The sequence below is a fragment of the Tursiops truncatus genome, chromosome 4 (genome assembly GCF_011762595.2).
Source record: "Tursiops truncatus isolate mTurTru1 chromosome 4, mTurTru1.mat.Y, whole genome shotgun sequence".
Classification (NCBI taxonomy): domain Eukaryota; kingdom Metazoa; phylum Chordata; class Mammalia; order Artiodactyla; family Delphinidae; genus Tursiops; species Tursiops truncatus.
The window spans coordinates 50,001,741-50,232,176 of NC_047037.1; the positions used below are offsets into that span (position 1 = coordinate 50,001,741).

Genomic DNA, 230,436 nt, shown 5'->3' on the forward strand with positions numbered 1-230,436 from the left:
TTGCATCCACCATTTGTCCAAGGGCTCTATCTGTCCGTTTTTTTCTTAATAATTATTTTTTATTTGAATAACTTTATTATATTTTATCTTAGTTTATTTTATTTTACTTTATCTTCTTTCTTTCTTTTTTCCTTCCTTCCCTCCTTCCTCCCTCTCTCCCTCCATCCGTCCCTCCCTCCCTCCTTTCTTAATTTCCTTCTTTCTTTCTTTCTTTCTTTCTTTCTTTCTTTTCTTTCTTTCTTTCTTTCTTTCTACTTCTACTAATTCTTTCTTTCTACTTATTCTCCCTTTTAATCTGAGCCGTGTGGGTGAACTGCTCTTGGTGCTGCAGCCAGGAGTCAGTGCTGTGCCTCTGAGGTGGGAGAGCCAACTTCAGGACACTGGTCCACAAAGGACCTCCCAGCTCCACATAACATAAAACAGCGAAAATCTCCCAGAGATCTCCATCTCAACACCAGCACCCAGCTTCACTCAACAAGCAAGCTACAGCGCTGGACACCCTATGCTAAACAACTAGCAAGACAGGAACACAACCCCACCCATTAGCAGAGAGGCTGCCTAAAATCATAATAAGCCCACAGACACCCCAAAACACACCACCAGATGTGGAAATCCCCACCAGAAAGACAAGATCCAGCCTCATCCACCAGAACACAGGCACTAGTCCCCTCCACCAGGAAGCCTACACAACCCACTGAACCAACCTTAGCCACGGGGGACAGACACCAAAAAAACGGGAACTACAAACCTGCAGCCTGCAAAAAGGAGACCCCAAACACAGGAATATAAGCAAAATGAGAAGACAGAAAAACACACAGCAGATGAAGGAGCAAGATAAAAACCCACCAGACCTAATAAATGAAGAGGAAATAGGCAGTCTACCTGAAAATGAATTCAGAATAATGATAGTAAAGATTATCCAAAACCTTGGAAATAGAATAGACAAAATGCAAGAAACATTTAACAAAGACCTAGAAGAACTAAAGATGAAACAAGCAACAATGAACAACACAATAAATGAAATTACAAATACTCTAGATGGGATCAATAGCAGAATAACTGAGGCAGAAGAACGGATAAGTGACCTGGAAGATAAAATAGTGGAAATAACTACTGCAGAGCAGAATAAAGAAAAAAGAATGAAAAGAACTGAGGACAGTCTCAGAGACCTCTGGGACAACATTAAACGCACCAACATTCGAATTATAGGGGTTCCAGAAGAAGAAGAGAAAAAGAAAGGGACTGAGAAAATATTTGAAGAGATTATAGTTGAAAACTTCCCTAATATGGTAAAGGAAATAGTTAATCAAGTCCAGGAAGCACAGAGAGTCCCATACAAGATAAATCTAAGGAGAAACACGCCAAGACACATATTAATCAAACTGTCAAAAATTAAATACAAAGAAAACATATTAAAAGCAGCAGGGGAAAAATAACACACAAGGAAATCCCCGTAAGGTTAACAGCTGATCTTTCAGCAGAAACTCTGCAAGCCAGAAGGGACTGGCAGGACATATTTAAAGTGATGAAGGAGAAAAACCTGCAACCAAGATTACTCTACCCAGCAAGGATCTCATTCAGATTTGATGGAGAAATTAAACCTTTACAGACAAGCAAAAGCTGAGAGCATTCACCACCACCAAACCAGCTTTACAACAAATGCTAAAGGAACTTCTCTAGGCAAGAAACATAAGAGAAGGAAAAGACCTACAATAACAAACCCAAAACAATTAAGAAAATGGTAATAGGAACATACATATCGGTAATTACCCTAAATGTAAATGGATTAAATGCTCCCACCAAAGACACAGATTGGCTGAATGGATACAAAAACAAGACCTATATAAATGCTGTCTACAAGAGACCCACTTCAGACCTAGAGACACATACAGACTGAAAGAAAGGGGATGGAAAAAGATATTTCATGCAAATGGAAATCAAAAGAAAGCTGGACTAGCAATTCTCATATCAGACAAAATAGACTTTAAAATAAAGACTATTAGAAGAGACAAAGAAGGACACTACATAATGATCAAGAGATCAATCCAAGAAGAGGATATAAAAATTATAAATATTTATGCACCCAACATAGGAGCACCTCAATACATAAGGCAAATACTAACAGCCATAAAAGGGGAAATGGACAGTAACACATTCATAGTAGGGGACTTTAACACCCCACTTTCACAGATGGACAGCTCATCCAAAATGAAAATAAATAAGGAAACACAAGCTTTAAATGATACATTAAACGAGATGGACTTAATTGATATTTATAGGACATTCCATCCAAAAACAACAGAATACACATTTTTCTCAAGTGCTCATGGAACATTCTCCAGGATAGATCATATCTTGGGTCACAAGTCAAGCCTTGGTAAATTTAAGAAAATTGAAATTGTATCAAGTATCTTTTCCGATCACAATGCTATGAGACTAGATATCAATTACAGGAAAAGATCTGTAAAAAATACAAACACATGGGGGCTAAACAATACACTACTTAATAACGAAGTGATCACTGAAGAAATCAAAGAGGAAATCAAAAAATACCTGGACAGAAATGACAATGGAGACACGATGACCCAAAATCTATGGGTTGCAACAAAAGCATTTCTAAGAGGGAAGTTTATAGCAATACAATCCTACCTTAAGAAACAGGAAACATCTCGAATAAACAACCTAACCTTGTACCTAAAGCAATTAGAGAAAGAACAAAAGAACCCCAAAGTAGCAGAAGGAAAGAAATCATAAAAATCAGATTAGAAACAAATGAAAAAGAAATGAAGGAAACGATAGCAAAGACCCATAAAACTAAAAGCTGGTTCTTTGAGAAGATAAACAAAATTGATAAACCATTAGCCAGACTGTTCAAGAAAAAAAGGGAGAAGACTCAAATCAATAGAATTAGAAATGAAAAAGGAGAAGTAACAACTGACACTGCAGAAATACAAGAGATCATGAGAGATTACTACAAGCAACTCTATGCCAATAAAATGGACAACCTGGAGGAAATGGACAAATTCTTAGAAATGCACAACCTGCCAAGACTGAATCAGGAAGAAATAGAAAATATGAACAGACCAATCACAGCACTGAAATTGAAACTGTGATTAAAAATCTTCCAACAAACAAAAGCCCAGGACCAGATGGCTTCACAGGAGAATTCTATCAAACATTTAGAGAAGAGCTAACACCTATCCTTCTCAAACTCTTTCAAAATATAGCAGAGAGAGGAACACTCCCAAACTCATTCTATGAGGCCACCATCACCTTGATACCAAAACCAGACAAGGATGTCACAAAGAAAGAAAACTACGGGCCCATATCACTGATGAACATAGATGCAAAAATCCTCAACAAAATACTAGCAAACAGAGTCCAACAGCACATTAAAAGGATCATACACCATGATCTAGTGGGGTTTATTCCAGGAATGCAAGGATTCTTCAATGTACACAAAACAATCAATGTGATAATCCATATTAACAAATTGAAGGAGAAAAACCATATGATCATCTCAATAGATGCAGAGAAAGCTTTCGACAAAATTTAACACCCATTTATGATAAAAACCCTGCAGAAAGCAGGCATAGAGGGAACTTTCCTCAACATAATAAAGGCCATATATGACAAACCCACAGCCAACATCGTCCTCAATGATGAAAAACTGAAAGCATTTCCACTAAGATCAGGAGCAAGACAAGGTTGCCCACTCTCACCACTCTTATTCAACATAGTTTTGGAAGTTTTAGCCACAGCAATCAGAGAAGAAAAGGAATTAAAAGGAATCCAAATTGGAAAAGAAGAAGTAAAGCTGTCACTGTTTGCAGATGACATGATACTATACATAGAGAATCCTAAAGATGCTACCAGAAAACTACTAGAGCTAATCAATTAATTTGGTAAAGTAGCAGGATACAAAATTAATGCACAGAAATCTCCTGCATTCCTATACACTAAGGATGAAAAATCTGAAAGTGAAATCAAGCAAACACTCCCATTTACCACTGCCACAAAAACAATAAAATATCTAGGAATAACCTACCTAAGGAGACAAAAGACCTGTATGCAGGAAATTATAAGACCCTGATGAAAGAAATTAAAGATGATAGAAATAGATGGAGAGATATACCATGTTCTTGGATTGGAAGAATCAACATTGTGAAAATGACTCTACTATGCAAAGCAATCTACAGATTCAATGCAATCCCTATCAAACTACTACTGGTATTTTTCACAGAAGTAGAACAAAAATTTCACAATTTGTATGGAAACACAAAAGACTCCAGATAGCCAAAGCAATCTTGAGAACAAAAAACGGAGCTGGAGGAATCAGGCTCTCTGACTTCAGACTATACTACAAAGCTACAGTAATCAAGACATTATGGTACTGGCACAAAAATAGAAAGATAGATCAATGGAACAGTATAGAAAGCCCAGAGATAAACCCACGCACATATGGTCACTTATCTTTGATAAAGGAGGCAGAATGTACAGTGGAGAAAGGACAGCCTCTTCAATAAGTGGTGCTGGGAAAACTGGACAACTACATGTAAAAGTATGAGATTAGATCACTCCCTAACACCATACACAAAAATAAGCTCAAAATGGATTAAAGACCTAAATGTAAGGCCAGAAACTATCAAACTCTTAGAGGAAAACATAGGCAGAACACTCTATGACATAAATCACAGCACGATCCTTTCTGACCCACCTCCCAGAGAAATGGAAATAAAACCAAAAATAAACAAATGGGACATAATGAAACTTCAAAGCTTTTGCACAGCAAAGGAAACCATAAACAAGACCAAAAGACAACCCTCAGAATGGGAGAAAATATTTGCCAATGAAGCAACTGACAAAGGATTAATCTCCAAAATTTATAAGCAGCTACTGCAGCTCAATAACAAAAAAAACAAACAACCCAATCCAAAAATGGGCAGAAGACCTAAATAGACATTTCTCCAAAGAAGATATACAGAGTGCCAACAAACACATGAAAGAATGCTCAACTTCATTAATGATTAGAGAAATGCAAATCAAAACTACAATGAGATATCATCTCACACCAGTCAGAATGGCCATCATCAAAAAATCTAGAAACAATAAATGCTGGAGAGGGTGTGGAGAAAAGGGAACCCTCTTGCACTGTTGGTGGGAATGTATATTGATACAGCCACTGTGGAGAACAGTATGGAGGTTCCTTAAAAAACTACAAATAGAACTACCATATGACCCAGCAATCCCACTACTTGGCATATATCCTGAGAAAAACCATAATTCAAAAAGTCATGTACCAAAATGTTCATTGCAGCTCTATTTACAATAGCCCAGAGATGGAAACAACCTAAGTGTCCATCATCGGATGAATGGATAAAGAAGATGTGGCACATATATACAATGGAATATTACTCAGCCATAAAAAGAAACGAAATTGAGCTATTTGTAATGAGGTGGGTAGACCTAGAGTCTGTCATACAGAGTGAAGTAAGTCAGAAAGAGAAAGACAAATACTGTATGCTAACACATATATATGGAATTTAAGAAAAAAAAATGTCATGAAGACCCTAGGGGTAAGACAGGAATAAAGACACAGACCTACTAGAGAATGGACTTGAGGATATGGGGAGGGGGAGGTGTAAGCTATGAAAAAGCGAGAGAGAGGCATGGACATATATACACTACCATACGTAAGGTAGATAGCTACTGGGAAGCAGCCGCATAGCACAGGGAGATCAGCTCGGTACTTTGTGACCGCCTGGAGGGGTGGGATGGGGAGGGTGGGAGGGAGGGAGACGCAAGAGGGAAGAGATATGGGAACATATGTATATGTATAACTGATTCACTTTGTTATAAAGCAGAAACTAACACACCATTGTAAAGCAATTATACTCCAATAAAGATGTAAAAAAAAAAACAAAACACATTGGTAGATCAAAGAGTAGTGTATTCTCCCCCCAGATCTCTGGTTTGGCATGATTAACAATACCATTCAGATAAATTATACTTAAATTATAAAATATTAGTAATATATGCAATAGGTATGAAAAATTATGCTAAAGAGAACCCACACAGTGAACGCACGTCCAGATTAAGAAACAAAGCATTATTGTTACCTCTGATGCTCCCTTGAGATCCTCCGCACTTCCATCCCCTCCCTTCACTCTGAAATTATGTCTTTTTCATACTGGTAATTTTCTTTATGGATTCATACATATGCACCTTAAACAATATATATCTAGCTGAGTAATATTTCATTGTATGTATATATCACATTTTGTTTATTCATTCATCTAAATAAAAATGTGTATTTGGATTTTTTCTTCCTTTGATCTATTGTAAATAGTGCTTCTATGAACATTCACGTCCAAGTATTCGTTTAAGTATCTATTTTCATTTCTCCTGGAAGTACACTCAGGAGTGGAATTGCTTGGTAATATGGTAATTTTATGTTTAACTTTCTGAGAAACCACCAATTTTTTCACAGCAGCTGCACCATTTTTAATTCCCAACAGCAATGTATGGTGCCAATTTATTCATATCTTCACCAACACTTGTTATTATCTGTTGCTGTTGTTTTTCAATAGTAGCCATTTTAATGGGTATAAATTGATGTCTCATTGTGGTTTTGATCTTTGTCCAATTTTTAATTGTGTTGTTTGTTTTTTTGTTGTTAAGTTGTAAGAGTTCTTTATGTGGTCCTGCTGTTAAGCCCCCTATCAGATATGTGAATTGCAAATATTTTCTCACATTCTATAGGTTGGCTTTTCACTTTCTTGATAATGTTCTTTTTATGTACAAAAGTTTTTAATTTGATGAAGTCCAGTTTGTCTATTTGTTTCTTCTGTTGCTCTTACTTTTGGTGTCATATCTGAAATCCATTGCCAAATACAAGAGAAGAATTACCTCTATGTTTTCTAGAATTTTATAGTTTTTGATCTTATATTTAGGTCTATAATCATTTTTGAGTTAATTTTTTATATGGGTTAAGGTAGAAGTCCAAGTTCATCCTTTTGCATATGGATATTCAGTTGTACTAGTACCATTTATTAAAGAGGCTATTCTTTCCCTCCTTGAAGGGCATTGACACCCTTGTCAAAAATCACCTGGACAAAGATGTATGCATTTATTACTGGACTCTCAGTTATCTTTTTGTTATTTTGTTTTGTTTTGGTTTTTTTGCAGTACGCTGGCCTCTCACTGTTGTGACCTCTCCTGTTGCAGAGCACAGGCTCCGGACGCACAGGCTCAGTGGCCATGGCTCACGGGCCTAGCTGCTCCGCGGCATGTGGGATCTTCCCAGACCGGGGCACGAACCCGTGTCCCCTGCATCGGCAGGCGGACTCTCAACCTCTGTGCCACCAGGGAAGCCCTGGACTCTCAGTTTTATTCTATTGGTCCACCTGTTTATACTTACGCCAGTACCACAGTGTTCTTGGTTATTGTAATATATTTTGAAATCAAGAAGTGTGATGCCTCCAGCATGGTTCTTCTTGCTCAAGATTGCTTTGGCTATTCAGCGTCTTTTATGGTTCTGCATAAAATTTAAAAAATATTTTTCTATTTCTGTAAAAAATGATATTAGGATTTTGATAGAGATTACACTGAATCTGTAGATCACTTAGCATAAAAGTGACATTTTAACAATATTAAATATTTCATCTCTTTGGTTAATTCCTAAGTTTTTTATTCTTTTTGTTACTATTGGGAATGTAATTGTTTTCTTAATTTCCACTTTGGATAGTTTGTTGTTTTTGTATAGAAATGTGACTTACTTTTTTATGTTGATTTTGTATTCTGCAAATTTGCTGAACTCATTTATTAGTTCTAAAAGTTTTGTTGTTGTTGTTGAGTATTTAAGATTTTCTACGTATATGACCATGTCATCTGCAAACAGAGAAAATTTTACTTCTTCTTTTCTAGTTTGGTTGCTTTTTAATGTTTCTTTTTCTTGTTTAATTGCTCTGGATAGGACTTCCTGTACTATGTTGAATAGAAGCATTGACAGGTGTGAGGTGCTATCTCATTGTGGTTTTGATTTGCATATCTCTGATGATTAGGAATGTTGAACATTTTTTCATGTACCTGTTGGCCATCTGTATATCTTCTTTGGAAAAACATCTATTCAGGTCTTCTGCCCATTTTTAACCAGGTTGTTTGGTTTTTTTAAAATATTGAGTTGTATGAGTTGTTTATATAATTTTGGATATTAACCCCTTTTTGGTCATATCATTTGCAAATATTTTCTCCCATTCAATAGGCTGTCTTTTCGTTTCATCATGGTTTCCTTTGCTGTGCAAAAGCTTTTAAATTGAATTAGGTTCCATTTGTTTATTTTTGCCTTTGTTTCTTTGCCTTAGGAGACATAACCAAAAAAATATTGCTGTGATTTATGTCAAAGAGTGTTCTGCCTATGTTCTCTTCTAGGAGTTTTATGGTTTCAGGTCTTACATTTAGGTCTTTAATCCATTTTTGAGTTTATTTTTGTATATGGTATGAGGAAATACTCTAATTTTGTTCTTTTATATGTAGATGTCCAATTTTCCCAGCACCCTTTATTGAAGAGACTGTCTTTTCTCCATTATACATTCTTGCCTCCTTTATTATATATTAATTGCTCATAGATGTGTGGGTTTTTTTCTGGGCTCTCTATTCTGTTCCATTGATCTATGTTTCTGCTTTTGTGCCAGTACCATACTGTTTTGATTACTGTGGCTTGGTAGTATAGTCTAAAGTCAGGAGTGTGATACTGACAGCTTTCTTCTTTTTCTCAAGATCTTTTTGGCAATTTGGGGTCTTTTATGGACATTTACATTTTAGGATTATTCTAGTTCTGTGAAAAATGTCATGGGTATTTTGATAGGGATTGCATTAAATCTGTAGATTGCTTTGGGTAGTGTGGGCATTTTATCAATATTAATTCTCCAATCCAAGAACATGGGACAACTTTCCATTTCTTTGTATCATCTTCAATTTCCTTCATCAGTGTTTTGTCAAACAACAGTCAGTTGTTTCTTTATTGATTTTCTGTCTAGGTGTTCTGTCCATTATTGTAAGTGGGATATTGAAGTCTCTACTATTATTGTATTGTTGTCAATTTCCCCCTTCAGATCTGTTGGTATTTGCTTTATACATTTAGGTGTTCTGATGTTGGATATGTACATATAATTGCTATATCTTCCTGTTAAATTGACCTTCTATCATTATATAATGACCTTCCTTGTCTATAGAGACAGTTTTTGACTTAAAGTCTATTTTGCCTAATATAAGTGTAGCCAACCCTGCTGTTTTTGGTCACCATTTGCATAGGATATCTTTTTCCGTTCCTTCACTGTCAGCCTACATATATCTTTAAATCTAAAGTGAGTCCCTTGTAGAGAGCATATTGCTGGATTTTATTTTTTAATTCATTCAACCACTTTTTGTTTTCTGACTGGAGAATGTCTTAGTCCATCTGGTCTCTTATAACAAAGTGCCACAGATTGGGTGGTTTATAAACAAAAGAAATTAATTTCTCACAGTTCTGGAGGCTAGAAGTTAAGATCAGGGAGCCAGCATGGTCATGTGGGGACCCTCTTCTGGGTGACAGACTTCTCGTTGTATCCTCACATGACAGAAGGGATAAGGTACCTATCTCAGGCTTTTTTTTATATAAGGACATTAATTTTATTCATGAGGGTGGACCCATCATGACCTAATCACTTTCCAAAAGCCCCAGCTCTAATACCATCACATAAGGCATTAGGATTTCAACATATGAATTTTGGAGGGAAATAAACATTCAGACCACAGCATTATGTCTCTGGCTCCCCCAAATTCATGTCCATTTTGCTTACAAAATATGCTCATTCCATCTCAACAGTCCCCATAGTCTTAATGTCTTCTAACATTAACTCAAAAGTCCAAGTTTAAAGTCTCATATACATATCCCCTGAATCAGATGTGCATGAGACTCAAGGTATGATTCACTCTAAGGTAAATTGCTCTCCAGCTATGAACGCATGAAATGAAACAAGTTATGTGCTTCCAAAATACAATGGCAGGACAGGCAATAGGGTAAACTCTCCCAGTCCTAAATGGAGAAATAGGAAAGAAGGGGGTGGCAGGGCCCAAGCAAGTCCAAACCCAACGAGGCAAACATCAAATCTTAAGGCTTGAGAATAATCTTTCACCCGATACTCTGCCTGCCAGAGCCCCTGGGATATGGGAATGACCTCTCGTGCACACTGGGGCATCCCTGCCCCACAGCTTTGCTGGGGGCCGTCCAGGGAGCAATTCTCACTGCCTTGATTTGCATGCTTGCAGCTCTCCCTGTCTGGAATTGCATACCAGTGGCTCTACTGATTTGGGGTCACGGGAGCAGCCATACCCTCATGGCTCCATTGGGCATTTCCCTGGCAGGGGCTCTCTGCAGTAACCTCATCCACTCTGTGGTCTTCTGCCTAGGCTGGTTGCCCACAGCTCTAGATGGCTCCATTCTTTGACATCTAGGCAGAGGCAGCCTTGCCCAAGGGCTCTGCTGGGCAGGGGTCTGGCCTCCATAGCTTTGGTAGCATTGCTCCCATGGCTTTGGGTGGCACCACTCACACAGCAATGGGCAAGAATTGGTCTGTTAAAACTGAAGTGATAGATTCCCACCTTTTGATACCAAGGAAGAAGGCTTAATGAGCTCTAAATCGTCTTTGGGGTCCTTCCTCCCTTGTCTTAAAGAATATCACATATCCATAGCTCAATAGCTCTATGAGCCCGTCCTATAAAGTCTAAGAAGTCTGACTGCTTTCCTTCATTCCTTCCTATCTCCTTCCCCGTTAGTTCAAACGGGCTGTTTTCCTTCTGGGTGGCAATAGTCATTATTCAGACTGTTCAAAAAGCTTACATGTAGGGACTTCCCTGGTGGTGCAGTGGTTAAGAATCCGCCTGCTAATGCAGGGGACACAGGTTCAAGCCCTGGTCTGGGAAGATCCCACATGCCGCAGAGCAACTAAGCCCGTGCGCCACAATTACTGAACCTGTGCTCTAGAGCTCACGAGCCACAACTACTGAGCCTGCGTGCCACAACTACTGAAGTCCGTGCGCCTAGAGCCCATGCTCCACAACAAGAGAAGCCACTGCAATGAGAAGCCCACGCACCACAATGAAGAGTAGTCCCTGCTTGGCACAACTAGAGAAAGCCTGCGTACAGCAACGAAGACCCAATGCAGCCAAAAATAAATAAACAAAATAAATTTATATTAAAAAAAAGTTTACATGTAGTTCTGACACTGTATCAACTGTATTTGGAATGTAATTTGAGGCTTTTCCCAGAATATTTAAATTGCCAGATGTAACTTTTTTCCTTCTAAACTTTGCCTGAAAATGTCATAATGAAAGATACTTATGTTGCACAAAGTTTGTGAGTTAAAAACCAAAATGCCCATGCTATTTTGAAACAGAGGACTAAAGAAGAACATACATACAAGACATCAAGATTTATAGAAAAGCAAATAGCAACCACTAAAGCCAGAGTATGATCAACAGATAAATGAATAAACAGGATGTGGTATGTATTTTCCAACAATGCAATATTATTCAGACTTAAAAAGAAATGAACTGCAGAAATTAACATAACATTGTAAATTAACTATACTTAAATTAAAAAAATTTAAAAAAAGAAATGAAATTCTGATACATACTTCAACATGGATTGAACCTTGAAGACATTATGCTAAGTCAAATAAGCCAGACATAAAAGAACAGATATTGCATAATTCTATTTACATGAGGTACATAGGACAGTCAAATTCATAAAGAAAGTAGTATGGTGATTACCAGGGGCGGGAGGAAGGGAAAATGAGGAATTATTGTTTAATGGTTATAAAGTTTTAGTTTGGGATAATGAAATGCTCTGGACATGAATAGGGGTGATGTTTGCACAAGAGCGTGAATGTACTTAATGCCACTGAACTGTACACTCAGAAATGGTTAAATGGTAAATCTTATGTCATTTATATTTTATCACAGTTTTTAAAAATGGATGGTATGGGTGCAAGGACGGACAACCAGGCCAATAGGAAAAGAAAGTGAGCACAGAAACAGACCCGCTGGGATGTTGGTATATGATATTAAACCTTAAAATCAGTGGGGAAAGAGTGGACTAGCCAATGAACAGTGCTGGACAACTGGTCCCTGATATGGTAAAAGATAAAATTCCATCCCTAGCTCATCACACATGAATTAAATTACAGTTGAATCCCACTATCAAACTATGAAAGGCCAAATTTAAAGATTTCAGAAAAAAATATAGATGGTGATATCTGTGCGCATCGGTAAAAATAGATCTCTTGAACATAGTGTACAAAGCTGTATTAGCTTCCTCGGGCTGCTGAACCAAAGTGCCACAGACTGGGTGGCTTTCAACAACAGAAATTTATTCTCTCACAGTTCTTGAGGCCAGGAGTCCAAAATCAAGGTGTTGGTAGATTTCTGAGGCTATGGGTAGAATATTTTCTTGTCTTCTGAACTTCTGATGATGGCCGTCAATCCTTGGAGCTCCTTGCTTGCAACTCCCTCACTCCAATCTCTGCCTCTGTTGCCACATGGAGTTTTCCCTGTGTGTCTCTGTTCCTGTTTCCAAATTTCCTTCTTTAAATAATGACGACACCAGTCACATTATACAATATTAAGGACCCAGCCTATTCCACTATGACCTCATCTTTACTAATTATATCTGCAACCAACTTCTTTCCAAATAAGGTCACATTCTGTGGTACTGGGGAGGAGGACTTCTACATACCTTTTGTGGGGACACAATTCAACCTATAACAAAAGCATTAACTATAAAGGAAAGGACTGATATATTTTTATCACATTATATAAAAAGTGAGCAGTTTCTTTCTTTCTTCAGTAACACATGTCAGATAAACGATACCATGAAAAAGAGATTAGAATTCCTTTTCCCCATCATTAGTAATCTTGTTACTATAAAACATAAGTATGAGATACACAAAAACTACATATTTTAACGTCATTTTTATTGAAAAAGAAACATGTATTTTTAAATTTTAGTATAAAAATATAGAGTCATAATTAATTCTTGCCCATCCTTAAGTTACACTATCAAACAGTTCTTTTTTTTTTTCCCACTTTCCCAGTTCTCCTGCTCACTAGGGGCCAAATTCCCGATTTCTGATTAGCTTATCATTCATTTTAGAGTCTTTTATCAAAAATACCTTCAGTGCTTTCGGTCAGCCTGACTTCTGGGAATGAAAAGCACAAGCCATTCAGAAATATCGGGTTGGCCAAAAAGTTCGTTCGGATTTTTACATATGATTACAGAAAACCCGAACGAACTTTTTGGCCAACTGAAAATAGTTCCTTGTTCACTGAACATAACTTTAATTTGTTTAGTGAAATGATACGATTTCGAATGGAATTTTCTTACTTCCAAGAGTACGAGGGTACAGGACAACTCCCACAAGGCCCCACACTGCACCAACTCCCCTGGCACACTGCATACCCTGACCGTGAACTTTCAGTCTTCTGGTATCTTCGCAAGAGTAGACGGTTAAGGCGGAAGACGTTAATTGCTACGCAAATGTTTGTAAACTGAGAACCTTCTAGATTTCTGCTAGCAAGCTGATATCAGGTAGAGTCTCAGAAGGTCTTTTGTCAGTTTCTCTGTCTTGGAGTACGTTGGTCACTTTTCAGAGATACCAAAAAAGCTTGTGTTGTAGAGTCTCGTGATTGAGGTGCTCTGCTCAGGCTGCCTTACTTTGTCAGCTCTTTTGCAGTCTTTTCACAGTGTATCACTCTGAAAAGTGAAAGGTCTCTCTGGGGGCACTGTTTTTTCTTTGCAGATCATTTAGCCAATTAAAAAGGCCCCGAAAAAACTGGCTTCTTGGTCCATGTCAATCAATTGCTCATTAGTGACAGAGACAAAAATTCGATCATTTTCCTTAAGCTCAAATATTCCACCTTGATAGATGGAATAGAGTCCATATTCTGAATCTTTAGACCAACAACTATTTCTAGCACTTTTCATCAGCAGTATGGGGTCAGGATAGCTCGTGCATTTGTAAATATATTGTACCATTTGTTTGTTTTTCTTTCTGTTCTCTTCTGTTGAAACTGTTCCCAAAACCTCCTCAGTTTCCTGAAATCGAAAGTATGTTTGGGAATAGATGTAATAAAACCCTGTTTGGTGGATAACCAGCTCTCCATTCCTCAAGTGCAAATTATTCAAGAATGAATGTCCTTTTCTTGACGACTCCCAGGAATTTATTTTCTGGCCCAAAGCTTTTTGATTCTTGGAGCCTGGGATGAAGTTTAGAGAAAAATAAAGTTAGCTTGTAGCAAAACAAGAAGTTTCCCAATAGCTGTGGCTAGCCAATTCTCGGTTGGGATTGTAAAGAATTTTAATCTATTATAAAACTTCTTGCTCCTTCGATCTTCCAAGGATTCTAAATTCTAGTCATATAGAAATCTGGAGGCTCCCATATCACTGTGATCTGTTGGAAGTCCCATACTTTTTTGTACCTCATCTACTTTGAATAGTAGCACGGGAATGGTTCACTAAGATGGCAATCTTTACTCCTGCGAAGAATTTCTGTCCAGAACCCCTGCCTCCTTTCCTGTGCTGGTGAGCTCAGATCAACGATGTAGAAGGAAACCAAAAGAAACATATCTATTTCCTCAAGTCTAGAGCTCATAAATTCCTGCTATTCTTTTAGGTCTTTTTGGATTCCTCCTTGGTCTTTCTCTAACCCAGTGTCAAAAGCACCATCCAAGCAGAAGGCTAGAAATGACTGTCCAATAAGACAGGGTACAAGGTTTGGTAAAAAGAGCCCAGATTTAAAGATCTTCAGATCCCAAAGACTTTGAATGAAGATGGGCCTTACTAAGATATGATACTTTTTTAAACTTTGGGCTCATCTCCATGATTGACGCAAAATTGAGTTTTTCAAGAGTTGAAAACAACTATCATATTAATTGATGAATAGTAAACAGGAATAGTGAAATAACGATCTCACTCATAGGCAGAACATGTCAATGATTTACAAAACATGAGTTCAGGAATACCATGAAGGCAACTGCCCAGAAAAAAGGAAACAAAAACCAACCAAGCAACACAAACCCCCAACAACCTTTCATTCATTAACTGATGACTGAAATTTCTTTAACCTGGGACAAAACTTTTTACAAAAATAAAAGCACTACTTATTGAGTACTTACAGTGCAACAGCATTTTGCATTAATCTTCACTCTTTTATGAGTTAAAGATTATCTCTACTTTGTATATGAAGAAGATGAAGCTTGATTGTGTTACGTAATTTGCTCAAAACAAAGAACTAGGTAAGGAGTAGCTGGGATTCCAATGTGGGTATTTAGATTACAAGACCCATGCACTAACCACAGCAGTATATGGACACCTGTTCTACACCTAATAATTAGGCATAACCTATTTGGTTAAACCATATGAAACTGACATTTCTGTAAATGCAAAGTGGTCAAATATTGGCCAACTTTTTATAGTTCAACCTAATACAAATGCCGCTGGGAGGCCTTGGTGACTCATGGGGAAAGTAGATGACTGATTTAGAACCTTTGAAGTGGAGAAAGATTTGGTGAAAAAGAGAAAAATTACTTTTAAAAAAAAAGAAGAAGAAAAGCAAAGATGGGGGCATGGGAAACTCAAAGTTCTCCCACTTCCACTTTAGAATTTTCCTGAAGCCAGTTATGCCAGGGCAGTAACTAAGCTATTCATCTTGTAATCTTGCTTCTGAAAAGAGTCAATCTGAGACTTGATTACTACTGAGCATTTTGTAGATAGCCATATAAACATTTCCGATACAAGTTCAAAGAATAAATTATCTGGAACAAATTCTTCCATTCCCTTCTTTTAAACCATATATTCATTTTTTCTCTTACTTAGAACTGAGAATGTGCTTTTCCGATTGGTCCCAGTTATGTGAGCAGCCACCCTCTGAGGACCTTTTTCTCTTTCTAGGTGAGGAATATTTTGTTGCTTTTCTAAAAGAGAAATGACAAAGAATCATCAGCACTTGTCAAACACATCTCAGATACATTGCTGTTCACAGCTCTTATCAATCTTATCATTGTAAGCACACTGGGCTCCCAAAGTTGATTATATGGGTTTTCATAAAACCAATTTACATTTTAGTATTATAATCAGTCCACTTCAGCCTATGTTGAATTTGAAAAGTACTTTAGATGGGAAGGATAAGCAGTAACTTGGGCTAAAGTTTATCGGCATCTCAGCGGTAAGGTTCAACTAGAATATAACAAAGTGAAGATTCTGACCCTTTTCCTAAACTACAATAATAACAACAAAACTGTGGACTTATAATATTCCTGCTAAGGCATTTACAATGAACTAATGGCAAATTTCCACTTTGAGTTATATATAGAAACAGAGTGATACCAATTTTTATCATCTCAATTATTTTTTCCTCCTGCTAGACACTACCTACCCTAAAGGAGTAGCCGTGATAACAATTGTCCAGAGATGCTACAAACTGGTATCCAACAGTCATTTCCCTCACCTCCCAAAGGGAATATGAAATGACATAATTGTCATGATAACCAGTATATGAGCATAAAAATCACTGATTCACTAGATCATAACAAATAAATAACATTTATTGACCACCATCCGAAGTACTTTGGAGCAGACTGAAAGACTAAAAATTCAGCAAACTACTCTTTAAAAAAATCAGCTCAAACTTCCCAGGATGTTTACATTGGTTGTTGAGATAAACTATACATCTTCATCAAGCAAATACGTCCAGGGACAAGGCAGTGCTCCGCAGGGACTTCAAAGATTAATCACTAATTACACTGACTGAGCCCTCAAGGGACTTACAGTTTTTAGGAAAGACACAAATTAGAAAGTGAAAATTAACCTATAAGAAATAGAAATGAAGGGTGATGGGTGTTCAGGGGAGGGAAAAATTCCTATTTGTTGGAGAGCTGAGGTCAGGGGAGGGGGTTTGGACTAAGGCCCTTTCATTCACGTACTCCAGCAAACCAAAGTGCCCATCACATCTATACCTGACACTCTTCTAGGAAGATGGAGAAAGAACTATAAACAAAGGAATGCAAGAAAGCATTTGAGGGGCAGGACAATTCTCTGAAATGGGTGGGGCTGGGGAGGCTTGGGACCCACAGCAATGGGAAAAGGGCATTCCCAGAGATCTAGAATAGTGTCCCCAAGGCAGGATGCACAAAGCATTCCTGGGATACAGGCATCAGATGAGTTCAGTTTCAGGCTTGAATGAGGATTTAAACTATAGAGGATTTGAATGTTAGACTAAGAGATTTGAATTTTTACAGACATGGGAAGACTCTGGAAGGTTTTGATCAGGGAAGCAAAAAGATATGTGTTGTGCTTTAGGCTAAACTACCTCATAGTAAGGTTTGATGGGTAGAAAGTGAGAGGGCTGGAGACTGGCAAGTTAGCAGATAGCTGTAATTGATCAGGTCTGAGAACAGGAAGCTTTAATCTAGGCTAGTAGTAGAAGAAACTGAAAGGAGGTGATAAAATTTCATAGGCAAGGAAGGAATGCTAACGAGTCTCTCCATCTATCTGGTGTTGTTACTTATTCAGGATAGGTTGGTGTGTGCAGGATACTGAAAACCAAACACAGTTCGGAAGTACATGTTACTCTCAGAATGCTCAGCTTTCAAGGTTTACTTTTAACCACCATTGATGAATAATTCATAATGCCTTGACTGTCCCTAGACCATAACACTTTATTTTAAAATATTCAGTAATGGAATCCAGTGACAAATATCTTGCATTTGAGATCATTGCAAGTATATGGGAAAGCCTAGCTTTAAAAGCAAATTCTGAAGAGAGGACATTTCCTACTGGCTATAGCAAACAGCTCCTGGAAAAGAAGTCTGTGAATATGTATATTTGGGTGTCATGGATACATCTTGGTATACTGAGGAGTATATGATTTCTATGCCCCACTGGGATGAATAAAAAAGAGTATTTTTCTTCCAACAGTGAAAATAGTACATGTATCTACTGTAGACCACGGATCTGGTGTTCCTCATTAGAAGAGAAGTAGTGTTCAACATTCCTAATACTGTTTTTGCCTTCGGGGAAATGACCAGAAAGAATGCTTAGACCCTGGGACCAGGTCTTGCCTTCATATTTAATAAAGCCCATTTAATAAAGGATGGTGGGTATTGCCAAGTGATGAGGAAGCTTATTGTAATGGAAAAGGATAGCTGAAAATTAGGAAGACATCATTAATAAAATATTTATTAAAAAACTGATTCTTCTCTGCCAGGCTGGTGTACCCCAGGACTGTAAGTCTCTGGTACACGTATGCAAGCTGGTATGATTATTAACAGGGGAAAATGGGGCTATGGTGAGCCAAATTCAAAGCAGCAGTAAATTTAATTCATCAGTTGTATTTACTTATGTATTGATTTAAAAAATATGTATTAAGAACTTTCTGTGTAGAGAGGGATGGTGGCACAACAATGTGAATGTACTAAAGGCCACCAAATTGTGCGCTTCAAAATGGCTAGTTGTATGTTATGTGAATTTCATCTCAGTCAAAATACACACACACACATGCACATGAACACACACACCAAAGGCGGTGCAGGTAAGGATCAGGGGGATAAGAGAGAATCTACTAGGCTTGAGGTGTACAGTTAAGTCTAGGAATAGAGAGGTAAGAGAAAGAGGCATGTTTTCTGTCTTTGTGGATCTTTAATCTAGTAGGGAATCAGACAGAACAAACAGAATATTTATATATTTTCCTTTGATTGATATATATATCAATCAAAGGAAATGAACAAGGTAAGTGTGATAGAAAAAACAGGATGTGGGTGAACTTACTTAGAAAGTTGGTCAGGGAACTTCTCTCTGAGAGGTGATGAGTAGGTGATGAGGATGGAGGATGAGAAGGAGGTGTTTACGTGAAAATCCAGGAATGGAAGAAGCCAGTTGCAGGACTAGAGAAGCCGGCCTGGGCAATAACAATGAAGGGCGTTGTGGGTCAAGAGCAGGCTGGTGACCATCAGTGGAGATAGCCAAGGTGTGAGGACTACAGGATGAGGATTTCGGGGGCGTAGAAGGATTGCTGGGAAAGAGATGATGGAGCAAGAGGCTTTTGCATAAAGAAAGCCTTCGAGCCTAGGGGCGGTCTGAAGCAGAGAAGATGGGTAACTTTGGAGCCCTTTTTTTCCAGCTATGCTCCAGAAAGCTACCCACATTAGAAGGTAAAAATAAATAATCGAAGAAGTTGAGGTGAAAGGAAAATCCACATTGGAAGAATAAAATTCAGATGAAACGAAGTTCAGACCATAGGTGGGTCACAGATTTGCTTCTGAGCTTTCTAGCTGCCAATGCAAAGAGGGAAATAGAATCAAGCAGCTTGAGACACTGAGCAGTGGTCAGAGGTGGGATGTGTGGATGGGAGCAGAGAGAAAGAGGATGGAGAGCTATTCACCCTATCACAAGGCTGACAGTAGAAGATTAAAATAACAACAAAAAGAATACTACCTGGAATTGAAGGAATGGTTTCCTCATAGGTTCTCAAAATGATCTGCAAATAGTATTGAATAAAGCTTGTTAATTTCCCTAAGCATTTAGACTGACTATAGAATGTCTGTGGCTCTTCTTGCTGATGTCTAACAGAAAATTTCCACCTAAGATATCAACCTAGGCAGCTTTAAGTTGTCCAAGCATAGTGTGTGGGGCAGGGTGGGAGCTGGGATGAATATGGAGGCAGCTGTCCCTACTGTGGATGGAAGGATGGTCCTCTGTCTGGGAGACTTCTGTTTCTGGATGAAGTCTTTGAAAGGCCACACCTGGAGCAGCACAGGAGCAAGGAGTTATCCTTCTCCAAGTTAGGTCAGCCTAATGTTCTCCAGGTCTCCTTCTGGCTGACGGATGTGGTAGCCATGTCACCGCACTTTCTGAGTGTGTGTGTCTGCATGCACGCATGTGTATAAGTGCATTGTCTGTGTGTGTCTGCATGTATGTGTGTGTATAGTGCATTGTGTGTGTAGCTGCATGCATACGTGTATAAAGGCACTGTGTCAGAGTCCAGGAGCTTTAAATTATCGGACATACCCAAGACTCAAGGTGTAAGGCACACTCCCTCTCTCTCATGGTGCCCACAGACGCGCACAGCCCATCCAGCGGTGACCTGGTAGCACCATGTCACTCTCTCATTTCTGAGAATGTGGCTGAGACATTCTCAACATAAAGATATTTTACCAAATTCCCATATCTTACTAAACACTTCATATCACTTTCTTTGTGCTAACCAGTGGGGAAAACCAGTAATAAAGAACGAAATCTAGCATTTCTGTTAAATGAGCCGACCCTGACGTGACCCATCCATGACTCATCTTTAAATGCCTCTCCACTCAGTTCTGTCACCCCTGGGGGTTTTGCCCATCATTGCCCACCTTTCCCGTCACTGTTGTTAATTATACAACCGTCAGAAACTCCCTTCCTCTGCACTCCTGCTCCAAATCAGAAGCTCTCTTCTTTTTCCTCTGTCGAAAGCTCTGACCCCAGATAATGGGGGGCTGCCTGTAGGGCAACGGACACTGGCGTGTGGGAAGGGAAGCAAGGGGTGGCCTCAACACATTAGCTCCCTCACTCTCATTCTGGGCCAGAAAGGAAGGAAGGAAGGAAAAAGGAGGAGGAGGAAAGGGAACAGGGTAAGTCCTACAGTGTGGTCCTTAACACAGTGCCACCAAGAAAAAAAAAAAAAGATTGTAGTACAATCAGATGGACTGGATTCAAATCTGTTCATTAGCAGCCCTGGGAAACTTTACTCAAGTTACTTAACTGATATGAACTACTTTAATTTCTTCATCTATTTGTTTAAAAAAAGAAGATAATAATGATTCCTTCCTCACAGAGCTGTTTGAGGATTAAGGGAGATAATACACATAACGGGCATAGGATGTTTATGGGAAATTGTCTGTTCACTTCACAGTGCCTGGAAAAATGGGGAACTCTTTTCCCCTCCTACACTCTCATCCACCGCTGTGCGCCCTCTCTTTTCTAGTCAGTGGCAGGATGTGAGAATGGGAGGGACGGAGGAAGAGCAGGAAAGAGACCTGTAAAACCCACCCACACGGCTTCTCTCATCTCCCCACTCCCAGGCCCAGCATCCAGCCCCCTCCTCGGTCTCCAGATTTCTACTCTAGTTCTGAGTTTCTCTCCTCTGCCACCAGTGGGTTCGCCATCCTCCCTCTAGTCCTAGGAACCGTGGGGACCCATTCCTCAGGTTCCTCAGGACACTTCCCCAACCCTGGGTCTTTCCTGGTGTTTTTCACTTGGGGCAGTGGAGTCCCAGCTGCTCCAGGACAGCTTGTGCGCAGCAGGTATCCTGCCCACGATTCCAGGGCAGCCGTGAGGCACATGTGTTTCTAGGACAACCAGCTGGAAGTCTGATTTCATTTCTCATAGGAATAGCATCACAGATGATGCTGGGCTTTACTGCAAGGACTGCTTAGGGTTATAAATCAGAGCCTAACCACCGACACAACACTGTTTCTATGGAAGGGCACACTGAGTACCAGACAATAGACTTACAATCATTTCTTTAAAACACATCCTCCTCCTACCCTGGGAATGTCCCCAGTAATTTTTTTAAACAATGAAGTTTACAGTTTTCATGTTTGTGTTCACAGCTGGCCTTTCCGGATACGCAGAAGGTAAATGTTATTAATGCCATCTTACAAATAAGGAAGCAGCCTGAGAGAAGAAACTATATTTGACATGTCCTGTCACTGAAAGTATAATTAAGTAATCATATTTAGTGAAATAAACTGTTAGCTAACAAAGTTTCTGCTGGAGATCCTATTTAAGCAACTTTCACAAACAGAAAATAATATTTCGTAATGTGTCATTTATTAACTGTAAATTGAGATGTCATCACCTTCAATTTCTCAAAGTATCTCTTTCTTCCCTCTTCCTTTCCTCTTTCTTCATCTCTATATGCACAAAAATAAATAGACTTAATTCCAGAGAACAACAATGTGGCGACACAAGGGTTTGTAAAAAAAAAAAAAAGAAGAGAAAAAACAAAAATAACAGAGAACAACAATGTGGGAAGAATATAAAACACCATTGTTTGGTTTCTTTTGTCTTCTGAATAAAAAAAGAAATCACACACGTCCTTTATCGTCGTGTGACCTTGAACACATTGCTCTGTCCGTGCCTCAGTTTCCACAAGGTGAGATAAAAAGTTTAGACTAGATGAAGGAGGTCTCTGGAGGAGAGGAATAAACTCTAGACCACGAGTTGATCAGGACCCACTGTTTGGTGCTGTCCCATCTTTTCCTAGTTCAGTGAATTTGGGGACAATCACTTAAACACTCTGGGCCCCCATTTCCTCCCTTACAAAATAAGGACTCTAGACTTTATCTAAAATAGTCCTTCTCCTCTGACCTTCTATGCCTGCTGGTAAAGCGACCCCGTGGTTCACTTACCTTTCTAACAAACTGACGGAGTTGCCACTTCAAATGCCAGCAGGGGTTGATCATACTCTCGTCATCACTGGCATCCCAAGAACTGTCATCGTCCTTTAAGAAGCAAGCTATGCCACTTTTGGAGTACTTGTCCTGCATCTGGGTTGAGATGAATATAACACAATATTATGCATAAGTGGTTTTTCTTTTTGTTCATTTACAAGTTAAAACAACAGAAGCTGGTGACGGGTTCAGAGAAGTCTTAGCACCTTGGAGAAGCTCATTGCCTGAAGTAAAAGTAAGCATGCCGTCCTTTGTCCTTTGAATAAAAGTAAGCAGTTCGATGTGGTGGAAGGGAAACAGGTGTGGGCCAGGCATCCAGGGTCACAATGCCCTTTGCTGCCCCTGCCCTTGAGCAGTCGTATGCCCCTCAACAAATTGCTTCTACTCTTCGACATCTCTTCTTCATCTGCATTTGAGCTGGCTCACTGTGGTGATCTTTGAGGTTTCTTCCAGCTCTGACATAGCGTGACTCCCATCCTACAGCTAGAAACCCACCAGGTACAAAGTAAGCAGTGGAGTTTGTTTACATTCCAGGATCCTAAATAAAAAATTAGCCAAAGCCTTTAGGGTGCAGGTAATGTTCTGTTTCTTCATCTGAGCTTTGATTGTCTTAGTAGATTCTAGTTATTGTTGTGATTTCTACTCCTCTGGACGGCAGAAGCCAGACTACGTTACCACTAGACGTTTGAATGTCCACACCAGCTAGGGATTTACCTGCAGAGACTCGAAACACCATTTGAAGGTTTGCTCCCTTCTGATTGAGGGTAAACATTTACAATGGCTAGATCCTTGCCAACAAAGTCTGTGCTTGATGTTACACACACACACACACACACACACACACACACACACACACACACCAAACCACCCAGAGCACTCTAGAATGACAACTGATTAATCTTACGAAGAAAAACAGGATGTTCATGCAAGGTCAGATTTTTTTTTTTTTTTCCTGTTTTCATTTTTAACAACTGGGATTCAGGAGATGTTATTTCTCTCTACAAGTCCATTGAATTGCCTTTCTCTGGGGAAATAAATGGGAAAATAGCCATTTTCATCTGTTATTTGAACTTAGGGGACTTCAAAGCTTGAAGGAAAGATCAAACTTAACGATGATCTGCTCCCTCCTATAGAAAGATGATCTCATTCCAAATCAAAATAACTTAAATATTTACGAGAGCTTTCAGCCAGAATCATGCAGGTCTGTACTGTCAGCCATGTACTCCCTGGACGTTTGATCAGGTCTCTCAAGCATAAAAGTGACAAACCTGAGATAATTAATTCCTTCCCCACACTCTGGCATAGAACATTCATTTACTTTTAGGTAAATGTTTCTTTTCTTTCTTCCTTTTTAAAATTCCAAGAGTAAAACATTCGTCTAGTAGATGTAGTGGGGGTGACAGCTGGGACCACCTGAGTTATGACTGGCGATGAAATTAGACACCATTCCTTTGATCCTACCCACCTCCATGTTCTTCTACTGTAGACATTAATTTTCATCTGCAATTTATGTGAGCTTAAAAAGCCTTTCCAAGGAAGGAACTCAATTTAGAAATAGAAGAGCATGTCTAGCAAACTGAGGGGAGGATCAGGGAAGAAGAGCTGGATTCACCAACGAGGCCTGAGGGTAGTTCCAGGAAGAACAGTTGTATTTGCCATTTCCCAGCCCAGCAGGACTGGGTGTGCCTTGGCTGGGCGTTGACTGATGAAACTGAATAAACAGGCTTAACTGATTTTCGTAACCTGTTGGGACCAAACAATGTGCATGACACAGAAGGGAGGGAGCAACTTGTCATCTTACTTCACAGCAGTTGGAAGCTGTCTCAGCATGAAAGGGCTGAGGCCCTGGAGGCTGAGGCTGGGGACAGGACAGGGCAGAGTTGAGAGGTGCTGGGATCAGGCGGTCAGGGTAGCTGCCAGCCCCTGTGAAGTCAAGTGGAGTTTGAGAGAGTGGAAGAGAGCAGGGGCCAGCCCAGGTCAGGACCAACTGCTGGCCTCTGGAGACCCTCTGGAGATTTTCCAGAAACACTTTCAGGAGGTGGGGAGGGAGAACCTTGAAAACTAAGGTCCTAACTAGACGTGGGAGGGAGTCTGACAAGCTAGTGAGACTCCAGTGTTAACCCAGATTGAATGAAGCCTAAAGACGCTGAGGATACACAGGCAGCCTGGAAAATATAGAAAATTATAGAATACTTTTCTAAAAGTAAAACAAATAAAACCCTCCGATGCACCCTCATTCCACCTCCTAGTTAACCTTTGGATGATCTCTCTTTTTTTTTTTTTTTTTTTTTGCGGTATGCGGGCCTCTCACTGTTGTGGCCTCTCCCGCTGTGGAGCACAGGCTCCGGACGCGCAGGCTCAGCGGCCATGGCTCACGGGCCCAGCCGCTCCGCGGCATGTGGGATCTTCCCAGACCGGGGCACGAACCCGTGTCCCCTGCAGGCGGACTTTCAACCACTGCGCCACCAGGGAAGCCCTGATCTCTTTTTTTACAGGGTTGAGATTAGACTGGGTGTGGGCAATTTTGTATATGGTTGTTTTCTCTTAAGACTATACAAAAATGGCATGCTCTTTAGATCTGTATGAAAATCATATGGATAGCATAGATGTTTTTACAACATTAGCTGTAGAAATTTGATAAAATATAGAAAAATTAAAAAGAGGCACCCATAATTCTACCCTCTAAAGATCACAACTTATTTCTCCTTCTAGATATTTTTATGCTTCTATTGGGTTGGCCAAAAAGTTCGTTCGGGGTTTTCCACAGCAAACCCTGAACGAAATTTTTGGCCAACCCATATTGACTTCTGAACAACAGAAAGCCCCAGCCACTCTGCATCCCATCCCACATGTTTCATATTTAGCAGTTTCTTCTACAGACCTAGGCCAACACAAGTAACTGACACATGGGCAAGGTGGTGCTATGGTTATTCCAAGAATGATTAATGATGATTAATATGATGTCTCTCTCCCCCTTTCATTTTCACATCCTTTCACACTTTGAGGTTGAATTTCCTACAGCACTTCTCAGGCTGGGGCTGTTCTCTTGCTAACCACATCCGGGTGTTGGGTGCAGGGGATGAGTGTGCTGTTTTTATCTGGACAACTCTAGAAGGAGAGAGATGGCTATTGCCCTTGGTTCTGAGAAGTGGATTCCACTCAACTGCTGCTGTTGCCATCACAAACAGTGGGACTGTCCAGGCCAGGGCCAACCAGTCCTTGGCAGGGCTTGAAGTTAGCAGGGTGGACTCCTTTGTTGGTTGGCTGGCTCAGAGACTTCAAGGTGGCAGCCCTGACCCTCTCTGCTGCCCAGACATTAGCCTCTGACAATCAGTTTCTGCAAACCACAAATAGCATAAAGGATCATTTATGGACATCAGTGGATTAGGGTCTCCTTCTCCTTTGTCTTCCCCGTCTATAATGCCACAGCAATAGGTAGTCCCCTTGTCATAAAACTTTCTCAGAGTCATAGACTTTAGAGGCTAAGCCCATATTTATTGTTCATGCTCGCAGATCTACAGGCTTAATTGTGAGGGTCCAATCCAACATCCCTCAGCCCAGCTCAACCCACACTCCCTATAATCCTTGCCCACTGTTATCTTCTGCAAATTTTTGCTTGCCAGAGTGAAACCTGTGATCTGATTTAGAAAATTAATACTTGTGTTGAATATGCTTTTCCAAACTCTACACAGTCACCCAAAGAGATTCAGATTCATTTTCCCTTGCATAAATTCCTGATGAAGAGGGTGACAACTCCAAGAGACTTCTCAATGCTGATTACAATGGTTACCATTTACTGAGCCCCTATTTAATGCCTGGGTTCAAAATTTTACCTAACTTCCCTGAGTCTTGGTTTGTTCATCTATAAAATGGGATAATTGTATTTACTTTACAGAATTGTTATGAGGATTAAATAGGGCAGTATTTTGAAAGTTTCTGGAACAGTTTTTGCTCAGTATCTCTTAATTCTCTTCTTTCTGATACTCTTAATAAATTCTTCTGCATGTCTATACAGAAGTGTACACATATAAACATGCAATCAGGAAAAATGGGTGCAAGTGGGGAGATGTTAAACTTTGAAATTTTCATTTTTATAGAATTCAAAGAAACTTGATCATGTACACAGACAATTGCATAACTCAGATCAGTAAATAACGAGTTGCTTCAGTCTTAAAATGAGGCCAACTTGTAATGTTAGCAAATTGAGGGAACCTCTTGTATAAGGAGACACAGACTCACTATTTATACTGCAAAGTTAACAAAGCTTAGGACATGCTGGCTCCAAACTGGGAAACACAGCAACATTCCAGTCTCTCGGGCAGACGTAGAACTAAAAGGCATGATTATAATCACGTTGATTTTTTTTTCTTACAAATACAGGCTCTTTGAAATTGCCCTGTAACAAAGCTGACTTTACTGGCCATCTAATGGTAGTGATCATTTGTATAATTACTTGTTGACTCTTGTTTTATTCACTTCATTTCCAAAGGAAATTCCCAACCAGTTGAGAGCAAAGTTTATACTCCACAGGATATGCAAACTGCATTTATTTCCTTAACAGATAAACACTATTTTATATTTGTCCAAGACCCTTAGCCTTGCATTTCCTGCCCAGCTGACAGATCTGATGTTTCACCATGCAGCAGGGTGCTGTTCAGCACAAGGGGGAGATAGGTTAACCCTGCTGACACCCTGCTGTGATGGGAGAAGCATTCCCTATGAGCTGAGCTGGGTCCAGCTCTGCTTCCAAATTTCTGCCTGAGCTCGGATAAGTCATTTCTCTGGCAGTTTCTAGTCTCATTTATACAACGAGGGGTATCCAAAATTCCTTCCAGCTCGAAGTTCCCTACTATACAATATACAGTTAGTCAAAATATACACCGAAACTCCTATACTGTTGGTGAGAAAAAATTGATACAGCCACTATGGAGAACAGTACGGATGTTCCTTAAAAAATTGAAAATAAAGCTACCATATGATCCAGCAATCCCACTCCTGGGCATATATCTGGAGAAAACAATAATTTGAAAGGATACATGCATCCCAGTGTTCATTGCAGCACTATTTACAATAGTCAGGACATGCAAGCAACCTAAATGTCCATCGGTGGAGGAATAGATAAAGAAGATGTGGTACTGTATACAATGGAATATTACTCAGCCATAAAAAATAACAAAATAATGCCATTTGCAGTGACATGGATGGACCTAGAGATTGTCTTACTGAGTGAAGTCAGACAGAGAAAGACAAATATCATATGATATTGCTTATATGTAGAATCTAAAGAAATGGTACAAATGAACCTACTTACAAAACAGAAGTTGAGTCACAGATGTAGAAAACAACCCAGGGGGGAATGGGGGGGAGGGATAAACTGGGAGACTGGGATTGACATATACACACTACTGTATATAAAATAGATAACTAATAAGAACCTACTGAATAGCACAGGGAATGCTATTCTATACTCTGTAATCACCTATATGGGAATAGAAATCTAAAAGAGTGGATAGGGACTTCCCTGGCAGTCCACTGGTTAAGATTCTGCCTTCCAATGCAGGGGGTGAGGGTTCAATCCCTGGTCAGGGAGCTAAGATCCCACACGCCTTGTGGCCAAAAAACCAAAACATAAAACAGAAGCAATATTGTAACAAGTTCAATAAAGACATTAAAAATGGTCCACATCAAAAAAAATCTTTAAAAGAAATTAAAAATTAAAAAAAATTTTAAGAGTGGATATCATTCTATTTGAGTAGAACCAGTTTTGCTAATTTTTAAAGAGTCATTAAAGAAAGATTTGTAAACCCTAAAAAAGAAAAAAAGAGTGGATATATGTCTATGTGTAACTGACTCACTTTGCCATACAGCGGAAACGAACACAACATTGTAAATCAACTATGCGCCAATAAAAAAAATTAAATGAAAAAAATATGTACACAGAAAGCCAAAACCTGGGGTTGGCTTATTTTCAGTCATTTTGCATTCAAAATCCACTGGAATTAGCCACATTTGGAACACAAAACAGCATTATTACAAGTGGTTTAGAGCCTGGCTTTGGGTTAAGCCTCAACTCTACCCTACTCCCTGTATCCTGGCAGTACATTGGTGAAGGCTGGTTATTCATTCAACAGGTGTTTAGTGAACACCTACTATGTGGGAGCTCTGTGCTAGCACCTAGACGTGTCACAGAAAGCAAAAGCAGATACAGTCCTGCCCTGATGCAGTTCCTCTCACTCCCAAGAATTTGAGTCAAGAACTATAAAGCATTAAGCAGAAAGCACTCAGTGAATGGCAGCTGTTAATATTATAACATTCTGTTGAAGACAAAACTACCTCAGGAGTTTTGTTGCCCGCATCTTCTCGTAACTGGTGGAGCCAGTTCTGTAACTGCACTTTGTGCACAGAGTCCCTTCAATTCGCTTTTGCAAAGTCCTCAGTAATGATATGCATTAGCAGTTGGGGTCCCCAGACAGAGAAAGAGAGGATTCTCTTCCTCTGTAAAGTCTTCCCAGAGGAGCCAATAAAGGCAGTTAACCGGAGGGTTGCCCAGAGCCTCTGTTCAGAGAGCGTGCGCATCGTACCGACCTGCTTCAGCTCGTTGGTGAAGTACACGTAAGTCACGGCCACACAGAGGGCCTGCAGGAGCACGGTGAAAATCAGGATCAGTGCGCAGGTCTGCCCAGGGCTGGGGCCCCCTGGAGCCTGCATCAGGGCCATGGTCCTGTCAGAGTCTGACTGCCACAGAGTGAACGAGGCAGCAGCTTATGGTTGGCGCGAGAGGAGAAGTGGGTGGGGTGTGGAGTCTGAGCTTTGCTTACTGGAAAAAGAATCAAAATGAAACTGAAAGTTAAGACAAACGGAGAAAACAATACATGTGAGGATTACACAACTGCAAGCCTAGGAATCCCAAACCACTAGAAGCTAGCAAGAGGCAAGGAAGGTCCAAGTACAAGCTTCAGGGGGTGCATGGCCCTGCTGACTCCTGGGTTTTTGACTTCTGGCCTCCCGAACTGCAAGACGACACATTTCTATTTGTGCTGCTTCATTGTGGCAGCCCTAGTAAATGAATACAGCTTCTATTTGATTAGAAAGGTGAAAAAAATCTAAGCGTTGCAATCACAATAACTACAATCCATTAATCAAAATAAGATTTGGGGGACCTGCCTGGTGGCGCAGTGGTTAAGAATCCACCGGCCAATGCAGGGGACACGGGTTCGATCCCTGATCCGGGAAGATCCCACATGCTGTGGAGCAACTAAGCCTGCGTGCCACAACTACTGAACCTGTGTTCTGGAGCCCGCGAGCCACAACTACTGAGCCCGCGTGCCTAGAGCCCATGCTCCGCAACAAGAGAAGCCACCTCAATGAGAAGCCCGCGCACCACAACCAAGAGCAGCCCCCGCGTGCCGCAACTGGAGAAACCCCGCACGCAGCAACCAAGACCCAACACGGCCAAAAATAAATAAATAAATTTATTTTTTTTAAAAAAAGGCCGAGATCTCCATTTAAAAAAATAAAATTGCTTTGAAAGGGTCACTGTCAACAAGGTCATCAGCTCATCAGAAGTGAATCCATGTTTCTATGAACTACCCCATTCATTCACTACCTAGGCTAGAGGGCTATCTAGGTCACCAGGTTTTATAAATACGTGTCTTTACATCATTTTCTAATTGCACAGTCATCATGTTCTTAGTTTACGTCTTATTTATTCTAAGTAGTTATTGGGCTGCACCCCACAGGTCTGCAAGCCTTGTAGTTGCCCAGCCTCCAAACTGAAGAAAGAGGCTGGATACAGCAACAGGGACATCAATGGTTTATTGGACAGGGGATCCTACATATCTGAAGCAAAAAGTCCTGGAGTGACATCCCACCATGTGCAGCAGACAGCTGGCAGGACATGACAGCAGACTTTGCTACTCAGCGGAGGAGGCTATCATTTATGGGGGAGGGGGACTTGATGTCAGGTGGGCTCATCAGTTGCCAGGGAAACCAGGGGCTGGGGCAGGGGGCAAGCATGCAGGCAGTTACTGATTAAGCCCTATAATTAAGAGGATTGGAGAGTCCTGTGAGTGAAGCAGGGCCTGGTGGAGCAGGGGATGGACGGAGAGCAAGAGGACAGCCATGTTGGGTGGCCTGACCATACCCTCCACCCCTACAGACCCTGGACCACCCTTGCACTCTTGGCCCACCTCTCTTCCGTGATACCCCTGGGGTCAGGTACAGAGAGGGCGCTGCAACCAAATACCACAAATGCGATACAGGCAATAGCAGCTAAGGCGTATCGAGAGTCCAAGAAGTGGGCAAACTTTGGAGCCTGCTGCTTCTAAGGTCAGTTTTTCATGAAAGTCCAGAGGAGAATGACAATGGCATCTCGCTGTCGACCCAGCACTCAGACTCGTTTTGCAGTGAGGCCACCACTGTGCCCAGTTCGTGAACAGATTCCCTCCACTCAGATCAGGGACAAAATGTAAGATGTTCATAACAGGCACAGTGCAGGGAAGATCATGACCGTTAAACAAAATACAAGCAGTAACAGCAGCCTGAGATAGTACCACCCCTGCCTGTGGCTCCTGTCCCGGGGGGCAGTACCATCCCCCCCTCCACCCTCAGTCCCTACAGCCAGTGCCGAATCCTGGAGAGGCCCACGGGGTTAATATGATGGTGCCTTCCTTCAGTCAGGGCCTGGATTCATTATCTCAGTGGTCTTAGGTGGGGCCGGGCAGGAGACAGGTGAGATCTGTAAATCCCTTTCTAATCCTATTCCCCACGAGGCAGCAAACCCAAACCCGCAGGGACTTACCTGCCAGTCTCAGGGCAGGTTTTATAATGTGTTCCCTGGGGGTAGATGCCGTGGCCAGGGCGAAAGCGACTTATCGTCCTGACCGATAGTTGGCAACATCCCTCGGTGATCAACAGCTGAACTCGGCTGACGTGGACTAGTGGCCTCTGGGTTCACGTGGCATGGGCACTGGGCCCATTACTCCTGGGCTGTGTCCACACGTTGAGAGCGGCTTTCCCATCTCACCTGCTGCTGACGCGGCCCACTCACACTCTGCATTAGCCCGGCAGCAATGGGGCTGTAAGGCACGTGGAAACGCCAGCACGTTTCATTTGCATCGGCCCTTTCCTGAACCTCACGGCCAGTAATGTGGGTTCCTTGGTCACTATCGACGTCCGTGGGGCCCGTAGGTCCCACACACAGCTGTTCTCGACCCCGAAGAGTGGCGTTTCGCGTTGCTCCCTGACTCGGGTGGGCCTTTTGGTATCGTCCTCCGCCTGTTGTGTGGCATTGTAGACACACGTCGCTGCTGTTCCTTCACACTGTGTCAGGGCTCTGCCTCCTTCCTCAGGTGGGACCAGAAGCCCAAGGGCACCCTTATGATGACGCCGTTGCCACAGGCCCAAGCAGACCCTCCGGGTAACTGGCCACTCCAGTCCCCGACCCTGTCCCTCAGTTAACATCCCTAAAGCCTGTGCCTGTAGTCGTTGAGCGGGGGTGGGTCGGGGGTACGCTGCCATTTCGTAGGTAATCCAGGTCCTTGTGTTCTGTCTGCATTCACCAGCCATCCCCGTGCAGTCAGATGAGCCACGAGCGCGGGGTTGCTACTTTTAAAGTGCAAGGAGACTCTGAGGTTAACAGGATATCGTCACTCTAATGGAAGAGAAAGACATCTGTCATGGTAGACAGCTGCCACAGGGCCTCACAGGCTAGTGGGCGGCCACCCCAGGATCACATCTGCAATTTTCCGTCCCCTGTCCTCATTTCTTGACATCTCTGCACTCACGAGAGTTTCCCTGGCCTCCTGGCTGGTTCATCAGTTGCTGGGCTGCACCCTGCAGGCCCGAAAGCCTGGTAGTTGTCCAGCCTTGAGACCAAAGAAGGAACCAGGAGACAGTGATAGAGACAACAACAGTTTATGGGACAGGGGATCTTACGTGTCTGAAGCAAAAAGTCCTGGAGCGACATCCCCACTGTGTACAGCCGACAGCAGCAGGTCACGGCAATAATCTCTGCTACTCAGGGGGAGAAAAAAGCTACCATTTATAGGGGAATTGATGTCAGATGGGCTCATCAGTTTCCTGGGACTAATTAAGCCCTATAATTAAGAGGATTGGGTAGTCATGTGAGTGAAGCAGGGCTTGGTCAAGCAGACGATGGACCCAGAGCAAGAGAACAGCCATCTTGAATGGCCTGACCATACAGTAGTACATATACATAGTAATGGGATACAAAGTATTTCACCCTCACCTGTCCATGAATCATCCTGTTCTCCACTCCAAAGACAGCCATTACTAACAGTTTTTTATGTATGTTTCCACTGATTCCATGAATTTATAAAAATATTATGTGTGTGTATATATATATATATATATATATATATATATATATCATGTATATGATAGACGTAAATGGTAGCATACTCTATATATCAGTGGTCCCCAACTTTTTGGCACCAGGGATCAGTTTTGTGGAAGACAATTTTTCCACGGACCGGGGGAAGGTGGGGGGATGGTTTCGGGATGATTCAAACACATTGCATTTATTGTGTGCTTTATTTCTATTATTATTACATTGTAATATATAATGAAATAATTAGACAACTCACCATAATGCTGACAGGAGGCGGAGTTTAGGTGGTAATGTGACCCAAGGGGGCTGGCTGTAAATACAGATGAAGCTCTGCTCACTCGCCCGCTTCTCACCTCCTGCTGTGCACCCCGATTCCTAACAAGCCACAGAGCAGTACCGGTTTGTGGCCTGGGCGTTGGGGACCCCTGCTATACATCATTCTGCACCTTGTTTTTATCACTTCATATATCTTGGGAGTTCATTTTGTATTTGTAGGACTTTTTTTGTTTGCTATATAGTATTCTACTATATAGATGCACCATAAAATATTTAACCAATCTCCTATAGACAGATATCTAGGTTGCTGCCAATATTTATCTTTATCACAAATGATGCTCTAATGACTATACTTTTATTGTCTCTTCATCCAGCCCTTTCTTTGCCATCCTATGTATAACTGCAGTCTGCTGTTCCCTGCCCTGGCAGTCCCCATCTTGCTTCCATGCTTACTTTTCCTCACAGCACTTTAAGTTTTCTGTCATTCGATATATTTTACTCATTGATTGCTTGTCTCCACCAACTAGAGTTTAGGCTCTATGAAGACACATATTTTTGTCTCTTTATTTTGCAGCTGAACCCCTAGTACCTGAGTGCCTGGTGCATAGCTAGTGCTCAGGAAGTATTTATTGAGTAACTGAATGTTTTAATTAAATCCCACAAAAGAAAAGCATACATGGTAACTAAAAGGTACATATCTTCTCTTCAAAGCAAAATAAGTCATAGTGTAACAGAGCAGGACCCTATGGGGCCTTCCCAGAACAGACCTCTCCACCCATATGTCCTCCATCTGCCTTTTGTCTGTAGAAAAACTTTGGTTAAAGAATAAATTTAATCAGAAAAGTGAGAAAATGCAGAAAGGAAAACAGTCAAGCAAGACAAAATAATAATACTTTAGCCATTAAACAAAGTCAAGGACATTTAGCTGCTTTTCAAGGGCTATAGATAATATTCTGAGCCAGGTCCTTTAGCTGTTTTGCAGATACTGAAAAAAACACCAGGAGGAAGAAGTTAACTGTATGCTGTCCACAAGCACCTAGATCCCAGACTGGTTGGAAGCAGAAGGTTGATGACATTGACTCCCAATTACCTCACCACCAACCAATCAGAAGAATGTCCATGAGTGGATCACACACCTCAAACCCTCCCTCCCTCACCCTATCTTTAAAAACCTTTCTCTGAAAGCCTTGGTGGGGGTGGGTTGGGGGGTAGGTTCAGGCAGCACTAGCTGCCTGGACTCCTTGCTTGGTTCTCTGCAATAAATGCTGCACTTTCCTTCACCACAAGCCGGTGTCAGTAGATTGGCTTTACTGCATGTAGGGTAAGCGGACCCAAGTCTGGTTCAGTAACAGTAATTCCCAGACTGATCAGTCATTTGTCCTCTTTGTCTTGTATTAATCTTTTACATTGTGTCAAAGGAGATTGCTTTAGTTTGATCCGGAGTTGATATACTCTGTGAACCCAGGAAGGTCTCAATTAAATTCAGCCTATTTGACCAGGGATAATATTTCCTGATCTTTCTGAATTATTAAGCCGAATAATGGGTATTTAATTGAGTCTCTGCATTCTTGTATATGGTGGCCCTCCTGCACTGATAATATCATATTAACATGCAATTTCTTCTGCAGCTGTGCATTTTCAATTACCAGAAGACTGAGTCACTGTAGTATTATTTCTGGTAATTGCAAAGGGTGCAGAAATCTCAAGTTATCTTGAGAAAGTCAATACATGTTTAATTTGTCCCAATTACCTTCATAAGGAGTTAAGATGTGGTAACTTGCATTCTTCTCTTGCAGAGGGATTGGTCTGCATTTCAATCAGTGCTTCAACTCTACAGAAAAATAAAGAAAAAGAGACTGAAACAACATGCTGGGTTGGCCAGAGGAGCACTAGTGAAATTCCTGGAGGTTCTCTCCAGTCTACAGCAATGTCAGGGACCAAGGAGGTGAACGCACCTCAAAAACTTCTTCAATATCAGAAGGGCTATGTGAGGCTTACGCCAAACAGCCCCTTCCCCAACGTTCAGGGCCTTTTGGGTCCTGCGGATGGGCCTTTGCCCAGTGGCGGTGCGAATTCCTAGGCTCTCACGTCGCATCTCACCCCAGCAGCCTGTTGCGGGGAACATACCACAGCTCTGACCACTGTCTGAGGCCACACTGGTCCGGAGATGCCCGCTGCATCGGAAAATCATCTTTTGTCATCTCTGCAAGGGTCACACCCTGGCCCCCACACACCAGCTCAGCAGCGTGCCCGGGGTCACTGGTTGGGAGGCCATCTGGTGTGGGGATTAAGCAAACAACCTCAGGGGCTCCCACTGCTTGGGATCAGATCTTCGCTCTGCTGCTTCCTGCTGTGTCACTCTGGCTGGTGGCACATCAGGGCTCTATTCTGACTTTAGCATCTGGGAAGTGGGAATGATAATAACACCTCTTTCACAGGTCATCGGGAGGATGACTGGCTTCCTGGGTGCAATTAATAAATGCATGTTGTAACCTTTCTAGTCATAGGCAGTGGGCAAGAAGGTGGAGTCACAGCCTGCTCATCCACTTAAAAATGAAATCCTAGTTAGTCCTAAGTAAGATTTTACTGCCAGTGATAGATATGGAGTTCCAGAATGTGTCACCCAGAAAGACTAAGGAAATGCACCTGAGCGGTTTAGACAAACTACACTCATACCCAAGGATTAATGAGATAAGGAATGGAAAGCATTCAGCACGTCCCTGACATGTAGAAACCCCCCAGAATGGCAGCAATTACTAAGGTCAGGAAAAAATAACAGGAAGTGGGTGAAATTAATTTTAATTATATATGTATATTAGCTTCATCTTCTTTGTCTATTTAGGTTATCGTTTACATACATAAAAATGTATCAATTCTAAATGAACAGTTTGATTGATTTTGGTAATTATATACAGTGTGTAACCATCACCATCATGATATAGAATGGTTACTGTGCCTTAAAAGTTTTCCATCCCCTTTGCCTGAGTTCTTTTTTCTTTTGGGTGTTTAGGACTATTTATTCTCTCCTTAAATGTTTCTTTAGCACCTGTTACATGGCAGGCAGGGTTCGGGGTGCTATGGGAGACATCACTGAACAAACCAGACAAAAATCCCTGCCCTCCTAGAGCTTACCTTCTAGGGAGAGGGGGCAGGCAATAAACAAAATACAATGTCATCAACACCCCCATCCCAATTCGACAGGTGAAGATTCTGGCTTACAGGGAGGGGAAGGGACTTAGCCAAGGACACACAGATAATTAAAGTTCAGTAACACAAAAACGGGAGACAGCTCGGGGCTGTAGTGGACTGGGCATGCATGTGTCAACTAAGAAAGGATCACTCCCTCTCAGCCCTGGATATTTATTGCCAGAACTCTGCAGAGGAAACCAAAGCACACCTAGATTCAGCTTGTGGGCCATCAGTTGGGGACCCCTGGAAGAATGGTGAGGGTTATAAAAAACCACTGTAACTTTAATGCATTTAGACACACTTGAATATCATATTTATAGATTTTTGAAAAGGAATTCTTCTCTACCCACCAGCCCCCATTTTTGGTTCCAAGGAAAAAATTTGATTGCTATGTTTTTCTTTCTTTTCATGTACCTTGGAAGATCCAGGCCGTGAATGGCCCTTTCCTGAGTTCTGTTTGGAGACACTTGATTGCCTTTCATGGCCTTTCGAACATTGACTCTCTGGGTGGTTTTAGGAAAGTCACATTACTTCTCTGGATGTGTTTCTGCTCTTGTAGATGAAGAATACTGGAACAGATTTGTTTCTAGGGGCTCTTCCAATACTTCAGAAAATGAGGTGCTGTGTTGTGGGCAGGAATATTAGCCTTGAGTCCCCATTCTTGATGTAGCACATGAATGTGGCAGACCCTAGTGGGTAAGAGCCTGTAGTCACATCGGACAGACTTAGGTTTCCAGCTCCTCTCTTGGAAATGTGTAACATTTTCTATGCATCAGTTTCCTCATCTGCAGTATCAGGCTTATTTTTTTTTAATTGAGATAGAATTGACATATAACATGGTATTTGTTTTAGGTATTTAAACATGATGATTCAATATTTGTACATCATGCGAGATGATCACTGCAATAAGTCTAGTTAACATCCATACTACACATAGTTATAGAACTTTTAAGATCTACTCTCTCAGCAACTTTCAAATACACAATACAGCATTGTTACCTATAATCACCATGCTGTACATCGTCTACCCAGGACTATTGACCTTATCACTAGAAGGTTGTTTCTTTTGACCACTTTTAACTGTTTCACACCCTCCTCCCCTACTTCTGACTTCTGGCAACCACCAGTCTGTTCTCTCTATCTGTGAGTTTGGGTTTTTAAAAAATTGTTCACATATAAGTAAGCTCATACAGTATTTGTCTTTATCTGGCTGACTCATTTCACTTAGCATAATGCCCTTGAGGTCCATCCATGTTGTTGCAAATGGCAGAATTTCCTTTCTTTTTATGGTTGAATAATATTCCATTGTGTATATACACCACATTTTCTTTATCCATGCATCTGCGTTTCCATGTCTTGGCTATTGTAAATAATGCTGCAATAAACATGAGGGTGCAGATATCTTTTCAAGACAGTCATTTTGTTCCTTTGGATAAATACCCAGAGGTAGAACTGCTGGATCATGTGGTAGTTCTATTTTAAATTTTTTGAGGAAACTCCATACTTTTTTCCATAGTAGCTGCACGAATTTACAGGCCTATTAGCAGTGTACAGGGATTCCCTTATCTCCACATTCTCACTAACACGTTATCTCTTTTCTTTTTGAGAATAGCCATTCTAACAGGTGTGAGGTGGTATCTCATTGTGGTTTTGATTTGCATTACCCTGATGATTAGTGATATTGAGCATCTTTTCATGTACCTGTTGGACACTTGGCATGTCTCCCTTGGAAAAATGTCTAATTATTTCTTTTGCTTTTTTTCTTTATTGTAGTATGCGGGCCTCTCAGTATTGTGGTCTCTCCCGCTGCGGAGCACAGCCTCCGGACGCGCAGGCTCAGCGGCCATGGCTCACGGGCCTAGCTGCTCCGTGGCATGTGGGATCTTCCCAGACCAGGGCATGAACCCGTGTCCCCTGCATCGGCAGGCGGACTCTCAACCACTGCGCCACCAGGGAAGCCCTCTTTTGCTTATTTTTTAATTGCACTGCTTTTTTCTTTAATTGAGTTGTATGAGTATAAATTTTGGATATTAACCCCTTATTAGATATATAATTTGCAAATATTTTCTCCCGTCCCATAGGTTGCCTTTTCATTTTTTTTTATTGAAGTATAGTTGGTTTACAATGCTGTGCCGATCTCTGCTGTACAGCAAAGTGACTCAGTTGTACACACATACACATTCTTTTTTTAAATATCCTTTTCCATTATGGTTTATCCCAAGAGACTGGATATAGTTCCCTGTGCTCCACAGTAGGACCTTGTTGTTTATCCATTCTAAATGTAAATAGTTTGCATCTACCAACCCCAAATTCCCAGTCCATCCCTCTCCCTTCCCCACTCTCCCTTGGCAACCACAAGTTTGATCTCTATGTCTGTGTGTCTGTTTCTGTTTTGTAGGTAGGTTCTGTTTTATAGACAGGTTCTGTAGGTAGGTGTCATATTTTAGATTCCACATATAAGTGAAATCATATGGTGTTTGTCTTTCTCTTTCTGACTTACTTCACTTAGTGTGATAATCTCTAGTTGCATCCATGTTGCTGCAAACGGCATTATTTTGTTCTTTTTTATGGCTGAGTAGTATTCCATTGCATATATGTACCACATCTTCTTTATCCATTCATTTGTTGTTGGACATTTAGGTTGTTTCCATGTTTTGGCTATTGTGAATAGTGCTGTTATGAACATAGTGGTGTATGTATCTTTTTGAATTATGGTTTTGTCTGGATATATGCCCAGGAGTGGGATTGCTGGATCATATGGTAATTCTATTTTTAGTTTTCTGAGGAACTTCCATACTGTTTTCCATAGTGGCTGCACCAACTTACTTGCCCACCAACAGTGTAGGAGGGTTCGCTTTTCTCCACACCCTCTCCAGGATTTGTTATTTGTAGACTTTCTAATGATGGCCATTCTGACTGGTGTAAGGTGGTACCTCATTATAGTTTTGATTTGCATTTCTCTAATAATTAGTGATGTTAAGCATCTTTTCATGTGCCTACTGGCCATCTGTATGTCTTCTTTGGAGAAATGTCTATTAAGGTCTTCTGCCCATTTTTCGATTGGGTTGTTTGTTTTGTTGTTGTTGAGTTGTATGAGGTGTTTGTGTATTTCGAAGATTAAGCCCTTGTCGGTCACATCAATTACAAATATTTTCTCCGTAGGTTGTCGCCTTTTCATCTTTTGATGGCTTCCTTTGCTGTGGACGAGTTTTGCGTGTATGTTAGCTACTCCTCTAGAAGCCTTGTCATCCTAATACAATGAAAGCAAGGCTCAGACCAATTTCTCCCACACATGAAAGTATTACTAAACAAACATTTATTAACAAACAGAAATAACCATATTACCTGTTCTGCAGCTTGATGAAGCCCAGTTCTTTGTTCCTCTTGAGAAAAGTGCTCTCAGCCTTATTTGCCCATTGAAATCACCTGAGGAGATTTAAAGACTACTGATCTCTGGGTCCCACCCCAGAGTTTCTGATGTAATTGCTTTGGGTGTGGGAGGTTTTTATCTCCTCAGATGATTCCAATCTACAACAAAAGTTGAGAACAACTGACCTCTAAAAGTTTTAGATTCACAGACTGTTACCCTACACGAAAGGTTTATTGAAAGCAGCAGTGACTATATTTTATTGGCTGGATTCTGTTATCTTTTTAGTTGGCACCAGGCAATCACAGCTAGACATAGAACATGGAGTTAGGAATTTAGCCTAGGATGTTGTCCTTAAGGATTTAGTCTAGAACATGGGTCGGCAAACTACTGCCTGCCGGTCAAGTTTGACCCAGCACTTCTTTTTGTATGACCCACACGTTTAGAATGATTTTACTTTCCTTTGTTGTTAACTTTTACATTTTTTAATGGTTGAAAAGAAATCAAAAGACGAATATCCTTTTGTGACACATGACAATGATAAAAACCCAAGTAGCTTTGCTCATTTGTTTGTGTATTGCTTAGGGCTGTTTTGCATTATGGGAATAAGCATCACGCAGAAACCATGGGACAGAATCGTTGGGCTGAGACAGTACATGGTGCTTTCATGGTTTTCGCCTGCTGCTCGGAGCACTACACATCTCTGTGGTGCAGCTATAACTCGATTTGCTGGTTGCCCCACAAAGCCTAAAAGATTTATTATCCAGAACTTTACAGAAAGAGTGCTAACCCCTGGCCTAGATGTTTCACTAGATTCTTATACTTTCTTCGTGGGAGCAAGGTGAATGCTTCTAAAATATGTTACCCCATTTACATACTTTAAATATCACTCATTCCAACAAAGAGACACCATTTCTAACATTCACTGTTTAAAAAGTCACTACTTTTCCCAATGAACACCAACCTCTGGCCTCCGTTCTGTGGAGAGCAGAGCCTATGTTGTGCGTGTGGCACGGAGAAGAGAAAGTTGGTGGCTCCATGTCTGGTGGGCAAGCTCTCTGATGAGGATGCCAGAGGCCACCGGAGGCTGTCAATTCGTAGTTAGGGTAACAGGACCTAGGAGATAATTTAACTAGTACACACTCTGTCTACGATTTTCAATCCTGGTTGCATAGTGGAATCATCTAGAAGGTTTTAAAAACATCAGTGCCTAGGTCCCATCCCACACCCTTTGAATCAGAAGTTCCAGAGATAGGACCCAGGTATTTTTTTTAAAGTCCCCCCAGGTGACTTATGTGTAAGTGTTGAGACCCACTATTCTGTGATGAAGCCCTCTGAAGTAAATTATTGACATCATAACAGGTAGATAAGCTAATATTAGACATGAAAATAAAGTAAAATGGAGTCGATGGTATAATCAATGCTAATCTTTTAACGTTTTATTAAAATTTCAGAGCCAAGTGGTCCCTACTCACTCTAAGAATGTGTACATTTACAAATAGAACAAGAGCAAGATTTGCAAAAACACAAGATTTGAAGGACACACACAGTCCTGACCAAACCTTACCCTTTTATCAAGCCCTGATTAATTTAATCTAACTCTGGGAATTTTCCACAGCAAACTTGTTCCCCCAAATTACCTGAGCTCTTTCACCCTAGAACAGGGGTTGGGAAAAGTCTGTAAAGGACTGGATGGTAAATATTTTAAACGTCATGGTCTCTGTTGCAGTGACAACTCCACCATGGCAGCACGAAAGCAACCACAGATGAAACAACAACAAACAAATGTGGCTGTGTATCAATAAAACTGTATTTCCCCAAACAGGAAGTGGGCCAGACTTGTGCTGAGAGCCTGGTTGGCTGACCTCTAATCTAGAGCCGTAACTCCCAGCAGGATCCGTGTCACCTGGGAACATGCTAGAAATGCACATTCTCAGGCCCTCCCCCCAGTCCTCCTAAATCACAAACTCCAGGGGAAGGCCCAGCAAGCCCTCCAGGCGACGCTGATGCATGCTGAAATCTGAGGCCCACTGCGCCACAGTAATCCTTCTGCATGCGCAGGAACGTCCTGCGTAGCTGTTAGAAGCATACCTCTGGGCCTCCTTATTCAGTGCCGAGGTCTCTCTGCTTTTAAGAATTACAGCAGAATTCTTAGATAAAGGGACTCCTAACAGCCCCACCCTAGCACCAGACATGTGATACAGATTGTCTTCCCTCATAACAACCCTGTGAAGAGAGACTGTGTAATAAGGCCCATTTTACCCACTAAAACTCTGAGGCTTAGAGGAGTTAGGTAAAATTGCCAACATCACAGTTAGTAAGGGCAGATCCAGGATTCTAACCCCACTCATTCTGACTCCAGAGTAGCCAGCTACTTACAAAAGTGCTTTTGGTGAATTGGCTCATCTCACTTTGATTTGTGGGGAAAGCCACTTTACTTTATTACAGAGAGAACACGCACCACTTCTGTAGTCATTTTGGCTAAAACCTTCATCTAGTTTCCTTTCCCAGGCTCCTGGAACCTTAACTAGAGCGCTGTTTTTCTACTCTCGGCTGCAACCTGGCCACAACAATGGAAGTTTTCAGAGGAGAGCGCCTTATGACATATAGAGTATTTTCATTTGTGTGCTGATGTGACAAATGAACACACACTATGCTCGGGTGTTCTGAGGAATATGAACTTCTTTATTTTGCCTATATTTAACCTGTTTATTCTCATGAGGCTTCACGTGAAGAAGCAGGGCGGGGGAACCTAAATGTTCACTCTGTTTAATTCTTAGTCCAGTGGTTCTCAACCGAATGCACATTTAAAACCACCGGGAAGTCTATTGAAAAGCGTTCCTGCCTGGGCAGCATTAACTGATTAATCAGGTCTTCATCTGTTGTCTCAGTTACTGGAATTGTGGGGAGGGGTTATTGGAAATTGAGGGGGACACAAGGCCCCCTCGGCATTTATGTAGCCCCTTCTCCTCACTCACCAAAGTCCTCCTTGTTCTCTCTCCTTCTTTCTATCATTCTATCATCCCCTCAGCCAAAGAAGGGTGGGACTTCTATTTTCCCTACCAGAGCCTCATTCTACCATAGAACTCCAAGCCTCATGGCCCAGCTGCCATAGGCAGAAGGGCTATTTTCTAAATAAGAGAACTTTTGAGGCTTGAAACTTCCGTACTCGATTTTTCTTATGCTACTTTGAGGTGTGGGGAGAGAATGGGGTGGGAGTGGAGAAAGGAAAGTAGAAATACTCTCTCATAGCTATTGTCTTGCTGCACAATCTTATTTCGAATGTCAGTGTCTGAATATAAATTCTTTTGTTCCTTTTGCTTTCTGGAACAAATAATAATCTCCTCCCCTCCCGCCCCTATCCCCACTCCTATTCCACCTCCACCAAGGAGATTAGATATAGATATAGACAGATAAAGACATATAGATAGATATAGACACTTGGGTCAGTCCAGAGAGGTAGGGAGTAATTAACACTCAGAAATGCAGAAGAGAAAAACACAGGTGTTTTCCAAAATATTAACCCCATCACATTCTATGCCTCATGGTTCCTATGTTTCCTTTACAGACTAGGAAATAAGGGCTCAGGGAAGTTAATTTGCCCTGCTGAGGTCACACAGTTAATTACCCTCAGAATCAGGATCCAGCCCAAGATCCCGGCTATTAAAAGTCACACATTTACCCAGCTATAGGTAGGGTCCCTATATCTTGTTCAGCATTTCCTGACTATTCCAGATCCACTGAATTAGAGTTTCTGGCTGTAGGCTTAGGAATCTGTATTTTTAGCAAGCACAGATCCCTCAGAACCTAAAGTTGAGATGCCTGCTCTTGGGTGAACCCCAGCTACTGCCCTCAGGTCAGTCACCACCAAACCATCACTTCCTACCTGGCCTTCTAGCTGTAGATGAATCAACCATCTACATTTAAGAGAATATTTTTCAAATCTTAATTGTGCCTCTGTCATAATGACAGATTTTAAAATGGAAGCTTCTTTTGGACACAGGTGAATTGCCAAGGTAGCATTTTTTTCCCCCTAAAAGTTTTAGACATTATGTGAATCTGACACTTTTTAAACATGCTTACAAACTCTAGGTCCTGGAGTGAATGAGTTTTTAGAATCAGGGGAAAGATGAGTGGGATAACTAAAATGGACAGGACAAAGCCAGGCAGGGAAGAGAGAAGAGATGGGAGACAGCAAAAAAAGAGGTGAGACATTCAAAGAAAAACTGTGTTAACTACTTTGTTACAAACCAGGAATAGAAATATGGTTATGATACACGTTAAAGGCAGGATATACCAAGAAAGGGAGGTTAAACGTGCTGGAAGTCAGCATCTACATCTTGGGCGCAAGAGAAACATAAGGATGAGAGGCCCAGTGAGGTCAGGTCAGGAGAGAAGGTAAGGGGTGGAGGTGTTTAGAGGGTTACAAGAGGCAGGGGAGGTTCAGCCCCTCTATCTTTTGAGGCTCCAAATTGTATTCAAATATGAAGAAAAGGCTAAATAGGGTTTCACAAATTATGGTATATTTTAAATAATAATTTTAGTAAGTTAATGCTTTTAACATGGAAGAGAATTGATGGATTGCATGTCTAAGTTTATAGGAACATAACATCGAAATTTCCACTGGAACTTCTTTGTGAATGTGAAGTGTAAGGCAAACAGCCCCCCGGGATGCACAGCCGCAGGGGCCTGCGAAGAAGGAATCCTGTTCCCCAGTGCTAGAGAGAGCTGGACAAGCCCGAAGGGGATGTGAATAAGACCGTGACCCTCCCCTGCTTAAAACACACCAAAATCTTCCCCTTGTCCTCAAATTCTCAGTCCTTTAGCACAATCTATATTGCCTTACCTGCCCATCTGGGGAATTTCTTTAAAAGGTCCATTGTTTCCCACACTTAATTTTTTTTTAACATCTTTTTGGAGTATAATTGCTTTACAATGGTGTGTTAGTTTCTGCTTTATAACAAAGTGAATCAGCTATACGTATACATATATCCCCATATCTCCTCCCTCTTTCGTCTCCCTCCCATCCTCCCTATCCCACCCCTGTAGGTGGACACAAACCATCGAGCTGATCTCCCTGTGCTATGCAGCTGCTTCCCACTAGCTATCTATTTTACATTTGGTAGTGTATATATGTCCATGCCACTCTCACTTAATTTTGCAAAGCGTTGGCTCTGTACAATTTTAATTAGGAAGGAGAAACAGAAGCTGTTGCTACTGCGAGTGTCCTGTGAAGATATGTAAAGATTTTTAAAAATTTCTCTCTCACATAGGATTTTATTATAAGAGCTATAATTTTCAACTCATTTGTAAATAGGGCACAGACACCTTGTGTTGCTTAAGAAGACTCACCTGGGAGCAGTTTGCATAAGAGCTATAATTCCCCAAGTATTTGTAAGTAGGCCACAGACACCTTGTGTTGCTCAAGAGGACTCACCTGGCAGAATTCTGCCACATCAGTTTGGGTCCTCAGCTGTCCTGACACCTATTAGATTTCTAACCTGAATCAGCAACTTTGAGTGCTGGCGTGTAGGCAGTTGGACAGAGGTGTCCAAAAACACATATCCAATCTTATATCTGGTATGTTATGGAGGGAGGAATAAATGATTTGAGGAATACAGAAAACTTTCTGCCCCAATATAATGTAAGTAAAATAGCTAAGGGTCAGAGGCATGTATCTGGGAGTCAATCAATGTGCATTCTATTGTTACATTGATGTATATCTATAATATATTGATTATATTCATTCTTCTGCCATTTTCAATCTGTACAACCTTGACCAAGTCACTCACACTTTGGTCCTTTAGTCTCCTTATCAGTCAAGCAATAGGATTTACTAAGGGGCATTAACCAAGAATTCCAAGAATGGAGAAACGGTTGAGGCAAAAAAGAAAAAGTGTTTATCTGGGGATTGTTAGGTCCGCAGCTCTGGAAACACAGATCCCAGAAAGCACTTGAATTGTGTTCAGCTGGACTACAAAATGGGGGAGGTTTATAAAGGCAAAACCCCACAAGGTTACATACATTTTTTGTCTAGAATTAGGATTAGAGCTGGCAAGACGTAAGGGTTCTCGGTAAGCAAGGATTAGTGGCGCTGGTGGGGCAGAGGGGTGTGTGGGTGTGGTTGTGTGCATCTGCCAGCAGATATTGTTTTGAAAATGGCTGGTGGTGTCCTTGAGTTTGATACTGTTCAGAAGATTCAAGTTCTCAGTGATGCAGGAATGTGTCTGAAACCACATCCACAATGGCCACCCAGCTCCATTTTAGATGCCTGAACCACAGTGACTCCATTCTGACTTTTAAATGATCTTAAATATGTCATCAGGGGCCTTTAAGATCCCTAACAACCTGATCACTTTATGATTCTATCATTGCCTCATCATGCAGACATAATAGAGATTCATTTCTTTACCTGAAGGCAGTGTGTCTAAGATCTCTTCTGACAAGACTTCCACAGCTATAAAGCAGAAACTATTAAACCACCACCAGCCGCTAGCTGACACTTTGGTTTGGGGGCAGGGCGGGGAGTAGGGATGGGGTGTAGGTTGATGTAGATTTCATTATTGTTCCCAATTCCTTATTCCACCTTCTATTCATGCCCTTTGCCGTGTGCTTTGCAGTTCATTTCAGTAGAGACTATACTTCCCTGCTTTATTGATGTTGGACTTGGTTGTGGACCTTGGCCATTGGGATATTAGTAGACCTAACATGAGAAGGCTTGAATTAGAATTGCACAGTTGGTCTTGCCATCTTGACCACCGTCACTTCCATAAGACGACAAGCCCTGGGTAGTCCAAGGAGAACAAGAGATGTATGGACCTGAGCTAGGCTCAATCTACATTTTGGAGTTAAGGTCAGATGAACACAGCCTAGATCAGTTGATTCTCAGGCAACTCACAGACAAGTGAGCAAGAATAAATAATTGTTTTAATCCACTGGGTTGTTGGCCACAGAGCATTGTAGCAATAGATAATTAATAGAATATAGGACTGGGCATCATTTATCAATAGAATACTTTTAACCGCAATTAATAGAGAATGTGACTTACGAGAGCTTCACCAAAATTTCAGCTGGAGTTTTAGTACCAAGCAACTGAAGCCAATTGAGACAAGCTGAAATAGAAAAATCAGTTTATTAAAAGGATATTGGATAGCTAGACTCCTGGTGGAGGTGGGGTAGCCAGAAATAGATCTGGAGATGTCAGACAGGATCACCAAAATCTAACCACACAGCCCTTCTGGTTGCAGTGTAACTGCTGGTGCCACAGGATACACACGCCACAGATGCCACGTGCACTAGACATCAGATGCCAGTGATACTGCTGTTTCTGGAAATTGAACGCAGTGGCCACTGACCAAAACCCACAGAACGGAAATGCTCAGCCTCTGCTTTAGCTCCGTGCAACTCCGTGATTCACCATTAAATTCTGATTCTTGTGTGTGTTTATGCATCTGTTTGGTGCATGTTACACCCTAACTTCAAGGGAGAATAACAAGGTGGGTATCTGATATTTACAGCTTCTCTGGTGAGAGGTGAGCTGTTCATAAAGTGGGAAACTCCTAACATAGGAAAGAGGAGGTGGCATGCTGGGTAGCCAACGTAAAAGATAAACGTCCACTTCAAACAACAGAAGTTATCAGCTCATCTAACAGTACATCTAAGATGTAGGGCAGGTTTCCGCAATGCTTGGCCCTGGAAATTCACAGTGTCATTCAGACTCAGTTTCTTTTCTCCTCACATTCTTCCATAGTCTGGCTTCACCCTAAGGCTGCTCCCCTCAAAGTTATGCCTATGGTCTGAATGTTTGTTTCCCCCCCCACACCGTCCAATTTATATGTTGAAATCCTAACCCCCAAAGATGATGGTATTTGAAGATAAGGTCTTTGGGAGGGGATTAGGTCATGAGGATGGAGCCCTCATGAATGGGATTAGTGCTCTCATAAAGGAGACCCCACAGAGCTCCCTAGCCCCTTCCATCATGTGAGGACACAGAGAAATTGCCAACTCTGAACCAGGAAGAGGGTCTTTACCAAAATATGACCATGCTGGCGTTTTGATCTTGGACTTCCTTGCCTCCAGAACTGTGACCAGTAAATTTCTGTTGTGGACAAGCTACCCAGTGTGTGGCATTTTGTTATAGCAGCCCAAATGGACTAGGACAGTTATATAATGGATGCCACAGAAACTGGAGCTTGTTAACCAAAATTTTAGACAGAGAACTGATTGAAATGAGAAGGTGTTTATTTGGGATTTGTTAGGACTGCAGCCCGGGAGACATAGATTCAAGAAGCACCTGAATTGTGTTCCACTGGACTACAAAATGGGGGAAGCTTATAAAGGCAAAAACTTCAAGGTTGCAGTTAGTTACATGAGCTGTTTATTAAGAATTATAATCAGAGCTGACAAAAAGTAAGAGTGCTTGTTAACTAAGGATTGGTTGGGTCCGTAATAGTTGCATAGTTCCAAGGGGAGACCTTGAGACCAGAAGTTTGCAACTGGCAGGTGTTGTTCTGAATATCGCTGGTGGCATTCTTGGGTGTCAGACAGCTCAGAGAAAGTTCAAGTTTCAATGTTGCAGAGCTCTGTCTGAGACCAGATCCTCAATGGCCACCAGACTTCATTTTTGTATACCCAAACTGTGATGACGCTATTATAATTTCAATTTGTCATCAGGCTATATGCTATTTTGTTCATCTCTAAAAGTGAGAAAGACATGCTTTTCCTGCACACTCTGAATATTCCCTGATCTTTTTACAATTATAATAAAATGTGTAGATTTTCAGTGTAAGAGTTGTATTAGTCAGGGTTCTCTGGAGAAACAGAATCAAAAGGATGTGTATATATATTTATTTTAAGGAATTGGCTTTCATGTGATTATGGAGGAAGTCCGGCAAGTCCAAAGTCTGCAGGGTGGGCTGGCAGGCTGGAGACCCAGGAAAGAGCTGTTGTTGCAGTTTGAGTCTGAAGGCCATCAACTGGCAGAATTCCTTCTTGCTTAGGGAGATCAGTCTTTGTTCTATTAAGGACTTCAACTGATTGGATGAGGCCCACCCACATTATGGAGGGAAAGCTGCTTTACTCAAAGTCCACCAATCTAAATGTTAATTTCATCCCCAAAACACGTTGACAGAAACATCTAGAATAATGTTTGACCAAATATCTCGGCACTGTGGCCCAGCCAAGTTGACACACAAAGGACAATAAGTTTGGCATATGAAATTTTGTAACCATCACTCCAATCACAATATAAACCAATGTGATAGCCCCAGAAAATTATCCTTATCCTTTTCCAGTCACTCTTTACCCCACCCCCATAGCAGCTATTTCTGAATTCTATCACCACACATTAATTTCCAGCTTAGAATTTTATATAAATTGAATCATACAATATGTATTCTTCTTGTATCTGGCTTGTTTTAGACAGCAAAATGAACAGAATGTGTGTGTGTGTGTGTGTGTGTGTGTGTGTGTGTGTGCACGTGTGCTTGTGTGTATGGTGTAATTAGCATTAAAATAAACGCACAGATCCAGATGTTCAGTTAGGTAAGTTTTGAAAGACTTGTATACATCTGTGTAACCACTACTCCAAACAATGGAATATTTTCATTGCTCCAGAAAGTCCCTTTATACACTTTTCCAGTTAAACCCCACCCACCCAAGGCAACTGCTTTCTGGTTTTATTTCTTTCGTGTTTTTTTTTTTTTTTTTACATCTTTATTGGAGTATAATTGTTTTACAATGGTATGTTAGATTCAGCTTCACAACAAAATGAATCCGTTATATATATACATATGTTCCCATATCTCTTCCCGCTTGCGTCTCCCTCCCTCCCACCCTCCCTATCCCACCCCTCTAGATGGTCACAAAGCACTGAGCTGATCTCCCTGTGCTATGCAGCTGCTTCCCACTAGCTAACTACCTTACGTTTGGTAGTGTATATATGTCAATGCCACTCTCTCGCTTTGTCACCGTTTACGCTTCCCCCTCCCGATAACCTCAAGTCCATTCTCTAGTAAGTCTGTGTCTTTATTCCTGTTTCACCCCTAGGTTTTTCATGACATTTTTTTTCTTAAATTCCATATATATGTGTTAGCATACGGTATTTGTCTCTCTCTTTCTGACTTACTTCACTCTGTGTGACAGGCTCTAGGTCTATCTACCTCATTACAAATAGCTCAATTTCGTTTCTTTTTATGGCTGAGTAATATTCCATTGTATATATGTGCCACATCCTCTTTATCCATTCATCCAATGATGGACACTTAGGTTGTTTCCATCTCTGGGCTATTGTAAATAGAGCTGCAATGAACATTTTGGTACATGACTCTTTTTGAATTATGGTTTTCTCAGGGTATATGCCCAGTAGTGGGATTGCTGGGTCATATGGTAGTTCTATTTGTAGTTTTTAAAGGAACCTCCATACTGTTCTCCACAGTGGCTGTATCAATTTACATTCCCACCAACAGTGTAAGAGGATTCCCTTTTCTCCACACCCTCTCCAGCATTTATTGTTTCTAGATTTTTTGATGATGGCCATTCTGACTGGTGTGAGATGATATCTCATTGTAGTTTTGATTTGCATTTCTCTAATGATTAGTGATGTTGAGCATTCTTTCATGTGTTTGTTGGCACTCCGTATATCTTCTTTGGAGAAATGTCTATTTAGGTCTTCTGCCCATTTTTGGATTGGGTTGTTTGTTTTTTTGTTATTAAGCTGCATGAGCTGCTTATAAACTTTGGAGATTAATCCTTTGTCAGTTGCTTCATTTGCAAATATTTTCTCCCATTCTGAGGGTTGTCTTTTGTTCTTCTTTATGGTTTCCTTTTCTGCGCAAAAGCTTTTAAGTTTCATTAGGTCCCATTTGTTTACTTTTGTTTTTATTTCCATTTCTTTAGGAGGTGGGTCAAAAAGGACCTTGCTGTGATTTATGTCATAGAGTGTCCTGCCTATGTTTTCCTCTAAGAGTTTGATAGTTTCTGGCCTTACATTTAGGTTTTTAATCCATTTTGAGCTTATTTTTGTGTATGGTGTTAGGGAGTGATCTAATCTCATACTTTTACATGTAGCTGTCCAGTTTTCCCAGCACCACTTATTGAAGAGGCTGTCCTTTCTCCACTGTACATTCCTGCCTCCTTTGTCAAAGATAAGGTGACCATATGTGCGTGGGTTTATCTCTGGGCTTTCTATCCTGTTCCATTGATCTATATTTCTGTTTTTGTGCCAGTACCATACTGTCTTGATTACTGTAGCTTTGTAGTATAGTCTGAAGTCAGGAAGCCTGATTCCTCCAGCTCCGTTTTTCGTTCTCAAGATTGCTTTGGCTATTCGGGGTCTTTTGTGTTTCCATACAAATTGTGAAATTTTTTGTTCTAGTTCTGTGAAAAATGCCAGTGGTAGTTTGACAGGGATTGCATTGAATCTGTAGATTGCTTTGCATAGTAGAGTCATTTTCACAATGTTGATTCTTCCAATCCAAGAACATGGTATATCTCTCCATCTATTTCTATCATCTTTAATTTCTTTCATCAAGGTCTTATAATTTTCTGCATACAGGTCTTTTGTCTCCTTAGGTAGGTTTATTCCTAGATATTTTATTCTTTTTGTTGCAATGGTAAATGGGAGTGTTTTCTTGATTTCACTTTCAGATTTTTCATCATTAGTGTATAGGAATGCCAGAGATTTCTGTGCATTAATTTTGTATCCTGCTACTTTACCAAATTCATTGATTAGCTCTAGTAGTTTTCTTGTAGCATCTTTAGGATTCTCTATGTATAGTATCATGTCATCTGCAAACAGTGACAGTTTTACTTCTTCTTTTCCGATTTGGATTCCTTTTATTTCCTTTTCTTCTCTGATTGCTGTGGCTAAAACTTCCAAAACTATGTTGAATAAGAGTGGTGAGAGTGGGCAACCTTGTCTTGTTCCTGAACTTAGTGGAATGTTTTCAGTATTTCACCATGGAGGACAATGTTGGCTGTGGGTTTGTCATATATGGCCTTTATTATGTTGAGGAAAGTTCCCTCTATGCCTACTTCTGCAGGGTTTTTATCATAAATGGGTGTTGAATTTTGTCAAAAGCTTTCTCTGCATCTATTGAGATGATCATATGGTTTTTCTCCTTCAATTTGTTAATATGGTGTATCACGTTGATTGATTTGCGTACATTGAAGAATCCTTGCATTCCTGGAATAAACCCCACTTGATCATGGTGTATGATCCATTTAATGTGCTGTTGGATTCTGTTTGCTGGTATTTTGTTGAGGATTTTTGCATCTATGTTCATCAGTGATATTGGCCTGTAGTTTTCTTTCTTTGTGACATCCTTGTCTGGTTTTGGTATCAGGGTGATGGTGGCCTCGTAGAATGAGTTGGGGAGTGTTCCTCCCTCTGCTATATTATGGAAGAGTTTGAGAAGGATAGGTGATAGCTCTTCTCTAAATGTTTGATAGAATACGCCTGTGAAGCCATCTGGTCCTGGGCTTTTGCTTGTTGGAAGATTTTTAATCACAGTTTCAATTTCAGTGCTTGTGATTGTTCTGTTCATATTTTCTATTTCTTCCTGATTCAGTCTTGGCAGGTTGTGCATTTGTAAGAATTTGTCCATTTCTTCCAGGTTGTCCATTTTATTGGCATAGAGTTGCTTGTAGTAATCTCTCATGATCTTTTGTATTTCTGCAGTGTCAGTTGTTACTTCTCCTTTTTCATTTCTAATTCTATTGATTTGAGTCTTCTCCCTTTTTTTCTTGATGAGTCTGGCTAATGGTTTATCAATTTTATTTATCCTTCCAAAGAACCAGCTTTTAGTTTTATTGATCTTTGCTATCGTTTCCTTCATTTCTTTTTCATTTATTTCTGATCTGATTTTTATGATTTCTTTCCTTCTGCTAACTTTGGGGTTTTTTTGTTCTTCTTTCTCTAATTGCTTTAGGTGCAAGGTTAGGTTGTTTATTCGAGATGTTTCCTGTTTCTTAAGGTAGGATTGTATTGCTATAAACTTCCCTCTTAGAACTGCTTTTGCTGCATCCCATAGATTTTGAGTCGTCGTGTCTCCAATGTCATTTGTTTCTAGGTATTTTTTGATTTCCTCGTTGATTTCTTCAGTGATCACTTCGTTATTAAGTAGTGTATTGTTTAGCCTCCATGTGTTTGTATTTTTTACAGAACTTTTCCTGTAATTGATATCTAGTCTCATAGCGTTGTGGTCGGAAAAGATACTTGATACAATTTCAATTTTCTTAAATTTACCAAGGCTTGATTTGTGACCCAAGATATGATCTATCCTGGAGAATGTTCCATGAGCACTTGAGAAAAATGTGTATTCTGTTGTTTTTGGATGAAATGTCCTATAAATATCAATTAAGCCCATCTCGTTTAATGTATCATTTAAAGCTTGTGTTTCCTTATTTATTTTCATTTTGGATGATCTGTGCATTGGTGAAAGTAGGGTGTTAAAATCCCCTACTATGAATTTGTTACTGTCGATTTCCCCTTTTATGGCTGTCCGTATTTGCCTTATGTATTGAGGTGCTCCTATGTTGGATGCATAAATATTTACAATTGTTATATCTTCTTCTTGGATCGATCCCTTGATCATTATGTAGTGTCCTTCTTTGTCTCTTCTAATAGTCTTTAAAGTCTATTTTGTCTGATATGAGAATTGCTATTCCAGCTTTCCTTTGGTTTCCATTTGCATGAAATACCTTTTTCCATCCCCTTACTTTCAGTCTGTATGTGTCTCTAGGTCTGAAGTGGGTCTCTTGTAGACAGCAAATATATGGGTCTTGTTTTTGTATCCATTCAGCCAATCTGTGTCTTTTGGTGGGAGCATTTAGTCCATTTACATTTAAGGTAATTATCGATATGTGTGTTCCCATTCCCATTTTCTTAATTGTTTTGGGTTCGTTATTGTAGGTCTTTTCCTTCTTTTGTGTTTCTTGCCTAGAGAAGTTCCTTTAGCAGTTGTTGTAGAGCTGGTTTGGTGGTGGTGAATGCTCTCAGCTTTTGCTTGTCTGTAAAGCTTTTAATTTCTCCATCAAATCTGAATGAGATGCTTGCTGGGTAGAGTAATCTTGGTTGCAGATTTTTCTCCTTCAACATTTTCAATATGTCCTGGCACTCCCTTCTGGCTTGCAGAGTTTCTGCTGAAAGATCAGCTGTTAATCTTATGGGGATTCCCTTGTGTGTTATTTGTTGTTTTTCGCTTGCTGCTTTTAATATGCTTTCTTTGTATTTAATTTTTGACAGTTTGATTAATATGTGTCTTGGCGTATTTCTCCTTGGATTTATCCTGTATGGGACTCTCTGTGCTTCCTGGACTTGATTAACTATTTCTTTTCCCATATTAGGGAAGTTTTCAACTATAATCTCTTCAAATATTTTCTCAGTCCCTTTCTTTTTCTCTTCTTCTTTTGGAACCCCTATAATTTGAATGTTGGTGCGTTTAATGTTGTCCCAGAGGTCTCTGAGACTATCCTCAGTTCTTTTCATTCTTTTTTCTTTATTCTGCTCTGCAGTAGTTATTTCCACTATTTTATCTTCCAGGTCACTTATCCGTTCTTCTGCCTCAGTTATTCTGCTATTGATCCCATCTAGAGTATTTTTCATTTCATTTATTGTGTTGTTCATCATTGTTTGTTTCATCTTTAGTTCTTCTAGGTCCTTGTTAACTGATTCTTGCATCTTGTCTATTCTATTTCCAAGATTTTGGATCATCTTTACTATCATTATTCTGAATTCTTTTTCAGGTAGACTGCCTATTTCCTCTTCATTTGTTAGGTCTGGTGGGTTTTATCTTGCTCCTTCATCTGCTGTGTGTATTTCTGTCTTTTCATTTTGCTTATCTTACTGTGTTTGGGGTCTCCTTTTTGCAGGCTGAAGGTTCGTAGTTCCTGTTGTTTTTTGTGTCTGTCCCCAGGGGCTAAGGTTGGTTCAGTGGGTTGTGTAGGCTTCCTGGTGGAGGGTACTAGTGCCTGTGTTCTGGTGGATGAGGCTGGATCTTGTCTTTCTGGTGGGCGGGTCCACGTCTGGTGGTGTGTTTTGGGGTGTCTGTAGACTTATTATGATTTTGGGCAGCCTCTCTGCTAATGGGTGGGGTTGTGTTCCTGTCTTACTAGTTGTTTGGCATAGGATGTCCAGCACTGTAGCTTGCTGGTCGTTGAGTGAAGCTGGGTGCTGGCGTTGAGATGGAGATCTCTGGGAGATTTTCGCCGTTTGATATTATGTGGAGCTGGGAGGTCTCTTGTGGACCAGTGTCCTGAAGTTGGCTCTCCCACCTCAGAGGCACAGCACTAACTCCTGGCTGCAGCACCAAGAGCCTTTCATCCACACCGCTCCTTAATTTGGGATGATTCGTTGTCTATTCATGTATTCCACAGATGCAGGGTACATCAAGTTGATTGTGGAGCTTTAATCCGCTGCTTCTGAGGCTGCTGGGAGAGATTTCCCTTTCTCTTCTCTGTTCTCACAGCTCCCAGGGGCTCAGCTTTGGATTTGGCCCTGCCTGCGCGTGTAGGTTGCCGGAGGGCGTCTGTTCTTCGCTCAGACAGGACGGGGTTAAAGGAGCCGCTGATTCGGGGGCTCTGGCTCACTCAGGCCGGGGGTAGGGAGGGTCACAGAGTGTGGGGCGGGCCTGCGGCGGCACAGGCCGGCGTGACGTTGCTAGCCTGAGGCGCGCCGTGCGTTCTCCCGGGGGAGTTGTCCCTGGATCCCGGGACCCTGGCAGTGGCGGGCTGCACAGGCTCCCCGGAAGGGGGTGTGGATAGTGACCTGTGTTCGCACACAGGCTTCTTGGTGGCGGCAGCAGCGGCCTTAGCGTCTCATGTCTGTCTCTGGGCTCCGCACGTTTAGCCGCGGCTCGCGCCCGTCTCTGGAGCTCTCTTAAGCAGCATTCTTAATCCCCTCTCCTCGTGCACCAGGAAACAAAGAGGGAAGAAAAAGTCTCTTGCCTCTTTGGCAGGTCCAGACTTTTCCCCGGACTCCCTCCCGGCTAGCCGCGGTGCACTAACGCCCTGCAGGCTGTGTTCACGCCGCCAACCTCAGTCCTCTCCTGTTGCTCCGACAGAAGCCGGAGCCTCAGCTCCCAGCCCCGCCCGCCCCGTCGGGCGAGCAGATAAGCCTCTCTGCTGGTGAGTGCCGGTCGGCCCCGATCCTCTGCGCTGGAATCTCTCTGCTTTGCCCTCCGCACCCCTGTTGCTGTGCTCTCCTCCGCGGCTCTGAAGCTTTCCCCCTCCGCCACCCGCAGTCTCCGCCCGCGAAGGGGCTTCCTAGTGTGTGGACACTTTTCCTCCTTCACAGCTCCATCCCACTGGTGCAGGACACGTCCCTATCCTTTTGTCTCTGTTTAGTTTTTTCTTTTGCCCTAACCAGGTACGTGGGGGGTTCCTTGCCTTTTGGGAGGTCTGAGGTCTTCTGCCAGCGTTCAGTAGGTGCTCCATAGGAGTTGTTCCACGCGTAGATGTATTTCTGGTGTATCTGTGGGGAGGAAGGTGATCTCCGAGTCTTACTCTTCCGCCATCTTCCCGGAAGTCCATCACTCCAATCACGATATAAACCAATGTGATAGCCCCAGAAAATTATCCTTATCCTTTTCCAGTCACTCTTTACCCCACCCCCATAGCAGCTATTTCTGAATTCTATCACCACACATTAATTTCCAGCTTAGAATTTTATATAAATTGAATCATACAATATGTATTCTTCTTGTATCTGGCTTGTTTTAGACAGCAAAATGAACAGAATGTGTGTGTGTGTGTGTGTGTGTGTGTGCACGTGTGCTTGTGTGTATGGTGTAATTAGCATTAAAATAAACGCACAGATCCAGATGTTCAGTTAGGTAAGTTTCGAAAGACTTGTATACATCTGTGTAACCACTACTCCAAACAATGGAATATTTTCATTGCTCCAGAAAGTCCCTTTATACACTTTTCCAGTTAAACCCCACCCACCCAAGGCAGCTGCTTTCTCGGTTTATTTCTTTCATTTTTTTGTTTTTAAGTTGAAATATCTTTAATACGGAAAACATATTTTCTTTGAGGGGGAGTGTACTTCTAGGGATGAGCATAGTAGAGGTGAAAACACTTCAAAGAGCTTCAGGAAACAATTCTCCACAGAAGACAGGATCATAACTCCACATTTGCAATTTAGGTCCATAATTGGCTTGTAAGAGTGTTCAGTAATTATATGAAGGTAAATTTAATTTTCACATTTCTTACTCCTTAGCTGTTAAAGGAAGAAAGACAAATCAGAGGGAACCACTACACCTATATCACTGTCGTTTCATTAACTAAATGTCTCCTATATCTTCATAGTTACATGGAGCACTATTTCTAAAGTCACTGTATTTTTTTTTATACATTGTGAAATGATCACCATAATAAGTCCAGTTTACATCTGTCATCACTTTATATTTTTTATTTTTTAAGACTTTCTTTTTCTTTTTTTTTTTTAACATCTTTATTGGAGTATAATTGCTTTGCAACGGTGTGTTAGTTTCTGCTTTATAACAAAGTGAATCAGTTATACATATACATATGTTCCCATATCTCTTCCCTCTTGCATCTCCCTCCCTCCCACCCTCCCTATCCCACCCCTCTAGGTGGTCACAAACCACCGAGCTGATCTCCCTGTGCTATGCGGATGCTTCCCACTAGCTATCAATTTTACGTTTGGTAGTGTGTATACGTCCATGCCACTCTCACTTTGTCACAGCTTACCCTTCCCCCTCCCCTTGTCCTCAAGTCCATGCTCTAGTAGGTCTGTGTCTTTATTCCTGTCTTACCCCTAGGTTCTTCATGACTTTTTTTTTCCCTTAGATTCCATATATATGTGTTAGCATACGGTATTTGTCTTTCTCTTTCTGACTTACTTCACTCTGTATGTTTTTTTCTTAGTATAATGTTTTTAAGATTTATCCTGTTTTGCATGTGTTAGTAGATCCCTTTTATTGATGAGCACTATTCCATAATTTGCTTATCCTTTCTCCTGTTGATGGCCATTAGGACTGTTTTCAGCTTGGGGTAATAATGAATAAAGCTCCTTTGAATCTTTTCATACAAGCCTTTTTGCACAAAAGCTTTTCCTTGGGTAAGTGCCTAAGAATATAATTTCCAGTCACAGCATATGTGTTTAATTTTTTAAGAAACAGTCAGAAGTTTTCCCAGTGGTTGTAGCATTTCTCACTCTAATAAGCAATGTATGAGAGTTCCAGTTGCCCCATATCTTCACCTACATTTGATATTGCCAGTTTTTATGATTATAGCCCCTCAAGTGGATGTGAAGTGGTGTCTCATTATGGTTTTATTTTGTATTTCCCTAGTGACTAATGATGTTGAGCATCTTTTTATGCTGACCTTTGTGTGTGTATGCATATATATATTTGTGTGTGTATTTATTATTTTGGCCACATGTTCTTTCCTCAAGATTCTGAGATTTCTTATAACAAAAAGCATTAATTAACAATAAGAGATAACTCCTGCCGTCAAGAGCGGGATTAGCCTCTTCTGAGGAAGGGAAGTGCATGGAGCATGGAGAATAAGGATAGATAAATGAACAAAATCAGAATTTTGTTAGGAAGAAAAAGAGAAGATATATCATAGAGAGGAGAGGTAATAGAAGACAAGAAGGCCAAACTGGTGGTTCTCAACCCAAACTGCACATCAAAAGCATCGTTTTTTTTTTTTTTAAATCATCCTTTTAAAAATACCAATTAAAATCCAGTATCTTCTGACTCTACTGGGGCAGAGCTTGGGCTGCCAAGGCTCTGGGTGGCCCTGATCCCATGGCTGTGAGTGGTCCTGCCCCTGGGGATCTCTGTGCCTGGGTGGTGTGCCTGAAGCTCCCGTTGCAATGATGGTGCCTCTACCTGTTTGGGGTCGCAGGAGTGACACTACTTCCATAACTCTGCTGAGTATTTCCCTAACAGGGGGCTCTCTGTGTGCCTCCCCTCTTGGGGAGAGAGTTCTTTTGAGCCTCTTTTATAAAAATGCTAATTCCATTCATGAAGACTCTGCGTTCATGACCTAATGGCCTCTCAAAGGCACACCTAATACCATGACATTAGGTACTAGGCTTCAACATATGAATTTGGGAGTCACACAAACATTCAGAGCATAGCACCAGGGAACATGTTTAAAATGAAAATTCCTGGTCTCAATTTTAGTAATCCAGATTCAGTAGGTCTAGTATGAATTCTAGGAATCTACTTTTTTTTTTTTTAAACAGATTTACCAGATGGCTCTGAGGCAGAATCTTTTTAAATAAGAGGAGCCATTTTTAACCATTCACAAAATTTCCCCTGCACACATATACACCCAAGTAGACCCCTTGCTACTCTGTTACCCTCCAGGACCTGCAGCCTTCAGGTTGGGGACCACTAGCAGAGTCTTCATTTGCTGAAGGGGTATTCATAGGTCCACATGCAGCTCTGGAAGGACCCACAGGAATATCCACATGGGATAATGGATGGGTACAAAGTGGTAACCACATGGAAAACACTGGTCCAGTTGGACACTGAAGAGGCACATGGAATTGTTCACAGGAGACATTAGTGGAGCACAGAATGACACCCATGTGGGTAATGGACGGGCACACAGGCCCATGTAGGACATGGAAGGACCACACAGGAATGTCCCCATGAGACACTGAAAGGTGTGTGGGTTCTTGTGCGACACTGAGGGAGAAAGGCTTGGCAGCCAAGTGGGTGAGAGAATACCACAGAGACGCTGAGTAACTGGGGCTGAGACACCAAGAAGGAAAGAAATGTTGGGGTGAGCCATCAATGACAATACCCGCTCAGAGGTCCCTGTACATGCCAGAGATCAGGTTCTTGAGTTTGTGAGATCCCAGGAGGGAGAAAACTTGTTTTATGTGTCATTGCATCATTAGGATCTATTACAGTGATCGTATTACACACTCAATACATAGGGTGACCGAATAATTTATCAACAAACAAACTGGGCTGTTTTTGGTGGTAAAAGATGGTACCATTTATAACTATGCTGGGACCAGAAGCATAAACCAGGACCATTTTGGGCAACCTGGGAGCTACAGTTTTCCTAGCAATGAATCTTGGTTAAGTACGTAGGTGGATGAATAAGACGGCTTCTTTTTAAGTGGAAATAATAAATGAACATCACCAACTGGAATATCAAACAGAAGGAAAGGCCTTCTCAGATAGAAGGGGGCTACTGCCAGTAGAGGGTTAGGGTATGGCTCAGTCCTTCAGGTAGCCCTCATTAGCTGTGCTGGGTGATGTGAGGACTTCCAGCTCCTCTGCAAAAAGCAGAAGTGGAGATGAACTCAGATAGGAGAGGGCATCAGGGAGCAGCAAACACAGTGACTCTCCCTGAGCACAGCATGCAGAAGCGGCCCCTTCACACTGATTTTAAAGAAACGTGCTCTTGGGGCTTCCCTGGTAGGGCAGTGGTTGAGAGTCTGCCTGCCGATGCAGGGGACGCGGGTTCGTTCCCCGGTCTGGGAAGATCCCACATGCCGCGGAGCGGCTGGTCCCGTGAGCCATGGCCGCTGAGCCTGCGCGTCCGGAGGCTGTGCTCCGCAACGGGAGAGGCCACAACAGTGAGAGGCCCGCGTACCGCAAAAAAAAAAAAAAAGAAAAGAAAAGAAACGAGCTCTTGTTAAATAGTAATGTATGTTTAAAGAGATACAATCAGAAACAGTGTGAAAGTGAAACCACCAGGACCTGAGGAAGTAGTTCTGTGCTTGACCTTCCCTACCCACACAGCGTGCAGGCCCCAGGCCTAGACCCTATGTTCTCACTCCTGTCGGAAAGTTGAACCTGGCCGTGCCCCTGCTGCCCTGGCTGCAGCTGTCTTCTTTCCCCATTTCAGAGCAGAAGAGCCACAGACTGGAGAGTAGGAAAAGAGCAAGTAGCCCTGTGAGACTGTTGAGGTGTGTTTGGTCATGCATTTCAGAAGGAGATCTGTGTGCTCTTGGGCAGGCCAGTTAACGTCTCTGATTGAAATTTCTCTCTGTAAAGCTGGGGTTCTAACAGTTGTGTAGTATTCAGGGTAGGCCCGAGGATGCAAATGAGATACGAGTGGCTTCTTCTCCTTCCTCCGGGCTTTTTGCCATTAGCCCTGCTGCCCAGAAGACTGACAGGGTCAGTAAGTTTAATCCTGAGAGGATGATAAACAAGGACCAGGAAGTTTACATGATGGAAGAGGGAGAAGGCAATGCAAGTGTAAACTCCTAGGGGAACAGTTCTTTTTTTTTAACTCTTTATTTTACATTGGAGTATAGGTGATTAGCAGTGTTGTGCTAATTTCAGGTGTACAGCAAAGTGATTCAGTTATACATATACATGTATCTGTTTTTTTTCTAATTCTTTTCCCATTTAGGTTGTTACATAATATTGAGCAGAGTTCCCTGTGCTATACAGTAGGTCCTTGTTGGTTATCCATTTTAAATATAGCAGCCTGTGCATGTCAAACCCGAACTTCTTGACTATCCCTCCCCGCTCCCACCCCCGCTCCATAACCATAAGTTCGTTCTCTAAGTCTGTGAGTCTGTTTCTGTTTTGTAATTAAGTTCATTGCATCTTTTTTTCTAGATTCCGCATATAAGTGACATTGTACATATTTGTCTTTCTCTGCCTGACTTACTTCACTCAGTATGACAATCTGTAGGTCCATCCATGTTGCTGTAAATGGCATTATTTCATTCTTTTTAATGGCTGATTAATATTCCATTATATATATATTTATGTATATACACACACATATATACAACATCGTCTTTATCCATTCATCTGTCGATGGACATTTAGGTGGCTTCCATGTCTTGGCTATTGTAAACAGAGCTGCATGAATATTGAGGAGCATGTATCCTTTCAGGTCATGTTTTTCTCCTGATATATGCCCAGGAGTGGGATTGCGGGATCAAATGGTAGCTATGCTTTTAGTTTTTTAAGGAACCTCCATACTGCTGGGGGAACAGTTTTCTATCCTCCTCCCCATACTTGTAGAATATACACTTCCTTGCTTTGTTCTTTTTCCCTTTGTTTTCAAGGAACCTGTGATGCTTTATTGCATTTAAAATTTCTTATGGGTTGGACTCCCTCACAAGGTTGTCTCCTGTATAGTCAGAGGCCCATCCTAGTGTCTTTAGCTCCCAGTGCTATGAGTTCTTAGCACGTAGTAAGTAAGCAGTACATGTTTGTATGAAGGGATGAAAAGGAAGAGAGAGAGACAAAGGGACTGGCAGGAGCCCCATGCTGTGGCATTGGTGCTGGAAGGAAGTGGACCTGTGTGGATGCCTAGAGGGCTTCCTGGAGGAGGTGTGCCTAGTTGGCAGGCCCTGGCCCTGGAGAGCAGGCCTAAAAGGTCGATCAGGCAAAGCAAATGGTTCTGGAGAGGGTGAGGAGTTTCCATAATGTATCCCATGCGACAGTTCAGCCTACACCAGGTCCCAGATACCACAACTGGGCAGTGTCCCAGGCAAAGCTGGTGGAGAATCTAAGGCCAGGAAGTCTGTTTTTAAGCAGGCGATAAGCATATATGTATGGGAAAGGAGGTCTGGGGCTAGCCTGCTTTCTCAATAAGTTAGTCCCTGCCCCTTTTCTGTTCTGTCATGGGAAGGCAGAACCAAGCCTCAAACACCTGCCAGACAGGCTGTGAGACGCTTGAGGGCGGAGACCTTTGGTGCTGATCTCAGCATTAAGCTGGCACTGAGTATAATGCTGGCACTGTTTATAACGTTTTTCACATTCACCAAGGCTCTTGCTATGTTTCAGTGGGTTTTGCAAACTTTCTTCTTTCTCCAGGAAAGAACACTTGGTCTTCTGTGGGGAACTACCCTGTCCCAATTTTTTCTTGTCTTCACAGACATTCACAGATAGAATTTTAACTAAAAAATAATATTTTACCTTAAAAAGTAACCAAATTATAAGTCCTGTTTAACTTTCAAACTCACAAAGCAATGGAAATGAAAATACAGAGTCCACCGTAGAAAGAGTCCCACCCACAATGTATTCTCCCTAGTGGACTACATCCATTGTTGTCTGAAAGGGGAAATTCCACTGCAAATGCCAGTAAGGAAATAGGCTTCCTCTTTGCATTCAGGAGTCTAGATAAACAATCTTTGCCGGTGTGTAAAACGGCCACCTTTGGCTGTAGGATATTTTCTCCACAGAGAATAGAATACATTTTGAAGGGCTGTTGTATCCAGACACCTTGTTGACTGGTGCCTCAAAGGCTTTTAGGTCACTTCTACTGAACAGAGGAAAATAGGGCTGTGTAATTGGCCAGGAAATAAAGGCGCACGATCTGTTTGCACCTTCATTATCTAACTAATGGAGGTCACTATGTCCGATTGGGACCAAGGTTAATCATTCTGTCAGATGTACCTGTGGAGACTCAGGCTGAGTTATTTTGCTTGCCCCTTGACTGAAATGGATCATGGTCTCATTTCCTTTGGGTTATGGAAGCCAATTTATTATGTCCTAATAGGTTTCTTTTCTTTTCTTTTTCCTGGACACCACTCTGATGTTTCCTGCCAGGTACCTCTACAGCTCTGCACAGGGATCTGTTTCTCTTCTCGACCTGGATCACTTTGCAAAAAATGAGGCAGAGAACTTCCATGGGGGGACGGGAAGAGGGATATCTGGAATCGGATGACTACACATTGAAAATGTCTTTTGTTTTCCAAAGTGAATTTAATTTAGGATGCCTGAGGAGAATTTATTCGTAAGATAGTAACAATTCTAAGATTATTTTAAAATCCAGCAACTCTAGGCTTTGTCTCTCAAGGAAGACTTCTGGTGTGTGAAAAGCCAGGTTGATCGCACTTGAATCATATCCAGTGTCTGAATCACTGGTAGTCAGTCTGTGTTTTGTTATTGCAGGGTTTTATAGCTGGTGAAGAAGCTGACATAGAGGTTGATCTCAGAAGTGAATAAACAGCCTATTTGGTGCCTCACTATTGGTCTAGCCAGGTCACTCTCTGGGTTAGTAAACTATTGAGCTTTCAATCCCTGGAAGGTCCTCTGGTGTAGTGATAAAGGCCTTCGGCTTCCGAAAAAGGAGGAGCTGGATTTGATTCAGGGCACTGTGGTTACTTCCTCTGGGACTTCTTTAGGCTGTGGTTTTCTCATCTGTAAAGTGGGAATAGCACTAACATTTACGTCATATGATTTGTGTGGAGGTTAAATAAGACAAAGCATGTAACTGAGTTAACACAATACCTGCACTTACAAGGATTGGCTGCTTTTAGGAGGGCTGACTTAGCTACCAATCACAGCAGGCACAGTGCCTAAGGACCACAAAACTTTTAGGGGCCCAGGAAAATGTTTTAACTTTAATTTCTTTTAGAATCAGAAGGAAAAATATGAATGTAATAATAATGAATCCAACCTGGCTTATCATTGTCTTTTTACCAATATAGTCATAAACCATAATATTGTTTTTAATAAAATAAGGAGTCTGGGAAAGCAAAAGTACCTGGGGCCCAGGAAAGTCATAATGCAAATCAGGCGGTTAGCAGTCATATTTGTGATAGTAGCAGGAGACTCCACAGTAAAGTAGAGGTAAAACAAAATGGCAAGGTTGTGACTGAGTCCTTTCCAGACCGAGGTGTATTGGGTTGGCCAAAAAGGTTCCTTCTGTTTTCAAGTAAAAATAAAAGACACATTTTTCATTTTCACCAAGAACTTTATTGAACAATGTATTCACTGTTTTGTTCCACTACCTTCTGCCATTTTTCAGGCAACTTCATAATTCCATCTTCCCAAAACTTTTTATCTTTTTGAGCAAAGAACTTTTCCAGGTGTCTTCTACAGTCTTCCAGGGAATTGAAATTTTTTCCATTAAGAGAATTTTGTAAAGACGAAACAAACGGAAATCTGAAGGTGCAATGTCTGGTGAATACAGTGGATGAATCAGAACTTCCCAGCCAAGCTGTAACAGTTTTTGCCTGGTCATCAAAGAAACATGCAGTCTTGCGTTATCCTGATGGAAGATTCTGCATTTTCTGTTGACTAATTCTAGACGCTTTTCATCCAGTGCTCCTTTCAGTTGGTCTAATTGGGAGCAGTACTTGTTGGAATTCATTGTTTGGTTTTCTGGAAGGAGCTCATAATAGAGGACTCCCTTCCAATCCCACTGTATTCACAACATCACCTTCTTTGGATGAAGACCAGCGTTTGGTGTGGTTGTTGGTGGTTCATTTTGCTTGCCCCACAATCTCTTCTGTGCCACATTATTGTACAGTATCGACTTCTCATCACCCGTCACAATTTGTTTTAAAAACGAAACATTTTCATTACGTTTAAGTAGAGAATCGCATGTCGAAATATGGTCAAGAAGGTTTTTTGCGCTTAACTTATGGGGAACTCAAACACCAAAGCGATTCACATAACCAAGCTGGTGCAAATGATTTTCAACGCTTGATTTGAATATTTTGAGTATGTCAGCTATCTCCCACGTGCTATAACGTTGATAGTTCTCAGTTAATGTCTCAATTTGATCGCTGTCAACTTCAACTGGTCTACCCGACTGTGGAGCATCGATTTCCAGTGAGAAATCTCCAGCATGAAACTTCGCAAACCACTTTTGACACATCTGGTCAGTCACAGCACCTTCTCCATACACTGCACAAATCTTTTTTTTGTGTTTCAGTTGCGTTTTTATCTTTCCTGAAATAATAAAGCATTATATGCCAAAATGTTGCTTTTTTCCTCCATCTTCAATATTAAAATGGCTACACGAAAATTCACCAATTTTGATAAGTTTTAAAAAATTGCATTCTGATATGACAGCTGTCACAATACAATCTAACAAAATTGGTTCAAATGAAGTTAAAGATAGCTAAGCGCTACTAGAGCCAGCTTATGGAAAAAAACCGAATGAACTTTGCGGCCAAACCAATAGTTAATCTCTCAATGAAAGAAACGAGTAAATTTCTGTAATAGCTGAGTGTGATTTTTATTACTTTTCAGTCATCTTTTTTTAATAATAGATGAATGGTTTCCTTTAAAAAGAAGTATGTTGATTTCCAGTACCGCTGGAATACGATGAACATATCACCCATGCACATAATACAGTGATTGTAAAATCAAAAAGTTTCTAGGTATAGTAGTAAAATAGCTCTAAAGACAGGAAAAATCCATTTCTTTTGGCAATATCAAGACTATGCCATTACTGAAGAATGCACTGTCTGGAAAGACAGTATGTGGCCGAACCACACTGACTCTGTTACCGACCCTCTTGGATCATGTGGACCCCAGCTGAGTCCTTCCCTTGCCTGGAGTAGCTCATGCCAGTTAAATGAGACCAGCTTCAACAAAGCGGAGTGGAAAATTTATTCATCGATCAAGGATGGAGAAGGGAGAGCTTGTGCTCTAAAGACATCTTAGACATCTTCTCCCCGAAGGGAGGGAAGTGGGGGACTTCTGAGGGTTGATAGGCACATGCTTCATCAGAAACTGAGGAGAAGGGCAGAGGTTTCCATGAACAGCTGGGGAGCATCTCAGTCCCTCAGGCTCCCTTGCACCCAGCACTCATTGTGCCTAGAAAAGTACAAGTCCCCACTTTGGTCAGAGATCTTAGCATGATAATGAAGCAAGGGCCCCTTGGGGAGACTTGTAGGTTTCCTCTGCATAGGAACTGCTCTTTCAGTTAGGTTGGAACCATTCAGGGCAATTGACTCTTGAGTTTCCTTTGAGGTGTAACTGATAAACATCTTTGACAAACATCAGGTGTTTTGGAAAAAGACTAGAAATAGGTTAAAACAGAGACCTTTCACCTCCCTTGGATATGTACGGGTGACAACCCCATTTTGTTAGCTCCACGCCCAAAGTCCTACCCCCTCCCTCTTTGCATGACAGCTTTAGCCTAGTCACAAGGAATGCGCCCACAGGGAAGTTGCCTATCAACTTTTACCCTTGCTTTCATCTGATATGAAAACTGGAAATACACCTAAAGCTGATGCAGATGATTAATGGTTATGAGACCCCCCCAGGGTGGGAGGAAAAACCCCCATTTCATGTTGGTGCTTCTGACTCCCACTGGTAGTTAGATTCTATCTTTAGTTTTGGCCCCTTTGAATCCCCCCGTATCCCCTTCAGAGGCATGGAACGTCTCTAGATCATCTTCCACCTGATCCTGCCTGTATGTAAGTTACCCACAATAAACTTCATAATTGCACTTTATGTAGTTGCCCGCTTCATATTTCAGTCTCAAAGTCCCTTCTCAGTTCAGAGGAGATTATTCAATATTCTCGCCTTTATATAGACAGAAATGGTCAATTTACCCTACATGTTTAGTGGAAGAAAATCATGTTCTATACAAACTGTATCAAGGAGTAAAACATACCACAGTATTACTATATTTTATTTCACTTATGAATGCATAAATGCTAATTTATTTTAAAAACAACATAAAAGGTCTATATTTTATCCACATTATTTTTAGAACTGATCAGTCCACTTTAATAAATTTCTATTTTAATTAAAATTGAATGTCATATATAGAAAGAAAAATACTGTATGATTTCACATATATGTGGAATCTTAAAAAAAAAGCTCATAGAGAATTGAGATCAGATTTGTGGTTACGAGAGGAGGAGGGTGTGGGGAAGGGGAATTGGGAGAAGGTAGTTGAGAAGTATAAACTTCCAGTTATAGGATAAATAAGTACTAGGGAAGAAATGTGCAACATGATGACTACAGCTAACACTGCTGTATGATAAATTGGAAAATTGTCAAGAGAGTAAATCCTAAGAGTTCTCATCACAAGGAGAAAACTTTTTTCCTTTTTTCTTTTTCCCTTTCTTTTCTTTTCTTTGTATCTATATGACAAGATGTATGTTACCAGAACCTATTATGGTAGTCATTTTACAGTATATGTAAATCAAACCATCATGCTGTATGCCTTAAATTTATACAGTGAAGTATGTCAATTATTTCTCAATAAAGCTGGAAAAAATTGGATGTCATAAAACTACATTTTATGAAACAAAAACAATTCCTGATAAACAAGAAATGGGACACACATTTGTTTTTGTTGGAAAGTGTATTTATAACTGAGCTAATCAGCTTGTTTCTCCATTCTTCAAAGACAAGGGTTATTGGTGGCGTTACACAGGTCCTTTCCAAACTTACTGAATGTAATCTTATATGTTGACCAAATAAGAAACGAAGGAGGATAAAGAAAAGGAATGAACCAAGACCATGTCAGCTTTGCCCTCAGCAATGAGAGAGAGACGGCAATATTGTGGAAGGGTGTTAGGAAAAAACAGCAACTTGGTATTAATAATTTTTCTCATTTGCATTTCTCCCCAAAATACCTTTAGTTTATGATTCCATTTAATATAGTATTTTAACTTCAAAATCGTTTCTATTAAAAAAGTGTTTGTCAATTTGGATTTGATCGGTAGTTTTAAACAACTGGATGGATTCCCTGTCTCGGTTGTTTTCCCAGAAATGTTGTCTTTTCTCCCATTGTGCAGATAGTTTGTACAAAGATGTAGGAGACTATTTCTCATATAAGTAAGTCTTCTGGGTATTAAGCATTTTTCTATAAATTACCTTGTCTAGTAACTTGGACACTCCCTGTGTACTCTCATTGCTCCCAGAGAAAAGAACTATCTTGACTTTTGTGATCCTTAGTTTCTTGCTTTAAAAAATATATAGTTTTACTGCCTGAATTCTATGTACATGGGATCATATAGTAAATGTTCTTTTGTGACTTGCTTCTTTCACTCAATTACTGTCTCTGATGGGAAATAGCACATACTTTAGCTGAGGAGACATGGCAATGACCAAGTACTATCTTTGACTATATATGGATTTGGTCAGCAAATTGTCAGGACATCAGGTTTTTGTGTTTGTCCTTTATAAAAAATGAAGGCCCTTTTTTAGGTTCTAATATTTGATGAATTACCATACAACACCTCTCTCTATACCCTGCACGTAAGAAGGCTGTCAAAACACAGATAACCTCCTGAAACTTATAAATATAATATGATATATCAACTATGCCTCAATTTTTAAAAAAGCATGCCAACCTACACATAATAGGGATTCCACAAGGAGATGAGAAAAGGGGATCAAAAAAGTATTTGAAGAAATTATGGCTGAAAACTTCCCAAACCTAAAGAAGGAAACAGATACCCAGGTACAGGAATCACAGAGGGTCCCAAACAAGATGAACCCAAACAGACCTACACCAAGATATATTATAATTAAGATGTCGAAAGTTAAAGATATAAAGAGGATGCTAAAGGCAGCAAGAGGAAAACAGTTAGTTACAAGGGAACTCCCATAAGGCTATCAGCTGAAATCTCTATAGAAACATTGAAGGCCAGAAGGGAGTGGCAATATATAGTCAAAGTACTGAAAGGGAAAAACATGCAACCTAGGACACTTTACCCAGCAAGATTATCATTTAGAATAGAAAAGAGAGAAAGAATTTCTCAGACAAGCAAAAACTAAAAGAATACAGCAATATTAAACCTAAACTAAAAGAAATATTGAAAGATCCTCTCTAAATGGAAAAGAAGCAAGAATCTATAGGAAAGGGCAAATCACAATAGGAAAGGCAAATATACAAAAGGATTGAAGATCACTTAAATAAGCCAGTACACAGATTAAAAAACAATTAAATTTTTTTTCTGAAAGCAATTATAACTACAATGAACAGCAAAATGATAAACATGCAGATATAAAATAGGACATCAAAATCACAAAATGTGGTGGAAGAGAGTGAGAAAATGTAGATCTCTGAGAATGTGCTTGAACTTATACGACTATCAGTCTAAAGCAAGTAGATATAGTTATGGGTCCACATACTTGAAAACCAGGGTAACCACAAATCAAAAACATACAATAGATTCACAAAAATCAAAAAGAAAGGAACTCAAGCATAATACAAAAGAAAACCATCAAACTACAAAAGGAAAAATACAAAGAAGAAAGGAACAAAGAACTACAAAATCAACTGGAAAACAAGGTTTCAAATGGGAATAATAAGTACATACTTATCAATAATTACTTGAAATGTCAATGGACTAAACACTCTGATCAAAAGACAGAGTGGCAGATTGGATACTAAAACAAGAACCTATACTATGCTGCCTACAAGAGACCCTCTTTAGGGTGAAAGACACACATAGATTGAAAGTGAGAGGATGGAAAAAGATGTTTCATGCAAATGGAAATGACAAGAAAGAAGGGGTAGCAATACTTGTATCAGACAAAATAGACTTTAAAACAAAGGCCATAAAGAAAGATAAAGAAGGATAGCATATAATGATAAAGGGGTCAATATAAGAAGAGGATATTATACTCGCTAACATATATGCACCAAGTATAGGAGTACCTAACTGCATAAAACAAATACTAACAGACATAAAGGGAGAAATTGACATGAATACAATAATAGTAGGAGGAGACTTTAATATCCTGATGACATCAATGGAAAGAGCTTCCAGACAGAAAATCAATAAGGCAACAGAGACCCTAAATGAAAAATAAAACAGTTGGAGTTAATTGATATCTACAGGACACTACATCCAAAAAACTCAGAATACACATTCTTTTCAAGCACACATAGAACATTCTCTAGGATAGACCACATACTAGGACACAAAACAAGCCTCAACAAATTTGAGAGGATAGAAATTATATCAAGCATCTTTTCTGACCACAACAGTGTGAAACAAGAAATCCACCACAGAAGGAAAAATGAACAACAACAACAAAAAAGATTACATGGAGACTAAGCAACATGCTACTAAAAAACCAATGGGTCAATGAGGAAATCAGAAGACACCTCAAGACAAATGACAATGAAAACACAACCATACAAAATCTATGGGATGCAGTAAAAGGAGTCCTAAGAGGGGTGTTCATAGCCACACAAGCCTTCCTCAAAAAATAAGAAAAATCTTAAATGAACAGCAAAGGAAACCATAAACAAAATGAAAAGAAAATCTACAGAATGAGAGAAAATATTTGCAAATGATGCAGACAACAAGGGCTTAATTTCCAAAATATACAGACAGCTCATACAACTTAACATCAAAAAAACCAAACAACCCAATTAAAAAATGGGCAGAAGAGCTAAATAGATATTTCTCCAAAGAAGACATACAGATGGCCAACAGGCATATTAAAAGATGCTCAACATTGCTAGTTATTAGATAAATGCAAATCAAAACTACAATGAGGTGCCACCTCACACCAGTCAGAATGACCATCATTAAACAGTCTACAAATAATGAATCCTGGAGAGGGTGTGGAGAAAAGGGAACCCTCCTACACTGTTGGTGGGAAAGTAAATTGGTGCAGCCACTATAGAGAACAATATGGAGGTTCCTTAAAAAGCTAAAAAGAGTTACCATATGATACAGCAATCTCACCCCTGGGCATATAACCAGAAAAGATGAGCACTCTAATTTGAAAAGATACATGCACGCCAATGTTCACTGCACCACTATTCACAACAGCCAAGACATGGAAGCAGCCTAAGTGTCCATCAACAGAAGAATGGTTAAAGAAGATGTGGTACATATACACAATGGAATATTACTCAGCCATTAAAAAAGAATGAAATAATGCCATTTCTAGCAACATAGATGGACCTAGAGATTATCATACGAAGTGAAATAAGTCAGACAGAGAAATACAAATATTGTGTGATATGTGGAACCTAAAAAATTTTACAAGTGAATATACAAAACAGAAACAGACTCACAAATGTAGAAAACAAACTTGTAGTTACCAAAGGGGAAAGAGGTGGGGAGGGATAAATTAGGAGTATGGGATTAACAGATGCACACCACTATATACTAAATAGATATACAACAAGGATTTACTGTATAGTACAGGGAACTATATTCAATATCTTATAATAATGTATAATGGAAAAGAATCAGAAAAAATATATATGTATTGATATAAATGAATCACTTTGCTGTACACCTGAAACACAATATTGTAAATCAACTATACTGCAACCAAAATAAGGAAGAGGCACAAGAAAGATGCTCTTTCTCTGTACTATGTGAGGACACAGCAAGAGGATGTCTGTCTGCAAACCAGGAAGAACACCCTCACCAGACACCAAGTCAGCCAGGACCTTGATCTTGGACTTCCCAGCCTCCAAAACTGTGAGAAATAAATGTTCATTGTTTAAGATTAAAAAAACAAAAGAAAAAAAACCCACCACCACCACCACCAACAACAACAAAACCCCCCAGATAATCTGCAAAGTGACTCGTTCAGGGAAACAAAACAAAACAAAACAAAACAAAACAAAACTTGGAAGAGATACCCTCTTCTTTAAAGAAACAGTTAGGAAGTGGAAAAATAACGCATAACATTTGTACCAATTAAAAAAAAAAATCTTTGTGTTCTCTTCTCTCCCTTGAAATCAGAGTCTATATTAAGTTGTTTATCTTGTTTAATGAGGGACTCTGGACTCTTGCCAAAGTGATCCGTTTGCTACTTTGTATGCCATCCAAATGTTAGCTATGATGACAAAGAAATTTCATGAAAACAGTAACGCACAAATGATCTTTGACATATTTTGAACCTAAGAAAAAAGGCTGAAAGGGAACCTCTTTCCCCAGTGAATGCTGCAGGGTGAATTTGCCTTGCCCTAAAAAGGCGAGGTAATTTTCCTTAGATTATCCAACTAGATAGAGGTAAAACCATGATTAGAATTCTGATTTCCAGACTCCAGATTGGCTCTTCCTCCACATAGAAAAGTATAACTCTGATCCGTATTGCATTTTGGGGAAGGCTTTGTGAGAGAGGAGATGCACTCTCTCCTAAATGATTTTAAAATGATTATTCCAAATGCAGATAGCATTTTCCTTGGAGTGCAGAGAGGGAAATCATGCCTTGCAGTACACCACAGAAGTAAATATTCATAGTCTGAGTTCAAGGTTAATAAATATTTTTCAGGAGATAGAATTTTTGGCAGTATGTCAAAAAATACATTTGATCTAAATTAATACCTGTTATGGACTGAATTGTGTTCCCACCAAAATCGAATGTTGAAACGTAATCTCCAGTACCTTAGAAAGTGACTATTTTTGGAGATGGGAGCTTTAAGGAGGTAATTAAAGTTAAATGAAGCTTATAAGAATGGAGCCCTAATCCAATATGCCTGGTGTCCTTAAAAGAAAAGGAAGAAACCCCAGGGATGGGCACACACAGAGAAAAGGCCATGTGAAGACACAATGGGAAGGCAGCCATCTGCAAGCCAAGGAGAGAGGCCTCAGGAGAAACCAAGCCTGCTAATATCTTAGATGTCTAGCCTCCAGAACGATGAGAATACAAATTTACATATAAATATAAAATTCTGTTGTTTAATCCACCCAGTCTGGGATGTTTTGTTATGGCAGCCCTAAGAACTGGATACAATATATATTGAATCTCCTTTTTTGAAAATTACTCATAATTCTTCTAAATGTTTTGTTGTCTTAATTCTGTAAAAATATTCTGTCTGAGGTTTCCCTTCTCTACTAAACAAAGCACAAGCACCTTGACCTGTTTTTGTCTCTGGCTAGCTGCTTTTCCCGAGGTTGAATCTTGGGCCAAACCCTTCCATCTGAGAGTGGAACGTCTTCATTCCCTCTGGAATTCCTCTCAGGAGTTCAAGTGATGCTGTAAAAGTAGGGTCACCCAGACCTGAGATGCAGGAGGACTGCAGTTTTTCAAGTCAACACATAACATGTTATTAAGTAAACAAATGTCAAGAGTATTTTTGCCAGAATATCATGTGGTCAAGGAGGAAAACTGATGTTGATTTGGAAAATATTAGCAAGGCAGATGTTAGTTTTCTTAGAATTAAAATAATGACTCTCTCTCTCTCTTTTTTTTTTCATGCAGAGATCTCTGGATTGTCAACAGGGATATTTGCCCGAAGTCATCTTGCTTAACTGTTTACCCAGTTCAAATTCCTTATATAATACTCTCCACTTGGTGATGAGTAAGCATGGTTCAATTTCACCAAATCAGCATTTTGTAAAATGCAACTCATGGATTTTCTCTGGGTCGTATATAAAAAGAAAAAGGTTTCTGTGGTCAAGAATAGTAAACAGTCCTCTCTCTTGCCCCTGCTACCCAAGGCACTTATTTTTATTTATGTACTTGTTAGGACTGATTGAAGATTACTTTGTGCCTGGCACTTTTATGCATTCTGTCATTTAATTCTTGCAATGCAGTTATGAGTCATGTGCTAATCAATTTTATGTGTAAGAAACTTGGAATCAGAAAAGTTAAGTGATGATCCTAACTAATGATTAGTGGCTGAATTAGGATTTGAACACAAATCTGCCATTTAATACAAAATCTTTTACCAATTTTTTTCTTTCTTCAGTGGCAAATTATCCTGAGAAACTTGTTTTCCGTGAAGCACACCCTGGAAAAATTTTAAAATGGAGAAAAAATGATGCAAATATACCAGTTTTAATTGGTGACAAGCATCTTTTTATAGAAGTACAATTAAAGTGCCACCTGAGACATCCAATTCTTTGTAATAAGAAAGTCTTTTTAAAGTAATGTTTAATGGTGACTGTTTGGAAGCTCCAGAAGCAGAGCTTGAGATGGGGATTCTTGGGCAAGGAATTTATTGAGGGTGTGTTCTCGGGGTTGGGGCAGGGAGGTTGCCCTGACCATGCAGGATAGAACAGGAGAGGAAAGCTAGGCAAGGATGAGGCCTCAGCAGGGGCCTAGCTTTGAGCTGTTCCCAAGAGGAGCTCTGGAACATGAATTTCACCACATCGTTGATCTCACACTAAGACAAGGGATCTGCCTTTTTGTACTGTGTGTTGGTCAGCCACTGGTTTCACACTGCTCCTATGGAGAGGAGGGGTGGGAGGGCAGAGCTTCTTGAGGCAGCTCCTATTGGCTAAAGAAAATGCTCTGAAGATTGAGCAGCCAATAAGGCAGCTGGGTGATGACTGGCGCACCAGCTCCACAGAGGGGCTCTGAATGAGACATCAATAGCACCCACTCTGTCCTCCCCACTTACTGGTCAAATCCACTTGATTCTTATATTAAGTTCACTCTGTCTAGGCATAGATTCTTCAGGATCCTCACTGATCACAATTCCTGGGGAAATTTACAAAAAGATTTGGTAGGATGGACTATAGTACCCACTGTTGTGGTTGGTCCCGGGGCAGTAACTGATGCTCAATTACCTTCCTCCCCCACTGATTTTAGATTACCATCCGTGTCTATTAGTACTTAGGCTGGTCTGGTTAAGTGTCCCAGACCATCATCTCTGGGGTGATCTGAGCCACTGGTGACTATGGCCAAAACAAGATGTGGTTGCTGACCTTGGCGACATACAGCTGAAACTGGGCATGGAGTGCTAATATATGCCCCAGTGGAACACCTGAGAGCCAAATAGATTCCCATTATGTAGTATAAACTCTGCCTCCTCAGGAGTGTCAGTCAGTTACTCCTGCCAGTGTGCTAACTCTTTTTGTGCCAGCTGCTCCGTTGGTGAAAGAAGCCTAAAACGACCAGGGCCCAGCTGTAGCTTTAAATTTAGTGGTACTCTTATTATGTGAATGGTATAATTGACCTCCTTTTAGGAACCAGGACATTCAGACCCACAGAGACTAAAGTTGCAGGAATAGGAAGTATAAATTTCCCAAGTGAGTCTGGAAGTGGTGCTAAGTGGGACCTTTCCTACTTCTACCTCTTGTTTCCCAGACTAGTGTATTCTCCTTGTTGAGTTCAGCATCACATACTGGCCATTGATTTAGGGTATCTATTGCACCTTGAAGTTTAGTGCCTCATCATTGTGGGGGGTGTCCCCTCCAAGTTGGTGGCTCAAGAAGCCATCCTACCACCCTGTTAGTGGTCAGCATCTTCTAGACGGAGCACTATGTGGTAGGGTCACCCAATTCACCCCCTGTGCTATAACGGAGATCTTTGGTCTGAGGTGATGTCATATGGGATCCCATGTTGGTAGATTAGTCCTTGAGTGGTGGTACTGATTGAAATAGCATAAGCAAAAGTGATGTGATCAACTAGCCACCAAGTGACTGGTGGTCCCCTTCAAGGAATGGTGCCAGGTCAGGGGCTCAGCATTCATCTCTGTGTTAACAGGATGGATATTCAGCAGTGGTCTGTTTGATGAAAGGGAGTCCGTGCATTTGGGCACATGCATAACTCCCTCTCTGCCATCATGGCTACTCCCTTCATGAGCCCATTGCGCAGCTGGGATGGCTGAGACAGTTGCTGGCTGACATTCACTGGCTCAGTCATCTCGTCCACTTGTTTGTTTAGTGCTTCCTCTGTGGTGGATGTTCTCTGGTGGACATTAACCCATGGCACAAAAGTCCTCATCCTCCCACAGATCCATCCACGTGCTTCTTCTCTGGACTTTATTCTTGACTTTACATTCTTGCTTCTTCCAGGTTCCTAACAACTAGCTAAGCCATTTGATATTCCCAGTCAGTTTGTGTATATTCTTAATCCACATCATTTTTCTCTTCACACAACGTTTGTGACCAGGAGCAAGGGTTCTGGATCCCTGCCCATCAGGAGGATGTTCCCCCTCCACTCTCTTTCTAATACTCTGATGATCCAACCACCACATCCTTGTGTATCTTTTTCATACCATCTTAAGTCAGACAATATTATTTTACAATAGCAAATGCTATGGTCTGTGTTCATCATCATCACGGTTCACAATGGATGGTTGATATTTTGTCTGCCCACTATCCAAACACGCTTCTTATTTGAGGGGGCTGTCAACAATAGTGAGAGCTCAGGCTTCAACTCCGGCTACAGAAGCCTAGCCCTGGCAGCTAGAGCAGCTGAGCAGATGCCTCTACCAGTTCTTGACTCTCAAGGTAGGCTCAGACAGCTATCAGTCACTGTGGCTATAGCCACGGAGTCTAGATTCCAGAGGCCAGGGGTGGAAGAGTCCTGCAGTGCAGCAATGCTGAGATCAGAGTTGGCCAGCAGTGTGTATCCACAGCGACAACCATAGAGATGATGTCCTATGAGGCAGTTCCTGTGAAAATGTCTTGGCTGTACTTTCTTCCCTTGGTTTTGCTGGGTTCTGGATCTTTGGTCTTCTCTCCAATGCTCTCAGCAACCCAGACACTTTCAATGATTCCCTTTTCTTACTAAGTTATCCAGAATCAGTTTCTGGTTTTGCAAGAATCAGGACTAACATCCACCCCTTTGTTAGCATCAATGAAGCAACTGGTAAGGTAGATAGTGCTAAGTAACAGACACAGAAAAATATAAACCATGACATTTAGAAAGAGAAATACCAAGCCAAGATAGTGTAAGTAGATGAATCCATGTGACAGGCATTCACATAACTTGGCCAGGTAGGGAAGGGCCTCATTAAAGGGAAGAGACTTGACTATGTTCCGGGTGGCTGATATCTTGTTACTGAAGTTAAGAAAAAACACTGGCACTATATTTGCCCCCATTATCTTTTGTTTGTAAACTCCAGGGACCAAAGTCCATCTATTGGTTCTCATTTCATTTAAATTCATGTGCCTTTCCTCCTCATACCGTGAAATAGTTTGAAAAGGAAAAATAATCATATCTGTATTGCCACATTTAGCAGTTCAACCAAAATTTTCATGTTTTCTTCTTTTCCAGAATATAATTTTCTTTAAAAAGACATTTTCTTCCAAACCACTCTGAAATCAATATTTCCTTCCTCCCTCCTTCCATCCCTCCAACCCTCCCTCCCTTCCTCCCTTTCTTCCTTTCGTTCTTCATTTTTTTCTTTTATAAACTTTATTTTATGAAATCTAATATATATTCTTTTTAAAGGAACTAGAACAGGCAAAAAATGTAAAACAGAAAGCAATAATCAGTAACTGTACTTGCCATAGGTCTTTTGTTTTTGTTTCTTTGGTATATTTCCTTCAAGACTTTTTCCCTGTTCATTTAAGTCTATAGTAACAAAACTGTGATAAGGAATTAACAATGTAGGAAAAGATTTATGTATATACAATATATGTATATATAATAATATGTATATAGTATATTTTGTTTTACCCACTTAATATTTTTATTTTCCATTTTATAAAGCTATTTGAAGACATCATTTTTATTACATAATATTCTATCATATGATTTAACTTTTTATACATTTCTCTAACAACATTTGGATTGCTTCCAAATACTACAACTAAAATAATATTGTGAATGTTTCATTTACTCATGAATCTTTCCCCTGTACCAAATTGCTTCATAGCAGAACTACTAGGTTAAGAGATATAAAAATTTTAAGTGAAATTATTAAAACATATTGTCAAATTATTTTCAGAAAGGTTATACTAATTCATAGTCTCACCAGCATGGCATAAGAGTACCAATCCAATCTCAATATTGCAGTTTTTAAAAACCTTTACTGACTTGATAGTTATCATCTCATTGATGGTTTAACCAACTTTGAGATATAAATTCTGTTTCTGCTTTGATGATCAGAGCTGTCACTCATCTTTTATTTCAGATTTACAAATGCACAGCTTGTTGGGAGAGAGGTACAGATGATGTTAAAAACATATTCTTTACCAGAAAAATATCTAATGTGAGTTAGCCTGTTCTAGGAAAGGAGAAAGACTCTGTTGACTAATTCCTTTGTGTGACTGGGTAACTCCATGTGCATATTGTCTATTTTCTGTATGAGTAGATTATATAGATAAATATTGTATCAGGTTGTAAAGTGTCTATTGCAGTAAAGTGTCTCTTTCAAACTTATGTAGTTTAATTTGAGTCTAAAGATCATAACAGTTTTTCTTGTCTCCAAAAAGCAATTTCCTGCAAATCAACTGAAAGCTATAAAACTTGCAATTACTAGATAAGGTCCACAGGCAAAATAAGATGTTTGGGGCTGATAAGTTATGTGAGTGGTGTAGAAAAGGATTTCAGAAATCTCTGCAAGTGGCAACTAAAGTACCACTAACCCAGACAGCATGTGGAAAAGAAATTGCTTTTGATTTCCTTTCTTTACAAAGATGCTGATTCTAAATTGTCTGGATGTCCACACAGTAAGAATGTTTTTTATAACATTTTTCAAGTCAAGTACAACCATGTCCCTTAAGTCTCTTACTATAATTTCCAAACTGCCATGAAATTTTAAAGCAAGAACCTTTTAGACACAGGTTTCGTCACCCAAGCGTTTGACTAACTACGGCAGGTTCACACTTCAAAAACATTTTTTTAGAACTTGGTACTTTAGAGAGAATAACATCTTTTCTTTATACCCAATCAATTGTTACCTATAGAAGAATGAACTTCAGGATTCCCATACACATATATATGTGCACACATGTCCTCACACCATGTCCCACTCAGCCTTCCTTCACTGTATCATTACTCTCCATTTAAGACATCCAAGAAACAAGCCAAAAGTATGGCTTCTGCATCTTCCAGTGCAGGTTAACCTGATAACCATAAATTAAGCATTGGACACTGTGCTTAGAATCATACCCAGTAATACAGTCTACAGGAAGTGACTTGAAGGGAAGGTAGGTCAGTTTTCCAGTTCTTTAACTAGGCTCTCATGAACTAAACAGCCGAGTGACTGGATTTGAGCAAGCTTTATCCTCACACCTACATTAACTAAGGAATTACAAAGGTTCTGGACACGCAAAAATATTGTTTCCTAAAATTTAAACTAGAAGACTATGCTGGGAAGGTGACTAATAGTCACATGATTTCACAGTATTAGTATGAGGATTAGCTGAACATAATAACATAATAGCTTAAAAAAAACAGCAGTGAGAATGCCAAAGAAATTACAAAATCAGCACTATCTAGAGGAAAAGTTGGCAACACCTATCGAAGGCCAAAAAATGTTCATCCATCTTGATCTAGCAATTTCATTACTAGGAACTTATCCTAAGAAAACAATCATCATTTTGCAAAAGATTTATCTGCAAAATATCCATTGCATCAATATTTATTAAATAAAAAATTGGAAATAACCTAGGAATCCAGGAAGAGTAAAATATTAGGTTGAAACACATAAAGTTGATATTCAACTATTATGACTTGCAAAAATGGCAATTTTATGTATTTCAACTTAAATATATATTAAAGATACTATGGTAGATCTGATTTTAGACCAGATATATCAATAAAGAATCATGTAGTAAAAGAACACTTAATGATGTGAAAAACATCACAACATACTGATTAGAGAAAAAAATCATAACAAAACTGTGAACAGAACGTGTCCTTTTAGTGACTGGATTGATATACATCTATGAATTAACATGATTAACATGTATTTATCTCTGGCTGTGGAACTATGGATTATTTTACATTCACCTTTGTGACTTCGTTTTCCAAATAGCTGTGGTAATTATGTATTGTTTTTGAAATCATAAACATATACTAAATACTACCAACATACACATCAGTAAAAAAATATGGCAGTATATTTCCATGCCATTTTAGCTCTGCACTCTGCTTTCCCTCACAGTTTTCCAAAATTCTTATCATCGGTCCATTTTCATCTGCAACTAGGCAGAACATCATGGATGTAAAACAATTTATTGTCTACCCTTAAATCAAGGTTGACTTTCAGTTTAGACAGTTAATTCAGAGAGGGGAGATGTGCCTTCAGAAAAAAACATTCCCTGTGCTTCTGAGATGGCTGAAATATCTTTAACAGAGGAAAAGTTTTCAGGACAGCCTTCTTCTCCGAGATGTAAAATTCTCATTAGGTTGGGGGAAGGGCATGGAGCTGGTGCATAATGGCTGAGTAGTCAAGGCCAATGTGAGAGCAGTACATGGGGCAGGGCAGAGAAGGCTGAAGAAAGAATAGGTTGGTGCTGGGACTTCCCTGGTGGTGCAGTGGTTAAGACTCTGCCTGCCAATGCAGGTGACACGGGTTTGAGCCCCGGTCTGGGAAGATCCCACATGCCGTGGAGCAGCTAAGCCTGCGCGCCATAACTACTGAGCCTGCATTCTAGAGCCCACGGGCCACGCTACCGAGCCTGTATGCCTCAACGAAGAGTAGCCCCTGCTTGTGGCAACCAGAGAAAGCCCTCGTGCAGCAATGAATACCCAACACAACCAAAAATAAATTAATTAATTAACTTTTTTTAAAAAGTGTTAAAAAAAAAAATAGGTTGGTGCCACTGCAGACCTACTCTATATCACAGAAGAGCAATAGAAAAATAAGAAGATAAAAAGAAGAAGAGTGAAGTCAGAAAGAGAAAAATGAATATCATATATTAATGCATATATGTGGAATCTAGAAAAATGGTACAGATGATCTTATTTGCAAAGCAGAAATAGAGACACAGACGTAGAGAACAAACGTATGGATACCAAGGGGGAAGGGGAGGGGTGGGATGAATTGGGAGACTGGGATTTACATATATACACTATTGATACTATGTATAAAATAGATAACTAATGAGAACCTACTGTATAGCACAGGGAACTCTACTCAGTGCTCTGTGGTGACCTAAATGGGAAGGAAATCCAAAAAAGAGGGGATATATGAATACGTATAGCTGATTCACTTTGCTGTACAGTAGAAACTAACACAACACTGTAAAACAACTATACTCCAATAAAATTAATTTAAAGAAAAAACAAGAGCAATGACTCTCTAATAGTGCTTCATTTGGGGATATGGGGGGTGAATTAGAGAAAGATCTTGGTATTCCCCTGAGTACTTATGTTCAGATCCAGTTGTTGAGAAATCTATTTGGACTAAATTCCATAATTCACTGGAGACAGTAAAAACATGTCAAAACATTAGGGTAAATGATTACAAATATGAATAAGTCCATACTTGTTTCAATACATGTGACATCTCAAAGCATAAATTTAGTTACTTTGTCATTTGGCAACTTACTTCATGTGGCAAGACTAAAACAAGATAGTTCTTTGCTAGGGCCCTCCAGATAAACTGCTGGATCCACCCAGGATTTCAGAATTCCTATTTCAATGATAATGAAGGAAGTTTTTTCCTACAGTTTTATGAAACAAGGAATAGAGAAAAACACAAGTGATTTACTAAGTAGTTCATGTGGGCAGGTATTATAACATAAATGAGTATCATTTTAACTACTAATTTCTGTACTCAGCAACTAATAATAGCACCAACTTCAGAGCCAGGCTGCCTGGGTTTACATACCAGCATGGCCATTCATTGGCTGTGTGACCTAATCAAGTTACCTAACCTCTCTGTGTCTCAGTTTCTCTATAAAATGGTAGTAGTAGTAATAAATAACCCCCTTGTTGGATTATTGTGAAAACTAAATTAGTTGAAATACATAAAGCACTGTAGTAACTGAACATAGTAAACAAAGGGGAAACAATACATAAAGCACTGTAATAACTGAACATAGTAAACAAAGTTTGCTCTCAATATCTCAGTATTCCTTTGTCTTCTACATCACTAGTCATTAATTTTTTTTTCTCATCACAGTGAGAAATACAATATGCTCTTATCAGTAATGGTAGCTTACTATGGCAGTGATTTAAGCATATTTGGTTGCTTATAGAAATCAGATTCTTTTGGGGAACCTCCAATATTTAGAAGGAGTTAAGAGCTAGAACTCTTCTCCTCTCATAACCTGGCTTCCAGGTAACGATGAAGTCAAGGGTCAGTTAGCATTCTGCTATGCAAACAAACACTTATCGGCTATGGTCATAGAACCTGCCCTTGTTAGCTTGATGAAGTCCAAACTCTGTTCTATCATGTGCCCAACCCACATCTTTCATAAAAGGCTCACTTCAGGTAAAAGCAATAAATTCTAGCAACAGAATTCAGCCTAACTTCCTAGTGAGAGCAAATGAACAATAATCCTTAGGGAAACCTACTGAACAAGGAGTACGCTGGGATCCTAAACCTAAGGGGCCATTACAAAGGGTGTGGACTACTGGCCTCAATATTTAGACCTTGTTCAGACTGGCACAGAAATGCAGGTACTAAATCCCCAGAGAGCCTGAACATCTTGACCACCACTTGTTCCACCAAAGAAAAATTTATTTCTACAAGTTAATTAGGCAACTTAACCGGACCTCTTTTTTTGATCTAAAAGAGAGACAGCAGAAGAACTTGTCGTAAGTTTTTGTTTTGTTTTGTTTTTTTGAGTATATATATATATATATATATAGGAGTATAGTTGCTTTACAACGTTGTGTTAGTTTCTGCCTCACGGCAAAGTGAATCAGCCATACGCATACACACATTCCCTCCCTCTTGGACCTCTCTCCCGCCCCCATCCCACCCAACTATCGTAGGTTTTTAAATGTTACTATAAATCCCAGGAGTGTATTCTTAATTCAGATTGAGTGTAGACTTAAATTAACATAACTTTCTATTCCAACCACAATGGGGTAACTTGACATGGACCAGTCTTCCCACCATTAAACAACTGGATGTATGTATGCATGACTGTTTTCAGATGTTGAACAACAGGCAGTTGTAGTGATCCCTGAAAGAAGGGGAACAAACAAGGTGAGCTTGGTGATCACCCGGCTTTCTGCCTGGAGGCACTTTTGAGACTGTGGCACAAGGAGGGAGAACCCAAGCACAGCATGGCCATCTTCCTGAGCTGAGTACCAGGGAGAAGGGAGCTGCATGGAAAAACCAACACAGTGGTCCCTTGGTCTCTGCCTACTACTAATCGGCTCATTCCCTGGATGCAACTTCATGAGGCTAGACAAAGAAGAACTACTGAGGAAAGAAAAACTACCAGGGAACTGTGAGCTAAACAGCTACTAGAGTTTCCAGAGGGCTGGAAAATGTCTCTGTTCCAACTACCCTGAATGAAGGGACATCTGTACCCTCTGGGCATTCAGTGGAGACCCTAGAAATGTGATGCCCTAGGAATAGGGCTAATCGAGCTCTAGAGTAAATGCAACTCAGGAGCATCCATAACAAAGCTTAAAAACAATCTCAAAAAATTCAGGCTGATCTGCAGGAATACTAAGTGCTCACAAGAACAAAATAACTCTTTAAAGGGAAAAACAAAGTTGACCCCCTCAACAATATTACTGACAATATCTAACATACAATAAAAGATTTACTAGACATGTGAAGATGGAAAATATAAGCTATGTGGAGGAGAAAAATCTAAAATTAAAAATAATAATAGTGAAATTAAATAAATATATAAGGACTTTCACATAGTAATTATAAATATGCTTGAGAATTAAAAACTCATAAGAAAAATAGTAAGCACTAAATAGTATACCAAATGCATTGGCATTATCTATTGAAGAATGTAAAGCAAGTACACTTAGAAATAACATTTGCATAGTCTAGGTAGGTGTATAAATTCCATTTAATATCATAGTTATCCGACATTCTCTTTTCACCTCATTACCTAACAAACTTATGATGCTGTAAAGTTTCCTAAAAGGCAGAGTGATCACATTTCTGGGTTTGGTAGAATATTCCTTGAGTTATGTATCATGGAAAATGTCCAGAAAGAGACCACTGATCAATCTTATTTGGGAAATTTGGTTCCTTTCATCTTGGAAAGAGCATTATCTAGGGAAATGTGGGTTAGGCTATGTCAGAGACACTGAGTAGAGTGTAGCACCAACCCAGGATGCGTATGGGGTCATAGCTGCAATTCGACAGTCACTGATTACATCCCTGCTATGTATATAGCATGGGGCCAGGTCCTGATGGCCATAGGGACATATATAGGCATTGAGGTGTAAACCTAAATATCTGTAATTAAAATTTAAGTGAAAGAAGTGGTTAGTACAGAGGCAATGTTGCAGAAATGCAACAATTAATTTCAGCTGGAGTGATGGGGTGAGATTAGAAGGAAGGCATATGAAGGAAAGACAGATGTGTTCAGAATTTTTCCCACCTGGCTGCTATAGAGTCTTAGGGCTTTTGTTCTGTGGTCCCCTCTGCTCTTTCTCTACTCCTTATTCTGGTTCTAGGATTCTTTCATTCTGAGAACTCCTAGGTTTGCTTCTGCAGGGATCTCTATGCCACTGTCCCCAGAAAGACATGGAAAGGTCCTTCTATGGGCCCCCTGGACACCAGTAAGTCTCTGACTTGTTCCCACTCCATGCCCCCCACCCCACCACCAGCAGCAACTTCCCCTTCATCTATGTCAGAAGGTTTTCCTCCATGGAGCTCAAAGCTCTGGGAAGGATGCACCTGGAGCATAGTGAGAAGGAGGGAGGAAGGAAACTCTGGCTAAACAGACCAGATTGGACTTTGTCTGTCAATAAAGAGAAAAGCTATCAAAACCAGAGCTTCCTCATATCCCAGCCCTTAGTTTAGGACTCCTGTCTTGCTTCTATAAGGGGCTTAAATTCTAATCAGGATGGAGAAATGTCTTGGGCAGAGTTAAGCTGTAGAGTGTCTACTACCATTTTAAGGGCAGGATTAATGCTGGAATATCCAAAGACAGGTTGAGGCAGTCAAATGAGTTTTAAATCTGAGCTTGTAGATGTGAGCTTTGGGCCTTCCAGGGCCCTCCTAATGAGGGCTGGGGTAGGAAGATGGGCCAAAATGGAGGCTGAACTAAGCAGTCGATGCAAGGGATCTAGAATGGGGTAGTGAGCTGTGAAGGAACATAGTCCTTTAATGAATTCTGGGAGCTCAAAAGTCAAGAGGGGTTAAATGAGTGGATTAAAAGAGGAGTAGGGTGTGTATGCAGCCTTGGGAACCATCAAGAACAACAGAGGAGGGCTTCCCTGGTGGCGCAGTGGTTGAGAGTCCGCCTGCTGATGCAGGGGACATGGGTTCGTGCCCCGGTCTGGGAAGATCCCACATGCAGCGGAGCGGCTGGTCCCTTGAGCCATGGCCGCTGAGCCTGCGCGTCCGGAGCCTGTGCTCCATGGCGGGAGAGGCCACAACAGTGAGAGGCCCACGTACCGAAAAAAAAAAAAAAAAAAAGAACAAAAGAGGAGCATATTTAGAGACTGGGGAAGGAAAGAAGCTGCAGATTGGAGGCTCTGTACAGGAGGAGGAGTTGGAGGCTGAGGGTGCAGAGCTAAGAGTAAGGCTTGGTTGGACATTTCTGTGGGAAGTGTCCAGCAGTCATGTGCTGGGATGAACATGTCTAGAGAGAGAGTTCTGAACCAAGAAAGACCCTCCTGAGACCTTGTCATTAAAGAACCCTAATCCGAAGAGATATAGGCAGCTGAGAGAAATCTTGGCTTCGTCTAGAATAGGGAGGAAAAGAGGAAGATGGAGGCTGCTTTTGCAGGCAAGGTCAGTGAAGACAGTAAAGCAGTGCTCCATGCTTTAAATCTATGACAAGTTTGTGAATTACATGAAATTCTGTGGTTGTAACTCATCTCATTTGTATACAGTTGTACATAGTTTTTACAAATAAGATTTTCTCGATAGTATAAAATTGTTTTATTTTTGAACTATTCCCTCCATCTTTTATTAATTGTCATTGATAGACTTGTTACTAGAATTTACTACATGCTGCTTCCTAAGTTATTTTCTTCATTTCTTCAAATTGTTTTATCTAAGGAGATGTTTACATAAGTCTATTTAGCCACCACATTTCCTCATCCTTGTTCTATCTCATCTGCTCATCTCGACTTATTCAGTCCATATACTGAGTTCCAACACAAGCCTTAACTTTTCTATGGAAACTTCCCTCACTTCAAATGACATTGATCGTGGGTTTAGTACAGCACTTTTCAATCTCTTTGTTACAACCGCTACTAGAGTTTGAAATCAAGTTGGAGAGTTAGGATCAACGTTTTAAAAAGTGAGATTCAACCATTAAAATCCAAAAGGAGGGATTTCAGAGAGATTCCAGGTTGGTGAAGCAGAATGCCTCCACATGTCACCATGCTGGGCTCCAAACTCCAAGAGGACTGAAGTTTCTCAACCTCACGCTATTAATCTCTTCATCTGGCTGTTGGTTCCTGTGCTTTAATATCCTCAGTATAAAACCACTCATCTGCTGTGTGGCTGACAGGGTCTTGGTGCTCTGACTAGGTGTCAGGCCTGAACCTCTGAGGTGGGAGAGCTGAGTTCAGGACATTGGTCCAACAGAGACCTCCTGGCACCTTGTAGTATCAATCAGCGAGAGCTCTCCCGGAGATCTCTTTCTCAACGCTAAGACCCAGCTACACTCATTGAGCAGCAAGCTACAGTGCTTGATACCCCACGCCAAACAACTAGCAAGACAGGAACACAACCCCACCCATTAGCAGAGAGGCTGCCTAAAATCATAATAAGGTCACAGACACCCCAAAACACACCACTGGATGCGGAACTGCCCCAGGAAGACAAGATCCAGCCTCATCCATCAGAACACAGACACCAGTCTCCTCCACCAGGAAGCTTATACAACCCACTCAACCAACTTTACCCACTGTGGGCAGACACCAAAAACAATGGGAACAATGAACCTGCAGCCTGTGAAAAGGAGACACCAAACACAGTAACTTAAGCAAAATAAGAAGAAAGAAAAATACACAGCAGTTGAAGGAGCAAGGTAAAACCCCACCAGACCAAACAAATGAAGAGGAAGTAGGCAGTCTACTGAAAACGAATTCAGAGTAATAATAGTAAAGATGATCCAAAATCTTGGAAATAGAATGGAGAAAACACAAGAAACGTTTAACAGACAGAGAAAAATTAAAGAGTAAACAAACAAGGATGAACAACACAATAAATGAAATTAAAAATTCTCTAGAAGGAATCAATAGCAGAATAACTGAGGCAGAAGAATAGATAAGTGACACGGAAGATAAAATAGTGGAAATAACTACCACAGAGAAGAATAAAGAAAGAAGAATGAAAAGAATTGAGGACAGTCTCAGAGACCTCTGGGACAACATTAAACGCACCAACATTCGAATTATAGGAGTCCCAGAAGAAGAAGAGAAAAAGAAAGGGACTGAGAAAATATTTGAAGAGATTATAGTTGAAAACTTCCCTAACAAAGGAAAGGAAATAGTCAGTCAACTCCAGAAAGCGCAGAGAGTCCCATATAGGATAAATCCAAGGACGCATATTAATCAAACTATCAAAAATTAAATACAAAGAAAAAATATTAAAAGCAGCAAGGGAAAAGCAACAAATAACACACAAGGGAATCCCCATAAGGTTAACAGCTGATCTCTCAGCAGAAACTCTGCAAGCCAGAAGGCAGTGGCAGGACGTACTTAAAGTGATGAAAGGGAAAACCTACAACCAAGATTACTCTACCCAGCAAGGATCTCATTCAGATTTGATGGAGATATTAAAACCTTTACAGACAAGCAAAAGCTGAGAGAGTTCAGCACCACCAAACCAGCTCTACAACAAATGCTACAGGAACTACTCTGGGCAGGAAACACAAGAGAAGGAAAACACCTACAATAACAAACCAAAATAATTAAGAAAATGGTAATAGGAACATACATATCAATAATTACCTTAAATGTAAATGGATTAAATTCTCGAACCAAAAAACATAGACTGGCTGAATGGATACAAAAACAAGACCCATACATATGCTGTCTACAAGAGACCCACTTCAGACCTCGGGACACATACAGACTGAAAGTGAGGGGTTGGAAAAAGATATTCCATGCACATGGAAATCAAAAGAAAGCTGGAGTACCAATTCTCATATCAGACAAAATAGACTTTAAAATAAAGACTATTAGAAGAGACAAAGAAGGACACTACATAATGATCAAGGGATCAATCCAAGAAGAAGATATAACAATTGTAAATATCTATGCACCCAACATAGGAGCACCTCAATACATAAGGCAAATACTAACAGCCATAAAAGGGGAACTCGACAGCAACACATTCATAGTAGGGGACTTTAACACCCCACTTTCAGCAGTGGACAGATCATCCAAAATGGAAATAAATAAGGAAACACAAGCTTTAAATGATACATTAAAAGAGGACTTAATTGATATTTATTGGACATTCCATCCAAAAAACAACAGAATACACTTTCTTCTCAAGTGCTCATGGAACATTCTCCAGGATAGATCATATCTTGGGTCACAAATCAAGCCTTGGTAAATTTAAGAAAATTGAAATTGTATCAAGTATCTTTTCCAACCACAACACTATGAGACTAGATATCAATTACAGGAAAAAATCTGTAAAAAATACAAAACATGGAGGCTAAAAAATACGCTTCTAAATAACCAAGAAATCACTGAAGAAATCAAGGAGGAAACCAAAAAATACCTAGAAACAACTGACAATGAAAGCACGATGACCCAAAACCTATGGGATGCAGCAAAAACGGTTCTAATAGAGAAGTTTATAGCAATACAATCCTACCTCAAGAAACAAGAAAAATCTCAAATAAAGAACCTAACCTTGCACCTAAAGCAATTAGAGGAAGAAGAACAAAAAACACCCAAAGTTAGCAGAAGGAAAGAAATCATAAAGATCAGATCAGAAATAAATGAAAAGAAATGAAGGAAATGAAAGCAAAGATCAAGAAAACTAAAAGTTGGTTCTTGGAGAAGATAAACAAATTGATAAACCATTAGCCAGATTCATCAAGAAAAAAAGAGGAAAAGACTCAAATCAATAGAATTAGAACTGAAAAAGAAAAAGTAACAACTGACACTGCAGAAATACAAAGGATCGTTAGAGATTACTACAATCAACTATATGCCAATAAAATGGACAACCTGGAAGAAATGGACAAATTCTTAGGAAAGCACAACCTTCTGAGACTGAACCAGGAAGAAAAAGAAAATATAAACAGACCAAGCACAAGCACTGAAATTGAGATTGTGATTAAAAATCTTCCAATAAACAAAAGCCCAGGACCAGATGGCTTCACAGGCGAATTCTATCAAACATTTAGAGAAGACCTAACACCTATCCTTCTCAAACTCTTCCAAAATATAGCAGAGGGAGGAACACTCCCAAACTCATTCTACAAGGCCAGCATCACCCTGATACCAAAACCAGAAAAAGATCTCACAAAAATAGAAAACCACAGGCCAATATCACTGATTAACATAGATGCAAAAATCCTCAACAAAGTACTAGCAAACAGAATCCAGCAGCACATTAAACGGATCATACACCATGATCAAGTGGGGTTTATCCCAGGAATGCAAGGATTCTTCAGTATGCACAAATTGTTCAATGTGATACACCATATTAACAAACTGAAGGAGAAAAACCATATGATCATCTCAATAGATCCAGAAAAATCTTTCAACAAAATTCAACACCCATTTATGATAAAAACCCTCCAGAAAGTAGGCACAGAGGGAACTTAACCCTAACATAATAAAAGCCATATATGACAAACCCACAGCCAACATTGTTCTCAATGGTGAAAAACTGAAACCATTTCCACTAAGATCAGGAAAAATACAAGGTTGCTGACTGTCACCGCTATTATTCAACATAGTTTTGGAAGTTTTAGCCACAGCAATCACAGAAGAAAAAGAAACAAAAGGAATCCAAATCAGAAAAGATGAAGGAAAGCTGTAACTCTTTGCAGATGAAATGACACTATACATAGAGAATCCTAAAGATGCTACAAGAAAACTACTAGAGCTAATCAATGAATTTGGTAAAGTAGCAGGATACAAAATTAATGCAAAGTAATCTCTTGCATTCCTATACACTAATGATGAAAAATCTGACAGAGAAATTAAGGAAACACTCCCATTTACCACTGCAACAAAAAGAATAAAATACCTAGGAATAAACCTACCTAAGCAGACAAAAGACCTGTATGCAGAAAACTATAAGACACTGATGAAAGAAACTAAAGGTAATACCAACAGATGGAGAGATATACCATGTTCTTGGATTGGAAGAATCAACATTGTGAAAATGACTATACTACCCAAAGCAATCTACAGATTGAATGCAATCCCTATCAAACTACCAATGGCATTTTTCACAGAACTAGAACAAAAAATTTCACAATTTGTATGAAAACACAAAAGACCCCGAATAGCCAGAGTAATCTTGGGAAAGAAAAACGGAGCTTGAGGAATCAGGCTCCCTGGTTTCAGACTATACTACAAAGCTACAGTAATCAAGACAGTATGGTACTGACACAAAAACAGAAATATAGATCAATGGAACAGGATAGAAAGCCCAGAGACAAACCCACGCACATATGGTCAACTTATTTTTGATAAAGGAGGCAAGAATATACAATGGAGAAAAGACAGCCTCTTCAATAAGTGGTGGTGGGAAAACTGGACAGCTACATGTAAAAGAATGAAATTAGAACACTCCCTAACACCACACACAAAAATAAACTCAAAATTGATAAAAGACCTAAATGTAAGGCCAGACATTATAAAACTCTTAGAGGAAAACATAGGCAGAACACTCTATGACATAAATCACAGCAAGATCCTTTTTGACCCACCTCCTAGGGAAAGGGAAATAAAACCAAAAATAAACAAATGGGACATAATGAAACTTCAAAGCTTTTGCACAGCAAAGGAAACCATAAGGAAACCATAAACAAGATGAAAAGACAACACTCAGAATGGGAGAAAATACTTGCAAATGAAGCAACTGACAAAGGATTAATCTCCAAAATATACAAGCAGCTCATGCAGCTCCATATCAAAAAAACAAACAACCCAACCCTAAAATAGGCAGAAGACCTAAATAGACATTTCTCCAAAGAAGATATACAGATTTCCAACAAACACATGAAAGGATGCTCAACATCACTAATCATTAGAGAAATGCAAATCAAAACTACAATGAGGTATCACCTCACACCAGTCAGAATGGCCATCATCAAGAAGTCTACAAACAATAATTGCTGGAGAGGGTGCGGAGAAAAGGGAACCCTCTTCCACTGTTGGTGGGAATGTAAATTGATAGAGCCATTATGGAGAACAGTATAGAGGTTCCTTAAAAAACTACAAATAGAACTACCATATGACCCAGCAATCCCACTATTGGGCATACACCTGGAGAAAGGCATAATTCAAAAGGGTCATGTACCACAATGTTCATTGCAGCACTATTTACAATAGCCAGGACATGGAAGCAACCTAAGTGTCCATCATCGGATGAATGGATAAAGAAGATGTGGCACATATATATAATGGAATATTACTCGGCCATAAAAAGAAATGAAATCGAGTTATTTGTAGTGAGGTGGATGGACCTAGAGTCTGACATGCAGAGTGAAGTAAGTCAGAAAGAGAAAAACAAATACTGTATGCTAACACATATATATGGAATCTAAAAAAAAAAAAGGTTCTGAGGAACCTAGGGGCAGGATAGGAATAAAGATTCAGACGTAGAGATTGGACTTGAGGACATGGGGAGGGGGAAGGGTAAACTGGGACGAAGTGAGAGAGTAGCATTGACATATATACACTACCAAATGTAAAGTAGATAGCTAGTGGGAAGCAGCCACATAGCACAGGGAGGTCAGCTCGGTGCTTTGCGACCACCTAGAGGGGTGGGATAGGGAGGGTGGGATGGAGACGCAAGAGGGAGGGGATATGGGGATATATGTATAGCTGATTCACTTTGTGATACAGCAGAAACTAACACACCATTGTAAAGCAATTATACTCGATGTTAAAAAATAAAAGACAAAAAAGTAAAAAGTGAGATTCAATAGAACAAAATAGAAAATATCAACATGCATCACATGTAGTATGGCTAAGCATCTTACATCATATATTTACACACATATGGATATTCAGGGATCTAATGTAAAGTGTATTTGTGACTGCAGGTTGTGGTCAAAAATATTTTGAATGTCACTGATGCTGTGGAAAGAGTGTTGGGAGATGTGAGGAACCTGGAGATCTGGGCTATAATCACAGTTCTGTCACTATCATTCCCCTGTGACCTGGGCAAGTAAATCTCCTTCCTTCTCTGGGTTTTACTGATCTTCTCTGTCAAATGAGAGCGTGAAATTTGCTTCTGAAGTCTTTCTCAGCTTTAAGCTTTTAGCAGTCTTTCATTCCAGGAGCTGCAGGGAACGTTGTAAGGTAGGAAAACAGCTGAACAAGTGAGAAGAGGCTGAATTTCAAGGACAGGATGAGAGTTATACTAACCCTAGGCTTTTGAGGGCCTACCATGGGCTGGGGAGAGTACATAGTCCCTAACATGGGGTGTTTCTATCCTTACATAACAGAGGGCTTTTCCTGAATCTCGTAATGGTTTGGATTGTGCAACTCTGGATTTAGGAGTAAAGACAGACTGAATTCTTCAGCAAAATAGAAGGGAGGAGGGACATGGTGAGGAGGGATTTGGGAGAAACAGAAAGTGTGAATGGTAAGCCTGGGCCAGTGAGCAGTGTGTGCAGGTAGCCTGTTTTTAGTCGCTAAAACAGCCAAAGAAGAAACATTAGAGAAAAAAGTACCAAATAGAGATTATTTTTAAAAAATTGGGATGGGAAGAGAGGGGAGTTGTGCAATGCGAAACTGTCTTCTTCATTTACCCTTTGACATTTTCAGAAAGTCTACATACTTTTGTGTAAGTGAATTCTCTTTAGCAATTTCAAAGAGTTGAGAGGCATTAAACTGTGAGACCAGCTCAGCCCAGCATGAAATAGAGATAACACGTAACAGACACAAGGGCCAAGGGAAAAGGAGATAGCCGATGACTGCATGTGTCTGGAACAACCCTGACAGGGAGGTGGTGTTTTCTCCAGCACCTCAGGACATACTCAAGGAACCTAGCTGCTCCCTTACTGACATTTCATACAATGCAGCATTCAAATATGTTTACAGTTCTCCTTGAAATAGGAAGCTTTGTGGGGAATCATGGTCTAGAATTGAATAGAAAGTTTCTAGAATAGAAAGTTTTATCTTCCATTAAATTCGCCTTTTTAGAAAAAGAAAAACATCTCTATGCTAGTGTTTAGAACATAACAAACTGTACATGTTTCTGATTTTTTTTTCCTAGGTAGCTCTAAAAAATTGTTCTTACCATGGCAACCTCAGTGCTGGCTGTGGAAAATGCCATTTCTAATTGTGTTTTGTACACCGAGGCTCAAGGAACATTTCTGTAGGGATCAATTTTTTTTAAGGAATCATCTTTTTAACATATGTTATTTAATTACTCTCCTTCAGCGTACCAACATCCTTAAGTGACAAATGATAATTGTGCTTTCCCAGTGGAGTGAATTAATTCTTAAACCAGGGTTTCCAAAGGGTTGAGAGCATGTGAATTGGTCTTCTTGCCTGGTCCTGGGTTTCACTTCTTACTGTTTATGAAAGCAGGGAGGCTGCTGTTGACCTGCAAAAGTTCTGAGAACATGAAAGCAGTCTGCTAGGAAGGAGATGGGGTGTGACAAAATAAATGTTTTTACAATTTGGGGTGGTACTCCTTGCCCTATTGCCCTTTTTCTTCTTCTGTTTATTGTTTTAGAGATCATTTTTAATCTACCATCTCAGGATCTGTGAGTTTTCTTGTTCACACTCCCCTCTCAGACGACTGTAGGGTTGGGGGATGGGATCTAGGGTTTTGACTCAGGTGGGGATTTTTGGCCCGCATGGGTTTTTGAAAATGGGCGTGGCCATGGGTTTGAGAATATGGATCTAAGGGAGGCTGGGAAAATATGCACCTACACTGTTGTAACCTCCAATGGAAGGTGAAGGTGACTATCAAACAGATTCTCTAAGTTGTTGTCAGCTCTGGAGCTTCCAGAGAGAGAGAACCAGGTAATAGACACAAAGCAGCAGACAAGAGAACCCAGGACGAGCATGTGGGTGTGAGACGAACTATGACAGGAGGCTGATCTGGAAGATTGCTGTGATCGTTTCTTTGGAAGGTGGGAGGTGAGCCTTTAGGGATGCTGTTATTTATGGGTTGAACTGTGTCCCCCGCAAGTTCCTATGGGGGAGTCCTAATACCCAGCACCTCAGAATGTGACCTTATTTGGAGACAGGGTCTCTACAGAGGTAATTAAGTTAATATAAGGTCACTAGGGTGGGCCCTAATCCAATATGACTAGTGCTCAGGGCATTTGGTCACAGACATGCACACAGAAGAGTGAAGACGTGAAGACAAAGGCAGAGACCAGAGATCGGGATGATGCTTCTGTACACCAAGGAATGCCAAAGGTGGCCTGCAAAACACCAGAAGCTAGGGGAGAGGCAGCAGCAGATTCTTTCTCACAGCTCTCAGAAGGAGCCAACCCTGCTGACACCTCAGACATCCAGCCTCCAGAACTGTGAGACAAAAAATTTCTGTTGTTTTTGCTACCTACTTTGTGACACTCTGTTGTAGCAGCCCTGGCAAACTAGTACAGATGCTGAGGCACCTGTGCCTAATTATAACCTCCCCTCTTTTAGAGATGAGGAACAATGGGAAGTTAAAAAACAAAAGCACACCTGTTCTAGGGATTATCCTCTCACAGTAAAATCTGTCAGATCAAAATCAATGATAATTCTGGAATGGTTGACCATAAAAACATATGGGACTTTCATATACCATCTAATCTGAACTGTCATTTTCAGATGTGGAATCCAGAGCCTGGAGAGCAGGAGGGTCCTGCTAAGGTCAACTGGTGAGACAGTGGTCAACAGTGGACTCCTGTATTAGTCCACCAGGGCTACCTTAACAAAACACCATGGACCGGGTGGCTTAAACAATAGAAATTTATTTCCTCACAGTTCTGGAGACTAGAACTCAAAGATCAAGATGTTGGCAGGTTTGATTTTTTTCTGAGTCTTCTCTCCTGGGTTTGCAGATGGCCGCCTTTTTGCTGTGTCCTCACATGGTCTTTCCTCTGTGCATACACATCTCTGGTGTCTCTGTGCATCTAAATTTTCTCTTCTCATAGGGACACCAGTCAGATTGAATTAGGGCACAGTCTGATGGCCTCATTTTAACTTAATCTTTAAAAGCCCTATCTCCATATACAGTTATATTCTGAGGCACTAGGTGTTAGGTGTTAGGACTTCAACATATGAATTGGGGGGGGGCACACAATCCAGCTCATAATATCCTGTCTCCTTCAATTCATGTTCTTTTACATGCAAAATACATTCACACACACCCCCAGTCCCAATAGCCCCAAAGTCTTGACTCTAAGCATCAACTCTAAGTTCCAAATCTCATCTAAATATCTAAATCAAGTATGCGTGAGACGAGGTATGATTCATCCTGAAGCAAAATTCCTCTCCAGCTGTGAACCTGTGGAATCAGATAAGTTGTCTGCTTGTTTTGTGACTAATATGGGATTTATTCTTGAGAATGTTTTGTGAACACTTGAGAAGAATGCATATGCTGCTGCTGTTGGGTGGGAGGGATGTTCTATATCCATCTGTTAAGTCTGTTTGCTCTGTAGTGTTCTTCAAGTCCACTGTTTCTTTGTTGATTTTCTGTCTAGCTGTTCTAGCCATTATTAAAAGTGAGGTAATATGGGCTTCCCTGGTGGCGCAGTGGTTGGGAGTCCGCCTGCCGATGCAGGGGACACGGGTTCGTGCCCCGGTCCGGGAAGATCCCACATGCCGTGGAGCGGCTGGGCCCGTGAGCCACGGCTGCTGAGCCTGCATGTCCGGAGCCTGTGCTCTGCAACGGGAGAGGCCACAACAGTGAGAGGCCTGCGTACCGCAAAAAAAAATAAAAATAAATAAAAAAATAAAAAAGTGAGGTAATAAATCTCCTAATATTATTGTATTGCTGTCTATTTCTTCTCTAGTTCTGTCAATGTTTTCTTCATATATATAGGTGCTCTGATGTTGAATGGATATATATTTATCATTGTTGTATCTTCCTGTTGAATTGATCTTTTATCATTATATAACATCCTTCTTTGTCTCTTGTGACAGTTTTTGACTTAGTGTCTATTTTGTCTGATAAAAGTATAGCCACTCATGCTGTTTTCTGGTTACAATTTTCATGGACTATCTTTTTGCAACTCTTCACTTTCAGTCTGTCTGTCTTTTGATCCTTGTTGATAGTACATAGTTGGACCTTGTTTTTTAAATCCATTCAGCCACTCTGTGTCTTTTGATTAGGGAGTTTAATTCACTTACATTTAATGTAATTACTGTTAGAGAAGGATTTAATATCGCCATTTTGCTGTTTTCTGTTTGTATTGTACTTTGTTCATCTCTTTTTTCTCTTGCTGTCTTCATGTTTCATTTATTTTTTATATTAATATGCTTTGATTTCTTTCTCTTTTTCTCTTGTGTAACTTCTATAGGTATTTTCTTTGTAGTTGCCATAGGGCTTACATAAATTTTCCTATAGTTATAAGTCTATTTTAAGCTGATGAGAACTTATTTTCAATCACATATAAAAACTCTACACTTTTACTTCTCCCTCTACCACATGCACTTTGTTATGTCACAATTTATATCTATTTGTACTGGGTACCCATTAACATCTTTAAAGTTATAATTATTTTTAATACTTTTGTCTTTTAACTTTTAAGCTGAATTAGAAGTGACTTACCCACCATCATTACAATATTCTCTATTTATCCATATATTTATCTTTATCAAAAATTTTATACTTTCTTATGCTATCATGTTGCTGTTTAACATCTTTTTTTTTTTTTTTTTTTTTGCGGTACATGGGCCTCTCACTGTTGTGGCCTCTCCCGTTGTGGAGCACAGGCTCCAGACGCGCAGGCTCAGCAGCCATGGCCCATGGACCTAGCCACTCCGCAGCATGTGGGATCTTCCCAGACCAGGGCACGAACCCGTGTCCCCTGTATCGGCAGGCGAACTCTCAACCACTGCGCCACCAGGGAAGCCCTTAACATCTTTTTATTTCAACTTGAAGAACTCCCATTAGTATTTCTTGTAAGGCAGGTCTAATGGTGATGAACTTCCTCAGCTTTTGTTTATCTGGGAAAGTCTATCTCTTCTGCACTTTTGAAAAAAGCATGAAAAACATTTTGCTGATTATAGTATTCTTGGTTGGCAGTTTCTTTTTTTCAACACTCTGAATATAGTGTGCCACTCCCTTCTGGGCTGCAAATTTTCTGCTAAAAAACTTGATTCCCTTGTACATATGAGCTGTCTTTCTCTTGCTGCTTTTAAGATTCTCTCCCTGTCTCTAACTTTTGACAATTTAATTATAATGTGTCTCAGTGTAGATTTCTTTGGATTAATCTTAGTCATCTTATTTGGAACTCTCTAGGCTTCCTGGATCTGGAATGGGTTTGTCTGAGTGCTTTCACAATTGACTAAAAACATCTACACAACCTGAATACCCATAATCATCAAGGTCAAATGGAAAACATATTTTTGAGAGGGGGGAAATGAAACAAAACTTTACCCATTTTACAGTTTGGTAAAGAAGCACAAAACCATCACAATATTATCTGCATTTACATATAAGAAGAAGACCAAAGAGGTTTTCTCTCAAAATTTGTTTTAAGATTGTCAGCATCCAGTCTTCACTTTTTAAATTAATGTTAGATTGTTTTCACAAAAAAGGAATTAGTTGGGAAACAGAAAGGAGAGAGAGAGAGAGAGAGAGAGAGAGGTAGTGGGTGGGTAAGGGGGAGAATATGATCTGGGGGATAGGAATGAGGTGGTTATGCTTGGGTGGATTTGCTACCCTGCTCCTGGGTTCCCTGAGGTGGGAAAAGTTCCAGGAATAGACACTGTCTTGGGAGCCTCCTATTAGCATTTTTTCCTACTAATTGGACCTTTTTCAAATTATTAAGCAATTGAAGTTGTTTAACTATTTAGCAGTGTTCTGATTCTCTTTCATTTCTGGATTATATAACACCAAACCAAAGAATATGGCCAACCAAAGAAAACTAATAATTTTTTCTTCACATTTTGGCAACTGTATTTATTAGCTAAAGATCTAGATCTGACAAACAGTTTGATAAAAGCCAAGTTGCAATTAGAAAACTGAATACCACAGAAACAGACTTATTGGTCTTTCCTGGGTGAGGTTTCAAGGTAATATATTTTCAGCAGAATGTATCACATGTTTTTATGGTTACTAGTCAGATGGAAGGTTGCTCTTGGTAAAAGCAATGTTGCTTTGCTTTCTGCCAGCATGATTGGTGAGAATGCCCCTGAATTCAGATTAGAGAAATGTTTACAGCTGTTGCCTCCAACACTGATATATGACTTGGTTTTGCAGTCATACTCAGGTCACCTTTCATTCTATTGAGAACTTTCTTTTCAACAAAAGAGATAAGTGAACAAAATGATTTAATTGATATTAAATAGAGGCTATTATTATCTTTTGCATGATCTTTTTTTTTTTTTTTTTGCCCACACTGCATAACTTGTGGGATTTTAGTTCCCTGACCAGGGATTGAACCTGGGCCACAGCAGTGAAAGCACCAAGTCCTAACCACTGGACAGCCAGGGAATTCCCTGCATGATCACTTTTTGATCTGGATGAAATCTATGAAAAGTGTAAGCAAAACTGTATATGCATTAAATGTGAAACGAATTCTTTAAGCATAAACACAAGGTCATGGCCATAATGTAGAAGAAACAACAATAAAATAGTAACCCAAAAGCAGGCACTACCCCCACATCTAGTTTGATTTAGGTCATCTTGGAGACAGTTACCACGTCTAAAATGGAGATAATAACAAATGCTTCCTACCTATCTCATGGGGACCCACAGGGCATAAGGATAGGGACAACTTCCACAATAATATGTCTTCTTTTTCACAGTGACTTGCCAAGCATTATGCATTACTCTAAGTTCCTTGTACTTTATATATGTTCCTCCCAACTATTCTAGAAACTAAGGGTTCCTCTCTCTCTCTCTTCCCCCCTCTCTTTTCTAGAAGAAGAAGTTAAAACGTGGAGACTCTAGGTAATTTATCCAAGTGTAGGAGAATGAGCTGAGATCATAAGACTTTGAGAAACATAGAAGTCATCCTTCATCAAGAGTTCTAGGGCATTTGACTTTGGATTGATACTACTTTTATGTGATTGTTTTACTTGACAAAATCCAGATAAAAAAGCTGAGTGGCTTACCCTTTCACATATTAAATAACTTTTTTCTTAGGAAATGTTAAAAGTAGAATAATTATTAAAAATAATAACAATCCTTTATATTCATTTAAGTGCTTTCCCAGTGTATATTGATATAATAGTTTCTCAAATATAATCTCTGCTGAAATACTTTCTGATGTTTTTACTTTTAGTTGCTAACAAATATGACTTAGTTGTCTCCTTTATAACCCCCAACAAAGCAAACTGAAACATATAGAAGAAATATACAGAAAAGAACCTTTATCACACCACTTTAAGCAACTGGCCAAAGTCAACATCATTAGTAAAGGGACAAATCAACATCATGTATCTCCTGGTGTGAGGCAGTGAGAACACAGCAACACTTGAGTGATATTCCTGACAAAGACAAATAATCCTAATCTAATGGTTAGACAATGTCAGACAAATCCAAACTGAAAGACATTCTACAAAATAGCTGGCCTGTGTGCTTCAAAAATGTTAGTGTCATAAAACACAGGAGATCTGAGGAACTATTTCAGATTAATGGAGACTTAAAAGACATGATAATTGAATGCAATGCATGATCCAAGATTTTCATTTGTTATAAAAGACATTATTGGAATAATTTGCTGTATTGGAATAAGATCTGATATTAGATAAGAATTATATCAGTGTTAATTTCCTGATTTTGATTATTGTTGTGTGATTATATAGAAGAATGTACTAAGGTATTTAGTGGTAATGGCTAGCATGCCTGCAATTTATTTTCAAATATTTCAGAATATATATTGAGGGAGAAAAAAATGAAACAAATGCACTAAAATGTTAACATTTGGGAAATCTGAACGAAGAGCATTCAGGAATTCTTTGTAATAACATTGCAACTTCTCTGTAAGACAGAAATTCTATCAAAATGAAAAAAAAAATTTTTTAAAGCACCTATGCAGATTGTTCTTGGAAAGTTTTCCTGTCTTCTGCCTTACACCTTTCTAGACCCAGACATGGTATTGGCTATCTTTCCAAGGAGTCCTGGTTTGTTTTTGTGGAAATATGGTATTGTAAACCATAATATGTATACTAAACATACATAGTCATTGTATTCCACCTGGGATGGCATTGTTAGAAAACAATTTTAGTGGATAGTTCTAGTAAAGACACATTTTTTTCCTCTTAACGCGTGAGTTTATATTGATTTTTCTCATTCAGTTCTAACACTATTGTGCTATTACTTAAATTATTTTCTATAATTGTACCTCCATTTCTTTTATGCTGGAAAAAAATCTTGATTTTTAACAAAATAAATATTATTGCTGATTAGTTTTTACCTAACAATAAAAAGAAAATAACTCCAAAACAATAACACCATTAATACAAACTAAAAGATGATAGGATGAAGTTCGAAATTTTCTTTCACTTGTTTTTGTCCTTAGAATACATCTCATTATGGATGTATTGTCAACTTATTTTGGTCTACAGTCATTCACGATCCTTCATTTCTACATGTTATAGAAACACTTACCTAATGTGCGATTGTTTGTTCTTTTTCAATTTGAGGTTGTTCATATTCTTATGGTGACCATTGTCAGGTTTTAGAAGATTTTAAGTTTTACTTCAGAGGAAAACAAAAGTCCCTTAACAGATAGGAGGGAAAAAGTCAGCCACTGAATCGCCAAAGTTCTGTGTATAAATTTCATTTAAGCCACCATTTGGTTCATCATCAGTGACTAAATGAATGGTATGTGTAAAATTCAAATGCATGAGTCCCTGCTGGGCAAACCAATTCTGCCTTTAATATCCTATAATTATAAGGTATGTTAATATTATATCTATATCTAAGCTCCTGTGGAAATATTTTTTAAATCCATAAAACAAAATTACTTCACATGTAAAGGCCAAGTTGCTTCCAGTTATACTTATTCAAATCTCAGGACCAATGCTGCTTGCTAGATTCAGATTCTTTGATACAAGCCATTGCTCTATCCTCTGCCTTTTGCAATCTAGGCTTACTCTGGGAATAGAGCTACTTCACGTTGACTCTTTCCAGTTTCCAGCTATGAAGATCAAATGTCCCAGATACTGAGTCCATTATTTCCAGAGTGGATCTTCCTAACTGTTTCAAGATTTTAGAGATAATGCCTTGAAGGCTTAACCTTATTCTGATGCAACCTGATGTATGGGATCACAGAGTCTCAGGGGATGGGTTACTGGGAGGCTCCTGAGGATTCAGAACAGAGAGGGTCTAGGGGACCTGGAGAACAGAGGAAGAGAGAAGCCTAACTGAGCAGACTTTTACTCCTGTCAAGTGTAGGGTGGGGTGGAGACCAGAGGACAGTCTTGGGGGCCATTTTCCAGAAGGATTTTACAATTACTTGAGGAGGTGTCCACTGAGATTTTTTTCCTTGAGGTCCTCAATGAGATCTTGGGTATTTGGTAGTAAGTTTCATCTCCCCCAACTACACACACACACACACACACACACCATCAATCCATATAGGCAAAAAAGGCATGATTCCATTCCATGATTTTCCTTAGATGTTTCAAGATCTATCGAAGGAAAACTACAGTTTGAGATTATTTCTGTTTATCTATACCAAACTTTAAAATATTTCACATATTGGGGACCATAATCATCCAGCATAGATGAGCATAGGTAGGGCTCCCTTTAAAAAAATTTTTTTTTATTGACGTGTAGGTAACTTACAATATTGTGTTAGTTTCAAATGTACAACAAAGTGAACATATGTATTCTTTTTCAGCTTCTTTTCCATTATACGTTATTTCAAGATATTGACTATAGTTCCCTGTGTAATTTGTGCACTGGGTATGTCCACAGTAAGTAGTTTTACTCCAGAGATGCAAGCTGGACACCATTCTTTTTACAGATCTTACAGAACACACATGAGGCAGAGTAATATAGAGGTTAAATGGATGGGCAGTCATTTTTTTCCCTCCTGTAGATAACAGAACTTTTTCCTGAATATGGCTCAGGATTTGAGCCCAGCTAAGGCAGCCCTGGAGGGTGGAAAGGAAGCAAAAAACACAAGCAAGACTTTACCTTGGGGCTTCCCTGGTGGCGCAGTGGTTAAGAACCCACCTGCCAATGCAGGGGAAACAGGTTCGAGCCCTGGTCTGGGAAGATCCCACATGCCACGGAGCAACTAAGTTCGTGCGCCACAACTACTGAGCCTGCGCTCTAGAGCCCGCATGCCACAACTACTGAAGCCCACGCGCCTAAAGCCCGTGCTCTGCAACAAGAGAAGCCACCGCAAAGAGAAGCCCGCGCGCCGCAACGAAGAGTAGCCACCCCCTCGTCTCAACTAGAGAAAGCCCGCGCACAGCAACAAAGACCCAACACAGCCAAAAATAAAATAAATAAAATAAATCTATTTAAAACAAAAGACTTTACCTTGTCACTGTTTCTCATCCGCCAATTACTTCAGCTGGATTTTCAATAGGAATTGCTCCAAATCTCCCAAGACTAAAACAAATTGTAAAATGTTGTGAAAATTAAGACCATCAAGTCAAAATTTCAGAATAAGGGGGTGACTTAACTTGCTAGTCTACTTGGTATCTTCAAGTGATAACTGTTCTTTTAAACATCCTTAAGCTGAGTTCCTTGAGCAGGTGGTTAAGGAACTCTTCATGAGAACCAGCCTTCTTTGTGATAAGCCTTTTTTTCCCCTTCCCCCCAGCCCCAGAGTTGCTTTTTCTTCTTCTCAGGACAGAGCAGGACCAGTGCTTGCCAGCACTACACCATTGTGCAGATTAATAAAAGAAATCTTTTCTCAAGACACTTTACTTCTATCTGTTGGAAAATTGATGTAATAAATATACAGATCTACAATGTGTGCTCTGTGAATGGTACCCCCAGGTAGGCAGGGCCCCAGGTGGGTCCTGGAGCTGTTGCCCACCTGCTGGTGGGTGAGGCTGGTCTGTGGCTAGTGCTGGCTCGGTGGTGGGCAAGGCGGGGTCCCTAGGTAGGCTCACAGGGACCTATGGCAGCTGACAGCCTGCTGGCTGCTTGGCCTGGGGGCTTCCCAGAACTGGTGCAGACCAGCTGGTGGACGGGGATGGGTCCCAGCTGCTAAAAAGCTGGAGGAAGGACTCCAAAACGGTGCCAGCCAGCACCTGTGTCCTTACGGTAGAATGAGTTCCGAGCTCCGCAAAAGGCTGCTGCCAGCCTCTGTGTCCCCAGGGTGAGTTTTAATTGGCCCCTGCCTCTCCAGGAGGCTCTCCAAGATCAGCAGGTGGGTCTGACCAGGCTCCATTTTTTTTTTTTTTTTTTTTTTTTTTTTGCGGTACGTGTGCCTCTCACTGTTGTGGCTTCTCCCGTTGTGGAGCACAGGCTCCGAACACGCAGGCTCAGCGGCCATGGCTCACGGGCCCAGCCGCTCCGCGGCATGTGGGATCTTCCCGGACCGGGGCACGAACCCGTGTCCCCTGCATCGGCGGGCGGACTCCCAACCACTGCGCCACCAGGGAAGCCCCAGGCTCCTTTTAAATGACTGCTTCTGCCCTGGGTCTCAGAGCGTGTGAGCTCCTTTTCAGAGTGAAGTCTCTGTTTCCTGCAGCCCTCTGGCCCTCCTGAAAGTATGCCCTCCTGGCCTTCAAAGCCAGGTGTTCTGCGGGCTCGTCTTCCCAGTGCAGGACCCCTGGGCTGGGGAGCGCAATGTGGGGCTTGGACCCCTGGCTCCTTCGGGAGGACATTTACAATTGTGATTATCCTCCTGTTTGCGGGTCACCTACCTGGGGGTGTGAGTCTTGACTACGTTGTGCCTTTGCTCCTCCTACCATCTTATTGTGGCTCCTTCTTTATATCTTTAGTTGTAGATCTTTTCTGCTAGTCTTCAGGTCATTCTCATCCATAGTTGCTCTGTAAATAGTTGTGATTTGGGTGTTCCCGTGGGAGCAGGCGAGCTCAGAGTCTTCCTACCCCACCATCTTGGCCTCCCCTCTTCCTATACTTCCCGGTTGCAGTTCCCAAACCAGCTCCCAGTGAAGGGGATAAAAAAAAGTGTTGGGAAAGGCAGTCTCAAGCATGCAGTTTTTCAGCCACATAAGAATGGGCTTTCCGGGCTTACCTGGTGGCGCAGTGGTTGCAAGTCCTCCTGCCGATGCAGGGGACGCGGGTTCGTGCCCCGGTCCGGGAAGATCCCACATACCGCGGAGCGGCTGGGCCCGTGAGCCATGGCCGCTGAGCCTGCGCATCTGGAGCCTGTGCTCTGCGGCGGGAGAGGCCGCGACAGTGAAAAAAGAATGGGCTTGCCCTAGAGCCCAAACACCTGTGCTGGGTTTATCGCCTTGTGTGGGAATAGCTTTCCCTGTTTCAGACTCACAGTGTGCTCCTTTGTTTTGCTTGAGACTGTGCACGACCGTGTGCATGCACATGACCGGACTGTGCGCATGTGTCAGTGCCCTCAGGCACACTCCCAGCTTTCTGTAAGTCAGAGCCCACAGGTGTGGGGTTGGAGTCTGGGTCGTTTGACTGCAGCACAAAATAGAGTACGTGCAGCCACGCTACCTGAATTGGTAGTTAAGTGGATCAGCTGGCCCTGGGGGCCCAACGCTTTGCAAGGAGCTGGATCTTATGCACGCTTTCTCTCCTCTTGCTATGAATAAATGCTGTGCCACTTGAGCTTGGTGTGTGTGTTGTTTGTTCTCAGTGACCTCAAATCATGTACTTGTTTCTTCCCTGGGTGACATGCCTGCCCTTTAGCCTGGGCCCCACTCATGTTACACTCCATCCTGTAGCACAGCCTGACCACCCAGTGGTCACCCACATGGTGTGATAGCCTGAATAATGGCCCCTCAAAGATGTTCACGCCCTAATCCCCAGAAACTGTGACTATGTTACTTTACACGGTAAAAGGGACTTTGCTGTGGGGTTAACTTAAGGATCTTGAGTTAAGGAGACACTCCTGGATTATACAGGTGGGTCCACTGCAATCACAGGTTTAACAAGAGAGAGGCAAAAGGGTGAGAGTTGTGAAGATGTGATGACAGGCACAGAGAGGAAAAGGAGATGTGATAAGAGGCCACAAGTCAAGGAATGCAGGTAGCCTCTGGCTGTTGGAAAAGGCAACATATTCCCTCCTGTAGCCTCAAGAAAGAACCGGTCCTGCCACCGTCTTGATTTTAGGCCAGTGAGATTGATTTTGAACTTCTGACCTCCAGAAATATAAGATAATAAATTTGTGTTGTTTAAAGACATTAAATTTGTAGCAGCAATAGGATGCTTAATAAAGACAGCCAACAATCAGACCCAAAGATGAAACAAGATCAGAAGTTTCTTCCCAACAGGCAAGTCACAGGCAAGAAGAAGAGAGCTAAAGTTTATTGAGTGCCCTGGCATGTACTAAGTGAAAGGCCACACATTTAACACATGTGTTCTGCTTGGTATGACTGTGTAACAAGCAGGAACTTGGAGAAATCAAGTAGCCCAGGACCTGGGAGGGCTCCAGCTCCACCCTTGCTGGGTGGGTTTGCATTTCTGAACTTTATTGTACCTCACAGCAAAATGCTAATGCCAACCTTGCAGTGCTGTTTTGAGAATAATATATCTATAGCACCTATGATAAAGTATTATTAATATTACTGTTACTGTTGGGACTTCTGTGGTGGCGCAGTGGTTAAGAATCCGCCTGCCAATGCAAGGGACATGGGTCCGAGCCCTGGTCCGGGAAAATCCCACGTGCCACGGAGCAACTAAGCCCGTGCGCCACAACTACTGAAGCCCACACGCCTAGAGCCCATGCTCCGCAACAAGGGAAGCCATCGCAATGAGAAGCCCGCACACACAACAAAGAGTAGCCGACGCTCCCCACAACTAGAGAAAGTCCATGCGGAGCAACGTAGACCCAATGCAGCCAAAAATAAGATAAGTACATTTTAAAAATATATATTACTGTTACTGTTATTATCACAATAGCAGAGCGTGGTAGATCTGTGTGGCTCCTATGACTGGCAATAAGGCCACACCTACGTTTTAAACAGTCCCTCTTTGTTTCCTGGTTCACTGGCTACTCCTTGTTACTATGGCCTGTCCGTGTGGGCCTGGCTTCACCGTAGAATTTCAACTGGTAGTTGCTTTTTACTCTCCACTTAAGACAGAAGGCCTCAGAATGTCCCCTCCCCTCCCCCACACTGGAAACGTGGGGTTTCACTACTTGTTGCTTAGAGGGTACTCGGGCAAGAGCAAATTGTACATGGATAATGGTATTTGCAAGGCCTTTACAGTTTTCTGAGCTGCTTCCCCCATGCTTTGAGTGATCCTTATGGATTCTCAGGTGTCTGCCTCTTCTACTATTGAGCAAGACCTTTCACCCTTGCTGTGCTCAAGAAGCAGGTTAGCCAAATAGTGCTTTTTCTGGCCTCCAATCTATTTTATTAAAGAAATCACCTTCTAATGTGGCAGGAAATATTAGAATGCACAAAAGAAATTCCAAAGAGTTTTAAATAAGTTACATTAATTTTGCCTGTGAGATTTTCCTCCTGAGGCCGAATGGTAAAGCAACGTCTTTGGAGTCAAACAAAATACCAGTTACAAGCCAGATGAACTGGAGAAAATTATTTAACCTCTTAAAAAATATGTATATATATATATGTGTATATATACAGAAATAATATTCCACATGTGAGTACTATATAAATAACATGTGTAATAAAGTGCTTAGTAAATATCTATTTCCTTCCATTCCTTAGTTTACAAGTGCTTCTTTTTAATTTTCACTTCTTTCCTGTTTCTGTTGTGACCATTGTTTAGATGTATCCTCAGTTTTGTTTTGCCCTGATTGTGGGTATGGGTTCAATGAGTTCTTTCATGACAAAATGAATAAAAAGAAACAATGACCATAGGAAGGATATAGACAATTTAGGTTTGGTATATTGGTCATCATGTAGAATAATCATTTATATAAAGCAATGAAAGCTTATTTTGTATTTTTGTGGTGGATGAATCCTTATAAATTTTTACTAATGAAAATTACATTTTAACTACATACTCTACTTACCTGAAGGAATTTTTAAGAACTCACGTAATAGAAATGTGAAAATATTATAACAGCCTTCTTCCTCCTTGGGTTATTTCTCATAGTGAAACAACAGAGAAACAAAAGTGATACCTTAAAAGAAAATGTAAAAAGAAACAGCTTGTGTTTGTTCCTGGAATAGAATCCAAATTAAACTTAAGAAGGAAGCTTGCTTTATCTTGGAAATCAAACTGCATGAAAATAAATCAGAAGGAACAAAAATCAGTTATGTAATGTTGGTTGAAAAGGAACTTAACTGCGGGCGAGTCAATCACGTAATTAATTTTGCTTTACACTAAAATGACACTATTCTCAAGTGGGGTAAAACTTTTCAAAGGTACACTTATGGGCCGACATACCTCATTAATTCAAACTCCCCTAGGTCATACATGATATTATGACATTCCACAGAAGTAAATCTTTCATTTATCAACTGTAATATGGAATATGACACCATCAAATACTAAATATTTGTGGCCTATTGACTTCATTTCAAAAGTTGTCTGATGAATAATTGCATGGATCACAAGGATCTTTCCAGAATCCTTGACTTAAATTATCCTAAACTTTTCCCCTCAATATACAACGTGCCTAGATTTTTCTGCCTGTGCAGCACTTTGCCTTCATGGAAAAGATGAAGACTTGGTGAGTGATTCAGATTACCAACGGTTTGAAATGTTCATGAACATGCCTGAACATCTTACTTGACACTCATCCTAGCCATGAAAAGTGGCTTACTACCTTCCTTTCTATAATATTTCAGCTTCACCCAGAGCATAAAAGAAATTTTGTTGTACTAGTTATTTTTTATATACATGAAAATTAATGTAATTCTTGAAGTTAAGAAAGATGATTGCTTACTACTGAATCATCTCATAGAGCACTAGTGACATGCATACACACTTTTGGAAAGAGTGGACTAAAGTTGTTTCAGCAAGTAGCTTTCCAATGAGACAGCAGCTTAAATTTTACTGAGAAAGGAGCATTGTTTCTTCTAACTATGGATTAACCAGTGTAACATGAGTCCAGAGGTGCCGGTATCCATATGGCCACCACATGGAGAGAGCCAGCCCTCACTGGACTGGGTGGCAGGGGGGGAGGTGAGGGGAATCTGACTGTATCTTTTAACCACTTGGATTTAGTTAAACCTGAATCCAGTCTCATCCCTGCACTTTTCAGTTATATAGTTGATACATTCTCATTTTTGAATAAGCCAGTTTAAGTTGGGTTTCTGTACAACTCAAAGGCCAGAAAAAGAAAGTGGAAAGAGTTCCCATATACCCCCTACTCCCATACATACACAAATTCCACCACTATCAATATCCCACACCATAATGGTACATTTGCTACAATTGACAAACCTACATTGACACATCCTTATCACCCAAAGTCCACAGTTTACATTAGGGTATATGTAAACTTGGTGTTGGACATTGTGTGGGTTTTGACAAATGTATAATGATGTGTGCCCACCATTATAGCATCAAACGAAGTACTTTCACTGCCCTAAAAATCCTCTGTGCTCTGCCTATTCATCCCTCCCTCCTCTCTAACCCTTGGCAACCACTGAACTGTCTCTGTAGCTTTGCCTCTTCCAGAATGTCATAATATTTGGAATCATACAGTAGGTAGCCTTTTCAGATTGACTTCTTTCACTTAGTTATATGCATTTAAGTTTCCTCTATGTTTTTTCATGGCTTGATATCTCATTCTTTTTAGTGCTGAAATATTCCATTGTCTGGATATACCACAGTTTATTCGTTCACCTACTGAAGGACACCTTGGTGGCTTTCAACTTTTGGCAATTATGAATAAAGCTACTATGAACAGCTGTGTGCAGGATTTTTGTGGACATACATTTTCAGTTCACTTGGGTAAATAACAAGTAGTGGAATTGCTGGATCACATGGTAAGAGTATGTTTAGTATTGTGAGGAATTGCCAAGCTGACTTCCAAAATGGCTGTACCGCTTTGTATTCCCGCCAGCAATGAATGAGAGTTCCTGTTGCTCCACATCCTCCTCAACATGTGGTGCTTTCAGTATTTTGGATTTTGGTCATTCTAATAAGTGTGTAGTGGTAGCTCATTGTTATTTTAATTTTCAATTTCCTAATGACGTGACATTAAACATCTTTTCATATGCTTATTTGCTATCCATATATCTTCTTTGATGAGGTGTCTGTTCAGGTCCTTTGCCCATTTTCCAAACAGGTTGTTTGTTTTCTTATGTTGGGTTTTAAGAGTTCTTTATAAAATTTGGATAACAATCTTTTATCAGATATACCTTTTGCAAATATTTTCTCCCCACCTGTTTTTTAAAAATAAAATCATAGCACAGCCTGGTACCAAGCCTTGATTTTGGGGGGCTTGATGGGACAATATCAGGATGTTAGGATGTGTTGACTACATCCTGAAAACTTTAGTAAAATCATACAAGTGAGAAGCTTCTATCAAGTGTGGCCTCCCTGAAAGGCAGAGAAGAAGGAAATACAGCTTTTCTAAGAAAGATACATTTTGCCTATGACCATAAATCCAATATGGTTGAATGATGGATAGACTTGAGCTTTGCAGAGTTAAAAAGCTGGATTCTTTGCACCAAACTAAAGTCAGGGAAAGCAAATAAAGGGAGATGTGGTTGGACATAAGATGGAGACCTGGAGAAGTCTGATTCTTCAGCTCCTAACACATCTTTTTGGGTTCTTTTTATTGACAAAGATGACAATTACCCCCACTGTAAAAACCATTCCATAACGTGGAACGTGGGGTAAGGGGAAGGGGAATTGTTCTTCTCCAACCAGGCTACAGGGCTATAGTTTTCCACTGCCAGGTTAAATGCTGAAAACTTACAGAATGGATAAAGCTCTAGAACCTGTTGCTGTATGACAGAATGCCTCAGATTTAGCTCTTGATTCCAGAACCGTAATTCATCAAGATCTGTGGAACTGAACAAATGTAAATCAGCAGAGGCTAATAGAAGAGAAACTCCAATTTCTAAGAAACCGAAAGCCTCTACAGTTCATCTGAGGTAAGCGTAAGCAAAAGGGAAAGCTAAGCAAAAAGAAACATGTTTATAAATGGGCTAACTCCAGGAAATAAGGCATCAGCTCAAAATCTGGCAAGAACACTTGACATGAATAAACACCTACACATTCAAACACATACCTACAGTCACTCTTCCACATGAACACCCAGACACAAGCTATGAAAAAAGTATCTCATGAAAGCACCTAATTTTATTTAAGCTCAAAAAACGTGTGAGTGGATTCATGAGACAGTGTTACAGTCATTTATTTACTTCTGGGATATGGAACTATAGTACACTGGTCCTTCTCAGACTAAACTGAGAACATTTAAGGCAAATTTTGCCAGCTAATCTAGGTATACTCAGGCTCATCTCTTTGTTTACTCCAGTACAAATACGTATGGAAGTCTTGCCAGTGTGGTAAATGCACACCTAAATTTTTTCCTTCTTCTCTTTTCCTGATTTTATCTTCAGAAACAGAAGAAAATCAAAGAGAGTAGAGATCAGAAAAGGAGAGTGGAGAAAGGAAGAAGAGAGAAAAAAAGAAAACACAGGAAAAGGATTTAGGTCTGAGCATAAGAAAAATATCCTTTAATGTGTTTACTATAAGAAGAAACATTATAAAGAATCAGTGGAGTCATTTCCTAAAGAAAAGAGGAGGAAAACGTATTCTTCTTACAAATTAAATATACAAGTATGTATGTTTATTTTCCCCAATGCATTTTTTTCTTTGCAATAATGATAATTCTTTGGAGAGACCCTTGGGGTTTAAGAACATCAGCTTTTACGCAGAGCCCGATGCCAGATCCTTATTATTGTGACTTTTTTTTCTTTCTAAAAGTAGGATAAGCTAAATCTTGACAGGTGAGGCATTCAGTTAAAAGAAGATTTCATTTGTTTTTTTGCATTTGCTAGGATAGGATGAGGGAAGAGTTAGTCAATACCTTTCCTGGGTCCAGCTGCCTCTCTCTCACTCACCTTTGGTAAGGCTTCTCTGAGACTCTTGGACTTCCAGCCATACAATTGTATGAAAGGAAAGGAAACGTCAGTTCAGTCCAAAATATCCCAGTGGATTTTCTTTAACACTGGGATCTCCACTGGTGAACTTTCCTTAAAGCTTTTGCCTCTCCTAGTTTAGGGTGGCAGGTAAAAAGATGGGCAGAGGTCCAGAGGCCAGAGATGGGCTGTTTTGTTCCCTTTCCTGCCCAGCAATTTTAGGCCCCTTGAAGACACAGTTCTGAGCCATAATGTGTGTATGGTGATGTGTGCTGGGGTAGAAGCAGAGCTTCAGAGTCCTAAAAACGCTTCCTCCACATGTCCCTGAGGATGTGAGTGTCATGCTGGCTTTGTTGTAAACACAGCAAAGACCAAGAAATAATTTATTGTTTCTCCTTAAAATTCTGGAGACTCCAGAACTCAACCCAGGCAAATCCACTCTAAGCCACTTAAGGCAATCAAGACCAGTGTGTATGCGCTTTGGAAGTTTTCCCACAAGCGTCGAAGTCTAACAGGCAGGTGTTCCTGTTTGTTCAAACTAGGCGAAATTCCCCAAGGGAACGAGGGCTCTGAGGATTATCAGAACTCAGCTTACATCCAACAGTGAGAGTCGTGGAGCCAGTCCCGAGGGAGGCACCTTCCTCCCCTGTAGGAAGCCCACACGAGGACGGCGGGGAACCCAACTGTGTGAATGGGGACGTGGCAGCCACCAAAGCCTAGAGAAGCCCTGGAGGAAGGAGCCAGGGAACCATATACCGCCTCCCTAGGGTCCCTTCTCCAGAGCTGCTCAACTTTTTTTTTTTTGTAGTATCATGTTTTAAATGTGGTTAAGGGGATACAATTGCCCTGAGTCCTGGGCATCCGACCACAGCGGGAGCCGCCCTCGGCCTCAGGCTCCTGCCTTGGTCTTGGGAGCCAGTCAGAGGGCGGCTCCATGCGTAACTGTCCTTTCCCGGACTGGGTACACCGAGGCCGGCTGGCTGGTCCTCAGGACGCATTGGTGTTCCTCTCAGGAGTAGCCGTAGGGGGTCTAGAAGTTGAGCAGCTCTGGAGAAGGGAATCTCAGTTTTGATTTCTCCCTCCCTCTTTCCTCTCTCGTTCCTGCCTTCCCTCCCTCCCTCCCAAAGACAATGCAGACAGGAGAATAATAGCTGTAATTACACTTTGAGTTCTCCAGAGGTAAAGAATTATTATTACTTTAACAACTAGCTACCAATATAGATGATAGATAGATAGACAGATAGATGTTGCATATTGTCTATATTCATATATATCAAATGAATATATATAGTTTGCACATATATATCCTGAAAGCTGTTGAAATGTCTTGTCTATCTTGTGGTAAGGATAATGACACAATAAATGATTCCCAAAGGTACTGGCTTAAATACCAAAGAATTAAAAAAATATCTTTGGAAGACTGATTAAAACCCTTGATTTTTAAAAATTCTTAATTTTAAATTATTTTGGAGAAATGATCCCCTTTGATAATGTTGCACAGAGTAACACGAACTAAAGGATCTTGCATTGTGCCATTCTACAATTTTGTCCAAGAAAATGTGTCTTCTCTCTCCATGCCAAATCAGCTCCCTAACATTCTTTGGACTAAGAATTTGTGCATTGTTGCAATTAATCATAAATTCTGTTAACTTTAAGATAATTATTTTTATTATATACTTTGAAATTTGCTCCTTATTATAAGAGAGTTAATTCACTCTGACCCTTACACTTTATTCCTCAGGTAGAGAATGTGTGTGCCAGTTCAGTGGACATGAAGACATTTGAATTCAGCTAAGCAGTTTCAATCAACTAGAAACTGCTCCCCTGAGTAGCTAACACACTGCTTAACTGATTAACTAGAACTAGCGGAAGTTAATCTGGAATTTGCCAAGGACTGGGTGGAGTTCTTAGATAAGAACTCCAAGATGATATGAAAGTTCATGTTCTTTTTCAACTGGAAAACTGAGCAAAAGCTTTACTAATCTAAAAAAGAAAAAAAAAAAAACCTTTCCCTACCTTTCCCTAGATAGAGAGAAAATCCTGATAAACATGATAGAGAAGGAAAAAGGAAAAATAACTTTTTAAAACTAGCTTTAGATGTAGATGAGCTCAGAATGTATATGTTTTTGTTTTTATTTCAAAATGTGTTTGTTTCTATTTCAAGCTGCTGCTTCCTCTCATAGGCTGTGCAGTACCAAACGGTTGGTTTTATGCTTTTTCCCCGCCCTGCAATGTTGGGTCCCCAAATTTGACCCTGTTGCTTTTTACGTTATTACCAGTTATATCCAGAGGGGCGGGAGTGTACGTTGATCAAGGCTTTTTAGAATAAATCTCATAGGTCTGAAGAGCTGAGAGTTCTATGGGAAATAAGGGCTAAACAGGATTTATAAATCCTGGTGTGTTGCTGCTGTGGTCTTCAGCCTTTCCCTGACAAGAGTGGAAATTGAGAAGTTAGTTCAAGAAATAGAAAGTAAAACTGTTAAAGCTGTTTGAAAGAAAACGACTCGAGGGTTGATTTTCACAGGATCTGTGTTGGGTCACTGCCCTCTGTCGGCTCCCCTGGATAGTGCACGTGGTGGGACAGAGACCCTGAGGGGTCCTTTTGTTGGTTTTCTTACTGGTACAGAATTCAAATACTAGAAACTTCTTGAGCCTCCAAGGTGAGAATTGTGACTTCAAAGCCTCCCTCTTGCTGGGGTTGCAGGCACTGCCCTTAGGGGGAGACAGCATGGTTGTTCACCTGGAAAATGTCACAATAGAAGGCCATGTATTAGGTAGAGATGTTGCTTAGACGTTAACTTGGTCAGTGAACTTCTTTTCTAGCTTCCCCAGACCTCTTTTCATGCCAGGAGACAGTTGTAAAGAGAAAAGAGTACTGCTCCTCTCTAAGTCTAAAGGTGTTAATTCCAGTTACAGCACTGCTGCTTGTGAGCTGGGGGTCCTGGGGGGAGTCATTCAGCTTCCTGCTCGCCTGTTTCTCCTCCACCTCTTGGGTGGTAGTAAGGACCAAATGAGATGTGTGTGGAGGTGGTTTGCCCTTGTAGTCATAAAGCATGGGTATCAGTAATAAGAGTAAGAATACAGACATCATTTTCTCATTCAAAGGACTGAGGATTGGAAAGTAAAAGGAATCACCCTGGGTTTCTGGCTGCCTCCACTTTTGAGGTCCTGGGAGGAATTCTGACCTAAAGAGACAGACAGACATGGATGGAAACACCATCACTGTGGCCCTTGCAGATCACTTATCTGCTCTATGCTTCTATTCTGTTGGCCAAGTGAGGACAGTGTGGATGCAATAAATAAATTACATCTCTAAACTTCATCACAGAGACCAGAGTTACAAGAAACACTTGTCATCCAAGGATAAATGGTAGCAGCAAAGGGGTCAAAGTGAATTAACTTTCTTATAATAAGGAGCAAATTTCAAAGTATATAATAAAAATAATTATCTTAAAGTTAACAGAATTTATGATTAATTGCAACAATGCACAAATTCTTAGTCCAAAGAATGTTAGGGAGCTGATTTGGCATGGAGAGAGAAGACACATTTACTTGGACAAAATTGTAGAATGGCACAATGCAATATCCTTTAGTTCGTGTTACCCTGTGCAACACTATCAAAGGGGATCATTTTTACAAAATAATTTAAAATTAAGAATTTTTTAAAATCAAGGGTTTTAATCAATCTTCCAAAGAGATTTTTAAAAATTCTTTGGTATTTAAGCCAGTACCTTTTGGAATCATTTATTGTGTCATTATCCTTACCCATTTTCTCTTCTTTTATTCTTCAGTTTTTACCTAGTCTCTTGATACGTGAATATACATGAGATTGGAACAGTTCTCCAACTTCACTTTTATCAATGTCATGAAATTCTGCTTTTGCAAGAATTGCAATTTCATTTTGCCACCTAGTTGCTTTGCATTGTCAGATATTTATAAGATGTTATATAATAAGTAAGAGACAGACTGTAAAATTTTGATTGGTTGATCAAGGATAGTCATTCAAGCCAAGCTGGGAAGGTTGAGAGATGAGAACAATAGTTATCCCAGGTTGGGGGACAGAATTGACAGGGAGGTGACAAAAGTGAGCCTCCTGGAATGTTGGAAATGTTTTATATTTTGACATGGGTGGTGGTTACATGGGTGTATGTAAAAATTAACCGATCTAGACTCTTAAGATGTGTACACTTTGTGTGTAAATTAAACATATAGGTGTAATTTATATGTTATACATGTTATATTTTACATATACATATAACTATATATAATAAAGGAAAGCTAGCAGTGAGTGAAAATTTTGTTGCTAAGGAACCTAGACCTTCAGATGCAAATATTTTTAAATTTTAACAAAGTATCTATATTTCACTAGGGACAGAAAAGCCTAAAAATATTATCTTTGGATTTAAAAAAGGCAGAAAAGACATTTAACAAAATGTTAGGGAATTCCCTGGCAGTCCAGTGGGTAGGACTCCGTGCTTTTGCTGCAGAGAGCTCAGGTTCAATCACTGGTTGGGGAACTAAGATCCCACAAGCCGTGTGGCATGGCCAAAAAAAACAAAAAACAAAAGAAAATGTTAATAATGGGATTGTGTGTTATTTTTATGGTCTTCTTTATACTTTTCAATATTTTTTCAATTTTCTTTGATGAGCCTGTCAATTTAAAATCAGAAAAATATATGCAAATGATTTTTAAAGGATCTGCTATGTTAACTAAAGTAGTATCTCATTTAATTCCAATTCATTGAGCTATAGTATTAACATTAAATAAGGTTCTTTTGTGTACTTTTTTTAATAAAGGAGAGAATTGAATATTAGGTCTCTTTGGGCTAATACTCCTTTGGACAATAGACACTGAAGTTGTATACTTTTTCTTTTATTAAAACCATGTGCAAGGTTGTGTCTTTCTTGCTTTATGTGAAAGTAGTGTAGCTTGGTGTGGGCTCATGACTGACTGCTTGAGTTTGTAGACTCAACTCTGCCATTTTCTAGTCCACTGACTGTAGGCAACTGATTTACTCCCTTTAATTTTCAGTTTCCTCTGAATTAGGGGTGATAATAGTATCCATATCAAGAGGGTTATTTAAAAAATCAAAGTAAATTTTATCATCATTGCTATAATATGATTAGATTGTTTTTGCTCTACATCTAGTAGTTACATTGTTTAAGCAGAATTTTTTTTTTTTAAAGAAGATGTTGGGGGTAGGAGTTTATTAATTAATTAATTAATTTTTGCTGTGTTGGGTCTTCGTTTCTGTGCAAGGGCTTTCTCTAGTTGTGGCAAGCGGGGGCCACTCTTCATCATGGTGCGCGGGCCTCTCACTGTCGCGGCCTCTCTTGTTGCGGAGCACAGGCTCCAGACGCACAGGCTCAGTAGTTGTGGCTCACAGGCCTAGCTGCTCCACGGCCTGTGGGATCTTCCCAGACCAGGGCTCAAACCCATGTCCCCTCCATTGGCAGGCAGATTCTCAACCACTGTGCCACCAGGGAAGCCCCCAAGCAGAATTTTGAGGGATGTTTTTACATTAAAAATGAATTAGTGTTCTGAGCTCTCAAAAATTGAATAGCATAGTGCTAACCAACTGATCTTCCACTCTACACTGGAGATCAGTAATCATCTGCATTGTCTAATCCTCATAAGGACTCTGTGAAGTAAGCAGATTAGTACTCCCATTTCACATATATTGACACTGAGACCCAAAGAGGGGAAAGGAGCCCCCAGAAGACAAGGAAGAGCCCAGAGTTGAGATTTTCTGACTCACAGACCTGGCAGCCCCTGCTCCGCCGTGTCATACTGGCCATGGTATGCACAGGGCAATTTCTTTCTGGTCGAGTTTAACCTTTAATTCCTATATGCTTCTCTGGTTTCTCCTTTGATCAGGGCTGGGTCCATCATCCCATTCCAATCGTCCATGCTTTTCCCATCAACCAACTGTGCTGGTCAGTGAACTGTCCCACTTACACATGTGTGCTCATAGTGGCCCTTTGCTGAAGTGTCTGCCAACCTTCAATGCTAAAATCACATTCTTCATCTTTCATTTAGTATATCTTAATTTACTTCATGCAGTACGCTATTTAAATTTTAGCCTGTTTTGAATCCTGATAGCCATTTGTTCTCCCTCATACGCCTATACATATAAAGCTGTTTTGCATTTCAGTTATTTGGCTAATTGTCTTCCCCCTACGCTTCTATTATTTATCTTAAAACCTCTTATAGTACCCAGCATAATGGCTCAAAAATGGAAGATACCTAATGGATGTGTATTGAATAAATGAATAATAAATAAATGAGTTAATGATGTGGCAGGCAAATAGGTACACATTTTTAATATATATTTACAAAATGAGCTTGGGGGAATACATCATAATGCACAGAAACACCTCCCCTTTTGGGGATATTTGAATGTAGCCAGTGACTTGCAGATTCAGCTTGCATTTCACTCATGAACAATTTTTTGAGCTTTTAAAAATAGGATTCTTTCTCACTTGTCCTTGGGTCTGATCCCATTAATATCCTGGAAACGAATTTGCTCTCCTTTGTATGCACATTTACTCTTACAGCCACAGAGATAGGGCAGTCACAGAAAATCCCCTGAATGTCAAATAGGTCAGAGAGCCGAGGCCAGGGCCCGTTGGTGGCAGATAGGCAGCCAACATTTTCCCAGGTGGGTCAGGATGCTCCTGCCCAGGGCAACATCCTATTCAACTGGTTTGTTTCACAGACTCCTCAATACAATTTAGGCGACTGGTTGGAAAACCCTCTTAGGTATGGCACAGTTGATTATACTATCTAATTCAAAATGTGGTCTTAGAAATTGGGTGAATTATCCATTTTGATTTTTATGCATTTCAAGTTTTTAATGTCCCCCTTTCTGACCCAAAGATGAGTTTCATATGGCTTGAGATATACTTGAAGTAGTTTAGGCAGTATGTTTTATCAATTAAGAATGTTGAGGGGCTTTCCCTGGTGGAACTGTGGTTGAGAATCCACCTGCCAGTACAGGGGACATGGGTTCAAGCCCTGGTCCAGGAAGATCCCACATGCAGCGGAGCAACTAAGCCTGTGAGCCATGGCCACTGAGCCTGTGCTCTAGAGCCTGCAAGCCACAACTACTGAGCCCGCGTGCCACAACTACTGAAGCCTGTGTGCCTAGAGCGCAAGCTCCGCGACAAGAGAAGCCACTGCAGTGGGAAGTCCGTGCACCGCAATGAAGAGTAGCCCCCGCTCGCCACAACTAGAGAAAGCCCGCACACAGCAACAAAGACCCAATGCAGCCAAAGAAAAAAGAATGTTGAACTGAATATGCAAACTTCAATATAAAATAAATTTCTACTTTGAACCAAAGAACTTGACCTTTTAAAAAATAAATTTTATGTTTACAAATTTAATTTAAAAGATAGAAGGTTTTAGTTCTTTTTGGATGGTGAGTCACTTTTATCTCCTGAAAATCTCAGTAACATCAAGGGTAAGTGGGTGTGGATTTTGTCATCAGGGAAGTGTAGTGGGAATTTCCAGACTATTACCAGAGATGAATGTGTCAGAGGCTTGGAGATGGGCCAAATGAAACTTAAATAACAGCTGGCCAACTGGCTGACCTCAGAATATATGATGAGAAGAGCTGTATATTAGTCTGAGTCCTCCAGAGAAACAAAACCAATAGGAGATAGGAGATATATATGCACGCACACACACACACACACACACACACACACACACACACACAAACACATATATGCAGCTGACCCTTGAACAATGCGGGGCAATTAGGAGTGCCAACCCCCGCCCCCGACCCCCGATCAAAAATCTGTGTACTGCTATCTCTTCCTCAAAAACAAGGAATTGATCAGTGACACCCAAGGACAGGAAGCTGAAACCGTTTGAATAAAATCAGGACTCAAACCTTAGTTCTGTTGATTCCACATATTGTTCTAATGGAACACAAATTTTCCTCCACACTTTGTTAATGTAAAGATCTGTAAAATGAAAATACAGGCACTATATTTATTGAAAAAAATCCCCGTATCTTATAAGTGGACCTGCACAGTCCAAATTTGTGTTGTTCAAGAGTCAACTGAATATATACATACATATATATATATATATGTATATGTATATATATATTCAAATATTTATAATAAGGAATGGGCTTATGTCATTATGGATGCTGAGGCCTCCCAAGATCTGCAGTCTGCAAGCTGAGACCCAGGAGAGCTGGTGGTATATTTCTAGTTCAATTTCAAAGGCCTGAGAACCAGGAAAGCCAATGGAGTAAGTTCTAGTCCAAGTCCAAGTTCAAAAGCAGAGAAGACCAATGTTCCAGCCCAAAGACAGTCAGGCAGACAGAAGTTCCTTTTTATTCACAGGCAGTCAGCCTTTTGGTTCTATTCAGGCCTTCAATTGTTTAGATGAGGCCTACCCGCATTAGGGAGGGCAATCTGCTTTACTCAGTCTCCCAATTCAAATGTTAATATCATCCAAGAACACCCTCACAAACACACTCAGAGTAACGTTGGACCAAATATCTGGGCACCTCGTGGCCCAGTCAAGTTGACACATAAAATTAACCATCACGAGTTGTTCTAACAGGATCTCCCCCACTGTCCAAAACAATCAATGCAGCTCTTAAGACATTAAAGTCAGAACTTGGGATCAGAAAACTCACCTCCCAGGGCTTCCCTGGTGGCGCAGTGGTTGAGAGTCTGCCTGCCGATGCAGGGGACGCAGGTTTGTGCCCCGGTCCAGGAAGATCCCACATGCCGCGGGGCGGCTGGGCCCGTGAGCCATGGCCGCTGAGCCTGCGCGTCCGGAGCCTGTGCTCCGCAACGGGAGAGGCCACAACAGTGAGAGGCCCGCGTACCACAAAAAAAAAAAAAGAAGAAAAGAAAACTCACCTCCTTGGGATAGAGTGATGTGATGAAAGAGCACAGATTTAGAGTTAAATTGATCTGGATTCAAATCCCTGATCTCAGCCACTTTGTAGCTATGTGATCTTGGATAAGCTAATTAACCTCTCAATTTCTTCATCCCCAAAGCACAAAATATTCCAGATTGTTAGGGAAAAATATTGCAATGTGTTTATCACATACGTAAGCATTCAGCGCATCATATCTATTATTAGTGTTTCCCTCAGGTTTATATAGCATTGTTCCAAAAAATAATTATTCTGCACTTGGTACTTTAGGTAAACTAGAAAATAGTTTGTAGATGGAAGATGAATCAGAGTAGCTTGAATGTAGTATTTTTTAAGGTATGTTCAGTGTTCTTTTAAAATCACCAAAATGTATCCACAACTTTTAGTAAAGTCTTAAAAATCAAACCAGACCATGATGTTAATACTTAGTATGTTCCATGTTCCTCTATCATGTGCTTTGATTTTGATACATCCTGAATCTTCACTGGGTGTCTGATGTACCAAACTTGGTAAGGTAAGCCATGGAGGAAATAGAGCACGTCTCCATTGATGGACAATAAAGTGTTCCCACTTGTTTTCAAAACTCTCCCTTTTAGGCCATGCCAATTTGGAAACTGGAAAAAAAACAAAACAAAACATGCTGTTGGGACTACTTACAGGGCATTTTAATTGGCTACATAGAACTTCATGTGCTGTTTGGGGCACAAATTCATTATGGCCCCAAGGAAAAGAACAAATGCTGACCATAAGGACAGATAGAACATTGTTTATCACATTAACCTGGTATCCCACTCCCTCTCAGCAAAGCTAGACAAGTAATTCAGCTTAATTATAATTGACCTGGTTATAGACTCAAGCCTGGAAATGAATCTTGGGGGCAGCAGTCATGGAGACTGTGTAGGTAACAGGGCCAGAGCTGAGTGAAGTTATAACGCAGAGACTGTTGCCTGTTGGTGACCTTCATCTTCTATTTTTATGCTGTTTTCCTCTTTTCTAGGCCAACTTTCATTACATACTTATTTCTTTTCTGTGTTCTCTCAAGGTGCTCTATTCCTGTCACGCTTAAAGTCGACTTATATTTTGGAATTGTCTTGATACTTTACCCTTCCTGTGTATTTGGCTTTTAAACAAAGATGACAATTACAGAGCAATGCCCAGCACAGAGGTGTATGTCCTACGACTTGGGAGTCAGTTCCATCTCTGCCAATCGCTGGTCAGTACCCATCTTTTCAGAGTCTCAGTTATTTACCTGTAAAATCAGGACAATTAAAATTACTTCCCAAGTTGAATGAGGATTAAGTAAGATAACATCTGTAAAAAAAACTGCTCTGGTAAACCATGGATTATTATGAACATGTTTAGTTATTTTCACAATTAGATGAATATCATTAACTTTTGCGTTTCCGTCACAGGATTGCAAGTTCCTCGAGAGCCTGGAGGTGCTCTGTTTACCAGTGATCCCTAGAGATTGGAACTGGGCCAGGCATTTAGGAGGGATGAAACAGCAGTTATTAAATGAATGAATGAATCAGTGAGAGACCACGGGAGAAGAGGGTATTTTAAGACCCAATATTTTGCTGAATGTACCATCCTTGTGTCCCTTCTGTGCCTGAACAGTCCTCATTGGCCATAGAAGAGAAGCACAATTCTCTTTCTTGACTGACCAGTAAACTGACAGTTTAAGTGAAGTCTTCATCCCTATGAATGTTGGAATTACAGTTTATGAGGTCCTTTTGTTGCCTACTACAAGCCAAAGCTATTTCTCTGAAGTAGGCAGGAAAAATCATTTGATCCTAAAACTCATACTTAAAAGGAAAGGCTAGTAGTGTATTTTTTGTTAGTTACTGTGCTTACAAATTTTGAGCCAGGGTAACCACTAGGGCTAGATGTCATAATACAGCTACACCTATTACTTCTGCTAAGTGCCATCCTAAATTAAATATCACTTCTATTATTTTTTTTAAGTATAATTACTTCAGAGAGCATAGAGAGCTAAAATGCCTGTGTGAAATTGACATGGAAAACATCTACCTCTCCTTTTTATCTCTGCTACTAAACCCTGGGCTACAAAAGCACTAGATGTGGGGTTCAGTCTACAGAACCTGTGTGTTGGGTGTCTTCTATTTGCAGATCCATTCTCTACCCTTCTCTATCCTGCTGGGGGCCCACAGAATCTGACTGATAAGGACTGCGTGAATGGGCTCCCTCACTTCCAGTTTAGAACAGGGAAGGCACGGGCAGAACGGAGGGCCGAAGAAGAAAGACGTTTTGGGAATTTACTCCCCTGGTTCCTTCTCTGATGGTCCACTGAAAGACACAGTGGAGGGCTTCCCTGGTGGCTCAGTAGTTGAGAGTCCGCCTGCCGATGTAGAGGCCGCAGGTTCGTGCTCTGGTCCGGGAAGATCCCACATGCCGCAGAGCGGCTGGGCCTGTGAGCCATGGCCGCTGAGCCTGCGCGTCCGGAGCCTGTGCTCCGCAACGGGAGAGGCCACAACAGTGAGAGGCCCACGTACCACACACACACACAAAAAGACACAGTGGATGCCAGGCTTTCTTCACACAGCCACCCTCTCTTAGAATGGGGGATTACTTCCTTCCTTTGTGTTTCTAGGGCTAGATAACAGCTCCCTGTTGCTACCAGCCGCAGAGTACTGCCCTGTCTTGTTGGTTTCCTTAAACCCTACCCACATCTTTGCATAGAGTCACTTTGTTAAATGCTTCTCAAATGAACCAATTTAAGTGTGCTATCTCTCACGTGCCAGGACTCTGACTGATACACCTCGTGTGCAGAGAGAATATAATGCATCTGTGAGTTTTGGCCTTTCTATCTTAGGTCCTTAAAAATTAGCCAGTAGGGCTTCCCTGGTGGCGCAGTGGTTGAGAGTCCGTCTGCAAATGCAGCGTACATGGGTTCGTGCCCCCGTCCGGGAAGATCCCACATGCCGTGGAGCGGCTGGGCCCGTGAGCCATGGCCGCTGAGCCTGTGCGTCCGGACCTGTGCTCCGCAACGGGGGAGGCCACAACAGTGAGAGGCCCGCTTACCGCAAAAAAAAAAAAGAAAAGAAAAAAAAAATTAGCCAGTAGCTGAATGGAAACCATCTTCTATCCATTCCTCTGTTATTCACTGACAACTAAGGGACATTTTTATAGCTCTAAGTTATTCCATAAATTTTTACATGCACTCTTGCCACCAATCCTATACTCATAGGATTGTGAGGTAGGTGATCATCAGTAGTGGTGTCATATAACACAGAGGCCCTCACAATGTGTGCAGCCTCAGCAGCAACAGTGTCACCTGGGACCCTGTAAAAATATAAATTATTGGGCTTAGTCCCAGACCTACTGAATCACAAATTTGGGAGCCAGCAATCTGGGCAAGAGTCTGTGTTTTAACAAGCCTTCCAAAGGATTCTAATACATGCTAAAGTTTGAAAACCACTGATGTAACATATGGTGACCCATGCATTTTAATGTTAGGGACACTATCCTCCACTCCCCCACCCTCCACTCCACTGGAAAGGACTTTTTTTTCCCTCAGTTTAGTGGTCTCAGACCAGAGTGCGATGATGCATCAGAATGGCCCGTGAAGCTTGTTCAAAATCCCGATGCCCAGGTCCCACATCGGATTCACTGAATCAGAATCTCAAGTTTGGGAACCACTGATCATGCCATCAGTTCAAAACGGTGAGAAACCACAGCTGGAACCGACAGCAACAAACCTGAAGGAAGAATGTTCATCATGAAGTTGAGAGCTCTGAAGAAACCAGAGTTACCTTTGGACCTGACTTTATTTAGATTGCTACCTACTGGGAACAGGGAGAGAGGGCTTTTCTGTTGTATGTAGCTGGGTCATGTTTGTGGCAACTTTAGATGCAGACAAGAGTAAAATGTCTGTGTTTTGAGGTGCCTCCCCACTCTCTCCGAGGCTCTACTTCCATCCATAGCTCATGCTAAGCGGGCATGTCATATAGTTACCCCAGGCCAGATGATTGCATCCAACCCAAAGCATTGGCTGGCTAGCCACCAATCAGATTCCTTCTCTCAGAAATGTGCACTTGCTATTTTTAGTAGGCCTTGCTACTCAGAGTGTGGTCTGCCTACCAGCAGCATCAGGGGATCACCTAGGGTTCTCAGGACCCACATAGATCTACTGAATTAGGATCTGTGTTGTAACAAGATCCTCAGGTGATTCCAATGCAGATTAACATTTGACAAGTGCTGGCTTAAGAGGCATAAACATTTTAGAAAGTCAGTAGTGGGTGCTTCTGGACCATCCAGGATTGATGGTCACTTTTGATCATACAAAGTTATGATGGATTCATAAAGCAAGCCAAGAAAGCCTATCTGCTGAGAGAAGTTAGTTATTTAGAAAGATAAGAAGAAAGAAGAAGAAATTAGATCCACTGAGAGACAGAGGAAGAAGACTGGCTCCTTGAATTTTCTGTACCAAGCTCCATGAGAGCAGGCTGTCTTTCATTTTTTTATCTTGGATGTACAGAAGATTTCTGATTGTATCCTTATAATAAACCTCCCTTTTTTACTTAAGCTATCTTGAATGAGTATCTGTTTCTTGCAAGAGATGACTTGCAAAGAGATGAACTAAATCACCACTAAAAGGAAATATAAATAGATATTTGGCATTATTTTGCATACCCTAGATTGTATAGATATTATTTATGAGCAGATTGCCTTTTCTTTTATGCCTTTTAAATATTAAATAATGCATAGTAATTATAAAAAATTCAAAAATTTCAGAGGGAAGCAAGGTAGAGAAAAAGATCTTTCCCTAGGACCCTTATCTTCACTCCCCAGAGGTAACCAGTTAAGTGTCTTGTATAACCTTTAATCATTTTCCTATGTACCTTACCTATAATGCCCCCTGATATTTTCCCTCTTGGCATCAATAAAAGAACAGAAAGCTGATCATCTTATTATGACTATACCTAGAGGGATACATTTAATAATATCTAACATTTAACTTGTAAAAAATGAATGAACAGAAACCTCAATCAAATAGAGTTGGGAGACCAGAAGGGGGCGCTCTTGTGCCCTGTGGCGATAGTAGAGCCCAAAAAGAAGACAGCCTCCTTTTCTTCCCCACAAGGACTCAACCAGTGGAAAAGCCACTGGACTCGTTGTTTACTAAATAGTCCTCCAAGTTTCCTTTTCCTCTCTGTAAAAGTATTCTCCTTTCCCTGCCATACTGGGACTTGCATGTGGATCACCATAGCCGCAGACCCTGAATTGCAATTCTCTGCTGATCCCGAATAAACCCATCATTGCTGGAGAAATATCTGGCAGCCTATTTGTTTCAGGTTAACAAACTCATGACTTAAAAAAAAATCTCCTTCTTTAGCTTTATTTTTTAAATAGTCCTTTGAGGCAGGCAGTAAGGTAAGCACTATTAACTTTCATTGAGTGAACATATGGATACACTGAGGTTTAAAATCATGTCCTCAGTTTTCATTGAAATTGACTAAATAAATAGCTATGTAAGAGTTCCTATTGTATTTGCTTTAAAATAATTGAGGAGATTTTCCATTAAGTCACATGGAGGGATTTTCGTTTAGAATTCAGTCTTAGGGAAAGACCATCAACCCTAAGAAACTGGAATGCCTCAGAAACACTGACAGAAATGCCAAATCACTAATCATGTTTTTTACTTTTTTCCTCAACTGCCAGGGGACTCAGCCAAACCAGAAGTTAACCACAACTGATTTTTCTATTTGGCATATTTTTGTTCTTTTCCTTGGCTATAAGCTCCTATTTCTATATCTCTATTTCATTGTATTTTTACATTATAAGCTGCTTCAAGTATTTTCATGGAGTGAGAAAGTTTAGATACCAAATGTAAAATAGATAGCTAGTGGGAAGCAGCCACATAGCACAGGGAGATCAGCTTGGTGCTGTGTGACCACCTAGAGGGGTGGGATAGGGAAGGTGGGAGGAAGATGCAAGAGGGAGGGGATATGGGATATATGTATACGTATAGCTGATTCACTATGTTATACAGCAGAAACTAACACAACATTGTAAAGCAATTATACTCCAATAAAGAGGTTAAAAAAAAAGTTTAGATAAATATAAATTTAAAATGGGGAAACCAAGGTACCAATAAAGACTTACCTAAATTCACTGAGAAATTTCTGGCAGAGCTGGAACTGGAATTGTGGTTTCCTAAATTCTAGTTCATTCCATTTCCTCTGTTCCACGTGAGCTGAGTGGCAAGGTTTTTTCCCTTAACCATGGAACATATTATATCTGTTTTTAAAAGTATGGCAATACTAGATTGGGATTGACATATATACACTAATACGTATAAAATGGATAACTAATAAGAACCTGCTGTATAAAGAAATAAACAAATTTTAAATATTAAAAAAAAATGTATGGCAATACTGAAAATGTCACTGCTGAATGTTGTTTGAATTGGAAATGTGCTTTAGCTTTTGAAGGCCATCTAGCTCTACCTTACTTATTGTTTTCAAAGGTAGTTTCTTCCCAACTAAGGATTCATCTGGTGCTGGGTGCTGGGTTTGGCCAGTGCGCACAACAAAAGATGAAGGTCCTCTATTTCCCACTGTACTAAATGGTCCTTCAAAAATGTAGAACACCATTTTTCTGTCAGCCTTTTTCCAAATGGATGGCAAATACCTACCTTGAATAAAAACATGTAAAAAAAAAGACAAAGCACTTTGGTGGGCAGAGAGGTGAGTCATGCTTTAACAAAGAATCAATGTGAGTGCTTTTTAGGTTTGTTTTTCTTTGTTTTGAAAATGCAGTCTTTTTTTCTCTAGGTACTTATGAGGATTTTAAAGTCTATTTTTAAAAAAATACTCAGTTTAATTTATTCTGTGATTAAATATAGCATGTCTTTTTATTTACCTTTTATAAGCTGTTGGGAAATCTTTTTAAATTCCAGGTGAAACATAAGCAGCAGCGTGGAGGATGTCTAACGCCTTCTACTTTCAAGAGTGCCCTCTGCTGGCAGTTGCCTTGAATTTTAAAAATACTCTGTGGGCTCCGGGATTTCATTTGTTGACCAAATGTCTTTAATGCATGAGTAGAAAGAAAACATTTGCTGGGGGAAAACAATCAAAACAAACAGAGATTTGTGTCTTAAGAATATAAATAAGCAAATATATACAATAGCACCAGGCATAGTTTTACATGCCATTGAAAAGGACACTATGCTTTAATTGCAACAACATAAGAACATTTGTTCAGCAAAGACTTATTGAGTGATTATTCTGTGAGAAGCACTGTGTTAGGCACTGGTGTCACAAAAGTGATGCTGACATGACCCCACATCAAGGATCCCACCGTCTTGTGAGGGAGTCAGACCCACTAATAGCCAATTACGTGCCATGTGTTGAGTGCAGTGTGGGACCAGAGGAGGGACACCAAAATATCCTGAGGACGGAGGAGTTAGGAAGGGCTTCCTGGAGCAGGCTGGCAAAGGAAGACAAGGAAGGGCAAAGAAAGGCCATCGGGGTAGAGGGAAGAGTATTAGGTAAGAGAAATATGGCATGTGTCTCCCATGATGATAAGGTCAGCGTTGGCTGGCTATATAGCCTAGCACAGAATACAGGGCTTGCCATAGATGATGTACAACAGCACTTCTTGACTGTTTTGGTCTCAGGACCTTACATTCTGAAAAATTATTGAGGACTCCAAATAGCTTCTGTTCATATGAACTTTATTGATGTTTACTGTATTAGGAATTAAAACTGAGAAATTGTAAACACAGTTATTCATGTACTTAATTACATGTTACCTTAAGCTATATTCTATGGTGGAAAAAAATCACTAAATTTTCCAAACACAAACGAGTGAGAAGTGTGGCATTGTTTTACGTGTTTGCAACTCCTTAATGTCTGGCTTAACAGGAGCCATCTGGATTCTCATATCTGCCTCTACAGCCCACCTACTACAACACCACATGTCAAGTAGCAGCTGGAAAACTCCACTCTACACTTACGACAGAAAAACAGTAACAACTAGCTAGTCTGGGTAGGCAGCCTATGTGAGAAGATGGAGCTCTCAATCTGAAATACCAGTGGTGAGAAAATCTGGTAGGGACATTTCTAACAAGACACAAAATGTCACCAGCCTCTCTCTCTAATGACACAAAATGCTGAGTGACAGGGCTGAACAATACATGTATGCCTACTGGAAATCATATTTACATTTTCAATCTCAAATTTGGCGAATATGATGCTAATATCAGTATCTTCTAGATGTTTAAATAGGGGATCCACTGGAAGATATGAGATGTTAGTTTTTTTAAAAAAATGGGGGATTAAAAAAGAATGAAAATCACAAGAAAAAACAATATTAAAACACATAGAGTACATTTTAAATGCCCTAAAGGAGAATTGTTGGAACCATTAGTGGATCCCTTCAGCAAAATATAGCCACGCACCAGAGGTTTTGCTGGAGAAGATGAAAATTACTCTAATTGAATAGGAAAATCTAATTTACCCACACATATGTGACCATTTAGAACCAACACAAACAATTTACTTTGGAAAAAAAAGTTTTGCAAATTCCTATGATATTGAAGTGAACTAAGTATAATGAACTCAAGCGTGAAATTATTAGCTTTGCTTGTAATGACAGAGTCAATGTGAAAACTTGCCTTCAGTGGTATCAGTACTTCTTTGCCTGAACTAGTTCAAATCCAAATTCATTTGCACTGAGATCAACCCTTCCTAATATGTGTATGGAAAGTCCCCAAATTGTCTCATGGCCTGCCTAACTTTTATGAATATTCTAGCCAGTCCAAGGCAGGTTTCCAGTACGAGCAGCACATACTGTATCCAGACATGAAATGGATGTCATCAGAGAGGCCACTGAGTCACCTCTCAGTAATTGAAAGGCAGCTGGAGGACTCCAGGGGGCAGAAGATTTGGGCTGAATTGTGGCTAGGGATCTAGGATACCAAGAGAAAGAGAGGGGGGAACCAGAAAATGAGATGAGGGGAAGTGAAAGAGGCACATTTCCAGATGGAGACATTTTATTTACCAACATGAATCAAAACAGATTTATACTTTCCTACCTCCACAGTGGATTTTCATCTTACAAAATAGACTGGCTACCAAAATCCTTCATAAAATCTGCCTTGCCCTTTGCAGTGAGAAATAAGCAAAAAGTCAAAGGTTAAAAGGTCATGCATAAAATATTATATCCACCAAGATATGCAACAGTCTTAACTTCCTCACAAATCAATGATAAAACAGTAACTAATTCACACTTCACTAGATTTTGTAGCACTTCAAGATTTTTTCTTCATATATTTATGGTCACATTTCACAAACAACAACGATATTGTAAAAAGACTATCCATTTTTTCTTAAAATAGGAAAACAAAACAAAGCCATAACACTTAAAAAAAATCAATCTGCAGAGCATAAAGATTTTTTATAAGAACAAAAATTAAAACAAAATAAACGGATTCCAGGCCAAAATATCTTCAATATAAACTCTGTACGCTTCCCAAAGGAATTCTTAGCACTCAGATTTTTGGTTGGTTTAGCCTCTCTTGTATCTAGTGGTTTTTGTGTATCATGATCCCCAATTATTACACCAAGGAAAATTTCAAGGAAGACCTTCAAGAAAGGTCTGAGGTGGGATATAGTGCAAGTCACTTTCACATATATATTCATTTGTTATTTCATCCTCATAAGTAGGAAATACCCATCTTTCAAATGAGTGAAAAGGCTCTACTTTCTTTCCACTGATAAATTTACTGTATCATGACTTGGCTGTGTAGTTGCTCTCTGCAGTCCCTGAAAGTAGCACAGATTGCAGCAGTACGAAGAGTGGCAGGAAGGAGGGCGAAGGTACACAAGTCAAATCAGAATTGGAGTTTCCTTGTATGCCAAAGATGTCCCACAGGCAGTGAAGGCTTCACATGAAATTAAGCCTGGTCTATTGTAACTTTAGACCTACTTGGAAGGCGATAATGAAGGGTGTCACCCAGAAGAGCAGGAAGTATTTCCTCCGACCACAGGGAGCAGAAATGACCAATGTGTGTCTTGTCTAAGCTATTGAACTATAAACTTAGATGACTTTACTAGGTGTAGTCATAGTTTCTAATTATTGTGATTTGTATATGCATATAAACATCAAAATATTTAGGCCTTATATATAGTAATATTAATAGGTATTTTACCTCTTTCCATAAAATTACATGTGGATATAATTCTAAAGTTGTTTTTTTAAACCCTAAGGTAGTTTTTAAAAAAAATCATTATTTTTAATATTCATTACTGACTTTATTCTGAAAAATCTTGTCTAGCTATATATATTAACATTCAATAACTTAAAAAAATAAACAATACAGTACATTATATATACCAAAATAGCCCCATTTTAAAGCCATGTAAGTGAAAAAGTTGAGTTTTCAAGAATAAACTAGACCCTCTAAAGGTATTTTTCATAATTTTAATATTAAATGTATCTTCTTTTCTGACTATGCCAAATATATACACACCACTCTTGGTAATTTATGTGAGAAGTATTCATTATGAAAACAATAGGTTGGTTCATTTGTCTGTTTTTACTTGTTCTGTAAAGGAAAATTTATTCTAAATCTAAATTAATCTGCTCCCAAAAGATCTCCACCAGGGAGATAGCATAGCCAAAAAACTTAATGATGTACAGGAATCCAGTGCATGCAACCTCATATTTTCTAATAATAGTGGTAGAAAGTAACTTTCAAGTATTATCATAATCCAACTGGACTTAGAGACAGCTATCACATAAAATTAACACTCTAAAGGAGGAAAGTCATTTGAGAAACTTGTCCTTGCTAGAACAGCTCTGCCAAAATTCCCACAGGAAACAAAGCCATCCATCCATAAAGAACAGAGGGCACTTGGTAGCCAGCACTGACCTTGAAGTGAACACATTTAACACTGTTCTTAATTCAAAGTAAACTCTAGCAAGTTGAAGAGCCCACATTTTCTTTTTACTCATTAAAGGTCATCCGCAGCTGGTAGAATTTCTTCACAAAGAACTTCTTGACGGAGGCAAGACCCAAAGCTATTTCCAGCTCCTAGCCCTGCTTTCTGCAGCTGTGGGTGTTAGTAGAAATTTGGTTAAAACAAGAACAGAGAGACTGGCTCACTTAGAGAACCAGATTCAGATGTTTTTGCACTTATGTTACTCAAAAGCATTTTTTAAAATTAAATTAACATAAAGTCTGCAGGGAATAGAGATTCCATAACTCAAGTAACGAGGGGAAATTAGTCACCTAAAGAGTGAATGTCTTTCCAGAGCAGGTGCAGGAGATCAAGAGGGGCTCAAGCCTTTTAGAAATTTCACGCCTTTACAGGTTTTGATCCAGCCACTTGATATAACTATTCCTAGTCCGAATTCCCACTGAGAAGTTGGTAGGCCAGCTGGTGAAAATCATGCATCCGTGGAAGCCATCCTCAAAGTGATCAAGGGTCACCTCCACACCTGCACTCTCCAAACGCTTTGCATACATGATTCCATCGTCTCTTAGGACGTCGTGCTCACAGGTTAGAATATAGGTCTTTGGGAGGTGCCGCAGGACTTTCTGGTCTGCGATGAGTGGGGCTGAGCGGGCATCCAGCAGCTGAGGGATCTCCTGGACGATCCTGGTGTTGCCGGTGGTCTGCATGACAGGCTTGTAGTTCTTTGTGATGGATGCGGGCAAGAGGGATGTCCAGTTTAGATGGGCCCTGAGGGCGGCAGCCTCTTCCACATCAAGTGAAGTGTGATTGTTAACTATCATTGCCTGGACAAAGTCATAGTTGCCGTGGAAGTAGTCCACCCAGTACTTCACCATGACATAACGGGGCAGGATGGGGGTGTTCACATTTTGCTGATAAGAGGGTGTGTTAAAATCTAAAGCTTGAAGAACTGGATAAATTAAAGCTTGCACTTTGAGCTTGTTTTTTAGGTTGGCATCTTGATTAAACTGGAGAAGAAAAAGCGAACACATTATTTCATTTTGAATGGCTTCTTTTACAGAAACCATACCTTTTAAAGTAGCCCAGTGCTTTACCTTGACTCAATCAAAGGGGTATAAGTGTTACATTTCTACCAGGCATGGTATTAAGGAATGTAGTTTAAAAAATAAATACTTCCCCATCGCCACCACTACCAGCACCCTTCAAGCTGCTGGATATTTACTGAGAAAGGTGTGATGTTTGAAACTCATAGTTCTGAGTGAACACTTCAAAGGTACATGATCTCTTAGGTCCTTAAACCCCCATCTAAAAGGCAGCTAACTAGGTCACTGTGTTTCACGAGCAGCTAAACAATCTTCAAGGTAACGTTAGCCATACAATTTTGTTTCACACCGCACTTTAGAACCCATCCCGAGGGAAGATGCAACTGCTCTGTAAAAGCAGGAGGAAATGATCAGTTAATAGTATTATTAATGTGTGCCAAGAACTGTATATACCTCATATCACTAAATCCTGGCAACAGCCCTGCAATCAAATGGCATGAGCCTCATTTTCCTGAGGCTCAGAGAGGTGAGAGGACTTGCCAAAGCCCCACAGCTCTCACAGCGGGGCCTGGATTCCATCCTGGTTGTGGCCAGTTTTAAAGCCCATGAGGCTCTCCCCACTGTACCAGGACTTTCTTCTTACCGCTTTGGATGTGTGGATAGCAAACCCACCAATGCCAAGTGGAGGACAAAGTTCTTTATTTATAGCAAAAGAGAAGAAATCAGGACATGACACAAATGAAAAGGCAGATGCTATCTCAGAATGCCAAAAGAAATTTGGAGGTAAGAAGACAGAGATGCTATTCTTAAATTATTTAACTCAGAAAAGGAAGAAAATGTACTTATCTTTGAGTCTACACAGCTGTCCAAAATTGGAGATGCTACTAGAGCTAGACAGTTTTCAAAGAATTTAACCAGCTAAGGCTCAGACTAACTTGTATTGTAACATTTAAAGTGGATGAACCATTTAACTCTTTCTTTTATATTAAAAAAAAAGCCTTTGGGAAACACTTTTAAATTTTTTAATTTGGCTCAAAGTTTAAGGAAACAACCTTAGCAATTGGAATTTAAGCAAAATTATCTTGTTTTGTAAGTCCAACATGGAAAAGGAGCAGAAGATACTTAATTTCCATGCATATCCCTGAGGAGCAAGGGAGCCCTCTAAAATGTTAGCCCTCCTCTCACATTCCTCACCTTAATTGTAATCAGGGCCCTTCCAAGGACTCAGAGATTACAATTCTTTCAATGACCCCTCTTCCTACTTCAAAAGATCTCTGAGAGCTTGCCAAGTACAGTCATCTGAATTACTTGGCCCCCAAGTGACCAGCCCACCCAGCTAGGCCTTTGCCATGCCTAGTGGACGATCTGTTGAACATTATCACATGCTCTCCTGCCACCAGCACCTCAGGGCTCTCTGTTACCTGTTGGCCCAGGGCAGCCGCCAAATTCCCACCAGCACTGTCACCAGAAACGCCGATTCTGCCTGGGTCAACTGAATACTTGTGTAAGACTTCTGGCTGCAGGAAGTACTTTGTGGCACGTATAACATCATGAATTTGCGCAGGAAAATAAACCTTTGGAACTAGCCTGTATCTGTGAAGACAAAAGTTGTATTCATTTAAGGACTTCACCAAGTCTTCAGAGGCCATTTAAAGTTTAAGGGGAAACTGGTTCTTTTGAAGCCAGAAACAAACAGGTAAGGAATTATAATAAATATAAAAATAAACCATTTTCTTGCAATTCAAATACTTTTAAAAAGTCATGATTTTGTCATAGTAATTTTTACTGTGGGCCACCAAACAAAATAAACAAAAACAAAAACCTACAACCACCACCAAGGCAAAAACAAAACTTTGAAGTAAAAGGCAGATGTTGATTATTAAAATATAGATAGACCCACAAAAGATTCTGGAATTTTATTTCTGGAAGTCAGTGTTCCGTTCACACCACCTCTGGGTTAGAAGGTGACTCGGCAGCACTAACCACTTCATTGGTCTCCAGTTTAATGAGTGCATATGGTATTCTTCATAATTTACTTGATAAATATAGTAAAACTGTACTCCATCGAAGAGGTCATGCCAGCCCGACATTAAACCCAAGCAATGTATCTGCTCTCTGGAAGGCTGGAACTAAAACGTCAGCTGTCAACCAGCAAAAGGGAAACCAAGTTTCCAGATGGCCCATGGCAGGCCTGCTGGGACACTTCTGGGGCTTCTCCTACTGCCCCACTTTGCAAGATTAGAGTCCCTCTGGGATCCTGCTCTGTACACTTAGTAGGATTCAGATTCCCTTAAGAGCCCCAAGAGCCCCGGTTTTGTCAAACGCCCCACCTATATATAATATCACCTTACAAATCCATTGGTAGTCTCGGCTTGAGGTGCCCTCTCATCCTCCACACTCCTTACTTCTCACTCATCCTTTAAGCATTCCTTGAGGGTTTGCCTTCTCCAGGAAGCTCTCCTTGACTACAACTCCACTTGCTTCTGGGGCTCAGCTGGCTACCATTCCTTGATACTTCTATGTGCTGGGGTATATTGTTCATATTGCCTCATAGTAACATGATTTCTTTCCGTATTTCCTCTTAAGAGTGTGTTCTCCGATATCAGGGACTATGGTTTCCAGTGTATATCTATCAATGTGCTGAGCACATAATCATGCATCTAGTAAAACTTTTCTGAGCATTAACATACCTTCATTTTGCAAGTGAAGAAACTGAGGCATAGAAAAACTACTTGATTTGTAAAATAAGCCAAACACAAATCAAAACAAGGCAGGATAGGAACTAATTAATTAAAACCTAATAATAGCTAGTACTCAAGTCTTTTGATTTCCAATTTGTAATGAGCATATTTATTCTCAGAAACTAGTTTTTTCTATACTACTCTATATAAGGTCATTCATTTCCCCCATCTAAATTCCAGATAGTTAATTAAATATCTTCACATTCTGGGAATTCCCTGGCGGTCCGGTGGTTAGGACGCCGTGCTTCCACTGCAGGCGGCACGGGTTTGATCTCTGGTTAGGGAACTAAGATCCCAAAAGCGGCACAGCGCAGCCAAAAAAAAAAACCTGACATTCTGTGCAGATACAATCAAATCGACAAATATTTGTGAAATACTTTGATAAGTAGTGAATGTAGATCTGCTCTTTCAGGAATGACTACATTTTTAAAACACAAAATGCAATAAGAAATTCCCTTAGTGGTTGCCCTATAACAGATAAAGTAAGTTTTCTAATTTCTTTTTTTTTTCCATCTGTGATGATCAAGTAATCATCTGAAATATTTTTTCTCCAGCTGACTTTCACAGTGTCTTAGTGAAGCTGCTGCTACTTTATTTCATTCATTAATAATGGGTAAAAGGAGTAGGAGTACACCATTTTGTCCAATAGGTGGAGTCATCTCATATGATTCTATTTACCCTCAGTTCTGGGATGAGGTCTCAATTTGTTACTTTCAATATTACCAAGCTGAATTCTTAATTCTTTCAATGAAATAAGAACAAATGCACTTTATGACTCAAGGTGTGAAAATAAAGGCTATTTTGTTTCAGGAAGATTCCAGATAGCATGATAGACTATCTTCCTAGTGGCCCAAGAGGTCAGAACATATTTTGCTAGAACACATACGTGAATCAAATTTTCAGATGTTGTTTCACAAAAGGTCTTAATGACTTTGAATCAAGAGGAACTCCGCAACGGGAGAGGCCACAACAGTGAGAGGCCCGTGTACTGCAAAAAAAAAAAAAAAAAAGAGGAACTGGCAATCTAAAAAATATGCTACTACTTCAAATCTTATGAGTTGATTAATAACTGGCTCAGATAACAGTAAATATCCTAGTCCTTCTGGTGCCCTTGAAGATCTATCTCCTAAGCCCTCCTCCCCTTATCTTTGTTCATTCTGGAAACATTCTCTAGTTTTATACATTAAGAAGGGATACTATTTTCATGGACTGAAGGATGTAGTGAAACTAGATTTTTTTTTTTTTTTTTTTTTTTTTTTTTTTTGCGGTACTCGGGCCTCTCACTGTTGTGGCTTCTCCCGTTGCGGAGCACAGGCTCTGGACGCGCAGGCTCAGCGGCCATGGTTCACGGGCCCAGCCGCTCCGTGGCATGTGGGATCTTCCCAGACCGGGCACGAACCCGTGTCCCCTGCATCGGCAGGCGGACTCTCAACCACTGCGCCACCAGGGAAGCCCTAGATATTTTTAAGATGAGCCTTCAAAGGAGCTTGAAATTGACCTGAGAAGTATCACGAAGGTTCTGTAATATCATTATAGACACAGAAAACTGAGAGTCAGGAGGTGATTCATGAGTGGTGTAGTCAAAGAAAGCATGCACAAATACATTTATCTGATGCTTTTGTTCAAGGCTGTGTCCCTGCGAAGTACTGAAAGAGGATTCTGCCTTTTTTTTTAATTGTAGATCTTGAGTGAAAGCACCTGATGAATTTGTGGCACATACAGTCTCAATTTGCCCAGCTCAGTGCAGGATACATGACTCTGCAGTGTCAGCTTCTACCTACCTATTAGTGCAGGTGCCTCCCACTAGAAGAACAAAATTTGGTGTAAATTCAGGAATGAGGTTTACTCAATTTAATAAATATGTACACTCTATAAAAATTATCTTTTTCCTGCTAGGTGAGGTACCTCACCAGGTATTCACCAGGTACTCAAATCTCAGAGCAAACCTATGGGTTTAAGGATGAAAACATGAGGCTCAAGGGGGATGCATAACTAGTCTACAACAGCTAGTAAGTGGCAAAGCTGTGATCTGAATTCACAACTGACTTCAAAATCCACATGCCGCCCCCTTTTAAAATATTCTCATTCTTCCAAACCCACAGCCTTTAAATGTATGTGTGTGTGTTTTCATTACCTCACCAAAGCAGTAAGTTCTCAAAACTGTAGACTTCTGACATCCCATAACTTCTCTCATGATTTCAATGTTTTTGCAATATTCTCAAAACAAACCACCTGGCAGAGTACCTGGCACATGGTACATCTTTAATAAGATATTTTTATTTGTCCCAAACAAAATTTTAGAGATTTATTTTATACTTTTTACATATAAAATATGTCATATTTTATTACATACTCTTATGGTGGGAAAAGTAATAAGCTATATGCCTTTAAAAAACATTTAAAAAAAGAAATTGTTCCTAACCCACCTACTCTTTGGGCACATCTCCAAGGACTGCCTGCCTGTATGCTCTGCATAGCTGAGAGTTTCTCAACTCTAAATGCACCATAGGATAATCTTGGGAACTTTATAATAAAACACTGAGGTTTGAGCTCCTCTACAAAACATTCCAATTTATTTGATCTGAGGTGGGGCCCAGCATAACTATATTTGAAGAAAAATTCCCCCAAGTAATTCTAATGTGCAGCCAGGGTTTAGAAATATTACTGAATCCAACCATACTGTCACTCTCCTCTGAACACAACTCCCTGTTCCTGTTCCCAATGCATTGGTCCTTCTCTCCATCCCCTATGCCCTTCCCCCAGCAATTCCTCATCAAATGTTGCCATTCTTTAAGTCTCATCTCAAATGCCACTTCCTCCATGAAATCTTCTAAGAGCCCAGCCAAAAGTAACTCTCCTTTCTTGAAGCCCTCAAAGTCTCTCTTACAATAGGTCATAACAGACATGTCAACTTCCTCTAGGAGTAGACGGAAAGTCACACAGCTATGTACTAGAGTTCGATGTATACCCACCTGAAATAAGCAGCACCATTTCTACAACCTATTACTTTATTATCTACTTTGTTAGTGACCAGGGAGATGGAGCAATGCTCAGAAAGACTGACAAATTCTTCCTTAAGTCAAAGGCAGATACACAGCCCAGAGTTGAAGGAAAATGTGAGCTGCTTCCAAGACTATGGATGTGGAAGCCCTGAATAATACTAGTGTTCTAAGAGTGCTGTAAAGTGCATTCTCCCTCAAAATAACCTAGCCTGGAAACACTGAGACAGTCTTCTGCAGCGGGCAAGGACACTGAGTTCTCTTCACGTAGTGCCAGTTAGGTGAAAGGTACATGTGATATTCCGGAATGAAATTATACTCCTATTTGATTCAGGAGTGAGATAAAATCACATTCCATTTTGGCCTTCTTTTGTTTTTCTTTTCCTTTTTCACTGTCTCCCAAGAAGAGCTCAGTAGATTCATCTTGAGAACATAAAAAGGTTAACATTCTCCTGTCTTAAAGAACCCATATCAGTAGGGGTTATCTGAAACAAATCAACAATTACAGTCATATGTGTTATTTGAGAGGGACAACTCCAGGGGAAGAATCTATTTATTCCTCTAATAGGTAGAAGCTTCCTTTCCATTAAAAGAATATATAATAAAATTACATAAAAGTGGAAAGACTGTGAATGGATAATTGTTTCTCTTTCCATTTGTGCAATGAGGTTTGTGCATAAAGATTGAGGAAGGGTCTTCCTTTCTGTTTCTACTCTCAAAATTGGCTCTCGAAATAGCTTTGACTACCAGTCATTCAGCAAGGCAGAGCCCAGCTTAACAAAGGCTTGGCTGAATGGATAATAAGTACATTCAAAAGAACTGACAGATGTCAGGATGTGTCACCAAAATCCTAGGACTGATTGAACCTAGAATTGTGATCCGTGTAAATGATATGATGCTCTGACGCTGTTTACGAGTTAAGACTTCCTGAGACGTCTCTATGGACACGGCAGGGAGCTCCCCAGGCCTCCCCTCCCCAATTCAGATATAAACCTCGCCTTTAAGCTCAAGGGGGAATAAATAGAGAGCCAAACATTCCCTCAGGTGGCTACAGAATCCCAAGCAGGCTTGGGTCCATGTCCGTCGGACCTCCTTTCTCTGTGTGATTTCAGAAGCTGAACAGAGCTCTGGGCTCAGGTGTGGGCGGAACTAGGCTTCCCAACCTCGCTGCAGTGTGCAGCACAGGCTTTCTGTACAGCTCCATGCCCCCCTCCCCCCAAATTCTAAAAGACCTAAACCACAAGAGAGAAACCAGTAGATTTTTTTTTAATGTTAGTAGAAAACAGAGCCAAGAAGACATTAGCTTAATATGTCTAAAAAGGAGATTCATTAGTTAACGATAGTGAAGGAACTAAAACAACCTACTTCTTAAAAGAAGCCTCAATATTATCTTTCTGTAGCATTAATAAATTATTTGTAACACTGGCCTTTGGGTTTGCTAATAAGGTAGCCTGGACTGAGTAAAAGGAAAGTTTTGGACACATTTTCCCTTTCTTGGAGGGGAACCCTGAGGAATTCAGTCTGCCCATCTCCCAGGGCTGCCCAGGTTGGGGTGAGGCATGAGGATTTCTGCGTGCTGGTCTGGGAAGAAGAGAAGGAAAAGGAGCAGAGGGAGAGTCACAGCTAGGTCACCGTGGCTCGTGTCTTCCAGAGTATCTTGTTTGAACAACTATTTATCGAGATGTGTGTTGTATTGTCCTCTAGAAGCTCTGTGGTTTTGTCGGCTTGTACTCATCTAATTTTATGGATGAGCAGGACAGAGTCATAAAAGTCCCGTTGCTTAAGCAGCAGACTAAGATACGTGGTCCAGCTTCTATTCTGTCTACGTGAGCAACGTTCTTCTTTACAGCTCTGTCAAGCTTTAAGTTCTCTGTGCATAGTGCCGCCTGATATTTGGTGGATGGGAATAGGTCTCCACTGACACAAAATAGAGTTTTAGTGTCGTACAGACTTAGTTAAAAGCAAAACACAACTTGAAACCGTTTTTGACAACCAAAAACAGCAATGTAAATGCCTTGTAGAATTTAATAATATCTGACATGCCTACTTTGTTATTATCTCACATTTTATCTTTTTGTAATTGAAGTACAATTGCCATACAATATTATATTAGTTTCAGGGGCACAACATAGTGCCGTGATCTATGCACTATGTTACATTATGACATGATTGCCACAATAAGTCCTTACCATTTGTCACCATACATAGTTAATACAATATTACTGACTATACTCCCCATGCTGTACATTAGCATTTTATCTTTAAAAAAAAGAAATTAGGGGGCTTCCCTGCTGGCGCAGTGGTTAAGAATTCGCCTGCCAATGCAGGGGACATGGGTTCAAGCCCTGCTTCAGGAAGATCCCACATGCCACGGAGCAACTAAGCCTGTGCGCCATAGCTACTGAGCCTGCGCTCTAGAGCCCGCGAGCCACAACTACTGAGCCCATGTGACACAACTACTGAAGCCTGCGCACCTAGAGCCCGTGCTCCAAAACAAGAGAAGCCACCGCAATAAGAAGCCCGAGCACCGCAACAAAGAGTAGTCCCCGCTCGCCTCAGCTAGAGAAAGCCCACGCGCAGCAACGAAGACCCAACACAGCCAAAAATAAATAAATAAAATAAATAAATTTAAAAAAAAAGAAATTAGGGACTTCCCTGGTGGTCCAGTGGTAAAGAATCAGCCTTCCAATGCAGGGGACATGGGTTCGATCCCTGGTCGGGGAACTAAGATCCCACATGCTGCGGGGCAACTAAACCTGCACGCCACAACTACTTTGCCCACACGCCTCAACTAGAGAGGCCACGGGCGGCAAACTACAGAGCCCACACGTTCTGGAGCCCACATGCCACAACTAGAGAAGAGAAAACCTGCGCGCCACAACGAAGAGCCCTCACGCCGCAACAAAAGATCCTGCATGCCTCAACGAAGACCTGGCATGCTGCAACTAAGACCCGGCACAGCCAAAAAAATAAAAATAAATTAATTAATTTTAAAAAAAAGAAGAAAGAAATTAAATCTTCCTTTTTCCTGATGTCTTATGGTTCTAGTATTGTGTTTTATTATATAAACTACAGGTAAAAAGGTACCATATTATAGTTAAACTGCAATGAAGTTTATGAAAATAAGCTTATGAATATAAACTTCCTTCCCAGATTATGTAAATGAGGATACATCCATGTATCTTGGGTATGATAAGACGAACTCTTCCATTTATTTCATAAATACTTACTGTGCGATTATGTGTAAAAATAGCATAGTGTTGTAGAAGCTACTAAATAGAACTCATGGCCTATTTTCATACCTTGAGATCTTTGTCTACCTCAGTTGTTGGATCTGTTCCCAGAATCTTGAGCCAATAGCAGTGATGCAAACTCAGAAGTTCCAGCTCCTGGTGTTGCTTCATGTGAAGTGATTCCATCACCAGAGCTGCCCCCAACCCTTGCCTACCAGCTTCCTCAGATTATATCTAACCTTCCACAAGGCCACTCCCTACATGAAGTAAAGCCATGACACCACTACCCACTCCTGTTGGCCTCAAGGATAAGGAGAAGCTGTCTCCAGACAACCTCCCTGCTAGGAGAAGGAATTCCAAGAGAACCAAGAGTCCACCATCCTTGTGAAGGCTCTCAGGATTATCCACCCTTATTTCTTATTTTCCTTAGTCATTGCCAGAAGCATAGGTCCCCTCATCTGTCTTCTCTCATATTTCATTCCCTTAATGCTCTCTGCCTCCTCCCATCCTCCCAAGCCCTCTCATTACACCACTTTGGACTTCCATGACCAATTCATTCTGTCTAACTAGGTTCTGCTCATCCCTAGGAGCTCGATTCAAACCCTTCAAACTAGGTAAGATCTTACCTACTCGATGCCTCCATTACTACTTCACATCACTTATCACATTTAATATTACTTGTTCAAGGTTTGATTTCTCATCTAGATTGTAAACTCCATGAGGACAGAAATTATGCCTCTCTTACTCACACTGTTATGCCACCAGAATTTAACACAGTAGCTGGCACATAACAGGAATTCAATAGGCGTTTATGGAATAAAAGAAAGAGGTGAGCAGTGAGAAGAGGTCCCAAGTTAGACCTCTGAACATACTTTCCAAGAGAAACATCACGGTCATATGATGCTGGCTATACCTCAACTAGAGCACAGGTTATGTGGCTCTTTGTGGTCTGGCTCGCCTGGATGGATCCGAATCACCTTAGCTCATTATTTCTGCAAAGAAAAGTGCTGTGAGTTCCAAACATGTTGATAAATAAATTAGTTAAGTTGGACCTTTCTGTCCTATGACCTTTCTGTCCTATGGGCTAGAGCAATAACCCTTCAGTCTTGTCTAGTGATTTAGAATATCAGAAGCCCTTTTATCTCAAATGTCCAAACTGATTCTCATAACAACTCTCTGAAATCATTAACCTAACTCAAAGTGTATCTACTTATTAGCATACATGTTTAAGCCATATACTGGGTGCGGTGGGCCCAAAGAAAAGAGGACATGATTCTTGTTCCCAGTAGCTCACGTTGACATACACAGGAAAGATTCCTAAGCCCATTTTGCACGTGAGGTTAAGTGACTTGCCTGAGATTACAGCCTTGAGTAATAGTAATTGCCCACTGCTGTGATGCTTATCTGCTGATAAACCGGGTGCTACATTGACAGATTTGGCGCAGTGGAAAGTGAAGATGAAAGCACGGCCCCTCTATATTTTAGTTCTTTTTTTAAAAAAAAAATCTTCTTAAAAACACCCTATCCGGTGGAGCAGTGGTTAAGAATCTGCCTGCCAATGCAGGGGACACAGGTTCAAGCCCTGGTCCGGGAAGATCCCACATGCCGCAGAGCAACTAAGCCCATGCGCCACAACTACTGAGCCTACGCTCTAGAGCCCATGAGCCACAACTACTGAAGCCCACGCTCTAGAGCCCATGAGCCACAACTACTGAAGCCCGTGTGCCTAGAGCCCGTGCTCTGCAACAAGAGAAGCCACCACAATGAAAAGCCCGCGTGCCACAACGAAGACCCAATGCAGCCAAAAATAAATAAATAAAATAAATAAATTTATTAAAAAAAAAAAGCACCCTATCCATCCTTCTTTGTTTTATGATAAGCACAGACTTAAAAGAACACCTGTTTCACTGGAGACAGATGCTAACAGGTGGAGAAGGGCATGTAGGAAGAGCTTAGTCATGTTGCCAGTTGCTTACATTAGCCCTGGAGGATAAGGCTTGTGTGGAGAATCCTTATGGTACCAAGTAAAACAAGTCCACCTTCTCTCCTTTCCTCAGGCCTTTGAGGAGCTGGAACTACACAGGAAACCACTGAAGAGGCCCTGAGACCAGCTCACCAGCACCAAGCTGCAGGGCCTTGCTCCATAAAGGAGTTCAGCTGCTTAAACAGCCCTGCCTTCCTCTGGCCCGCTACCCAGGCCAGGTGATACAATCATTTACTTGAAGGTTCCTGCATTATAAAACTGCATCAAGGGCCCTTGAGTGATCTGGGAGGCCCAGCTGAGGATCCAGGGAGGCCGGGGAGCTGTCCAGAGTTGTCCAGTGCCACATTTGCAGAGGAGGAAGCCACAGCATCACGCTGATTCTAAGGCTCCCATTCACAGGGTCAGAGCTGCCTAAATGACTTAGGAGACCAACCCTTCCAAGGAACTGGAGAAGCAAGGATTCTCTTAGGTCTGTGATCTGGAGTAGGGGCAAGAAGGAGATGAGTTATGAATGGGAGTGCAGCTGGCAGAGAGAGGCAGAGGGAAGGGGAGAGCTACATAAGCTCAGGGCATGGAAAGTGGCTGATGTTGCCATAACCCTGTCACTCAGCATCATCAGCTTCCTTCAATATTAGTTTGAGGGCTTCCCTGGTGGCGCAGTGGTTGAGAGTCCGCCTGCCGATGCAGGGACACGAGTTCGTGCCCCGGTCCGGGAGGATCCCACATGCCGCGGAGCGGCTGGGCCCGTGAGCCATGGCCGCTGAGCCTGCGAGTCCGGAGCCTGTGCTCCGCAACGGGAGAGGCCACAACAGTGAGAGGCCCGAGTACCGCAAAAAAAAAAAAAAAAAAAAAATATATATATATATATATATATATATATATATATATATATATTAGTTTGATAATGGGCCAAAGAAGCATAGGAGCCTGGGGAATGATTCCACCTGGCTCAATTCCCCACTCCACATATGTGACTAAGTAGCTATGTGACCTCTTGCAGGTTACTTAACTTTTTGGACCTCAATTTCCTCATCTATGAGGAAAATATCAAAATACTTACTTTGGATGACTTATACGAAAGTTAGGCAAGACTCTTTATGCATTCATTCCATAAATACGTATTAAATGCTCTTTTGGTGTTCTGTGACTAATTTTCAACATGTGTGTGTGATGGGGGAGGTGCCCCACACCTCCAACAAGCAATGCTCTGGACACCAGCTGGGTGTCCTACAGTTCAACTCAATTCTGACAATATCTACCTGGAGATAGCAGCAGATTCCACAGATTAAGGGTTCAGTCCTGCAAAACTGTAGGATCACCCCCAACCTCAGACACCAGACGCAAACCCAGGTTGTCACCTATGCTTTTCCCCAAGCTATAGATTGGAGGTTCCAACAATCCCCTCCAACTCAGGATGCCAATGGTTGTTACTGTACTTCTGACCACCTGGCTATAAATCAGAGGTTCCCAAAACCTCCTCCTCTGGTTCAATTAATTTGCTAGAGTGGCTCAAAGAACTCAGAGAAATATTTTACTTACTAGATTACTGATTTATTATAAAAAGAATACAACTCAGGAACAGCCAGATGGAAGAGATACGAAAGTCAGGGTAGGTGGGAAGGGGTGCAGAGCTTCCATGCCTTCTGGAGGTGCACTACTCTCCCCAAATCTGCATGTGTTCACCAACTGGAAGCTTTCTGAACTCTGTCCTTTGGGTTTTTATGGAGGCTTCATTACCTAGTTATGATTGATTAAATCATTGGCCAATGGTGATTGATAAAACCTCCAGCCCATCTCTCCTCCCCAGAGGCCAGCAGGGTGGGAAAGTCCCAACCCTCTAATCACATGGTTGGTTCTCCTGGCAACCAGCCCCCATCCTTAGGTGCTTCCAAAAGTCACCTCATTCACATAACAAAAGACACCTTTTTTTTTTGGCCATGCAAGGGGGGCAGGGGCGGGATAGTTCCCTGACCAGGGATTGAACCCTTGCCCCCTGCAGTGGAAGGGTGAAGTCTTAACCACTGGACTACCAGGGAAGTCCCACAAAAGACTCCTTTAACTCTCTGAACATTTAGGAAATTTGAAGGATTTGGGGAGCTGTGAGCCAGGAACTTTGGACAAAGATCAAGTACATGTGAAAAATACACTTTGGTCATCTGAATGACCAAATATATATTTCTTACAAATCACAATATCATAAATTTCCACCATCTGCCAGGGACGTTTCCAGACACTAATGATAAGCAATGAACAAAACAGACAAAAATCCCTAAAATCTCTGCCTTCATAAAACTTACATTGTCTATTTATATCCAATACAATAAATACATAAGAAGTTATATACATGGTCTGTCAGATGTTGATGATAATTTTGGAGAAAAATAAAGCAGAAGAAAAGTGGACTGCAATTTTAGGGGTGTCAAGGAAGGCCTTGCTGAAAGGATGATACTTGAACAAAGATCTGAAGGAGGAGAAACAATATATACATAGCACCTGCACAATGCCTGCCATGGAATTGGTGCCGTGATTTTTGTATTACCATCACCGCAATCATTATAATTATTATTCACTTTCTTCTTAGTGTCCCAGAAAAATAGCTAATATAGAACTGGTAGAAACAACTCAAAACACTGATATTAATATTAATACTAATAGTGATAATAATACCTACATTAACTAAGATTGGTTGAACACACTATTATTTACAAGGTCTGAATTACAGAACCTAACTCCAGGAGGATAACTTCTCCAACTCTTGGTGTAGGAGAGATTCTCTTAAAATGCTGATTGGTTTTTAGATTTAAAAAGGCAGTAATCATGTATAGTACTGTCTGGAGTACAGTAGTACAGTATCTTTATTTCAAGCCCAGGGTGTCCGGAAGCAAGTGTAAAAGCAGCGGTGAAGTAGCTGGTACACTGCTAAGAAGCACCAAGTGATAACGATTGTGTTTGTTGGACTTACGAACAAATTGGACTTAGGAATGCACTCTCGGAACTTAGGGGACTTAACAGTATTTCCACTTAATTTTAAATGAGTGGATCTGATGGAATAGTAGGAATTATCTGGTATGTCCATACTTCCTTTGCTTTCTCAGCACTTGTGAAGGTAAAGTGAGAGAATTAACACAGAAAACAGTCACACTATACAGGAATTTTTTTAACTTCACCATCAGTTGAAATTTATAGTGGTAATTTTTAGAATATGATTTTACTTGGCTGTCTAAGAAAAAACCTGATGGAAAAAATCCCTTCTCTCTTATGCTTTTATCATAGTTTATTTCCACATAACAAAATAATCTTTCCCTTTAGGGTTTTCCATGAGCACTGTCTGACCTTGCAGTTCACAAGGTTAATGATTCAACTGTAACTTATTAAAGTTAGTTAGCTATGCTTTAATTCCTCTTGAAAGGCATTGCATGGCTTTCTTACACTTCAATAGTCTAATAATACAGAGCTATACTAAAGTAAAAAAAAAAGGCAGTAATCAAACTATATACTATAAATAACTGATTATATATTTCTCTTAATTTCAGCTAATTCCGTTTCCAGAAGGTTCCAAAACTAAAATAAAATGATAGTTTGAGGCATTATAAAGCTAGTTCAAGAAATTCTAAGTTACAACAGAAATCATTTTCTGTGACTTTGGGAAAATGACTTCACCTCTCTGGACTTTCATTTTACACTCTAGCACTTGTAAAATAAAATAACTAGATGGTTATCTAGGATTCCTTCTTAAATGTTTTTCTATGACTATTATTAATTACTTACTCAATGGAGACAATGACAGCATTCAATTCCTCAGCCATTGCTTTACACAGTTCATCATAATACCTGATTTCTGAAAGAGACAAAGGAGCAAACACTCACTATAAAGCAGTTTATTTAATATTGTCCGTTCTTAAATTCTGCTAACTATGGATTGTTTTTGGACTTGGACTTAAGTTATTAATAATAAAAACAATAAAAAGTAAATATGAACATATACCTCATTAACAGAGCTACATGTACAAATGTAAAAAATTAATCTGGTTTCTCATAAAATGCAATTACTATAAAATAACAGGAAATCCATATTAGATTACCTTTGAATGTGTTTTTAACTGACTAAAAATTTATTTCATAATGGACGATATGAAGTGCATCAGATTCATTCTGATTTTGTATTTCTTCAAATGTATGCCTTTCCAGAAATCACAGAAAATAAGCAGTTTCCTCCTTAGAACCAAAAAATTTTTCTCTTTTAACACCATCATTTGCTGTGATTCAGAAAAGTCACCAATCTGAAGAATATGGTATTCCGTTTAAACCAACACAGAACAAATAGAATTTTAGGAAGTCTTAGCATTTCTTAGAAAGGGAATCCACAGGTTTGCAGTGACAGAAGCAATTTTAATATGTAAAAATTTAATCCCTTAGGCTGTTCTTTTAATATATTAATGTTTTTATAATATATTAAGAGCTGGATTGTGTCAACAGAAAGCCAAAATTATGTGGAAAAGGCCAGGCTGACTCACAATCCATACCATTCCTGGCACTTATACTTCCTGGCCTCTGATGTATTGATACTATCTCACCTGGCAAGTGTCCAGTGCTACAGATGCACCCTTTTCTAGGGCAGAGACTCTGTCTTACTCAGTTTTGTATCCCCATCACCAAGCACACATTAGGGTGACCAGAGGTCCAGGTTTGCATACAACTCTTTGAGTTTTTATACTGAAAGTCCTGCACCCTGGGAAACTACTCAGTCCTGGGCAAACCTACATATTCAGTAATCATCTTATGGAAATGTGAACAAATCAATGAATAAAAGAATAAATGATGAATATGGAGTTAAATGAAATGAGATTACTAGAAAAAGTTATACTTTTTGGCCTTTGCTGCATTAAAAAAAAAAAGACAAACTAGAACAAGTTGCCAGCGCCTTTAAACTTAGGGGATGCCAAAAGCTCTGGGCTGAAGATGAGAAAGTAGCGCCATAATAACTACAAGCAGAGATAAGGCCCTTATTTCCTCCTTAGTATGCTTTTCACTAGGCTGCTCCCCTTGGCTGCCTGACTTTTTTTTTTTTTTTTTTTTGCCTGACATTTTTAATGTGTGATCTGTTCATGAAAGTTTTCCAATACCAAAGAGAATGTTCTTGAACTTTGCAAGGTCGTTTCCTTTTAACTGTGGCGTATGTTTTATATTTTCATCTTTGTTTTCACAAGCAGATGAAATGTTGATGAGTTAACGTGTATTCAGAAATACTTGTTCTATTTCATAGAAAGGTGTCTTCAACACACAAGTTGGCATAGAGCTACAGATAATGGCCTCATATTCTGGCCCAGGGAAACTTTACCTTGTTTTGGTGCAGAAAGCAACTTCAGTACTTCACAATACGTTAGTCTAGGATTTAGGTTACAGGAAATATTTTCAAAACAGTCTGCCTGAATCAACAAACAAACAGGCAAAACCCTTGATGTAGGGTAGCTATATAATCATATAGGGTAGCTACATAATCAATCATCCAAACCAGGACCCTTTCAAGAATGGGAAGGGGGGGCACTATGAATAATTTTGCTGAGACAATAGGGATAACTGGGACTGCCAGGGGAACCAAGCCCAATGGCTCCCTTCTCCTCACCCAGTAAGAAAGTCATTTCAATCACACATCTCTGTGGGCCAGCTACAACCCCAAACAACCTGAATGTGACCAGGACATACTTGCACTTGCCAAGGCCCAGCCTCCTCCGTGAATGTAAACAACGCTGCGTTTCAGCGGCTCTTCTGGCTTTGCAGAGCCTTCAAACACTCTGACTTCCACACCGTCAAAGTCAGTGTCTGTTACTTTCACCTGAGCAGACGACCATGCACTTTTCTTGCCAAAAGAAATGATGATGAAGTTCAGCACGAGCAGATGATGGCTGAGGCCCAAGTAGTGTATCAGGTTACTCTGCAGGATGAGGGGGGAATGAGGGAGAGTGTGTGTCAGCTAAGTTATCACCTGAGCCACACTCGCCAACCCTTCAGTATGCGAATTCTTACAAGCAATTGCCGCTGCCCTTGAGGACTCACTGGCTACTTTTAATACAATAACAAATCATATTTACCTTTCGTTTTCAGAACTTCGAGAGTATTTTCATCTGAAAATATCAGAGTAAATCTCCTTTGATCTTCAGATGGTCTCTGAGAGGGAAATCTGTCATCAGTCTCATTTTATCAAGAAGGTTTAGAAATTAGCTGAACTTGCCCATTTTGCTGGATAAATGGCAGTTCTGCGACTCAAACCTAGGAACTGTGAATTCCAGGATTCAGTCCCTTCCTCCGACCCCTGCCCACCCTAAATCAGCACATCACAGTTCCAATAACATACTAGGAACGGAGGAAGAATACTTTATTTGAATACAAATAGAAGAGAGGAGAGTTTTATATTTACTATAAGTATTTTTAAAGTGTTTTTAAGCTTATATATTGAAGTGTGTCTGGTTGTTTTGAGAGTAAGAGAAAGGAATGAGTGTGTGAGAGGGAAGGAGCAGAGTCAACTGCAGTCCTGGCAGACCAGCTCAGACACAACCAGGAGCTTTCCAGAAATGTACAAAAAACATGCAGCCTGTTGTCTCTTCCCTTCTGAGCCCTGAGGGCATTGAGCTCTGCATTAAGTGTTCACAGGAAGTTATCTGGTTGGAGAGGAGACCCAGGCCATCCACCCAGCAAAGACCCTGTGGAGTGTATTCCCTCTTTCTACTTCTTATACAAGCTCTTCCTATTGAGTACACTTATAAAACTGACCTCCCTGCAAGACCTACTGGCCGGCCATGTTTCAAAGTCAGAGAATTAGAAGCCATCTGGAAGCCCGTGACTAGTTAAGGTAGAGAGGCCCAGAAGTGTCACAGAGTGGTTAGAAACCTTCCCGGCACAGGCGCGTGAACTCAGATACTGTATCGCCTAGTGGCTCTCAAACCTTGAAGGGGAGCAGCTGGAGAGTAACAGTGCCCTTCTGTAGAATATGAAACAGAATGCTGATGATTAGTGAAATATTTAATGCCCTCATAAGATCAAGAAAACAATGTTCCTAATAGAAATGAGAACTGTATGCAGTCTGCAATACACCATAATACAGCTTCCCAGCATGTACATGGGGCACACTGGTATGCCTTGAAGAGGATACAGATGTGCTGTGACACTGATCCCCTCAGCCCCTGGGCAGCCAAGTTCCTGAGTTGTTTACCCCAGTGTCCCATATAAAATTGTATACATATGCCCTGCTGTGAAGAGTTGGAAAGACTGCATTATAAAACCATTAGCAAGTGTTCATGAAAAACAAGAACAAGAGGCAATTTATCTAACCATGAACAGCTTTTCCAATAATTCTATTAATATTCATTTGCTGGAAATATAAGCAACAGGAAAGCAAATGACTATTAAGAAAATAATTCAATTTCTATATGTACAATTGACCAATTTATTGAAAAAGTTAAAGCAACTGTTAACGTTCTCGATACGAAACAAACAAATGTGAGTGTGTGCGTGCACCCTGACCACAAGTTTAAGGGTTTAAGGTCTTTGGCAAATTGGGAAAAAGCAATCATCACTTAAGTTTTGTGGTAACACGTCAGTCTAACTTGGGAATATGGAGATCTGCCAGGGCATGGCCGAGAATGTATTCACTAAGATTTCTAGAGTTCACACAATAAACCCTTGTCAATTAACAGAGAACACGCAAGATCCATTCCATTTCTCACAGGCCAAGTAGCTTGATAGGCATCAAATAATAAACTATGAACAAAGACATGGCAGGCTTGGCTCTGTTACTTTTTGAACTACATTTTTTGTTTTTAGTTAAATGAAGACTTCATTGAATATATAAGACAAATCATATGAGTTTCTTCAACTAAAGGAAAGCTGTAAAACAAGTGAGTTGTCTTTACAAGGCAGATTAGAGAAGAGTATTCATTTTCATAGAATCCACCCCGGGTTTCCTTTATGTGTACTGCATGCTCTGAGTGCATGCAGACTTGCCTCAATCTGCCCATACCTTTCCAGAAGCACCTCTGCTGTATTAGCTTATGAGCACTTGCATTAATAGAATTTCTGAACAACTATCTGCATTGTTCACAACATTGACAGGGTGGTGTGGGAGCAGAAGTGCTGATTGGAGAAGGGACAGTTTGTTTATGAAGGAGAAAAAAATAAGCAGATGGGTGTAAGAAAGGCTGGATGGGTGGGAAAAGAAGAATCCAGAAAAGTATTAAAATAAAATTGTGCTAAGGTTTGGAATTGTATTGATAAATTAGAGAATGAAAAATCATTATCCTGCAGACAATAATGACTTTGTTTCAAAATTTGAAAATGAAGAGAAACAAGCAGTAATCTGTCATTAACCAATTTATCGTTACTATTATTAATAATAATAGTTATCACTGCCTGAGTGCCTACAGTATGAGGAGAGGTTGTTGAATTCTGGCTACAATTCTGTTATTTTCCTCCTTGTGAAGAAGAGAGAAGAGAAGTTTAGAGACTAAGTAACCAGTATAGAAGCTGGATTCCTGGAACTATGAGAGGGCTGCAGGACATACAGAATTACCCTAGAGATGCTGGTTGAGAACAGTGTGGGCCCAGGAAGCTGCTCTGAGTCCTATCCGGGATAGGATGACATACATATGTGTATGTGCTGTCATGTGGCATGATAAAACTGTGAATGGTATCTAACTTTGTTCCCTAATATCTGTTTCCGTTAGCTCCTCTTACTACTCCCCTCCCATCCCTGCTGTCCAACAGGTAAAATCAGTAGCCAAGCCTTTATGTAGTTGTTATTTCAGGGAAGGGATATGAGAACAAATAGCAAAGAAACAGAAATGTCCTCCTGTTTTTGATTTTCAAAAGCCTATATCCTTTGGAGAATTAAAAAAGACATTGATTTAGGAGATTACATGATGAGTAAGAAGTCTCCTAGAATAGGAAGTGATTCTCCAAGCTAGGTGGTGGAAGAGGGGAGGAGAAATTATTAGAGATGAAATGAGGAATGAACGGATTGATATCTGAGATCCAATGAAAAAAGAAGCTTGGGACACAGCAACCCTCAGACATGTCTATGTAATCTGAGAGCAACAGACATGTACCCCATGCCCAGACAGAACCGTGGAAAAAGGCAAGACTCTAGGGAAGAGTGACCGCAAGGTATGTTTAGGAAGGTGGTGCCTCAAATGGCCTCAGAGAGCCCCCCTCAGGCTCCAGCTTGTGCAGGAGCAGCAGAATGACTCCATGTGTCCAGAAAGGCATAAAAACAGGAAGGCTGCATGAATGTCTTGCAGATGGGTCTGAGACAACTTCTCCGTTATCCGTGGCCCACTACATGTTCTCAAGGGTCTAACAGGAATAGAAGAGAGTACTAATGGACCTGAAGGGCTCTTATAAGTAAAAACAAAGGATATCCCAGGGCAACTTGTAGGAACCAAACACCATGGACCAGGTGGAATATGAATGTGGGCTAAGGATGAGTACCCAGATGGCTCCCCCCATGCATTATGCATCAACATCACATGAGACACTTCAAAACCTAAAAGAAAACAGTGATGGGGGAATACCTAAATTCACTGGAATTAAGTTCTACCTAAAGAATGAAGACTCAAAATATAGATCAAGTTATATTTCTTGCATCCTTGAGTTTGTGAAATGAGATTCAGATCCACCCAAGAAACATTCTCTAGTTAACAAAGTTTCCTGAAACCTATTTAGAAGTAGCTGGAAAACTCCAGTAGCACAAAGAAGCAAGCCAAGTGTTAAGAATTTCACAGGTTGCGAACTGACCCAGTTTTGTCTAGATGAAGTACTCCAGGGCAGTACTAGAGGTCTTAAAACTTGCCCCATAACCATTTCAGGCTCTAGAAGGGAATTCTGCCTGAGGAGGTGGAAGGGATGAAGGGTACTCATTACACTTCAGTAGAACGAGATACAGCAAAATAGGTGGCCACTGGCTCCCTACCCAGGTCTGATGACCAAAGGTCAGAGGACAAGCAAAAATCAAAGGCAGCCAAGCAGAATCTATACTCTGCTTATTAAAATATGTTCGTTGTTAGTTTATAAATGGGGTTGTTCTCTGCTAATTCATTCACCATACAAATTAGAAAATCTATTCAACGGGCAGGGAAACTTAAGGGGGAGAAATAGACCTAGACCATCTTCTGGAGCTGAGGGAAACAGAGGAGAGCCAAGACTTGTAAATGAATAGCTGATGTTAGTTAAGCAATACAGTCTTAGTAAGAGAAGCCTAGACAAAGGGTTGCACAAGCCCAGAGAAGGAAGGAATTACTTGTGTCTGTTCGTTCTGGGATGAAATCTGATACGGCATCTATTCTGAATCGTGCCTTAATAGAAGACGAAGTGCGAGTAGCAAGGAAAAGGATAGGAATCCAAGATGCCAAAGTGTCGGGCAAGTGTTATAATTCAAAAGCCTATGGGAAGAAAAGCTAAGTAAGGCAAGTGTAGGCAGGGGGAGCCGGCAATAAAAGGCTCAGTCTAGGAGGCAGGTAGGAAGCCAAAGTCAGCAGCACAGACTGCAGACTGAATACCTGGTTAAAAGCCCAGCTCCCCCGCTTTCCAGCAGTGGGGTCTTGGGCACGTTCTTCACCCTCTCTGCGCCTCAATTTCTCATCTGTAAAACAGAAATGACATACTAACTGGTTCAAAATACTGTTGTGAAGCTTAAAAAAGTAAAAACCCCTAGCACAGTGCCTGGCACATACCAAGCCTTCTATGAGTTGGTTATCGTTACTGTCACACCTCTGATCTGGAAGATCACTGCATGAAGAAATGTGAGCCCAGGGACAGAGAGCTCAATGTTTCCAGGGAAGCTGAGACGATCATTTTCTCCCATTGTGTACATTTGTTACTAGGACCCCAATGATCACCAAGTTCTGAAATTACTACAGGTGAAAAAGATGTCAAATATTTCTTTCTAAAAAGTTCATCTGTGTGCTCATGTCAAAGTGGGAGGGAGAGGTGGGGAAAAGCCATAGTACTCTGATATTCCATACACATCAACAACTTAGCATGTGGTCAAATTTCAACATGAACCAACCACATTAAATAATTAGAGCATCTATTATAACTCACTACCTGCTTCGTTTCTCACATTCAAAGTTTTGCATTCCATGCCAGTGGTTTCCCAACTTTTCCAGTGATGGCCATTTCATTCTGTCAAGCAGCTTTTAAATTCTCCCCTCCAGATTCTGCTCTATTCCTGCCTATTACAGGAAAACAATTTCATAAAACACTTACCTGTATGAAAATTTATGGTCACATTTTTTTAAACATTGTAAAGTTTGAGTATACTTTAAAATGCAGATTTATTTTTTTTCTATTGGTGCACAAATTATATGACCTTCACTTAAGACCACTGTACAGATCACCTGTGATTCACTAATGCAGCGCTTTTGTTCTACAAACAACCTCAATGTTTGCGCCAAGGAACTATCAAAAGTCAAGTAACTATAATTCAACAAGTGTTAATTAGGCACCTACTGTATGTAAAGATTCTGCTACATGTTACAAGTATACAAAGATGGGTGAAAGATGGACTGAGAACTTAAGTAGCTAAGAATTTAAATCTTGCCTGACTCCCGCAAATTTCCATCTGTCTTTAAGTTTTCACAGTTCTCTGAACTTTCTCTAAGACTTTAACTTTTAAGGGAAATCCTCTGGTTTGAAAGCATTGATTCAGATTAAATTTTTTTTAAGTTACAGACCAAACAAAACTTGCCTGCAGGCCAAATCTGGACTAAGGGCCACAAACTGCAACTTCTGATGTAGAGGATGATCCAGTCTTACTGCAGGTGCAGCTGGAAAGGTGGTGGCAGATGAAATGCTCTTAGTTGTTAATGGTTAAACAACAAAGATTTTGGACATTCTTTTTAACTTTTTATTTTATATTGGAGTATAGTTGATTAACAATGTTGTGTTAGTTTCAGATGTACAACAAAGTGATTCAGTTATACACATAAATGTATTTATTCTTTTTCAAATTCTTTTCTCAGTTAGGTTGTTACAGAATACTGAGCAGAATTCCCTGTGCTATACAGTGGACACTCTTTAATGAGACTATACTTTGGGAAAAATTATACAGCTGAGGTGTACACAGTAGATTGGTGGGAGAAGAGACTAGAGGGCAACAGCTATAATAGTTTGGCAATTGTCCACAAGAGAGAAATGAAGGTCTGCCCCAGGAGAATATAGAGGAGGGAATATATTCAAGAGAGATCACTGAGACGGAGTTGATAGGCCTTGGTAACTGCTCACAGAGTAGTATATGGGATCAGGTTGGTAGGACACAGAGAAAGGATTGAAAGATCCTGGAGGGTCCTCACTTGGAGTATGAGAAACAGAGAAAACAGGCAGAACAGTCAGGGAAAGTAAGAAAAGTTCCATTTTAAAATTATTCCATTTAAAGCCAATGGGACATCTAGGTAGATAGGTCCAAAAGACAGATAGCAAATGCAGGGTCAGAGATTCAAGGAGGTCAGGCCTGGAGGAAGAGCTCAGAGGTAACTGTTAACAACTCAGACAGTAGTAAGACTCAGGAGATTTAGTGAAGAGACAGAACACAGTGACAAAGAAATAGACCAGGGAGGAAAACATTCTTTGACAGGCTGAAAAGAAGAATCTAGAGGGAGAAATCCAGAGATTGGCAAGAGGAAAACTGAGAGTGAATCAGAAAGTAAAAGTCAAATTTGGAAGAATTTTTTAAAAAGACTGATTATTTGGCAATTTGAGGAAGCTAAGGACTAAAAAAATGGCCATTAACATAATTAGGAAGTCATCACTACTAGCCAGGAGAAGTTTTAGGCACATTGCGGAGGCATAATCTAATTATTTCACCAGCCTCGTCATTGCTAGCTCTGCATTCCAACTACTGCTCCCTTAAAGATTTAATGGCTGTACCAACCTTTTGGCTTTGTCAAGATCTTCTCATGCCTCCCATTCCAACCTGCAGAGAATTCCTGTGTTCATGGTTGCTTAAGACAAGTGGTAAAAGTGTCAGTCCAGGCTAAGTGATACTCAGAAATTACAGCACCATATCAGTCTTCCTCACTCATGTGCAAAACTGGTCTAATTTCCAAGCTTTGTTAGGCAAATCTAGAAAACTGGTTAGGAGCAAAGACTAGGAAGCTTGACTGCCTAGGTTTGAATCTTATTTCTACTACATACTGGTTGTATGTCTTAGTTAATGTTCCTATGCCTTAATTTCCTCATCTATCAAATGGGAATACATTTTGTTGTGAAGCTGAAACTAACATACCATTGTAAAGCAATTATACTCCAATAAAGATGTTAAAATGAAAAAAAAATGGGAATAAAAAATAAAATGAGAATAATAGTACTTAACTCACAGAGTTTTTCTGAAGATTAAATGAGTTAACATGTAGAAAGCACTTAGAACAGTGCCTGCCACATAGCAAACACTACGTAACTATTAATTATGATGATTACCAACTCATAATTAATATTGTGAAAGTGTTACTTAGTTTTTATCCCACAGAACAAACTTGACAATATTTAGGTCTAACTTACTGTTAATTAAGACTAACTAGAGTATTTAGAGAATGTTTGCTTAATTTATTAAAATTTACAAATTAAATGTTTAGAACAACTTGACTTGCTTTTGGCTATCAGTAACTTTTATGTGAACTTGTAATTTATGGTTAACTTGTAAGATCCCAGCATATCTTCTAATGAATTTGAGATATTATAAAGTTCTCCAAAAACTCTAAGTGATTTTTTTAGTTCTCTTTGTAATAAATATATATCATATAGAACTTGTAGAAGGAGAAACACTGTTAGCATCAGAACCTTAAAGAAATTGCAAGTGACCTGGAAAGAAAAATTAGAATTATAGGCTCATTTCAGAGATGGAAGGGGTAAGAGGGGGTTTGTAAAGGGTTGACCAAGAAGCTACTGGAATGGCCATCCTTCAGAGAAAGAGACCCAGAGGCAAGATTGAGTGCCCAGCCCAGGGAAAAAAGAAAAAAAAGGCATAACTATCCTACAAATGTGAAAGACACGAAGTTGTGACACAGACAAGTCCTTACATGGGCTGATTCCAATCCAACCTCACTTTTGGAGGTCGAATAGAGCTAATCACACATTTCTTCTAATGTTACACAATTCAGCCAGCTGGCCAATGCTCCACCTCTGAGAGAATTGATAAGAGATTGAATGGATTCCTCACCACTGGAGGGAAGCTGCCTGGGAAGATAGAAAGGTAATGCAAGGTAACAGAATCAGGTCCTAGCCCTGCCTCTTAGCAACTTTGTGGTTTATGCAAAGTTATTATGTCATTCCGAGCCTCAGTTTTTTCCCGTGTGTTAACAAAATCGAACCTCATCCCCTTTCATTTGGTTATTGTGCGAATGTAATTAAAACATCTGGCACATAGCAGGCATTGGTGTATCTTATTTTACTCCTTTAAGCCAGTGGTTCTCAAAGCTGGAAGCATATTAGAATCACCTGGAAACTTTTAAAAATTACCAATGCCTGAGTCCCATTCCACACCTATTATATAATGATGTCTGGGAATGTGACCTAAGGCATAGGTATTGTTTTCAGCTCTCTAGGTAAATTCCTAGAGGAATTCCTTGCATACCTAGCAAAGTTGAGAATCACTATGTAAATCAACAAATTCATTCGACCAACATTTAAGTACCTATTTGGTCATGACTGCTCTACGCATTGGGGGTACAAGGATGAACAAAGCACAATGGCCTATTTTTGAGGAACATATAAACGTGGGAACATCCTAGACATAATAGATGATTATGATATGATGTAGAAACTTAAAAAGTAGAGATATGTACCTTAAAGTACAAAGGTATGTATCAGTATAACCAGCTTAGGAGAGGACAGAGTCGGCCTAATCTGGTTGCCTGGAGATAGTAGTAGCTGACTGAAATGAGTTTAATGAGTGATCAGTAGGCTGGTGAAGGAGAGGAGGGTGGGGAAAGGCACACAGATGTCTGTGGTTGTGGGACATGTGGGCTACACTTCAGTCTTCTGCCCGTCAATCTTACTTTGCTTTGCAAGTGTTCAGCATCACCCTCCTCCAGTAAGGATAAGAAGGCATCAAAGTCCTCTTTCCTAGTCCCACCCAGATTACAAGGATAAAAACATCCCTTTATTTGCTGGGGGTTGGATCTCTAACTCAACTCTGATGAAAGGATGGGGCTCTGCTGGCAGGCTTTAGGCCACATGGTAAATTGCACCAAAGAGGGAAAGTCAATTTGCTCAGGGAAAGGAGGAATCCTAAAGTTGAATAAAATAAAAATGAAACCTTAGGGAACACCATCCTTTAGAGGGATAGCAGGCAGGAGAGAAGAATCGATCATTAAAAGATCCCTCCTCCACCCCCAAAAGAGGAGGAAGTAATTATTATCATGGCAAGAAAAAACAAAGATTGGAGAAGTTCAGCAGGGCAGAGAGTTTCAAGAAAGAGCAAGCTGTTAAATGCCAGCAGAGGGACATCCCTGGTGGCACAGTGGTTAAGAATCCGCCTGCCAATGCAGGGGACATGGGTTCAAGCCCTGGTCCAGGAAGATCCCACATGCCGCAGAGCAACAAAGCCCGTGCACCACAACTACTGAGCCTGAACTCTAGAGCCTGCTGACCGCAACTACTGAGCCTGCGTGCTGCAACTACTGAAGCCCATGCACCTAGAGGCCGTGCTCTGTAACAAGAGAAGCCCCCGCAATGAGAAGCCCACGCACCAAAACAAAGAGTAGCCCACCCCGCTCGCCGCAACTAGAGAAAGCCCGTGCACAGCAACGAAGACCCAATGCAGCCAAAATAAATAAATTAATACATTTATTTTTTTTTAAATGCCATGGGCTTGCCTGGTGGCGCAGTGGTTGAGAGTCCACCTGCCGATGCAGGGGACACGGGTTCGTGCCCCGGTCCAGGAAGATCCCACATGCCGTCAAGCAGCTAGGCCCGTGAGCCATGGCCGCTGAGCCTGCATGTCCGGAGCCTGTGCTCCGCAACGGGAGAGACCACAACAGTGAGAGGCCCGCGTACCGCAAAAAAAAAAAAAAAAAATGCCAGCAGAGAGGAAAAGTAGGTCAATGGTGTTGGCAATGGGGTCATGGGATCTTGGTGAACCCAACAAGTACAGTTTAGTCAGAGATGTGGGCCTGGAAGCCAGATTGTAACGGGTTGCAAAGTATATAGGAGTGAAGAAATAGATACGGTGAATATAGGCAGTACTTTCACTGTAGAGATAAAGAAGGCAATAGGACAACAGCCTGAGGGAAACAGTAAAGAAAAACCTTTTTTTTTTTCCCAAGATGAGAGACACTTAAGCACACTTCTAGGGAAAGAGCCTGTGAACAAGGAGAAACAAAGGTTACAGAGGAGAAAAGAAATGATGTGTGAATTACGATCCTGGAGGATGAAGGGGAGATAGGATATAGAAAACAGAAGGAAGGGTTAGACTTGGGGGAAGCTGTAAGAGAGGAGTGTATAGGAAGCAGGGAGGAAAGCAGAGAAGATCTGCCTCTAAATAGAACTTGATTTCTGTTGAGTCAGTTCTGCCTTTACCCTAGAGAAGACAGTGACTTTTCAAAGACTACCCTCTTTGAAGGCAACCCATTACAATCTGGCTTTCAGCCCCATATCTCTGATGAAACTGGACTTATTAGGTTCACCAATGACACTATGACCCCCACTGCCAACACCAATGACCTACTTGGTGAGCATTTAATAACTTGCTCTTTCTTTTTTTTTTTTTTTTGCGGTACGTGGGCCTCTCACTGTTGTGGCCTCTCCCATTGCAGAGCACAGGCTCTGGACGCGCAGGCTCAGTGGCCATGGCTCACGGGCCCAGCCGCTCCGCGGCATGCAGGATCCTCCCGGACTGGGGCACGAACCCGCGTCCCCTGCATCGGTAGGCGGACTCTCAACCACTGCGCCACCAGGGAAGCCCAACTTGCTCTTTCTTGAAGCTCTCTTCCTCCTGAACTTCTGTAGTCTCTTGCCATGCTAATAATTAATTCCTCCTTTTTTTCTTTTGGGTTTTTAATTGATTGTTTCTTCCTTTCCTCTCCCTTGGCCCTGTAAATGATGGTTTTCCCCAAGGTTCCATTTTTTATTTTATTCAGCTACATAATTCCTGCTTTCCCTGAGCAGACCAATGTGCCACCATGCCATAATGCGTGGCAAATAGGAAGTGCTTACTAGCAGCCTGATAAATTAAATGGCTATGAGCTCTATCCATAGGCTGATGACTTCCACATCTCCCATCCATGATCTGTCTTTCTTAAGCTCTGGGTTCACTTTTCCAACCATCTCCAGGATTATAGCCTATATGCTCTTCAAAATGAACATGTTCTACACTTGCTTCTCCACTCCTGACTCAGCAACTCACTCCATTAAATTCTCAATTAATGAACTGACCGTAAATCTAGCTTCCAAGCTAGAAATCTTAATATTTTCTTCAGCTCCTTCCTTCTCTCACATGATATCTAATCAATCATCAATTCATGTCAACTCTACCTGCCAACATTTTCTGAATCTAGTTCTACCCTAAGACTCTACCCCAACTCCCATAGCTGCCTTGATTAGATGCTCATTATTTCCATTATTTGCCTACTAACTTGAATTCTAGATAGCGCTTTCTTTCTCTATAACCTGCTCCATACTGCTGTCAGAGTTCTTATCCTAAAAGACTGATCACAATACCTGGCTGCTTAAAAACTTTCACTGACTTCCAGTTTCCTACAGAAAAAAAATCTGAACTTCACATTGCAGTCTGGTCCCTCTCTACATTTCAGCCCTATTTCTCACTACCCCACCCCTTGTGCTTTCTAGTTCTCTAGAGTCAAACGTACCCAGGCATAACTTGCATAACTCAATTTTTTTCAGTACCTGCTATTCTCTTTGGCAATACCCTTCAGTTCTGTGCTGGAGCCAGCTCTTGCCATGTCACGAAAACCAACTGTTAAATGTACAAGTCAGTTGACATCAGGTCAGTAGCTTGAAGGTGACCATGGGGGTAGGGTGGGTATTTATATCATGGAAATCAGCAATAGCTCCAAATCAGCGTTTCCCCACGCCGCACCCCCAGAGAGCACTCCACTGCCTCTACTTCATCCTTCCCCATCCCCAACTCATCCAGAGCATAGCATAGCATTTTAGGGTGTGGATGATAAAGGCAGTCAGCCAAGGCTCAATCCTGGCTCTGATACTTGCTAGTTGGGTAGTTCTGGGCAAGTCACAAACTTCTCTATGCCTCAGTTTCTTCATCTGTAAAATTGGGGTGATCATAATACCTATATTTTATAGTGATTTGTAAAGGATACCTGGCATAGAACTTAGTACGTAAGTTCTCATAATGTTACCTCTTTTTATTTGCTTATGTCAGGGCTTCGTAGCACTTCAGTCTGTCCTGTAATGAAGTCCTGCTACCCTAGCTCAGCTCTGGTAACTCACAAAGTCAGTCTCACAGTAGCTTGGAACCAGGCTGAATCATCAGCTGCATGTTCCTAAACTGAGAGCTATATAAGGACTTCTGGGTAGCAGAGCCCTTTAAGTGACGTAAACCCCATATTCAAGGCTTCCTCAGAAGAAAAGGTTGTGAAGAATCACTTTTCATTATCCTGCCTTGAGATTCTTTGAGCAAGGGCAGAAAGGCTTAACAAAATATGATAGAGAGACAAGAGCACAGAATTTGGACAGAGCCCAAGGCCAAGTCCTGGCTCCATCATTTATTAGCTACGTGACCTGAGCAAGCTTCCCCAGTTGTCTGGGCCCAAGTTTCCCAGATAAAGGAGTAAAAAAGAGTGCACGTGAGGAGTAAATCCACGTTATCTATTGTTGTCCCCTCTCTCCAGAGGCCCAGAATTGGCAGGATTCTTGCTCAGCCCTTTGGTAGATCCCCATCCAGTTAAGGACCCTTCTTATAGTTGACCTTTCTCCCTTATTTCCTCTAGTCAGCATTATTTTTATAAAGTAAACCTTTTGGCTCACACTCTGAGAATAGTCAGGGACCAAAAGAGTTCTGTGCAGGGCACTCTCTCCATAGAGCAAAGCACTGGAGGGAATTATGAAGCCAAACTGTGAAGCACAAATATGATTATGTAACAGTAGGGTTCTCTGACGAGATTGCTCTATTACAATTTCATACTTGTTTAGTCCTCTATGGAAGATTTTATTATAAGTTACAAAGTAAACCTGAGGAGAACCTCACCACCACTCACTAATAAGGTAATCTAGAAGAGAGAAAGGCAAGAGCTCTCAAAGGGATCTGACACCCTAACGCCTTCACCCTAAAGCCTTCAGTGTGTTCTCTCACTGCAATTCAACCTGGGGGAACACAAAAAGGAGAGGCTTGTCCCTTTCCAGTCCCTCAACTTTTTTGTTTATTTTTTTACTATCACACAGACGACGGTTTCTGTATTGCCAACGTACTTGCTTAGCTCCAAAAGCCTCCTATGTTCAAGGGGGATAAGAGCTCACATGTACTGACATTTGCTCTCTGCCAATCATTGTTCTTAGTCTGGAGCCTCAGACCAAGAGTGCTCCAGTGAATCACCCAACGTCACATAGGCATAAAGTGGTGGGCTGGATTTGAACCCCCTCTGGCTCCAGAACCTTCAGCCATCATCCTCTATAGCCATTCACTAGTCAATTGATTCTCAAACCTACTTCAGAAAACTGGAAGATTTTTACATCTGGAATGACCCTTTAGTCTCCCATATTACACAAAGGGAAACTGAGGCCCAGAAGGGACACATGACTCTCCCAGGATCAGCAGCTTAGCCTTGACCACTCTGAGCTGAGAAGGCACTCCCCTCTGCCCCTGTCCTCCAGCTCTTCCTCACCAGCACATTTCTCTCTCAAGCCTTCTCTGCTAACACCTGTCTCAGTCTTTTTCCTATCTTACTCCCCTTTACCTTCCATAGACACGCACGTGACAGCTGATTAAAAAAATTAGAGTTCTTTTGTACTCACATCTCTGTTACCTACAATAGCAATAACTAGATTGTGAGCTCCTTGGGGCAAGGTCTGAGGCTTGGAGATCAAAGTTTTTTCCAGTGTCCCATGTACATGGTCATAAACAAATGTCCTTCATGAGGCTACTCAAGCTGCAAAAAGCCTCCACTGTCAGGACAAGCAGCATTTGTCTTCATCTGAGTGTTCCAAATAGCAGCTGAATCAAGGCAGCACAAAAGAATTAAACTTCTAAACAAAACCTCCTAAACTCCCTTCTGCTTTCGGCAGTTCAGAGCTTGCCCACTCATGCCCTCTGCCTGACTTCACAAGTGTGTTACACAGGATACTCCAGGAGTTGAGTTAATCTTCTGCTCTATGTAAAGTGGAGAAAGCAGCAAATTAGATGTCTCTTTGAAAAAATGTTTATTAAATGGTATATAAACCCAAAAGATAAAAGGCAAGTGATTTTTATAGATATCTACTCATGTCTGAAGAGACACATTCAGATGATAATTATAATAAATTAAGACCCCTTTGGCACATTCAGAATGTGATTATAATAAATTAATACATACTCTATAAAATACATAATAAATTACAATATTTATAATAATTACTCTTTTGTACAATGCTTTACAGTTTATGACCATTTGAGCTTTCACTTGTTTGAATTTCACAAGGACCTGTGAAATAGGAAGAACAGGTATTACACTCATTTTTTGCTCATTTGAGGCTTAGAGAAGTTAAATGCCTTGCCCAGGATCGTAAAGCTCCAAGTTACAAAGTGAGTACGAGTACCCAAAAGCCCAGCTGGCTGCCCCATCACTCTGAATGTTATTACTCAGAGCTCAGAAGAAAATCAACAATCAAACTACTGTTTAAAGCTGAGTTTCTCCCATCACACAGGTTTTGAACACTTAGGAGTAAAAAGTGTAAAATCAGGGTAGAGAGGGGAAGAAGGTCATGAAATGTATCCCAAACTCTACCCTACCAGCTACATACTCTCTTTGCCAGGAGATCTGCTGAGCTGGCTAGCAGGACCAGTTTGCCAATGTAAACAGTGACTAAGAAAATTGGCATCAGTGCAAAAGCCAGTGTTGACAGCAATTAGAATTTCTACAGCCAGCAGTATCAAGTTAATACAGCTCAGTCACTCCTTGGCCTGAGGCATTAGGAGACAGGCTGGACCACCAGGCTCAAGAAGGAAAGCAGAAGGCAGGGCTGTTGGGATAGAATCTGGAGTCCCCAATGATGGAGGTTTTACTTTTACCCCAGGAGAGGCTTCTCGATTTAACAGATTCAGGAAATTGAAACAATTTACTCCTTACAAACATTTAATCATGATCCACAACAATCTAATGTGTTTAATGTATAACATATTAAGTCTAAGTCAAAATATCTGTATAACAGATGAGATAACTCTATAGTGGTCCCTTGTTACCAGTGGGGGATTGATTCCAGCACCACCACCCCCAGCATATACAAAAATCCGTGGATGCTCAAGCCCCTTATATAAAGTGGCGTAATGCAGTAGGCTCTCTACATCCAGGGCTTGAAGCATAGAATATCCATCCAGGTGAGGAACGGTGGAAACCGAGGACTGACTGTATTGCTGTCCTAAGGTGAACTTATAGGTTAGATATACCATCATAAGAAAAATAGTCCATATCTATGATATGACTTTGAATCATCTCTCTTCATGGTACTTTTTAAGAACATCTATTCTTCCTCTCCATGCACCCCTCCCTTTCAATCCCAGGCACAAAACCTAGGGAAGCAAAAGTCTGGTTCCACTAAAAGATATAAATCCCAAATGAAGACACTAAAGGAGTTTGGCAAAACAATAGGTTAGTAAGTTATTCAGTTTAAAAATTCACCTGTTTTTAAGAGAAGGTCATTGAGAACTAGTTCTTTTGTCTCTTATTTCTATTATCACCATTACACAATCAGGCAAGTTGTCCAGTCCAAGATTATTCAAAGGGTGTTCTTCAGACTGGCAGCATCTGAGTACAAATTCTTGTGCCCTACCTCTGCCTACTGAATTAGAATCTCTGGGAGTGGGAGCCAGGAATCTCTCCAGGTGGTTCTTTTGCACATTAGAGTTGAGAAACACTGGCCTATACTCTTCAAAGTGTGAGACAGTCTCTCATTAGGCAGTTTTTGTTGTGACTGATTTTCTTTGCAACAGCAATGGGTCAAAGTCCTGGGACAATGCTGCTAAGGGCGGGGCTTGCGATGACAAGCCACAGTGGAACGTCTGAAGGACCACACTGGCTTCCTTCAGGCTTGAATGATCCCTCCTCTGAACTCCCCCTTATCCTTCAAGACACCTCCTCTGTAAAGGACCCCCTGACTGTACCCTCCTCGGCACAGAAATGATCTCTCTGTGTTCTGTGTGTCACAGTCTGTGTGTCAAGATGTGGCTTGAACGTATCTCCATTGCTGCACCTCTCCTTTCTCAGTGTGAGGGTTGGTTTGTGTCCTGCTCTCCCATCAACTCTTTGAGAGTAGGAACCCATTTGAAGAAATCTGCATATCCAAGCAGCTGGTGCTCAGAGATGAATGGATACAGAGGGGGAGTTAGATGTGCCTCAAAGCTGCCGGACAGGGGAGGCTTCTACTCCCCAGCCTCCTTTTGTACAGGAGCTCCGGTCACAGGCCTGCCCCCTCCAGCCCCTCCCAGGCATGGCCCAGTTTCTCTCCCTGCAGCTGGGCCCTCACAAATGCCACCCCTCCCCTTTGCCACTTCTCTAACACCCCAGACTCAGGGAACAAAGGACCCCCAGAGGCGAGCCAGACGGTGGAAGAGGCGGTGGCACAACAGCCGGAGCACAGTGGGGACTCAGGGTGCACTGGTCACCTGCAAGAGGAGCCCCAGGCCCCGGAGGAGAACGTACCAGGCCTAAAAACGGCTTCCGTGAGAGCTTGATGCGCTCTGTGAACAGCCCAGTCCTTGCCCTCCAGAAGTTGCAGAAGCAACAAGATCAGATAGAAGCCATATTTGAAGGAATTTCAGTCCCTGGGAAACAAGTACAATGACATCTCTAAGGTCTCATTTGCCAAGATCCACGAGCCCACAGGCGAAATGGAGGGACAGGGATGAACCCCTAAAGGGGTCAAAGAGGTGGGAGGAGGAAGATGAAGAAGATGATAACGAGGTGTATTTAATGGTCAGGATCCCCACTCTGAAGTGTCTGATGACCCAGAGAAATAAGAAAGGGCAGAGCTTGAAGAGGAGAAAGAAAACTAAGGGAAAAAAAAAAAAAACAAATACTAAAGCATTTTAAGTATTGGTGAACTTAAGAAACGCCCAGGTTTTTCATTAAAATACGTGAACCCAGTCAGACATTCCTAAAATACATGAAATGGAAGCAGTCAGATCCTGGCCAGCCCCTTAGTTTTAAATTTGACTCTCATTTGAACACAATAAATATATCCAAAGCTGTGGGAGAAGATTTACTCTTGAGATGACCTTTTCGTGATCTCTTCTGGGAGGATTGGAAATTGAGGCTTTTAAAGGTTGTCAAGTAGGTACAAGGTAAAGATTTTCATTTTGAAACCCATTCATCATAACAGCATGCTACCCGTGGAACACCAAGCCAAAACTGAACATGTTTTTGATGCTTAATTCTTCACCGCCTGCAGCCCTGAAATTTCCTAGTGCAGAAAAAGCAGAACCCAAGAAAAATGTTGTCTTTTGTAACCCAGAGATCATCAGCTTTACACTTCAGAAGGGAGTGATGGATTCGAAGAAGGTTGTGTTGGATGGAGATCAAGACATTATTGTTAACGAGTCCAGGGAAACCACCAATCCAAGTGTGTGGCCACGCCCCCAGCTCAGAAGCAGAAAAGATTTAAGTTTGCTTGCATTAGCTGCACCTTCATTATTTTGCTGTGTAGATACTGAATCGTAAATAATAAAACGTTACTGTTCAAGGATAGACGCAGCAGCTAAGAATTCTCAGGAAGAGTGCATTTAACTTAAAGACTCAGCTTCTGGGCTTCCCTGGTGGCGCAGCGGCTGAGAGTCCGCCTGCCGATGCCCCGGTTCGGGAAGATCCCACATGCCGCGGAGCGGCTGCGCCCGTGAGCCATGGCCGCTGAGCCTGCGCATCCGGAGCCTGTGCTCCGCTACGGGAGAGGCCACAGCAGTGAGAGGCCCACGTACCGCAAAAAAAAAAAAAAAAAAAAAAAAGACTCAGCTTCTTTGTGGGTTTTGAATTGCGAGTGACTCAGAAATTTATTTTAAATAAACATAAGGTTATTTACCACTGTGGTATTAATAAAACCTAGTATTGTCAAACATGTTCTTCCTGTCTTTCTGAGTATTGGATAAATAAGGTGACTAAGCATATTTTCTTTCCGTCAATGCTTCCCTGAAAGTTGCCACTTTATCATTCTTTTATAACACAAAATGAATAGAATCATTAAATAAAAATGAATTAGGGAGTGAATGTTTGCATAGGCAACAGTTCTTTGAAGCTAGATACCTGTCAACACAGGTTGTAAGGATAATAACAATGCATTTGTGCACTGCTTCATCTCCAGTACATTGCATGGCATTCAGTACACGTGCAACAAACACTTGTGGAACAAATGGGTGTCCATAACCACACTTAGAAGTATGTGTTTAATGCTTGAAAAAGAAATACAGTGGTACTTCTCATATACCTAAACTATTTACCAAGATATACATTATCATGTCTCATAATTATGAAATTACTAAAACTAAATTTACCTTAGCAAATACCCAAGAAAATCAAATGTAGAAAACGTCACAAGACTACAAACAATGAAAATTGGCAATGGCTCACTAAACTGTCATTATCCAGAAACTCTACTAACAGAAAAAACATATTGGGTTGGCCAAAAAGTTCGTTCGGGGTTCTCCGTAACTTACGGAAAACCCCGAACGAACTTTTTGGCCAACTCAATAAATCAGGGTGAAAGTTAATCAAGTAAATCAATTCTTCAGCAGAGTTAATGACAACTCATCTAGTTCAAATGTCTGGTGGGTTTAGCTGGGAAATTAAACCACATTAACATTAAAAAGCCAACTGAACAGATACCATCTAGTCTATGTGCAATGCTGCAGAGAAGTGCCAGGACTTGGAACACACTGTTTCACAGAGTACCATTAAAGATCCATCCCTGTGGAACTTGTAAAGGGCCTCTGTTGACCTAATTCTCTCTAATCTAGGTCTCTGCTCTCATTTACTCATACATCTTTCTCGCCAAATCCCTTTCTGAAGGACTCAATCCTTACTAACTTAAACTAGATGCCAATAAAGTCATATAATTTTAACATATTAAGGGCCTATGCATATAGACTGTCTTCTTTGAAAACTGAGGAAACTGATGCACAGAGAGGTGGGGTGACAAGTTCCAAATCATCCAGTTACTGACGTGTTTGGACCACAACTCAGGTCAACAGAGTCCTAGTCCCAGGTTCTTTGACTACATCTCTACGGAAAAAAGTTTCAATTTACCTCAAAGTTTCTGAGACCCTAACCTTTTTTTTTGCTTCCCCTTCTTAGCAAAATTGCTTAACTCTACACTTATTTTTGTTGTTTTAATTCCACCCTCCCACTTTACCATTCCATCTGCCTCCCAGAACTACAGCTAGAGCATCCCTGTTTCAACAGCATCCTCCTAAATCCTCACCATCTGCAATCTTTACAGAACTGTCCAAAGACATGATTCTTGAGCTCTCTTTGATACCTCTGGCTTTCTAGGCCTTTGTTGCCTCTTTACATACTTAGAATATTAGCATGTGAGATCTGAAAGGAAAACTACAGAGCACATTTTCCCAAACTGAGTTCTATGGAGCAGCAGTTCTGAGGTGATGATTTCACAGAGGACAAAGAGTGAAGGGTTCTGTGATCGTGTGATCAACTAAGCTTAGGATATGCTGCATATCAATTCTTTTCTCAGAGATTCACAGTGCACATCAGGTTTTTAAAGACACTGACAATCCCAAAAGAAAACGAGAAATTTATTTAACTCTGCTGAGTCATTCATCTTTTCCACCTATTAAATTCCCTTAAAACTGATTGGGGAAGGCCTTGCCTAGTCCACCCCCCTTGTTTTACAATCAAAACTGAATCTGCATTTGAATGACTGACCAGGGTCCTACTCTATTTTGGGGCCAGAGCCAGGGTTCCAATCCAGCTCTGAGTCTCAGGCCAGGGCCTACTCTTTAAGTATTATTTCCCCTCTGCTGGATCCAATTCTTTCTGGTCTTCAGCACACTCAAGATCCAACCCTTTGTCCCGGGATGGACTACAAATGTTCATGTAGTGTATGCCTGTGAGGGGAGATGAGAAGGGTGGATGCTTGATCATATTATTTCAGCTTGATCCTACATCCATTCAACATAGGACTGGGCTGGGTTTACTCGGTTATACAACTTTTGTGCAACACTAAACACTGGGACACAGGCACGCAAAGCCATCGTAAGGATCTTTCTCAGGGGTTTCTAGGGAATTAGAGGTACAAGTCCTGAGCAAAATGTCATGGAGGCAATTTGAGGGTAAGACTCTCCAGATGGGGGCCTTAGTCTCTAGGTAAGAGTTAGGTGAACGTGGGCCTCTCCAAAAATTTGCTGGTGCATGTCAAACTGCCCTTCCTTCCTCTCTGTGCTTCCTTTTCATTTTCTCCAAGTTTTCCTAGTTGATTCTAGAGACCTTACTAGGCCAGGAATCAAGGTCTCCTCTCCATATTTTCTTGAGGGAGGGAGAGCTAGGAAGCAGTAACACAAAGAAGGAGTTTTAAGAGAGTGGATAACATGCTTTGCATGGTCCAGTGGTGGGCCAAGTGTTTGCACAAATTGCTTGCTGCCTTTGGTGTGGGCATTTCCAGAACAACTGTAAAGTGAATAGATAACGATGGGAAGAATTAAAGGATGGATGCCAGATAGTATTCACTGATGAGGGCAGCCCATACTCTGCTAAACAGCTCCTTTATCCAACTAAACTCACAGGCCTGCTTATAGTTCCCCCAAATGCTCATTCTTATCAACTTGCTTTTGTACATATTTTATTCTTTTCTTCCCCCCATCCCCTTCCCCTAGCCTCCCTGCAATGCTATTCTGACCCACTCTTTAAGGTACAGCTTTGATCTTAACCCTCCCAAGGTCATTCCAGTCAATCTTGGAGTTTACAGCCCTTGTTAACTCCACTGCCCATTTGAAAATTACCCATGTATTTACTGAGTCCTGATATCTCTAGGTTTATGCTCTTGTTATGACTTTATTGGCTATGCAATTATGTCTTGTTTCCCCAAATAGATTCTGAACCATTCAAGCATAGGAACCTTTTGGAACACTTGTGCAAAATGAAACATACTTGTTAATTATATGAAACATTAAATGAGTGTTAATTGTAGAACATAGGTCATAAACTCATGCCTTCAGGGGCCAGGGCTGCTCATGCAAATGAGTAAAACAGGTGTAAACATCAGGGAGTGGGGAGGCTTGCAGCAAACTGGAAAAACAATGCCCTGAATAAGGAAGAAGCTGTGGGGCTCCCCAGGTGATTCTGTGATGTGGAAAGTCTGGCCCAGTGCTGTCAGATGATCTGATTTTTCAAAAAATAGGAAGTCCAGATTATTGTGTGAGATATTTTGAATTTTAGATGTTGGCAATGAATTTTTAAATGTTTAATAAGCAGTGTGGACCAAAAATAATATCTGCATGTCAATCTGTAGCTCTCACGCTTGCTGTTTGAGAAAGTCAGATCACTTTTTTAGACAGACAATGTGTGTAATTGACAATGCTCTATCCCCAAACCTGGACAATAATAACAAAACTAAGGCATAAAATTAGAAATATTTGGCTTTTTTTGTTTTCATCTTACATTTTAAATTACAGTGATGCATAGAAGCAGTTTAATTAGAAGGTGATGGCAATGGGGATTATAGAGACTCTGAATGGGAGTTATGGGTCCTCCCAAGGACTGCACAGGTTGATGCACTTGTTTCTTTTTAAAAATGATTTTCCCTTAAAGGTATCTCATGCTCTTACGTTGGAAGAATTAAAGTTGTTAAAATGTCCATACTATCCAAAGCAACCTACAGATTAAGTGTGATCCTTATCAAAATACCCATGACATTTTTCACAGAACTAGAACAAATAATCCTAAAATTTATATGGAACCACAAAAGACCCAGAATTGCCAAAGCAATCCTGAGGTAAAAGAATGAAGCTGGAGGCACAACCCTCCCAGACTTCAGACAATATTACAAAGCTACAGTAATCAAAACAGCATGGTGGGGTTTCCCTGGTGGCGCAGTGGTTGAGAGTCTGCCTGCCAATGCAGGGGACATGGGTTCATGCCCCGGTCTAGGAAGATTGCACATGCCACAGAGTGGCTGGGCCCGTGAGCCATGGCTGCTGAGCTTGCGCATCTGGAGCCTGTGCTCCACAACGGGAGAGGTCACAACAGTGAGAGGCCCACGTACCACAAAAAAAACAAAAAACAAAAACCAGCATGATATTGGCACAAAAACAGACATATAGATCAATGGAACAGAATAGAGAGCCCAGAAATAAACCCACACACCTACAGTCAGTTAATCTATGACAAAGAAGGCAAGAATATAAGGCATGACACCATAAAACTCCTAGAAGAGAACATAGACAAAATATTCTCAGACATAAATCATAGCAATATTTTCTTAGATGAGTCTCCCAAGGAAAAAGAAATAAAAGCAAACAAGAAACAAATGGGACCTAATCAAACTTACACGCTTTTGCACAACAGAGGAAACCATCAATAAGACAACCTACAGAATGGGAGAAATTATTTGCAAATGATGCAACCAACAAGGGGTTAATATCTAAAATATACAGAGCATTTATACAACTCAATATCAAAAAAAAACCAACCCAATCAAAAAATGGGCAGAAGAACTGAATAGACATTTCTCCAGAGAAGACATACAGATTGCCAACAGGCACATGAAAAGATGCTCAATGTCATTAATTATTAGAGAAATGTAAATCAAAACCACAATGAGGTATCACCTCACACAAGTCAGAATGGCTATCACCAAAATGTCTACAAATAATAAATGCTGGAGAGGGTGTGGAGAAAAGGGAATCCTCTTACACTGTTGGTGGGAATGTAAATTGGTGCAGCCACTATGGACAACAGTATGGAGGTTCCTTAAAAAACTAAAAATAGGGAGTTCCCTAGTGGCCTAGCAGTTACGATTCTGGGCTTTCACTGCTGTACCCCAGGTTCAATCTCCAGTCAGGGAATTGAGATCCCACTAGTCCCACTCCCGGGCATATATCCAGAAAAGACAAAAACTCTAATTCAAAAAGATACATGCACCCCAATGTTCATAGCAGCACTGTTTATAATAGCTAAGACATGGAGACAACCCAAGTGCCCATCAACAGATGATTGGTTTAAGAAGATGTAATACATACGTACAATGGAATATTACTCAGCCATAAAAAAGAATGATATATTGCCATTTGCAGCAACATGGAGGGACGTAGAGATTATCATACTAAGTGAAGTAAGTCAGACAAATATATGATATCACTTATATATGGAATCTAAAAAATAACACAAATGAAGGTATATACAAAACAGAAACAGACTCACAGACATAGCAAACAAACTTACGGTTACCAAAGGGGAAAGGGCGGGGGGAAGGATAAAATAGGAATATGGGATTAACAGATACAAACTACTATATGTAAAATAGATAAGCAACAAGGATTTACTATATAACACAAGGAACTATATTCAATTTCTTGTAATAACTTATAATGGAAAATAATCTGAAAAAAATATATAGTAGATATATAACTGAATCACTTTGTTGTATACCTGAAACTAATACAGTGTTGTAAATCAACTATACTTTAATAAAAAAAATTATTTTCCTTTAAAACCACACAGATTTCCTTTTCCTTGATTTGACTATAGTCTTGTTAGAGGTAATTATGGTCATTCTTGAGAGATCACAAAAGAAATGGGGGGTAAAGACTAACTTTTCTGAGACAATTAGCTGGGTTAGAGTAAGAAGATAAAAGGAAAATATGTTAAAGAGACTATAATATGATATGACATATGATATGAGTATGAAAGAAGGTCCAAGCTGCCTAAATGCTACGTCCTTCTTCTCCCCTCCACCCCAAGGATACCAGGAAGTGGGCTATTTAAAACTGGGTGTTACAATGATAGGTGCCCAGTACTGTGCTAAGGGTCACTGGCCCTTTTCCTTGAAGTTGACAGATGTGTTAAACACTTGGTAATAACCCACAGGTGCTCTGGACATGCAGGGCCCTATAACTCCAGCAGGAGTGGAAGCTGACAGTCCTCACACAAACCAAACACGAAAGCAGCTTCCATAGCATGTAAATGTTAACCCTTGCAAAGAAGTAGGGAGTTCACATGTGTGATCCAACTGACTAAGAATACTGACTAAAGTATTTTTTTATAACTGCTTTCAGAGACCTTGGTTCACTCCTCTGTATACCCTTAATGGGGACAAATCCTCTTTCCCTGAAGTTGGATTTGATTTCTGGAAAAGCCAAAGTTCCTCTAGATAACAAGGTGTGTGATGAAGCTGAGGATCACATTTCGTTCATAAACAAGATGAGATTATAAAGTAATGAGAATGACGTTGACATGCACCACAAGAAATGGCTTGGAATGAAATTTCCTAAAAAACATTTTAGGGCTTCCCTGGTGGCACAGTGGTTGACAATCCACCTGCCAATGCAGGGGACATGGGTTCGAGTCCTGGTCCGGGATGATTCCACATGTCGCAGAGCAACTAAGCCCATGTGCCACAACTACTGAGTCTGCACTCTAGAGCCCGCACGCCCAGAGCCCATGCTCCACAAGAGAAGCCACCGCAATGAGAAGCCCCCGCACTGCAACGAAGAGTAGCCCCCACTTGCTGCAACTAGAGAAAGCCCACACGCAGCAACAAAGACCCAACGCAGCCAAAAATAAATAAATAAAATGTAAAATATATATATTTTAGACAAGTTCTGAGTATTAGCGATGGCATCATCATTAGATTAAAGCTTAGAGGAAGATACCTGGAGGAACAGGCACTCTACTAACAAGTCACTATATTTCCCTTTGAAGGGTAGCGTAGCAGATTGGAAAGACCAAGGGATTGAAAATAAGAGACTAGGTTAAAATTCCTTCTTAGTCGCTTACCAGCTGTATGAGTTTTTAAAAAATATTTTACCTCTCAAGTATTTTTTTTTAAATGAAAGTTTCTTTAAATGTAAGAATATATAGTGTGAGAGCAGGAATTACACTTGTTTACCACTTTTTCCCTAGAGTAGAGCTGATACAAAATACATATGCAATAAATAGTCATTGAAGGAATGAACAAAACTTCTAATGTCAACTGTTTTCAAAGAAATTACAATTAAACAAGGTATCCATGCAAGCTATTAAATTAACAAGTTTTTTAAAAAATCAATTACAGCAGTTCACGCTGGAAAGAATATAGCACAACTGGCATTTTCTCACATTGCTATTAATCATATAAATAGGAAAATAACTTGGAAATAAGAAGGAGGACCTGCAAAAATATTTATACTCTTTGATCTAGTGGTTCTAATTTGGGGGAATCTCTTGAGGAAAAATCCTAAAAGCAAAAAAGATTATAGACACAAATATGTTCACTATAACATTACTTATAATAGCAAGAAACTAAACAGTCTAAGTTTCTGGTAATAGGGAAATAGTCATGTTAAAAATGGTACCTGCTCTTTGATACGTCCATTACAAAGAGAAAGGAATGCTATGCAGTAATAATGTGGTATATCCTTCTGGTAAAATGACAAGTAAATTAAGTTGTGCATAAAGTTGTATAATATGACAGCATCTACCAAAAGACAACATATACACAAAAAGAGAGACTGAAAGGAAATATAACAAAAAGCAAATGGTGGCTGTGTTACAGTTAGAGTAGGTGAATTTTTCTATTTTCTAAATTTTCTATAGCATAATTATGTACCTGTTATAGTATATAAAATAATCCAGTCCTCTAATTTACTAAAGGAAATATGCTTCTATGGGAAAAAATTTTAAGTGGCTGTGATAGCCAGAGATTATAGAACTTAAAGAACTCTCCACTGTCTGACATCCACCTACTGCTCAAACACACCTTATACCTATTCATATTCCTATACACTACTTCCCTGTACACACCTTTGCCTACAAACCTTGTCTGTCTTGCCCATGAAGTATTTACTTTCCTCAAAGATAACAGAAGGCTGCACTGCAGGGCTCCATTTGCTAATGGAATTTCTCCCGCTTGACCAAATTCCAGTTCCTCCTTCAGTGTCCATCTCAAATGCACCCTCCTCTGTGACACCCTGTCCAACTCACTCCTCAGACGGTTGCTCCTGCCTCAGTGCTCTCTAGGACTTGGTTCAAGTTCCTATTTTTGATACTTGCTGTATTGTCATTATGAATTTCTAGAGCTATCTCCTTCACCTTTGTTCTGCTTGGTCCATCACACTGCCTGGTACATAGTTAGTGCTCAGTATAATTGCTGAATGAATGGCTTATATTGTTGACTATGCTTTCTTTCACTGTTGCTTCTAAGTTCCTGCTTTCTGAGAAAAAGCAGGCAGCTTACCCCTTATCATTTCCTACTTGGGCTCTTCAAGGAAAGGAAACAGGAATCCAGGGTAAAAGCAAATACGTTTTGCTGTTTGGTCCTACTGATGATGATGCTTTATTTGAGAAGTAGGATGTACAGGGAAAGCTTCCTGGCAGGTTGTTATCACCAACTCTCGTTATTGTGGAAGCTGTCCAGGGATGTTGAATCACTCATCATCGATTCACTCCGCAATTATGCGAGCATTTACTTTCTGCCAGGTACTTTTAGGAGCAGCGAAGCCCACAGACCTGCTCCTTCCCCTCACAGAGCTTCCAACCCAGCAGGGGAGACAGGATTACTTAGAGAGACAAATTACTTAGGAGTAATTAAAGAAACAATCACCAATAGCGGTATGTTCCATGGAGGGAAAAGTCAGGGTAGAGTGAGAGAGGAAAATAGGGGTGAGACAGAAACTAGACTGGGTGGTTAAAACAAGAGGTCTCTAACCAGACACCTAACTCCTCTGATGAACACGCAAGAAGTTTTTGTCTCAATTAAGGCACCACAGCTGCCAACAGCTGCAGTGTCTGTTTCAAACTTTAAACAAAGAAAGACCTTCTGAAGCAGCACAGTAGAAACACAACAAGAAAAATAATTTTGTTAAGTCAGTCTAAGACAAAAAGCTACTAAAACCAAACCACAGTAGAAAGATAATTTATTTCCAATCAAATTATGTATTTGGGGGCTCCCTGATGGCACAGTGGTTAAGAATCTGCCTGCCAATCCAAGGGACACGGGTTCGAGCCCTGGCCTGGGAAGATCCCACATGCCACAGAGCAACTAAGCCCGTGCGCCACAACTACTGAGCCTGAGCTCTAGAGCCCACAAGCCACAACTACTGAGCCCAAGTGCCACAACTACTGAAGCCCACGCACCTAGAACCCTTGCTCTGCAACAAGAGAAGCCACCACAATGAGAAGCCCTCGGACCGCAACTAAGAGTGGCCCCCGCTCGCTGCAACTAAAGAAAGCTCGTGCACAGCAACAAAGACCCAACACAACCAAAAATAAATTAATTTTTAAAAACTGTATTTGGGCACCAGAATTTAATGCTATTCTACTGGTTTATAACAGAGAATATTTTTAATAAGTAGATTAAAGCTTATTTCACCAAGTAGTTCTTATTCTTGAAGAATCATATATTGGTTGTGTGTTTTCATAATCATATTAGCTTACTTAAAGTTACCATAATTAAAACAGTGAAATGTATTAAGCTTAACAACACAAGACTGAGACTAGTTCCACCCATGGCCCAGTTATGCAAAGATCTCCTTCAAACATTTTATACCTTTCAGAAATGCAATAGAAATAACTCCCTGTATGTGTCATGCTGTCCCACCCCAGGGATATGCACCTGCTGTTCTCTTCCTGCAATGCCCTTCCTTCTACACCTGTGTGATGTCTTTCTTCTCATCCTTCCAGACTCAGCTGAGCCAGCACTTCCTCTGGGATCCTCTGCCTGAGTTCCCCAGACACACAGAAGCTTCTTCTGCTGGGTTCCCACAGCACCCACTATGTACCATGAACCACAGCACTTAGTAGGTTTTGTTGGAAGTGTCTCCTTGGCTTTTCCAAACACAATAGAGTGTGAGCACCTCAATGTCTCTGCGGGGTCTGACACCTTTCAATAAATTGCTGAAAGTATATCAGCACTTTAGAGAATGAACAATGCACCATTTTCCTCCATGAACAGAAAGAGAAAGAGGTGAAACAGCATAACACTATACATTAAGCATAATCTCAATAATTACAAAAAGACCCTAAGGAAACCTGGCTCTCCCACATGCACTAAAAACCACAGGAACCAATCTGTAGTACAGCAACTTTAAGGATCACAGGTGTATAGAACTTAAAAAATGCTACCCATGGTTGCTTGCCACTCTCTGAAATCTGAAAATGGAAATGAAACAAAACAAAAACAAAAAAGGAGGGTGGGGGAGATAAGAGCAGAAGACATTTAACCACTGACAACACCTAAATAAAAGTCCAACTTTTTAAGCAGTTTAAATTCTATGATTTGCCCCAAAATACGCTTTTATGGAGTCAGGAAATCATGTTACTGTTTTTAGAGTAACTGAAAATCACTTCCAAACAGGTTCCTTCTGTAGACATAACCAATAACAATGTTCTTCTTTTCATCCAAGATATATCTTCATTTAAGTTGCAGGACGGTGCCATTTGGATTAGCTATGTGAGGCAATAAGGCTGAGAAGTTATTGGTTTGGGTCAGTAGGGGGCCAGTAAGCCCTGAATCTGGCACACTGTGCGTCCTGTAAAATACTGGCCCACTATCCTTGACAAAAGTATAGCACATGCATTTAAATGGTACACTGCTAACTATAGGATTAATAGGCATCAACCTGCAAGGAAGCAAGTTTAATATTCATCTGATGTGAACCTCATTGGGAAGCAGACAGGAAAAGCTACTTAGCCTGTAAGAGCCTAGATTTTAAAATATGTTTCCACATAGATGAACCAACCAACACAAATTTAGACATAGTTATTTGGGGAAGGGGTGTTTCTGACTTTTTCTTTCCCCTTGTTTTTTATTTTTTAAATATACATTTTTATTTTTAAATATATATTTACTTCTTTAATGTACTAAGTAGTTATGTAATTATCATATATATTTATAGATAAACCTATTTAGTACCTCAGTAATATCCATCGGTAACTTCCATCTCAGGTTTTTTTTTTTTGTTTTTTTGTTTTTTTTTTTTGTGGTACGCGGGCCTCTCACTGCTGTTGCCTCTCCCGTTGCGCAGCACAGGCCCCGTGGCCATGGCTCACGGGCCTAGCCACTCCGCGGCATGTGGGATCTTCCCGGACTGGGGCACGAACCCGTGTCCCCTGCATCGGCAGGCGGACTCTCAACCACTGCGCCACCAGGGAAGCCCTCATCTCAGGTTTTTTAATCGCAAGTTATAAAGGATATTCTGGCTATCTCCTGTCATAAGTGATAGCTCAATAACAACATTGCCAAAGTCAAACATTAGTTTTGACAGACATCCTTGAAACCATTCCAATGAAGAGGCTACAGGTTGAGACACTGAAACGTAAAAGCCACTGTTGCCTGGAAGCACATTTTGTGGCTCATCCACTGAGAGGTCAGGATGCAGAGCTGATGGGCTTGATTCCATCTTCAGATTCCTCATTTCTCAGGAGAATTCGACACAGATGACCACCCCTCCTAGTGGAGCTCTTCGGTGGTTTTTGGTTTCTTTGACACTCTTTTTTTTTTCTTTAAGAAGATGTTGGGGGTAGGAGTTTATTAATTAATTTATTTATTTTTGCTGTGTTGGGTCTTCGTTTCTGTGAGCGGGCTTTCTCTAGTTGTGGCAAGTGGGGGCCACTCTTCATCATGGTGCGCGGGCCTCCCACTATCACGGCCTCTCTTGTTGCAGAGCACAAGCTCCAGACACGCAGGCTCAGTAGTTGTGGCTCACAGGCCTAGTTGCTCCGCGGCATGTGGGATCCTCCCAGACCAGGGCTCGAACCCGTGTCCCCTTGCATTAGCAGGCAGCTTCTCAACCACTGCGCCACCAGGGAAGCCCTGTTTGACACTCTTATTTCCCCAGTTTTCCTTTGTTCTCTGATTGCTCTATCTCCTCTGCTGGCTCCGCCTCTTCTCCTCAACTCTAAAACTATTCTCTTATTCAACACTGTTTCCTTAGGGGACTTTCATGTCTTTAGGGGATTTCAGTTACCAGTGACCTGCCAACAAATTTCGCCATATTTCCTGGATTTTCCATTATATAATTATTTGCCACATATTTTTGGCTCAGTGTTGTAGCTCTAGGAAGGCCAAGTGCTACTTGTTTTGTGAATTGCTATAACCTCAGTGCCCAGCAATTAATGATTGCTCAATTGAACAGGTGATAGAGGCCATGTGAATTTCTTCTATTATGGCGGTCAGCTGAAGACACCTGCCTTTAGTATCTTTAGAGGTCAATGTCATATTTCCTAAGGTTATAGGCCAGATCTCTGGGCCCAACAGATGGCAATCATTTGAGCAAATCCAAAGCCCTTTGTTTAGGACAGCATCAACCCTTAAGTAAAGTGCTTCTTTACTACCTTCACATTGTGGCACACAGCTCACCATCAGGGCAGAATTCAAGTAAAGCACTTTAATTTATATAACAAAAAGTCATGTCACCAACTGTACCTTAGGTACCTAAAGTCTAAAGAACTCTTTTCAGGTGACACATATTATTCTAAAATGAATTGATACCTTGGCAGAGTCTGATGAAGATCTTTGACATAAGACAATGACAGTCTAAAAGACATTCAATTTCTTCAGCTTTTAGAGCACTAACTTCAAAGCCAGACTGCTTGAATTAGCGTTCTGGCTCCGGGAGTATGATCTGGGCAAGTTACTTAACCCCTTTGTGCCTCAGTTTCTTCATTTCTAATATAGGAATAATAGTACTTACCTCACAGGGCTGTTATAAAGATTGAATTAATATATATGTGAAATGGTTAGACCGTATGAGTTAGCTATGATGACGATGACTCATATATCCAGTTAGAACATCAGCAAACTAAGCCCATGGACTCCAAAATTTTAACTGCAGGAAGAGGTTTTTAGTTCTTGCTGTATACCAGTCACTGTGCTAAGAATTTTATATACACAATCACATTTAATCCACATAACAAGCCTTGAGGGAGGCACTGTCATTATCCCACTTTTATAGATAAGGAAACTAAAGCTTAGAGAGTTTAAGTAACTTGCCCAATTAGTCTCACGACTAGTAAGTGCTAAAGTCACGATTTAAGCCCAGTAGCCGTAGCCAACAGCAGTCCAGGTGCAAAAGATCTACAGCTGTATAGAAATCCACAAACCTGAGAGCAAGAATGATGGTGAAAGTTAAAAGTAAAAAAACTGCATATTACTATTGGAGTATACTGTAGACAATTGCCAAAAATCAGACTTGGACCAAATATATTTCTTATGTGACAGGTACTGTTCCAAATGTTTTACGTATTAACTACTGTGTGATGATGATGACAAACGATAAAGCTCTGTACACATTATCACATGCAATCTTCACCATAACTTTATGGGCTAAGTATCATGACCACTTACTAGATCAGGAAACACGCATAGGTTAAATAAACTCTTCAAGGTCACACAGCTAGTATAGCTCAAGCCTGGATTTGAGCACAGGTCTTCTTAACCCCAAAATCCATGCTCTTAAACACTATGAAACTGGACCCCCAAATTTAGCAAATATACCATGAGTATCATGAGGTTCAAATAAGGATCTATAGTCAATTAAATATGGGACTCACTAAATATTCTGTCTTTAAAATTCAAAATACATGTTAGTATGGTAGGAATTCTGAAATGTTTCACAGTTAAAAAAGAAATCCTGATTTCTTTAACTTAGCATTTCCTAGTCTTATTTAATCATGGAACACTTTTCAATGTGTAACATATATTAAAACCCTCCAGGACTAAAATTTGTAAGTATTACATAACACACTCCTTGCCTTCGTGATGCTTGTTCAATGTGGATTACACAAAAGATTTTAGAATGGAGTGGGCAAGTGACAAGGAGAGGAAGGGAGACTGAACAGTCATAACAGGAAGCTGTGGAATACAGTTGAAAGGGCTGTGGAGTCCAGCAGGCCTGGTTCACGGCCAGCCTCCCAGGCAGTCATGTGTTTGTGAACCAGTTACCCAACCTTACTGAGCTTCTGTTTCCCTTCTCGTTAAGTGAGGGCATTAACTGCTATTTCACAAGGTGGCTGTGTTTATTATTCAATAAATGGATCCATTATTATGCAGATATCTGCCAGTAATCTTATTCTATTAAAAGCAGATCATCTTTTAAAAGCAAAATTGATTTGTCTTGCTAAGAAAGTCAAGGAAGCAGGGATTATTGCTGCTCTGGACTTGCTTCTAACAGGGAAGAACTATGCCACAAAATGGCATAAAGTAGGAATAGTGAAATAAACAGCTTGCATTTTAGAAAAGTAGACTTTAGAATGGTCAAGGAAAAGGTACCTAGGGCAGAGAAAATATTATGATACAGGAAGCACAGAAGAGTGTTAGTCAAATTAATTTCTCAGGGGGCATTCATCAATTATCCATTCTGGAGGAAAAGAGAAAAGTAGAATGATACCAAATGAATGTGGGAATTTGCTAGTGATCTTTTAAGGAGATGGCCTGTAATGATAACTAATGTTTAGCTAGAAACACATGATTCATTACAAATTCAAAAACAACCATAAATCTACAAAAACATTACGAGGAAGTTAGAAACCCAGAAAACAGCAAGCCTCGCAAAAAAAAAAAAAGTTGCAAAGGACAACAAAAAGCCATTTGGGGATAAATTCAGAGTCAGAAGCACAAGAAAGCACCAGGTCTGCCCTTTGGGGCAAATGGAGTAACACAGAGGATTGAAAGAAAGCAGAACTATGAATTCCTATTTCCTCTATCATGAATGATCTTCAAGCCTCCCCTCTCAAAAACCCAAAAAACAAAAGCCCTAAAATAGTAAGAGAAAAGTTATGTCTATGATAGGTGAGAAAGCTTATGATTTGGTGGGGAGCTTGTACATAAAGAAATATCAACATTAGGAAAGAAACATACAAGGGCCATAAAAGAAAAATGAAATGCTAAGAGAGTATAATGGAGAGACAAATTAGGGTTGACTGGGGAAAAAGAGGAAGTTTCCAAAAGAAATGATTTTTGAGTAGGTGTTGAAAGACACGTGGGATGTTGGCTAAAGTAAGAGGGTGGGAGGGCATGTGAGGCAGAGGTGACAACAGGAGGAAAACTGTCAGGATTATCATGGGAACACTGTGAGGCTAGATTCAGCAGCGTGGTACCAGGTTGGAGCAGACCCTAAGTGCCAGCTAAGGAACTTAGTACTTTTATTTGGCCATTATCCTAGGGAACAGGAATTCCACCTGGGGGTGATAGATGGGAGCTGGTTCCCTGGAGGGTTAACAGTCAAATCTGGGCAGAACAGGGAGCACAGGAATCACTCCATAACTTTGCGTTGATTATGCTGATCAATGCAAGTCACATAAATGCAGGCTGAGCATATGTCCAGATTTGTCTGGGAATAGTTCTGGTTTAAGACGGTTGTCTTGGCAAGATTACTAAGAGCAGCCCCTATCACTCTCAAAAATGTCATGGTTTGGACAATAAATTTTGTGGCTACCTAGGTATATGTAACTCGGGGACTATATCTTTGTGTTTAATAGCAGTAATAATAAACGTGTATTTAAATAGTTACAAACTGTAAGGAAGAGAGCTTCCCAACAGGTAGGCTGCTAACGGGTTACAGATGGGCTATAAGAGATTGATGGTTAGGTGTTTTACAGAGGTAAAAACTTAAAACCATTTTTTATAACTATTCAAAATTTATCAGAGTTGGTATTCTCTTTGAGAGCCATTTGTATAATTTTATTTCTGAATCTTGTGAATTCTGTCATTCAAGCCCTTATAGATTCCCCTGGTATTTCCTCCACTTTTTCCTGGCATACAAAAGTCATCAAGTCTCTGACATGAAAAAAGACTGGGAAACACCAGTGTAGATTAATTTAATGGTAGGAGCTCAAAAAATAGTCAAGATACAGTGTAGCTGTGATAAAGTTATCATGAGCGTTCCCAAGTGCATGGCCACAGCCATGAGGGGCCTGTCAGAGAGCAAGCACCAGGGACAAAAATGGGCAAATCCATCATGGAGGACTTTGTTTTCAGGTCACCCAGGCCCAGCAGTGAGAACGTGAAATTAAGAGTCTAGGAATTTTTATTCTAGTTCTGTTTTGCCACTATAACTAATCATGTGACCTTGGGGATATCATCGACCCTTCCTGAACCTGTTTCCTCACTTGACAAATGGAAATAACTAATGCCAGCCAGTTATTCACTGTAAAAATAAAATGAGATAATGTAAGGGAAACCCTTTGTAAAACCTGGAGTGCTATATACATATAAGGTATAATAAAAAATTATGCGGTTTTTTTGTTGTTGTTTTTTTGTTTTTGCAGTACGTGGGCCTCTCCCTGCTGTGGCCTCTCCCGTTGCGAAGCACAGGCTCCAGACGCGCAGGCTCAGTGGCCATGGCTCACGGGCCCAGCCGCCCCGCAGCATGTGGGATCTTCCCGGACCGGGGCACGAACCCGTGTCCCCTGCATCGGCAGGCAGACTCCCAACCACTGCGCCACCAGGGAAGCCCAATTATGTTCTTTAGGGTCTCATTTCTACTAGGGTTAGCCCCCTCCTCCTCTTACTGGTGAGCCTCTAGGGTTTCCTTGGTAGGATCACCAATCCTCCTCTCACCCCACACACATTCATTCCCACCACTCCCACCACCACCCCTTCACTGACCTCTGCCAAATCCATGTCTCGAGCCCAGCTGTCTCTCTCCCTCTCACTCCCAAGCTCTGGTCTTGTATATGCAAACTATTTATGAACAGCTATCCTTAAACCAGTCCCATGGACACTTCAAAGCAAGGTGCCAAACTCTATTACCTTCACCCTCAGATATGCTCCTTTTCCTAATCAGGGTCATCATCACCATTCACCCAGTTACTCCAGAGTCTGTCCCAAGAGTCATCTTTGACTCCTTTCTCTCCTTCACTCCATATTAGCCTCCCACGCCCCCTCCATCAGCAACTCTGGTCAGCCTCACTCCAAACCAGTCCCATTTTATTAGTTCATGTCCTCCCCTCTTACCTGGATAATTGCTTCCAAGTGGTCTTTTGCCCTCATTTGGTTTCTTAAACTCTAGTGTCTATACTGCCACTGAGAAAGACTGTTCTCAAACACAGATCTGAGCATGTGATTTCCCTACTAAAAATCTTTTTCAGTGGCTCCTTTCTTGGCCCACAGAGCCCTTCATTACCTGGCCTGTGCTTCCTTCCTACCTTATCTCTCTGACTTCGGAGTTTTATGCTCCAGCCACTCTGAACCACTTTTAGAGACTTAGCTTGTACCATCCTCTCCCATTGGAACAATCGCTTTGGCTGGAATGCCTTTTTCACTCTCCTTTCTCTCCCTCTTCTCTTCCCCAACTCTTCCACTCAGCTAGCTCTTACGGAAAGTCAACAATGGTTGAACTCTTGAACTCACAGTAAGACAGGCTTCAGTTATATCGTGACTCCACCTCTTAAAGCTTTGTTATCATGAGCAAGTTACTTTTCTTTACAGTTCAGTTTCCTCCCTTGTAAGATAAGGAAAATAAGAACATCCATCTCATAGAATTATAGCATGGATTAAATGAATTGCATGTAAAGCACATAGCACAGTATCCGGCACAGAGTAAATGCTGAGTTATATCCTTAATAGATGTTATTTTTACCATAAATGCTCAACCTTGATAATTCACAGTAGAAATCAATGTGAAAGGGAGACATCTGTTCCTAATGCCCAGGTTAACATTAGCTGTCCTTTTTAAGGCTCCTATAGCAACCCCCAAATGCCTCCATCATAACTCTTCCTCTATCAGTCAAGTGCACAATCTGTAACTGTCAGTAGGTTTGTCTCCCGTCACTAGACTGTAAACTTCTCCAGATTAGGTGTGTGTCTTATTCTGTTTCTCCAACTCCTAGCATTAGGGTTCAGTTAATATTCATTGAATTAATGATGACTTCTGAATTTTAATTTTGTTAAGGATAGGATATTAAAGTAGGATTTAAATTTCATTTTGGAAACACTGAAAGATAGATTGTTAAAATTTCATAATAAGACAGATTAGGTAGGGAATATAGCTAGGTTTGCCACTTGGAAATTTAATTATATGTCTTAATTCTTTATAAATATAAATGAAGAAGAAAATAAGTGATAGTTCCCATATAGTTTCACTTGGCAGTAAAAGTAAAAATATGCTCACTAATTTAAAAGAAGTAACTGTACATTAATAGAATGTTTAAGAACAATTATTACACTTTCACACCTCAGAGAAATGTTTTCATATCAAGCTCAAGCCACATGTTAGAAATAGGATGTCCCATTAAAATAAAGTAATAATGATGGCATTTCTGTGCTCAGGGCCATATTTGTAGAGTTCTGGGAAAAATAAAAAGGAGAATTATAAATTAGGTATTGTCTTACACACTTGTAGCTGATTCAATCTGACCTTGATATTTGATTGGATTCACTGGCAGGTACTGTCTACCGAGACCAACTCACATTGAGCACCTGTCAGAACTAATGCTGATTAAATACTGTGCCCTTAAGCTATTCTTAAAGCCATTCTGCTGCCAGGTGTTTAAAGAAAATCCCATTAAATCAGCTAAAAATTGTGCTTAGTGAAATCTCTAATTTAAAGTTAAATTTACGTGACAGTAGTAAACATTCCAGTTCATGAATGGTTATGAAAAAGGTTACCAAGTTGGAATTCTGCATGGCATCCAGCTGAGCTGTCATTTAAACCATACCCACACAGTCCAAAGGCACATGCACAGAGAATTCAGGTGAGGTCACATTAGATTTCAACAAGTTTGGAGATATTTTACGGGATGAAAAACCTTGCTCAACTAGTCCAAAAGCACTGCCATTTATAAGAAATAAATAAAGTCAGCAGAAACACCAGGTTCAATAATCTCTCTTTTATATTATGTCATCAAAAAGATACGTAGGGTAAGAACTAGAAAGATAGGAAATGATCGAGGTAAGACAAGCCACACTCTGGCTCTGAATTCTTTTGAGATACCATTATTACCTTTAGTCACCATCTTTATCACCCCTCTGAACTGTACATAACCACTCCCTCCTATGAGCTTCTGAAAAACTTGTCAGCTCTTGCTTTTTTTACATTTTATTTTATTTATTTATTTATTTTGGTTGTGTTGAGTCTTAGTTGCGGTTCACGGGATCTTCATTGCAACACGCAGGATCTTTCGTTGCAGCACGCAGACTTCTCTCTAGTTGTGGTGCAAGGGCTCCAGAGCGCATGGGCTCTGTAGTTTGTGGCACACAGGCTCTCTAGTTGAGGGGTGGGCTCAGTAGTTGCAGCACACGAGCTTAGTTGCCCCACAGCATGTGGGATCTTAGATCCCCAACCAGGGATCAAACCCGAGTCCCCTGCATTGGAAGGTGGGCTCTTAACCACTGGACTACTAGGGAAGTCCCTTGCCTTTTTAATAGCTGTATATTAACATGGCTTCTCATCGTACTAGACTGCAATTTCTTGTAGGTCAGACTCAAACAGTAAGCTTTCAATCTGTGTTACATCCAAGTGACTGAGCGTGAAGCCTGCTATCGTGATAGCTGTCAAAGGATCCAGGATGTGTTTTTAAAAGCAATGTATATATAGGGTTGGCCAAAAGGTTCTTTCGTTCAGTTTTTCCATAAGATGGCTCTAGTAGCGCTAAGTTGTCTTTAACTTCACTCGAAACAATTTTGTTAGATTGTATTGTGACAGCTGTCATATCAGCGTGCATTTTTAAAAAACTTATCAAAATTGGTGAATTTTCATTTTAATATTGAAGATGGAAGAAGAAAAGCTACACTTTCAGCATATTATGCTTTATTATTTCAAGAAAGGTAAATATGCAACTGAAACACAAAAAAAGATCTGTGCAGTGTATGGAGAAGGTGCTGTGACTGATCAAACATGTCAAAAGTGGTTTTCAAAGTTTCGTGGTGGAGATTTCTCACTGGATGATGCTTCACGGTTAGGTAGACCAGTTGAAGTCGGTAACAATCAAGTCGAGACATTAATTGAAAACAATCAATGTTATACCACATGGGAGACAGCCGACATACTCAAAATATCCAAATCAAGCACTGAAAATTATTTGCACCAGCTTGGTTTTGTTAATTGCTTTAATGTTTGGGTTCCACATAAGTTAAGTGAAAAAGAACCTTCTTGACCATATTTCTGCGTGCAATTCTCTGCTTAAACCTAACGAAAACGTTTCATTTTTAAAACAAATTGTGATGGGCGATGAAAAGTGGATACTGTACAATAATGTGGGATGGAAGAGATCGTGGGGCAAGCGAAATGAACCACCACCAACCACATCAAAGGCTGGTCTTCATCCAAAGAAAGTGATGTTGTGTATATGGTGGGATTGGAAGGGAGTCCTCTATTATGAGCTCCTTCCAGAAAACCAAACAATTAATTCCAACAAGTACTGCTCCCAATTAGACCAACTGAAAGCAGCGCTGGACGAAAAGCATCCAGAATTAGTCCACAGAAAATGCAGAATCTTCCATCAGGATAAAGCAAGACTGTATGTTTCTTTGATGACCAGGCAAAAACTGTTACAGCTTGGCTGGGAAGTTCAGATTCATCCCCCATATTCACCAGATATTATACCTTCGGATTTTCATTTCTTTTGGTCTTTACACAATTCTTTTTTTAAAATAAATTTATCTTTTATTTATTTATTTTTGGCTGCATTGGGTCTTCGTTGCTGCATGCAGGCTTTCTCTAGTTGCGGCAAGCAGGGGCTATTCTTCGTTGTGGTGTGTGGGCTTCTCATTGCGGTGGCTTCTCTTGTTGCGAAGCATGGGCTCTAGGTGCTCGGGCTTCAGTAGTTGTGGCACACAGGCTCAGTAGCTGTGGCTCACGGGCTAAGTTGCTCTGCAGCATGTGGGATCTTCCCGGACCAGGGCTCGAACCTGTGTCCCCTGCATTGGCAGGCGGATTTTAACCACTGCCCCACCAGGGAAGCCCCAAAATTCTCTTAATGGAAAATTCCCTGGAAGACTGTAAAAGGCACCTGGAACAGTTCTTTGCTCAAAAAAGATAAAAAGTTTTGGGAAGATGGAATTATGAAGTTGCCTGGAAAATGACAGAAAGTAGTGGAACAAAACAGTGAATACATTGTTCAATAAAGTTCTTGGTGAAAATGAAAAATGTGTCTTTTATTTTTACTTAAAAACCAAAGGCACTTTTCCCCAATATTTTTGGGAATTCCCTGGCAGTCCAGTGGTTAGGACTCGGTGCTTTCATTGCCTTGGCCGGGGTTCAGTTTCTGGTCAGGGAACTAAGATCCCACAAGCCATGCAGCACAGCCAAAAAAAAAAAAAGAAAGAAAGAAATCTATTTTCTTCATAGAACAATTACTAAAATATTAATCACATTGCTATGCATTGCACATCAATTCTGCTTTAGAAGTAGAAAACCTCCTACAAAAAAGTTTTAAATTAATTTCTTATTCCATGTTCATTGTAGAAAAACTAGACTATACAGATAGGAAAACTGAAGATATAATCTTATGGCCCAGAAAAAAAACACTACATTTTAAATTATATCCTTTAGCTCTTTCTATACATCTATATATAGATATATAAAACTGTATGTTTTGATAAATAGGTATTTTAAATGGGATTACAGCATATATGCTGTTTTGTAGCATTTTCCCACTTAACACCCAGTACAAATCATTTGTAGACCATTAAACTTTATTTTTACAACTTAAATTTTTTTACTGCATAGTTTCCAAAATATGGGTTTACCATATTTACTTAATCTCTTATGTTCTTAAATTCTTTTAAATAACGGCAGAAAAAAGAAGAGAAAGGTTGCTGAACGCTCCCTCATATTTCTCATAAGTGGCAGTGCTTTTGGACTAGTTTAAAAAGATTTCTGTACCACCTATGAAATGTTTCTATCTTTATAGCTACAGCTTTGACTATATGCATAATTACTTAAAATAAATTCATCCAGAGGGATTTCTGGGTCAAAGAATAAATACTTCTACAGTTTCTGATGGATATTGCCAAACTGCCCTCAAAACAGTTGTTAAAATTTACATTTTCTCCAGCAGTGTATACTTCTCAATATCTCTACCTGTACTGGGATTACAATTTTTAAAAAAATCTTTGCTTGCACAGCATTTTGAAATGTCTTCAGAACCTCCCCCAAACTCCCTCCTTTTGTTCTTCTAGTCTCCTGCTGCCCGATCTTCATCTAAACCTCTCTCCACTGTCCTTTCCAGATCTATTTTTGTTTGTGCTTTTCCACTGCTCAAGTCTTACAATGGCTTTGCTATAACACTGAAAGTTGCCTAGCTAGTATTTTATCCCCTTAGCCTCTTAGAGCCAAAGTATCAACCAACAAATCTGATAAACTAATCCATGCTAATGTTAAGGGGCTCATTTCCAGCCACATGTGTGAAATATAACTCGAGCAGTTTAACAAAAATATATTATCTACATCAGCAATGCATTTATTTAACTTACAGGGCAGTGGTTCTCAATTTTGCTGCACGTTGAAATCACCTTGGGAACTGTTAAAAATACTGCTGCCTGGGACTCATCCCCCAAAGATTCTGAATAGATTTGGTATACTGTGTGACTTGGGCTTTAGGATTTCTGAAGTCTCCCTAGGTGACTCTAATGTAGCATCTGTGTTTGAGATGACTTAAGAAAGATCCTAAGTAGTTTCTTCTTACGTAATACTGGAGGATGCCAAGGAAGAAAAAGTACAAGGAACATAATCTCAATAATCTGACTCATCTGCAGAAGATAAAGGAGATTAGAAGGGGCAGCTAGGGGTGAATCATTTGCCAATGACAACAGGATAAGAGTAGCATTCACTTTCTTGGCCGCGTGGCATCTTAGTTCCCAGACCAGGGACCGAACCTGCAGCCCCTGCAGTGGAAGGGCAGAGTCTTAACCACTGGACCACCAGGGAAGTCCTGAGCAGTCACATTTCTTGAGGCTAGGCAGGTGCCTGCTGTGTTAGGAAGTAGGCCAAGCCTCATCTTTGAAGTATTGATAGCCTTTGTAGTTAAGCTAATCAACTCAGACTAAAATGATTTGGGTAACAAATGTTATGCCATGCAATTTAGTGACAGCATTCCAGGTTTCATTCCAGGAGGTAAACTGCTTCCAGGTTGCATTTGCTTTATTGTTTCAACAAAGTTGGGCAGTACCACAGATTTTCCCCACAACCCATAGTGGCCCTTTGGGACAACTCTTAGAAGAATAACTACAACCAGTTCTAGCCATTTAAATACATTATAGCACTCTTACAAAGTAGCTATTAGCCCTATTTTACAAGGAAAGCTGAGGGTCAGAGAAGGTTAGTAAATGGGCTGGCCTCAAGCCAGCAAGTGGCCTGGCTGAGGTGGGATTCAGGGAAGCAGGACTCTTAACTTTAACAGTCATATTCTATTTACTACCAAGTGTCAAGCCATGTTTCCTTTTCCCCAGGACAATTTGAAGTGACATTGGTAAATTGCTTTCCTGGGTAGAATATGCTTCCTTGTGGTCTGAATGATCTTTCTGATACTTTACAATTCAGAAGACAAGTGATGAGAGCCACTTCTGTGCTAACCCACCTCCGGCCACAGTGTCAAGTAAGGACACTCTGTTACCTTATCTATCTCTGTGACCTGGCATTACAAACATTATCATTCCCAAACACCAGCTGAGAGCATACTCTGCAGAGGACTGTATGATCCAAAGGCCTTAATGGGTTGGCTGCTTCGTTGGGGAAGAAAAGCTTTTTTCCAAACCTGGCTTTTCCCAAATTACTTATGATAGGGAAGATTTCCTTGGTGACCAGAAAAGGAAGAATAATTTCTGTGGCCACCATAGTAGTTTGACTTTTTTTTTTTTCCTGTTTTTCTTATTATTATTAGTCATTATTCTTTTTATTGTAGAGGGTCATTTAAGCCACCCAGGTAAATACCATTGTACCCGAGAATCTTTGAAGGGTTTTACTCCCCAGCTACATAATTTCTGGAGGAAGAGAGTGATTGTGGGGCTTCCTGTACAAAAATTGCCTTTCTTGGAGCCAATGCTAGAGAAGGGAATGGTAATTCTTGCACCACGTCAACACTGTAGTAAGCAGGAGGGAAGGAAGAGGCTCTATAGCCTCAATGGATCATACCTAAGAGACAATAGGGGACTTAGGGGTGGAGAACGGTGCTGGATTCAAGAAAAGCAAAGTCGTAGGAATGTGCTACAATACCCTAGTTAAGGGACTCTTTTTTTTTTTTTTTTTTTGCGGTACGCGGGTCTCTCACTGCTGTGGCCTCTCCCGTTGCAGAGCACTGGCTCCGGACGCGCAGGCTCAGCGGCCATGGCTCACGGGCCCAGGCGCTCCGCGGCATGTGGGATCTTCCCGGACCGGGGCACGAACCCGCGTCCCCTGCATCGTCAGGCGGACTCTCAACCACTGCGCCACCAGGGAAGCCCAAGACACTTTTTGATAGGACAAAGCTTCAGAGACTATGTAATCCTACACACAATTAGAATGGACAGGGAAAAGGAACATCGACCCTCTAGGAAAATCATGGGTTTTTTTTTTTTCCCTCTAGTTGTCATTCTTGAAAGGAGTTTACCAAAATAACCCGAGATTAAAGCTCAAGGTTGGGGGAAGGGAGGAGACTCGGTTTTGGAGGAGGGTTAGGAGTTTAGATAGAGCAGGATGCTTAGAAATACTGTTCAGTCATAGGGCTCAGCCTTGACTACAGATTGTAGCTTAGATTTTAGATTGTCTGGCACTGAAAATAATGCCTCTTACATAGAATAAACCAGAAAGTTACATTTTCCTGTCTACGGGGTTAAAGAAATACACACCCGTGACACAGTAGAGAGAACAGTCACCCTGCCAGGGTAAGCCAGGGTATCCTGGCTCAGGCAAAGGTTACCTCCGCGACAGTTAAAGACAAACTAAATTCTGCAGGGCAGGCCGGAGAGAAATGCATCATGCACAGACCGGCTGCCACTGCCTCTCCAGCCAGCCAGGTCTCCTGGCCTCTTTTCTTGGCTGAGCTGATGAGTGCCACCCATGAAATGCGAGATCTGTGCTGTTCCCCAAGTACTTGGAGGAGCCCAGCCTGCTGCCCCCGGGAATGGGGGGCTCCACTGTCGGGGACATTGGGAGGTCACCCGCGCCCGAGTCTGCTTTTAAGGTGGCTGCACTCCCAGGAACCAGAACCCGTTTTTCCCAGAGCCTTCCTAAAACATTTAACTCACTCTCTGCCGCCCTCTATAGGAGAACAAAAATGGAGGAGGGGTGGTTTATAAAAGGCTGGAAGATCCGTTTCTGGCGCTGCAAACCAAGAAAGAGGGGGACATTTAGGAAAGACGAAGGATTAAACAGTCGTCAAATTCTATTCAAGAACTTCACCTTCTCCATTACCAACACAGAAGAAGAGACACACATAGACCTAACCCTCTGCTAGCAAAGAGGAGAATGCGACACCCTGAAAATGTCAGTCTGAACCACCTTAAAAAGCGATCGCATCATTGCGTTAGAAAAATTTGTATTCTCGTGGGACAAGGTCCGGAAATTCTGTTTCCCTCTTTAAACATTGCTTAAGAGAAGGGAGAGAGAATCGGCGCTGGGCTACGTCTCACCACTTGCTGTGCGCTCCGGAAAGTGGCGTCCAGCAGCATCAGCTTCCAGGGGTCGGACACGGAGCTTGGCAGGGGGATGTAGATGTAATAGGCGGCCAGCGCCACCAGGGCGGTAAGCAGGACACACGACGACCTCATCCTCCCCCGGATCGGCTGGCCTGCCGGGTTGACGAGGAGGAAAGGATAATGCCACCAAAGACCTCAAGCAAGTTTCTGCAAGGGCCAGCAGCTCATTCACCGGTTTCTTACATGTCCAGGAGCCAATCAGAGGCGGCGTCAGGAGGAAGTCGGAGCGCTGACGTGCCCCCTCCACTGTGTCCTTGCAAAGTGTTGCAGAAGCTTCAGGTCTGAGAAAGCTCTGGGGCTGTGCTGGGCGCAGAACAGCGCACTCCGGAGGACACAGGTGTGTATTGCACCTTTGTGACCAAAGGCTCCCTCCTGAAGGTTCCCAAACGAAAACACGCCCGGAATAGTTTCGGTGTGATGAGTTTCTGTCTGTCCAAACTACGTGGGCCAGTCTGACTCAAAATGGAGTCCGATGTGAGAAAGATAACAAGATGATAGTGATAAAAATCCACTGTCTTCAGCCAGATTTGCAATGGAATGTAAATTCTAGCTGTTATGTGGTAAGAGAAAGTAACAAATTCTTATAGCTCAAGCAGTGCTAAGCCAGTAGTACATCTAGCACCCAAATCTTGGTTTCCAGATCTCATTCTCCAATAAAAGGAACCATGACCCTTTGCCATGGCACCGTGGAGAAAAGCCTGATTATAGGGCTGGGACAGGTAAAGTACAGGATGAACCTGTTGCTCTGTAAGATAAGGAAGTGCTAAAAAATGATGGGAACTGGTCAAAAGGACACAGGTGGCAGCTTGAAGGGTCTCCCATAGCATCAAAATAAATAATAATGGATTACAAACCATTGAATAAAATAAATATCTAGGAGTCTATACCAATATAAATAAACAGGGAAACACCACGTGAAAAAAATTCTTTCAAGTGGGTTGCTGGTAGCAGAAAAAGCATTTGAATCCAGATTTCCTATTAAAGATGGGGAGAGGGGAGGGGATATAGAATGAGAGAGAGAGAGAGAGAGAGAAACTTCACTAGCAGAATTACAACCAGAGATCCAGAAGAAAAAAATTGGAAGAACTGTTTTAAGGAGGTGGTTAGAGAATAACTCCAAACTTATTGATCGAGGCCTTAAAACACCTGGTACATATACTTTTGCAACTTAATATAGTAATTTAAATTTAACCTAATCCAAAGTAATGAAATAATCATAAATTTGGGACTGAAAATGAGATTCTTGGGAGAAAGTTGGCTTCCTATTCAAAGTTTGGAATAAAACATTTATATGAAGGGTACACGTCAATGATGTTTCAAGCATTCAAGTTTGAGATCATCATTTTATCTTTCTTTGCAGTTACTAGTTAAGCATATAAGTCTAAACAGAAAGAGATATATAAGTTTGTGAGTGAATGTATGTGCATAAAGTTAGAAGCTAATCTCTACAGGTAATTACAAACAATCCCAGAGCTACCAACCGAATTGACAACTGGATTGACTCACATAATTTTCTTTCAGGTAATCTGTAAAATAATTCAAAGTTTTACCTTGTAGACTTTAATATTTTGTTCCTGGATTTTGATTATATTCATAAAATCATAGATCTTAGAGCTGATGACAAAACAAACAAACAACAACAACCTCACACCTGACCCATCCTTCCATCTTCAGCCAGTAGTTACACGCTTGGTTTATAGATGAGTCTTTTGAGGCCCAGAGCAGCTTGTTCATAGTCTTCTAGTTTGTAAGTGATAGAACTTACAAACCAGGTTCTGTGGTTAACACTTTGAATGCATTAACTCCTGCCTCTCAGTGCTCTGTAGCTTCCCTTCAGCAGTGCACTAAGAGATAGAAACCAAGAAAAAACAAAGAAACCACTATGATTCTCAGTGCTTCTTCTGTAGATCTGAGAGTCTTTATAAAATGAAACCAATCTGAGATAAATTTAAACAGCTTCATCACTTGTTTCTAATACTTCATTCATTCCACAAATATACCTGGTCCACACTAGGAAATAAAGGAGTGGGGGCAAGGCAGTAAGGTCTCTGCTCTTTTTGATTTTGCGTGCTTGGTAGTGATGATAGTTGTGGGGTGAGAGTAAGGAAAGTAGAGAAAGGAGAGCCAAACAATAGATAAATGATAACAATTAACAGGCATGGAATGCTAACCACAAGCCAGGTTCTGTGGTTAACACTTTGAATGCATTAACTCATTTAGTCTTCACAACAATTCCTATGAAGTATGTGCTCTTCTTATTCTGAAAACAGAGGCACTGAAAGATGAAGTGCTTGCCCCAAGTCACCTAGGTAGTGGGAAGTATAGCTGGGATTTGAGCCCATGGAGTCTGGCCCTTGTGCTCATGTGCTTTACTGCTCAACTCTGCTGCCGAGTGGTTAGGATTGGGAAGAAAATAGAACAGGGTAGTGTGATACCTTGTGGCTGGTTGCTGCTTTAAACTGGGTGATGAAGGGGACTTCTTTAAGGAGATGCCATTTGAGCTGACAGCTGAATGACTAAGGAGACAGCCATGCAGAAATCTAGAGGGTGGGGAACAAGTGCAGAGGCCCTGAGGTGTTACGAGGTCAGGGAACAGAGAGAGTGCCGGAGAGGTAGGGGTCATGTGCAAGGGGCGGTAGAGCAGGCACAGTCAGAGAGGTAGCACGGATGCAGAAGGGTGGATCGTCTAGGACTGTGTGGGTCATGATAAGGAGGTGGCATGGGAAGCCATTGAAGACCTTGCAGCAGGGGAGCAAGAGAATTTGATCTGTATTTGAAAAGAAGCACTCCAGCTGCAGTGTAGAGAACAGGAGGCTTTTTCAGTCATCCAGATCAGAGATGATGGTGGCCTGGATGGGCAGAGCTAACAGTGGGACAGAGAGAAGGGGCAGATTTAGAATACATTTTAGAGATAGAGGAGACAGGACATACTCACAGATTGTGAAGGGTGATAAAAGGAGAAGAGTCAATAAAATACTCTGCTTCTAAGGAAATAATTTGTGATTTGATGTTTAGGCAATTGATGTTTCTATTTATATAGAATATCTTAAATTAGTTTTTATTAAGATCTCCTAATTATATGACATAGTAATATCATTGCTTAACAGAATTTTTACTTTTATTACTTGAAATAATTTACCCAAAATGCCATATACTACGCCATGTGAAGTGGGCTTCTTCATCTAAGGACAAGCAGAACTTTAGTTCAGCAAACACTTACTGAGTTCTGCTGTCTACAAAGCACTGTGGTAGGTGCTGTGGTGATAAAAAATGGTCCCTTTCCCACAAAACAATGTCCACTCTAGTCAGAGAGAAAGTCAGATAAACTTTTTATTATCTGAAATATACAAATTCCAGAGCTACAGAGAAGAGGAAATCATGAGTAGATCTGTTCTAGAAGAGTGAGGAGTAAGAAGACCTACAAGAAAGGTGATGACTGAGCGATTGGGCAGGTTGGACAGGAGTGTGCAGGTGGATATTAGGTAAGATCATCCCAAGCAGAGAGGAGAGCACACACAAAAGTCCTGAAATGTGGTATGAGCTGCAAGCAGTTCAGATACTTCTCGGGCATCAAATGCAGGAAGGTGGAGAGATTAACCTGAAGAGTTAGGCAGAGGTCATGAGATGCAGGGCCTGGTGGGTTGTGCCAAGGAGTCTGAACATTATCCCCTAGGCAGTGGGAAGGCACTGGATGATTTATGTTAGATCTAGTGACAATGGAGAGGGTATGCGGTCTGGAGGAGAGCAGGGGAAGCTGCTGGCAGTGTGTTGCTTCCAAGGTGTCCGAGAAAGATGATGCTATTGTAGTTCAGACTTGTATGAAGTGTTGGTAATGGGGTTGAAGAGTCCGAAGAGATCTAAGAGGTAGAATCAGAAGGACTTGGAGAGGGAGGGAAAAGGTGATTTCCCAGATTTCTTGTTGAAGCAACTGGATAAAGAATGGTGGAAGAGTAAAAGATTTGAGGGAAAATGACAAATTCACTGGGGAGTATTTGGGTTTAAGGTTTCTATGGAACATCCAAGAAGAGATATTGAGTAGACTCCTAGACAAACAAGTCAGGAGCTCATGGGAGAGGTCCAAGCTAGAGACGTAAGTGTGGGAGTCTTCATCCTATAACTGAAGCCCTGACAGTGGAAGAGAGAGAAGCTAAGAGCTTGGGAAGTGCAAGGAAGAAAGGCAGGCCTGAGGGCCTTGCCATTTACTGATTAGGAGAAGGAAGAGGACAAGTTGACAACAGAGGCCAAGAAGAAGTGGTCAGAAAGGGGACTGTCTGATCTAGACAACTGAGTAATGATGGATAGTGAAAGTGAGAGAAACTCATTCAGAAGTTAAATTTATGGAGTTTCCTAACTGGATTCTTGAAAGGGGAGAGAGAGGATGGAGTTAATAAATGACTTCAAAGTTTCTGGTTTGAGTAATGTCATCAACTGACATAAGAAATATTGAATGCAAAGCAGGTTTGAGGGTAAGATGATGAGTTCAGTGCTGTGATGTACTAAGAATTATTTTCAGCAACATCCTTATCAATATGATCTAAATTCAGTGTTAAATATTTGATTAAGGTCAAAGCCACTACATGCTATGCTGAAGAAAATTAGTTTGTGAATTACTACATTTATAATGTATGTGCCTAATTTTCATAATCCCTCTACTGATTATGGTTTGAAGCTCATCCTTGATCTTGCCAATTGTGACATTATACTCTCTTAAGACAGAAAACCTTGGCTTGTGTTCAAAGAACAAAAGGATGTTTTTCTTTTTTCTTGCAACCATCCTATTATGGTATCATCCAAAGATCTATGACTTCACACACACACACAAATCCAGCATGGACCAGCCTATGGCAACTTCACAAAAACAGCCGTGATGCTCCTTGATTGGGAGCATCATATTGCCTCCTCTTCCCATCATAAACACACAACTCAGCGACCACAGTGACGTCCAATCTCCCAGTTTCCTGGATCTTGCCCTCAGTAATGTATTAGCTTCCTATTGCTGTTGTAATAAAGTAGCACAAACTGAGTGGCTTAAAACAACAGAAAGTTATAGTCACACAGTTATGGAGTCTAGAAGCCTAAAATCAAGGTGTCAGACATCCATGGTCTCTCTGAAGGCTCTAGGAGACAATACTTCCTTGCCTCGCTCATGCTACCTTCTGTGGTTGCTGGCAATCCTCAACGTTCCTTGGATTGTAGATGCATCCAATCTCTGCCTCTTGTCTTCACATGACTATCCCCCTGTGTACAGGTCTTTGTGTCTCATCTTCTTATAAGGACATTGGTCATATTGGATTAAGGGTCCTTTCTATCTCAGTGTGACCTCATCTTAACTAATTACATCTGCAACAACCTTATTTCTAAATGAGGTCATATGCTGAGGTACTGGGAAGGAAGAGAATTTGGGAAGGGCGTGTGGCACTATTCAATCCAGTATGGTACCCAAGAGTCAGATGAGTAATGGAAGCACATTAGCTGGGCATCCTGCCCCTTCCCCCACAGTGGCTGTGCACATGGTTCCCAGGCCTCCTGAGATAGTCTGGGCAGTTCCTATACAGGTGATGTTCCCCTTGCTCATCTTCTGAAGCTCAGTCTTTTGTCTTTGGATTGACAAAGACAAAAAAACTGTCCTGTTCAGATTTCAGGCTGATAGAAGAAGAGTATATGTGGGGAGGATCATGGCTAGTGGTGATGGCTGTTTGCAGAAACATGGCCATGGCACTGCTCAAAGAATCTACAGTGTGCATGCACGTTCACACGCACACACACACACACACACACACACACACACACACATACACACATCTTCTAAAATAAGATAGAGGGCTTCCCTGGTGGTGCAGTGGTTGAGAGTCCGCCTGCCGATGCAGGGGATGCGGGTTCGTGCCCCAGTCCAGGAGGATCCTGCATGCCGCGGAACGGCTGGGCCCGTGAGCCATGGCCACTGAGCCTGCGCGTCCGGAGCCTGTGCTCCGCAACGGGAGAGGCCACAACAGTGAGAGGCCGCGTACGGCAAAAAAAAAAAAAAAAAAAATTTTTTTTTAAATTAAAAAAAAAAATTAAATAAAATAAGATAGAAATTTAAAAATCAGAAGGTAAGTAAGGTCAGTAGAAAACATGACACCATTCTTTTAAACCAGCATCTGGTCAGCATTAGCTCAGGTACTCCCAAAGGAGAAAGGTACTCAGCAATAAGATACAAGGTGGGATCTTTGACCAAAGGTATTTCTCATTTAAAGTCAGGCACATTCCATTACCTAAAATCTTCTGTGCTCTCCAAGGAACTGATTGTTATTAAGGTGTCCTTGGTGGATCTATCCACCAGAAAAGGTGTGACCCAGGTAGATGACTGGGCATGGTTGTTGGTCCTGGGGTGCATCTGATGGAAAGTGATGAGTTGGAAATCAGGGTTCCAGTCAGTCACCTGTGAATTTGAAAATAATCTTCAAATAAATTCCAAAGTTCTTCCCAAGCCTACCAACCTTGGCTGGTCCACTTCTGCCTACTCTGTAACTCACCTAGTGCCCTCCTCACCTGTCCTCTATGCTGCAGCCACACTGGCTTCTTTTCAGTAAGTCACTTCTATGAAGGCTCTTCTGCCTCTGGGTCTTTATTTGTGTCATTCTGTGCCATTTCCTCTACCTGGCACTCTCTGCCCTCTACTTTTCATCCTAGTTGGCCCATTCTTATTATTTAGGTATCTGTTTAAATGTCACTTCCTCGGAGTGACAATATCTTACAATGTTAAGCATGTAATACATTTGGACCTTGAAGCTTGTCATAGAAGCACCTTCTATAACTGCTACCTGATCAGTCAGCAGTTAAGACTCTTACCTTTCTCACAAAGCCAACTTAAAGGACCTGCCTCTGGGTAAAGGGGATGAGTTAGACAGAAAGTTATGTTATTGGATATATGTATCCTGAAGAAACCTATTTTAAAGTAATTTTCAATATTTCTGAAATACTAACATGATTTTCTTATTTCAGAATCTTGTTTCGGAAAGATTATTGAATATTTGCCTGCTTAAAAGCTAGCCTTTTAGTAGGGTTCTGGTTAAGTATCTTTTCTCCATTTTCCATTTTTTTTTCAGATTTTCAGATTGACGCAAACGACTGTGCATAACACATTTAAGGCTTATATTCCTTTAAACCCTGAGAAAATGATTTCATAGTTCTTGATATAAAGTAGCTCCTTGCATTTTATGTGTGCATTCAAGAACCAGACATCTTTTCATGGTCTATGCATGAAACTATGTAGAAAGGAATTGATAATATTTAAACTTATATAATATCACAATATGTTACAATTCCCTTATTCTCTTTGGACATAGATGTCATTTATTTTCAAAATCTGTAGACATTTACCGGTGACCTACTAAGTATTGAACACTGTTTCATTCTTGGGAATGGGATAATATCCATGTAGGGAAGGAGTTCTCAGTCTAGTAGGAAAGAAAATAAATAAACAGAAGAAAACTTGCTAAGTGCTATAGGAGAGGTATAGAAAGAATATCGGAGTAGAAGTACACAGACAAGGGCAGAAAGGCATATGCAAGCATATTGTGTAATCAAAGGTTTGGGTGCAAGAGCATGACACTTTCAAGGAGCAACTTCTGTTGATTTTATGAATCATATAAACAAGTCTGTTTTTAACTGAACTACTGGTGGGACCCGAGTTAGTGATTTACAATCATAATTCATTTCAGTGATTTAATTGCATTTATGTAAATCAATGATAGCATAATCAGTGTATACTTCTCAGGAATAAATGATTTATATTGATAAAAATATGCTTTGTAATAACTAGCTATTAAAAATGTCTGGTGAAGTAGTCAAAATGACATTTTAATTTTAGCAACTAGATATGTTAAAAGTAAATCAAGTGAGTTATGTATACAGTTAGGTTTCTCTGCTGCCTCATGGTTTTTAAATACTCATCTTGGAAAAATAAACTATTGGTTAGATCTTTTGGGCATTTACTTTTGTTAGTTCTGTAGCATATTCCCAGAAAGTTATTCTTTTTAAAACTTTGAATGCAAAATTAAAGTTATTATCTACTCCGGTGCCTGCTCTGAGCCCTATATCCAGGTCTCTTCTCAGTTCTAGGCACATAGTTGAAGTTCAATAAATGTTATAGCTGGTAAAGTCTAATATTTAGATCTGAAAGCCTGACTGTGAAAAAGAGATCATTAATAGGTAAGAACTTACATATGCCATCTTATCAATTGTTTCCTGGATGTTTTGCAGTTGCCTTGTTCCTTTCTTCCGCTCTTGCTGCCTTCCTTTGTGAATTAATGATTTTCTGTATTAGTATGCTTTTATTCTCTTCTCCTTATCTTTTGTGAATCCACTTTAGGTTTTTGCTGCATGGTTACCATTAGGCTTACATAAAGTATAAACATAACAGTCTATTTTATGCAGGTAACAACTTAACTTTGATTGCATACAAAAACTCTACCCTTTACTCCTCCCCTCTGATGTTTGGTTTTTGTTTTTTTTTTTTTTTTTTGCTGTACGCGGGCCTCTCACTGTTGTGGCCTCTCCCGTTGCGGAGCACAGGCTCCGGACGCGCAGGCTCAGCAGCCATGGTTCACGGGCCCAGCCGCTCCGCGGCATGCGGGATCCTCCCAGACCGGGGCACGAACCCGTGTCCCCCTCATTGGCAGGCGGACTCTCAACCACTGCGCCACCAAGGAAGCCCTTTCTGCATTTTTAATATATCATTTTACTCTCTTCTGGCTGGTAAGGCTCCTGCTGAAAAGTCTACTAATAGCCTTTTGAGGGTTTCCCTTTTTCCTCTCTGCTTTTAAGATTTTTTTTGTCTTTGATTTTTGACATTTTATTCTAATGTGTCTTGGAAGGGTTTCTTTGATTTTGTTTAGTCACCTATGAGCTTCATGAACTTGGATATCCAAATCTCTCCCCAAATTTGGGAACTTCTCAGCATTATTTCTCTAATTAAGTTTTCTACCCCCTTCTCCCTCTCTTCTCCTTCTGTAACAGCAATGATCACAAACTGATCCTTTTGATGGTATCCCATAACTCGCATAGGCTTTCTTTCCTCTTTTCCATTCTTTTTTATCTGTTCTCTTCTGACTGGAAAATTTCAAAGCTCCTGTCTTCAAAATCACTGATTCTTTCTTCTGTTTGATCAAGTCTGCTCTTATGTTCTCTATTGCATTTTTAATTTCATTCATTGTATTCTTCAGCTCCAGAATTTGTTTGGTTCTTTCTGATGATTTCTATCTTTTTGTTAAATTCATTTTGTTCATGTATCGTTTTCCTGATTTTGCTGAATTGTCTTTCTGTGTTTTCTTGTAGCTCACTGAGTTTCCTTAAAATAGTTATTTTGCAGTCTTTGTTCAGTAAGTCAGAGACCTCCATGTCTTTCTGTTCAGTCACCAGAAGATTATTGTGATTTTTTTGGTGGTATCATGTGTCCTTGATTTTTCATGTTCCTTGGAGTTTTTGTGTTGCTGTCTTCTCATTTCCTCTAGTCTTTACTAAATGCTCAGTTCAATGTGTCTCAACTTTTTTTTTCTCCAGTGGAGTGTGGGAACTTCTCTGCAAACATGGACTTCCACAAAGGCTCTTTGGTTTGTGAGTGATTGTCCAAGTCAGTGTTCTCCAGGGACTCCCAGATCTTGACCGAGAAAAGCTGGAAATGGTTTATGGGTCACTGCAAGGTTCACAGTTGGAGTCAAGGTTTATCTGCCTATTACCTGACACAGGGGTAGGCAAGACTCCTCCTGGGTCCCTTGACATATGATGTGGGGACCCACAGCCCCCTCAAAGGCACTTGTGCCCGTGGATGGATGCTGACTTTTTTGTTGCTGGGGTGGGAGGGAAGACAGAAATGAGGGATATCTATGGAACCATCATATTAATATCAGTGCCCCCACCCTTACAAACAAACAAACAAACTCTTGAAACAAAGAATTAAAAGGTAAGGGAAAAAATTGTTAAAATGTGCAGGATTTTATTTTTTGCTTGTGCATGTGTGTCATTAAAGGGGGAGTTTTACAATTAATTCAGCAAGTTGTAATTTCAAGACTCCTGAAAAGTGATTCAACTATTGCAGCATTGTATCATGTCAACGCTGTTTTAGGATTTTTTTTCCCTCAAGTTTATAACTCAGGTATGATAATTTGCTACACATAGTAAAAAATATGGTAGACTTTTGAGGCATTTGTTTAAACATTAAAAATTTCTGTTATTTAAAAATTTTTATCAGCATAAAACTCCATTGATAAAATAAGTACATTTTAACAATGTTTATATTCATGTAGCAGAAAACACAGGTAGTAAAGAGACACATAGGAGAATGTTTAACCTTCCAAGAGTCAAGGAATGTAAAATAATTTCCAGGGTCCTGTTTTTCCTCCAAAAAATTATAAAGTTAGAATAGATTACACAGATGTTGGGGAAGGTAGGTAAATAGACAGTATCCAGTTTCCTTTTATAAATGATGCTATGAATCTTTATGTAGAAAACATTCTTTAGTACAGATTAGTTATCTACGTTTTCTTAAAAAACACCTTGGAAACTATGTAAGTGTTTTCTTGTAGAAAAATATTTATTTTAAAATAAATACATATAAGTTTCTTCTACATATTAAAATGTTTCTTCTACATGGTAAAATAAATATCTAAATGTAAATAGAACACCTCCCTAAAATAATTTAAAAAACAGGATACCACCACCACAAACAACTGCTTAGTTATAAGTGAATGAATATATATTATGGCAACAATTATGTTTAAAACAACACAGGGCTTCCCTGGTGGCGCAGTGGTTGAGAGTCCACCTGCCGATGCAGGGGACACGGGTTTGTGCCCCAATGTGGAAAGATCCCACATGCCGCGGAGCGGCTGGGCCCGTGAGCCATGGCTGCTGAGCCTGCGCATCCGGAGCCTGTGCTCCGCAACGGGAGAGGCCACAACAGTGAGAGGCCCGTGTACCCAAAAAAAAAAAAAAAAAAAAAAAAAAACACCACAAATACAACAAATGGAGGGAAATACACCCAAACCTCAAATGCATTTGTGTTTGTATAACAGAACTTTGAATACGTTTATTTTCTTTTTGTTACTTTGAAATTTTCTATTTTCTTCATTCATTACTCTATAATGTTTTTAAAATAACTTAGAAACAAAAAGTCACAAAGATGCCAAAGAAAACTGGTACTGGAACCATCTTATACCAGATAAACCTGGACTTTCATTGAAAGTTACATTATTTACATCTGTTTATCCAGTTTTAAAATTCTATTTATAAAACAATTCTTTATAATTTATGTGCCTCAAACAGCCTATCCTAATAGAAAGGAAGCTGGCTGGGAGTTATTGACTTGGCTCTATCACAGGCTACCTATATGACCTAGGGAAAATTACTCATCATTCTTGACTCTTAGTTTCTTCATCTGTAAAATAATAGTTTGGACCTAGTATCTCTAAGATTTCTTCTAGCTCCAAGAGCTACCAGTCATATGAGAATGCAAATACAGGCTAATCATATTCCAAAAGGCACTTTAAGGCTCTAAAAATGTACTTTTATAAGAAAAATACAAAATCTATCACACAAAAAAGTAATTTATGTGGGAAAAAATAAGGAATCATTAAAATACAGTATTAGTTCAATAGGTGATCATAATCCACAGAAATGTATATTTGCAAGAAATTCTATCATTGGGAAAAAACATGGAGCATAATTAAGCTCTTCTAGACTCACTGGCCTAAAGTTATTTTTCCTTTCCTTAGGTAAAATGAATCATTCAGCTTTTGCAATACTTATGACTAACTCATTACTAATTACTTTATAAATAGAGCTTTAATGAATTGAATTACAAGATCAATTCTATAATCAGTGGTAGAGATCTCAGCATCCAACAAAGGAAGTTGTGTTCTTTCTAGTCCTAGTAAGGAAGTAAGAAGAAACTTACTTCCCAGGCTAGCCTGAAAAACATATATATAATGAGTTTTTTATTGTATATAATGGTCTATTTCTATTAAATGAAGGTCTCATTAATTTTATAAATTCTTTGATCATCTACTTAATAACTGCATCTCCCTAGTTTTTAAAAGTTATCTTTTATGCTAACTCTTTTATTTTGTTGTTTTAAAATGTTATCCTTTCCACTCTTTCTAAGTCCATGTCGATTTTCTTTGTTGTTTTAAAATGTTATCCTTTCCACTCTTCTTTCTAAGTCCATGTGGACTTTCTAAGTCCACCCAGCCCAGGCCTGCCCCAGGGCTGACAAGTCAGGGGGTAGCAAATTTTTAATTAGACACATTTATCATTAATAGGGGTAGGAAGGAGCCCAAACTTAGCCTCCCTTGGGGCAGAGACCAAATGGGCCTCTCCTTCCTGCAGAGATGCTGGGCCCCTGAACTTGTCTAGGAACCTGGGCGGCTGGGCCTCAGGGAGGGGAGGAAGGTGGGCATCACAAACATCCACTTCCATGACCACCCCCTCCACTGACACTGCAGAAGTGGACTACGGAAAACTGAAGGAGAATCTGCACAAATTGGGCACCTTCCCCTTCTGAAGTAAGTGGGGCCTGTCCCCTGTGGGAATCCAGGGAGATGTGAATAACCCTGGTCTCTACAGCCAGAGACCAAAGAAAGGCACACAAGCTCTGTCAAGCCGTTCAGGGATAGTCGGGTACCCTGGGGTCACTTTATTATGAGAGGAACAGAGGCATTGGGCACTGGTCTAGAGTCAGAAGACAGGCAGGAAGCTCCCTGCTGACTTGTGACCTTGACTGAATATAGTCTGCTTCAGTTTCCCCAGTTGCAAAGGTGTAATCTGCTAAAGACCCTTCTCAGCCCAGCATTACTGTGGAGATCAACTGGATAACAGGTATGAGATTCCTTGTCAACCACATATCCTGTGCAGATGTGAGTGTAGCCGGCCAGTGGCCTCATCTCTCTCAAAGCCTTATTTGCATACTCTCTTCTGGGTGAAGCCTCCTTTGGCAGAATTAATTCCTATTCTGAATTTTCTAACTCGTTTCCCACTTTACATAAGGCCCTCCCCTCTTTGAAGTTAGGGACCAGATCATATGTGTGACATTCAACATACAACATAGCCACAGATACAATAAAGGTAAAAGAAGTAGCAAATTCTGCCCTTCCTGCCCTGCCCACCCTCATCCATCACCCATGACAATTCCCTGAGGCATACTTTCAATAGCCTCATTTCGCCACGGGAAGCTGGGGCTGAGAATGACATGGTCATTTGCCCAAGGTTACTCAGATAGATGGCTGGGATTTGAACCTGGGTCTGACTGCACAGCCATTCTCGTTTCACTCCACTGCACTGACTGCTGAGTCACTAAAGCAGACTATTTCAACAAATAGAGTCTGGTTGGCACCAGCTTTGGGGATGGAGAGGCTCTGGCTGAGATGGTTGCAGTGGAGCAGTTAAGAACATGAACTCTCGCACGTTGTTAGGACTTTCTGCTTTCACTGCCGAAGGCGCGGGTTCAATCCCTGGTCAGGGAACTAAGATCCCACAAGCTGTGTGACACGGCCAAAAAAAAAAAAAAAAAAGAACGTGGACTCTCAATTCAAATCCCAGCTATGCCAATGACTTAGCTGTGAGATAATCTCTCTAAACCTCAGTCTCCTCATTTGACACATGGGAGTATAATAACACCCACATCATAGGACGGTTGGGAGAACAATCTGAGAGTATGCAAGTGAGAGTATGCTGTAAATTGTAAAGAGTGATATACATTAGAAGGTATTGATCCAATGATAACAATTATTACAACTAAAATATTAATGAACAGAAACCTCAAAAAAATTGAGTTGGGAAGCCAGAAGGGGGAGCTCTCACACCCTGAATGATAGCAGAGCCCAACAGGAAGAAAAAAGACTGGTTTCCTGGAAGGACTCAACCAATGAAAAGCCATGGACTCTTTGTTTACTATAGCCTCCCAACTTTCTTTACCCCTTTGTCAAAGCGTTCTCCTTCCCTTGCCATGCAAGGACTTGCCCGTGGCTCATCAAGGTTGTAGAACCCAAACTGCAATTCTCTGCTGATCCTGAATAAACTCACTTCTTTTCTGCTGGTGAAATAACTGGCAGTCTATTTGTTTTAGGTCAACAAGAATGACAGTATGATTGGCACAGTGGGCGAAGCTGTTTTGTGACAGTGACCACTGGCCTGACTGAAACCCCATTCATGTCTCAGTGCTGAGGTGATATAACCCTTCCCTAGGGAACAGTGAATGCCCTGTAGACACCCATATGGAGTACTGCCACAAACTCTAAATAAGGTTCTGCTGGTGCTCAGCTCTAAAATCCGTGTTTCTCTTGCCTGATCCTGGCTCTTTTTTGCAGCCCAACACTCAGGGGCAGAGCAGGGAACCATCACATATCACTTTGCCAAGGTCTTCTGCAGCAAGTTAAAGCCCCTCAAAAGAGGATGTGGGAACCTACCCTTGATGAATCAGTGAACATTTAGAGACCCTTCTGGCAAGCATTGCCTGAAACTGTGTAGCTATTTATTTTAGCATTGTTAATTTGTACTGATTATTTGAACAAAGAGTATTCTTTTAAAATAAAAGTCATAACCAGAAACTGGAGGGAGGGGTTGTTGCAGAGGGCCATTTGGCCCTGAACTCACACGAACAAACAACCTCAAAGATGAACCTTGAATTATTTCCAAATGAGGTCAAATGGATGAATACAGAGCTACTCCAGCAGGACTGGGGGGATGACGTTCCCCATAAAACTTTAAGCTTGTGCCTTATCCCCTTAGTATGTAGAGTGGACCATGGTATCTTGTGATAAGATATAATATTTTTGTGTATATTAAATCCATTACTTTGTTAATAAAGTGTTTTGTTTTAAAAAAAATTCTTTCCTACAACTGCATGTCTCCTGGTATTAGATTAATGTCTAATTACTTAAAATAAGATTATGTTTTGGGGGGGCTTCCCTGGTGGCGCAGTGGTTGAGAGTCCGCCTGCCGATGCCGATGCAGGGGACACGGGTTCGTGCCCTGGTCCGGGAGGATCTCGCATGCCCTGGAGCGGCTGGGCCCGTGAGCCATGGCCGCTGAGCCTGCGCGTCTAGAGCCTGTGCTCCGCACCGGGAGAGGCCACAACAGTGAGAGGCCCGGGAACCACGAAAACAAAAAAAGATTACGTTTTTGAACACTTCTAGAGATTTGACAACTTGCTTTCAGGATTAATCAAACTAACAGGAAAACACTTATCTCTCTTAAGACTAACCAAAATCCCTGCTTATTAAGCTTAATCTCGTAAGTACAAATGTTCAATCTTGTATGGTCTCAGATACTAAACAAATATATATCACTCACTTGCTAAATGCAACCCTTCAAAAACTTGAGGAAGGTAACCTGGAATGCTGCAAAGCTGTCCTTGGTCCAAAGTGTGCATATATGCCATCCTTAGGTAGGTAGAGTGCCCTGCCCCAGTTGGACCCTTGGACTCCAATATACAACTCAGGTTAAGCCCTACCCCTTGGCAGGAGAAGGGGACAGTAAATACATCATGAAGGACTTCGATTGTCAAGGTGTAGCTTAAGCTTTGTACTGACCTGAAGGCTAAGGAAGTTGTTTGAGATAGTCTAATGGAAGGTAAATAACATAATCAGATCAACATTTTTAAAAAGATAATTCTGATAACATATGCTTGCTGTAGTGGGTAGGGCAAGATGAAAGTCAGGATGTTAGCCTGGAAGCATCACTTCAAGGTCTGTGTGAAAAGAGCTGAGACCCTGAATAAGATAGCAGCAGAAGGGGTGGAAATAACTGCATGGATTTTAGAGGAGCATAGTACACAGGAATGCTGGGCTATTACAGCTTGGAAAAAGGGAGGAGTGGAAGATGCTTCCAAAGTTTCTAAAGTCATGGACAGTTGGGTAGGTGGCACCATTCACTTAGAAAATACAGCAGAAGAAGGTCTGTGTAAGATAATATTGAGTTCAGTTTGGGGTTTAACTGAAGATTGAGTAATTGTGAGACTTCCAAAGGGAGATTCTGGGAGGCAGTTCAATGTATAGGTGTGGATCTCAGGAGAGAGATCTTAGTGAAATGTAGATTTGAATACTTAAAACATTAACAGTATGAAAAAACTTGGTAAATTCACTCAATATTTTCTTAAAACTTAATGACAATTGTCACTTATACAGCTTATTGGTAAGTATTTAGAGAAATCACAGATACAGAAAAAAGACAAGAGAAAAAGGAGGGAGAATAGGAAGGAAAGTAGGGGATAAAGAGGGAGTGTTGGAGGGAAAGAGAACAAAAAGAAAACATTTTTTAACTATTTAACTCCTCAGAAATATTCAGTTTATTCCATGTTAAAAGGTGAATCATCTGACTCTTCATACATCTTACAGTAAATATGTTTGGGGGCATGTGAATGGGACACTATTCCAAAAAAACTTGCATGAGGATCATAGTGGGCATTTTGAAAATCTGTGGCCTCTCAGAATCTTTTGAACACTCTAAATGTTGGTAACTTCCCACATTGTAAATCCCAGGTCTGCAAGCTAGAAGCTATAAATGTCACGCTCCAGTCTCTTTCACATCTCAGACACCCAGTATGTGCCCTAGGTTCTGCCATTAGCAGCACTCATGGAATGCCTTTGACTCAAAAGAGCATCATGAAGAGTCTGGCTGAGAGGCACAGAGCTCTCAGCGGTGTCAGAGGTGAAGGTTGGTGATACTGTCTGTCCTCATTGTTCCCAGAGGCACAGTGGACAGTCTCATGGCTTTGGTACTGCTCCAAGAAGCTTTAGCCTCTGAGAATGATTGGTCCTTTTCTGTTAAAACTAGCTAGACTGAGTTGGTTCTGTTGTTTATAACAGAAAGCCCAGATACAATCGTTTACAGAATAAATTCACAATTATGATGGTTTTTAATACTTTATAAACCCAGATCAATAATATATGAGAATTCCTGAATGTAGAGGCTAGCCAGTGGTGGCACATCCATAGGATACAGAGGAATGACAACTTAGTTGCATTTGTTCTTTCTCCTCCTCTCCTCTCCTCCTCTGTATACATCCATCTATAGGTCTATACCACCGCATTTCCAGAATTAATGAATGCACAAAATAAAAACATATGCTGAACCTGATATCTATATTTTTGCCCATGTTTTCCAAGACACAAATAAACACAGTGCTGAGGCATCTCTGAGAATTTATAGAATTTCAGAACAGAGTTGTGAAAGGCAGCAAGGGGTATGAGAAAGAGTATTGGCATCTAGTCCTAGTTCAATAATGCACCAATCATGTGATCTTGGGCCTCTTTGACCTAGTTTCCTCCTCTGTAAATGGTAGGGTTGTGTTAATAACAACAGCTATTATTTATTGAGCACATACTTTGCTAGTCACTGCTGAAGGAGTGATAAGTAATATTACTCTGTCAGGCTAAGAGAGGAGCTATGCGAGGTTAAGTAACTTGCCCAAAGTCACAAAGTTAGGCAATGGCAGAGCTGGACTATGGACTTTGACACATTGTTACCAAAGCTTTACTCTTTAACCTTCATTAGGTGATCTCTTGTGTTTCTTTCAGCTGTACCCCTCTAAATAAATGTATTCTTTTGTAAGTCTAGATAAGAACCACAAGGAAGATGTAAGCTGACTTTCACAAGCAACTCTAAGCATTTTGATTTTTAAGCAGCCTAAAGTATTGTTACGTTTCTTGGTAGGCTTAACATCCTGTTAACTCCTGTTGAAACTGACTCAGAAAGAGAAAGAGCCATGAGACTTGGCTGCCGAGGGAACAATCCATGATTAATGATGAATGTATGTTTGGAATGGCACAGTGATAAGGCAGAGACCCTGGGGTGGGGTCTGTACCAATAGTGAGGGACCAGCAAGCACAATGGTGGCAGTAGCAGCAGCTATGGAATAGAATTAAAATCCTTGATGGTTATAGAACAGCCAGAATAGGACTGGCAACTGCAGATCGGTCCCAGCATTGTCATCATCATCATGAGGAACACCTATGGAGTATTTCTTTCTCTGTACCAGGCAGTGTTCTAAGTATTTTATATACATTATTTTATTTAATCTCTCTTTTGGCTAATATATTTCTATTTTTACTATAGATAAGTGTATATATTTATAAAAACAGTTTCATACAATATTAAGTTTTTTGTCACCTGCTTTTGTAATTTCATATATTGTGAGTATCTTCCCTTGTCTTTTAAAAAAATTATTATTATTTATTTATTTATTTTTGGCTGCACTGGGTCTTCGTTGCTGCACGCGGGCTTTCTCTAGTTGCGGCGAGCAGGGGCTACTCATTGTTGAGGTGCGCGGGCTTCTCATTGCGGTGGCTTCTCTTGTTGCAGAGCACGGGCTCTAGGCATGCAGGCTTCAGTAGTTGTGGCACGCAGGCTCAGTAGTTGTGGCTCGCGGGCTCCAGAGTGCAGGCTCAGTAGTTGTGGCGCACGGGTTTAGTTGCTCTGTGGCATGTGGGATCTTCCTGGACCAGAGATCGAACCCGTGTCCCCTGCATTGGCAGGCGGATTCTTAACCACTGAGCCACCAGTCTTCCCTTGTCTTTGAAAACAGAGTTTCTCAAACTGTGAAGGACCAGGGATTTTTCCAATCCTTTCAGATCAATATTTTGTTAAGTTACTCTGATCATGCAGTTGAATGTCACAGCAATGTTAAATTGGTATTAAAGTTTCTAAATGCTTACTCACAATTTCTGTATTTATCTCACTGTGAATTGATAACTGTTTATAGACTGGTTCTGATCTACAGATCATACTTTAGGTAACATTGTTTTAGAACACCTAAAATTACTGCATAGTATGAAGAAAAACCAATTTGATAACCAATCCTTTTGGGGATATAACACTGTTCAGTGGCAATCACTCATTCACTGGCTGGCTCTACTAATTTTACTGCTTTGAGAAACAAGGCAAGCTCTGCTGTAAATATACTACACTTTTGTTATCAAATCAACTCCCGATAGCATGTTACCAATTACAGAAACTTGCATTTCAACTTAGTCAGCAGCAAGTCTTCAGTTTTGTTTACCCTGTCTCTGACATCTGCCTTCTTTTTTACTGCTGCCATCCTTGTTCTAGACCATAGAGTCACAATTCCTGGGCTATTAAAAAGGTCATCTTGGACTTCCCTGGTGGCGCGGTGCTTAGGAATCCTCCTGCCAATGCATGGGACATGGGTTTGCGCCCTGGTCTGGGAAGATCTCACATGCCATGGAGCAACTGAGCCTGCGAGCCACAACTACTGAGCCCCCATGCCACAACTACTGAAGCCCGCATGCCTAGCCCATGCTCCACAATAAGAGAAGCCACCGTGATGAGAAGGCCATACACTGCAACGAAGAGTAGCCCCCTCTCACCGCAGCTAGAGAAAGCCTGCGTGCAGCAACGAAGACCCAACGCGCAGCAACGAAGACCCAACGCAGCCAAAAACAAACAAATAAATAAATTTATTTAAAAAAAAGAAGAGTATCACATAAACAGTTTTCTGGGGGGAAAAAAAGGCCATCTTAATTGTCTCCTTACCACCAGCATCTTTTCTTTTTCCTCATTTGAAAAATGAAATGAGCAGAGACTGACTTTAAGGTGTTCTCTAGCTTTAATATTCCATGGTTTATCCCCTGCTGTTCTTATTGACTCTGGCTCTGCTTTGCCCACAATACCTTATCATAAATTTCACATTAGAGTCTTTGCTACAAAAATAATTATGAAAAGGAAGTACAGCCTGGAGATCAGCAGCTGAGATTTGAAAGACACAGCCAGACCTAACATACCAACAATCCAGAAACTGTAACCTTGGCTACCCTGCACTGATGCTTTCTGCTTTTTAATTTGGCACTATACCCCTCCAGGTAATTAATATTTCTGTAACCCTAGGAACGTAACCACTAACAGTAATGAGAAATAAGAATGAGAATAGTATAGAAATAATGAAAAATAAATTTAAATCCATAGTATTAATACTTTTTAATTGCTTGAAGTATAAAAGTAGTAATAAGTTTTTTAATCAATATAATCTGTGTTTTTTAGTTTGATAAATGTGTATATATTATTTAAGAAGACCTGATATATCAGACATGATTTTTAATTAATAAATATGAAATTTTTTATACACTTGTTTCATTAAATAATCACTGTTTAAATTTGTTTTGATTTAGTGTCTCATAATAACTCATGTTTAGTTAGTGCAGTAAGTTAGCATTAAACAAAGTACATATAGGAGTGAGCATTCCTTTCTGTGAAAAGCTCCATAACACTGAAGATCCCATCTGCACTCCCACCGCTGCCCTCAAGGAAGAAGGCCATTTTGTGTTTCAGAAGATTGGAAAGAAGGAGAGGGAGAAGATGGAGACCAGTTCCCTGAGGTGAAGATGGATTCTGGTCTGACTTTTGGGGCATTTTTCCTGAAACATGGTGGAGGCAGTCCTGAGAGTGATGAAGATCTCAGACCCACTCCCACGTGGCTCCCCAGGAAAAGTAAGAAACGGGGCAGCTGCTGAGTAGGGGCAGCTTGGGGATGCCTGGGGACTGAAGCGAAGTGTCATCATTTGGGGAACAGATGGTACTCTTCTTCAAGCATGGTATGACAAGAGTAGAGGTGGCTGCCTGTAAATAATTTATGCAGGCAGCAATAATTAACATCTCAGCACTGATCAAAATGGACTGAAGACCAGAATCCTTTCCCCCAAATTTTCTGGATTGTATACAATGACCCAGATTGTTTATGATACTAGAGAGGGGTGCAGCCCGTCTGCCTTATATGCATTCTCCTGTATAATCAGCTGAACAAGATGGATTAAATATCCCACAAATCCTGTTGAGTAGAAAGCTTAGGCATGCATATCTAATTTAGAACAATAAAGAAAATGATGTTTTTTTGGATCCATGATTGTGGAGCAGATTCACATCCTTTACAAATATAGTGGAGCCCAGTGTACTCTGACCCAGCCTAAGCTATTTAGGACCCATAGAAAAGGGAGACCACTGTGGGATCCCTGGTTCCTGGTGAATGTGTCCACATTTGAGAGGAGATATAAAAAAGGACCACCAAGTGAAGCAGGTGGAGGTAAAGCCCAGTAATGTGGTATAAGCCAAAGATGGTGAACTAGAACCCAGTCCTTCATTTCTGTGGCCTAGGAAACAAAGCCTATACTTAAACCCCCTTCTCCTGGTTCAAGAAAAGTAATTGTGCCACAATAATAAACTTTTTTCTGTCTTGAGGAATTCTAAAATACGCTCAAGAAATCAAGCCAGACCTTGCTTAAGACAGTACAAAGTCTGTTTTACTAAAACTTCTTTTCCCTATGATAATCTTGTGATAATCAAACACATATTTGGTTTTTCTTTAGGAACCTAAGATAGTAAAATACTAAATATATTCATTACAATTTTAACAAGATAATGTAATAGATGAATAGACTAGAAACTCAAGCTTTGTTTTGTTTTGAGATTTACACTATACTTGTAAAGTTTATGGGTAGATGATTTAATATCTAATTAGATATTATTAAAACTTCAGATAAATATATGAATTGTGGTTTCTACCTTAAAGTATTCCAAGAGTTTCCAGGAAATGGGTCTTTTAACTTATGTTCCTTAATTTCAAAGCATGGAAACATATTTGTACTTTCTGCTTGGGAGAGAGTTGGTAAAAGGCCTTGGATGTTCATGGGAAAGTGCTTGGACATATGCTACTGGTAACAGGAAGTCAAAGGTTTGATAAAGAAAATGGCATAATTAGGACTGCTTCGTTTTCCCAAGTTTTAAATTATAAAAGTAATCCATGTTTACAATTTAAAAAAAATCAACATACAAGTGCTGTCTAAAGGTATCTACTATATGATAAGATATTGGCTTTTAATTTCACATTGGTGTTCTCAAGAGCAGTGATTTAATATATACCAATTCCTTGGTCAGTCACATTCATGCAAAAAAGAGAACAAAGAAAGGATTTTAATTAGGAAAATGAAACAATATAATTTGAAAATATTGATAAACATCTCAACTCTATGATACTATACATAATAGCTCCATTTAATCTTCAAAAAGAGAAGCATGCAAAATGTTAATTAAAAATTAAAGGAAATTATGCTTAATGAAGGAGAAAATAGCCTAATATTTTAATAGCCTCTATAAGTTCAACTGTGTGTGAAAGAGAAGGTAAAAATAATGAGACGTAAAGCATTAGTTGTGTTTTTTTTTCACATCTGCGATTCTACCAAGCATCACAACTTTCATGTTAGTAGGCATTAGGGAAACATTTTTCTATTTTATACATATTAACATAAAATTACCTGTTATGGATGGTTAGCATGCTATATGGCCTTGTGAACTCCAGTTGTAAAAAAAGGAAAGCACTATGATGGAATGAGGATTTTCTACATAGAGCTCACTAAACTCTGAGCTCTATGGTGGCAAAGGCTGCACGAATTTGTTTCATAATTTTATCCCCAGTGCCTAGCACAGTGCCTGATGTATAATAAGTACCTAAAAATATTTGTCAAATACATAATAATAATAATATCTAGCATTGATTGAGTGCTTTCTATGTGTCATTATTCTAAGCACTAACATCATTTTATACAACTCGCACAAAAACTCACAGACCACTTCATGGGGTACCCGTTAGCTTATTTGCTATAGGGCAAAGGTTAAGAACTTCTGGAATCACACAATTGCCTGAATTTTAGGTTTCCTCTGATTCACATTTGTTGTCCAAAGTATGGAATTTCTTTTCCTGTGTGTGGCTCTGGTCTATAGCATCTTACATACTATTTGATCCCTAACGCTTGCTAGAATTTTAGTAGCTCAGTCATCATGGGTCTAAAACTTCTCGAGTCCCAGTGCCTTTGAACTCATATCCCATAAGTTGTGAATCCTGCTAACAGTCACTCTTTTGTTCTATTTCTGCTCCAGAATTTAGTAAAGGTATCATATTCAGGGTCAATATATCACAATCATAGGAAAACAGAGAACTGGGAAGCCCATAAGGTCAATTTACATGAATAAAAAAGTATAAATTTGGGGAACAAACAAAGAAAAACATGCAAGGATCTCAAAAATGTGATTTTTTTTTGTAATGCATCTCTAAAAGATACCTTTAAAGACTATAACCACAATACCATTATCACACACACAAAAATAAACATAATTCCTTAATACCATCAAATATCCAGTCTGCATTCACATTTCTTTGATATCCTCTTATTTTAAATAAATTTTTACTGAATCTTTCCCCCAACATTTTATTGTGAAATTTTCATACAGCAAAGTCGAAATAATTTTACAGTGAACACCTATTTTCAGACCACCTAGATGATACCATTAATGTTTTTCTATTTCTGGTTTTATCATATATCTATCCCTCTGTGTATCCATTAGTTCATCTATTTTTTTTTACACATTTCAAAGTAAATTACAGATATCAGTACAATTTCCCTTAAATATTTACTTCAATATGCACATCATTAACTACAGTAAAATATTTGTTTACTTTTTCTTTTGTCATAAAATTTCCAAACAATAAAATGCACAAATCTTAAGTATATATTGAGTTTTGACAAATGCATATATCTGTAACTCAAACTGCTGTCAAAATACAGAATATTGCCATTGCCATCATGACCCTCCCCATTTACTCCCTAACTCCATTACCTAAGAGAAAACCACTGTTCTGATTATTTTCCATAATAGATTAGATTTTACTGTTCTTGAACCTTATATAAATAGCCTTACTCTTTTGTGTGAGGCTTTTTTCCACTCAGCATAATGTTTTTGAGAGTCAGTCATCCACATTGTTGTGGAAATCAGTGATTCATTCCTTTTTTCCTGCTGAATAATATTCCCTTGTATGAATATACCACAGTTTGTTTATATAGTCTCTGATGGATATCTGAGCTGTTTCCAGTTTTGGGGTATTATGAGTAAAGTTGCTATGAAAGTTCTTATACAAGTCTTTTTGTGGTCAGATGTATTGATTTTTCTTGAGTAAGCATTAATGTCATAGGATAGGTGCATACTTATTTTACAGGAAATGGTTCCGATCTTTTTTCAAAGAGGTTGTAGCTTTTTACACGGATCAACAATGAAGGTTCTGATTTTTTCACATCCTCGCCAACATTTGGTATTATCAGTATTTTTAATTATCAGTCTTTTTACATTCTAATGAGTGTATAGTGCTATCTCATTTTGCTGTTAATTTGCTTATCTCTGATGACTAATGACATTGAGCACCTTTTTATGTGCTTCTTGGTCATTACCATTAGTTTGTATTCTTTTGTAAAGTGTCTGTTTAAACCTTCTGGATTTAGATCTATCATTTATTATTTGTTTTTTGGATTCTCAGTTTTTTATTCTCTCCTTTCCCTTTTTCTGCCTTCTTCTGGTTTATTTAAATGTTTTTAGAATTTTACTTAATTTTTTTCTCTGCCTCTTTGCATTTTTATTTATGTCTCTTTGAATTATTAATTTAGTGTTTTCTCTAGGGATTACAGTATACAGTCAACTTTTCATATTCTACCTCGTATAATATGTGCTGTGGTCTCAATATTTGCATTCCCCCAAAATTCATATGGTGAAATCTCAATGCCCAATGTGATAATATTAGGAGGTGGGGCCTCTAGGAGGTGCTTATGTCATGAGGCTGAAGCCCTCATGAATGGGATTACTGTTGTTTTAAAAGAGACTGCACAGAGATCCCTCACCCCTTCCACCATGTGAGGACACAGTGAGAAGTCAGAAGTCTGCAACCTGGAAGAAGGTCTTCACCAGAACCTTACCACCTGTTACCCTGATTTTGGATTTTCAGCCTATAGAACTGTGAGCAATAAATTACTGCCATTGGGGCTTCTCTGGTGGCGCAGTGATTAAGAAACCGCCTGCCAATGCAGGGGACACAGGTTCGAGCCCTGGTCCAGGAAGATCCCACATGCCACAGAGCAACTAAGCCTGTGCGGCACAACTACTGAGCCTGCGCTAGCTAGCCTGCTCTAGCTCTAGCCTGCACTCTACAGCCTGCAAGCCACAACTACTGAGCCCACGTGCTGCAACTACTGAAGCCTGCACACCTAGAGCCCATGCTCCACAACAAGAGAAGCCAACGCAACGAGAAGCCTGCGCACCGCAATGAAGAGTAGCCCCTGCTCGCCGCAACTAAAGCCCGCATGCAGCAATGAAGACCCAATACAGTCAAAAAATCAAAAAATAAAAATAAAATAAATAAATTACTGCTGTTTATAAACCAACCAGTCTATGTTGTTTTCGTTAAAGCAGCCTAAACAGATTAAGACAACATGTGCAAACTCTGCAACCATGTGGGTTCGTTTAGAGCTCCTGCCTTTCTTTATGCAGTAGTTGTCATATGTATTACATCTACTTACATTATAAACCCCATAAAAAAGCCTATAATTTTTGTTTTAAGCAGTTACATGTGTTTTAAAGAAACCAATAGAAAAATAGTCTTTCATATTTACTCAGTTATTTACCATTTCTTAAAGTTCTTCATTTCTTCATGAGTATTAAAGTTTCTAGCTGGAATCATCTCACATCAGCCTGAAAAACTTTCTTTAGCATTTCTTGTAATACTAGTGTGCTAGCAGTTAATTCTTAGTTTTCTTTTATTTGAAAATGTCTTTATTTTGCCTTCATTCTGGAAGGATATTTTCACTAGATATAGAATTTGGGGTTAATAGTTTTTTCTTTCAGTATTTGTTTGATGTTGTACCACTGTCTCCTGGTCTCCATAGTTTCTAATAAGAAGTTAGTATATTTGCAAACTCTTGTTCTCCTATTTGTAATGTGTCTTTTTTTTTTTTCCCCATGGCCACTTTTAAGATTTTGCCTTTATCTTTGGATTTCAGCAATTTGACTATGATATGAAAGACATTCTTTGTATTTATCCTAATTTGGGTTTCTGAGCTTCTGGAAATAGAAACCTTTTCTTCTGGCAAATGCTATGTCTTTTCCCATATTTGAGAAAATTTCAGCCATTATTTCTTAAAATTATTTTTTCCTCTTTCTCTCTCTCCTCCTGGGATTCCAATTATATGTGATGTTTTCCCACAGGTTCCTAAAGCTCTCATTTTTTATCCAAAAGTTTTCTCTCTGTCCTTATGATTGGATAATTTTTATTGGTCTATGTTCCAGCTGACTGACTCTTCATTCTTCTGTTAGGTCCATCCATCTGTCTCCTTAGCACAGTAGGCAGTGTGCCAGGCTCATAATCTACTATTAAGTTCATCCAGTTAATTTTTTGTTTTAGCTATTTTATTTTCCATCCTAGAATTCCCATTTTGTTCTTTTTTTTAAGTTATGCTTATTAAGACATTATTCAATACAGTAACTTCATGACTTTTGGCAGAGATATACATTTGTGTAACCACTACCACAATCAAGACATGCATACTTCCATCATCCCCCAAAGTTCTCTTGTGCCATTTTGCAGTAAGCCTCCACTCCTACCCTTTAGCCTCTGTCAACCATTATCTGTATTTTGTCCCTTTATCATTGTCTTTTTCAGAATACCACATCAGTGGAATCATAAAACATGTATTTTGTTTCTGTTTTCTTTCACTTAACATGATGCTTATGAGAGTCATCCATTTTGTTGCATGTAAACTGCTGCGTAGTTTCCCATGTTTTGGATGTACTTGTTTATGCATTCACTAATGATATACAGTTGGGTTCTTTCCAGTTTTTAGCAATTATGAATAAAATTTCCTCAATGATTCTCATACATAGGAATGGGATTATTGGGTCATTTGGCAATTATGTTTAACTTTGTAAGAGACATCCACACCAGCAATGTATGAGAGGTCATGTTGCTCCACATCCTCACTAGAACTTGGTACTGACCATTTTTATTTTAAATTCTAGCCACTCTAATAGATGTGTAGTAGTACCTGAATGTGGTTTTAACCTGTATTTCCCTGATGAATAGTGATGCTAAGCATCTTATAATGTGCATATTTGCCATTAGTATCTCTTCTTTGGTGGGGTATCTGTCAAATCTTTCTTTGCCCATTTGAAAAAATTGTGTTGCTTGTTTTATTAAGTCATGAGAGTTCTTTAAATATTCTGAATATCAATGTTTAGTCATATAGGTATTTTGAAAGTAATTTTTTTCCAGTCCGTGGCTTGTCTTTTCACTTTCTTAACTGTTGACATTTCTTAACAGTGACTTTTGGAGGGTAGAAGTTTTAATTTTATGAAATATAATTTATAAAATTTTTCTTTTTTTTTTTTTTTTTTTTTTTTTAGATTTATATAGTTTTATTATAGTAACAAATAGTTGTTACGGTGGGATCTACAAACATATACAGAATTATTATATTTAAATTCATATAGAACAGTATTTACATTTTTAAGTTACACTTTTGAAATCAGAAGATGAGGCACAGCTTAAATTTTACAACAAAGAAAAGAAAAATACACAACACAAAAACAGTTAACAGTAAAAATACAGCTATCTGTTCTCGACACAACACATGGAAACTCTGTCAGAAAGCTACATCTTCTTAATCTGATTGTCCAAATCATTAAAGTATGGATGATTCAGTGCCATTTTGCCAGAAATTCGTTTGGCAGGATCATAGACTAACATTTTCGAGAGCAGATCCAAGCCATTCTCATCCAAGTTTTTGACATGGGATGCTAAGCTTCCTGGTTTCCATTTGGGAAATGTATTCTTATAGTCCTGTAAAGATTCCACTTCTGGCCACACTTCATTATTGGGAGTACCCAAAGCTCTGAAAATTCTGAAGAGTTGGTCGATTTCTGAATCCCCATGGAAAAGTGGTTTCTTAGTTGCTAATTCAGCAAATATGGTACCTATACTCCAAATGTCAACTGGAGTTGAGTAGCGAGCTGACCCCAGCAATACTTCTGGAGATCTATACCAGAGTGTTACTACCTCATGTGTATATACTCTAATAGGTATTCCAAAAGCTCTGGCAAGGCCAAAATCTGCCAGTTTAATTGTTCCTTTATCATCAATCAATAGATTTTGAGGTTTTAAGTCTCTGTGTAGAACTCTTCTAGAGTGACAAAACACAATCCCTTGTAGGATTTGGTACAAATAACTCTTAACAAGTGAAGGATCCATGAACTGACCAGGAGGGATAGAATCCAAGTATTTCTTGAGATCCATGGAAAGGAATTCAAAGATGAGATATAACCTGGAATCCTGCATAAGCACATCTTGAAGACTGACTATATTTGGATGACGAAGTTCTTTTAATAGAGATATTTCCCGAATTGCAGTACTAGGAACTCCTTCCTCTTCACTTTCTAGTCTGATTTTCTTCATGGCTACCACTTGACCTGTAGTTTTGTGTCTACCCTTATACACAACTCCATAGGTACCTTCTCCAATTTTCTCTATTTTGGTATAGTCTTCCATAGTTAATCAATGGGTATGGTAGATCCGCGGACGGGCGGGAGCTGCAGGGCCGAGGGCCGAGCCTGGCACTCCGCAAGAGCTCGGCGTCGTCCAACCAAGGCACGGATTTGGCTTCAATCAGGACCCGGGAGCCTCCTCAGCCACCCGCGTGACCCCAGACTGCAACTCCAAGGCCAGGGCAACCCCAGCCCTGCCGGCGTAACCTCGCCGGGGCTGGGCTCCCACAAGCCTCCCGCTAGAGCCGGCCGGCGTCGCTCCCACGCCCAGGCCCCGGACCCCAGGTGAAGGCCCGGCCTGGCCGCACGCAGACCCCAGCCGCCAAATTATCACCCGGTTCCGTAATACACCCCCTCCGAGGCCCGCGAGTCAACGCCGGGCTGCCGAGTCGACGCCCCATAGGCATGACCCTGACCCCGGCAACTCTACCCGGCTTATTATCCCCCGGCGAAAGCGGCGGCGGCTATCACGTCAGCGGCGCTCTCCCCTAACTTCGAAGCGCCAGCTTTGAAGAGAAGTGCCTAAAATTTTTCTTAATTTATATGATGATTCTTGCTTTTTGTGCTCCATTTGATTCTTTTTAATACTATTTCTCTGCTGAGATTTCTCTGTGTTTTCACTAATTACAAGAATACTTTCCTTTATCTCGTTCAGCATAGTTATAATAACTGCTTTAAAATCCTTGTATCTTAATCTTCAAATCTGGGCTACCTCAGAATTAGCCTCTACTGGTTTATTTTTCTTAGAATGTGTCATGCCTGTTTTTTTTTTTTTTTTTTTTTGATATGGCACAGAACATAGACGTGATGGTTATATCTTGGAGATTCTGAATTCTGTTTTATTCTTCAAAAAAATGCTGATATTTTTGTATTGTCAGGCAATTACTTGTTTGAACTGAAACTGAAAACTCTGTCTTTTGAGCAGCAGCTCAAATCTCAGTTCTGTTCTTTTTTCCTTGACAGGATTACTTGCAGTCCTCCTTGTATTTGCATGGTTAAGGGTTCAGCTAGAGATCGTTTCAGTTTATATGCAGAATTTAGCATGCTTCTCTTAGGCTCTCTAGAGGACCCTCTGTACCCCCTTACTTTCCAGCAGCTGTGGTTGCCCCAAATTCTGTCCTCTGCTCCTTATGACAGAAAGACTGACTTTTCTCTTAGTTTTGGCCTCTGCATAACAATAACTGCAGAGTTTTCTTATTCTAAAAGTCATAACATTTTTAAACACCCCATGTCAATCCAAGTTTTTACTCCTCTGCAGAGTCTACCTGCTTTTGTTCACTGTTCAAATCTTTTGGATAATTGTTTTTTGTACTTTTCCCCTATATCTATAGTTACTTGTGAAAGAGTTGGTTGTTTAGCAGTTTACTCAGCTATAGGAGAAGCAGAAATCCTGGTGTCATAATTTTTAAAAAAGTTTGAATCATGATCCAAATAAAATCTACATGTTGTATTTGGTTTTATGTCTTTTAAGTCTCATCTATTGATTATCCCTTTACTAATCATTTTCCCATTTCAATTATTTGTTGAAGAAATCAGGGTTTCTTGTAGAGTTTCTACAAGGCTAGATCTTACTGACTGTATCCCTGTGCTATAATTTTTCACGTTTCTCTGTTCTCTGTATTTCCTAAAAAATCAGATCTAGAGATTAACTAGATTCAAATTCAAAAAGAATTTTTTTTTTTCTAGATAACTTCATAGATGGGTGTGAATATCTATTAGGAGTAAATCTCATCTTCTTGTTTTGTAAATAAAGGCTTTGGCCCTTCAGATACCGTGGTCAATCATTTTCAAATTCTGTCAGTAGTCAGTGGTTTTCAAATTCTATGTTCTAGAAGAATTAAAATTCCTGCAGTCTCTACGAAGATAAATCATGACCTCTCTTCTTCTATGTCAATTCAGCTTGGCATTTATCTGTTTTATGTATTGGAGTTCACTGTGACATTTCATTTGAAGAAATATGCAAAAAGCTTGAAAACAGTGGATAAACTATTAACTAAATTTTCATTATATTATGTAAGTAATATTTAGAAATATTTATTTCCTTTCTTCCTTATTTTCATTCCTTCCTTTCTTCTTTCATTTATTCTTTTCTTCAAAAAATTTCTGAGTACCTATCATGTGGCAGGTACTGACTTAGTCACTGGAAATATACTAGGGAAAAAACAGACAAAACCCCCCTGCTGCCTTCATGGAACTCACATTCTAGTATGGAGAGACAGACAATAAATAATAACATAACAAATAAATATATACTTGTAGTTGATAATGGCTATAAAATTAAAAGGGCAAGGCAAAGGGGACCAGGAGAGCTTGAGGAGGAGCTGCAATTTTTGGAGGGGTAGCCACCTAGCTGATATGGTGAATTTGAGCAAGAATTGACGGAGAAGAGGGGGTAAGTCAGGCACATATGAAGGAAGAACATAAAAGCAGAGGAATCAGCCTGAGTTAGGAGTGTGCCTCGTGTCTTTGAGGAGAAGCAAAGAAGCCAGTGTGGCTAGAGGTAAGTAAAGGTGTGAAAGGGAGAGGGTGAGGATGTCAATGAGGATTATGTAGGGCCATGAAGACTATTGTGGGAACTTTGGCTTTAGTATGAAAGAAATTGGAAGCCAATAAAGGTTTTGAGCAGAGTGACATGATCTGCCTTATATTTTAACAGGAATATTCCAGTTGCTTCTTTGAGGATAGATGGCGAAGATTTATGGGTAAAATTGGGGGCATGAGTTAGGAGGCTATTGCAATAATTCAGGTGAGAGATGATGGTAGTGTAGAAAAGGGTAATGGAGGGATAAGAACTAGTTTAATTATGGACATATTTTGAAGGTAGAGCCAACAAGATTTGGATTTGTAAAAGCAACACATCTGGGCATTCTTGGTCACAAGCAATAGAAACCAATTCTAACTATCTTGAAGGAAAAAAGGATTTAATTTATTCTGCAAATTCACAGAATCAGTATGAGGGTCAGCCTTGGGAATTGGGAGGAGCTAGAGAGCTCCAGAGGTGTAGTCAGTGGAAATACCATCAAAGATTACTGGACTCAAAGAAGCTGGTCTGCACACTGTTGATGCTATTAGAATGTATCAATATATGATCCTTAACCCTTCCCATATCTTTAGCACATGCTAAAATTCAAAATCCTTTGAAAGAGCAGATGATGACTGAGCTTTAAGCATGGGAAGAGAATGTGGCTCCACTCAGATCTATGGTAACAGATGAACATGACCTTGCACTAAAACCATATTCAATGAGGGATTTCTCAAAAGGGAAATCAGACTATTATTAGGAAGGAATGGTTAAATGTTCAACACCCAGGAAAGCAACAACTGTCCACTAAAATGCTCATGATAGAAAATTTGAAAAGTACCAAAAAAAAAAGGAAAGAAGGGGAAATAATGTAAATGCAATGGCCAAGATAGAGACACTAAGAACATTTTGTGTATTTCATTAATGTTAATTTTTTTCTAGGCATAGGATTTATATATAGTTGCACTATACACTTGAATATCACTTACAACAGTATATCTCACCTTTAAAATACCTTCCCCAATGCATTTCTATTTACATGTAATTTTTCCTTCATTATTAAACCCACAGTTAATCTGCTTATGCTAAATCCTCATGCCAACTGAGGTCAAATATCCACCATTTTTTGAGGACCTGGGTTCCATTTTTATTTCAATTGCATTAGCAATTCCATTTTTCCATTCATTTGAATAGCAGCAGCAAAATATTGCTAAGTACAATCAAAGTATTCAAATTGTTGTCATAGTAAATATTAGTACTACTCTACAAAGACGGAGTTACTGTCAAAACTAAACTGAAGACAAAATCACTTTGGGAAAACTTTGATGTCTACAAGTCAGTTGACAGTGTGGAAAAGGCAATTTATAAGTATCAGTTTATAATGTATGAAAGTGTAGGTTGTATAAAAACTGAATTTTTGATATGGATAATTGCCTATGTTCATAAACACTGGCAAGTTTTATCCAATCAGTTTAGTACTATTAGCATTAACTCTCTTCCACTCATAGCTGGAATAGGCGTGGTATAAAAAGCATTCAATCCTTGGGTAATTTACTCAACTGTCAATAAAAGATGTAAATTATTTTATCCTTTTGTAAATTTATTAATTTTGGAAATATGCCACTTAATCTTTCCTGAAAAATTGTCATAAATAGTGGGTTAGATAAAAGTAAAAATAATAGAAACCTTTTTTAGGGGAGTTCCCTGGTGGCCTAGTGGTTAGGACTCTGGACTTTCACTGCTGTGGCCTGGATTCAATCCCTGGTTGGGGAGCTGAGATCCCACAAGCTGCACAGAACAGCCAAAGAAAAACAAAATCAGAAAAAAAAAAAAGAAAACTTTTAAAATAACTTTAGAAAGGACATCACTGATATTATAATAAAAATAAGTTCATTTAATCATTAATTCATTTACTTGTTATTTCAACAAATACTTCATTGAGTGCCTTCACTGTGGACAAAATGGTAAACAAAAAAACATTTTCCCTTTCAAGTAGCTTAGATAGTGGAGGAGAGAGACAGTAATCCAATAATCACATCTTTGATAAGTACCACAAAAGAGATACTCATGGTGCTGGGGGCTATATAATGGGGATTCTGATGATATGGGTAGTTAGCAAACATCTTCTGAGGAGTAGTAAGTGAGCAAATGCTAAAAGGATTAGAAGTTGTCTCTTAGGTTAAAAGGATGGGGATCAAAGGAATTGGTAGAGAGAAGAGCAGATGCAAAAATCCTTGAGAAGGAAGGCAGGTATAGAACTCAAGAGAAAGAAAGTGAACATGGTGTAAGATGAAGCTGGAAATGAGTAGAGGTCAGGCCATGGAGGCCTAGTAGTATTGAAGGGTTTTAAGGAGGTAGTGATATGATGAGTTTGGATTTGCATAATGTCACTCTAAATGCAAACTTGAGAATTAATTAGAAGAAGGCAATATGGATTCTGAAGATCAATTACAATGTTATTCATGCAACAACTTTTGAGAACATCTTATATGCCAGGAACTGTTGCTAGGTGCTGGAGATAGATACATTGGTGAACAAGACCAACAAGGCTCTTATGGGACTGAAAGCATCTTTTTCTTTTTAATTAAAAAATTTTTTTTATTTTTGGCCATGCCGGGTGGCATGCAGGATCTTAGTTCCCCAACCAGGGATGGAACCCACGCACCCTGCGTGGACTGCCAGGGAAGTCCCTGAAAGCATCTTAATGTCCTCAAAAGTAAAATATACAAGTAGTATGAATAAAGATACTGGTACTTTTATAAGTTTAATGTAAAATATAAATATTAGTATCTTTAATTTAATAAAGACAAAATAGATTTAATAGAAATAAAATTTTTGATCTTGGTTTTTCCATTAACCAGTTACCTGACCTTGGTAAAGGAATATAAGCTCTATGTTGCGGGCCTCGGTAAAATTCATTTGTAAAATAAAGAATGACACTAGTGAACTGAGATTTTTTTTTCTACATCTAAAATTTTGCTAATCAAATTACATAATTTGAAAAATGGCCTCACCATATTTGGAAACCTCTTGCTCCATCAAGGAATGGTAATTCTATTTGTCCAAGTGAAACTTCAAGTGGTAAATTTGTATAGTATTGCAAATCTATGTCAAGTGATTTACAGCCTAATGATTCATATGAATAAAACTGCCAATGTCATATCCTAATTACTGACTATTGAGGTATGTAAAATAGCTTCTTCTGGCTCACAGTGATTATAATTTCTAAAGCTTGTTTCACAGGCAGAGATGACAGGTTAGAAGATGCTATATTATAACCGACTTGGAAATACAACATTTTAATTGGAAAATGTTAATAATTCCAAGAAAGTACAGAATTCCATGGCTACTCATTAAAGATTCTGAAACAAAAATCTTAAGTGATAAATTCTCAGAGGGACTGAATCTTTGTAACTGTACCTAGTGTGGCTTTATACATAGCTATGTATTTCACAAATGCTTTGAGGTGGTAAGGATGGTGACAGAGGAGAAAAACAATTATATGAGTTCTATGTGCCATTACAATGTTAATATTTAGTTACAGTAAAACATTTAATTCTATGATGAAATAGTTAAATTTACTATAAAGTAGATGGTATTATTGGTCGATGACATTTCATACTTAAAAATAAAACCTAGAACTTCCCCCCCTGGTGGTGCAGTGGTTAAGAATCCACCTGCCAATGCAGGGGACATGGGTTCAAGCCCCGGTCCAGGAGGGTCCCACATGCCACGAAGCAACTAAGACTGTGCACCACAACTACTGAGCCTCTGCTCTAGAGCCAGCGAGCCACAACTACTGAGCCCATGTGCCACAAATACTGAAGCCCATGCACGTAGAGCCTGTGCTCTGCAACAAGAGAAGCCACCACAATGAGAAGCCCATGCACCGCAAAGAAAAGTAGCCTTCACTCGCCGCAACCAGAGGAAACCTGTGTGCAGCAATGAAGACCCAATGCAGACAAAAATAAGTAAATAAATTTATTAAAAAAAAGAGAAAGAAATGTTCCTTTAAAAAATAAAAAGTAAAACCTAGAAATTATATTTCATCACTTTAGGTAATAAAAACAAAATCCACCACAACAAATATTGCCCATTTATTGCAAAAATTTAATAGTCTTTTCAGATATACTAATTCTTATTAGCAGATTAGAACAAACTACAAAAGTGTGAGAAATCTTCTTCATTCTGATTTGAAGAGTGATGGCGTGGGCAGTGTGCATACTTGTGAATGCGGGTGGATATAGGGTGGAAAAAGATATTCCATAACCCCAAACTAACTTTCCTAACTCCCCATTCTCTGCTGCCCTGAAGGAGTACATATGGAAAACAAAGATGGAGATGGAAAGGGGAGGGTGTAAGGAAAGAAAGGAACTATAAATAAAGAGGAGGGAATAAACTGGAAGAGGAACAAGTGTTAAGATGAGAGTCAGGAAAGATGGTCCAGCGTTTCACTCAATTCAGAGATGGAGGTGGGGAAGTTGATCCTCCAAAGGAAGAATCTCAGTAGTTCTATCTTCCACATTTCATTTCCCCACCTCAGAAATTATCATATTGTTTGATGAAAATATGTCACGTACTTTAATATACTAAGTACTTTAGTTCAATTCCTTTAGTATTTTTTGTTGAAAACTGTTCATTCAGCATCTTAGGAGCTGTGAATGACATGTAAGAATTTTTTAAATGGTTTATTCTTTCAAGGAACTTCTCATATTGATTTATCTATCTATCTATCTATTTATCCTGTACTGTAAACAGTTTTGTCCCCTTGACATATGAATTCAATAACTACATTTCCAGTGAAGGCACCTGAAGGAAGAGGCTTGCATTTAGCATAAAGAATCTTGGCTGGACTTGCCTTGGAAGGGGACAGAAGCCTGGCCAAGGGCAGCAGCAAGAACGCCGTATCTTCAGACAAAAGGAGACATCTTGAGCATTGCAGGCTTTCCCTTAAAAGAGAAGAGAGATTAAGTTTGGTGTAGAAGGACTGTCCTCTCTCTGGTAGGAAAAGAATGCAATGGAGGTCTTCACTGCACCAAGCTTTGTCTGGTGGGTGGCGGGATTTGTGGCTGGGGATGGGTGGGGCAAAGGGAACAGAAACACTGCTGCCATTGCTCCTGTGGTCAGGGGTGAGAAGGCGGTGTAGAGGACCATCAGTCCCATCAGGCAAGTATAGGGTCTCAGCTGAGGTAACAGTAGTGGTAATAGTAGCAGCAGCCACAGCAGCAAAGTAGTAGTAATATTAACAGCTAACATCTACTGAATGTTTATTATATGCTAGAATATGTTTTAATTACATATATTAACTTTTAATCCTCACAACAATACTCTGAGGTAAGTATTATCATGCCCTTTTATAAAGACTCAAACTGAGGCATAGAGAGGTTAAATTATTTGCTTGAGGTTACTTGCCGAGGAAATGGAAAAGGATGTCACATGGTTAGGAAATGTTAGAAGACTGTATTGCCCGTTTATTTGCTAGTCAGACTGCCATATAACCCTTAAAAGGAATCAAGTATAGCTTTCGTTAGGCTAGCATACAATTTGTGTAGTCATACTGTGTAGGCAATCAATAGATTTGGGTGCAAAGCCTAACAGGGAGCAATGCACAGAGGAAACAGGTTGCTTTCTTCACTAGCTTAATGTATTTTCAGTGAGGAGACCTTTTGGAATGCTGGGCACACCCTAGTTTAAGTATGCAAGCACATTCCAAAGTGAAATTTCAATTACTGTTTTTCTTTGCTTTCTCCCTAACGGTTATCATAGCATTAAATGAAGGGCAGACTGTAAATATTCTTCAATTATTAACAGGGAAACCAATAATTACCAGACTGGTTCACTCATTTTGTGGAATGCATTACAAACTTTTCAGGCATTCTAAGGTGGCCTGACAAAGTTAGGAAAAATTCCAAATCCTGACGACCTGTTTGAGACGTTCAGAAGTGTTCCATTCCAAAGTACAAGTTCTCCTCCTCTTGTTGAAATTTAAGGTTTCAGCAGCGGATTCTCCTTTCTTCCTTTATTTAAACCAGCGATCAGGTGGGAACTATGCAAAACTCACCTTCGGGAGGTGTCTTTTTAAGAGGTTGTGTGACAGGATATTATATTTAGAAAACGAAGAAAATAAAAGATTTTCATAAC

At 40.3% G+C, this 230,436-nt stretch overlaps 3 protein-coding genes and 1 long non-coding RNA gene across 12 annotated transcripts; all 4 read right to left on the reverse strand.

Moving 5' to 3' along the window:
• Nucleotides 1-12,992: 12,992 nt before the first annotated feature.
• Nucleotides 12,993-32,761, reverse strand: TNFSF10 (TNF superfamily member 10). 4 transcript variants are annotated; one of them, XM_033855482.2, is made up of 6 exons: nt 31,325-32,757; nt 29,110-29,341; nt 22,483-22,620; nt 19,529-19,571; nt 15,910-16,011; nt 12,993-14,295 (listed from the first exon to the last, which is right to left on the reverse strand). In XM_033855482.2, the coding sequence occupies exons 2-6, from the start codon at nt 29,239-29,241 to the stop codon at nt 13,844-13,846; spliced, it is 867 nt and encodes a 288-aa protein (XP_033711373.1). In that variant the 5' UTR covers nt 29,242-29,341; nt 31,325-32,757; the 3' UTR covers nt 12,993-13,843. The 4 variants fall into 4 exon arrangements, with proteins under 4 accessions (XP_033711373.1, XP_073660006.1, XP_019801673.1 ...); XM_073803905.1 differs by lacking the exon at nt 29,110-29,341 and having other exon boundaries at nt 31,325-32,761; XM_019946114.3 differs by lacking the exons at nt 29,110-29,341; nt 31,325-32,757 and adding an exon at nt 28,858-29,043.
• A 28,618-nt stretch (nt 32,762-61,379) lies between these two features.
• On the reverse strand, nt 61,380-105,392 carry LOC109551914 (uncharacterized). 3 transcript variants are annotated; one of them, XR_012331383.1, is made up of 4 exons: nt 104,599-105,392; nt 104,264-104,390; nt 102,924-102,995; nt 61,380-65,353 (listed from the first exon to the last, which is right to left on the reverse strand). It is a non-coding gene; the product is annotated as an uncharacterized lncRNA (long non-coding RNA). The 3 variants fall into 3 exon arrangements; XR_002178619.2 differs by lacking the exon at nt 61,380-65,353 and adding an exon at nt 100,916-101,148; XR_002178618.3 differs by lacking the exon at nt 61,380-65,353 and adding an exon at nt 101,170-102,529.
• Nucleotides 105,393-129,472: 24,080 nt separating this feature from the next.
• On the reverse strand, nt 129,473-193,580 carry NCEH1 (neutral cholesterol ester hydrolase 1). 4 transcript variants are annotated; one of them, XM_073803906.1, is made up of 7 exons: nt 193,314-193,450; nt 153,965-154,047; nt 149,507-149,582; nt 149,121-149,349; nt 147,186-147,255; nt 133,882-134,053; nt 129,473-132,424 (listed from the first exon to the last, which is right to left on the reverse strand). In XM_073803906.1, exons 5-7 carry the CDS (start codon nt 147,221-147,223, stop codon nt 131,807-131,809), a joined length of 828 nt encoding a protein of 275 aa, XP_073660007.1. In that variant the 5' UTR covers nt 147,224-147,255; nt 149,121-149,349; nt 149,507-149,582; nt 153,965-154,047; nt 193,314-193,450; the 3' UTR covers nt 129,473-131,806. The 4 variants fall into 4 exon arrangements, with proteins under 4 accessions (XP_073660007.1, XP_073660008.1, XP_004315765.3 ...); XM_073803907.1 differs by lacking the exon at nt 153,965-154,047 and having other exon boundaries at nt 193,314-193,418; XM_004315717.4 differs by lacking the exons at nt 149,507-149,582; nt 153,965-154,047 and having other exon boundaries at nt 193,314-193,580.
• A 27,050-nt stretch (nt 193,581-220,630) lies between these two features.
• On the reverse strand, nt 220,631-221,823 carry LOC117312218 (cyclin-dependent kinase 1). The gene has a single exon (XM_033856346.2). It carries the CDS (start codon nt 221,776-221,778, stop codon nt 220,885-220,887), a length of 894 nt encoding a protein of 297 aa, XP_033712237.1. The 5' UTR covers nt 221,779-221,823; the 3' UTR covers nt 220,631-220,884.
• Between the last annotated feature and the right edge of the window lie 8,613 nt (nt 221,824-230,436).

What these genes read in the sequence shown, in the direction of transcription:
- TNFSF10 (XM_019946113.3), bottom strand. Translation starts at nt 22,919, where the DNA reads ATGTCGAAGAGTAGAAGCAATTTGTTGAGGGGCATACGACTGCTCAAG. An exon ending in AACCATTCCTTCAATTCCAG is followed by an intron (nt 16,012 to 19,528) that starts GTAGTATTCTTT and finishes TTTCTCTTTTAG; the next exon opens with AAAAGCAACAAAATATTCCT. An exon ending in AAGCACATTCTCAGTTCTAA is followed by an intron (nt 14,296 to 15,909) that starts GTAAGAGAAAAA and finishes ACTTCATCCCAG; the next exon opens with GCTCCAAGAATCAAAAAGCT.
- NCEH1 (XM_004315717.4), bottom strand. Translation starts at nt 193,451, where the DNA reads ATGAGGTCGTCGTGTGTCCTGCTTACCGCCCTGGTGGCGCTGGCCGCC. An exon ending in CTGGGCCTTGGCAAGTGCAA is followed by an intron (nt 147,256 to 149,120) that starts GTATGTCCTGGT and finishes TGTCTCTTTCAG; the next exon opens with AAATCAGGTATTATGATGAA. An exon ending in GCTGTCATTGTCTCCATTGA is followed by an intron (nt 134,054 to 147,185) that starts GTAAGTAATTAA and finishes TTGTCTTCACAG; the next exon opens with ATACAGGCTAGTTCCAAAGG.
- LOC117312218 (XM_033856346.2), bottom strand. Translation starts at nt 221,778, where the DNA reads ATGGAAGACTATACCAAAATAGAGAAAATTGGAGAAGGTACCTATGGA.